The 288,358-nt window shown below is 46.3% G+C and overlaps 1 protein-coding gene and 1 pseudogene across 1 annotated transcript; one reads left to right on the forward strand and one right to left on the reverse strand.

The window, feature by feature from the left end:
• Positions 1 to 3,476: 3,476 nt before the first annotated feature.
• LOC144154010 (U1 spliceosomal RNA) lies at positions 3,477 to 3,607 on the forward strand (annotated as a pseudogene).
• A 32,512-nt stretch (positions 3,608 to 36,119) lies between these two features.
• On the reverse strand, positions 36,120 to 175,794 carry LOC144151637 (cadherin-like and PC-esterase domain-containing protein 1). Its single transcript, XM_077682751.1, has 25 exons — positions 175,277 to 175,794; positions 145,410 to 145,542; positions 123,585 to 123,750; positions 109,407 to 109,546; positions 89,989 to 90,241; positions 85,625 to 85,734; positions 83,188 to 83,272; positions 79,855 to 80,044; positions 79,115 to 79,301; positions 69,625 to 69,800; positions 63,273 to 63,516; positions 61,951 to 62,055; positions 53,659 to 53,765; positions 53,176 to 53,301; positions 49,029 to 49,120; positions 47,690 to 47,719; positions 46,941 to 47,130; positions 46,215 to 46,395; positions 43,610 to 43,733; positions 43,148 to 43,284; positions 42,778 to 42,998; positions 41,762 to 41,863; positions 41,474 to 41,561; positions 40,688 to 40,834; positions 36,120 to 38,825 (listed from the first exon to the last, which is right to left on the reverse strand). The coding sequence occupies exons 2-25, from the start codon at positions 145,431 to 145,433 to the stop codon at positions 38,682 to 38,684; spliced, it is 3,369 nt and encodes a 1,122-aa protein (XP_077538877.1). The 5' UTR covers positions 145,434 to 145,542; positions 175,277 to 175,794; the 3' UTR covers positions 36,120 to 38,681.
• Positions 175,795 to 288,358: the final 112,564 nt, after the last annotated feature.

Below are 288,358 nucleotides of genomic sequence, written 5' to 3' on the forward strand. Positions count from 1 at the left end.
CAGAAGACAGTGAGAGATCAATGGGCTCAACGTTTGTTAAAGACAATCTGCTTCCCTTGTATCTGCATGTATTACCTCAATTAATATCGCTTTTCCCATTCGGCCAAGCCTATGTGACGTTCATCTTACAGTCTTGTTCTCTGTGTACAGACCAAAATTTGCGTTTTCCATACGAAGCAAGTTCGAAAGTTCATGAGGGGCTGTTTGGTCTTCACGAGTGGGACCGGAATTCTTTGAGAGTTTAGAATGAATGACTAGAAGCAAGTGTTCTGATAATTGGGATTAACAGGTAATGAATGACTTGGATAGGGAGTTGAAGAAATGGTAATATAGCTCTCATTCCAGCCTCCCACACAACTTGATATAAGTAGGAAGTCGGATATTAACTCAAAATCAGGCTTTAATTGTATTGTCTTGCGAGATTATAGACACACAAAGAAACTTTTCTGGCCTTCCTTCGACGTACACGTTTAACGAACAAATTATATCGAGTTCAAGTCTCGGAATTTTTTGCCATTCCTAGTACGCCGTGGAACAATGGTGAAAGAATAATTGGCACGTAAGCCCAACAGCACCGAACTACCATGTTTTTTTAACCCGCCGTGGTCGTTGAGTGGCTAGGACATTATTGGTTCTGGCGATGCGATAGCCGGACTGGTTTGAGAAGTGGGTAGAAGCGTTCGCAAACGCGTCGTTTTCCAACATGTGTTTCGCCGTTTACGCTACTTAGCACTAAGTTACGGGTTAATTTGTTTTCTGGTGTGGTCCTTTTTATACACGAAACAGACTCGACTGAGCATGTTAGTTCGGCGAATGTTCTAAAGATTCCTTAGTGGCAACTATCTGTAATTCACCCCAATACCACGCGATAGTCGAACGCCAACCATAATTTTAACTGCTCAATGATTTAGTCTGTCTCGATGGGAGTATCTTTTTAGATAAGTATCAGAATCACAAAAAAAGTTTATTGGTTCATTGATTATGTGTACATGAGTGACAATATAGAAAGAGGTCTCAGGCCGGAGGGCTGGAAGGGTACCACCTGTAAGTAAGCGCACAGACAACGGCGCGTAAAGTATTGCCAGTGCATCAAATAAATCAACAAAAGTAACACATAGTCAATGGTAACAGAAGACAGGCAGCTGCATATTGACACTAAAAAATGCGAATGTGGTTTATGACTGCAGAAAAAAAATCATGAAGACCTGTTTTTAATACATGCAACGACGAAGAGAGTTGAGCATTAGCTGTCAGGGAATTCCAAAACACGAGAGCAGCAAAGTGGGCAGTTAGCTTTCCATAATTAAAGTGTGCGATGGGTAAAAGCAAATTATAATTACAGGCGAACCTAGTGGAATTAAAGTTAATCAGAATAGACCGAATGAAAAATAAAATGGTACCAGGTTATTTAATGACCTAGACAACATGATTGCCAGGCTATATTTGAATAATTCGTTGATAGATAATATACTTAACTGCCGAAACAGTGCAGAGGCATGGGTGCGGAATGGCATAAAAGTTCACAAGCGAATGGCATGATTTTGGTTATGTTGTAATGGCAACAGTTGAGTGGGGTATGTTTTACCCCATAAAGGTAAGCAGTGCGTAGAATGGCTGTGAATGAATTGCAGAGTGAAGGGAAAGTATGGCGCATACATGGAAAAAATAGCCTGCTTTGAGTAATATCCTGATGCCATTAGCAGCTTTTGTCCTTAAATATAAAATGTGCAGAGATATTTCAAATGACTATCAAGAACAAGTCCAAGAAAGATGCATTGGTTGATTGCTCCAATGGGATGATTTTTAATACCTATTACTGGTTCATGTGTAAGGTGTCGTTGACTGGAATGGAAAATCATGAACGGTCTGTTAGATGCGTTGATATGTAAACAGTTTTGGGGACACCAAAGCAAAATGATGTTAATATAGGACGTACGTGTTTCAGTCAAGGAACTAAGGCAAATCTCAGTAGCTAACATTGTAGTGTCGTCGGCGTACAAGATATGTTGAGCTTCACAGATTCGGCGCCACCATGCAAGGAAAGAGCACAAATGGCTACAGCGGTGCCCAATTTAGAAATATTCACTTCAAAAATTGATAAACTAGATTAGGCCATCAGAAGCCTGAGTAGCCAATCATATATTTTTAAAGCCAGGAGCACTCACACCCTAGATATAAGAAACAGATAAGTGGCCTCGTACCCGAGTTCTTCAGTCAGTAACAAAAGCACCACAGGGGGATGAAAAACTTGAATTTGGACTTTCTTTTGCTTCTAGTCTACCAAACCCATCTAGAGAATTCATGCGACCGAATAAAGATTACTAATTTCTAATAGAAAGCGAATAGAATGAGGAGCGAATGGCTTCTATTTATTGTCTTTCCCTGCGCTTTCGAGCGGTACAGAGGTGAAAAATGGAGGCTGCCAAAATACGCGTGGCCTCCTTAGCGTAAAACCAAACGGGACGCTGTAGCACGAATGAAGTGAAGCCACAAAGGGAGCGCAAGTTTTATCGCTAACAGCCCCTCAAATAGCAGAGGCCATCATTCTTCTCAACTGAGCAGTGCTCTTTTGCTTTGGGTTTCCAATTGTCCGCATGAAGAAATGCGCTCGCACTGCTTCTACCGCTGCAATTACAACCCTAAAATCCGGGTATTACGAAAGTACTTTAAGGATTCCGTGAGCCCGTAGTCATCCCAGCGTGCTGGCTGGGAATATTGGCAGAAATGAACGCCCGCCGAAATAACACGAGAGTGGGGAACAATTCGCTCTGATCGAACGCAGACGAGAAGGGGAATCTTAAAGCGAGGCAAAAGCAAAAAGATTAATGAGAATCCTTTAAATTGCGGTGAAACTGTTTTCTCTACCAAATGGAATAATGAATACAGGATGGGGTTGCCCTTCTGAGGGAGCAGAATGGAAGACGAAGAATGTAGCATGGGCAATGAATGAGCCCATTCAACAAAAAATGAAAAAATCTTTCAAGCGCATCTGTCTCGTCGTTCTTCGTTTTTTCGGTCCTCGTTTGAACCGCTCGATTTTTCTTAAAGGTAGCAATGCTGTACTCAACCTTCACGACCATCACTACTGTTGAAGTCCACGATTGCAGCCGATTTGCTTATTATAGGTTGCCGCAACGATCTTTACACTCATTTTTGTTATAAGTGTGAGGTTAGGGGCTCAGACTGTCGGCGTTTTCTGTCGTCGTCGTCTTATGTAGTAACGGTACTAAAACATCGGGACCCTCGTTTTTTAACGCCTCACGCTGGAGCGCAACGCGTACTGAAAGAAAAGTGTATAATACATTTCAAAATAAACTAACATAATTTAAAGATTTGTAGAACGCTCCGTTTGCTTTTAGCAATCGTCGAGTGCAAGCAGAAGCGGTTTGTAAACGGGTTGTAATTTTACTCAAATACCCACCGGCTCTCGACGCTAGGTTGATCGGGTCAAGTGGTCGGTCGAAGCAAGAAAAGGTATACTTACCTGGTGCCGGGGACTCATTGATCACCGAGGACGAGCCCCCAGGGCGAGGCGCGGGCATTGCAAAGCGCTCGCGTTGACCCCTGCCACTACCCCAAACTGGGGCAGATGGGGCATGCAAATGGCTTAAATCCGGTTCAACACAAGAGAGGGCGCCACCGCCTCAGCAAACGCGTGGTTTCCCTTCCTGCTGGCGTTTCTCCGGCGCCCAATCAGGGCGTGCCGTGTGGGAAGAGGGAGACTTACAATCTTTGAATACACTTATACGCTGCATGCTTCGCCCCTCCCCAGGTTTCACATTGGTGGAGATGGCCCGGGACTTTTTGGAATTGATCATCATTAGCCATAATCTTTGAGGGGCGTACGCTATGGCGTGTGTTTCTCGTTCCGAGCAAGTGTTGCCACAATTACGGCGAATGATGGAGTTTTTTTGGGTGGTCGCCGATAGGCACGCACACGCGAGCGCACGGTATTTTCTTGGTTTTTCCAAGTGACGGGCCGCTGCCGCGAGGCACGCCATGAATCGCGCTCGGTATTTTCTTGGTGTTTTGAACTGCGGACACACAAAATAACAATTTGCGAAACAGCTTCGCTACTAAAACAGACAATTCTGCGCACTGAACCATTAGGAGACTTCTGCGTGCGTGAAAGGTTAGGAGAAAAAATCAAGTAATAAACAAATGCGCATTATATATCTGCATTAAGAAACCGCACATTTTTCAAGCCTTTTCGTTTGACGTCTTCACACAAAGGAGCTCGAAAAAAAAATTTCCTAATACGAGTTGAGAAATGGATAACCACTGAGAAATACTGCTGGTGCGTATGCCAAATAAATAACTGCAAATAAGTGCGCAAAGTAACTTGGCATATCACTCTCAAGTGGTACAGAGAAAGACCGTGCCACACCAGCCAGCAAAATATTATATTCAGTAATAAGGTCAGGTTTCTTTTGCCCCCCTTTTCGTTGTGCAGACAAACAGAAGGCATTTTTCGTTATTCTGTAATTCTGACTTTCGGCATAACATTGTGCTGTGCAACATTTAGCACTTGGTCTGATCTCGTATGCTTGTTGCGGGCCATTTCATACCGATGTTATTTCGTACAGCTTCTTTTAGTTTTATACTTTTCCTGATGGCAACAGCCGTAAATAGTACGAGTTATATTTTTCATGAACATTTTTGCATGAGTATGGCCGCTTAGGACCGTGCAAGTTCCGTGCTGTGCACGGAAAAGAGTGCTCAATTCACTGCGTCCGGGGATTACCGTATGTCTATGCTCGAGTATTTCTAACGTACCAAAAAGGTTCGAATGGCTTGCCAAGGGTGGGATGACAGCTCTACCTTTGCTAAAAGTATATCCGCACTGCTCGTGGTCAGTTTTCGCTGCTCAAGAAAAAAATTTCAGTAGTCCTCTCGCCACGCGGAAGCACTTGACTGAGCAGTTCTGATGAAAAGCGGTAATTGAGAAGTGAACCTCACTGTGACGCTAGCAAAGCCGAAAGTAGCGTTTGCTGCAGCGGGGTAGCTGGACGATAAAAAGGCTTAAACGAGTACGTAGAGATAGAACTGTTAGTTTCAATAGGTAAAAAAATAATGAAGTACAATAAACCTACATAGAACGCAGCTCGAGTACAAGCACCAAGATAGAAAGAGGGACGCATCGATCGAAAGACAGGTGGGCTGTACGATGCCGGTCAACCCCTTAAGGCAAAACCCTTGATAAGGGATGCATTTCTTGAGGCCTTACATCTTCCCGGTGCCCGGTAACAATAAGAAAGTAAGCCATGGGCTGCATTTGCATAGCCTGCCATCACGGCAGTAATTAAGAGCCCCTTACACGTGACTGCGGGGATGTGCATGCACTCACCCTTGAGTGGTCTCTGTGCGTGGTAACGGTAAAGGGAACGAAGAATCGTATCACTGAGCTTGACTTCCATTCTTGGATGTTTGGTTGAGAATGTCTTTCTCAGCCTTCTGCGCAGGGTCCAGAATGCAATTAGAAGAGTAAGACAAGGTTAATTAGGACTTTTCTGCTGGATGAAGGTATGAGGGGGACCGGTAGTAAAGGTGGCTCAGTGATGTCCTTCCTTTCAGCGCTGAGCAAATCATGAACGCAGAACAAGAACAGTGTGTGTCATGAGGTCATTTGGTTTAGGTTATATTGGCCTATATACTTGGAGACTGATAGTCAACATTTCGGAGTAGTTCCTCGAGAACTTTTATTGCGTCTGAAAATAAAACGCCAACCCCCACGGTTTGACCGAGCGAGTTCAATCATGTCAGCTGAGCAGTTTATGGAATCAAAGAAGCCATCTGATGCACCTCTCCTCCAGCCGCAAATACTGCGCACCATTTTCTCAGATTTAAAAGCAGCTCCCGAGAACCTGTGACCCGCTAGCTATTTCAGCATTCACTTCCGCGCCCACGAATTTGAGAACCGATTTACTTACGAAAGGTAATGGCGACGAAAAAATCCGAAAGACGGATGACCGAACTTGCAAGTCTATAGTCACGCATTCCTCTAAACTAACAAAAGCGCCTCCTGCAGCACCAAAACGGGGCTGTCGAAAAGTTCCGAAGAACACGACGAATAACCCGTTTGCCTGGCCTGCAAGTAACGCCCCCTTGCCGACTATCGCATTTGTTGCGAAAGTATTCTGCGGCTCACGGCCATTTCGCCTGAAATAATGGTTCGACCAAGGAATGCAAGTGGGACACCCGCCGAAGGATTGGGAGCCCTGTTGAAAGCAGGAAAAGCTCCCTCCGAAACGGAAAATGGCCCGCTCCCCCGAACCCTTCATGTCCGAGTACCTGGGGCCCAAAGTCCCCTTCCCAGTGGCTGTCACCAGGCAGCCCCACTTCTGTCAAAATGATCACCTTCCACGAGTTAGCCGCAAAAGCGCAAGTCCGCTTGCGCCCAGTTCAACGTTTCGATTTCTTCAGTTTAGATTCTGTGTATCAATTTTGTTAGCAACAGTTACGTTTCATGTTTCCACATTGTTCTTTTTCATTGTAAAGGTGTTATTGCCACCTCGTTCGGAATCTCCGGTAACCGTGTCGCTATCATCGTTGAAATAGAGAGACTAGTAAAACGAAAGTGCACTCTCCTTGACTTCACTAAGAAAAAGGGTTTGAATTCTTCTCTTCGGAAGAGGAAAACGAAAGGCTTTAGGGAGTAGTGGGATGACCGCCACCGCCTTATGTTGTTCGGCCATAGAACTGGTCGACTGCACGATGAAATCGTGGTTATCTTGGTTGTACCATCAACTGACCAGAAATCAGTGCGCACCCCTTTCTTAACTGCTGCCTGCAGTTACAGTGGAACCTGCGTTCATTTTCGGGTTCATGCTTCTCACCCTATCGTCACAGTCGTTTAAAAGGACAGAGTGTAGTTCTACCTTCTTTGGTAGCGTACAACGAGCATATCATGAAGTTGTGCTGAGGGAGTGATCAGTGACTATAACCAAAGCGCCAGGCTGTTTTCTTGCGTCCTACCCTTATCATACCGGCAATTTATTGGTAATTCAAGTGGTTGCCATTTCAATTTTGTTTATATACACCCTTGAAATTATCAATGCCGATAGACCGGTCCTACAGGTCCTACCTGAAACCTTTTCATTCCCCCTCGTCAAATTTGCAAATGAGTACCAAGCAGCAGTGTCAGTCCCAGACAGAATAACTTACATTTCGCTGTCAGGCATCATTCACACAGCCCTTTTTCACCCCGGCACGTCACCGTGACGTCACCGTCTTCAATCATGGGCGATGGTTTCTCGGCCGAAGACGGTGCGACGGTGACTGGAAGCCCAGCTCTACTGTTCCGTTCCGTCAACGCGACGGGACTCCGCGCCGCGGTAAACCAGCCGATTAGAAAAGTGAACATTTTACGGCTAAATTCAGCGAAAAGTGAGCACACGTGAAAATCTTGACCACTTTTTATTTTTGCATTACAGCAATTATACTCACCTTCTATCGTATATTTCGCGACATTATGTTTACTTTTCAGATTCTAGGCTAAACTGATAACTCGGAAACCGACCCTGTACTCTGACGGAGAGCTCCAGTACGAACACCTCTCCGTTAGGTCTCCGTCGCGGTTTTTTTACGTGACGGGGCCGTGACGGAGAAGGTGACGGCTGTATGAATGAGGCCTCACAAGTTATTATATTTGCAGGTGAACGCCATCGCTGTGGTACGGAATGGGGATGCCTGCGCTAACTCTCGATGCACGAGATAACACACGGCGAAAAAGCAAATTTGCGGAGATTAGATAATTTAGCAAAAATGGAGAATACGACTTTTCCAAATTACGGCACGCGCATTCTTTTGGCATCTCAAAACATCTGGTTGAAGCAAATTCCGATTAACTCCATACCACAGTTCGAAGTTCACGCTGTGCGGTTTTGTGCTTACCGGTTGGTTGCGTAAATCTGTTCTAAGCGTAAAAATAAATGATTTCCAAAATTATCTCTGTTTAATGCGCTGCTAAATATGGTGGATGTAGTAAAACTACCCAATTATGCTTCTCGAAAAACTGAAGCGTCACAAACACCGTCCTTTGACCTAACCTATGAGAATGTTCAAAAACCTCTCGAGCAAATATTTAGATTTCAAAGCCGAGACGACGAGCTTAAGATCAGACAAAATATGTGAGCGAAGACTGCCGCACGAGGATTTTGCAGAACATACTTCAGGTAGTTTCACACTGGGGTAAATGAAATAGACATATTCAGAATGCCATCTTGTAGAGTAGTACACCTGAAATGTTTGCTCGTTTGGTTGACCCTCGATTCTTTTACTCCTAGAACCATTTTCGCCCGACAACATAACGTTGCTTGCACATGTTCTGTGAGCAAGGGGGTCCGTACGATAAATTGCGGCAGTACAGGAGCGAACTTACCAAGCGCGCTAACCCGAAGCCCCGTCGCATACATAATTTTGGAGGCGGAAGGTTGGGGGCGTAGTCTTGGATGAATAATTACGTAAGCGCTCGATTGCATGCTTAAAACGGCTGCAACAGAGGTTAGCACTAGAAGGGAAAGCTCGTTCCTATGAAATACCAAATTTCGGAAAAGGTTACGCTACGTCCAAGAGTAATTGCGTATCAGACCACCAAACTCTTCCCAACAATTTGCCCTATAATGTTCTGTAAGTCGTATTGTTTTCCGTCATTTAGAATTTGATGTTCATGTTTGGTGGGAGCTAAATTTTATAGCTCAACTGTAGATTCAATACAGCCCGTACGACCTTTTTGTGAAGGTACCTATGGATACATTCATCTCAGCTACTCCTTGGCCTAATCCTATAAGTTTAGGTTGAAGCGAGGGTACCAATAACGGCCAGCTGACTGAAGGGGTCGGAAAATCTGACGTCAGCTTAGCTGATGACGTTGAGGTTGGTTGAAGTTAAGATCGATGCTGTTGTTCGAGTGACGTCCACAATTAGTGCAACCTTGTACGAATTATCGTTGTGATTGACAAAATCAAATATACCTAAAAAAAAAATTCCCCGCATTTACCCGAGGGGAAGAATGTGAAAGTGCGAATGCAGGAGTTAAATTTGCGCGGTTCGGTAATGTTCGCGAAAGAGAGATCACACACACACACACAACTACAAAGAAAGAAAGATGCATTTATTCACAGACACCTATTTGTGTTGTCGTTGTACTTGATTGCTAGAGCGTATCTCAGCTTTGAAATTTCGTGTCAGTACTCCTTTAAGCGGGTGCATTAGCCCTTCTCACGCCCGATTCCTGGCCAATCCCCCACGTGGGTATGTGCCATGCACAGACACCTATTTGTGTTGTCGTTGTACTTCATTGCTAGAGCGGATCTCGGCTTTGAAATTTCGTGTCAGTACTCCTTTAGGCGGGTGCATTATCCCTTCTCACGCCCGATTCCTGGCCAATCCCCCACGTGGGTATGTGCCATGCACAGACACCTATTTGTGTTGTCGTTGTACTTCATTGCTAGAGCGGATCTCGGCTTTGAAATTTCGTGTCAGTACTCCTTTAAGCGGGTGCATTAGCCCTTCTCACGCCCGATTCCTGGCCAATCCGCCACGTGGGTATGTGCCATGTCAGCGGCCAGGCAGCGCGCGCCCATCTCCCCCCGTTGCCAAGGAAGACGAGGAGCGCGCGCACCCGCAGCTGTTGCTATGCGGACGGCGGCGGAATGCGGACGGCGGCGGACGCTTTTCAGGCTTGCTTAAGAAGTGCATTCGCACTTAATAACTTAGGCCGCCGGTAACGCCATATTGTATAGGGATTTTATTTGTACTGTTTGCTTATTGTTTTCTTTCAGGTTCTCTAGAAAAACTCGCACGCTAAAACAATGGTGGGGAACTGAACGCCGCGTTAAGCATGTCGCATCAATATGGAGAAATCATTTATGCGGTCAAATATAAATGTCTGGCCTAAATTTTGGTATCTCTGCTATGTGTGGAATATTGCCCGCTTGTTGTTGTTGAAAACGTTTATTAGAAAAGCGGGGAAGGGACTTGGACCAAAAGTAGTGGAATGGGTGGTTATTTTATTCCGGTAAACCGCAGACCATAGTTGCAGTCTTCGCGCGGAGGATCAGGGCTTCATGTTTTCGAGCTGGCTACAGCGCAGCTTGCAATTGCAATGCTCAGGAGGAGGAGAGAGAGTGGTAATGAGGGGGATTGCACAGCCATGTCCAAACCAGGTGACTGGTGGTGTTCGGAGAATGGCAAGATGTGCCACTGAATGGGTATTCGTTAAGAAATTACACCTCTTAAGAAAGCTTCAAGTAAACTAGAGAAGACGCAAGAACTGAGACGGATGGGGTATTCGATGACGTTACTCTGACTTAAGTGAAAAGAAGAGTAAGGTGAGGTTTCATTGAAGTAATAATAATTAGTGGACATTTGGGTGAGCTTGCCCACACAGACCTGAACCTCATTAAATAGGTTGAGGTTAAGCGGAGGCTTTGAAGGCTTGTTTAAGTTGGAGGTGAGGATAAAGCTAGCGAGCTTATTTGCCCATCTCTGCATGCAACTAGACAAATGGTTCAGATAGTTTAGGCAGCTTTGTATGCTGTTTTAACATTTGATGGCATAAGTATGAATGTCCTCTAGTGTTCCTCGAAATCATCCTTTCTATTGAGCCTAAAAAAGAAACTTCAAACTATATCATAAACTAAACTGGAAACACCTCTCTGCAAGGCCTTTTCAAACTCATTTTGATGAGCCATGCCGATTTCCTAAGGATAAGCAATTGAATAAATATACTTCTAATACGTTTTAGTGGATTGTACCCGCTCCCTAAGGAGAACCTCACAATGTTACCAGTTTATACGTCATCCCCGCCTCCCTGTTGACGCTCTGAAACCGAACGGAACCGCACCCTTGCGGCCCTAACAACAGCGAGCTAACCAGATTCCCGGAACCTTTCGGTAGGTTTACCAATATATTAAGAAAATTAAGAAAATAATAGTTATTTAGCCCAGTGCCCGGACAATGAGCCAGACATAGAAAATTGGGATCAAGTAAAAAGAGATTTCAGTTCTCTTGAGATCTTCTAAAGGCTCGAGTATTCATGCAACTTAGGTTGCACCAGCAAGGCAAGAACCTGCGTACGTCAGGCCACCTTTCGCCGTCTTTTAGAGTTGAGGACGAAAGCGACCGATTTAGACACATGGTATTTTTTATTTGGTAAATGGCTCCCAAGGTGTTGAACTTGGCAGTGGCGTCAAATCTATAAGGCAAGCTATGAAATTGGGAAAACATACGGATGCGATTGTTTCACTGCACCAACATCCTGAGTGCGTCGATCGAAGTAAACGTAATAACCAGAAGATATCCCATCTACCACAGGGGCAAATAAAACAATTATAGTTTATCAAATTATTGATACCGATAAACTACAGCGCTTAGAATTCGGGGGCAAACAGCAAATCAGTTCTCAAATGCAAAGCATGAAAACTAAGGTGTACCTGCGGTATGTGTGTCAGATTCCCGGTAGGAGCCTGCTAGCCTAGAACAGCACCTACAACAAGTGTAACGAGGACCCAGATCGAATTCCCAGATAATTATCACCCCTACCCCAACGTACGGGATACCAGGCAATCGATTATTCAATCTTTCATTGTATACTCCGATCACTTACATTTGGGCGGCTAAAGCGAGCGTGGTGGCTTCCGGATGACGGCCTAGTTCTAAAACTGCCAAAACTTTCTTCTTATCTTATCAGGGTGTGTTAATAAATGAACCATTCAGCAGTTCGGGCTTTTCAGAAATCCCAAGCACCTCGAGATCGCCTGCGCAAACCTGGTTGCACCTTTATGCCGGGATCAAACCCTGATGATAAAGCATTTATGCACTTCCTCTTTTATGCTTCCTTACGCTGCGCTTAGTATAATGGGCTCCCGTTTTACTGATAGCGCCAACATTAATATAAGTTCCACCGTGTTATCGAATTATTCTATCTACGATGTGACTTGACTGATTGAGGGTAATCAATATTCTGTGTTGAATTACCCTAAGTCCGAAGCCGGCTAAACAATGAACCACAAGCAACAAATAAAGAAATGTTGACATGGAAGGAAAGCAAGTATACCTACGCGCTCACAAGGCCAAAAGAAACGACAGCTCAATTTCACTTCTGGAGAAGAGTGAGTACCCATACCCTGTCAATATAGGGATAAGCCCTTGAACAAGGGGGAAACCGTGAAATGTACCGTGGTAACATCCTGGTAACGCCTAAGGGCGAAGCGAATACAGCCATCCGACAATACCCAAACCAAGATTTTAATAATTATAGGCCAATTTCATTGACTAGCACGTGCTGTAAAATGCTTGAACATATTATTTTCAAAGCAATTATGACCCATTTAGAATCTAATTCTCTGCTTTACGAGCGTCAACATGGTTTTAGAGTTGGCCTGTCAACGGTTACCCAACTTGCTGAATTTACTAACGATATTGCCGACACACTAAATGAAAGAGGACAATTAGATGCGATCTTTTTAGATTTTTCTAAAGCATATGATGTCGTTCCCCATCAGGACCTTATAACAAAACTAAATGCCATAGGAGTAGAAACGAAAGTTGTCTCATGGATTCAGTGCTATTTAAAAAACCGAAAACAATATGTTGCTTTAAATGAACACAACTAGAAGACTCTGGATGTATTTTCTGGTGTGCCACAAGGCTCAGTCCTTGCCCCAATTTTATTTTTAATTTATATCAACGATATCCAATTCTCTATTGACCCATCTATTACAACTAGACTGTTCGCAGATGACTGTGTGATGTATACAGCAGTTAACAACACAGAAGATCAGCTAAAACTTAACAAATCGTTAACTTCTATCCAGGCGTGGTGCAAAGACTGGGGCATGAAACTAAACAAAACCAAAACGTTCAGCATCACTTTCACCAATAAGGAAGCTCCTTTAAATTTCCAGTATAAAATTCAGGATACTGAAGTAGTCAAGGTTGACCAGGTAAAGTATTTAGGTGTCACCTTTTCTAGCAACTTATCCTGGGAAAGCCATATTGACAACATATGTAGTAAAGCACTAGGTAAGCTGAACTTCTTAAGACGGCGCCTACGCCAGGCACCCTTAAAGGTTAAACTTAATGCCTATAAATCTCTGATTAAGCCAACTCTAGAGTACGCCGACATTATATGGAGCCCCCACCAAAAATATTTAGTATACAAACTTGAACGCGTACAGAACTTGGCTTTGCGTTTTATCTTTTCCGACTACTCCCGCTTTACTAGCGTTTCCGACCTACGAAAACGGGCAGACCTCCGAACTCTCTCAGACTGCAGAATGATATCTAGATTAAAGTTCCTTTATCTTTTGTTCCACTATCATTATAAAATACCCCGAACTAACTACCTCCAAGCTCCCTTCAGGCACTCTTCGCGCACAAATCATGATAGGACTATCAGGCAACCTCATAGCAACATAAACACACATAAGCACTCGTTATTTCCATCAGCCATCGGACTGTGGAACAGATTACCGGCGGACGCCGTCAACAGCACATCTGTAGAGTGTTTTCTAAGAGCCATAAATGATCTAGAATTTTAACGCTTGATAAAAGAAAAATTGCATATAAACTTCCTTTTGTGAACTAAACGTTTACACTGTATAGTATGCTTCTGTCCATGTGTATTCTATATTGTTCGTGTTTCTTGCCTTTTGAATGCCTATGTTATCCTTACGATGAAAACTTGAATTCATTGTAACCACTCCTGCATGGGCCCTGAAGGGCCTGCAGTATGTTGAAATAAAAAAAATACAATTGCATTAGGACAAGGCTGTTAAAATGCCATAGGAAATGCAATAAAACAATGGAATCGTTTACCGCGCCACGTTATTAATAGTGCAGTTGTGCAGACTTTCGACATTAACCTTGACTCATATATAGTCATGGTTAAACTACTGCCAACTCTGCTCTCCTGTATCCATTTATTTGTGATCACACTACGTTCTGTTTTTTGTTTGTACTAACACTTGTAATTCCTCCCTGTCATTACCCTAAAGCGAAGTTTGACATTATAGAAAAAAATAAATAAAATTCTTCACAATAGCACCTCCCCCCCCCCCCCTTTCTGCTGTAAGGCCCTCTCCCTCTCCTACTGCGCCACGCCTGTCAAAGGAAGTACAGCATCCGTGCGCCACACGTGGCCTGTTCTTCCCTGAAAATACCCTCGTTTCCTGAGAACTTCACTCCAGCGCCGGGGAAGAAGATGAATTAGAGGACGACAGTGTCATTTGACTTTGGTCCCTTGTTATAGCAAAAAAAAAAAAAAAAACTTCTGCGAGCCATTTAAGGCATGACGGCACTCCTTGCAATTTTTTCCTCGCCTCTTTGTCTTCATTATTCCGCGCAGTATTCCTTACGAGATTGGAGACTCATTTCATTTTGCAAAGAGGCTACCTTGAGCGAATGAACTTTATCTAACAGAATCGACTTCACTGCTTATCATCACATTTCTTCGCCGTTGCTACTGAGAAATTCGATCTATCTGCGTAAATTGTTTTGTGGCTTTTCCTTTTGCGTAGTGACTGACTGCATTGCTTTCACTTGGTTGAACTCAGATGCAAACGAAATGTACTCATCTTCGCGGAGGGCGAAGCTCGAGATTTCCTGCTTGCGGCCACGCAACGAACTTCTGGTCAAACGCGATTGCATATCGCTGTTTTTTGTACGTGTTCAATAAAAGACTCCACCAACGTTTGTTACTTGAACAAGGTGCAAGTAAGTATTTTCGTTAGGGCTCATGCAGCTATCATGAATGGAAGAGACACGGATAAAACATCAAAGTGAAGTCTCCTCTTTTTACGGGAAGGAGCGGTCGTCAGTAGTTTTAGGAGAACTGTTAAACCAAGATAACACACGAAAGACGAAATACAAGTAGGTACACGGCAAGAACGTCGAGCAAGTGCTCTGACAAAGTCCCGACCTACACTTATCTTTAATGAATAGAAGTCTATATCGTCATATAAAGTTTCGTTCAGTTCACGCTGTAATTTTGTTTTGGGTACGGGATCGACCTTCGTGCCGAAGGCTCTTATGCACCATTAGCCTAGAAAGCGTGTCTTGCGGCACCGCACAGTCTCCATCTTGTAGTCTATCGAAGTAAAGGGGTCATAATACTAAAACGATGAGCGCGACTGGGATGCCTTAGTTCGTCAGGCTGCTGACTCTTTATACTTTTTCTCGCACCATCGGTAGTCAGGGAATAGTGAAATACATTCCTTGTCAGTGAGATGAAAGACGTGCAGGGTATAACTAAGTTTAACTGAATGAAAGCATAAGAGGCAGTCGGAAATGGAAGTGTTCACAGTTAAACGTAAGCATCCTGATGAGATGCTTACAGCGGCAAGTGCAAATATTTCATCATGTGGTGCATTTTCTCATGGCTTGGCATGGGAGGGATGCGTGGGTCCCAGCGGAAGAATCCTTGGTGGCTCAGCGGATATTCGTTGCCGCTACCAAACGCATGCGCCGTCCATGGAAGCTTTCAAAACAACTTCATGTTAGACGCTTGTTAGTTCTGGGAATTTCGCCCAGGACTATCTCCTTTCAAATTGGCAACCATACCCACTCTGCCATAAGTCCTTCTTTCACCCTTGTGACATAAGTAACATGCTCTGACCAGACCACTAGCCCTAACCAGTATGCTTAGTAGAAACGTACAATTGCTGGAATGTATAATGGCCTTCATGGCCTTCTTTAACATCCAGGATGCGGACGAAACATTTTAACATGACGTTATATTTCGCCACAACCGGACACAGCAATGTAAAAAAAAGAATGATGGATCGGATTCAGACATCTGCCCGCGGAGAAAAGACAGATATATAAACCAGACATAGGCAGCCACTGTACGAGAAGCATTTGAATGGCCACTTAACCACACAACGGTACATATTCACACATCACCCGTGCACAGATTCGGGTTTCTCGAAGGGGCAACGCTAGGACAAACAGTACAGAATATCGACCTTTGAGCATTATCATTATCTCGAAGGTGTACCTTAAAATCCTTTGTTGTATACCGTACCACCTTTGAAGTGTCATGTCTGAACTTTTAAGGATTGTTGTCGGGCGTTTATTTGCACGAATCGATGGTTGTTACAATTATGACGTTCGAAATATTTGGTCGGCTGTTCCAGCTTAGAGACAAAATAAGATCACAGCATAGATATTTTTGGAGTAATCTGTAATACTAAGATCCCTCCCAAAGGCCGTTTTTTGATACCAGAAAAAAAAAACCTTAAAATTTAGCAACCTAATTCTGCTAATTTATTCTTTCGTAATTTATTCTGATTTGTTCTAAAACATTATCATAATTAAGTAATTTTGCTTATCCTGGCTGCCATATGTTTTCTATCTAGATATCTGTACAATAGCCGCACTAATTCAGGTCTGAATCACGGAACCTAAAACGAAAGTTAGTAAAATCCAGAGCGTGCTACAAGGAACCGAAGAGTCGGCAGAGGGTAAGGAGTCCCGCGCAGTGCAGCGCCAGGACACGATAACCTGCGGAGCGTGATCCTTGCGTGCGGGAACGTAGCGTGACGTGGAGAGTGCACTGAAGCCGCCTGCACGCAGATGCCGTGACTCAGTTCTTGCAATGAGAGCTGGCTGCGCACTAAAAAAAAAAAAGAAGACAGGCCTGTTCGAGCGTCAAGTATGGTTCGCTGTGACTTCCCTCCACATTATTGGCGCTGTGCTTTATATTCTTTGCTTTTTTTCTCTTTATTGCTCACATTGAGGGCGCATGCGCCTAGCGCCAGTCGCTTCTCGAACAACTCACGGCCACCGTTTTCCCTTTGGAGGCTGCTAGGATCGTGGATCAGTGACAGGGTTTAGTTTACAGAAGCCCGCTTGACTCCCTTCTGCCTTTGTTTGAGGTCCAACATAGAGTTAGCCGTAATCATCACCACAACACACAGCCTGAACGTAGGCATGGAAGTGCATGAATCATGGGGCCTTGCACGGCAGGATGCCAGATTGCAGATGGTGGGCCATGCGGCCCGCGGTAACATGGTAATGGATGCGATAGTGTTTTCCACTATTCTGCGCCACCTACCATCATGTCTAACAGTTCTCAGCACTATTTTTTCGCACGCTGACGTAAAAGCCAGCTCTGATAATGCGGAGGATTCCCGCGACAAGATAGTATGTCTGGAACTGCTGGCCAATGTTATAGCCTCGGGGGCGTACCAGATGAACCATTTGTAAGCGGTAGCGTTCAAGGACGTTGATGGAGCAAATTGTTGGTGGCCGCGGCAAAAGTGCAACTAAAGGGGTGTGGGTGCGCCTTCATCAACCCTTAAATAAAACGTGCGCTTGAAGCTCCTTTGGGATTTCCACTTCGTCCCCCAAGGCGAAGTACGAGCAACCCTGAAGCATTATGAGAAATACGTGGACGTGACCAAACCCTGCTGGCGTGTGGAAGGCCGCACGGCGTAGTCTTCCACTACACGCTTGGTCACTTTCCGGTATAAAGCGGGCGTCACCGTCGACGACATCCCGCATCAAGTTCGCGTGGCGGGAGAGGAAACCCTCACCACGATCCCTGGGAAATTTCCCGTCTGTCTATATTGCCACGGAAGTGACCACATTCGGCGTGGGTGACAAGTGCCGCCGTGCCCTTTCAGTAAATGCTTCAGCCATGGCGAGAGTGCGTGTGGGCGAACCTACGTCAGTGTTGCGGGACCTGTGGGAGGCGACCGGAAGTCGGGCTATATTATGGGTATAGAAGACGCAAAGGAAGCTGCAAGTAGGAGATCTCCAGCAGCCACTGCGGCCGAGCCCTACTAACCTGCCTCTGTAGCCAGATCCCCGAGACGTACGACGGCCCGGCGAACGACAAACTCGACGAGCCGTTCACGCTGGCGGAACTCTGGAATGCCATCGATGATAGCAACAGACGCAGTGCTCCTGGCGGAGACACGATCACCTACACGTTGCTCGGCAATATGAGCGACGGGGCGGCCAAGAGGCTCCTGGGCCACATCAACAGGACCTGGGAGACCTCCCTGCTGCCCATGGAATGGAAAGAGGCGCAAGTGCGGTTCATCCCCAAGCCGGGAAAAGCCCTCACAATCGAGAACATGCGACCCATCTCCCTCACGTCGTGCGTAGGGAAGGTAATGGAGCGCATGGTGCTCCGTAGACTCCAAAACTACCTAAAAGAGACCAACCAAATGCCCGAAACGATGTACGGCTTCCGGCAGCACCTCGGCACGCATGACGTCCTGGTGCAACTGCAGGAGCTCGTGATGAAGAAAGCCACTCGGAGCTCGCCGCGCGGGATACTGGCCCTCGACTTAAAGGGGGCATTTGACAATGTGTCCCACGCGAGCGTTCTCGGTAACCTCAAGAAGACGGGATGTGGCCAACGCACGTTCGGCTACGTTAAGGATTTCCTGAGCAAGCGCATGGCGGTCATACAGATTGCAGGAGAGAAGTCGGACCCGATAGAACTGGGAGACTGCGGCACCCCACAAGGTTCCGTCCTGTCGCCCCTGCTATTCAACCTGGCCCTCCTCCCGCTGCCAAGTCTACTCAAACAGATCGACGGCGTGGACCACGCGTTCTACGCCGACGACATTACGGTGTGGACGAGTCGCGCGGGATCCGAAGCCTGGACGGAGGAGGTCCTGTAGAGGGCGGCAACGACGGTCCACGAATACGCCAAGACCTGCGGGTTGTGCTGCGCACCCCAGAAGTCGGAGCTCCTCATCGTGCAGCCCAGAAGACGCAAGAACGATGCCGAGCCGAATGTGGTCGTTACCATCGACGGCGTAGACGTCAAGCCCGCGCAGCAGCTGCGCATCCTCGGTCTCTTGCTACAACGAGACGGCAAGGCGACAGCGGCCATTGCTAAGATCAAGATGGCCTCCGAACAGGTCACCGCAATGATCCGACGCGTTGCGAACCGGAACAGAGGACTTAAAGAAGACGACGCCTTCCGCCTGGTCAGAGCGTTCATCGTGTCTCGCATCACCTACTCGGCCCCGTACCTCCAACTAACGAAGGCGAACAGGAACACGCTAGACACGATCATAAGGAAAGCCACCAAGACGGCTATGGGCCTGCCCCAGTACTCGTCTACGCAGAAGCTGCTGGACATGGGGGCACATAATACGGTAGGCGAGCTCATAGAGGCTCATCGTTCCAACCAGAGAGTGCGACTGAGCCAGACTGAGCACGGCCGAGCAGTCCTTCGGAAGATTGGTTGGCCCATCGAACCACAGATACCCAAGCACCCTCTACCTCCGCCGTGGAGGGAAGCGCTCAAGACCAAGCCCCTGCCGCGCAATATGCAGGCCGGCAGGAACGACGAGAGGCGTGCCGCGCGGGCACAGGCACTCGCCCGACAGCTGGAAGCAGACCCCCGGGTCCTCTACGTGGACGCCTCACTTCCCCAGCACAGCAGCAAAGCAGTGGCCCCCGTCACGACCATCGACAAGCTGGTGACCAGCGCGTCGCTACGGACGACAGATGCCAGCCAAGCAGAAGAAATGGCCATCGCTCTCGCCCTCACGCACGGAGACGTGCATACGATCGTCACTGATTCCAAGACGGCTTACGGCAACTACCGCAAGGGGATCGTCTCCCACGCGGCCATGGCAATTCTCGCAAAGCGCATCCCACCGGGACGAGACGTAGAGCTCGTGTGGGTTCCGGCACACTCGACAGTGGAAGGCAACGCCCTCGCCGACCACTACGCCCGCGAACTAGCAGACCGGGCCGAGGACCAGTCGGAGCTACCGCACCCAGTCACGAGCTACCGCGAGATAACCACGCTGTACAGGAGCGCCAGGTGCAGGCTTCCCGTGCCGCACCAGCAACTCGACCGCAAGCAACAAACAATAGTGCGCCGCGCACAAGCGGGGTCACTGGCGCACCCAGCTTTATTGAACAAGATGTTCCCGGCAGAACACGACCCCATCTGCCCGTTCTGCAAAAAGACGGAAGGCACCCTGCCGCACATACTGGCGGAGTGTACTGAGCTCAAGAATCCTCTACCTTCCCTCCCCCTTCCCCTTCCCCCCTACCCGAGCGATGGGAGATCTTGATGTCCAGCACCGACCTGTCGACGCAGCAAGAGCTCGCGTCCAGGGGCCAGGAGCTATGGGACTCATATGGGACTCGTGACTAGGGTTCCACCCCGTCTGACGCCTGCGAGCATCACCTGAAATGGGCTCAGCGAAAGTTGTTTCTCTCTCTCTCTGCCTCTGTAGGGCAGCTTCCCGAGACGAACCCCGAGGGCACCCCGCAAGGGCGATATCGACGAAGAGGTTGCGCGGCCGGTGTCCCTGTGCCCGAGGTGCTCAGCGCAGCTCACAGGTTACATGAAGCTGAGCGTGTGACTACAGTGGCGGGCATCGTAACCTCTGAGAAGTGAGAGTTAATCGGTGGTGTGGCTGCAAACAAGCCCACAGCCGTAAAGCCGCAAAAGCAGCAGCAGGATGACGCCAGTTTTCACTCTAACCAAAGCCCAACATATGGTCTTACCGAAAGCCGCCAGCGCTGCGACCCCCTAAGCATGACAGACTTGGTCAGAAAATGTTGCGTGGACCTATTAAGTGTTTTAGGCTGTCCTTGAGAATGCGTAGAGATGTATGCCATGCTCTCCACCATCTTTCTTCGCCACCGCATGTTCATGAAATCAGCCACTCTATCATAACGGCCACATAATTTTCTATGGCTGGGCAACCTGAAACCGCTTGACAAGTAGCAGCTCTAAATTTAGTGACTTGGCGGTGAAAACACGCAAATATCGTCTTAGCGGAAGTTTTCTTGGAATATGGTGTCCATATAATCGCAGTAGGAAAGCCAAGATAGAAGGATCGAACACAAAGAGTGGACGACTTTACCTTTCCAGGTATGTTATAACGTTTGTGCATGGCATGCCATTAGTACGTCCGGCCGCTGCCCTCTCCTCTCCCGTAATAGCTTGGGCGGGTGCGAGGAAAACATAAGCGAAGACGCTACGAAGACTGCGATTTGTTATTAGATAGTACCAATGGCGGATATTTTGTACTTGTTCACCCAACAAAGAAAATGAGAGCAAAACGTCTTTTTTTTGTCTGAGACATGGGTGTTTATTTGAAGTGGGATCGACAGATAATTTCTTTGGGGAATAAACGGCATTGGTTCTGCTGAGGAGAAAGTGAAAAAAATCCCGCCCAAAAATCAAGCGCTTTTCTATCACATACTCTTATCGAAGAACATAGTTTCGGTGACGTAGGGAGCGAGCTATCTTTCGGCAAGTTTTGGCAACTATTCGAAATAATCTTTTTTGTATTGTAAAATACGGAGGAGCTGGCGTCGTACATTTGTTTCTGGGACTAGCCACGTCAAGAAATATGTTTTTGCGAGACCAAAAGAGGAGCAATAAACGTTTATCGTTCCCATAGAATAAGAAAAAAGGAGCGGGAGATGGTGGTCGGTCATCCAAGGTGGGTGGCGTCCCTAGTCCGTGTTGCCATGGCCAGTTGCAGCTTGAAGGGCCCTGGTTACCACGCCACGCTGGTCTTCCAGGACATTCCTGGTTAGCAGGACCTCCCACTGCTCCGGTGTCGGTGCGAGGACTTCTGGTAGTTCCGTGACGCCTTTACACTCCCACAGCATATGGTACAGTGTGTAGGGTGTGCCAGAGCAGAAGTTGCAGTCGAGGCGGAAAAGCATGGGGTGTATCATGTGGAGATGTGTCACGTGTCGAAAGGTGTCTGTTTTTTGTTTGTTTGTTCGTTTATTTTTTGCGAACTATAGTCCAATGATCCCAACAAGAAGGGTGGCTGATTTTGTTATGTCGTCAAGTGATGTCACAAGCAATCCAGTAAGAGGCTACTTCCGTGAGGAGATAAATAGGCTTTCAGATTACTGAAAGTATGCCTCTGGTATAAGGGTTGTAGAAACCCACAGTGCCAATGTGCGCTTGGACAAGTGCGTGGGCTTACTTGCGATCGTCGAAGCAGCGCGACTGGTGTATCTTGTGGATCTCGCGCGCTAGGAAGGCGTCGCGCGATTACCCCTGCGCAGAGCTATGCGTGATGGCCGCGACAGTATTTATACCTGGCGTGTGCACCGACCTGCCGGCTTCTGTTAGCTTGCAGAGACAGCGGCTGACGTCTACGCCGAACCCCCCCTCTTGGGGTGAGCGAGGCCACGGACGGGACCCTGCCACGCTTGGGCTTTCTGCAAGGACACCAGGGTCTTAGGAGGCCATCTGTGGCACCGTTCTACCGCCACACGGGCCGAGCTGTGGGAGCCGCTGTGAACGGCGCCTGCCTTCACGCATGGATCCTGACTAGAGCACAAGCGACTGCAGCTGAGGGCAGCCAGCGTTGTGCTGAACGCGCCGCCACCGATACTTCGGGAAGGACCACCCAGTTTTCGAAGAGCGTCCCAGGCGCCTAACTGCAACCGCCAAGTATAAAGCGTTGTGAGCGGCAAATAAACCGCGTTGTTGTTGAACCATGCACTGCTTCAGCGTATGCTCCTTGCCGATAGCAGCAAGGCCGAACTGTTACAGGGTGTACGCTTGTATAAGGATGTACGTTATGTTTGTTTGTGATGCTGCTTGTACAAAAAGAGGGTGTTCGATATGTTTTGGTTTCTTTAACTGCCAGTATGCCGTTGATGAACAGCTGAGGCTGGGAAGTTCATCGTGAAACCATGGGTTCCAAAAGAAGGCTTATTTTTCGCATGGTCCACCAACTGTCGTATTTGTCAGAAGCCTCAAGGGATCTACAGCATATTTCTAGACTCTGTTGACTCAGTTTTTTACTGGGGCGTAACGAAACACACTCTTAAAAGCACTTTACAATAACGTCCTGTGGATTTCGTTACTTGTTCATTCAAAGTATCAGGGCGTGACGTATGGCATATTTGTGTCCCTGAGTCTCCACAGCATTTGGAAGACCCGAATGGCTTGCAGGCACGTTCATGTAAATGCTCAGCCCGCAAGGGTGTAATTCTAATGCATTAGGCTGCATGTGACAGAAATTTACCGCATTCAAAAAGAGCTATACTAATTGCTTACATCTCTTGGACAGCTTGGTCTCACTGAAGCAGTTTTAGCTCATCCCGAAAACCGGGTAGGGTCAGTGCTTTTGTGAGCGCGAATTTTTTTGTTTGTATGTACGAGTGTTGCATACCACATGCATGTTCCAAGCAAACAACAAGAACGGGAATGGGCAAGGCGTCTGACGACGGATCAGAAGATTGCAGGTTCGAGTCCTTTCGCGGACGCGACTTTTTGTTTATTTTAAGACGAAATACTTAACAGCCCATTGCGCAAACAACACCGTCATTTTCAGAAAAATCGCTAAATGATGTTTAGAAGCAAGATTAACAGTTTCGCTTGATTGACTGCAAAAGATTGCTCATTCATGGGCGAAGAGCACATAAAACAAGACGCATGAGACCACAAAATCGCTGTGCGTATACCAATGCGGGTGGCTCCGCACAGATCGGAGGGCAAGATGTGTTCTTTCTGCGATCTTTTTAACCTGTTCCCCTATTAGATGCTCATTAATGCATTAGGTGTCACCGGAGGCTGACGCTCTGTACGGGCAGAGATGGGCGTGATCCCATTGAAACGCTAGGAATACGGACCACACCAACTATACAAAATTCAATACCTTCCCAGACCTGCCTTCCCCATCGGGGTGCAGGGAGTAATGGAAGAAGCTTCCGGAACGACATGGTCTGCCACTCAGATATTCAACGACGTGGCAGTGTTTGTCGGACTGATTTGTTCCGCCTTCGTTGAGTGGCATAAGCGACCTCTCCCACGCCATGTACACGAGTAGATAGTGGCTACTTTTTGCCCGCGGGGAATCGCTGAAATTATGAATTTGAGTGGCCCTAATACAATTTTTCACGCACATTTTGTATATCTCCGGCGGTAGTTGTTTTAAAAGGTGGTGGCGTATAATCAGTGTGCTGGCTTGTAATCAAATGTGTGACTTGTCATAACATACTCGTATTAGTCACATCATACAGCTAAAGGTCTATCGATCGAAACCAACGAACATTCATGGCATCTTTACGCCATTGAATAAACATATACTTCGCACCCCCTGATTAACCATTCCTTGCTCTGCAATCTCATCTTTCAATGATGCACAAAAGTGCGGTACTTTATTTCTACCGTGTGACACCATGCCTTCAAGTAAGTGCAGAATGCTGCACTGGTTGTAGACATTTGAAACATACTGCATATCTTCACTAACTACGGGTTGCTCTTCTATAGCAGTTTTATTTAGAAAACAAATTAAGCGTTTGCAACGTTTGTCCCCCAGAAGAAAAAATTGCGGTATTTTCTTACAAAAGCTTGTCCACCTTGTGTATGTGGCCACGTTATTTTAAAAGATATTCGTATACAAAGACTACATTTGGTATTTAAGAGTTTTTGATTGTTCAAGCATCCGGGTTTGAGGCGAAGGTCTGCAGGTGCTAATGTTAACTTTCTTCCGTGCTGTTTGTTCAAATGAGTTCTTCAACCATTTCGCGACAAGTACGGCTAATACTGGGGAACTCCGAATGCCCAATACATTTATCTATTCTTGCAGAGCGAGGATGAAAGTTTCCGGAGTTTAAATTGAACTCAATGAAAAAGAGAAAACTAATTTCCAATTGCAGCCAAATGTGTACACTTAGGCATGGTACCACAACTTTTAGTCGGTGGTTCTTCCAATTTGTGAAGGAGTTTGCAGATCGGAAGCTTTCGGCGTCGTGCCGTCGTTCAGGTGCCTCCTGGGGATACGCCGCCTGGCGTCGACGCACGCAGAAACATTTTCTGTCAACCCACTCAGAGCCGCCAGAAACCACCGAACTCTCAAAGCCCATGATCCCCCTCCACGCCGTAGGTGAGCTGCGAGCCGTAAACACAGAAAAAGTTCCTTTGAAGATGATCAGCAAGCGTACCGAAAGGAAGCCAAATTATCCACGATACTTCCGGTGTGATATAGCGACGCCTTCATTTCCTCAAACGCGCGTTCTCTCCTCCCTCTTTTCGCTTTCAGTCCTAACCATAGTCATTTGCGACTGCCATCTGTTGGCGAACAAAGAGGAGTTTGTGTCCGTCCCGCGTTTCAGGAGTTAGGGTCGAATAATCGTTGCCAGAACAGTTGACATCTCCGTCTGCGCGTCGCATAACAGCTACGTTGCGGTACGCCTGAATGGGTGCTGTACAATCTCTCTACCTCGTGGGAAGTACGGACGTTTTTGTAGACGTGATGGTTGCAGGAATACCCGCTTGTAGCAGGTCCGACACGGATCGGTTACGCTTTTCATATTTCCGTCGCCCTATTTCTCGTCGCGCTTTCTCCCTGCGCTTTCTCGACACAACCTACACGTTCCCGGACTTCCTTCGACTGCGCGATGCGACATTATCTGCGCGTGACGGCATGGCTCTTTCTCGCTTCGGAGCTTTTCAAGCGTCGCTCTGAATGTAGGGGATGAATGCATCTCGCCTTTTGTAGGAGGCGGAGATGCATGCTCGTAAAGCCCGTGTCACATACGGCTGGGTAGATGCAGTCGCAAAAGCTTCGTACATCGAGACGGAGGGCCCCGTATGTCTTTGAGTGCCTCGAACAGCGCTTTGAACTCGCGGTTCTCCCTTGCGTGTGAGTGAAGACGCTTTAGAGGCAAAATAAGTTGTCCCGTGATGACAAAGATATCCGTGGGTGAAGGCTGCGCACACCTTTTTTCATTTAGAGGTAACATGTGTTTGCACTTGGCGTGACTTGCTTTCTCTGTCCACGGCGCCGAACATAACGGCATTTGTCATGGTTTCCAGAGCCACCAAGTATTCTGGAGTATTTTACTTTTCACCATTAGCGCCATGCACTGCTTCAGATCACTCAACCGCTTGTAAGTTGTTAGCTAATAATTATTTGAATCACTACGACAGACGCGGGTTCGATTCACGGCCGCGGCGGCCGCTGTTCTGATGGAGGCTAAAAGCGAAAATACCTGTGGTGTTGTCGAGATGTCGCCGCACGTTACAGATCCCCAGGTGGTCAAAATTAATTCAGAGCCATCCACTACGGCGCCTCATCGCTTGTGTAGCGTCGGCGCGTTAAACTCTCACAATCAATCAATCAATCAATCAATCAATCAATCAATCAATCAATCAATCAATCAATCAATCAATCAATCAGGCCCGAATATTTAGGAGCAGAACGTTAAGAACTACTTGCTAGTTTTTCCATAAATAAATTTACATTTTTTTGTGGTTGTGGCGGTGTTGGAGGAAGGAATTGTTTTCCCAATGAGCAAAAATAATGTTCGGTCGCCTCTTTCCTGCAAGTAAATGAAAACTGCACGTGTAATGCGATATAAAATGGGGGAACAAGGGGGGGGGGGGGGGGGGGGGGCTGGTGGTGGCGTGTGCTCCAACAGCCGATACGGTGGGGAGACAGTGCTTTGGTGGCCAGGGGATTCTAGAAGAAGAAAGCGGGTCGTAGAAGAACAGTGGAACGTATGAGTGTACAGTTTATTCTATGGAATTGCAACCCGGTTACGCGGAACAATGGCGGGCACACAAACTGTTGTTCATTAAACAGAAATATTTGATAGAATGAAACCGTATTGGACGAAGTATTAAGGACACGTGACGCGTGGGAATCAGGTGCCTGAAAAGGATAAAGAGCTAGCAACGGTCAATAACACCTGAGAACATCAAGCAATCCCGACTAACCATTTGTTTTATAAGGTCGGTACCTTTCAGTATAAGGTCGTAATTCGAAACCCGTAGGCATTAAGGCATTAACGAAATCACAAACGCAATTTATTGAACCATTCTCGGTGCAATGACTGCCATAAAGACTGACCCCGTTAAAGCCCGCCTTGAAAACGTGCAAAAACCCACTCCAGCGTTGGTTGTGACAAGTTGCCTTCTTTATATTTGGGTGTCCTTCCAGTAGATATCCGTGTTCTGCAAATAGTCTAACGTTGCTCCCACGTGAGCACGCCGCAAAACAACAACAACAACAACAACAACAACAAAATAATGCATAAGCTTGACAAATAAAACAGCTCTATGGCCAACACGTGCAACACACGTGCTGATACGCGGTGGAAACCGAGATGGCGGCGAGAAGACTGTCATGCAAAGGCCTTGCCGCATGCTCCTCTCGAAACGCTTTTCGGTGGTTAAAATCGATACCTGCTACACAAAATGGAGAAACGTTGAGTAAGTTTTCTCTCTACACCTTAGCTGAAAACGCCTGGCTGTGAAACCCTCCCCACGCATTAACGATGAAAAATTGTTTCGCTCGAAATGTCTATTGGTTGGCATCAGTCAACCACGCAAGTTGGATATACGGCGTCACAAGTGAATATGGGAAAGCAGTAGATGGCGCTGGGTGTGCACAGGAAACGCTGGGCTTGTACCCAAAAGGGAACGGAATCTCGTTACGAAGTACTCTTCATGTCCTTACGAGGGTACATTGATCGCGAATTATATTTCCTTAGTAACGACGGTCTCATGCGTGGGTCGTCGCTTTTATGAACACTGTTCGGGATACTGGGAACTGCGGACACATTATTGAATAATGTGCACGTAGAGGCAGCTAGGTGGCCTCGGCAAGATCAGTGTGGTTTCGCAAGCCTAATGTCCCTATTACGAAACTCGTAAACCCCCCCAATTTCGGTCTCAATCCCCCATATTATAATCACCGACTATAACCCGAGGCCCGGAGCAAGAATCTATATAGAAGGCGAAAAGCCCACTGCGGCCTGCGCGGTAGAGCGCCCAGATGATGTCACAATGAAAACCAACTGGACTACAAAGCTTCGTAGCGGCGACGGAGTGGGGGCCACAATGCATTCCGTGGCTGTGCAGGGAAATGCTGATGGCGGCGGCTGTGCAGTTTCTTCGCCGGCGGCAGATGTCGCAAGCTTGACCTACACCAAGCGCTTGTGGCGCTATCTGGCTGCCCTGGGAAACGCAGTTTTAGGGCGCAGCCCTTTGGCTGCCGTCTCAGGGCTGAGCCGCGTTGTCAGCGTAACCTTTGAACGATATTAAGACCGAATAGTGAAAGAAAGCAAAGAACGAGAGTGGCGCAAAATTGTGAGGGGAGGGCAGTTCGCCGTGGCGGTGCGAGCTCTCTCCAAGGGTGTGTAGTGGGGGATGGGGGGGGGGGGATGGGGGCGGGCGAAGTAGGCTGTGCCCTCACGAGACGCTCGTCTTCGCGACACTCGAGAAAACGCGAGTGAGGGGGAGGGGGCGTGCGCGGGACGATGGTGTGCGTTCCCTTCATAAGACGCGGGTCCCGGTTTCTTCCTGAGGCGAACTTTGCACCGTCGACGCGGAGGCTCATCATTGCTGCCGTCGAGAGAACCCACGAGTGAGCGCTGCCTCAGCGCACTGCTGCGGCACCCAAATATCGCATTAGGGAGCATCGTAATTTAGGGAGCATCGTGCCAGCCATTTTTTTCTCCTGTGTTGTTCTTACTCCATGAGCAGAGGAGATAGTGTAATGGAAACCAACCCATGGTCCGATGTCGGTACAAGGACGCCTAAGCACTTTGTAAAGCTTTGAATGCGAAATCAGTGATGTCCAACTAAACTCCTTAGAAACTTGCTCCTCCTTGGCTTTCTCGAAGAACTTCGTGCTGTTGTCACTTGACACTATTTGCTTCGCGATCCCATTACACCTTGTGCTCTTGCCTCTTACGTTCCATTTCACTACTGCCCAGATAAAGCCGGTGCTGTGCGGTACATCACGCTATGCAACGCTTCAAGATCCGAAAACACGTAGAGCCTCAGGTGTTTCGATGTCAGAACATTAACAATGGAAAAATGCCTAATACAGCTTTGGTGTAAAAACTTTAAGGAGGGTTGTGTATGAGAACATATGGTTAACTTACCTCCAGTTACATTTCGCGAGGTTTGTGGTTGCCTTTTAGAACCCAGTCGCAGAACAACGCCCCGCGCCAGCACGCCATAGGATGCACAGTAATATCAGATTTTAGTATGCATTGTTAATGTATTTACTGTTTACTGTATAGTTTGACGCGTGGTGCAGAAAAAACACAAGGAAAACCAGTATTGCTGAAAATTTGTGCTCTTATCGAAATGCCTGTCTCAAGGTTGTCTTTGTGCTTTGGCAGCCCCGATAATTTGTTAACTTCACCCGTCTAGTTGTATTAAGTTTACTACACTTCGCTTCTGCCTTTCCCCGAGGAGCCATATATCATCTTTTCAATTTTCCACATTAATGAATCGACTTTTGCCGGACGCTCACACGTCGTCGAAACAGCGGGTGCGATACATGGAGTAGACAACAAGACAGGAGGGGCTTCTTTGCGTGATTGGAGTGCCCTGAGACAATGCTGTATCTACGGGTGCCGAAAAGAACTTTTCTTACGTCAGGACGCTTCTGGAGACAAATGATGGTACTCTGACATCGTCGCTCAGACGTTTCGCGTCTTAGGGAGCGCATAAATGCGTGTCTAACGTCCGCAATCGTAATGAGGGTGAAAAAAGAATGAGGGGGAAGTTTCGACATGACTGACCATCCTTTTGGGTAAGCCCTCCTAAAGAGGCAAGCTTCTACGGTAAAGCTTCTACCGCAGAGAAGCTTATACACTTTTATAAATATGCGGTATGCATAGCTCATACCCTCGAAAACCATCCACGGCATTTAATATTTCCGCTCGCACTCAGTTTAATCCCAAAGTTCACGCTTCCGCGCTATTAAAGTACAGGTAAACTGCGTTGAATTCTTGTGCGAGAAAGGGTCACACGGGTGTTTCCTCACGAGTTGTCGAAATTCTGATTTTTTTCGACTTTCACGGTATTCGAGGAAAATGCCTCGGGGGTGACACACACGTCTTTATTGGTGCTTACCGGAATCACAGAACGCTACTCATAAGTCCCCGCCACTTCTAAACTCCTGCGACAGCCCGCACGCTCGAGCGTACATGTGCGCTTCTCCACACAGAAGCGCCACGGAAAAAAACAAGGCAGCCACCAGGCCCGCGCGCAAGATAAAAACAACAAACGGTGTCCACCGAAGGTTCCTGCTGCTGTATTCTTTTTTGTTTTATTTTCGCAGAAACAACTGCGGTTTCCCGCTCCGCTCTTTCAAAGCGTTGCGGCAGGCCGAACGGCAAACATCGTCTCTCACGACGGATGAGGGGGCACGGGTAGTTCTTATTTCTCGTCCAACCACATTTATTTATCCTTTCTAGCTTGCTCGGCGATGAAGCGGATCCCCCCCCTCTTTTTTTCTTTTTATTTACTGTGACTCATATTTTTTCCGACCGGTGGTAAAAGTGTGATGCTGTCTTTGTCTCTTCATCTCCGCGTATATTCTTTCCAGATCGACGACGCTGTTTTGCTCTTGGTTTTTCTTTTCCCCCTTTAGCTTCACCTGGTGCAATGACACCTCCTTTTTGAAGAAGTGAACTAAGACGGGCTTGCTTGTGCATGATTCTACTTTGAAAAACAGAGCTAAAAACGATACGAAAAGAAAGAAAGACAAACACCGCGCTGACACTTGCTTTCTTTCCCAAGCACTTGTTTTCTTTCTACTTGCCTGGGGATTCTTCCGCGATTTTATACCCTTGCCTTTCGAGGGTCTCCTCCCGCATAGCTGTCACGCTACCAATGACTTGTGTATTTTGTGGGAATATTTTGCTGAAGCATTTCATTTTCATATTACCCACTGTGGTAGCTCAGGGGCTGAGGCGTTGTGCTGCCGAGCGCGAGGGAAGGGTCCCATTGCCATCGGGGAGGGATGGGGGTTGTTGGGGATCGAAACGAAGACATTCGTTTAGAGAAAAGGTCCTCAGGGGCGATCGCGTGCGCCAATTACGTGCGTCAAGATGTTTCCTTGATGCATAAAAGCCTAATTTGTAGTGGTCTATTAGGGGCTAGAGCTGTTCGCGTCTCGTGTCGTCGTCGTCGTCGTAACTGTCGTCTCATGTAGTCACGGTACTAAAACACAGCGAAATTCGTTTACGGCTCGCGCTAGAACGTAACGCGTTCTAAAAAAACACCGAGTCACTGGTTTACGCCTCCCGCTGGAGCGCTTCGTGCTTCAAAGACAAGAGACTTTTACAGCAAAGCTGTGTACCTCAACCCCCCCCCCCCCCCCCCCCCCGACGGTTTCACGTCGTTGGCAAAAACGCCAAGGCACCAAGAATACACTTATACACAACATGTTTCGCTACTCCAAAGGTTTCACGTTAGTGGAGGTGGCGCGGGATTGTTTTCTTTCGAATTTTGGCCGTGCTCGCGTATTTCAAGTGCTTTCATCGCTATTCAGCAATTATAGGTGCTAGCCTTTCCACTCGTTTCGAATCGCTTCTCCAGCCAATTAATGTTTTTTTTTACTTTCTTCCTCTCTTTGTTTATTTTGTTTCTCTCCTTGCTTTTCTTTATTTTTCGCTTCCTCACGCGTTTTCTTGCTCGCTCTTGTCTCCTCTGCCCCACCCAGATAGTCTGGCCCAAGCCCCTCCAACTTCCCGCCTCCCCCGTCCTAGGACTCCTCATTTTACGCAATATGCACTGGGTGGAAGAGGCTTGCGTATGCCGCATGCCTGTGTGATATAGCATATTGTTAGACAGGGCTTGCTCTTAACTGCAGCTCTTGCTTCCGGTTTCGTTCCATGTACGCGTTTCTCGTGAGAGGTTCGACTTTCTCCTGTGGGATGCTGTTCCCGTCTCTTCCCTTGTCTTAGGTTTCTGCTCCTTCCATTATCATTACCCTATCTGCGCACTTTCTTTTTTCGCGAAGCCAGCCACACTTACAAGCGCTCATACTCACTTCTTTCGTTTACATGTGTTATTTGAACTAAATGATAGCGCGGATGCGATTAGACGAGATATTTAAACTGTGCTCTGTTTTTTAACGCGTTCTGATACCCTGTGGTGTTGTGCGCAAAAATAGTCGCCCCTAATAAAGAAATGTTTACCGCCGCTGATAAGAATAGTTCAATCACGAGAATTCGGGCAGTTCCCGCCTGCGGAGAAAAGTACTCCTGCAACTTTGTGGCCTTCCTGGACTTTCTCTGTCTGCCTTCCTACAACAATCCGGATACTCAGCGACAAGTTGTGGATCACTCAGTAAGAAGAGAGTACCCTTATATCCACAAGGAGCCACTAGTGCGGACTTCCCAGAGTAGTCGACAGGGCAATCTTTACGCGTTCAGCGAGTCCTCGTTGCCCTCGCGCTTTAGAGTCGGCTGGCCATCTTTCCCATAAAACGGGAGGTGGGAAGGTTGGGGTTCTTGTGCGCGCCCGGAGAGTTTGATAAAAGTTGGAATAGTTCTCGCATTTCGTACACTTAGAGGTCTCCATTAATCGCCGTAATCGGTGCGGGAGGTGTAGAGTGGGTAACGTGTTCGCCTCAATCGCCTCAATAGGTGTTAGTACAGCGGATCCCCTGCACGTCAGTGTGCTTCTGTCTGTTTTGGGTAGCTGTGTGTAGCAGATCCCTGGCAGCGTCCCACGTTCCCTTGAATGCGGCAGTTCATACTCAGTCGCCCGATGGCTTAATTTTTGGGCGAGAGTGTGTGCGCTCTCATTTCCTGTAATGAGTGGTTCATGCTTCCCCGTAAGTTAACGACTCTTATTTCGCCCCGTAGAAACGCCTAAGGTTGTCACGTCTAAACAAGCTGCGGATCAGGTCTACTACCTGTTTCACCGAATATGCGCGGTCTTGTTTTCACAAGGCAATTTCCGGCCCAATCAAAACTTCATTTTTCGCATTTGGATTTATACTTTCACGACCCACACGTTTGTTGGAAATATTCGCCGCTTTTGCGGAAGAGCCTGCTAAATATTTTAGACACCTGACCCCAAGTAGATGAAGCACTGATTCGCTCTGGATGCAATGCCCTCTGTAGAGAAGTTGCCATGGCCTCGTGCGAGACAGCTTCGAGAAAAGGCACTCATGGCAGCTGGTTTGCCAAAGGCTGACCAGGAGCGAATAGGAGGTTTTCTTAAGAAAATGCGCAAGGGTAATATTTGGGAGAACGACGAAACAAAAAGAGGCCAAACAGCCATTCTGCACTTGCACGGTGTTTTCCACAAACTTAAAAGAGAGACACAAAGTTCAATCGTCCAAGTGGCTCGGGTCGTTTTACGGAGGAAGCCTTAGTGAACTTCGTTGATGATTTACGAAGTATCAACTGAATAATAGGACATGACATGCGAGTAACTTTCATTGATCGTTAACGTCTCGCTCAAAAGCGTCCTCCTCGTGCACGAAAGTTCTTGATTTCCGGTTACAAACTTGGCGACATCGTCTTACAGAGTACACGGAACGGATATTGCATGCAGCCCTTATTTTACCTTTCAAGAGACGTCGGTTGTTGATATTCTCGCTACATTGTCTCTCATCAAAGGAAAACGTGGCTGCACGACGAATGATGCACTCTTATAAATGCCTCATGTTTGCGTAGCACCAGTGAAGAAGGCCCGAAGGGCCTGGCTAAAAAACCCTGCTGCTCCTTGAGTCAAGTGGGGCGTAAAAGCAGCGTGCGTGCCCTTATTTTCAACAGCTAACATTGCCATCCTTGGGTTCCGTTCACCCGCACGGCATCTCTGCTGCATCGTGAAGTGCGCAGACAAATAACAGAAATAGAAGGGAAGCCTTAGCCGGCCATTTTATAGCGTCGTCAAGATGATGTCTTTTTTTACAAAGACTCAAGATCCGGAACTAGCAACGCTCTTATTTGCTTTCGAGGGAGCCAGGCGGGTGCACTCGTGCAGTAACTGCAACAAACCACACGAAGTCCAAGTTTTGCATGTTTTATATCATTACCTTCTGTCTATACGAAGGGCTGTGCCGTGCTTTTCGGCAGGTCACGCCTGCTGCTAAAGGATGCAGAATACTGGCTGAGGGCGCGTGTGGTAAGTTACACTTAAACTTGTACTGTGCCCGTGGTCGTCCAAAGGAACACCCCGTCATTTGAAGACTCACTCACTGCTTGGGCTCATGCACAAAAGAAGTTTTCGATGCCTTCCACGCGGATAATAAAAGTGGCGTATGTTTGCTGCCAAAGTGTATTCAAGTTGAATGATTCCGTATTCGTGCCTTTCGTATGCGTGTGTTTGTGCACCCTGACGACGTCCTGCTCTATATAGCGGACAATGCTCCCGCTTTTGTTACAATAGGCGGTGCAGCGCTCGGACACTCCGTGGGCGCTTTTTAGGGGAGAACACAAGCACCAGTCCTCTCCGCAAGGTTCTTTACTGGAACGCGTGAAGCTTGCGAGGGCGATCTAACGTCTCTACACACTGGCCGCCGTTAACTAACGCGTACCGGAGCACTGTCCGGGATTGGCATTTCCATTCAGTGTGATTGTCACGTGCAGTGGCAATTGTCCATGTGACCGTTATATAGTACTTTCCCACACTATCAGTCCCGCTTTTTATTCGCACATGTGCAGGTAAAATTCAAAAAGCTATAGCTCGCAGACATCCTGTTCTTTATCTTTTGTTTCTTCTTCTGTATGGAACCGCACAAGCGGGAGTTCTGCTCGTTTTGTGCTTGCTTTCATATCGCACGTGCTGGAGCCTTTCTGCGACATTTTGAACTCGTCGTTTTTTTATTCCGCGGCCCCTTTGTTTTCGCGTACTATCCTAAAACCCATTTCAACGAGCATTCCTAACTGAATGAACGCGGGGACTGCCGGTAAACGGCGTATATTAAGTGCAGAACGCTTTAGGGGCTCGCCTTGTCGTCGTAGCTCGATCGCTAACACAATGTCTATCGACTGCCGGAATCAGGTGGCGCAGCGAGATAACGGACCCAAGTAGAGCCCTACGACGTTACGGCGCAACGTACCCATACCGAGGTTTGGAAAAGAAAGCGGTTTATGTAGTCATAACCGTTCGAAACTCTTGAAGCGCTCGCGCTTGTCATTCATCGCCCCGTTGTTTAGCACAAAGCCAACTGATGGTACATCTGAGGCAAAATATGTGCATATAACCGGCATAACCCGCGTCTATTTATTTAGGAACGCCCGTTCGGTCGGTTTTTACCATAGTAAGCGAAAAAAGTGGCCGCCAAGAACGACGCTTTCCAAACTGTGCACTAAGGCGCCGGCATGTGCGAGATGAAAGCAAAGCAAGCACAAAAAGAACAGCACTGCCGCTCGCGCTGTTCCAAGAAAATGGCGCACGAGCACTGCAAGGGGGAAAATTTGAATTGCATCGGACAAAACTTCGTTCAATTCATCAGAAGAGTAGTGAGGCAAGGAGGCGAAAAGCGTGATGTGTGATAGCAGTGAGCGGATAACGACGCCACGGCCCATTGTGGCTTATCAATGCTCTGCACTTCCGGCAGCTTTCACGTTGAGTGGAACGGCTTTAATTCTTTGCCTCAGGTGTACCTGCAGTTTCCTTTGCGCTAAATAATGGCGACATGCATGACCAGTGAAAGCGGTTCCAGGAGTTTCGAATGGTTCTGCCTATATGAACCTAGTGTTCAAGTATCTCTTAATACTCGACCGGAAGGCTCAATCGAGGGGCAAGCGGGTATGTTTTCGAAGCCTTTGTTTGTATGCGTGACGTCGCGTGACACAGTAACCACGGACGAGCTACAACGACAAGCCCAGCACCGAAAGTGCTCCGCACCTACAAAACTGCGGTTAAAAGGAGGCGAATACTTTGAAGTCACTCTTCTTTGAGGATGTATGTGGATGCCAACGCTGTGCTCCAGTGTGTCCGGGCCTTTGTTTGTGGCGAGATTTGTGAGTCTTCTGCACGCTAGATATATAGAGATAGTGCCATATAAGAAATTTGAGCTTATCTTGTTTTCACACATGTCTCAAAGGGTTGATTTTATTTTGCAAGAGATGAACTCTTAGGTCTGTAGCTGGTGATTGATGTCCACTGTTCTTATGCGGGCATGATGGCGTACCCCTACAGACTGCAAGCTGTCTAGTTATGTTTGTCGTAGATATGTGGCAATAGAAATAGCTTCAGTGGTTCGTTAAACATTCAAAACCAGAACATGTGGTCTAGAAAAGATATGGGTACAAGTAAACAGCTTTACACTGCTCCCCAATGGAGGGGAACAAAACATTTTCAAACTGATCCTGGCAGCAGTGTACAGCAAGAGAGAAGAGCAGGTTGAAAAGAACGAAAACGCTTACTCCTTTCAATAAAGTCTTTATTAACGGCAATGTCTTGTTCTTTAGAGAAAAATAGACGTCATTCCGTCATATCTCTGGCTCCGGCATTATTCATGTCATCCTCCATTTAGTAGTATATACTGCGTATATTTCAATCAACATGTGAACTTGAACAATGCGTTGACGAGCCGTCACGATTTCCCCCGAGAAAAGAAAGCTTTCACATATTTGTCGCACAACGGTCGACGAAAAGGTCCCCTTGCTATAGGCAGGTATTGCACTCTAGTGTGAAGCAATAAGGACGGTGTTTGGTTACAATTTAGCTTCACATCACTGCCTAGGTTATTGTTTGCTATTCATTATCTGGCTGAAAATTTGGTAGAAGAAAACAATGTTTTCTTATAAAAGACCAGCAAAGAAAGATGACACAATGAATTCCAAAGATAGCGTTATCTGCTTGTCTTCTCAAATTAAATGGCTAAAATTTTGAATCAGCAATCATAATTATTATGGGTTTAGTAACGAGTTCTGGCTAGTATGACATATCGTAACCCACCAGTTCGCAAATTTTACTGCGCTCTGTCGTACATGTCATCCTGTTTTCTTGCTGCATACAAGGTGACCAAAAAGCGTAACCTATTTCATCAGGTCAAACAAAAAATAACTAAAAAAAACAGAGGCGTGAAAGCGCACCCTTGGCGTAGAGACGCATTCAAAATTGGCACCCTAGGTGCCGTTATCTTCCAAGTGTTACGCTTTGTACTTATATTCTTATTTGCTTTTTCCCGCAACCGACCACACCAGGACAAACCAGCCAAACGCGCCACAAACTCAACGAAATCCACAGGGAGGGCGGGTAAAGTTGGCATATGTCTGAACAAACCTCCACGCGTCATCACTTCAAGGGGATATTACAGGGAAAAGGGCGGGTGGAAGAAAAAAAATGCAGATGCAGCTCTCAGCGGGTGTACGGTATAACTCTATACTTCTAGGGAAATGACATTTCATTACCGGTATTGCGATTCTAGAACTATAAGCACTCAAAACACATTCTTTTATGATTATCAGCAATATTGACGAGTAGGGAAAAGGTATTTATGGTGATTATCAATTGCGAGATTGTTCACAGAGTCCTTAATGCCGGCAAGCATATTATCGCACTGCATCTTCAACAGTCATAAACAACTCACTGGCCTCATTGATCACTGCATACAAAGGTTATATACAATAAACTATTCTTCTTCAATGGGAACACATTATCTGAAACGGCTTCAGAGCAGAGTAAGAACATGCGACTCAATGGTGGCACTCTTGGCATCTTGAGTTCTTGCCCGCATAACACCGTCTACAAGCGTTCCACCATCCAATGTCAAGTGTTCCCTAGCATAATATATTCAACGGTGACGAACCGGCAACACGCCTTACTATTGCACGTGTTACTCCAGAAGACGCAATGCGCATGCGTAAACGGGGCAACGACTCATTCACGTACGAACCAAATAAACAGTTTCTATATATAGTTTTTTTGCCGAACCAAGTGCGGGGGAAAACACTGCTAGAGTCCTGCGCGGCTCTTTGAACACTTCGGAGCGGAAAATTGCTAAGAAAGCGACAGCTAGCGCGTAAAGCTCCTTACACTATGCGTTGCGAACTTACTCAGTCGAGACTGTGTGCGCGGACTAATGCGTGCTCACTACTGTCTTCTACACTAAGAGTCTTCAGGTGGCTCGTGCAGCGCTAGAAACGTTATTGGGAGCACACTTTGTCTTTGTATTGGTTCTTGTAGCGGTGGTGTGAGTGAAAAAAGGCGAGTGGTTTTAGAAAAGCTGATACTTTGGCTTACGTATTGGACCGGGCTTTATAAAGACAGCCCAAGAGGCGCCGCACCACCGTAACAAACCAAAGGATTCCATTAGGGAGCTTCCATGAAAGGAGTGGGGGGGAGGGGGGGGGGTTCTGCAATGACCACCTTGAAAACTTGCCAAATGTACTTAATAGCGTCGCGATCCTCAAACGCCTACTACTGTAATAACAGAAAAGTGATGCGAATTTGCTTGTTAGGACACATATTCAACGGTTTCTGGGTTATGAGCTACCTAAGTGGTCCGAGTTCATCCGAAACCTCTACAGCGGCGCCCTTTATAGCCTAGGTGGAGCATCGGTGCAGAAACCGTAACTACATTTTTTTATTTGGCGTGCAGTCAACAAGAAAATGCTCTTTGCCGTGAGTTTTGCAATTTTCCCTTACTGAAACGCTACTATAAACTTTAAAAAGAAAAGAAAAAGACGCGAGAGCAGAAGCTGACATCAGTGGAATCCCTGTCTTTGGGCAAATTATCCACTCCCCCCGGTGAACCAAGGTTTCATGTGGCTGGCCCAACATCCGTCTACTTTTTCCGCCATGTTTTGTTTCGGTGGTATGGCGCGAACGCGAAAAACTTTGGCAAAGGACGAGACGAAAACTGGGACATAAAGGGATAACCGGTGCCAATGGGTTCGCACCAACGGTCGCGGTGCCGAACGTGGCGCCCCCCGAAACGTGGCGCCCCCCGGTGGCACCACATTTGCAGTAAGAACATAGCCTATCATCAGCTCTCTTCAGCGTGCTTGGCGCAAATGCGGTTGAGCAGGATCTCGCTGTAGATGGCGTTGATGTCGCCTTCGACGTGGTACGAAGGCTGCGGTGGTGGTCTTCCTGGAGGCCGGCTTTTGGGCGTCTGAATGGGAACCACCTGCATGAAGGAGATGGCTTAGACCAGTCTTAGATGCTGCAGGCTTAGAATACTGTACTGCTAAGATTATTCGGCGAGCGCTTCACGTATATTGTTTCACAGACTATCAGCAGATGGGTAGACCTATTCGTGAATGCTCAGCTCCAGATTGGAGATTCTGTTGGAAGTTCATTGACCGTGTAGTGTGACATCTACATCACTCACACAGACACAGAGGAGAGTGCAAATAGTCAGGACAGCTATTGCGTGAATCCAGATTAGCGATTTGAAGCCGGCGCACATGGATTGCGAGTAGTGCACGCATTCCGCACACCACGTCCGATCGTTGCCGCTAGCTGCCTGAAGGCGAATTTTAAACGCGTTGGGGCCTTCTATTTAGGAATGAGTGTTAGACGCATGTTTTGGTGCCTACATCAGTAATTTAGGGATGTTGACTACGAAAGTAGCAAAGCATGTTTCACTAAAAGCGTATTAAAAAGTGATATACGCCAAGAAAGAAATTCCCGAACAGCTTATCTCTAGCTCGCTCGCTCGCTCACTCTCACTCACTCACTCACTCACTCACTCACTCACTCACTCACTCACTCACTCACTCACTCACTCACTCACTCACTCACTCACTCACTCACTCACTCACTCACTCACTCACTCACTCACTCACTCACTCACTCACTCACTCACTCACTCACTCACTCACTCACTCACTCACTCACTCACTCACTCACTCACTCACTCACTCACTCACTCACTCACTCACTCACTCACTCACTCACTCACTCACTCACTCACTCACTCACTCACTCACTCACTCACTCACTCACTCACTCACTCACTCACTCACTCACTCACTCACTCACTCACTCACTCACTCACTCACTCACTCACTCACTCACTCACTCACTCACTCACTCACTCACTCACTCACTCACTCACTCACTCACTCACTCACTCACTCACTCACTCACTCACTCACTCACTCACTCACTCACTCACTCACTCACTCACTCACTCACTCACTCACTCACTCACTCACTCACTCACTCACTCACTCACTCACTCACTCACTCACTCACTCACTCACTCACTCACTCACTCACTCACTCACTCACTCACTCACTCACTCACTCACTCACTCACTCACTCACTCACTCACTCACTCACTCACTCACTCACTCACTCACTCACTCACTCACTCACTCACTCACTCACTCACTCACTCACTCACTCACTCACTCACTCACTCACTCACTCACTCACTCACTCACTCACTCACTCACTCACTCACTCACTCACTCACTCACTCACTCACTCACTCACTCACTCACTCACTCACTCACTCACTCACTCACTCACTCACTCACTCACTCACTCACTCACTCACTCACTCACTCACTCACTCACTCACTCACTCACTCACTCACTCACTCACTCACTCACTCACTCACTCACTCACTCACTCACTCACTCACTCACTCACTCACTCACTCACTCACTCACTCACTCACTCACTCACTCACTCACTCACTCACTCACTCACTCACTCACTCACTCACTCACTCACTCACTCACTCACTCACTCACTCACTCACTCACTCACTCACTCACTCACTCACTCACTCACTCACTCACTCACTCACTCACTCACTCACTCACTCACTCACTCACTCACTCACTCACTCACTCACTCACTCACTCACTCACTCACTCACTCACTCACTCACTCACTCACTCACTCACTCACTCACTCACTCACTCACTCACTCACTCACTCACTCACTCACTCACTCACTCACTCACTCACTCACTCACTCACTCACTCACTAGCACTAAGTTCGTAGCCTGCACGGTGTGAGCGGTCGTACCTTGTGGAAATGGCAGGCGCACTTGCCCTGCAAAAAGTCTTTGTAGCGCGCTACGGTAATATTGAAGGTATCGATGACGTCAATGTTGTAGTGCCTTGCGAATTCAGCCAGCCACAGGTTCTGCATCATCAGCTTCTTTTGTTCCTTCTGTAAGAGAATGAAAAAGAAATTCATTGTACAGTTGATTGCGGCAACAAAAACACAATCTTTTAGTCGTTTGCACCATTAGAACCGAGCACCGCGTTTTCGAGGACAAAACAAGCTAATGTCTAATAATTACCCACAATGTTTACAATGCTGACCATATAAGAGGGTCACCTGCCGAAGTCACATTCTCGTTATGCGGGACCTACACGCCTGAATAAATACGTAATTTTTGAAGGATTCGTGAGGCAAATTACCGCTCCTCCAGGTGACTTCTTAACGTGCCCCGACGTCTGAATGCTCACCCCATTCAGACTTTCATGTTCACTAAAATTTGCGTACCGAAATTGTGGCCATTGCCACTAGGCGAAGTTCATTATAATGTGTCACATTATGCCTCGCTTTTACAAAGCAAGACTATACTTAGTTGTATGAGCATCGTGTTTTTAAACCCTCAGCGACTTCTGCTTTTAAGTCAACAATTTCTTAACTTCAGCATAGTGTGCGACACACTATTTTGGCTACAATTTTCTATACCGGATTTCTAGCCCTCTCATAGTGCAGAATATAGGTATGACCACAAAAACTGCAAGCTTTGAGTCCTTGAAATGATGTGCTAAAAGATAACAGAGAGGTTCTCACCATACTAAGGCAGTGGATTCCTTCAACAGGCTGATGAAATCCCGCTCCGAGAGTTTTTATTATGAGCTTGATTCCCTGAAGGTGGTCCCTGTAACAACATAATCACAGATGACTCTTAGCAGATGCCATCAAGGCGAGCACAGCAGTGGGTGTATACCGGGAGGTTAAGCATGCGGATTCACAGCAGGGCGCTCTGCAACAAGCGCGCTGTTGTTAAAAGATGGCGCTATCATCCAACATTAACAGAACCAAGAGAGAATCGTCTGTGCATTGCGTGCCATGGCTTACCCCCGCAGTGCCTTGACCAGCATGTAAAGGTGCTGTGTGGCAAGCCAGTGAACACCGCCGACGACCAAGACTGTATTCGAGTTGTTCTGAAGTGGCCGCGACCTAGAAAGGGAAGCGAAATACGAACACAAAATTCTACCACGGTTGCTCTATAACTTTGAGGAGTTGTTGGAAGCTGGTGTAGAAGAAAAAGTGGAACTGCGCTGGCGGCATGTGGAAAATAAATTGAAGCGGTGGTATTGACGTCACCACAATACAACATTTAGTGTGAAGCGGGGCCTGCTTTCTTCGATGGATACATTTTCATGCCGGCCAAGAGTTCTTTGTTGAGGGGCGATTCTTGGGTGATTACGGAAACTCGTCCTAATGCGGCGGATGTGGTTCTTGAGCGCATTGCTTGGGTCAGCCAAGCAATGAGCTTCGTGAACACCGTGCCAGGCCAAGCTGACCCGGTGTCCATTCCTTTCTGAATAAATTTGGCAGGCACACTTGCTCTTTATAAATAATTAACACTTTCAAGTCTCCGAGCTACCAACTCGACCCCTCGCCATTTTGAGAAACTGCCATCGGGGAATGGTGTAGCCGGCGAGTCAGAGGGAAAGTAACAGCAACTTTAGGAAGACGGCTTTAGGCGATTTGGTTAGTGGTAACTTATAACAAGACTGCTCCGCCCATCATAATTATCAATATTATCATCACCACCTCCATTATAAACATCATTTTGCTTAGTCTACTGCAAGACAAATCACCTCACTTGCCAAAAGTTTTGAGCCACGTAATTTTCTTCCGTTCTAAACAACGCCCGTTAGGGGACTTCGTTAGTGGTAACTTATAGCAAGACTGCTCCACCCACCATAACCATGATTATCACCATCACCACCACCATCGTAAACATCATTTTGTTTAGTCTACTGCAATACACATCCCCTCACTTGCCAGGAGTTTTGAGCCACTTAAGTTTGTTCTGTTCTAAACAAAGTACGCCTATAAAATAGCGCAATTCCGACAGAGCTCACCTCTCAATGAGCTGGTAGAGAGCCTTGTCGAAGACGGGCCGCTGGCTGGTGGGAAGCCAGAACTGGGGGTAGTAGGCGAACGCCACCGAGGTCTCTCCGCGGTTCAGGTTGGCGTACAGTCGCAGATCGTGCGTCTTGTCCCAATGCTGCAGCGAGCCGTTCAGCCGCTCCATCACATAGTGCATCATTCCCCGGTTCGTCGAGTCGCCGATGAACAGCAGCTGCAGGCATTAGAACGAGAAGATGAAAAACTAAGGAACTTAATCCTTCGCAAAACAAATTACCAATTATGGCATAGGATGAGGACTGTATAATTACGGAAGTTGTTTGTTCCCCGCATCCTTAAGAGACCGGTGGTTTTGAGGCCTACCTTCTTGCCGGCCATGCAGCGTGCCAGCGTCCGCTGGGGCAGCTGCACATAGCGGCAGTGGTAGGGCTGCCAGCGAGCCTCCTTCCAGAAGCAGGACTCCTTGCTCTCGCACTTCTCGCACGGCACCATCCAACGGCCTGCAGCAGCGTGGTGCGCAGAATGTCTTTAAGGTCAGGTCTGTTGCTTAAATGCATTGCTGGGGGATGACGTGCATAAATAAGCTTTCATCCGCTTAGCTAGAGGGCTGCCAGGAACGTTTGGCGTGTTTCCGAAGTTGTAGAGGTGCGGCTGGCTTTTCAGGCAATTGGTGCTTGCTTATGACGCAGCCAACTTGTGGCAGCGAATGAGATTGAATATTGACGCATTCACAATACGGTTTCTAAATGCTGCATTAAACACTGTCTGGAAGCAAGTTCATGCACCTGAACCTCCCGTAAAAACGTTCGTGTACTTGGCAATTACCTGGCGAGCTACCGTCCTTGCACACGGGTAGTGCTGCGGTCTTCTCCAGGTGGGTGGGCCAATCCGTGGTGACCTCGCTGTAGAGGCCGCACGGATCTCCCGGGGAAACCTGCATATCGCACTCCTGCAAGGAGGTAGGTCCCATATGGAACAAAGATGGCAGAAGCAGCAGCGCATATCACCCAGTAAGTGGAACTCCGCTCACTGAAATTTCGCAAGCCCTCACATTACGTTGTTGTTCTCAACTTAGATTGGCGCGGTGTACCACGGAAGCACTAATTAGGCAATGGCGGAGCTTTGACTAGTAGATGTAGTTTCGGAAATATGAGCAGTAGAGGTAGGTGTAGCCACTCCCAGTGCTTCGACCCGTGATCCGGTGTTCCTATGGAGCTTAATCATGTGACAATATTGGATTTGTTTTAAGAGCAACATGTCTTAAGTTTATACATGGGAGAACACATTCGTTTGTGTTTTTACAGGTAAGCGGTCTAAGCATGAGCTTGGTCGGTTGGCATTCACAGACAATACAAAAAAACACATCCGGCGAGCGCCGCCCGCTCCTACCATCACCCAGCCACTTAGGTGGAGCTAAGCCTCGCCTAGCTATGACGTCATCGCGCACGCCGGAATCACCCGACCTTCCAGAAAACTCGGCCCAGCGTTCATGGTGTGATCTCTGGCGTGCTATTCTCCTCGCTGTTCGCGCCTGAAAGGAGGAGCACAGACGCCGAGTTCGCGCTACAGACGCCGAGTTTGCAAAGCCGGTTGCCGTGGGTTCCAGCTCGTGCTTACGCAGTTCACTTAGGGAGAGATGTTAGAGCCTGCGGACAGAACGATCCGGGCCTGCTAGTCATGGAGAACCTTCAGTGGCAGGTTCGGAAATCCATGTGTGGTGCGACAGCCGAGTCACCGACGAAGGGAGAGCGGCCGCCAACTTTGCTGCTTCTCCAGCCTTGCGCCCCTAGTGCAAGCTGTGCCAATTTTTAAAGCCTTTATTAGTGGCACGGATGGCGTTCGGTCAAAAATATAATGCATTTCCGCATAGACCGGCTGGTCAACCGATATGCTGTGATAAGATCTCTGGACACGTGGCACACGCGTGAAACTGGCCTTCCATTGTGCCAACACGGTTACTTGAAAACCGCAAAAAAAGGAACGGTTTTACATAAGACAATACACGCACATATCATGAAGGAGTACAACAATATGCCTTTTTTTCCAACGCATGTTAACACAGCTTTGACAAAACTGTTAATGTGTCCAAGCTTAAAATTAAATGTAGCCAACCGATTTTTGTGGGGTATATTCTATCGATCAAAATGAAAGGACGTCACTTAAAACACCTTGATCGGAAACGGTTTTCCTAATAGGACCCTAGGACGTTTGAAATTGAAATTTGTACCCCTACGAGCCTTAAGTATGCTGTCAAAACGAATGCTGAACGCCATGGCAGTGCGCCGCGTGGAAACTGTACGCGAGAGGAACCGAGGTATTTAGAAGCATTACCCAACCTAAAATAATTATGAACGGCAGTCTCTCCTGTTCTGTTATGTGGTTTTTTATGCGCGCATTGAAACCGGGATGGAGTTGTTTTCATACCAGCGGTAGTGTCACATTTAGATACTACATGGCGCCACCTTGCAGGTTCCAGAAAGTGGAGTGTCATACTAAAATTATTTGCGGCAATTAATTTAATAATCGCTTGTGGTTACCCCTCTATATAAAACGCTGGATTTCATATGATCTGGAGGACATGCACTCCAGGAAAAGCGGCAGGCTGTAAATTTAAGTGAGCTAAAGCCGACATTACTGAATTGAGTGAAAATTTTGGTCATCTTTTTACTTAATTTTTAAAATTCCTAGGGCTAGCTGTGTCAAAAAATTTCTTGGTAGATAATTATGGTTTTTGTAGTGCCACCACATTCAGCCTAAATGTACTTAGAACTATTTCGCATGCATTGTTATTTGTTTCTAACTGATAAAAATTTAGTAACCAGTCAACTGAAGCCTTAAACATTAACGAAGAGCAATACCAAAACGTTACTCAGCGTGCCTATTTAAGTGTATGTCAACTCTTATAGCGGCACTCCAAATCGGCTCATCTGAAAAAATCTTTCGAGCGTTTGTTGCAAGGCGTGCGCTACCTTCCAAAACCTCACATTGCGACAAAGCATACTTTAGAGCACCAGTTTTTAGAAACTTAGTCGGCGCATTTCAGTGTCAACCAAAAACGAGCCACGTGACCTGTGACGTCATTATGACCGTCAATTCACTTCGCGCTCACAGCTCATTTTTAGTTCCAAGTTTTATCTGCCACCCTAACGCGCAAACTGATATTAACAAGACCTGAGAAAAGTGTGGGCTTGCTTCGTTCCGATCACTAGTGTGAATAATAAAGGGTGAGCCACACCAGCGGAAAGGACTCGTCTACGCACGCGTCTCCACCTCCGAAAACCGATGTGCCAGGATCGGGCGCTCTCTGCTCACCCAACCTGCGAGATTTTTCCGCGCAACGTAGGAAACCCCATATCGCACAAACGCACACGTGTCTGCCGCTTAAAGCAGCCTGTGGTCGGAATCTCATCGCGCGTATACAGAACAGTACCTGCTTGAGACTGCACACTTGGTGCTGGGCGGCCGGGCTGAAGCGGAGGCCGTCGTCCGCCAGGGGCATCCGACGAATGAGCAGCGTGTACGCGTTGACCACCCAGGGGTCCGGCTGGCCGCCGTCCATCACGTACAGCACCACCTTGTTCTCGCCCACGCCCAGCGTGTAGTTGGCAGGCCTAAGACGACGTACGGCACACTAAGTGAACGCGCACTGTAGCGACAGGCTGCGGCCATCAGCGTGCGTCTTCGCATATATCGTCCGTCACTTCTTGAACCCCCAGCAGAACAATCTCAAGGCGTTACAGTTTGACTGTGCATCCTAGTACACGCGTTAGATTGGGTGCATTCGAGTACACTGTATGCAGGCTTTAACACGGTCCGCAATACACTAAAACTCCCGTTATAACGAAATTGCTTTTGTTATAAATTTCGCTTTATTGAGAGTTTTTATGGTGCCCTTTCGACTGCATGGTTAGCAAATGATTTGAAAGATTATTGCACATAACAAAGTCAGTTTCGCTGCATTTGAATTTCGGCCAGTATTAATACTGACAACGGCCGTTTTATGTTTAAGTTCGCCCAACGCATAAACTGGTGCTAAGTTTTCTTGTTTATATCTTCGGTAGGTAGTGGCGAAGGTTTCGTACGTACGCAGAGTACCGCCACAAAGGCTAAGCTTGGTCGCAGGCGTAAGGGGGGATACAAGACAAGAGCAGCGCACCTGGCAGGGCCGTACTTGTCGTCGACGCGCACCTGGCTTCCGCAGTGTTGAGCCAGCCCCCAGACCTTGAGAAGAACCAGGTCGTACGATACGTTGGCGAAGTACTCGGTGCGCTGAGGCCGAAACGCGGGTTGGAGGCGCACCGAGGGCTCCGTCAGTATTTGCGCCAGGTAAGGCATAGACGATGGGTCTGCGAACATGCGCCAACTATATTCACAACCACACACACGACGTGCCGTCGAAATTTTACTTGTACGAACTGTTCTTGGAGGGAGTGAACTTTTGCCTGAGAGAATAGTTGCATTAAACACATGATGAACCATATAAAGCTGTTAGTGGAGCTGGTATTCAAATCCTCGTGCATGCATTCGCGTACACGAAAAAGTGGACATACATCCACACAACCACAAAAGGCCTGGAGCAAGGTAATTTTGAATGAAAATGTTCGCACCCTGAACATCTTGGGCGGTTCGAATGAACAAAAATGTGTCTGTGCACCCTGTTTTGCAGAGTCACTTTCGAAGTGAACGCATTTTTCGCCACTCATTTCTTTTTTTTTTCCACTGAGGCGGAATATGCACCGCAATCTGTCACTGTCCTTTCCGGACGCATGCTGCTTTTCCGGGAGTTCGCACAAACGAAACGTGAGACCTGCCGCAGAAGTTGCAGCTTCTGCGCGTATGTCTTAACAAAAAAGAACGTAACAGCCGGAGCTTCGGCAACGACAAAAATCACAATGGTCCGCTTACCTTTGCTGCAAGTGACGTTTGTCAAGGTAGCTGAAGAGAGAGAAAATTTGAGGAAGGGAGTGAAGAACAGTGGCAGAGTCAGGCAAAACTCCGTCGTTTGGGTCAACTTCAAGCGCCGAAGGTTGCGCCTTCTTAAGCCTTAACCACCATTGATATATGAGACATGGCAGTCAAAAAGTTTTTCAGTCGCAAATTTTAGTGCGCGGCAAACAAGCGCCACATGCCATGAATCATCTCCAGCTATTTTTTAAATATGCTATATAAGTTTAGTCCCGTTCATGGTGGGATGGATGTGGTACATCGTGAGCGGAAAAATAAAATTAAAAGAACAAAATGCATGCAAAGAAGAGTGCGTTTTTCGGATTGAGAGCAAAAAGGCGCTATCGCCGTGTTCTAATAGTTAGGTGACAACTAAACAGCAGACATTCAGCATGGGAAACGCATTCGGCTGAACTCTGGCTCAATTTTTGTAGCTATTATTGGGCGTCTTTTTATCTGTGGAAGTTTTGTGGAGTTTGTGACGTCGCTTCTTTAAAGCTGATTTTAACTCAGGGGAATGCCACACACACAAAAACGCACTTGGGCTCGGAAAGTTCAGGAACATATTCTTGCTTTCATACAATATTGGCACACGTTATTTGAAACTAGATAAATTAATGACCTGTGAAGGGGAATTAACGAAGGTTCAATAGAAGCTCTACATAATATTGCTACAGACCCCTTGAGCAAACTCGTAGGAACACACTCTTTCTTTAAATACATCGAAGTATTACCTCTAATTTATATTCGTCTCTACATTTATTTGCCAAGACTTCAGTTTTCAGTGATTTTATATTTTAAGCTAATTGAGGCCATGCATGTTTATCCTCAATAAAAATGAAGACAAATATTCAGTAGATTTGTGTGGACACTATAGAGTCAATAAGTGACCTGTAACTATACGTTCTACGGATTTTGTTTAGGGTACCCTGGTTCAAGTGTTTAAATAGTGCAGGAAAGTGCATGGCTGTTATTACGTTCTCAGTGATAAGCTCACGGGAATATGTGTGAGCAAGGAATATATCAGGGTACACATTGTTACGTTTGTAGTAACTGCCAGCTTTTGAAAAATTGGATTTAGGCTGGTAGTACCAGCTTCAATCAAAGCGCCTCCAAATCTTAACAGGGACGCTAATGGTGTCAGTTTACTTTGGCGTGAGACTGTAAGAAAACTAAAAACTGTAAGAATGCGCGCTTACCGTTTTTTTCAACGTTCTTATTATCATGATTTCGGTGTAATGTGTTTATATCGTTACACCGGTGACCCAGCTCTTCTTGTGCGGAAACGAGCAATACTCACGCTGACTCCAGGCGTAAATGTCTTGGCTTTCTCCTAGTAAATCATCTTCTTGCTTGTCACTTCGCTGCGCTGAGGAAATGTTGGTCCCTTTCCTGCGGGGAATCGAATGCTCAGTCAACGGTGTGAAACGCTTTTCCGTACCTGCCTCATACTGAATTTCTTTGTTCATTACGAGCGCGTTTTTAGGGTGCAAAGCCTCGTTCTGACAATGGCTTTTAGAAGGCATGATCGGAATTTTGAGCTCGAGTAGTTTTTTGCGACTCCCATTCCACAAATAACTGTAAACGCTGCATCGATCACGACATTCACGTGAACCCCTTTTCGCCAGCTTTCCATCGAGCCGTTTCGCAACACTCCTGGGGCACGCGTGAGGAAAAGATCGTCGGCACCCATCGAGTTGTCTGTCTTCCACGAGGGTGGTGGCTTTGCCGATTTTACTCTTGGCCTCGCCCGATCACCGGTTTCCGCACTGCAACCACAGCGTCAAGCCTCGCAGAAAGTTTGCGGAGTGAGGACGGCCTCTTGACTTGGGGGACACGTGGTGAACAGACGCTTCCTCCAGCGCCTGTCAGTTCCGAGGCCTCGGAGCCGCAATAACTGCCGCAGGTGGTGGCGCATTGCTACTTCGCTACTCCATCGGTAAGTCGAACCAGATTGAGCTCTAGAATGTTGTTTAATGCCTCACTCCAATGATATTGTTTTTGCGTGCGATATAGTCTGTATGCAGTATAATGTTTGCCGTCTGCAATAAATTATGTCCGCAATGTTTAGCCCTTTTCTCCCTTCCTCTTTTGTCTGTTTACGTGAAGAACAAGCCCGTCGCGGACAGCGCTCGCACAGAATGCTTGCTGAGCGCGGTTGGCTGCGGGGTGGGAAATAATTTAATCTCACAACGCGTACAACATAGCTTTACGGGATTCGAACCCTGTAGCACTGCAAATTTCCGACAGAATACACGTGTATCTTACCGAAATAGTGATAATCGCAACAGCCCTGATTCCGCGTAGAAATTTTAACGTAAGGGGATTTACAAAGCAGCTACTGCGCCTTCCTCAGTTTGATTGCGTCGTCTTTAATCATACAAAATCCCACTCAAGGAGACAGCGACAAAGGGAAAAGAGGCTAGAGAGATAGAAAGACAGGTGGGCAAGAGTGCATCGACGTGCACATGTATTTGGTCTGCACATTGCCTCTCTCTGCCGCGTACGTTAACAGTACTTGTTACCGTCTGGTAATAATTTTTAGCAGGCTCAGCGGAACTGTCGACTGACTCCTCGCCAACCACAGATTATCCTCGATTATAACCAACGGAAATGACAAAATATTGCGTTGCGGGGCTGAACATCCGACGTTATTTGAATTAACGATATGGAACAATATTGTATAGGAAAGTATTTACTTTGCTTTTAGATTGATTGGCCCCTTTTTGAGCTATGAGGCTTAAAGTTGCGTTTTCGTTTTCAGGATAGCTATAGGCAAGATTTCAGGTGATGTGCAGGCAAGGACGACTGTAACGAGGGGCTTGACTTTTTTTTCTTAATTTCTGGGCTTGGAGGAACTCTAACGCTATTGTACTGGAAGGAATCAATTCAAGAAGATGTTGGTCTGGCGCACTTTGAAACGCATCCTAACAGTGGATACTATTCCCAGCTACGAAATGGCTCTCCCATGAAACAAAAGAAAAGAATTACCTCGTTATTTTCTTCATGTTTACTTACTCAAAGTTTTACTCGCAGACAAGCCATGCAACTTGTCATTTTTGTTCGTAGATAGGGAAATCATCAAACGCGAAAAAGTAAAAATGAATGTGGAAATTTTGTTAATGCGAAAATAAAAGGGTGAATGGCGCACGAAAATGAATAAAGGAATAAAGGCTCCAGAAAGGTAGGCAATCGAGACGGCACGCGAGTATGCCATGGTATGCTTCGAAAATGTACGTCAGATCGGCTGAGGGTATCCACGGAAGAACGAACGAAGACTGCATGAATTATGCATCGAAGCGAACCGAACCCGAGCCCGGAAGCGACTGCAGCGAACCTGGCAGAATTATGGCTATCAGCAACACCTCCGAAATTAGACAGCCACGTGTCGTCACGTGTGTACTGGCAATACCAGTGATTTTAGTAGTCAAAGTAACTGTAAAACGTTAGCTTGCAATGGCGATTACGGCACGTCAAGTTAATCCCTCCGTGAAGATAGGCTGGCAGGGACCACTTGCACGGCGCTCTTGAAACTCGGAGTCACTGTCAGTCAAGGGATGTGCGGGAGAAGAGGGGGAGAAGGAGTGATCCGGCTTCTTCCCTCCGTAATGATTTCTTCTGGCATTTTACGCATCTCGTATAAATAGTTGATGACTCCAGATGGAAGATCGATTTGGGTTGGAAGGCGAGCGCTTCTGATGTCAGGGGCGTGCGTAGCATTAGACTGGAGGTTTCTGCTTGTAGCTTTTATGCCTCCGTTTCTCCGCCGGCACTGCCTCCCGGTGGCACCACTTTGCTTATCTCATCAGGCTGCACTAAGAACGAGCGCGTATTTCTTAAAGTGCATGTGCAAGGTAGACATAATTGAATCATTTTTTAAATATTTCCCTGGTCAGCCAACCAGGCAGCCAGCTAGCTGGCTAGAGTTGTTAAAGCGGGATTGGTAGGCAACGAAGGAATAGCATCACATTAAAAATTAAGCAACCAAAGGTAAAGACACTACACATAATTTAGAAGATGGCAGGAAGATTAGAGAGATTGATTTTATGATTACACAGACCTGAGTACAAAGTCCCCAGAGTTATGACGATGAGCTTAGGTATGAACGAATGAAAAATCGGGAACGTGGAACTTGATACCTTTTGGGGGTCTAAATCGCATGCAAAAATGTAAAAAAAAGGACAAAATAGGCGAACCATTCCATCACGCGTCCCACAATAGCGACAAAAGCGTCTTGTCGAAACAGGAAACTCTCCTCGCTGCGCGGTGTTCCCCGAGACAGGCGACCGGCGCCACGGCCATCACCCCTGTTCTGAGCGAGCCGCCTTAAGTGGTTGTAACTGTAGAACCCGAACCCGCTGTGCGAACCTTCTTCGTGTTGAACCCCCTCGGTGCCTCGCTGCTCGCTTTACTGCTCTGCGCGCCTTTCCGTCGCCCTTCCGCTCTCACTTCTCTCCTTTTACTAGCTCACCTTCTATAGCCCCTCTCCCTTTTACCCGGTTGTCTCTCTTCCGGGCTGCATCCGCGGTAAAAAGTGTGGCTCTCTGCTTTCCTCGTGGTCGCCATCGGCAGTTTCGAGCTTGGGTTGCTTCGATAAATATCGGTCGTACTCCCGTCACCCTCTCACTCCTCTCGTACCTCGGAAACTGGGCACTCAACTTGTTCTTGCGCTTTAAATGGCGTAATGCTGGCCATGGCCGACACCTGCCTGCTTTGTTTACGCTTTTAGTAGACGGGCGAAGTGTAAGCATCAAGAGACATTTTACCGGCCTCCTTCATTTTCGTTTGCCGCCCGTACGGGGCTTCAAACCCAGCCTTAACATACCAGGGATGAGGTCTCACATTGATGGGAATGGTCGCAACCGCCGACATTTGAACACGCCGATTTCCTACTACTACTCCGTTCTATAACAACACTAATAATGTACTACTGATTTTCTAATACTAACGCTCTTTCACCCTCTCTCAAAACAACAAAAGGGTTTAAGTACGCAGTATAAAATAACTCCTAATAATGCTTCCCAAGAAAAGCTATTACCGCAGGAATCTCTTATTTTAATGCAACAATCAATCTAATTCTATTTTAATGAATGTTATCAATAATACCAACTAATATTTATGCAACTATCCATCATAATCGTCCTGCAGAGTACTCGTTACTTTCAAAATCAATATTCACATACTAATCCAAGGTTGCGCATTTTAGAAGCTCATGAATTTCTCTATTGATGTTCTCACAACTTGTCGAATAGGAGAGGATGTGCGGCACTGGTTCCAGCGTGTTGAGGCTAACTAAATAAATTTCGACATATAACAGTCCATCAAGGCTTACTACCTCACGAATATCGAGGTAACCTTGAAACTGGCGCCAGGTTCAGTATGGTTGAAGAATTCAGGTTTTTAATAAAAGAAATGGCATTACGGGTGGCCACAGTTGCCAGACTCACCAGACGTCGCTGGGCTCCGGCTCCAGGTCCGAGTAGTTGTCGTCGGCGGCGAGGTGTCGGTTAAAATAGCGCTGCAGCGCCACAGCCACCGGGTGCATGTCGGCCGTGCCGTGCTGGCTCGCACTCCTACCAGAGACACGAGCGCAGGACATCTTTCAAAAGCGACAACTTGTCTGTCCTGGTGCTCTGATTATCAATAGCGTTTTTCCCAAACAGGATTGTGACAACCTGGCTTGTTAACTGAAGAGCTCTGAGCTGTGAACTAGCCTTATCATCCCAGCTTGTTGTACTTCGAAAGCCTGAACTTTATGTAGTAGAACACAGTCTGACTTTTAATTTAGTTCTTACTGCTGATACGGCTAAAAGATAGGCAGAAATTGGGCAAGCGGTGCTTAATTACTCGCAAGACGTTATCTGATGAACATCTGCAGGACAATAATATTCGGTCTATGAGTCATCACATTTAGGCAAAGCCGTGAGTACCTTTCAATGTCCTCGGTGGCTCCCCTGTTTTCCAGGTTTCCCATTTGCAGCTGTTCTAACTCATCGATAAATGTTTTGTACTGTCCGCTCTTGTACGTCGGGTACAACTGTGGGGAAGAGGCGGAAGAAGTGGAGGAGAAAGATGGGAGAGTGGGAGAGAGCAAGAGAAATACACAAGAAATTAGGGACGCTCGTATAAAGAAGCTGGTTCAAGCACTCCACTGTGCAGGCCATTTCATTTGGTTAAGCCTGACACTTACACATTTGAAACTCCTGGAGAAATGCTTGCATAAAAGACGCTTCTGAAACGCAAGTGTCAGTGTGGCGCAGAAATAAAAGCTTCTTTAGGCTTCCTAAAGGCCTCTAGGCTACTAGCCAGTTCGGGATGCTCTTCATGTCTGCTTTCTTTTTGTCTATGTGTTTGTGCACTTATTTAATTTTGTATTCGCACCTAACACTCAATATATTTTCATCACCCATCAGAAGGAGCAAGACCAGCATGACGAAGGGCGCTTTTATACTCCATCAAGGATTCCTGTCTCAGAGCATCTGAAGAAAATTAAACATCGGGGCCCCCCACAAAAAAAAAAAGAAAGCCTTGGTTTTTTTGCTGTATCTGTAACTTACTTCAAATATTTAAAGGAAGGAAGAAATTTGGATATATTATCATCATAAGGCTTCCTTCTATTACTCACAATGCCCGTGTTTCACTTGTTTGCGATTAAGGAGTTCTTCGTTTGAATACTATACATAGTTTGTCATAATGGTGGTGTTGACAATGCAGGCGCCGTGATATTTCCACACACGTGTGTGGGAACACGCCACGTGAATACGACAGGTGAACACAGCGCGAAAGCACGGAGCTACTTTATAACCTCCTGTCTTAATTATATCCGGCTTAACAGCCGTTTGCTGCAACAGTCCATGCGCTGTCTCAAATATTGTGCCTAGTAGGTTACGTATCCACGTGGTCGTAATTGAAAACATACTCATGTCATCAATCCGCAGCCGTTTCGATACGCATAAACCCAATTCCTTACATACTGATCCGATACCCTTTCGAACGTACCGCCACTCCGGAGGGAAAAAAATTAAAGCCGTTCCACTCAATGTGAAATCTGCCGGCAGTGCACAGGAGTGATTCGCCATAATGGGCTCTAGCGCCGTTATCCGCTCATTGCTACCACCCAACGCATTTCAAATTTCCCACTTTGCACTGCTCGCGCGCCCCCTGCCTGAAACTGCGCGAGCTGGAGTTCTGTTTTTTTGTGCTTGCTTTTCCTCCCAAACGTGCCGGCGTTGCACTGCCACTTCTTTAAGTGCAGAACACTTTATGGGCTCGCCTTGTCGTCTTAGCTCGCTAACGGTCGATGCGACTGCCGGAATCAGGCGGCACAGCCAGATAACGGAACCAAGTACAGCCTTTTGTACCGCGGTTTAATAGTCATAACCGTTCAAACCTCGTGAACCACTGGCGCTTGTCATACATCTCCCCGTTATTTAGCGCAATAAAAATCTGCAGGTATATTTCAGGCAAAATCTGTGTATATAACCGGCAGCCCCGCATTCATTTAGTTAGGAACGCTCGTTAAGTTGGTTTTCACGATAGTAAGCGGAAAAATCGGCTGTGCAAGAAAGAAGTGGCGCGTTCGAAATGACGTGGAAAGGCTGCAGGCGCGCAGGAAAATATTGGCGCGTTCGAAAGACGAAACAAGGCTCCAGCCACGCAAGAAAAAAATTACGTGTTTGAAATACTGCGAAACAGCTCCAGCATACAAAATTAAAGCCAGCGCAAAAAGAACTCCCGCTGGCACAGTTTCAGGCAGGGGGTGCGCGAGCACTGCGAAGGCGGGAAGTTTGAAATGCATTGGGTGGCAGCACTGAGCGGATAACTGCTAAAGCCCATTATGGCGAATCACTGCTACGCACTTCCGACAAATTGAGTGTAACGGCTTTAATTTTTCGCTTACTATCGTAAAAACCGACCCAACGAGCGTTCCTAACTAAATGAACGCGGGCTCTGCCGGTTAATTACGTATATTCGGCCTCAAACGTACCCGCAGTTTTCTTTGCGCTAAACAACGGGGAGATGTAGGGCAAGCGCCAGCGGTTCACGAGTTTCGAACGTTTATGACTATATAAACCGCTTGGCTTTCGAAGCCTGTGGGTTACGCATCGACGACAGCGACTACGGCGGAACGCCGGCTCTACTTGGGTCCAGCGACCGAGCTACGACAAGGCGTGGCCCTAACGCGCTCTGCACTTAAAAATATTTGTTACAATCCAAGAATATTGCACTTTATACAAATCGCCAAATGAAATTACCGCTTCGCGGTCCATCCCGACAAAGGCGACAACGATATGTCCTCTCCGTACTCAAAACGGAAACAAAGATTTCTGGACTAACTAAATTTCATCCGTATCATTTACGAATAATGAGGGGAGGGGAGCCGGTCAGCCACCGCAAGTTTTCACTGAGCGACGTTTCATTGTATCCGTCCCTTTCTTCTGCGGCTGTCTTCGCCGTCGTAATTTCTTGCGTTGCAGGGTGAGTAGCACCGCGATGCGGTGTATCACGCTTTCATGAGTCCATTATTATGCGCGGTGTATTGTGTCGCCATTAAGGTAGCGGCGGCCAGTGTGAGACACGGTTTCCCTTTAATTTCTGGAAAAGCGTCCCTCTTGCTTAGGAGTCGGTTTTTTTTTGTTTTTTTTTTGTGCGGACCGCAATCAACGCGCGTTGTAAATCCATCATAGCGTTACACGCATGAAAGAGTGTGTTGCTGAACTGCAGGAGGCATTCACCGTTAACACAGTCAGTCCTCTGGCGTAGAAGGCCTGAGCATACAACTATGAGTCGAAGAAAAAAGGCGCAATAAAAGCTAATTCTTAATCCAGAAATATCACGTTCTAGTTTTCTTTTCTTTTCTTTTTTGAAAGCCGCATGGTCAGTGAAAGTCTTCAGTATTCCCTTAGGAACCTAAAAGAGGCTTATGTAGCATGTTCAAGGCATGTTTAGGCGTGTCCCTTCTCCGCGTTTTCTTTAACCTGCCGTGCTATAGGGTCGCAGAAACGAAGTGTACTTGTTAAATGCGCTTCGAGTATGTTAACGGAGTGATCTTCAAGACTTCAGTGCAGCAGGTGCGGAGAGTCCTTATCCATATTTCTCATACTCATTCAATGCAAGGCACTCACACCACACGACACAAACATTTTCCTGAACTGCACAGACAACACATCAAGCTAAACCCATCACACCTCTTGGCCGACAACCCAATGTTTTCTAGTAAGCGTGTTTTTCAGTTTTTATCAGACGTCAAGTTTTTACAGCTTCTTTCATATTACGCATCATCATCCTGGCCCTATACACCAGCCATGTTCAAGGATTTTAAGCCGCTTCACTGATGTTTTTACTCAGATAATATAGTATTTAATTGTGTAACTGTGTCGTCCTCAAATAACTTTGTCTTTGGCGCTCTTTGCCCTTGTTCGCCTTGTGCCATTATACCAAAACCACCATCATCATCCTGAGAGTATGCAACTGCAACAGAGAAATTTATACATTCGAGAAATATACAGTTTTCGCTGCTTTAGAGAAGACGCACTCAACACAAAGATTCGATTCATGGTCGCGTCCAACAAAACTTACTTTAACCCCTTTTCTCAAATTTACTTATTATTCAATGCATTTGAAAGCATCGCGAATGCAATTTTTAATAGCGCGCAATGCCGTACTTGCTGGGAACAATAATTATCTACTGTGAAAACCAAATATTTATTTCGTTCTTCTCTTCTACAATTTTTTAAGTGGTATCGCTTATTTTTATAGTTCTTCTAGTGCACTTTTAGCATTATTTATTTCCTTTACATTTTAATTTATTTAAATGACACCTTTTTAATCTACTCTACTAATACACTATACGTTAGAAAATGTCGCAAAAGCAGTTTCTAAACTACACAATGATGTGCTTCATGAAATTAATATTGTATAGCGAAGGAAAAATGTATCTTTTGGTCCATCCTCACACAATTACTTTTTATTCGCACGCCGTTTTAGAGGTCCTTTGTTGTTTTATGCTGTTTTTCTGCTCTTAACATCATCTGTGCGTCGTCTAGACCTAAAAATTAAAACGGGCAGAAAACGATCGCGTTATATTCGTTAGAGCTCGAGAACGCTCTTTGGGCGCCCGTCCAAATGAGGCATTAGCCAGATTGCTTGGGCATCGGAGCGTAACGAGACCACGCTTGGACACGCAAACTCTCCGGTGAGCAGTGTGACCCTTGACGGCGTCCGTAGTGGGGGCACGGAAAGAGGTACTCATTCTTCGCATCAGAGGAAAAGAAGTACTCGTCGGAAAGGGGTACTCTTATGCTTTGCATCACAGGGAAATAGGTACTCTTATGCATAGAATCACAGGGAAAGAGGTACTCTTGAGAAAAAGGTACTCTTATGCTTCGCATCGCAGGGAAAGAGGTACTTTTATGCTTCGCATCACAACGGAAGAGGTACTCATGCTTCACATCACAGTGAAAGTACTCTTATGCTTCGCATAGTAGGGAAAGAGGTACTCTTGGGAAAAAGGTTATGCTTCGCATCACAGTGAAAGGGGTACTCTTGGGAAAGAAGTTCTCTTCTGCTTTGCATCACAGGAAAAGAGGTACTCTTGAGAAAAAGGTACTCTTATGCTTCGCATCACAGGGAAAAGGTACTACTCTCGGGAAATAAGTGCTCTTATGCTTCGCATCACAGGGAAAAAGTACTACTCTCGGGAAATAAGTGCTCTTATGCTTCGCATAACAGGGAAAGATGTACTCTTGGGAAAAGGTACTTTTATGCTTTGCATCCCAGGGAAAGAGGTACTCTTGGGAAAGAGGTACTCTTGGGAAAGAGGTACCCGTATGCTTTCCATCAAAGCGTGGATAAAAGGCGTTAGGTGTCGGGGACCGCTGAGGTGGGCGGCCAGCGCGGACGTATTCAAACGCACAGGAAACACACATACCACTTTGAACTGCCATAATTTTTAAATAAATATCGTAACCACTGCGAAAGTGTAACAAAGAACAACTCTGCAGACACGGCAGCTAAAGGCTATCTGCATTACTCATGCACGTGCAGTTATAGACAAATTAAATGCGATGACGAAAATACGAACCAGAACTTAGAAATAGCGTGATTTCTTTCCTTGGAAGCCAGAATAATGTGTGGCTTAGTTACAGTGACAAAGTTGGGAAATGTGGCTTTCCGCGTATACCAATAGCGCGCCATTATTTGAAATCCATGAGCAGCATTTTTCAATTTTGTCTGTTCTAATTTAAGTTTTCATGTTCGCATTTTATTTGTTCATGACTGTACATTAGAAAAAAGCAGGGGATAAAAAATATTCAGTTAGGCGTCACCTTTTGCTCAAAGCTGCGAGGTCGTACAAATCGGCTACAATAATTCCAAGAAAAATTCAGAGATCCTGGGCGTACCTTTTACCGAAATGTCCAATCGGTTTTTGCTTACAAATGTTACCCACCCAAATGCACAAAAGCGTATTTCGGGATTTTGCCATAAGAAGCGTGCAAAAGGATGAGCGGGATTTTTTTTTAAACTACTCCCCTCCCAAGGGGAAAATGGCGAAGATGTGATATCAGCACCCAGCCAAAAATGCTTGACCTGCGGACTTGAAATTTCGGGAGCCCATACATATTATGGCAAAAGAACTCAACCAAACTGTGTTGATTTTTGTAACCGCCCTAACAGAGGTAATACAGTTGACCCCGTGTCTGCTTTTTTTTTCGCCGAAAATATCGTCCAAAGATGAGGCTTCAGCCGTCTCTGCCCCGTAACTGCGAGAAATTGTTGGACTTCATTCCCGATACTGGACTCTATATCTTTCTATAGTACAGGGAGCCACCTGCATCCTGTTGTCTTTTCTTTTTCCTTTTTTTTTTCTTTCTGTCGTGTCCCTAATCCTATCTTGTACACACTCTCTTCACGTTTCTTATGCCCTGTGGCAAAATGGCCTAATAAATAAAAAAGAAAGCACAGCTCCTATCTTCCCCTCCCATCCCTAAGCCAATATGTTCTGTTCATTCCCTCTTCCAACTACCATTACGTGTGCAATGAAGTTTTCTTCAAATAAAAAAAAATTTTCCCGCGTTCCCAGTGCTCGCACGCTTATCTGTTGGTACAGCGGCGACTCTTTGACATTGCGTTTTAACACGTTGTCTGTGTTTTTTTTTAACTTGTGCTGTACCCATCGGCATATTGGTCCACCGGGGCATCACCATGTAGTACCGCTAGTCAGACGCCTTCGAGCATGTGCTGACAGTTTCCGTGGTACTAGAGGACCATTTCAAGCCCTGGGGACACCGTCTCTCAGGCATGCGGGCAGTCTGTTCAGCAAGTACGCTGTTGATTAATTGGGGTGTTTAACGCGCCTAAGCTATACCTGGGCTATGAGGAGGCCTCCGTATTAATTTTAACACCCTGGGGATCTTAACGTGCGTCGAAATCCCGACTCACTGGCGCTTTCGCTGTTCGCATCCATCAGTAAAGCGGCGTCCTTGGGCTCGGCAGCGTCTTAGCCACTGAGCCACCGCGGCAGGGTGCAAGTACTCCGTTAAGCACTGACGCAGTTAATGAGACACAGTGGAGAGCAGACATATTCTGGTGTGGGCTGTCTCGTCAAAAGTTCAGCCCTGTCGTAATGACGGCTGCAATCATACAAAAATAGCACCAACCGATAAAACGCCTTGTGTTGTTACGACCAGTGCTTCGTTTGTACTGTTTATATCGCTCGGTCCACCTACGGCCGCCCTAAATATCGACCAATATCTGCAGCTTGATAAATACTGCTGGCGGAGCAATGGAGAAGTTTTTGTGACTCAAACGGAGAGCTATACAAATGCGCTTGTTTCTGTGATATCACGCTATCTAAGCCTTTACATTGCAGGCAAGTAATAGGAACTAAACAGTTAAAAAAACGGCAAAAAGTGCTATAAGTCTAGGTTAAGCAGCTTATAAGTCGATTACCAGACGTTTTTCCTGCGCCCAATTGAACAAAATTGACGTTGGTCATGTGATCAACGTTTTTCAGAAGTAGAAGTTCGAAATTACTTGCTTGTAATTGCTGTATGAGCCCGGCTTTTTCTCGACATGGCACTAGGCAGTTGCTTCCACGCTTCACATAGTTTTCCTGCGTGCGTAGGGGACCTTTACCTACAATTGTGCTTGTAGAAGACCTACGAACAGCCTTATCCCTCTCCCGCCATTCCTTTCATGCCCTTTTATCGATCCACAAGCGTAAATTTAGCGATAATCGTTCTTGTTCGTCGATATTCCGATAGCTACTTAGCCACGATGGTCATTAGAGGCCGTCGCTCGATGCAAGTCAAAAGCGGTCAATTTAAGACAAGTGGTAGTGAAAACCGGGCTACGTTTATCGAGAATCTGTCATCAAATATTGGATTTTCTTTCATAAAACGAACTGCCTACCACTTCACGAACGCTCTAGGCAAGCGGCTTGTTTTTTGTCATATGCGATTGTTGAATGCAGTGTCTAGATTCCTAGTCCCGCTGTGCGTATTTTTCGACCGCGGCATGTTAGACATCGGTTTCCAAGGGTGATTTTCATGCAACTATTGTATACAACCAGCCGGTGGTCCCGGTCTTTTGTACTGACCTTCACTTTTCTACATTAGTGTATATTTTTTAACACAACTCTCACGAATAATGAACCGGTATTGTTCTTTAAATCATCGGCAAACATGGACACAACGTCGTGGGTTCACGCACTGAACCAACGATTGGGTTATAAGGCAGACTCTTTGGGCGCTACACATTAATTCATGCCAGCTGGGGTACTCTAACGTGCGCAAAAATCCCACGCACACGCAGGTGCTCTTATTCGGCTGGATATACGGCTTTATTATAAGTCAGGTTAATATAGGTAAGGCTTCTTCTCCGTGTATATAACTGCGCCGATAACAATGTGTGTGTGAAGTGGTTAGTAGTTTATTTTCTGCGGTATTTCCAGCAACACCTTTGTTGACCTTTGCTTAAAGCAGTGAATAAAAATAATAAAAATATTAGCCTGTACTTGTCCTGCGTTTAGCTCTAAAAAAACGGTTTTTAGAAAAATGCTTGTAAAAACGGTTCGGTAGATCGTCAAGTTGGGAACCAATCCTTCTAATAAGGCCTCAAAAGATACGCATCAAATGTTTATACCCTTTGAAATTGCTGTCTATGCATGAACTGTACCGAATCCGATTAATGATCAGGTCACGTGTGAAACGTTTTCTCACCTGTTGAAATCCTCCCGTCTGCATGGACTCTCGCCGCGTGTCCATAAGGAAGACGAGGTCCTCGCGGCTAAGGCACAAATCGTGGGATATCTGGCAGCTGAGGCCCTGATAAAGAAAAGAGGAACAAAAGGTTTTACATTTGGTTGGAAGAGTTAACACCCCATGATGAAATACCTGCTGTCCCATTTTATTTTCAGAACAGCAGGTTGCGCGCTTCATATGTTAATAGAAAACACTGAATACACTCGACAATTGGCCAGTAGGATGTCACACAAGAAGCCCGGACAAACTTGTTTATGCTAGACTTACTCTCCCTTGGACCCAATGGCTTGTCTCCTCTCTGGCGCAATGGGCTTCTGTGTGTAATACTTTTTTTCTCGCTTCGTGTTTTTTTTCTCTACCGTACTGCGGAAGCCAAAACAAATTGTCAGGCAGCAAACTCTTGGTGACATTACTGCAGGAACCAACTCTTTCCTAAAAATAATGTACTTTCTTGTTTGACTCCACACTAAATTCTACCTGGCCGAAAAAAAACGCTGTTTTATGTTTTTACGGCTGCATATATATATTGTAATTTTAAATTAAACGCCAACAATGAAAAAAACGGCTTACAATGAAAAAAAAATGCAATACTTTTCTTTTACAATTCTAAGCTATAACGAACAAAGAAAAGGCAGTATGTTTGGACAAAAGTACAAAAAACGCACAGTATTGGGTGGCTCTCTTGTTTTATGTTTATATTTCAACACGGTGTTCACTTATTCTGCGTTCCGTGTCTGCCGGCAGGCCTTATGCACAGTTTTTACACAACACACTGATTTTCTATTGGCTAACAAAATCCCTAATAGCGGGGCCATCTCTACTGAAATACGTCCCTGGTAAATTCATCCAGATAGGCACAGGTGAAACTATTTTCTATTTTTCAACTTGCTGCTGTTACAATCTTGAGCACCTAAATGCAGTAAATTGGCTTTCTAGGCAGCCCAAACGTTCCATTCGAAAAATTAGAAGCAGTTACGATAACTGTTTTGCGCAGCGTCGAACCCAAAATGTAGAGATGTTGCGGTTTTATCTTGCGACAACTGTAGTTTCACATGGCCTTTTTTATTGATTCGTGCTCCTTCTTCCTTCTTATTTACTATTTGTTCCTCTGAATTGATACCAAAACTCATGTGAGTGGTACCTCCAACGAGTTCGATTATTTTTTCCCGAGGGGCATTACCCCTACTTCTTCAATCCTCTCCTTTCTGCTTTATGTCGATATGACATCCCCGTGGGAAGGCCGAAGTAACCCTAAGGTGATTCTGTGGCAGCCGTCGTACCATAATGCCGAGGTTCTCGAAGACCTCGTCGATGCCTTCCGCCACTTCTTCTGCCACTGAGCGGGTGCTGAACACCAAGCCAAGCGCGTCTGCCAGCACTCTCCGCTTGAGCCCATTGGTGGGCTCATCTTCCGTCCTCGGGCTCCGGTAGAAGCTCGGCTGACCGTTAACGTCCGTTACCACCGGCTGGAACGAGGTGTTTAGGCTCAGGTCTACGCCCAGCAGCTGGAAGCACCTGGGGAACCTGCGACGAAAGAAGCCCGAGATGACGTTGTTCTGAATCTCGTAGGGATTAAAAACGGCAAGGGAAAGTGATTGAGGGAGCACCTGCTCCGCGCTTTGTCCGCCGAGAAGGCGCTGAAGGATGCACGATGTTGAAGATGTCATTAAGAAGGAAAGACACTAAAAAATGCCAGAAGTTTTGAGTGTCTACGTCAGCTGTATTGGGGGACAAGAAGAGCAACAATACGGTATAATGAACACAAGGGCCGCGGTGCGTTATTTTGCTTGGGTGAGTCCACGGCCAACTCGCAGAGACGAAATCCTGGCTAGCATTTTCATTGATACTCCCTGTATTCTCTAAAACATCAGCCCCGTACAAAATTCGACAATGACTACAGGGTGATTTCAGAGAAGATTGAACAAATGGTGGCTGGTCGACCTCTTAAATTTGATTGATTTCGTTTTACAATCCCTGGTTATCGTAATGTCCGCATTCACCAAAATTTACCACTCCTTCCAAAAGAATATTCAGAGAAGCGCGAAATCTACAAGTGCCTCCAACCTTCGCTGAAAGTGCGTCGAATCGATCGTCAAAGCTTCAAAGACCAAAATCGCAAACGTAGCACGAAAATATGCGACGATATTTCGCGTACTAAGCAAACGCATCTACGACAGATCTAAATTTATACGGATACATAGTGTATGAGGTACAGGTATACTGCTGTACTCCTTCTTCATGATCGATGCGAGTATTGTTTTATCAAAAACTGTTCCTGTTTCCCAATTTTCAAGTAACCGTTTTGGCCCAATGGGAGGATGGTTTCACGCACGCGTCAATGTCCAGAGATCTTATCAGAGCTGTTCGGTTGACCAACCGTTCTATGAAGAAATGCACTAGTTTGTTGGCAGAACACCAGCGGTCCCATTCGGACAGCGTTCGCATTAATATTTTCCACGACAAAGTGAAGGAAGCTCCCACTAACGCCAAAGACTTGAAGGTAACGATGCTGTTCGCAACCTTCACGACCATCACGACGGTTTAAGTTCACGATTGCTGCCGATTTGCTTCTTCTTCGCTGCCGCAACAATCTTTACTCCATATCTGTTGCTATAACGGCGAAGAAGAAGCATATCGAGAAAGTAGAACGAACTAACGAAACGAGAACACTTAAACTAGGCGCCCACCGGTGCAACATGTACCCTATCACGTCTTCTGCGCCAAGCAGGTGGCGTGATTCCTCTCCCCACAGTCACAGCCGGGTGAGTAAGCCGTTTAACTGACGCGAGAGGTGCAGACATGGAAACTCTAAACCCATGAAAAAAACTCGAGCGCTCAACGGGCCAGCGTATCCTTGTCTTATACGATCAATCCCTTTTTTCAGTTCTATATGCAAGAGAGATTAGCGCCGGCATACAGGTCTCACAGAATTCTTTTAGCCTTTGTTACGGTATAGCCTGGGATGCCGTTGTCATTGGATTTATGTTCATTGTCAACTCACTAGCCAAACATGTAACTGACACCTCCGCTGTCAAAGATGCTTCTGAATCACGTGTAACCCTCTGTATAACGTGTATATTTAGGCGTAAATAAAGTTATCGTTACTAACTAATATCATGGTCGTCGCAGAGTGCGTAAGACTACTGACTCTAACTCCGTTTATCTACCAGGCACAGGTTTGAATCCTGCCGGTAGTTTCTTTTCCTTGCACCGTTATACTGAGTTTGTGAAACACCGGAATCAACGAATTGCTAAACAGCTTCGCTGTTAAAAAATATTTGAACACGACAAGGTGGCCCAACACTACCTGTCCGTGCGCTCGGGCCAATTTCAGCGGCGTCTATCTACAAAAATACTTGTAAGGGGCAATCCGCAAATTTTATGCTCGTTTGAGCCTGGTGTAAATTTTCCTAAAAATTTGTTGCCGCAAGGAAAAAATGTTTCGTAATTAAATGACAAATTCGGCTCACAGCCCACATTTTTCATGATTTAAGCCTAAATCTCACAAAAAAGTACTCAGGTTACGACCATCAGATTTTACTTCAGTGTTCTTCTTACATTTCTAAACAAACACAGAAAAGATAATGACGTTATAAAATATGATGAAGATGCAACGGGCACGCAAGTTTGAAAAAAACACTGAAAACCCCAAGTTCAGATACTAATATAAAAAAAGGCATGTTCGATTTTTTTTTAAATTATCACGTTGCTCGTCTTTCGCGCTGTGCGTGCTTCAGGAATAAAATGGGGCAACATGTTTTCGATGATTATGCAAGTACATGTAAATGCCGGCAAGCGGGGAGAATTCGAGAAAATCTAAACTTCGGCGGCCGTTCCATCCTAAGTGTAATTTATAGAATTATAATATTCCGTGTATTTGTTTACAAATCTAAGAAGCACATTTGAGTAAAATCTGGTGATTGCAACTTGTCATTTTTTGTAAAATTTAGGCTCACAGTGAAAAAAGTAATTTGGCTTTCAGCCGAGTCTAGAATTTTATTACGAAACAATTATATTTTTGTCGGCAACAAATTGTTTCCAGAAATGTAGGCCAAGTGTACATTGGGCATCCAATTTACTAATTACCCTTCATAAATATTTTCGTAGATAGACATCGCTAAAATTGGCCAAGGGGCTGAGGCAAGTAGCTGTGGGGGTCCACCTCTTTGCGTTACAATTCTTTATAGTTAGACAATATTTTCCCAAGGAAGTTTCGGTAAAACCGAACATTACATAATCAGGGAATGAAGTTTCAAGCAAAAAGAAGAGGTCGACCAGCCACCCTTCGTTCAATCGTACCTGGAACCACCCTTCGGATTAGGCTACACTCTATGAGTCACATTCGACAAAACAGGCCTTCAATCATAATGCTAATTCCAGACAACAGCAAAAAATAAGGACTATCAGAGAACGAGCGGACACGCAGAGCGATGGTGTGTCTTCGCTTTCCGCGCAAAACGCCCGACGTTAGTGCAACATCATGTCTTTCCAACAAGAATCAGTGAATGTGATTGACTCATTCCCTATCGCTTGATTATAGTAATGACTTTTGCGACAATTATGAAGAGTTCTTCGATAGCCTACAGACCAAATTCTGAGCCGTCTTGCGCAAGACGTAAAAAGGACAGTTGCGATAACTTTCTATTGCCTCAAGCATGAGCCCGTCAGTATAGTTGCTCTTTGTTGCGGGATCAAGCCAAGGCAGAATACAATGTTGCGTTCATGTTGAGTTTCATAGTACGTTCCTCGGAGATGGCCGGATCGCATTGTACTAGCGTGATAAATTGAAATACGAACAGCGGAGCGCGTGGCTTTCAGTACATGCTGCGCATCCTGACGACGGGCCGCGTACACGCAGTGCAAACAAATTACGAGTCTTCGTGACCAACCTTGATTTGGAAGCACCATCGCATTTCTATCGTCTGTTGGGCGCTCAGCACGAAATAAAAAAATAAAGGAATATAGCTGCGTGCGGCGTTTACACTCAGAACCGCAACAAAGTTAAATAACGCTCGCGTTCGCGGGCGCCAAACCGGCGGTAAGGCAAACCATAACGCTCGCGCACCGAACCATAGTGTTTCTGGGCACGAACTCTCGTAACTTGTTCGCACTGCGAATACGCGCCCGTCGCCAGGATGGGAAGCATGTACTGAAAGCCACGCGCTCCGTTGTTGGTATTTGAATTTCTAATGATAGTGCATAACAGACTGAAGTAACAACAATAGAGATGTATATTTGATTGAGTGTTTCTGTAGGAAGCACTGGACAGTACCGATTGTGCTGTACGTGCTATGGTAGCCACGGAATCAACAGCCCGTCGTTAACTTCTCTGAAAGTTGACACCGGCGCTTCAACCAGACAATTAAAACTGAGCTTAACAGGACCTTTTACTCCGGATAAATATATGTGAGACGGTTTAAGCACTCGGGAATGTATTATGTCAGCGAAGTCTAGTGACGAATGTAGTCATAGTGCTATGTTATTCATCCAATGCGGTTTAGATGTCCACATCAAACAGCGTAAAGAAAATTGACAGAAAAATAAAACTAAGGGTTGAAATTGTAATACACGCGGTGTAAAAGATTCGTCACGAATAATGTTAAGGAGCCATTTCAAACATATTATGTGGGTACACGCAACTGCCGAGATTAAAGAACGATGTCTTAAAAGACCGTCAAGTAGAAATTCGGTAGTAGAAATTCGGCATGGGTGACTGAAGTCTCAGAGACTGCTCGCGTCATTTTTGTAAATAATGTAATGTAAAGCGCGTCCAAGTGTCTTCAGAAGTTTTAGAAACTAGAATGCCTCCAGAATAAGCTTAAGGACGGAGTAATCTTAAGTCACTCCAAGTAAAAAAATCACTGAATCCCAACACAGATTTTGTCATTTTACTCAGGGCACGTTTAACGACGCAATCCCTGTCTGCGAAAACGGGACTCATTCTAAAACTAACCGTGGCGGGAACTCAGTGCCGGAGATAGCTAAAACATGCGCAGAAATAAATGGAGTTAGAGAAACTGATCGGGATAGGTCGTGTGGCTGCAGTTCTTGAAGGGAAGACAAAAAAAATGCGTTTTACACAAATTCTACCACTGGAAGGGCGAGAAACGAATAGGAGGTGTTAATTAAGCACGCACAACTTATCGTTCGAAAAGTTTGAGTAAATGGCCTTGAAGCACTGGCTCGAGTTCGAGCCAGCTTCTAATAAGCCATATGCAAAACTTGATTGCAAGCACTAGATAGAATTATGTACGGAGAAACTGCGCGTAATAAAATAGATTATCTAACCACGACTACAGTTAGCTTAATTTCTCAACGGTTCCTGGTTAATGTGGTCGACTGAAGTAGATATCAGTCGCCACTGGATAAATGTGAGCAACAGAACCTTCAACCTTCATTATTATTTTTTCATAAAAGTCATTTTTACTTTTCCCTTCGCTTCTATCGATTTTAAGCGACACGCTACGATGCTCGTGTGTTTTAAAGTATTAAGATCAATGGCAACCCAGAGTGAGCCTTGGACATAAAATATCTAGCGATGTATTGTAAAAGAGTCGCTGCCGTGAGAAAGGCGCCAGCTCGTGTATTGTTAGGAGTGAAATATCTCTGAGAAACAGTTTGCCATTAAAAATTAAGATTTTTGCTTGCTGGCACCAAAGCACATTCTAGGGGTAATGATTGTTGTACCTCAATAGCAGGCTTCCAGAAAGCACACAAGTTATATTTTGCCGCTGCAAATCTAGCTTACTGATTTACGGTTGTAATTACATAACACAACGGCACACAAAAAAGTAGTCCAATAAACGTATGGTTGATGCCACAGTATCCGTACACAGGGCATTTTTTATGAGTAAGACGGATTCATAAAAAGGTCAGGAGTTGTGGTTTGGGCGAGTATGTGCAAACTTGCTACGCTTTACAAGTGCGACGCAATGACGACGGTCCTAAACAGAAAACACACACACACACACGATGCGCTACTTGAAAAGAACCCTCTCTTTTGCGTTCCTAAATAGATTGGGATGTTCCACATCAAGCAAAAAGTAGGCAAGTCTACGCCCTGCGAAGGAGGATTCAAATGCATTAAAGGCCACCCCGAGTAATTTTTCTTAGAGCACAAGACTGCACAAAAAGATATCCAAAAGTTGGAATCGATTCTGATGGCCATACATTAGTGGAACCAATCAATATCGATTTGGGGTTATCTAATGACGTAAAGAAATAAAATTAAGCGTGCATGCGCCCTTAGAAAAAAATCTGCAAAAAATCATCCTATCGATGTCTGTTTGTTTAAGTCATACGTCAGACGACCTTAGTTACACCAGAACCAGACGTCTGCTTCCCAAAATAAACAACTGCAAAGGAAACGGAATCCCCGAAATGTGTAGCTTTGTTCGCACTGTATTCATAAACTTACAGATGCGTGTGTACCCAGCGTGGTACCATTAGCAAACGAAGTAAAATTCGCGGACATTGTGTATAACTCATTGGAACGCTTGCGGCACCTTGCTTTTTAAATCACGCAATGGCATTTCACTTCCGCTGCTCCTGTATTTACCCTATTAACTGCTTAGATATTACTGGCAGAAAACGAAAGCAACATATTGGCGCCAATTAGGCCATTTTTCTCACCTGGATTTCCTAAGTCCCTGTGCCGCAGGCGATGCTTGTAGGACTGCTTCTGCCACTAGCAGCGTCCTGACCAGGACTTCAGACAGGCTCTCCAAAGCTGTCTGGAGAGACTGGCGGCCGTAGTTGCGCTCCACAAACCGCCAGAAGCGAGACAGGGGCTGAACACGCATGCTGGGCTGCGTTGTGCCAAAAAAAGGGTTCGTTGGAAGGGGCATCGTGGAAGGGAAAACGAGATTAGATGTCACTTGCGTTAATCGGCATGTGTTACTCAGATAGCCTGGTCGGGAAAAACAGGCTGCAGAGGTACAGAAAGATTAAGTCGTAGAAAGATCAACATTTACGCACGTAACCTGTAAAGGGTGCACCACCTTGTAAAGACAAATACTGCAACAAAGCAAACTTTACAGCAGCAGTTCCTGGTTCTGCTCAGCTAAGTCCAGTTTAAACTTAAAACTCACGTGATTTGTGACAAAATTAGAGCCGCCAACGCACCTTGTGCTCACCGCTCATTCACTGTCGCAGGTTTGATCTCCTTAATATAGGCTCCGCGCCAAATGTGTTCATTTACGGGTGTTCCGTTTTGCCCTACAACTTGCATTTGGCAGGAGCCTTTAGTGAAATATTTCGCTCATTTTAATAACAAAATGGCGAGGAGGAACGACCGCATCGCTTCTACAGCAATCCCGCCTCCAAGATTTTGTCATGCTGATCAGGCATGTAAGGAATATAAGAACACATTTATGGTACCCCGGCTCGGGCAATAACAGTTTGGCGTGGAGTGTAGTTGCAATCTTTGTAGCATGTTGAGAAATAGCGCTCCTAATTACGACTACACGCACACACCCAGTCTTCTTTAAATATTTAATAGGGCATGTGTGAATAAAATCCGAATGCATTTTGAAATATAAACAGATTCCAGGATACCAAAGAGTATTTGCACGTACGGAGTAACGGCCGTTTGGAACAAATCTAACACAGCCAAGAACATAACAGGTATCAAAGAAAACCCGAAGACTTTTAGAGGATATCTTCTCACTTTAGAGTCGTTCTTTCGGACACATACTTCTTTAGACGGTTGATGTGGAGAGGGAAATTAAAATATGGGATGTGGTTTTGTGCAACTTGTCATATGGAGGCTTCAATTTCCTTGAACACCGCACTTACCATCATGGCAGGTGCTCAATGGATACAGCATTCAAGAGCACAAAAAACTTGTTGAAATGCTGGCGAAATTTGCGCAAACGGGGAAAAAGAGGGACTTATACCGCTAACGTGCATGGTGCCAGGGATTTCGATTATCTTTGGATTAAGCCTTGTAAGATGAGGGTGCCGTGCAAATTGTTTGACAGAGGATGTAACCAGTAAATTCGTTTTATTCGAGACGCTGTGAATTTTATACCCTCGGCACACTTTTCGGTAGCCCTTTTTTTCTAGGAACAAACGCCTCCTAGCCGGTGGGCAACCTTCTTCCGGACTTGACACGTGCAACAATATTTCGCCTTTCGTTGAAACCGCCACTCACACGCGTCATGGCTTACTGAGGCGTTATCGGCGTGCACACGTTTAAAAGAGAATGTTTGTGCATCGACGCACAAAAACAAGAGAATAACAACGGTCAGCTCTCTTTGCAGCTCATGCTAAAAAGGAAAAGGGCAGAAACAGACCATAGGAAAAAAAGAACAACAAAAGATAGGACACGAGAAACAAACAACAGGAGAAGGGGAAATTGGAAAAGGCTGCAACGCTTTCATTGTCAGCGGGGAAAATAGGATTGCGTCGTGTCAGATTTTGAGCAGTCAAGAAAAGACAAGGAGTAGAACGCTCGTGCCATTCCAGAGTAAGGAACAAGCAAAGGGATACGCGGGCCAGGCCTTGGGGAGCGAAAAAAAGGATGAGGAACAGGAGGACTCAGGCAAATTCAGGAGGCACGGGGATGGCGCCTCTCTGGTGGTGACGAAACAAATAGTGAAATAAGCGACCCTGGGTTTAGGGGGTAAAATATTCGTGCGAGAACAATAGCAGGAGAACGAAACTAGGGGAGACGCTGCGTGATCACAGTAGGCCCTGGCGTGACAGGCGACGGACGTGGTGGCCTCTTAAACGCCTAGAAGGGTTAGAAGAATAAGAGTCAAGCAAAAACAATTGCCCGAACTTATGTGCGTTGTCAAGTCAGGTAATTGCATTGAGGCGTTTGCTGGTCGTTTACAGCGTTTCGCAAAACCTGCTGTCTTTATAGAAGCTGGGGTTGCCGAGAGCTCTACGCGCTTCGTATGGCCGCCGCTTTCTCCGACAGCGCTTAAGTTCTTGTCTACTATCATTGCCGGTCTTTTACAGGTCGAATCCTAGTGGTGCGACATGTTTTCGTGCCATCGTACTTAATCCTTTCATTCCTTAAAATATCAAGTTTAGAAGCTTTACACACCGAAGCTGCACATGGTCTACGAGGCGCACCTTAGTGAAAGACTAGAACTAATTTAAACAACTTACGATTGTTTAGCGTCCGCCGAAATTTCAACCCAACGACGCTTTAATTTTTGGCTTAGATGAAAAGAAAAAAAGAAAAGTCACCGATTCCGGGATAAAACTCGAACCCTCGGGTTCCTCAGCGCAACGGTTTATCCAGTGAGCCACCATGGTACGTCTCTCTTTCTTTTTTTTTCGCGTTTTTTTTTCTGTCAGGGGTCCATAGTCATGTTACCTTTCCCTGACTGATTTGATTGATTGTAGGGTTAAACGTGCCGACGCTAGATAGGCAATGAGGCGCGCCGTAGTGGAGGGCTGCGGAATAATTTTGGCGACCTAGGGATCTTTAACGTGCGCCGAAATCTCGAACACATCGGTGTTTTTGCTTTTCGCCGCCATCAGAAAAGTGGCCGCCGCGGCTGGGAATCGATCCCACGTCGTTGTGCTCAGCAGCAAAACGTCATACCCACTGAGCCACCACGGCGGGTGTTTTCGTTCCCTTGATGTACACCGTGTTATTTTACCGTCCGTGTGTTTTTTATAGGTAACGCGCCTCTGGCTCTCCTGGTTTACATTTACATTGGCAGGTGTTTTTGAAACTTTCGCGCCAAGCGTTGAGCGGTCGTTCCGCCCTTGAAGTGATGCGGGTGGGTGGGAGGGGGGAGGGACTAGAAAGAAACGTCGACAGAAACTTTAACAGCGGCACCGCAAGCCGAAAAACTGTGCCTAAACTCGTCACAGTTCCCTATACTACGTTGTCGCTTTCCCGTGTCAGACACGGAAAGAAACAAATTAGCAAACGCAAAAGTACGTGAAGCTAGCAAACAAGAACATGAACAAAACGAGCATCAAGAGCAACATAGAAACCAACACAAACTAAACTATTGCATTGTTTGGGCATTAGGGTTAGGCATTGGCAGCCCGGAGAAAGCGTGACATACATGACTATCGCATTTGGCGCGCGGTGAAAGTGTGTTTCGCTTTGCCCAGCTCAGTCCAACTTTTCTCTAAAGACGTCAAGCGTACATCCGATTTCCAGGAAAACGGCCTTTCAGCTCCCTCTAAGAAACGTCCCTCACTAGAAACAATCCAATACCACACATTGTCAGCGACAAATGGTGTGCCGGATTTAGTTTCAGTCTTTCGGTGCACAGGAATAGCTTTTGGTGCGTATTTTGGTAGCTCCGCAAACCGCTCTTTATTTTTGCTTCGATATTTTGGTGGCGGGAAGCACCCGACAAGGATGAAAGTGGCATTTCAAATCCTCTTGGTTTAAGGAAACATTTGCGGTTTTGTTTTGGAGAGCCTTGTGCCTTTTTCACGCGCGAGAAAAGCAGGGGGGGGGGGGGGTGGAGGGGGGGGGGGGGGGCTGCCTGCTTTCAACCACATTCCTTCTTCCTACAGGCGGAAAACCAGTTTTTCGTACTTGGCAATCTCTGGCCTGTTTTCGTCATTCAACTTAGCGGATTTTGTTTCCATATTGAAATCTGAGGCCTCTCTCTCCTATCCGACACCCCCCACCCTCCCCTGCTACTTGATGATTTGATGATAAAGCGCCTGAAGAGTGGCATTGAAGTGCATCCAAAAGCAAGCAACCCATTATTTTTATCAGTAAAGATTAAAAAAAAAACGTAACGAAAGCGGCACCGCAATGGTGTCGCTAGCCTACACGATTGCTACACGATAGCCTACACGATAGCCTACACCTACACGATTTTTTTTTTTACTTTTTCCCGTGGCTGCTGATCCCCATACTGTTGTACTTTGCCTCACCCTCCTGTGGTCTGTTGAGTCATGGGGGTTGACATTGCAACCTACAGGGTTCGTATCGGAGCCTTCAGAAACTGCTGCAGAAATAGGATAGGGGTTGCTGAACGCCCTCATTCAGAGGCCCGCCTACTCTGTGTCTTGTGCTCCAAGCCCTCTCTTGCACTATCATTCTGTCTAGCGCTGCTTTTGCTCTGTGCTGGGGACATTGAGGTCAATCCAGGCCCCAAAGTAGATGATGTGTATGCCTTGCTGAAAGAATGCATTGAAGCCAACAAAATACACTTTGACGCCACTGCAAATACCTTGAAAGAAATACAACGAGATATTGCTGATATTAGGTCCCGAGTTTGCGCAGTTGAAAAAAATCTACCTATAGTACCCGAAATAGGCACTGGCGTCAAAGCAGTCAATGACACACTTGAGGAAGTTAAAATGACTTTGTCGCGGACTAATGGTGGCCTAGAAGATGTTGTCGATGACCTAAATAATCGTTCACGAAGAAATAACTTGTTAATAAAAGGTTTAGCGGAAGTCGACAAAGAGGACTATGAGGCTAGCGAGAAATTAGTCAAGGATTTCTGTTCTACACATCTAAAAATAAACTTGCAACCCGGTGACATTGAAAGGGCGCATCGAATCGGGCAACCTCGTCCCGACTTTACGCGCCCGTTGATAATAAAGTTCCTAAATTCCAAGACAAAGGATTCTCTCCTTCGAAATGGGCATAAACTGAAAGACATGAACCTAAAATCTGGCTTGAGGAAGACTTCTCCCCTAAAATACAGTTCGCAAGAAAAATGCTTCGTGATTTCGCTAAAACGAACAAAGAGAAGGATGAGCGCTACAGCGTACGGTATAACAAACTGAAGCTTAAAGGGCACATATACTACTATGATGCGGTTTCTGCAAGAGTAGTTCAGGCAGACCCACCGCAAATGCGCAGCACGGATTGACAAACAGTCCGAATCAAGCCTATAAAAGCAAAAGTACAAAATTTATCCGTTCTTCTCGCTAATTTCCGTAGCATTATAAATAAAGTTGACTCGTTGCTTTCCGTAGGTCACGCATGCTCAGCTGATATCATTCTAGGCACTGAAACGTGGCTCCGCGAAGACATATGCAATAGTGAATTATTGCTTCCACATTATTTCACTGTCTTCCGTAAAGATAGAACTTCATCTCGTGGCGGTGGCGTGCTGATAGCAATAAGGAGCTCTTATCAACCTTCCATTGTTGCCATTGATACCCCTCTCGAGCTGCTCTGTGTAAAAACCGAATTTGAAGGTTGCACGTGTATAATCGGGGTCTGTTATCGACCGCCCGACAGCAAACCAGATTTTGTTGATCACCTTACCCATGTACTCGAATTAATTTATAACAAATTTCCTCAGTGTGTTTTGGTGCTTGACGGTGATTTCAATTACCCCTCCATTAACTGGGTCACACCATCATCGCCATCATTATCAGTCGGTCTTGAGATATCCCGCTTCCTTCGTACGTTAAAACTGTTTCACCTAACTCAGTTGGTAACTGCACCTACGAGGGGCGAACGCATTCTCGACTTAATTTTTACAAACAATCCGACAAACGTTGTAGTCCATGTCCTTGATGAAATTAGTGACCACAGAGTAATACACTGTTCCCACCCTCTCCCACTTCCTAACAAGGAAACAAAGCCTAAACGCATACGTAATTACAAAAAAGCTGATTGTGAAAAAATTAACTGTATGCTAACTGAGTTTTCGAGCTCCTTTTCGAGCGAATTTAATAATCGTACAACTAATGAAAACTGGATAGTGTTTCGTGACTTCCTTAAGAAAATTGAAAATACGTGGATTCCAGTGGTTTCCTTCACATCACAAAGAAGTGCTCCTTGGTTTACGAAAAAGGTTAAACAGTGCCTAAATAAAAAGAAAAGAGCCTACAAAAAGGCTTCGCAAAGCAACAGTGTCAGTACTTGGAACAAGTATAAAGAATTAGCTCGGGAGTCGGAAAAAGCCATTAAAGAAGCTAAGAATTATTATTTTAATGATACGCTGCCGCATTTGTTAAAATCTGATCCAAAAAAGTTTTGGCGCGTAATTAACCCCAAAGATACGGACAGTGTAATAACAGTAAAGGACGCAAATGGTTGCATTGTACCCACCTCAGAATGTGCCCACGTATTAAACAATGTTTTTAGTGAAGTTTTTACCGACGAACCCCCCCTTGACGAGTCCTGTACCGCCGCTCCTACCACAATAACTTACCCAAGCGAGCCTATCATCGTTACTGAAGTTGGTGTATCCCGTGCAATTGCTAGACTTCCGCTTCGCTCCAGCCCTGGACCTGAGGGCATCAGCTCAAAGCTGCTAAAGTTAACTAGTCACGTATCCTCGTTTTTATTGTGCCTTATTTTTCAACAATCGCTTGATTCTGGGTGCGTCCCTGACGATTGGAAATCTGGTCATGTCAAACCCATTTATAAATCTGGTGAACCCTCATGTCCAAAAAACTACCGCCCGATTTCCCTCACATCGGTTTGTTGTAAACTCCTTGAACACATAATTTACTCCCACATTATGCGACATCTCAATACTAATAAATTGTTATTCGATAATCAGCATGGGTTCAGGTACAAGCGGTCTTGCCAAACACAGTTGTTTGAATTAACCACGGACTTACACGACTCTTTGCACAAATTGGTTTATACAGATGCAGTATTTATCGATTTCTCCAAAGCCTTCGACCGCGTTCCCCACAAACGGCTTATCCAAAAAATAAATTGCCTAGAGTTAGACGTAAAAACTACCCGCTGGATTAATGAATTTCTATCTGGTCGCTCTCAAAAAGTAAATAGAAATAATAATCTCTCCAGTTCTTGTTGTGTTAGGTCAGGAGTACCTCAAGGATACGTTTTAGGGCCTTTATTATTCCTGATATATATTAATGACATTGCGAACAATATAACATCAACAATACGGCTATTTGCCGATGATTGTATAATTTATAGGCAGATCACTACCACCGATGACGTAGCTATTTTACAAAGTGATTTAAATACCCTCGCAGAATGGTGCCACGTGTGGAAAATGGAAATTAATACCGAGAAAACTAAGGTCATGACATTTTCTTCGAAGCTAAATACTCCATTTCATCAATACACGTTATGCAGTTCAACAATTGAACGAACCCATTCTTTCAAGTATCTAGGTGTGATATTTACTCCTGATTTAAACTGGACCATGCATATTGAGCACATAACAAACAAGGCACTAAAAAAACTTGGCTTTCTAAAGCGCCGTTTATATCTTGCGAACCATGTCACCAGACTTCGAGCATAAATTTCCCTCATCCGTACAACCCTTGACTATGCTTCTATTATTTGGAACCCTCACACAGCTATTCTGTCCGACTGTATCGAGTCCATTCAAAATCAGGCTGCCCGGTTCATTCTGCGCTCGTACTCGCCATACCAAAGTGTATCGGCATTAAAACAGATTCTTAATCTTCCAGACCTTAGCACTCGTCGTAAATTCTTACGTTTGACCTTTTTTCACTCTCTTTATCATGGTGTTACATCTTTTTCGTGTGCTCATATTTTTCCAGCCCATTATGTGTCCAATCGCACTGACCACGATCGTAAAGTCTCGCTCATATTCGCAAGAACCAGAAAGTACCAAAATTCCCCTTTTGTGCTATCCGTAAGCGAGTGGAACGAGCTACCCCGTGAGATTGTAGCGGTGGATGACCCGTCTAACTTCCAATCTGCTCTGCGCAAATTTCTGAATGTGGAAAGTTCCGACTGATACTTCTTGTGTGCCCTGTTGTATCTTGTGTGCCAGTGCAGCGTTGATGTTCGGCTGCCATGTGTACTTCTTGGCATTGGAATGAACTGCGGGTATGAAATGCGCTGTGTGGTAACTCCGTGTCGCTTCTTCTTCTTTTTTTTCCCCTTCCTTTTTTTAACGAATGTATGTATCTTTCGCCCAGTTGTCTGTTCGCTCAGTGCGGTCTTTTTTACGCGTGTTGACGTATGCATTGTATGGATAGTATCCCCCCCCCTATGTAATGCCTCTCGGGGCCTTTAGGGTATTCAAATAAATAAATAAATAAATAAATAAATAAATAAATAAATAAATAAATAAATAAATAAATAAATAAATAAATAAATAAATAAATAAATAAATAAATAAATAAATAAATAAATAAATAAATAAATAAATAAATAAATAAATAAATAAATAAATAACTTAACTGAGGATATGGCGTGAAGGGGCGTTATTTCTTCTCAATGCGTGCAATTCGGTCACCGGTTGCACGCTGCGTCGCGACGTTTTCAATAGGCTCATATAAAATTGAAACACATCCCTTAACGCACTTCTCCTCCCCCTTGGTATGCCGGTACGGCTTTCGCCACATACTGTTTTATTAGCGATTTTTGTCGCCCCGAGAGGGCAGTGGTCTCTTCCCTTGCGTGGTTGTTTCCTTTTGAGTGCTTAGCGCTGCCATCTCTTGAGGCTGTCCAGAAAAGGTTTGACTTCTGGCAGTGCTCCAATAGGTATACCGTCAGACCATGAATAACTTTTGCCGAACAAGCAGGCAACAGGAATATGGGGCAAGTGTTGTGTACAGCGCCACCGTCGTACACATTTCTTGTCTCTGCGACGTTCAAATGAAACGGGCCTCTCAGCACGTGGAGGCAGCAGGAGTGGGACAGAGAGAAAACGGCTGGGACCTACGTGAAAAACCGCGAAAAATGGTTTGAATGCTGATGAAAAGTCAAGTTGCGTTAATCAAGCTGGGCTTGCTTCATTGCAGTAATGTTTTTATCCTGGACTTGAGTTCGCACGCAAATACATGCGCGAATATTCTTATTCGAACATTTCGCGCCATTTTCAACCTCGCTTAAGCTAATGGTCACTCCATCACCCGCCGGGGGGGTTGCGTATTTTGTTTTTTTCAGGGCCTTTCGGGGCACTCTTCAAGATATTTTGTTCTTATAAGATTGTCTGAATTAATTACAAGCCATCTCTTGAAGAATTACACCCCACATCTCCCTTTGCTGCCAGCGAGCAGTCATAAGCTGCTTTTATACGTACAAGGATGGTTGATCACGTCATACTGCTCATGTAATACCTTCTGTACTCAGACGTAAACGGTTTATTGATCGCAACGTGACACCCGTTCTAGTCCATCCGCTGCCCTGAGCAAGTAGGCACATAAAACACCGGATCTCGAAAGAGTACCTGCGTTCTTCATGCAAGGGAGCGCCTACCTTGGCTGCGGTGGCGGCAGGTGCGTGACGGTATCCCTTGAGGCGCACCATTCCCTCCGTGTGCACGTACGCCCTGAGCGGAGACAGCGAGGTGACGAGCAAGAAGACCCTCAGGCTCACCGGTTGGCCCTGCACCAGCAGGGGCGCCGAAAGCGCCTGCTGCACCACCGCCCGTCTCGTCGAGGCCCTGCGCTCGGGATCGAGGGAATAGGAAAGAACAGCAACGGGGAGAAGTGAGCACCTTGCGTAAACCCCGCCCGCCGTGATCACAATTTACCGAACACAAAATGGTCGCCATCCAGCCCTGCGAGAGTGGACGTCCAGCGAAGCTGTTGTAAACCACTATGAATGCTGATCGGGGAGGATACGAAATTTTTCTCGTCGTCTCGGCTGGCTTGTCGATTGCGCTCGGATTCTCTGGCGGCAAATGCTGGGTCCTGCCTAGCCTCACGCATGCCTCGGGGTCTTTGGCAACAACTGCTCCATTTAGTGACACACAAGTCCTACCTATCCTTCAAACATTATCTGCAAACAATGTTTACCGGGAACACATGATGGGGGGAGTGGGCCCATTGTTCACAGGCGCCTTATCATCCATGATGCGATTTCGATGCTTGTTTTGTTATTGTTTTAAATGAATACTGAGCTGTATGCTGTATGCTTGGTCTGGAATTCTTATAACCGCAACATTTCGCGTGTTCGAATGGAATCGCACGGGCGCTACGAGGGGTCGGACTCACTGCTGGATGCGTGCCCTCCCCAGCGGGCTGAAGATGTCCAGCGCCTCCGGGGCGCTCTCCTTGGCCCCTGGCGCGAGTGGAGTGAGCAGCCAGTGCGCCGAGTAGCCCAGGGCGTCGGCCACGTTCACGAACTGCTGGTACTGGCTGGGCAGCACGAAGCAGAGGGGCACCAGCGACGCCTTCATCACGCCTGGCCCACCCGACCGCCGAAGAGAAGGCCTTTTAGCAGGACGGAAAAGATACCCTCCGATACCTACTTTAATTTTGTCAACATCGTGAGATGACTGTAGTCAATCCATCCGGTAACGCCTGCAGTTTAGAGGCTGCCATTTTTCACGGACCGGTTGTTACGAACACCATCACACTAAAGGCAAAATTTTTGACGCTGAAACCATCTTAATAGCAGGCGCAACCAAAACCACCTCAACCACATCTCTGGCACGACCAGCTCTCAGCTGTGTCAGCACAAACGCATAAAGCGAAACTCGGATCGCTGAAAAAGAACCTTCGATACCAACCAATAACTTTGTCGCGATGCTGCATCCTCAAAGTTCTGATAGAAAACGTCCCTGATAAAGTTCAGCCAATAGCAGATGCTGTGATGGAGGTGTCTTTACGATTGGTGTTCTCGCGACTTGATTGCGCAGAAATTATCATTAAAATATTTTTTCTACCCCTGATCTTAACATGTTCATAGCAATCTCAGCACTCCCCACGTGACACGATGACTTCTTAAGCTTTAAAGTAATCCTCTCCTTACAACGGAACGTCATGCAGTCGCTTGGACTTGCGGGAACGAACGCGATAATAAAAAATTCAAAAAAGAAATAAAAAATGTCTTGCCTCTTCCAAGCGCGATTTCTAAGTGTCATGGTTCACTTTTGGACACACTACTAGAAGTAGATTAAACGAAATCAATGCAGATATTTAAATATATGTGCTGAAATAATTCTACAACGCCAGCATCAACCCTTTTGTGAGTCATTGTACTTTAAACACCTGAAAAAAATATAAAAAAACGTGTGTTCAAAAGGCGGTTTTACTAAGCTTGGAAAAATTAACCAAAGAACATACGTACTTGGCACGGGGCGAATAAAATTGCAATCGAATTTTTGAAGGTACTCTCGACTTCGTTTCTTTATTTTTTTTTTAGGGTGCGTGACAGGACATGCAGATTTCAGAAGCGGCAGCAAACCGACGATAGGCATGTTTTTACTGACGTACAAGCCCATCAGGATGATTGTTTTTTTTCCTCGCCCTCACCGAGCACAGAACGTTTTGCCGAACACAAGAACGGGAGAACAAGAATAACAGTCCGTGAAAAAAAAACACTGACAATTTTAAAACGTTTTTTTTCTGGGATGGTATTTCGAAATGGCGAACAATTGTCACGACAAGAGAATGGCACGTTCACAGCAGCGAATCTCTGGAACCATCTGCAGCGCCGAAGGTTGTGTCGATCCAAAGCGCATCGGGGCCTGAAAGGAAACGTGCCACGAGCGCGCACTGCATTAGCTTATTGAAGACGCGCCTACAAAAAACATCCCCCTGTACTGCGGACAATATTGGCGAATCGATTCCTCCCCGTCGATAGTGAGGATCCTCCCACCGCGAACAAAATAAAATGTGCTGCCGCTAGGACAGCGTTTTACCGAAGACAAATTCTGTTTATTTTCGCTTTCTGGTAACCTCGAAGGACGGGATAATGCTTGAATGCGAAGATGTTCCCCAGTAATTGTTCCCCGGTTTGTCCTCGCTCTTGTTTAATGAGCTTCCTGCGTGATAGTAGTAGCTTTATAGTACACATTTTCTAAAAAGAAGCCCACGATGAGAGTCGCGACACGCTTCGGGAAATATTATTTTCGGAACCATTATACCGGTGCATATAAAATCAAAGCAAATATACGAAGCATCAGTGAGTCACGCATGAAGGATGCAACAGCCCGGAACTTGTTTTGAACTAGTCAGACATAAATACATTAAGGGCAGCAGTCCTCATTCAGAATGAATAAAATTTTCTCACTGTACCATTTCTTTTTTAAAGCGAAAGTTAACTCAACAATGACGTTGAGATTGCGTTTTTGGGTGAAGAAGCTCGGGATACCAAATTCCCTCGTCTGACATCTCGGAATTTTGCTCTTTCCACGACCATTTTCTCTATTGTGATTTGTAACAACTAATGTATGTATGGTTTTAGTGCCGTAAAAGTACAACCAACTATAACTATTTGATGTTATCCGCTTATGAAGCCGCCTATGTTTCAACGCTGCTTGTTACAGCGGGTTCTCTGAGAGGGTACGTGAATGTAATTTGATGGCGGAATAAAATACGAGACGTCATTTTATCCCTAAAAAGGGTGGGAAACAGTATGTGTCCCTGCATTTCTGAAGGACAGTTTTCATCTTCCTAGGTCGAAAAGCGGGTTCAAATGTAAGTTTACGATCAAGGATCACGTAAAAGCCTATTTGTTTGCCTTCAGGATAGTCAACGCAGCAACATTTTAAAATAACTGATGCGATGTAAACGAGATAACTTATTTTCTGAGTGGACAGAGCCTTCTGTGAGTCGTTATAGCTATGTTGGTCGCAAGAGCGAAGTGTCATTAGAAACCCACGTTTCATTTTATCAAAAAACCGTCACTCCTCGGGTATTCCGAGGTATAGACGTATTATTTTGATCTAATGGGACTCCCAACCAAGTCATGGAACCTAGTAAAGCATAAAATCGAGGAGGACTATCTGAACCTTCACGAAGTGTACGACAAGTAGCAGTGCTGTGAGAAGCATTCGCTGCAAGGTCGGGCACTTAAAAAAAAACATATTGCCACCCGGTAAAAGGTGATATAAGAAACAAAAAACATGAATGTTTATGGTCCACCAAAAAAAAAAAAAACACAGTTCTTGTTCAGTTCTTTTGTGAAGTGAGGAACCGCCAGAAAAATCGCTCAAAAGGCAGGCTCTTCAGGAACCCGCAGAAAACTGGTATCACGCACAAGTGATATTACGCGCTGATCAAGTAGTATACTCGAATGCGAGCACTGTAAAAATGATTTGCATAGCTCTGAATAGTTGTTGCGTTATTCGCAGTCAAATGTTACTGCCCACAGAGTTGCCACTCAGAGCTTTCAAGACTCTGGAACCAGGTAGAACAAACCTTTAAACTGGACACCGCGCAGGAAGCGAGCTGTCCCCCCAAATATTAGCCCTGCAGTATACTTTGCCTATCACACTTGACAGCACCAGAGTAATAAGTCCTGGAAGAACTACAGAGCCCCAAAGCTCCACCCAACGCTTGATAGCGTTTACCAAAAGCGAGGCAAACAAGGCTTCATACCTGGTATTTTTCTGGCGTCATTCATGGTGTTGCAAAAGACATCTTTCTTCAGCATCACGTTCTTCAGACCAGGTATTTTATTTACCTGCAGAACATAAAAAGAAAATGGATTTTACGTAGCGATAAAGTGAGCTGAAATATCCGCTTCAGAATTAAAACTATGAAGATCTCCTCAAAATAGCGTGTCAACTATTTTGTTTACCCGTATAATGACATAAAAGAAGTTGACCAACTGTAGCCCCGCGCTTAACAACATTGCAGGCAGTGGTATTAAAGCTTCGAGCAGCATGCAGCTTATGGGGGTTTGTGGGTGTAGGGGGGTACTTCTTTAAGGACGGCCATTGACACCACAGGTGATTACTTCTGGAACCCGCAAGTCGGAACGTCGTTTGGGGGCTCGTCGTTGAAAAGCCTTTGGTCAACTCCTCTGGCGACTTAGGAGGTCGTCTTTGCCGCAAGCCTAACCTAGAATTGGTTCTGCTGTCACAAACTTGGGGAAAGAAGCTCTTGTGGTAAAACTCTCCTCAGCTTTCACCTCTAAATTGTTAGCCAGAGACCCAGATTTAAAGCTCTCACAGATCATTGTTTCCCCCCCCCCCCAAACTAGCGTTCGAAAAAATATTTCGTTTTTTAATTGTTGAAAACAGCCGCCAAGGCTAGTATTTCCTGTTAAGAACTGGCCGAGTCAGGTGTTCAAATAAAAATAAAACTGTGACTAATAGTCCGAATAGATATCCCAAGAAAAAAAGCGCCAGTTCTTGATGAAGTACCCAAAAATTGATACAAGAAATCTCCCACTCAGTATTTTCTACAAATAGACTTCTCTTGCAGTTAAGTGCAGCTAAGCAGACCATTTTGTAGAAAGGCGTTCAGGGAGAGAAGGGGAAAGAGGGGGGAAGAGGGGGGTTACACAAAATAAAAGCGGAAATCAAAGTGTACACTGAACGCAAAAGAGCAAAAAAAAAAAAAAAAGAGGAGAGGAAGAGAGAATCGCATGACACGAGTAGGATCATTTATTGCGGCAAACGCATTGCTTCCTCTACGTCACGTAAAACACCTGAGAAAAACAACACTGCCGCCGTTGCCGCAGGGAAAGCCTCGAGAAAACACTTGGAGACGAATGGTGCGCTTAGCTCAGAAGGCAGGAGCTCATTCCTTTCTTTCCCGCACAAAGGGAGCTGGCGGGACAGATTTGTATCTCTGCGGCGCAACAAAGGCGTACGGGGAAAGTTGTGCCAGGCATTTGAATCATGAGCCACAGAAACAGCACAAGTCGCAGAGACGGTGTCTCGAAAAAGGCGTTTCTGGCCCTTAGCAGTTCTCGGTACGCCGACGCGCTAAGGAGGAACACGTTACAAAGAACGAGTAAACTACGGGGATTCGTCCCACTAACGAGATTTTTGTAGAAGCTTGGAGCATGTGTTTGCAGCACGGCAGTAAGACGCCTACACTGGTACGCCCATTGTGGTGTGTGTCCAAGCGTTATGTGCCGCGCCTTCTGTTTAACTTTGAGAATAAACGCGCCATGCCAAAATGCATGAATAGTTACACTCTTGCCGATTACATTTCCTCTTATTAAACCACTCAAGAATGGTTAGATGCTGGGCGCAGTCAAACAATCTCCTTGGTTTACACTGAAAGATTTGATGTGCACCCAACTAGGTGTTATTTCAAAACGAGAGTAGGCCGGGTGTTATCTCCGTCTCATTGTGTGATTTTGCGACTTCCGCGGTAATAGAAAGTTGCTCGTGGTTTGGAATCACGGTGGTCGTAAGTATACGTTTACTCACGTGAAAGCTGGTTCGCGAAAAACAAAAACTGGCCTGTGAAGGGCAAATATATTTCAACATTCCCTATATGTCTCGCGCATGTCATTATTGCTTTGTCTTAGGAATGATATACCACGCACAAAAAAAAACATATAACCTAACTTGACTTGTGACATTTATATACAGTATTTTGCCTACAGCATGTGTGCATATTTTGACGCCGGAGGCTGACATTGCTGAAGACAAAACCCCTTATTCTGTTTTGAATAATGCACTTAGAGAAGTATTTCGGTGACCTTGAGGCAGCGGCGCTCTGCCTCGCCGACGTTATAGCCTCTCGCTACGAAAGTTAGTTAGATATAAATAATTTAAATGTTGAGCAACGCCCACAACGACAGCGAACATCGCTCTTTTAAAAGTTGTACCTATCGCATGGTCTACAGAGCATTAAATGCCTCTGTTGTTGGTATCAACGGTCCTTAGCTCATTTCTCTCACGAGCCTTTCAGGAGACGAACCAGAAGTGGGATGTTGGGTGCGTGACACCTATGGGCTCCTTCTGCTACACGGAAGAAATTGTGCGGTGCCTTATGAAGGCAATCTTGGTCCGTTGATGCTCTTTGACCGCGAAATCTAAATCATGAAAAATGATAAATTATAAGAACGCACCGCCTGGTATTGAGGCAAGTCAGCCGTTTCCACACAGGCTCCGTTGTCGCCGTCGCTGAAGCTCAGGCACAGGAGCCACACCCACTCAGATGATGGTTGGATCATGTTTCCTGCAAGCAAGGGAGACAAATGGTAGACAATGAGGAAGTTTTTTCCGCCGAAATTCATCGTTCACTGCGGAAAAGACAGTGGCAGGGCTTCTCCGTAGTTCGTATGTCTTTACCAAATCCACTTTTACAGGAGCGCACCAAGCGCTGGCCCCCCCTAATACAAATTGCGTGTTTTCGGCAATAGTCGGGAGGACGTAGACGGCCGCGAGATCTACCAGGGTCTCGCGCTGAGAATTTTCCTTAGAGCGCTCTTATCTGACTTCGAACAATGTTTTCCTTGTCCTCCCCTTCTCCTAAGTATAGAGATATTTCATTACACTGAGAAAATCTTTGCCCCAGAAACCCATCGACGAATGCGAAAGAAACAGTCTTCCTGCAGTATCCGTAATTCATATGCTCACTTACGGGAAAAGTGAAGGTGGAAATTGCGAATTTTGCGAGCCAATGCAACATCGGGAGCTATGAAGCGCGTCTTAGTGGAAGACTACGAACTAATTTATTCCACTAAGTGTTCTTTAGAATGAACTGACGTATCGTACGTGTGATTACAATCATTTCCCCTGCATCAGTGGTAACAGTCAGTAAACGTCGGAAAATACTTGGCTTATATCTAAGGGTGAACGTGCCTGTGTGCACACAAAACTTGATGATTTTGATTGTAGGGTTTAACGCGCCAACGCAACGGAGGCGATGAGGCGCGCCGTAGTGGAGGGCTCCGGATTAATTTTGACCACCTGGGGATCTTTATCGTGCGCCGAAATCTCGAACACACGGGCGTTTTTGCTTTTCGCCTCCATCAGAAAAGCGGCCGCAGCGGCCGGGAATCGAACCCGCGACCTCGTGCTCAGCAGCGCAACGCCTTAGCCACTGAGCCACCGCGGCGGGTCTGCACACAAAACTTATTAAGTGGTGACAGCTCTTTCATAAACTGACCCAAATAGGAAAACGGTTATCGCCACACCGACTGCTCTCCGGCAGTATGTATGAAGACGAAAATGATCGAAGTGCAGTTCAAAATAATATTCCAAAAAACGTAACGCGAAGTGCAGTAGCGTACACATATGAAAATGGGCAAACAATTATTCCCAAAGCAATTGAGTAGGTTGTTCTTTATATCACCATTAAGGAGGGAAGAAAAAAAGTAAAAGAAAAACAGGAATGTCAATCCGGCTGTGGCCTAGTTTGCTATTCTACACTGTGAAGGAGGACCAAATGGAAAAAATAGGAAAACATAAAAAGTAGGAAAAAACTAAGGACAGGGCGTAACGAGTGTGCCGAGCGTTAAGATACTACTATAGACAAAAGAGTTCAGTGAGTTCATAGAGAGTAGTCTTTTTGCTTCAACCTTCTGTGCAAGTTGGTCATCTTTAGGAAGCACAGGAACTCTTTTGTTGCTCTGTATGCAGATGACGGATAAGGCCAGTGGTGCAGGATTTTCTCCTCAGAGAACGACCATCGAGAGTCTAGCCACCATAGAGTAGAGCAGAGCAGCCTTCTTTTCGGTGAAAAACATGACTTGGACTCTCGAAAAGAACAAGGCGTATGGTCTCCGGTGTGTCACAGACTTCACACGTCTCACTAACTGCCATTCCGATCAAATAGGAATACCGCGGCGGCCGCTTTTCTGATGGAGGCGAAAAGCAAAAACGCCCCTGTGTACGAGATTTCGGCGCACGTTAAAGATCCCCAGGTGGTCAAAATTAACCCGGAGCCCTCCACTACGGCGCGCCTCATCGCCTGCGTTGCGTCGGCGCGTTAAACCCCACAATCAATCAATCAATCAATCAATCAATCAATCAATCAATCAATCAATCAATCAATCAATCAATCAATCAATCAATCAATCAATCAATCAATCAATCAATCAATCAATCAATCAATCAATCAATCAATCAATCAATCAATCAATCAATCAATCAATCAATCAATCAATCAATCAATCAATCAATCAATCAAATAAGAATAAGCATTTGTGAATGCGACTCCCAGCCAGAGGCGACACGACACAGAGCGGTTGCATGAGACCGTGGGAGGTCGAATACAAGAACACACTAATGCAACAGTACCTCGCATACACTTGTTCATGTCTTGCTTTAAGGCTTAAAATATGTTAACGCAAAATAAAAAAAAAACATCGAAGAGTTCTTGGAAATATTCAAATATAATCAAACCCACGAAAAAAATAATAGTTTTTTTTGTTAGACCAAAATAATTAATTGCCTTTAAGCATCGCTAAAGGCCTGTATGAACCTTCTAAATTTTTGGTTTATTCATCGATGTTTGCTGCGTTACAAATAGTGTCTCCGTCACCGATCTAACGTCTTCGCAACTTAAAAACATGATTTGGTGTATTTATTTTTCTTCCAAAATTGAATGGAAGTCACGTTTGTGATGCTAAACCGAGACAAAATAACGAAATCGGCAGTTAGCGTTCTCTATTAACATAAAATTGCCGGGGACGCAGAAGTGCTCCCGAACTTCCTTCATTCTGTCAGGCCCAAGCGGATGGGTATCACACCATCCAGCTGACAAATACGCGTATAAGGAAATCGGCACTGAGCACGTTCGCCCGGGCGATGAGAGGCTGCTCCCAGTACGGCCATCCGCCAACTGCTAACTGCAGTTCCGTGCCACGTACGTAGACTCAATTGGCGTGTTCAGAGTGGAGCAGGGTAGTCACGGGTACTGCGAATAACCCAATGTTTCCAGCTTATCTCTGCCGGAAACCAGTCGAACTAAGCTCACTAAGTAGTCAGCAAGAGGTATTCTTGGAAGGGAAGTAAGTATTTTAGCCTCAAACGGGGCTATAATGGCTCTTAGTGCTGCCACTCTGATTCTAACGGAAAAAAAGGGCTGTCTTTTTGTTTCGTTTCGCTTTGCTGGCCGGAATGTCTTACTATGTCTTGATTTTTATGTGAAATGGTTCATAGCCGATTTTGCTGCTGCAATAAACGACACTCCAATTCTTCCCCACTGGTTTTAGATCTTTTTATTGTTGGGCAAAAAAAAGTCGTATTTTGGTGAATGATAGCATTTCCGTTTTAAATAAACAACACATTCAAGAGGAATACGGAATTTTGGGACGACTCATAGATGCCCATGTTGTTTAGCGTAAGGAAAACCCTAGCATTTTATATCAATGTTTTTTTAGTTTAAAGAATTGGTCGCCATCCCGCCCTGCGAAAGCGGACATCCAGCAAAGCTCTCGTAAACCGCTACCAATGGTAATGGAGGGGGTACGAAACGTTTCTCGTCGTCTCGGCGGGCTTGTCGCTTGCGCTCGGCTAGTGCTGCTAGATGAGGGTAGAAAGTATCGGCACTTTTTTCTCCTATTGTTCCTTGCCGCTGGCATGATCATTGGCCAGTTCGCATTACGTGACATTTGTTTAGATTACGACGGCTCGTAAGCGCCGCCATTTTGTTTATGCGTTTTAGTCAATCAACTCTGATAGGCTTAGCTTCTCTACCAGGCCCTGCGGCTACGCACGGCTGACGTCGTTCGGAGGGCGAATCAAAGATGACGCCTGTAACTCCATTTCAGCAGCAGAACTGCGCCTAAAGATGCGGAAAATGCTGGGTCCTGCCTAGCCGGGCGCAAGCGCTCGGCGTCTTGGGCAAGAACTGCTCAATTGAGTGACACTAGTTCTGCCTAGCGTTCAAGGATTATCCCCAAACATAGTCTTTACCAGGAACACATGGTTACGGGGTCCGATTGTTCACAGGCGCCTTATCATCCATAATGCGGTTTCAATGCTTGTTTCGTGGTTTCGTTAGACGAATTCCAAGCTCTATGCTGTATGCTAGACTAGCCCGACGCGTGCGCTCGGCGTCTTAGGCATTGGCGCCTTGGCGTTCTTGCCCGCGGAGATCGTTTTTTCCCATGGCCATGAAACCGTCGGGGGGAATACGGTATACAGATTTGCTGTAAAACAGGCGTTGGATTTATTTTCTACGGAAACAAATAAAACCATTCGGGAAAACCACGTATAAGTGGTGTCAAAACTAGGGGAAATAAAAGCCCAGCAAGAACAAAAAAGATAAAACAAAAAGACGGTGACTTCCGCTGTCACCCCGAGCAGCGCTAGGTTTGCGTTGGGTGGCGTAAACTGCACAGACGTGGTAGACTTCGCACAGCTGGCATCGAATTGAGCAAAAAAAATAATGGAGCGGGAAGAGGCAGCGTTCACCGATAGGGACTAGGGACAAATAATATTTTTGCTTCCGTAGTGCGATAGGAATAAGCTTGCTGCTCACCTCTGTCGCTGTTTTCGGGCGTAGAGTTGGTCCGGGTGAGCGGCGAAGAGGCGGCAGAGTAGAGGGGGGATGCGTAAGAGGACGATGAGGGAGAAGGGGGGCGCCGGAACCACGGGGGCGCTCTCAGCAACCAGCCGTGCTCGGCTAATACAGAGCTGATCAGTGGCAGGTCTCGGCTGATGGCCGCCTTGTGACCGCGCACTTGCACCACACGCGTCGACTCCCGGAGTGGACGAAGCTGCTCCTCTTCCAACTGCGTTTGTAGCGAGAGGAAAAGACCAACAGGGTTTAATGGAGGCTTTTGGCTTGCGACAACCTCTCAGACTAGCAGCAATAGGAAATGTACCAATAACACTCTTCAGTGCCCAGATATTAGTGAATTTTTTAGAACACATGGTATTTCTGCCGAAAATGTTCCTTTAAACGGTTATCTCTGAAGTACAGCTAAGGGATGTCAGGATTAGCGTTATCGGCCCATGCGTACCGTCCAATAATCTTTGATGTAATGAAGAGAACTCTCACGCTTTTTTTCTGGCACAGCATGAAAATGAGGCGCTAGAAAAATGCCTCCATGAGCAAATCTACGAACTTTGGTGCCATTACTAAAGTAATACTGAGAAAAGAAAGCGCAGCGATACGGGATACGCGAGTTGAGTCTGAAGCGGCGCCGAGGCTCCCTCACATAAACACCGGAGCAGATTTTGTACATTTGGTCTACTTTAAAAAATGCAGAAAGTCACAATAACGCTTAAGATTGGAAGGTAGCGAAGTTGCACGCAACCTTCACGACCATCACGAACGTTTAATTCCACGATTGCAGCCGATTTGCTTCTTATTCGCTACCGCATGACCACCGCTGCCGCAATTGTAGCTATAAGTGTGAGATTCCTTCATTTTTCTGGGCGTGATAATCCGTCGACATCACTTTGGAGTGGCGTGCACTACGACGCGCCTTCCTCGTTTCGAGCAAGTGTTGCCACGACTACGGCGAACACTGGAGTCTTTCTCGTTCCGATCAAGTGTTGCCACGATTACGGCGAACGTTGGTTCTTTTTTGGGGGGGCAATCTTAGCCAATCTCCTTAAGTGGGTATGCTCGTCTTCACAAACGTGCGCCCGGGAAGCAGGCGGTTGTCTCGAGGCGCACACACCAACGCTCGGAATCTTCTTGTTTTTTTTTTGTTTTTTTTTTAACTGTTGGGTAGTCACCGCAATCTTGGACAATGTCCATAAGTGGGTATGCTTGGTTTTACAAACGTGAGCCGGGGACGCTGAGCGGTCGTCGCGAGGCACGCGGTCACGTGGGCGCGCTCACGTGCACTTGGAATTTTCTTGCTGTTTTTAACAGCGGGCACAAAACTCTAACGATCCGCTAAACAACTTCGCTGTTAAAACATTGTTCAATTGTTTCAAAAAGGCTATTTTGCGTACAGCAAGCTTCGTGCCTGAATACTAGCGTGGCAAAATATGTGGAAAGCTCCACAATTTTCCTGTGATTAGTCATCGAAAGTTGCGGCCTGCAGATTTCCTCCTCACGACAAAGATCTCTGCGGAACCGGAGAGAAGGTCCTCCTAAACGTTACATAAATATAAAATGCGGTTTTTCTGTTGATACCAACTGGGTGAGAGACTTTGCAGAACATTGAACAACCTGAATACCTTTATCATAAATGGGATATCCCATATTCGGAACACTGGACACGTATTTGTTTAGGCATATGTTTCCCCAAACCCGTCGGGTCTGAGACTGTAAAGTGCAATCGCTCGGTACAACAAACAACGACTTGGCGAAACATTCATGAGTGAGTTCTAATCTGAAATAAAAACAAAAAACATTTGATTTTGGGAACGCTGGTGACGTTCAACCGCGTTGAGTGTTTTATACATGCTTTCGTTGGCGCTTTAGCTGCACCAATTGCGAAAGAATCATTTGTTTCTGCTTGTAAAGCGTCATCCAGTACCTTGTCGCGGACATGTCCAACTCTGTAGGTACGCGTGAATTTGACAGCTTAGCAGCGGCAACTGACCACTATGTGACGAAGAACCAGAGCTTAGGCCAATTTTTTCACTTTGAAACCTTACAACGTACGCCGGTACCCGAGGCTTTAAAGGAGCCATGAAGAGAAAACACAAGTTTGGTTCATTCGAAAGATTGCCTCGTTAGAACCATAACGACACCACTTATAACGCAAACTTCGCTCAAATAAGCTACATAATTCGGAAAAACGGGAATGGTCATGCGACCCTCCAGCTCATTTCCCGCAACAGAACCTATGCCGTCACATGGGCTAAGCTCTGCGATTGGCGGAGGCCGGCAAAAGCAAACGCATGTTAGGCAGGGCTTACAGCTTGCATAGCGAGCTAAATGCCCGTGAAACATACTGCACATTCTTTTTATGACAAAGAACGGTGGAGTAAACGGTTGAAGGTCCGAACGAACTCGCAAGCGTGTGCGCCAATGCGTACGAAACTAGCGCGCCGGCCGAGCTCGACATCTCGCCGTCGCGCAGACGAATTTTCGGGTTCGAGGCTCTTCGGGGCCAACGAACCGTTCCAGCACGCACAGCCGCGACCTTGCTTCGTATCGTAATCCCTTCACAGGAGGTTGGCCGTCATATCGCCAACCAGCAAAGGTAAAAATAGAAACGAGGGGAGTAAGGAACAGCAAGAAGCGACGAGATAGTGCCAGTCGTCGCGTAAGTTACGAATGGTGTTGGTTTGCTGCTGTCGTTACGAGCTCGTTTCCAGTTTACAACCACTGAAAACTTCAGTTTGTTCAGTTACGGCAGGGACCCTTACGTTAGCTCACTCCTGGAACATGCTGGCGCTCGTTGCCGACTTCGTCAAATCGCTCTGACCTTGGGGAAAAAAATGCCGCAAACACCGCGCATTGACGCTCGTATCTTTCTGGTCGAAGCAGAGAGCTCGCGCGAACGGCTTTCCATACACGACACCGGCCAACTGGCATAAGTGACACTGCTACTGAAATTGAACTATTATTAACCGTAATCAAAATACGGCACATACGTACCAGTCTATATTCGTCCGTCGCGACGGGGCTGACGAGGCAGCGGTGCCGACGGCTGGGCGTTCGTCTGTTGTGGCTATCGCGGAATGGTCGCTTTCCCGTCCACCGCGTATCCCACAACTCTTGCCGCTCGTGCACTTAGAAGCATTGAGCGTTTTTGTGGTGTGAGGTTGTTAAATGCAAGCCCGAGCTCCTCGGCGAGAGTTTTGTTCTCCGGATCAGGCGATTCCATGACTAGGGCTGCGGGTGCACTAGGTTTTACTAGTATTTTTAAAATGGCCGCCGTCTCGATCGACTCCCGCGTGTGGGTGCTATATGGAGTCGACATGCTAAGTATCTGTTTCATGGACCGGCTCTATGACGCCATTGTACACGTCACGGAATGTTCAATTTTAGCGGGAGATTTAAAATTTTGGCTTAAATTGCCTTATTTATCAGTGAATAAAGCATCATTTGCTTCCGGGAAAGCGCTTGGGGTACTATGAAACACCTAATCTTTCGAATAAAACAAACTTTTGTTTTCTCTTCATGGCTCCTTTAAGTACGTTGAAAACAATACGATTCGCTTACATAGCGGGCGATGCGCGCAATGGGATTGAATTATTTCTAAATACCTTGTTAGTAGGTTATGCGGCGCCGACCACAAAATAGGATGAGGCAGTAATACACATTCACTTAATACAACAGATATATTAAAGGGGCTATGTAAACAAAGCCAAAGTTCGGTTCATACGAAAGAGGGCCTCATTGGGATCATACTGACATCATTTTTACCGTAAACGTCGCGCACATAAGCTATATGATTAGGAAAAAAGGGAAAGGGCATACGACTCACTAGCCACTTTCCAGAACTAGAACGACGTAATATGCAAAGCTGTGCCATTGTCTGAAGCCGGCAAGAGAAGATTCAAGTTACGCAGGTCTTATAAGCTTGCAGAAAGAGCTACTTTCGCTTAAACGTAACGCGTATTCATTCCATAGCAGTAAGAATGGTGGGCTAAAGAATAGAAGTTACTAAAGTACACGTACACACTAGTACCGATGAGCAGTGCTGTTAGTAGTGCGCGCACTATGCTTGCTTTAGCTATACGGCAGTGCGGCGCTTCGGGGTTGTCTCAGACGACACTGGCCCATTGACGTAAGCCACGGTGTCTTACGTGACCATATTGTCGAGCGAACACCATGTTTCACGAAACTATTATTTTCTACCTTAACAAAACCAAGGCAGGTGAAAATACGGTCAAAAACAAAGGAAGAAAATGGCCCGGCGCAGTATAGTCGCGGCATCTAGGAGGATTAACCGTCAACAAATCTCCGCAGTCGGCTGTCGAGCCTAATGGCACACTAGGTTTCGCTTGAAGAGCTGTTCTTGTGACGTCATTGCATACGTCATGAAAACACACGATTTGGCGGGAGGATCAAAATTTCAACTTACATTGATTAATTTCTCAGTAAATGAAGCGCAGTTTGTTTCCGGACTAGCGCTGGGGCACTATAAAACACGAAACCTTTCGAATAAAACAAAATTGTATTTTGTCTGCATGGTCCATTTAAAGACGCTGTTAAAGATGAAGGAACTACGATGTGTTGCAGTGTAACTAAAATCAGTCGCGGCGGATGTGTAATTTCTCTTTGATGTCAATGACGATAGCACGTGAAAACAGTACCTAAGGGGAAGCCACCAATTTAAAATAGAGACAGCGGACAGGAGGTCAATCGGAAGCGCGGGACTCCGCACGGCGTGCTTCTTGTTAGGCTAATTAGGGATTCGATGGTACGGTTCATCTGTACACATGCAAAGCGCCATGCCCACCGGAAAGCGCTGTGTAATGAGCCTTTTCACCGGATCGGGTGGGCTCTATTCTGTTTGAAATGGGCTTAAGCGTTGTTTCAAGAGCTCACTCGGTTAAGCCGGCTTCAACTGACAGGTCGCTCCTGTAGCGAGGTATATAGGTCACGCTTGGGAAGCCAGGCCGTATCTGTAACGCAGGTTCTTCTTTTCGAAAAAAAAAGTGCGCGTTTCTGCCTTGGCAGAGGAGTGACAACGTGGTCGACCAGTAGCAATAATGAGACACCTGCACGAACGTATCTCGAAAAAAAAAGTAGAAACGCACGAGTCTGAAAAACCTTTTTCTCAGTCAACAATATGAAGAATGGCTTCACAGTACGTATCTCGAAAAAAAAAAAAAAGATAGAAACGCACGAGTCTGGAAAACCTTTTTCTCAGTCAACAATATGAGGAATGGCTTCACGGTAGTAAGCTTAGCATGAGCATAATGCATTTCAGCAGTATGTCGTCACCACTGTGACGCGTGCGACTGGTGAAGAGCACTAAAAGTTTGTATATTTCTTGGTAGACGTTTCTGAGCTTTGTTATACGTTCCGTGTGTTGTAAGTGTAAAGTGCACCAAAAAGGCACTGAGGAATCGAGTTTGTGGAAATGGTCAGCATTTTTCCCAAATGTACGAATAATTTCAGCCATAAGCTGGTGACGTATATCATGGGAGCAACTTCGATGTTTAAGAAAGCAAGAGGGTACAAAAGTAAGAAAAGGTTTTCATTATTGAACGCTTGCAAACAAAAACTCTAATACGGCTACTACCAAAAGTAGCACCTCGACTTGCGTTTTATTTGAAACTATGCTCAGACCGGGATATCATGCGTTTGTTCAGTTTCAAATAGGCGTTTTTTTCATTTTAGTTTACTTCTACTGGCTGTAATGCCTTGGGGAAGCAAAAAACAAGAGCGTACAATAAAAAAATACCGTGATCTGGATTTGCTTGCTTTTTATAGAACACCTCCTTCCGCCAAAATGAAAGAAAGCTTTTTCAGTGCGCATTCTTCAGCTGTATGGAGAGGAAGCGTCATCAACATTGTGCAGGTCATCATCATGACTCAGTCCATTTGGGTATAATTTGTTTTCCTAGAAAACGGTATTTATTTATTTATTTATTTTTTTATTTATTGTTTGTTTGTTTGTTTGTTTGTTTGTTTGTTTGTTTGTTTGTTTGTTTGTTTGTTTGTTTGTTTGTTTGTTTGTTTGTTTGTTTGTTTGTTTGTTTGTTTGTTTGTTTAACGCGCCAAAGCTGCACATGGGCTATGAGCCGCGCCGTAGTGGATGGTTCCGGATTAATTTTGACCGCCTGGATATCTTTCACGTGCCCCGAAATCTCGACACATGGACGTTTTCGTTTTTCGTCTCATCAGAAAAGTAGCCACCGTGGCTCGGATCGAGCCCGCGTCCTTTGGCTCAGCCGAGCGCCTTAGCCAATGAGCTACCACGACGGGTTTTTCAAGAAAACACCTATACTGCTATTCTGAGCAAGCGCTGTACGTAACAGTAGCCGGTAATCTTCATCCCCATTTCTCATCGTTGTCCTTTCCATCATCGTGAAAATAACCAAGCCCCGGCAAAATTACCAGGGGAGACACGTGGAACGGACTCCATGCCTATCGCGCTGCGTTTTGCATATAGCTCCCGTTCCAGCCTTAATAACATCAGGCCCCTTATCACGCAAGTCCCACCACCATTGGTCCGGCCTGCCCATTGCTCCTGCGACCAATTGTGAGTGCTGAGCGAGGAGCCAAAGTGAAGGCCAAAATAAGAACGCAGCATTCCGTCACCACGCCCCTTTAACCGAGCACTGCATTCATGCCGCACAGCGACCTGTCCTCAGGGGACTGGGTGGTCGCGTTGCCCGAGTATTTAATACAGGCAGCAGACACCAGAACTACAGCCTGCCACATCCTTTGGCTTTTGGCTCCCGTCACCCTGACAGAAATAGCTTTCACCAACCAATGAAATACAAAATATATGCGTCTTTGTCTCTCTCATTCTCTTTTTTCTACCAATTCTTAGTAAGCTTTGGGGACGCTGGGCCCGAATTCTCTCTTTCTCTCTCTCTCTCTCTCTCTCTCTCTCTCTCTATATATATATATATATATATATATATATCTCTCTCTCTCTCTCCCTCTCTCTCTCTCTGGCGCCTTTCGACAACGCGACCGCAGGCTGGCGAGTCCCAATCAGATTGCAGACTCATTTCAATCCGCCCGGGGCTGTCCTGAGGGACTACGCCTCATCTAATGGAATACCCGCGTCGCGCACGCCTGCAGGTTTCTGCCCTGCTCGATCTCCGCTTCTGCTATACTACTTCCGTCGAGCTGCCAAAACGCACTTTTCACTGATCCACAATTTCGTGCTCCATTCGTTATCTTTTTTCGTTCTTCTTCGCCTTCACGAAATTTACCTGTGCTGCCACAGCTTTTGCGTTCACTTCACCTGTTTGTCCTCGGGGCCAACTGATATGCGCGCGAATAGGCTCAAAGTCAAACTCCAACACCTCTTTGTAAAGAAAGCGTTTGCAATGCAAGTCACACACGAGAGCCAATATTGAAGCAGCAAAAGTACATAGCTACCTTTTGTTTGTTGCTCGACACAAAAAAGAGCTATTTGTGATTCCACATCACCCGCCCCTAGAAAACCTAACAAAACAGGTGGGAAGAAAAGCAAGTTGGTAAAGGGCAACAGCCACGGCAAAAAAAATTTCAGGCCGGCGGATATGCGCGTACAGTCACGTTTGTTAAAACTACGCCGAAATTCTCGTTGCACATTTCGGGTAAACTGCTAGCATCAATTTAAATCCACGCGTGCAGTATAAGGCTTACGGAGCAGCTCACGGAGGATTTCAATGTACCACGCCAGCTGCAAACGGTTAGCCAAAAAAATAAAAATAAAGTTCGAGCACTCTCTCACTACGGCTGTCAGTGAGTAAACAACAGCAAAGTTTAGTTATTCATTTGAATGAGTCGGCAGCGACGCGTAGTGTTATCAAAGCTGGCAACTGGCTCTGCTTCGCAGTTGTTCAGCTGTTCGAACAGCGCTGTTGCTTTGGATATTGGTCGACTGATGCCACTGATTGTTGACAATTTTCAATCACAATAAATAACAGAACGGACTACAAATAGCGAATGAGCTCTTCCCGTTTTTGATACGTCAAAAAGAAACACACAAAAAATGAACTTAAAGGTCGCTCTCCCCAACATTTACAGTGTCCTAAAGATGTTTGGAGAAGTTTATGCGACAAAGCGTAACCTAAAAAACTCCGAAGGCATCTACTAACGCCCTTGTTTGATGTAAATTTATATATACGTGAGAGGTGTGATTTTGTTTAGAGAAAATCCACTTTTATGCGTCCAGAATAAAGGTGAACTGCCTATCATTCCACAAACTATATCGACAGAGAATGATAATTTCAAAGGATTATTCAAGAATGTCTAAAATACGTCAATGTTCGCGAAAAACATTTACTTTTTTTCTCTTCAGAAAGGCAGCGCGTGTTATGCCTCTTGGTAATGAATAATTACACAAACGAGATATTAGCGTAAGCGAAGAACATCAGAGATAAATTTTTGGATCACAGCAGTTCAAAGACCTATTATTTATATTACGCCGTTTTCCCACTACGCAAACGCTGGACGAACCTTGTTTCTACCTCAATTTTTTAAGCTGTATATATTTTTTTTTAAGTTGACCGTTATATTTGTCTGCAGTGATTTCAGATAAGCAGCACGTTTTATTTGAAAACGGTCCAGAAATAAACAGGGACCGAATAGCAGAGCAAAATAACACTTTTCTATCAAGTACGTCTTTGTCACGTGTTTTTATTATTATGCTTCTCAATTGCGGCTTTCATTCTCGGCTTTAACAATTTTTGGACAAATGTCGTACCGTTGCTACAAATGCTATTTTTCAGCCAGTGCCGTGTCCTTGTTCCTCTGCTTTCGTCGCCGTTTTATTCTACTCATACACCTAGGACAGAATGCCGACTGGACCATCCTAGCGAAAATCTCGAAATTTAAATTCGAATGATGCCAATGGGGTTCACTCTCTTCATCTCATCTTAATTGCAGCACTTTTCACCACTTTTGCTCATCATAAGGCGGAATTCGAAGCGCTACTTGTAATAATGAATGTCTATCATGTACATTCTTCAAAGGGTCGTCTAATAATTTTGCCATCCAGGAGTTCACTTCATTACAATTAAGGTCGCCAAGTTCACTTCATTTTTTCGACAGATCATATAGTTTATAAAACACAGCGCCACTAAACTGACAAAGAAAGCACGCTTGGAAGCTTTTTGGTGCATTCGTTGCCTCCTCTCTCCGGTTATTGACCGCCGTGTCATGTAAGGCAGATCCCTTCCCCGTCTCCAGCACCAAACAGGCGGCGCAAAGATTGTCCTCCGCGCCGTGCACGAAAGGAAATGAGGCGAATCCGTCACGTGGGATCCCGGTGCTTATTCTGATGCCCTCTTCTCTTTCAAGTTGCCAGGGATAGACTGAGCTGTCCCGGGCGGATCTACGCACCGAGGATGCAGGCGTGATCCGTGATCCCCCCAGAAAGCCATGTCACCTCCCGTCGCTAGGCCTTTGTGGGGTGGAGAAGCGCTGCTTGTATGTCATACAAAGACAAAGGAAAGCTTGACGCGAGGTCACCGTGGGAACCTGAACTAATCCTATTGAAGGGAAAGCGACATCGGTTGCATCCCGCGATTGAACTGCCTTTTTGGTGACTTTTGTCTTACTCGAGGGGGCACCACTATCTCAGCTGTTAAGAGACATCGATCGGGTGAGATGGCCTTGATCACTGTTCCTGTCTTTTAGTGTTTACTCTGCCCTTCTAACGCGTCCTTTCTGGCCCTCTTTCTGCTCACTTCTGCGCCCCCCCCCCCCCCCTTTTTTTGTCGTATATGTATTATGTGTGGTAAAATTTAAAGTTCAGCCCCCGTCTGTTCCCATCCGCCCGTCTGCTACCTGATAAAAAATTCGGTGTCAAGATGGGGGAAGTACTGTGGAGGTGAGAAATAAAGACATGTACATAGAATTAAAGTCATTCGCCCGGATCGCTCTTCAAATCTGTAGCGATTACGTTTTCGTTCTGTTATGCGATACATACAAGATACGGGTCTGGGAAGAGGCTACTACGAGGTGAAGAAATAGGTGGGTTGGCCAGCTCAGGACACCGGTCGAGGTATGCGCTTACTGATTGATTTAATCAGATTCTATTGGAGGAACGGTGGCGATATTAGGGCACTCGCCTGGTAGAAGTCTGCCTGTTCAACGCTCTCTGATTGTGTTTGCTTTGTTGACATGTCCCATCAAATTCGGAACTGGTGCATCACCAGTGAGCTTTTAACGACACCTGCAATCGTCATTGGCCATCCTCGTGAGTGGATTGTGGCGATTGTGCGTGCGAATGTTGGCTCCAAGCCGAGCGGGACTTGGTTAAATGGGCGAGGGTATGTTGCTATGCCTATGTGCAGCCTATATGCAACCTTAACGTTCGACCTAACGACGTGCTAAGAAAAGTTAAGCTCGTTGTTACGTGGAGCTGCGTGTGCCGGCTGTCGACGTTTGCTGTCGTCTGAGTCCACAACAAATACCCTAGGTCCAGCTTTCTTCAGCTAGAGCGAAGGTGCCGCATTGGTATTAGATACGCGTGCTTTAGTCGCATTTCGAAGTCCTTGCGTTCAATTCCCCCTAGTGCCAAATTTCGCAGATTTCTTGTCAAATTTTCTATTTTTGCTTCTTGCGTGTCCCATCGTTTTAGGAACCGTTTTGCTGCTGTGAACGCCCCATGGCGGCTTTTATGCTTAATGGGCCACTTAATACCTTCGCAATAGGGAGAGTGCGGTACCTAAAGCGGGCGCGCTGCTCCTGCGTTTCAGTGCCACCCTCTGCCGCCCCGCCGTCCCGTGGAAGAATATGCGCGCCGCAGCTGCCTGCTAGACAGGCGTTTTTTTAAGGCGAACAATGTAATCCAGCGAACTAAATTTCGCCATATTGACACCTCTATATTTTCTGTTGGCACCAATGAGGAAAATAGAATAAAATTTCTCAACAGAAAGTAATTTTTCGACGCGTATGAGTCATGTTGCGCCCAACAGAACGGTACTGGCAAAGGTCACTGCACCGATCAAACGAACGTAAGCCCAGTAAACAAGGAATCTTACGTCATTGCAATTAAAGTTTTGGACCAGTTGTAATTAAACTTTAAAGCTGTGTGCATGTAAATGGAAGTGCAACTGTTTCGATCAAGACCCTTTTGGCGTTTAAAACTGGGCAAAATGGAATACGCAGGCTTGTTCATTCTTGTTACCACTGCACTCATTGATCAGCACATGCTTACCTCGGGAAAAAAGGGTGATGATGATTTGAAAAAGGGTTTTAACAAATTGACCGGTTGAATTCAACGACATGCTCAGGGAAAAAGGTGTTTACAATGCGCGGAAGTAACCTTAAAAGAGGTGGCTCCTGTATTCCTCATGCTACGTTCACCCTGAGCTGTGGGAGGACCTGATTACCAGCGACCACCTGGACGCCCAGCAATTTCTGGCATCTAGAGCATCGGTCGCCCCGTCATCACTTATATTCCCGGGCTCGAGAATCACTCTGACTTTATGGCTGCTTGAAGTTTCCTAATACTACTACTACTCCGCCGCAGGCACTTCGCGCAAAAAATGAAATCAATGCTTTTTTACCCCCGTTACTGTATGTGTCTTGGTGCATGCACAAAAGCTGTGCTTGCTGTTCTTCCTAGCGTATTGCCCTCGGACAAAACGAAATGCGATAAACAGATACCAGGACAAATTACAAGCGCTGTGATCGAACGCTATTTTCTCATTTTACATAAATCACTTTCAGCGGTGTGTTTGTTCAACTAACTGTCAATCTAACTGCTGATAAACAAATCGTTTTCGTTGTATAAATTTCGGTAGCCGAAGCGAGCGATAAAAAAGCGACAGATCCAAAAAATATCCCCGGTACAGATCCGGTGCCGTTATTTTATAGCAAGTAAAGAAAAGAAAAAAACAGGTGAGGCAGCAGTTCGTAATACTCAACAAAATACGCTCATATCAACACGTAGGTGTCGATCATAAAATCATACCTGCAGAAAGTTACAGAAAACCGCGATGGCAGAGAAACGAAACCCGCAGTGCACAAGCAAAGAATGCGGCATTGATGTTCGCAGTCGTCAATAACATGGTCACTCACTGCACCTGGTAGGAATGGCTTACGATATTTAAAGCCCGAAGAGGATTATCCGGTAAATAGAAAACACATAGCACCAACTTGCAGTTTATAACCGCATCCCGCGCCTTCAACCATCCCAAGAGTTTTGCTCTGGGTCGGTGGGGAAAACGTAGGCACGTACGAGAGAAATCTTGGCTCCGTTGGTTGTCTACAGCCAAGGAAGTGTGCACTTCGCATTCTTATCCTCTTCGCTGGCCGCCATTTGTTTCAATCTGCTGCACATTAAAAAATAATTTCCGCCCGCCTTCCGCGCACGGACATACAAAGAAATGTAAAACATCACTTCCTTCACGCGACGCTCACTGTGTATCTGTCGTGTGCGCTGGTCATTTTATTTATTTCATTTATGACACTCTTCAAGTCCCGAAGGCATTACATAAGGCCAGCGGAGGGGCCCCCCGTCTGGAAACAATCTTTACAGAAATAAGATTGAGCCTAGATAATGTTAAAAACACAAAAACACAAACACACGAAGGCACCACAGTTCGAAATGTTGACTAAAGTAGGAACATCGCAAAATAAGTGTTACATAATTTTTACAGGGGTAACAGTAAGACAAAGCCGCACACAGTAAACAAGTTGAACCAATACATCTTATATAAAATATCTTATATACATCTTATATAAAAAAAAAAACATTTTTTTCGTTTATCTCTAAAACGTTTGTTCTCAGTGCATGTGGCGATGTGGTCGGGCAACGCGTTCCATACGATTACAGCGTTAGGAAAGTAAGATGAGCTGAGTGCTGACGTACTACCAGTAATGGGGGCTATTGGACGACTGTGGTATGAACGGGACGAAATTGTGTGAGGTGAACTCAGTAAAGCGAGCCTAGATCGTGACCAGTGGTAGAATTTGTGGATAAGGCATAGGTGACGCGGCGTGGATTAAGAGTCGGGAGTGAGAGGGATAACTAGAGGGCGGTGACACTGATATGGTGGGAATACTGCGAGGTGATAAAACTAGCGGCGCAGTTTTGAATGGGGATGAACATGCTAAAAATCGAAAGATCTTTGTTACAAGAGAATTCTTAGAGTAGTTATTTGCACTGTTCACACCATAACATTCCTTGCGAACACCGTGAATTCACCGTCACAGCATAACTGCGCCAGCGTTGCCCGCTTTGCTGCCCGCAGCGTAGTTTGGGAAGCACGCACGAGGCGGCGCAGCAGTTTTGTTGCATGGTCCCTATACAAACAATTGGCATTCTGAGGGAGTGTTTAGTAGTGTGTTTTCACATGTTGCAAGAACACCAATGAGGAATAAGCAAAATCGAATCGTGTACCCTCCTCATTTGCATGTACACCGACACAAGCGCGATATCAAAACTTGACAACAATTTTACAAAGCTTCATTTAAATAGATTCTGAACGTGCGCTAAATAAGCAAGTGTATTTGGAGCTGATAATTTACAAGGAGGTAGATCAAGACAATTTAGGGACTTTACAAACTATAAGGCACAGTTCTCCCCCCCCCCCCTAAATAACACAGAAAACAACAAGAAAATACCCACGTCTTTTATGTTTCTTTTAACATAATTTATTTGCCTTAGTGAAAGAGGGGCCGCCGCGTCATATAATTGCGACCTTAAGTTCGGTGAGTACGCTTTCTTTTCCCTGTTTCCTGTTCTGCTCTTTTCTCACAGCCACGAGATCAGCGCACGTACAAAGAAGTGCCGGTGCGACCAAAGTTTTTTTTAAAGCTTTGGGAAGCGCAACTCCTCGAGTTCCGGGGACCATTGATACAATATGCGGGTGAATTAAATCTCAGAAACTAAATTAAAGACGCTGAAATTCAGTTTCTTGAAACCTGAGGATTATTGGGTTTTGGGTTGAATTTTTTCGTAGGTGCGTGTGTTGGGGGATTAAGACTCCACTCAGCCGGATCATAAATAGAAGGTGACCATACCGCCTTCCAAAATCTTGTTTTCGGTGCGGCCTTCATCAAAGACGTAGCTCCACCTTTAAGACAGCTTATTTAAAGATGGCGAAGCTGGCCCGACGGACGGCGACAAGTGAGTTATCCAGATCAAACGCGAAGGTTATTCCAACGCCAAGGCACCTTTGTACCTGTAGAGAACGCTGAGTAAAGGGAACATAAAAGAATCGTGTTATACTACCGCCAGAAGAAGTGAACTGCAACTTAAAAGAATGCTTTATAGTAGTATTTACGCAGTTCGCTGCTTCTCTTTGTGTGTATTTATATATTTTAGAATTTGGTTCACTCATGGACAATTTATTACAGGACGTACTACCTCGCCGAGCTTGAGCCACGCTCCGACGAGAAAATAAAGACTCTAGGAAACGTAATTTTAGGCTTACAGAGGGAATTATATAGGTCTACGAGAATATAGGACTATGCACTCGAGAAGATAGTGAACAAAATGCAACGCAGTATAGGTCTACAAAATGCAGGACTCTGTACACGAGAAGATAGTGAACAAAATAAAATGCAGTGAGCATTGAAGGGGTTGAAATGCGAACGCATTTAGCAAAACTTTGTATTTAAATCGGATAATAACTTCCCATAATTTTTGTGCATACATAGAACATACCCGCACAGAAAACGCTGTCGGTGGAGGCACATGACGTTTAAAACTAACATTGGAACCTCATTGCGGTACAATTCAAAATCATCACAAAACACTTACACTACGTTGTTCTAAATGCATCAAAATACGAATACATTGTATACTTCTTTACCAGAGATTATCATTTCATCTAAATTATTTCGATGACTGAAATTCTTAGGACGCTTACAAGAGACCTTTTGTAACAACGCCACTACGTGCTACACGTGAAGGCCCCTTTGCCACAAGTCTTATTTTTGAAACTGGCCTCCAGACCACACAAGCCGTCTAGCACGCTTGAATAATAGTTGTTAGACATCTTAACTTTACCTATTATATACCACAAGGTACCGGGTTACGGGGCCTCATCTCCTCCTGTTTGCGCAGCGTATCACCTATCATCACTTTTATTAACAGCGGAGCTGTTGTTACTGTCCGTAAGTTCGCCGCTGCAGGAAAAAATGCTAAGACAATTCGGAGCGGTCGTCAGCGCGTGCGTCACGGCGACCGCCGAGCGTCCTCGGCAGGCGCAGGGGTTTTACCAAAAACAAAATGACAAAAACTCCGTGGGGCGAGAAAATGGCGAGCACTCGTGAGCGCGTGCCTCGCGGCGACCCTCCCGGCTCGCGCGGTGGCTTTAGCTAAAAAAAAAAAAAAAGAAAACTGCAGCGCTAATGATAAAGATGAAAAGTCATCCTGCTTAGGAGAGGTCACCGCGGCCTCCGCATTTTCTAGAAGCCATTATGGATAATTCAAGACATGGCTACGAGTGTGCTTCTCCTTCCCAAGACGGCTTGCAGATCCCGCCGCCGCTGCCTCGAGTCGATGACAAAGAGCTAGTAGAAGTCTACAATGCTGAGAATGAATTTGCATTCACCATCCGCCGCAAAGAAGGCGACGACCTCTTCGATGCATATGACGACGATACTAGCACCGCAACTACGCAAATAAACAATGATAGTGAAACTTAACTGTGTGTCCGGAAACGCGCACCTACAACAGCTTGGCCCTTCAGGGGTTTCGTGTGAGTGCAAGCTTCCCTGAATTTTGTTTTATCTCGCAGTATCTTTACAGAATGAATGAACAAAGTTCTTCAACGGACATCAATACTCAGGGTCACCCTCGTCGAGTAGCAGACTGCATAAACGGCACCAGAGAGTACAGAAATATTACAGGAATAGCAATTAAAGAAAACTAAAACACGGTAACCAAGACTTAGCTGGAAGTTTCTAAGATCCGACGTTCAATACCTGAATGGCCGTGATGTAGGCTAGCTAGCACAGTACGAGCAGTTTCATTAGTGTGACAGCACTACTCAGCTCCTTATGTAAAAAACCCACCGTCAGCAAATATTCTGAGCTAAAAAACTGCCCTCTCAGTGCGAAGAAGTAAAATAAAAAAATTGCCGTTGATCCCTCTTTCATAGGAATCGGTGAAACACGAAAGTGAAAGGTGCCTTCACAGGAGCAGTTGAATGTTACAGAAACTTCCTTCATATGCGAAGGGTTCGCGAGCCTGACCCTTCCAGAGGAAGTGACGCCGACATGCAAGGAACAAAAAAAAGCCGGTTTATTCCGGGACAACAAAACCAAAAATGACATGCACAGGAACAGCAGCTTGAAACACAATGGTCATGGGAACAACGCCACAGCCGAGTGTGCCTCAATTCACGCGCGTCCGCCGTACGCGAAGGCACTGCCATGGAGACGCCAACTGTCGGCGCTCATTAGCGTCATGATGCGCTACTTCGCTTCGTCTCTATTAGACGGCAGCACCATCTGAATGACTCATAGCGAAGGACATAAGGCTCGTTCGTAGAGCTGCTGAAGTCTCCGCTCATAGCGCAGTCGGTACAGTGCCACGTACCTCTTGTTGCGGCGAGAGGGCTCGAGAGCTGGTGACGTCACTTCCGTGACGAATATGACGTGAGTGAGATCTTCGTGTACTCAGGAATAAAACATTTTTGTGTTAAAAAAACGAGAGTACGGAGTGCCTCCTATTGGTAGCCACGCATTCCATATCGCAAGCCGTAGAAATAAAACTTAGAACATGAGAGCTGGCTGCTAGGCAGCACCTGGGCAAGCGCAAAAAGCAGAGAGGTCGGTAGCAGGAGCGTCAGGGGCTACGCAGCCTCAGCTCGCTGTCGATAAATTACGAGAACAGCGCACAGCAGAAAAACCTGCGAAGCAGGCTACTGCAGCTAAACAACGTTCAATGACCACGCGCAACGCTAAACCCAGCGACGCGCTCAGCGACAAGTAATGCATTCGCATTTGCCAATAATATGACTCCCTGACTCTCCACCGGGCTCTATATCTTAAGGAAAGATATGCGAATGACAAGTTGTGACAAGAAAACCTTGAACACGGATTCCTTACTCTGTCGTCCCAAACTAAAGGAAGGAAATGTAAAGAACAGAACTCCCTGCAACGTTGGCCAAAATATTTGGCACTATTTATTTCCAACAAAACGCTGTCCGGAATGCAGGTGTGACAGAAAGCTACAAAACAAAAATTGCTCCACCCCTTTGTTTTGTGAAATACTGTGAAGTGAAATACTTCGAGAGAGTGAAAGGTTTCTCGAGTGCCACATGCTGAAATGTCAGAATGGAAAGTTTGAAACGAACTTGTCGTAAAGCTTTATCACTTTCATTCCGAACCAGGCTGAAAAGACAGAAGTCAGACGTAGTACAGACTTGCGCAATACGCAATACCGTTCCGTCGAAGATTGCGTCAGCCTTTCAGGGCATTCAAGGTGACTGCCTGAAAATATCAAATTTCCTCTGCCGCGCGCATGCGGTTGGGGCTTCCCGCGACCTGAGTAGGCACTTTGAGGACTGCGTGCAAGCCCATTTTGTTTCATTTCTCCACCCACACGCATCTCCCGACAAATGTCTTTGGTAGCGGCGCGCGGGTGCTGCTTGCGCAAGCGGCGAATTCGTGCGTGCTGAGAATCACCGAGTGGGTCTTCAGAACTATTGTTGTTACACTCTCCAGCCCTTTTTCTTTGTTATTTTGCAGAAAGCGCAAACATACTCAGAAAACGTATGAGACAAACTAAGCAACAAAAAAACGCTTCGGGAGAGAATAACCCGAACACCTTATGGTGTAGTTGTGGCCTACTTCCAGCTTCGATGGATGCAGTCGGATACCGCCTCCTTTCTCGTCATTCCTTTCTTTCCTTTTCCGCATGTCTGGGCTGAATATGGTGTAACAAAAACTTAGTAAAAGGGGAGCCTCGTGGTCGTTAGCGGGGTCCAACAAGCGGTACGCGAGTACTGAACATTACTTCAGATCCTTACCCATAAATGGTAATGGTTCATTACTTAAATGTTCACATTGCTTTATAGGTGTAAAACAACATAGGTGTAAAACAACTACGCCCATCTTTCAAAACTTTGCAAAGATGAGACAGGAGGTTAGAGAGAGAGAGAGAGAGAGAGAGAGAGAGAGAGAGAGAGAGAGAGAGAGAGAGAGAGAGAGAGAGAGAGAGAAGAGAGAGAGAGAGAGAGAGAGAGAGAGAGAGAGAGAGCTTTAATGGACACTGAAGAGGTTAGGCCTACAAACGGCGGGGCTTGCTACTTCAGATGGGGGTGAACGTAGTGAGGAAAAAAAAGAAAACAGAAAGGGGGGGGGGTAGAAGTACGCACCAACAAATAATAATAGGGAGAAGAAAATAAGAGCAGTTCAGAACGTAGAAAAATTTACAGCACTAGGAGAAAAAAAAATTCTCTTCATCTTCCCGCGAGGGGAACCCTGGGGTGATGCAAGGCATCTCACGGGGTTCAATTCGTGTTTCCGATATGTCGGTTACCCAAATGTGGTTGAAGCGTAGCGAACCTTAAATGATGCTCAATCACAAGTAGATTTCCAATTACGTAAAGAACGTCATGTTAGTGTCCATTTCAACTCATCGGAGCAGTCGGAGCAGTAGCAGCGAGAGCGACTGAGGAGCGCGCGCCGCAGTTACCGCGGTTATATAGCCGCTCCGCGAGAGAGAGTGACGAGAGAGAGACGCGCATACGCGCTAACGCACATCTGGCATGGCGAGGAGAACGTGAGAGAGTGTAGCATACGCGCGCTAACGGCGCGCTGACGCACAGCTGGCATGGCGAGGAGAACGCGCTGACGCAGCTGGCAGGCGAGGGAAAGGAGGAGGCTTGCGGACGCATGCACGCTGGATGGAAGGACAGGCCGAGTGTAAGAGATGCCTTACATCTAAAATCTGAGGATTACAAGGTTAAGGAACCTCGATTAATCCCGAGTCATAGAAGAAAGTTAACAGAGCCTTTGTCCCTCGCACCGCGTCAGCGTGATTTTGCAACGGACCAAGAACGGAACAATACAGAGGAAAGGCCGATAGATTGACCAGAAACCACCAGGTTTGCCAATCTCTCCTTGATAGGAAGCCGGTTGCTCTAAAATATAAAGGAAAGCGAAAAAGTATGGAGTGCGACCTAGAATACTCAAACAGAGCCTTTGCTACGATGCTTCCATGGGCGTTAGAATAAACAAGACGATTTCTGGACCTCAAGGAATTGTTATTTATTACACCGGACAGTGGGTTCCTGTAGAAAAGCAGGCGTAGGTATTGGCCCATGTATTTTAAAATATTCTTCCAGCCATGTGATGAATTTGTAGGAGGCAGGACGTAATGTAATTTTAAATTGAGATGCAAAACGTTCAGCAGAAGAAGGTAAAATCAGAAAAAAATCCAATATGTTCACCTGAATAAGCATTTTCAGCAGCCTGCTATTGATGGTGGCCGATCTCGGTAACTGGGCATCTCTCTGGTAACGCTGCTGATTTCCAGTGCGGTCCGATGGACTCCGCTGTAGCCCTCCGCTGCTGGGGTAGCTTAGCCCACCTGGAAATGAAACAAAAAAAGTACGATCGCCTTGTTGGGCTCGTTACACGATCGATAAGATGCACAAGGAGCTCCTAATTTCTAGTCGAATGACTACGATTTCACTTGCCCTGTTGTTCCCTCCTGATACGTTTTGTTGTTGCTATTATGTAAAAGAACCATTCTATTTAAATTGAGTATCCTCTGATTTACTGATAATAATTATCTTAAAAATACACCTGAAGGCAAAAAATTCGCCTTATAAAGAAATATTAAGAACTACAACGTTGTAACGGCATCCTAACATCCAAAGCGGGGTCGGCAACCAAAGGCCTGCGGGCCGCGTGAAGCCCACCGGGCACTATTATGCGGCCCCCAGCACGTCGTCAGAACCCCCACCCCTCCCCCTGTCCCCTCCTACCTGTAGACGACACGCCACGTTTGACCTCAAAAGGGGTTTGACGGGGGACAAGAACTGAAAATTGATCGCTTCCAGTTGGCATTATCCCCAATCTTCACACTTAGCCAGATTTTTGTCAATAATCATTAAATATTATTGTCAATTCGCTGAAATTTTTCTTTGTCTGCAAAGCCGCCTCCATCTTCCCACCCTATGTGCCATCAGGCCCTCCGCGGTGTCGGCTTCACGTAACTCGGCCCTCCGACTCAATAGCTTACCGACCACTGATCTGAAACGTAAAGCGGGGAAAGCGAAGTTTCCAAAATAGATTCAACTTAATCAAAACTCAGCGCTCGAAGTCAGTCCCTCGAGCGGGTACAACTCAACATCGACGTTAGCAATCGCCGGCGTTATACGCGCCGAGTCCCACTTGAACAGGTATCGCAGGACCGTAACCATGATACCTGAAATGTACAACCAACCGCCACGCCAGATGCTGCACATCTTAATGATAACCCTGAGAAAAATTGCACCACTGCGAATAAACGGCTCTGTTAACTGTACATAACTCAAGGTCCGAGTCGTGGGGCAGTTATTACTGCCCGAGCAGGTCATAAGGAACCTCTGGCGTTCATACCGCTGGGAAGCTGATATCGGTGACATCTCAAGCGGCCATGTGTGGTGCGCACTCGTACCGTCGCAACGACTCTCTTTAGCCGGGTCTGGGATTCTTATTCCTATCGTTTTTTTTTTATCAGGCCCTTTTTGTCCGCCATGTGTTTTTCACGCCAGCCGACCATCGTCCTCAGTGAGTGTGCTGTGCTCGCTGGCTGTCCGTAAGTCGTAAATCTCAAGGTATTATTACGGTTGCCTTAGCCGCTGCGCCGTTTGTTTTTGTGCCTTCGCGTTGGTACGCACTTACTGTGTCTTTTACATCATTCCTCAACTTTGCTCACTCCCCGGCAATATCGCGTTTATAACCGGCATCGCAAAAGCCCTTTTTTTCATTCTAAACACACATTTCCCTCAACGCGCTCTCCGTTAAATACCGTAACTCGGCTACTGTGCACCTCTCTTACTTTTAACATAAAATTTACGCTTACTCAAATAATATCAAGCATGTCTGCACTCGACAGGCTCGAATCCTTCCGGTGCCTATGTGATTTTTTGCGATTGTAAATGCTATGCGCACGGACGCGGACGGACATTGTGGGGTCCTAAGGCCACAACATAATACTGTAACCACTGTTTGTTAAAGCTTTTACTTGTTGGTGGTTGTTTTATAGGAGGTCCCCCTGCAGTCTTTGACTTCGGGACCTCCTCCTGTATATACCCATTGTATGTTGTTTCTTTGTGTTAAATAAACCACCATCGAATGGAATCGAATCGAATCGAAGAGAAAAAAAACTCGCCTCGTTTTACACGGTGAATTCGAGATTGGGGCGACAACGGATTAGATGATTCTTGGTTATTCTTGGCCTAGCAGCATTGCAGTTTTGTTAAAGGTGGTTATTTGTTTGTAAGAATTCCAGATGCAGCAAACAATTTCAACGCCGTTCAACTGGTAAATGCGGCGAATGGGAGAGCTGTAGATCTACCTGCGTTCACTGCCGCCTTAGCATGGTGAAGGTGGCTCAGCATGGTTGATGAAAGTTTTCCCAGAGCTAAGCAAGGTTGGGGGTAGGTTTTGCAAGGCCAAGCCAGGCAGTGGTGGGCTTATCCGCTTCCGCTTTTCTATAACGGTGGTCAGTTCAGCAAAATCATAAATTGTACACAAACGTACGTGCTTCCCATATTCTGGTTTTTGCACTTTAGTTTAGACTGTCTACGCGCATGAACGACTTATTCATAATAATCAAGGTTGATCAATGCAGCTTGGGAATACACAGACATTGAAACCACGCGCGCATTTTGCCTCCACGAAAAAAAAAAATTATTTCTGATTCAAGCCCGGTTGCTCGTGTTTGCGCTTGCTTTTCTTTTTTGCTTTTCGTACGAACCTAAGCAGTGCAGAGGTCTCTGACACCCAGGCTGCAATACAGCCACAAGATTACCTATTTTCGGGCCTGTAGATGCACGGGCCCACACAACGGCGCTTTGGGGCAGACAAAAGCGCGGGGAGAAAGCATTGCCACTCTCCTTGCGCGCTCTATGTACCATCCATGCTACGCCTCTCGAGCGTTGCACCAGGTTTGAAGTGCTGCCTGGTCCGGTATATAACTCCGTCGGATACCACGGGTGGCTGTACCAGATAGGTTTATCCATGATAGGTGAGGCTCCCTAGGACACAAACATTTCCTCAGCAGACAAGGATTTAGCAACCCTAGTTGAGTACATGTCCTAAAAACCTTCCCAATGGTTATGCAATCACACTATCGGCCTTCAGGCGATCGATAGGCGTGGCTGCAGATTTTTGGGAGAGGCCTTCGTCCTGCAGTGGACATAACCAGGCTTCAGATAAAGATAAAGATAAAAAAATGGCAGCATCTCCACTCCGTGGATGATGGCGAGGGTGCGGAGTACGGGTACAAGAAATGACATCCAAGTTGCGCCCAGACCGTCATTCGATTTTAGCCGTGAGTTGTACCTTGAATATTCCGTACATGAACCTGCAACTCACGGCTCAAATCAAATTTCGCTCGATGTTCGCTTGATGGTGGTGTGCGCATGGATGGACGCGGACGAACATTGGGAGGTCCTAAGGTACTCTGCACCGTTGCAGGTGAGGGAGTAAGCCGTTTCACTCTCATCAGCCGTTTCACTCATGGTCATAGCCCAATGGATAAGACGACTGACACTAATTCTGTCTGTTCTACCAGACACAGGCTCGAATCCTTCCGGTGCCTGTGTGATTTTTTGCGATTGTAAATGCTATGCGCGTTGACACGGACGGACATTGTGGTGTGCTAAGGTGCTCCGCACCTAAAAAAGACGCATGGATGGAGGCTTACACACGCTCGTATACACGCCGGCACCCCAGTCAATAAAGCCGCCTGCGCAAGTAGGCTCTGAAGCATGTCTTGGTTGCGGGCTCCGGATAATCGCGGTATTGTGGTGTAGCGCCATTGGGCCCACGGAAGGGATGACGGCTTTTGGGGAACTTACATCTGAGCAGACCATGCTGACGTAGCACGCGGTGGGGAGGAGGGGGGGCACGCAGAAAACTTGATGTTAGCCCAAAGTAGGGGAAGTTTTTGCTCAAGCTGAGCCTTTTAATTAAGTTTGTAAGGATGCGCGGAATGGCATTGGGGACAGCCGCCTTCCACAGTGTACTAGGTGCACTGCAGGGCGGAGGCCTCTCCGAAGTTCAGGTGTTTGAATTTGCGCGAGTGAAAGAGAACGTGAGAAGCGGCGGGCGAAGGAACTCGCAGGGTTTGCGGTAGCATTTCGGCCGGCGTACCCGCATATTTTCCCGTCATTTTTTTGCGGGCCTACCATGGTTGCCAGACCACAAATTCCCTCCCCGCTAAAAGCGGCGGAATTACCTCATTTGCGGCCACACATTTTGATTCTTAATGCTCTCGCTACAGCTACTTTGCGTTGATTGAAGTTTAGTAGATAAATTGAGAGACTTGGGGCAGCTTGCAACGTCGCCAGACATGCCGCGTGCTGACAACGCTGCACATGCGTTTTATTTTAATAAGATATCCTTTCATAGCATGAAGGTGGAAATTTATAATTCTTGAGAGCGCGGATCTAAGACGCAGTTATTTTGATTGTTTCTTATAAATACCAGCCTACAATAAAAAGACAAAAAACCTTAGCCACCTCAACTGACTTCTATTCCGCCGCATTGCGATGCCTCTGAATAAGAAAAAATATTTTTTATGAAAGTCTGCGGAACCATCACAGCAATTCATAGAAGTGTACCTGAACCATCCGAACCGTATTACGAAGCCCAGCTGAACCAAAAGTGTAAAACATAGGTATATTAGTCCTTTTTGGTCAGATGACATGTCATCACCCCGATACAATGGGGAAACCAATAGAAATCATCATCATCATCATCATCATCATCAGCTGCCAGTACAATCTTAGGTTTGTCTGCTAGGATAGTACTGCAGTCCTGCCAAGGTTTATTAAGCTGGTTATTTAGGAAGAATGCTGAATCACGACTTCAAAATTATCGTGTGTTGTTTGTTGCACGCATTTGGCGTTCGCTCCAGTCAATACGCTCGTAAATATGGTATTGTCAAGGTGCAATTCAATGCGAATTTGTCGTTCATCATGTAATAGCATCTCTATTGGTATTTTAGCGGTTTCGCTGTCCACCCATGTAACCAGGCCTCAATGTAAATCCTTTTTGGTTTATAACCAGGTATTTTTACTGCCGTTTACGAGATCCAACATTTATTACTTGCCCTGAACCTTGGTCGTTGTGTAGAACAAACAACAAATTATGAACGGTGGGGGTCAGTGTGAAATGGTTCGCGTTTAAAAAGCCTATCGGTTTTGTACAGTACTTATGACGCTCAAGCCCGCTAATGCGATAATGGTTGCTTAGCCGAAATGAATGCCAGCAGGATAGGAAATTACCGCCGCCACCGTGAAACGTGTTTCTCGTATGGCCTACCGGCGGTGAGTCGTTCGGATAAACTGGAAGCCTTTCCATTAAGTTGCAAGTGATGCGTCAGCATCGCGGATGTTTCAGAGGCCGTTAAGTGTGAGGCGATTACACGGCATCTAAGTGCATCACTGGTAAGCTCCTTCTCGTGCGAGTTTAACAGAAAACACAAAATGACAAAATTGTGTAAAAGTTCGGCTAACCTTAATTAAAGTGCATATACCATATGCGCCGTATTAGGAGACCGACAAAATGCTTCACTGCAATTCGATTTGGTGATTAATCCGGTTATTACATTCTAACGTTGCATATGCTTAAACATTGTTTAACTTTACAAAGAAAACGCGGATGCCGTCATCCCATTTCCTTCAGCTATAAAAGCAGTTGCGTAAAAAATAAAAAAGACGAACGTACTCTTGACTATGACGTGCGTATAAAGGCTCACGTTAAGTTGCAGGGCCCGTATTTCTTGCCTGTTTTTGGAGGCGAGAATATTTGAGTAGTGCTGGTGTGACTTCTGTATCCCTATGATGGCTCAAGGTACCCTTCGAGAGACTTCCTCTGCCATATAAATATTGCCTCTAGTTGCTGGATTCTCCTCCCTCATGTGTTTATTTGATTTTGATTGATTATGCGGTTTAGCGCGCCGACGCTACACAGTCGATGAGGCGCGCCGTAGTGCAGGGCCCCGGATCAATTTTGACCATCTCCGGATCTTTAACGTGCGCCGAAATCTCGATGTCGCAGTCATACCAACCACGTAACTCACAACGTCACTTAGTAGAACTGGAGCCGAAAACTCAGGGGCGATGCTACATGCTTAGTTGTTATACCAATTGAAAGCATACTCGTAAGCATTTGTCGTTTTTCTCCCACTTCTAATTGCCGCTACTTATCCACGAATTTGGGCCCACAATTGCATTCGCGAGTATACATTCTACAATACCACTAATATGCCCCACGTTTAATGCGTCAGCTTACGAGTAGATAGGATTAAGGATAAGATTTTTACTATACATCAAAAAGAAAGTTATTGTTCGTCTGTACATATAAGAAGTAATACATCAGGCGCAACACTGAATTACAGCAGGCAAAAAAACGAGTTTTGTGCGATGAACTGATAAAATAGAGACTACGTTAACAGTTTGCCAAAATGGTCCATGTGTCTTGCACCCCCACTCCACGGGAAGGCGTGACGACGTGCATTTTAGCAATATCCCGACCCACTATTTTTCCCTTGCTATTTCCCACCCATACCCGTCGTGAACCTTAACTTATCGCTATACCTAAGGGTGTCTGATGCACTAGCAAGAGACCCTCGGCTGTTTTTTCTACATTTCTATAAACGTTGAAAAAAAAAAACAATGCGGAAGACTTTCAACGTTCTTTTCCGCATGTCCATCTCGCAGAAGCGACTCAAGGGGCGGCATTTCAGTGTTATCCTTGGTAACGTCTGTAGATGCTAAATGCATTTAGCGATGTTTGTCCCTGACATTAGGCCTTCACTCAGTTAAATATGTTTCTCGACGTTTCCCTATGAGGGAAAATACAATTTAAATATTGTGCCAGATTTTTTTGGGACCGACGTGAGGTGACATACAGTAGACTCTCGTTAAGACAAACAACACTTTTGCTTTCTTGTAACGTGCACAGTGCAGAAAAAAAAATGGTTGCGGCTTAGCTCAGCAAGCCTTAGCTATGCAAAGCAAAAGCTTGGCTTACTCTGGTTGAGTCTTGATTTCGCTTGGTTAACCTTTGATGTACCTGTATTGCCGACCATTGCTCAAAGCCGTTCGGCGGCCCGTACAACGCTCAAAGAAGGAGGCCCGGCTTTGCTTTCATTTTCGGCGAACGCGGCGCAAGTTGAGTCACACAGCCCGAGACGACCCAGAGGCGCATGCGTGGGAGGCTGCGGGTTTGGTCGGCTGCCAATCAGCTGAGAAGCCACGCCCGTCGCTGCTGCCGCCGCTAGGTGAGCAGAACGACTAAAAACGGGGTTTTGGTGCGCAGCGCCGACAGCGGCCCCGGCGAATCACGCGATGCGCTTCGAGGGGTGTGTCGCCGTGGGTGTGTCTCCGGTGAAATAGTTAACTTGCCCATCCTCCGCGAAACCGCTGGATGAAAGTAGTAAAGCTTTACTTTTAAAAAAGAAACTTTCGTTTAAAACGAATTTATGATTATACCAACAAATTTCCACGGTCCCTTTGAGTTCGTCTTAACGAGCTTACTTTATTTCTTGAAAGTGTCACAGAGGGAATTTCAGGTTGGTTCGTTGTTGCGTAAGATTGTATACGGCACGGGAGGCGGAAAGAAGCTTATTTATTTTCCGCCTGGCTTGAGCCTCACTGGCGAAAGCGCGACGCAGTGCAAAATATAAGCCGTGGTTAAATATGACAAGTTTGAAGGCTGAGAAACCAAAAAAAAAAAGAATATGAAACAAACTCAAGCACTTAACAGGGCAGGGTTAGGGGTGAACACAGCTGTTTCTTAGTATTTATTGTGCTTATTTTTCTTGCCGAACAGACTTTAGTGGCTACAATGTATTTCCTTGATACCGTTGACGATTTTCTCTTTGTAAAGGAAAGTGAATCCAAGACGGGCGAAGTTTTGTTCTGAAAACGATGGCTGTGGCAGTAACTGTCACCGAAGAGACCGTAAATTGTAAAACGTGTCATAACACGATAGATATCTTATTGAGGAAGCAGCGTCGTTCCAAAAACAAGAAACAAGTAGATTTGTTTTCTGCTTGCCGGCATCCAATTGTTTAGTGTTCTGTCACGACTTTCATTGAACAAAATTGTCGGTGGAAACGTCGAAAGGAAATAAATTTTCGCCTCTCATTTCGAAGCTTTTCTTTATTAGTGGGAAATTCAGGATAAAGTTTCTGGGAAACCTTGTCAGAAAGGAAACAATAAGACTCCGAGTACATCCGAGCACGTCGCATGAGTTGTGAACGCGAAAACATTATTGTCCAGTTAAACTCCACAGAGCGCTCCTCGGAGTGGGTGTGCTGACGTTCGCAGCCAAAGGGAATTGTTGAATCAGCCGTCAGCTTTTGACGGCAGCTGTCACTGTCACTGGCCGATCTCATTATTTGTGTATGTGTAGATTGTGGGTACACCTGTTAAAGTTACCGCCAAATAACAATTCGTGAAACGGCCTTAAGTTTCTGACGGTATCGGCCATCGTCACCGGCCAATCCACCTCAGTAGGCATACTTTATCACTCGTGTATTTAGACTTAAAGGAGCACTGACATGAGAATTTTCTGTTACACTTTTATTGCTTTTATCGATGCTTAATGGTCTGGTGAACCTGAAGTTCAAATACTTCAGCGTGCTATAGTTAATTACACTGAACGGCCTAAAAATCGTTTATTTCAAATTCCCGCGCTTTCATCCCGAACGGCGCATATGACAGAATCCCGGCCTGACCTCACCGCTTTGTGCGGACGTCACCGGCGCCCGCTTGAGAGGGTGTTGCGCCCGCTCGCCGCTCGTGGGGCCGCGCGCGTGAAGTGACGTCACGAGTTTTTGACGAGCGCTGTCGCGTGACTTCTTTTGGCTTCACGGGGTGATGTCACGCTGATGTCCATTTGCTGAGTGCCGCTCCGCGCGCTGCTCCGTCGGCGCGATAAATGAGATCCAATTGAACTATGTTCTTCGCGTCGCAGGCCGCTCATATTTCAGCCAGGGTATTCTGTTGAGTGTAGGAAGCGAACTGTGCAATAATATTAACGCCGAAAATTGGTGTCAGTGCTCCTTTAACCTGTAATTATATTAATGTTGAGCCTACCGACGGGCCTAACAACGTCGAACGCATTGTTCGTTGAGCACGGTGTACCGGTTGTCGGCGTTCGCTCAGTCAGAGGCCACAACGCATTTATTCAGTGCCCTTTAAGTCAGTTTGTGCTGTGAAGCTCTATTCAGAATAGCTGATGAATAAACCTTTAATTACGAAATCTTACAATAATAATGCTAAAAAATTTAATTTAGTAACGAATATTATTAAATTATTTCATTAGGTTGTTGTTGATTCATTTCTGTAAATTCATTCCGCACGAATCTATACTTCCGGATCCGTTGCTGACACCGCCAGCAGCAGCGGGAAGGTGCTTGTTTAACTCTTGGTAGCACAACAACATCTTTCAGCGTAACTCTGCAGTGCGGCGCCGATCAATTAATCTTCAACTCGAACCACTGCCACAACTAAGGAAAATGCAGTTAATGACCGGCTCTTATGCGTTATTCATGCCTCATGCTCATTGAGATGCGTTTTTGATAAGCGGGAACAGCAGTAGACGCTGTCGTCACACGGTGAAAAAAATGAAACCTTGATTTCGCTCACATTATGCCTGCCCTTGCAAATCCCAACAAACGCCTTTGGGTACATAAGTGTTGCAAGCAAGAATAAAAAGAATAATAGAAAGGTGAAAGCCACTTCGTCGCCCTTCCAAATCTTAGTTTGACGTAAATGAAGAGATTGACAAGAGTCAACCTAACTTCGAGGGGGGATACCTAACCCGTATCATTTGATATGCCCCTGTGCACACTTCATGGCTGGTCGCGAGCCGCTATTGGAACTCGGTTCCCCACCCGCAGATGAAGAAGCGCATTTGCAACGCGTTCGAGCAGACCCCTCTGCGGTAGAGAAAATTATTGAATACTCACTAACTAGTCGTCTCTACAAGTTAGTGTGATAACCTGGACCGACTCCTGTGCTGAATCTTTGGCCTAGAAGCCCCTGCGCCATTAAACAAAATCATCATCATCATCCTGTGCTAAACGTAGCACCTACCTCTTCACAAAATCTACAAACTATACCTTTACATAACCATAGACTTTAAAATGCTATCCACCATTTGAAGTGACTGAATTTTGATAGGTGATATCTTTTCGATTATTCCCTCCCCCCTCCGTGTCCCTCTCCTTCCCCACCAGGGCTTTCATGCCCCCTCTGAAAATAAAGCTATTCCTCCTCATTCGGTACATCGAGGCGTATTATTCCGTATTTAACACATTCGTTCAAAATTATGATAAACGCCTTTACAGCAATTATTAGCCTGGAATGTTGGTTTAACTACTAAAGCTAGAGCACTCGAGCCAAGATCAATGTGCTGCAGAAAGTACCACCACGGCACCGGTAAGTTTCCACACCTGAGGTTTACCCGTCTAAGTCGGGAGGCTCGGTTTCTAGAGGGACCTTCTTGATTTTCCTTTTTTTCTTTTCCCTCGTCACGCAGTCTCGCTTCGAAACTAAGACAGGAAATCTTGAAAGCGTTCCTTTGTAACGCAATTACGGGACAGTCTGGGCCTCGCAATTCCCTCGGGCCCATTCATTAGGGAAAGAGGAATGAACACCTCCGTCCTAGAGTGCGCAAGGCACCGTGTTTCTCTTCTGCTTCCTGTTTTTTTGGAAGCGTATTTCCCCTTAGTACTAAGGCAGGCTTCACGGAGTGAAGCTCTTCTAGGCGATAAAAGGGTGCGCGTAGATGGAGAGGAAGTGCGGCGATATATACAGGAACCCGAATTTTTCTGGTTAATGAGTTAGGAAAAAGAAGTGCGCGATGGCAAGGAATGTCCTTTAGAAACGTGTTCCGTCCTTGCAACTGTTAAAAATTCGCCGTCTTTTTCGTATAAGAAGAGGGATGACCAGCGATGCTGGGTGGGTGGGTCTAGACAGTGGACAAAAACAAAATCTCGTTTGTTTGTAATTTACGATTTAGCATACTTCCATTGAGCCTAATTCACTGTTAATACGACGGCCTCTCCTATGTCAACGCCCCGTGGTCCCTATATCACCGCCTCTTAAACGTGCACGGGCGAAGACCAGTCCATAAAATTAATGGTTGTAACTTGGTTTAAAGTCCGCCGTCGCTCCCGTATCTGAAGCATCTAGTTCCTCAGCAAAAAATGCCAGTCAAGTATAGTGCGAACATCCTAACGTTCGAGCTATTCGAGGTTTTCTATGCAGATGAAAGAAGGTTTAACGCGGGTTTCACGGCTGGGTTCGTTCCTGCAGCCCATACGACGTGCACGTAAGAACCCATATGCCCCCTGCTGGGACACTCGGGCGCTCGAATGAGGATGGTGAGCTCACGCCACGACAAAGGTGACGCCGGCTCTTCGCCAGCCACTGCTTTAAGTTAAGCCCTATGAAGCAGCAGCCGCCTACCACGCCATCCATCACTGTCCAATGACCGCCAAGTTCAACTAGTGTCTCCCTCACCGCTGCTGCTTTCCGCATCAGCATATCTTCTCTGATCGTAAAACCGACCTCTCAACGTCTCCCTGCCCGGTACACAGAGTCCCCTGGGGAATAAAAGATGCCCTAGACGAGACATTCGGGTGAGGAGGCCTATAGAACGTAAAAAAGAAAATCTCCAGAGGGCTCTATAAACGCTTTCAATATAATTAATGCATTTAGATGCAGTGCGCAGTTCCTCCCGTAACGATAGAAGGGTCTTTCTTTATTTAAATGTCGTATTGATGGAAGCTATGGAAAAGTAGAAAAACACGGTGCATCTCCAGTTCCGATCTTAGGCTGTTGGGGTCCGTAGCCTTCTGTACGTTAGTAGAGCTCTGTTTCCGCCGGGGGACTTATAAGATGACTTGCAGTATTGTGAGTATGCGGTAATACTTAACGACATTAAATACAAAGCTCCGTGTCTGACTTTGTGATCCATAATTCTAGTGTAGCGCATATTTTATTCAATGCAGTTGCTCTTGTGTAGAATCAGACTATGTTAAGGTTGGTGTTGTAAACAGCGTTTAATACGCTTCTGAAACTGACAGTTCCTGAGTATCAGAATTATAATAGAGGACATTTGAATAGCGGTAGCAGTGCAATAATTATTGCGTGTGTGAAGTACATGCGCCACAGAAATTAGCGCTTGTTTATGTTGGGTCTTGGGTAATCTTGTAAAATTTTTGCAGCATGTCTGAACTGCATGCGAAGTCGTGTGGCGTACGTGTTATCACGTATTTCTGCGGCATAACTGGTGCTTGTTAATTACACACGCCCGTCCCGAAACCTACTGAACGTTCCCACAGTTTTAAAATTTCATAACAATGAGTTTTGTAACAATGCAACGCATGCCTTTCTTCCTGGTTTTTAGTTGGTAAGCAACAATTCACCCAGAAAAAACTGCCGGGTGCAGTTTAAGCGAGCACTCCAAAATTTAACGTAAATTTCTTCAACGTTGTTGATACAGGCCATTTGAATAAAGTCCGAGATAAACTTAACGTGGTCAAGTTCTCTCAGCTAATTTTACAGCACCTCGTCAACTAACTGTGGTCGAGTTACAATTATGTAAGCGAAGTTCTGATCGCATCCAAAAAGCCCTGTGGCTCCACATTCAAAATCGATTCGGATTTTCTATAACTAGATGATTTATGAGGTGCTTGGAAAACTTTCTCCGCACAAACGTGACGAACAAGTGCTTATAAACCTGCCCCAAGATGACGTGTTGGAGCGTATTCTACGAAGCGTCGCGCCTTACGCTAAGCGCGTTATGGCCAGCGAGCGATACCGCAGGGCGCGAGATGGTTTCTGGGCGCTGGCTGAGCCACGTAATGAACTGTCCCCTAGATGCCCGGGTCGTGCGTCCTCGCTGCCTTCTACGCCGTAGGGCATCAGTCGCTGTCACGGCTCATTTCAGGCACGCGTGAAGTCCCCGCCGATGAGGCTCGCCTGAGTGACAAATTTAATAACTCTCCCGTGGGGTTGCCCCGCATATATAGCACCTGCCTGAGACCATATCGCGTGGACGCACAACCGCCGAGGCCTGGCAATTAAAGGGCGGTCTTCCGATACGGGATTGGCCCGAATTTAATTAACGCCCTTGCTTCGGCTGCAAGCGAAGAAACGCCCTGCTAAGATAGGCCTCGTCGAAGGCGGTTCGCCACGGCGGTTCGCCACGGTGGTTCGCCACGGTGGTTATTTTGGTGGGGGATGGTCTGTGTCTTATTTCTTGTTGGAGATACACGTCAACAACTGGTGTGCATGCATCAGAAGATGATCTTGGTGGTTGCTCAGTTGTGATAAGTTTGAACTCCCTGGAATCTCCTCCCGGCTGCCGAAGTAATAAGTTCCGCGCTTGCCACCGCGCTGAGCCGATTGGGCAATCGACCATTTACGGTGGAAACTATTCTAAGTCATCGGTCTTTACCATCGACCTCGCAGAAGGCGACGAAAGCCCTTTTACGTTTCCTGAGTGAAACGAACTTGCGTGAAAGACTATAGTGCCCGAAATGGGACTAGAGTGCGCGCTTTCCCACTCCTATCTCTTCCTCTTCTTCCCCATCCTTTTTAATCCCTGAGCCCCATTCCCCCAGTGCAGGGTAGCAAACCGGGCTCTACACCTGGTTGACCTCCCGGCCTTTCCTCTCTTTTTTCTTCTTCTTCTTCTTCTCCTGATATCGCCTGTGGTCATCCTGAAAACCCTATTTATTGCTGCGCATTTATACAAAATGCGCACCCCTCCCTCGGTTTCCGTATTTGGGCATGCAGGGCACAAGTTTGATGAATGTGGTCACGGTTATAGTCGTGATCGTTTTTATTTGTTTGTTAATTTATGATTTATTTATTTTTTATAAGCCCGTGCCGTGACTTTCACAACTACCCTTGGGCGTTATTACAGATGTCTACATTCAGTTCATGCCCCTAAATAGAGCCACGCAGAGCAATAGAACTCTGATTTTGTTGGTGTGTATACGCATGTTTTGACCAGGACTGGCCAGCGGGATTTTTCACAAAAAGGGGGAGCGAAATGTCGACCTCAAGAACCAATGTATTCTATTACGGCGACAACGAACACAGACGGTGGCCAGTGAGAAAAGTCCTGTGTGCTTTCACAAAGCCGGCGTCGTTGACGTGATTCAGCGAGCTAATGACAATTATGACTCACTTTTGTTTTAATTTCTGAGCGAATAAAGCACCGTTTGGTGCCGGAGAAGCGATAGGGGCGCTATAAAACACAAAATGTTCCGTATAAGATCAACTTGTATTTTGTCTTCGTGTGCTCATGGTTATACTATAATTATACGTGGAAGGCATGTGTAAACTTGAGCGTAGCGGGAAATGCAACTCGTTTACCGTTGTTGGAGTCCTGCTGCGGCTGCAGGTGCAGGCTGGTGAGGCGGTAGCTCATGTAGACGGACAGCATGGCGAACGAGCAGAGAAGCAACAGCAGGTCCCGCACTGAGAGGCAGCGCCAGAACCAGCGGGGCTGCGCAGCGCCGCACGGCTGTTGCTGCATGCCCTGCGAAGCACAGATCCAGGGGTCATCATGGGGGTAGGTGCTATATACATCCAGGGGTCATCATGGAAGAAGCTGCTATCTTTCTGATCGGTTCACATCCAACACGTCGCGAGACACAGATGACGTTGGCCATCCAACCTAACGATGGCGCTTGTTCATTTAGTGCGCTCAAAATGCCTTTCAGGGCCCCTTTAAATAACGCCGGGCGTAGTAGTCCTTGCACATGAGAGTACTCTCTAAGTCTTTCCGGTTCCGGATAACAGAAAACGGACAAAGTAGGATAGTCTAGCGTTATGGGGTGGGTTTCCAAATGTGAGATTTTTTAGATACAAAAAATTGCATTTTTTTAAACTCGTTAGCCACTGCATCGTGCTCAGCCTCTCCTTGGTATGATCTTACGGATAACAAAGCTTATCCTTAAGAGATGTACGCTCAATGGTCGTACTCGCGGTATTATGTCGTAAGCAATCGCTTATGGGCACAGCACTTTTACTGTCTACAGGTCAACAGCACAAAAAATAATGCAGACATACACGGACGACCTGCTTAAAACTGTTAAATATTCCATGCTGTAGTTGGCAGCATAGCAACCGGACCGATTTGCGTGTATTGTGGTTGGTCGAACTATTTCAGAATTAAACAATCACTTAGGCAATGGATCAACAAATTTATCAATGTCAACTTTTTATGTTTGTTTCAAAATGAAAATATCGTTTTCGTGTTAGATTTTTGGTATTGTATTGTTTTTTTTTTCGAAGTCCTGAAATAGACAACTACCGGATGACACACTTGTTATCGTTATTTATGTACTTCTGTGCCGCCAAAGTCTTAAACAAAACAGACTAAAGGATATATGATCTACGTCTACACATAGGGATACAAGTAAGGCGTGCTACAAAGTATCAGTGAGGGCACAACTTCGGCCTCTTGCCAGCTTTCCAAATCCAAGCACGTAGCGGTCATAGCACCGGCCATTAACTTCCTTTTCTCTCCTTCCATTTCCTTTTGTGTACTTCTTTATTCCTTTTTAGTCTCTTATTAATCCCAGCCGTGTCTGTCCGGTGCTTGAACACTCCCAAAAGGACACTTGGGTGAAGACAGAAAGAAAGAACCACGCGATTGAGATATAAAGCGAGATCTTTCCATACAAGGCGAAGTCGTAATCCTCTCCTTTTCGCCCCAACTCGCTCCCCCTCCCTTTTGTAATCACCACACCCAGGCACTAAAAAGGCCGCGTGTGCTCTAACCGCACAAGCGTGGTCCAAGGCAAAAGGGTCACCAAGGGCAACCGCCGCGAACCACCGCCACTAGCGCTGTCAACAGTGCCACTCTAATGACAAGGCAAACGAACTTTGTTCTAATAAACTTTAGATTCCGGTTTGTTGAAATGATTGGATGAGTTATCCAGCAGTTAACTGTGGCATTTCTCCATGGCGAGCAACTTTGCTTCCGCAAACTCTTCACCGCAACCCTATACGGTAAAACGGCTCCGAAGGACTTGTCTACAAAGGGTGTTGGCCCCATCTGTGTGGGTCGCGACAAAAGTGGCAGCGGTGACCCGAAATGGGGACGCACCCAGGGAACACGCAAGACGGGAGGTGAAGGAGAAGGATGTTGATTTACGCATACGGGAACCAAGTGCCCACACGCCTGATGGCCAAAAGCACGTACGAAGTCAATAGCAGGAGGGACGAGTAGGCGGGCGGCCCGAGGATAATGTTACCCCTTCCTCCTGCTCGCAACGCTGTTACCGTACAGTAATAAAAAAAATTGGCGGTAGCGTGCCTTTGAATGGCGATTTAAAACAATGTCGGAAACATTTATCACGCGCAGATAAGGATAGCGCTCTGATTACTAGCACTCAAAAAGAGTAGCCAGAGCGAGCAACGGCCACGCCGGCACGTGCAGAATTTATTACTGCGCCACAGGAGACTCTAAGCGGTTCATTATTGAAATTGCCCAAGAAAACTGCGTGTAACCTGCATCGGGCGCCACAAATTGTGTAAATTTATCACGTAGTATAGACTATGTGTACGGCAGACCTTAAACAGAAGACTACGTGCGAAGAAGAAACTAACGCTCAAAAGAAGGGACCTTAATCTTTACACGAGCCCGTGCAGACTCGTTGTTATGACAGTTCAAAGCTTTTGTCGTTAAATCTCGTGCTGTGAGTAGAACTTTCCGATGAACGTTTCGGTCATCGCTTGCGAGATTACTTTTAATCTTGATCGAAACGACGAAAGAGGCGATATTTCTGGCCAGTTTTTCCGAGGTTCAGCTGTTTGGCGTAGCGCAATGGAATGGGGCGTAAATGTTTTTGAAAAAAATTCGGCTGCCGATTAGGATACTCCCTAAGGCAATATTTGGGCGCAGCAGCAGTGCGCTGAGGCAGCGCCCACTCGTGGGTTCTCCCGACGGCAGCGATGATGAGCCTCTAAGTGCGTCTCAGGAAGGGACCGCGACCCGCATCTTAGGCAGGGAAAGCGCACCACCGTCGCGCGCACGTCCTCCTCACGTTTTCGCCAAGCGTCGCGCCGTCGAGAGCTTCGTACGAGCACAGTATACTGCCCTCTCCCGTCCCCCATCGCACACTTTCGGAGAGCGCTGGCTCGCGCCGCCACGGCGAACCGCCCTCTCCCCCCAATTTCGCGACACTCTCCTCCTTTATTGGCTTTCATCGTTCGCTTTTTCTTTCACTCATCGGTCTAGCCATCGTTCGCTCGGTTACGCCGATTGCGACGCGGCTCAGCCCACGAACGGGCGACAAAGGGCTCCGTTCTAAAACGCAAACCTCCGTAGTTGTGTTTTTTTACTTCCCGGTTCCCGATCATTACAACGCACTAACGTGTTTCTTCAATATTTGCAGAAAATGAAGCACTTTTGGGGACTTTCGAGCATAGTGTAAGAATGCTTTAAAATAAAAGAACGTAATGGAAACTTAAAAATACAAGGCACACAAAACCTCGGGTCAAACGCGTAAATTAAGGACTAATACGTAGGTAAAGTAACTAGAAACCAAAACAGCGGGAAATGGAGGCAGTTTTTGCAACGTATGTGTTATAAACGTACTCAAGATCCCTGGTGAAATGTTCCGTAGATACGGAATTATGTAAATACGGAATTTATAAGGGGTATGCGCCCCAGGGTGTAACTAATGCACGAAGCCTTTTCAAAAATAGAAGAATCAAATGATTTGTCAGAGCAAACGTTTGACAATTTTTCCGTGCTTCAGTTTTAATTACAGCGCGACATACGGCACCACTTCTTTTCCTTAAGTTTTTCGTATACTCCGTATATACGGAATTTCTACAAACCGTGATTTCACGTTTCTGGCAGTTTTACATAGATAAACCTGGTGTGCAAAATAATTTTACGCAATGATGTACTCTATTACATCTATTTTGTGCACATATCACCATTTTTATTTCGGTGTTGTGTCAGCAAAGGTAAATATCTTGTATTACCATAATTCCGTATACACAGAATGTTTCAGAGGGGTACACGCCGTATTGCAGGGCTGCATATTAAATTAGGGTACGCGGGAATCTTTACGTGCACAGACATTCTACACACGGTCATTTCCACTTTCCGGCTTGATTAGCAAAAAAAAAAAAAAAAAGACCACAAGCTACCCGGGCTAAGTCCCAATGCAGGTTTTCTCCTTATTTTCGCGTGTATGTCCCTGCAAGCTAAGAGCGTTTGTATACGTCCGGTCGTGGTTGACAATTATCCCTTATTACAATGCCGCGTTACACCGTCGTGGTTGACCACCCCCGTTCCAGAACACTAAGCAATAAGTTAGCGCAGCCTGACACTGCTAAAAAAAGGTCTCACTCAGATGGAACAAATTCAATCAGCCAAAAAGGCCTCCTAACTTGAAATAAGCAGAGAAAGACACAACGGGAGTTGAAACACAAAAGACCCCGGGGTCACGTGCAGTCCATACAAAGGCAACAGCGGTGCAAACTGAACCGAGGCGTCTCCAAAGCGGGTGCAGGTAAGAGAAATAACGGCGCCGGCACTGTGAAGCATCGACTACGTGGCCCGCCGGACGGCGCACCGAGGTGGCTTTCCGGTCGAGTGCGGCACGGACTTTACGTTCTTCGGGTGAACGTGCTTGGCTGCCTCGCGCGTTGCTTTTCTCTCAAAATACGAGGTGAAAAAGGGAGGGTTGGCTTGGAATCGATCTTTACGAGTGGCTGGGTGCCCGCAGTGTAGCGGAGAGGTGAGTGTGTTACCGAGTCGCCCGTGTAACGGCCCCCGCTCGGCTGGCACCACTGCGCTCTGTCTGCCACCGCACTATACTTAGGGTTGTTCGTTCTCGTGTGATATATATATATATATATATATATATATATATATATATATATATATATATATATATAGTCGTGAAGTGGAGTCCTTAGTTGCTGCAGGAATACGCACAAAGTAGAAGTACGCTCTTCGGAGACTCTATTTCCAACGTTTCGACCTGAGACAGGTCTTCCTCAGGAATCTTCCTCAGGACAGGTCTTCCTGAGGAAGACCTGTCTCAGGTCGAAACGTTGGAAATAAAGTCTCCGAAGAGCGTACTTCTACTTTGTGTGTATATATAAGACAGAAATAAAGGTTGGCAGTCAAGAAAACCTCGGAAAGCAAAGGGGAGGATATGGTAGGTCATCGAAACAAAGAATTTCGAAAGAAAGTGGAGAAAAAATGCCCGCCAGGTGGGATCCGAACCCACGACCTCCAGAATACCGGTCTGGTGCGATAATCACTACGCTACCGGCGAGGCTATTTTTCCCCTCCACTTTCTGGGGTATTTATGTCAATGTATTTTTTTCCTGTGCTTGGAGGTGGTAGCCAGCGCCACTTCGACTTCTCGGGGTGAAGGAGACCCTCTTTTTAACCCCCGGGCCGTGACTCGAGTGTCTACGACATGTCGAGAGTGGTCGACATGCGTTGAACCCTCTTAAGCTACCCTTGGCACCAAGACTGCCAGAACAGAGGCCCTCGCTATGCATGTAGCGAATCAGAATAGGAAATGAGGGGCTCGTTGAAAGTAAGACAGAACTAAGAGTTGGCAGTCAAGAAAACCTCGGAAAGCAAAGGGCAGGATGTGGTAGGTCATTGAAACAGATAAAGAATTTGAAAAGAAAGAAAGAAAGTGGAGAAATATATATATATATATATATATATATATATATATAGGAAGGAGGTAAAAAGCGGGTGCTATTGTTTGAGAGATCGGTTTGTTTTTTGTAAGAGCATTCAGAATGCAGTTTTTTTCGAGTTAAAGTTACAGATGTGCTATGTAATACACTCAGTTTATTTCATCTGAAAGTCTCACGAGCTTCTCTAATGCGTTGAAATTGGGGCTTGTTTCAGGCTGCTAATCGGAGGGACATCAGCGTTCTCTAGCAGATGCTCTCTGAAATTGGAAAAAAAAATCTGTAATAATGATAGTAAAGAGCATTGATAACTTCTAAGAAATGAAACATTTTATTCGTGGAAAGCTGGCCATCGATTTTCTACACACCCTTGTTCACATACATTATCATCTCCAGTCGCGACATGACGGTGTGCCTTCGAGACCTGCCTGATCGTGGAACGTACCTTAGCCGGGAGAAAGTTCTGTCGACATCACAGCTTCTGGTAGCTAGGAATAACAATGTCCGTGCAGCATTTGCCAGCCTAGGGAAGCGAGCGGTAGAGTCTTGCCAATAGTCAATGAGTTCGAAAGCTGTGTTTCTAGAACTTGCTTCCAACAAGTACTGGTTGAGAACCGTAAGCGTCAGGTTGAAATCCGTTACGGAGTGTCACACCCACAATTGTGCAGATCGATACTTTGAAAGGGTCCATTCGGGGAGAAATCAGGTGTGAGCCCGATTCTCCTGAAACCTATTAGGGGCGGAAAAATATGGTAAAATCGGGTTTTCCCAGAAAACGGACAACTCGGGGACAACTTCCTGTGGAAATGGAGAGAAAGCTATCGGGGGAGAAGGAAGGGGGCGCTAACTTCTTTGTGGTACTGCGCCAAAGTAATTCCCGATAAATTGGTCTTAGTTTCAGTTTTCCCGTGACACATACTCGTTTGCTGCACTTAATTTCGTCGAGAAAGCTCCGTGGTTGAGTGTACTGAACCACGATTACCGGGAATGTAGGCATATTGGCGTCTCCTCCCCTACGCTTCCTTTGTTTCTCGACAGAAGCCAACGCTTTGACTGGAGAACTCGGACCGTCTAAATAAATGATAACGTGGACGCTTCCGTTCAACTCCGTATCGTCCAGAAAGAGGTGAATTCTGTAAGCGCTGCAGTTTTGAGGTCATGCACTGGTATGTGAAATCATCCGGAGCTGCGCACTAGGCAGCACCACCGACATGTGTAGCGTTCTTAAATAGCGTCGGTATATGGAAAGAGAAGCACGCACACACTGCGGCGTCAAGTCAAATCCCATCTGGATCGCGTTGAACGCTTGAAGGATGAAACTATCGTACCACTGCCCGCTTGTCATTCCGTAACTTTAGGTGGTCTTCCAGTCGCCAGACGATACCTTTTTACTTTTTGGGGACTTATAGCCCTTGGAACCGCCGTCCATAGCCACGCGACAGTATGATCGCTTACGCCGTAAAGCTGGCTAACCGAACAAAGTGTGCGTCAGTCTCACCTGGGCGTACACATTGCCGACCACTTGCTTCGCTTGTTTTGAAAGCTTTCGGTTCTCAAGCTTTTTGAAAATCCTATGCGGTGAAGGAAATGGCGAACTACGGGAGCGGAAGAAAACTGCCATCGACAAGGACGCCATCTTCTTTTTTTTTTAGAGAACTTTGACGATGCCAATGGTGCCAGGGAAGATATTGCCTAGTTAAAATTAGCTGAATGGAATTTGGAAGGACACGATATTTGTTCTAGCGAAAAAAAATAGACCTGCTCGTTTCACTCTCACTTCGTAGGTGTCTTACTGTCTTTATAACATGCCAACTCGCATCGCTCGACCACAGATGACAGCGGCCAGGTAGCACCGGGCCGGGAGACTTCTACGTTGAAATCTCCCAACAGCCCAACGGACATGTCATCATAAAGCCCAGCCCCTTCTATGGGCCCTGATACTGTCAACGGTCCTAACCTCGCACTGATTGCACAACTTTCCACAGATAGCGGTATTGCGCGAGCAATTCTAGAGCTGCAAGTCTGCTCCCGCTCGTCCAGCCGTCGTGCCAACTAACCTCATAGGGGCACACACGCAGAAATTTTCTCTTCACGCCACCACAGAGTCTTCCCTCTTATAAAAGCACTGGTCCTCCTCTTCTAAACTTTGGTCGATACAAGCTATCTGGCAGAGCTAACATTGACAAGACACATAATACGGTTTCATCGGGCTTCATGCTGGAAGCGTGAAATACGCTACCAACGACAAAGCGGAAAAACTTATTCTTCCCTTTCGCCTTCACCAGCAACCCGCCTCGAGCTACTGTTCTCTCAAGCAGCATAACCAAATGAGTGACAACCAAGATGAATGAGGCCTCCTTTCCGCGATAGGGATGAGCGCAATGTGCTCGCTAACCCAGTTACACGACCCACCATCCTACGCGAAAGCGTGGAGACGACTACACCGCCCCCGAGCCTTTCCCCCACCACGTCAGCTCCCCAGTGAGCCGGAGAAGGAAACGAGGCGAGACGTGTTTGCCCGCAAGCAATGATCCCTGGCTCGAGTTAAGACGCCTCGGAACACGCGATATGCACGCGCCACGCGTGCAACGCAGGTAGAGAACCGCCGAGTGCGCGTTATGCCCGGGAAGTCACGCCGCAACGAAAGCGGTAATAAGGCGCCGCATTAGCGCTGCGAAAACGCACGCTTTAACGACTCAGTACCGGATTGCTGCCTTGAGACACCCCATAGCTTTGCAGCATCGCTAGTCTTCTTTTGTCCGTATTTTATTTCCTGCAACCACTCTTTTTTTCTTCTTCTCATAAAGCCACACGGGCGGGAAGCACAGGAGAGTCGAGGGAAAGGAGCCCGCAAGGCGCAATCTGGGCGATTGAATATTCATACCCGAGCCGCGGACGAAAGGAAAATATTGTAAGGAAACTCGCCCCGGCGCTGATGCCGCTAGCGCTGCCGCTGCCTGTTTCAGTAGGAGCCCGTAACTAACGCCATCTCGGCAAGAACGGCTTCGCATAGCGTGAGCGATTACAAGCGTTATCGTCTTCTAACTGTCGTGAAGAGCAATGGGGACGTCGCCAAACTTTGACTGATCTCTTCAGTGGCATGCAACAAAGGCAAGGGAAGGAGAAAATGATTTGGTTATCGTCTAAGGAAGCTTCTGACTGCCTTTTCACCTAGCGGGTGTCGGCCTAACTTGCGTGCTTGTGCGCGGGGCATCTTTTTGGGCGACGCGAGCATAAACGAGATCGGTGACGTGAATATTTTAGCGCATCGACCTCCCCATCTACCTCCCTTTCTTTTAGCTTTCCCTGTGCGTTGCGAAACGTCGTAGTAAAGAATATGTTCTTTATTGGTTCATTCGTTTTGCTCTTTTTGACGGCTTTCTCTGCAGCTGTAGGCGTAAGATGATATTCGTATAAAGACTGCGGTATGCGGCATGTTTTCGCTGAATGCGACGCACAACAGAATCGGGAGCTTGTAGCAACGCGCTGTTGATTGGCACCGAGGCAGCCTGTACATTGACGAGCGTGTAAGTTAACGTTGTTTCGGTTAGTAGCGTTCCAGGGAACTTTACTTTGCTGCAATGTTCTAACAAAACAAAATGCGCAGCTTACACTATCGGTGAAAGGCTGGAGTAACGACAGAGCCTGCGGCCCCTCTCCGTTCGTAGGGGACCCGGCTGTTGTACCTTACATGGATTTCCGTACTTGCCGCTGAAGGTTCTCCATGAAGGGCAGGCCCGGATAGTTTTGATCACCTCCTTTCACATCTCTCCCAAATTGGACCGCGTTAGCTCGCCCTAGAACCCGCAGCAACTGGCTTTGCGAATTCGGCGTCTGTAAGGCGCACTCGGCGTTTGTGTTCTCCACTTTAGGCACAAGCGCACGTGAACTGGGGAGGAGAATAGCATGCGAGACATCACGCCACGAACATTGGGCTGAGTTTTTTTTTAAGGTAGAGCTGGCCGACACCAGGCGCTCCTCACGGCGTATATACGTTTCCTAGTCAGTACAGCCACCCGTCACCTGAGCTTGCTTAGGGGGGTTATATCACAGCATCAACGTACCTAAAGCATACAAAACCACCCGAACTGAAATAAATAGCAGCCAAACCGGACCTGCAAATATTCAACAGAAGTAGCCGAAACCGGCCTAAAAGGGGAAAACCCGCAAAAACGTACAAGAGCTGAAACTGACCAAAAGGCGACGAAAATACCCGAAATCCCATTTATAATGCATAAAGATGTCAGAAATAGATTCTAAACGAGATACCACATGTTGATATTCATGTATGACAAACCCTTGAAAATAAAAAAAAAGCGGTAACGGGATTTGAACCATGGTTAGAATGGTTGCTTTGCAGGAGCGGAACTACTACACTACGAGACTTTTTTTTTCTTTATGGCCTGCTTGGCGACAACACAACACGCACTGTTCAGTACACAAATTACTAGCACCAGCCACCAATCGGCTGAAGGGAGTGGCTTAAAACATCTTAAATTGCGCTAGAGCATCCAGAATGGGTAACCACTCACGCTCTTCCGGCATCACTCGATAAACTTCTCTTATATAAGCAACGCTTTCAATGAAGTACTCTCGCACTGTGCGAGCATCCTCTTCGGCATTTTGAACCGCCATGCGAGTTTTCCACATAGAATGCAGACTAAGTGCCGTGAACATATCATAGGGCACGCCTCCATCATTGTTTACTACACTACGAGACCAAGCAGTTCTGAGCGATTAAATTGAGGGCCACATGCACGTGGACATAGCTTCAAACATGACCCCAGATGGCTCCACGCGTCGCTTGGCTGTTCTGACTAGGAAACGCCTATAGTCCTCACGAGGCGCAGGCTCACGTGCACTCGTTATTTTAAAGCCAAGCTTTCCTACTCTTGTCCAGTGATTTCGCTGTCGCTGTAACTTTCCCCTTCTTTTGACCGCAGCTGCTCCGTATCCTTGGAAAAAAATCACGTGACTCCGCCGACGCCCGCGCTTGCCACTGTCGCCGCTGCTCCCGGCTCGGGACATTGCTGTCCGCAGCTGGTTCACGCATGACCACGTGACTCGCCGCGTGCACGAGAGCTTGGCCATGGATGACAGCAGGCGGGCCGTCTTCTCTTAGCGTAGCGCGGGAGCTGAAGACTTTGAGCGGCCGTCGGCAAGCGCGTCTGACCATCACGCGGATATCGCCCAGCAAGCCGTACGGCTCGGAAAACTTCGGAAGGGGGACAAACAGCCGCAAACAAATGCGGGCTTTGGACGAACAGTGTAATAATTACAGCTAAACCAAAAAGTAGCCAAATAAAACCACGACTTAAGCAGGCTAAGCCAAGCTTTCACTTTGCATATGCAGCGTTAGCTCTGCTAAGCTTCAGCCATTTTTTTTTTTAACTTTTGGCAAGGTCCTCACTTGGCTCAAGCCCACGCGCAAGCCTGGCCGACGATTGGCGCTCCTAACGAGGCGCACGTTCACGTGTGCTCGGTCTATTTTCTTGCCGTGTTTTCTGGTAACGCTTATTTTCTCTCCCCCTCCGTTCTCCCATGTTTTTCCCCTCGCGCATCACTTGTGTCACAATGAGCTCTGTGGAAGGTTTTAGAAAGCCAATTCAATTTTACCGCGTTCCGCTGCTCTCGCGCAATCTACTGGAACCATTCATCCTTGTGGAACGTCTGGAATGCCACACGAGGCACGTGCCACGGGGGCAAGCACATTTTGTAGGCGGAGTAAAAAAATTGTTTTTAACTCGCAATCATTATTTGTTTCGGAAATATCAAGCAAAAATGGCAGCATCTCCACTCCGTGGATGATGGCGAGGGTGCGGAGTACGGGGACTCGAAATGACATCGAAGTTGCGCCCAGATTGACATCCCATTTGCGCCCCGACTGTTATTCGATTTGAGCCGTGAGTTACATTTTGATTATTCCCTAAAGAAAAATGCAACTTACGGCACAAATAGAATTTCGCTTGATTTTCGCTTGATGGTGGTGTGCGCACGGATGGACGCGGACGGACATTGGGAGACACTAAGGTACTCCGCCCGTTACAGGCGAGGGAGTAAGCCGTTTCACTCTAGGGTACTAACTCACGGTCGTAGCCCAAAGGGTAAGACGACTGACACTAACTATGTCTGGTCTACCAGACACAAGCTCGAATCCTGCTGGTGCCTGTGTGACTTTTTGCTATTGTAAATGCTATGAGCACGGACGCGGACAGACATTGTGCGGTCCCGAGGTACAGGGGGGATTAAAAGAAATACGAACAACGGAGCACACAGCCTTCGACGCATGCTGCACCGTCTGGCTGCACTGTCAGTAAACTGCGCGCATGCGTAGTTCTTTCAGAGCGTTTGAGAGTGTGGCCTACTGTAAGGGGAAATGCTTGATAAAGAAGCGACGCCGGCCATTTATTTTAAGGCGTCTTTTGATGCTCTTTCGCCACTGAGCGTTATTTTATTGAGTACATTCGGGGGCCAAGCGCGCAGAAGGCTGATTGCAGCTAGCATGATGCCCCTCAACGATCATCCGGCTCAGTGGCGACGCAGCGTGAAGAGGCGCCTCAAAATAAACAACTGGCGTCATTTCTTGATCAAGCATTTCCCATAAATGCAGGCCACACTCTCAAATGCTCTCAAAGAAGTGCGCATGCACGCAGTTTACTGACTTTGCGGCCAGACGGTGTGGCATGCGTCGGAGGCTGTGTGCTCCCTTGTTCGCATTTCTATTTTTGTTTAAAATAACACTCCGTGGTTAAGTTGCGGACTGATGTTTCACCTCGACTATGCCTAAAATATGAATTATGTTGAGAAATATAAACTATGTTTCCAGATTTGGTGATTTAGAAAGGTTTTGCGTATAAACGCTCTCGTTCAAGTTTTCCTTTATTTTTTCGCCAGAAGGCTGAGTAGAGGGACATACAGGAAGACAGACACACAGACATACAAACCAATACTTACAGGTTTAAGGATCGCAAGGAAGACTACCATCTTTAAAAGCTATTCCGCGTAAACAGGTGAGGCTTCCTCCGCGCTTATGAGACATGCCAATTTTGTGCGTGCCGAAAGCAAATCGATTTCAGCCCAATAGATTTATTTGCCTGGCTCCTAAAGAGAGGATAAAAATGGGAATCGACCGACAGGTAAAGTTAAATCGCTCAATACAAAACAATTACATTTCGCATACGCGATGTTTCCTGCCGTCAAACTTTGTCTGCATTTCGCAGAGAAGGTTTTTGTATTCAAGATCTTGGATATGGCGGTGTACATATACGCACATCGTCCCAAGTTGTTAATTGTTACTCCTTGCTGTGTATGTGTCTATACTACCATATTTAGAACTGATTAAGCCAGAAATGTTGTCAGCTAAATGCAGCCAATGTTTGATGCTACGAAAATGAGCCTACTTCTAGCACTAACACAAAATAGTTTGTTTTATTTACCCATGTGGTTATTACCTTTGATTGAATTATCTGTTTTTCAATCTCTTTATGTGTTCGTTAACATCCCTATTGCGAGTATGCACAACCCGTTCTTCATCATTAAATGCATCGCTCCTCCTCCTCCGTTCTCATGGTGGGAAACGTACAACCACGAGTAGGCCAGTGGTCAGAAACCTAAAATGTCCCTGCGTTCAAGCCGTCAGAGCAGTTTCCTCCCGGTCATCTCTCTAGCCAAAGTGGTGACATAAAACCGTAACCTTCTAAGAAAAACGTCTTGTAAAACCACAAGAACAATCCCCCATCTTAGGACGACGCCGTAGTTGCCTTATGCCAAGGGGAAGAACAGCTTATTTCTTTTTGTGGTCCATTGGAAAATATGCGTCTGAGCCACAAAAAGAAAACCTGGACCTTAATAACAAATTATGAGGTTTGACTACCCAGTGAAGCAGCACGTCACGTGAACTGTTTTATATGCGCATTTTTTTATTTTCGCCCTTTTTACCATCCCATGATGTAGTCCTGATGATTGTGTCTAATGCTGTTTGTGGCGCGATATCTATGATCCTTCTCTGCTAATTTCAATCTCTCCCGCCGCACGATTCAAGAATTCTGCACCCACTGCTCCGTGCGGCTTTACCCTGAGCACATAGGAGATGACGTCACCGGAAGGGCATATGATGTTGTAACCATAAGTACGGTAACTTCTGGCTACGATATCTCTGATATTGACACTTCCTAATGTGCCATCAAATCAGGTTACCACGCTTTGCTGTTTGTATTCCAGCAGGCATTTTTTTTCCGGTCTTCCGCAATAACGAAGGCTTGCCGGATCAGACCCCTTAAGTCTTAGGGATGGCCTTGAGGAGGCCTTATCTAAGCAACTTCGCGAGGTCACTAATCCGCTCAATTAGCTAAAATGACTGATTATTCCTTTAATTGATTTTTAATATTGAGTGGAGCTTAGCAGGGAGTACGCTATAATTATGGCACTATCGGACAGCATATGTGTAGGCGCACACATTCGGACAAAAGGCTACAATGCGTCATTAGGGCATCGATGTCAAATGCATTTTTATGCTGAATAAAGAGGTCATAAACGGGGCACGAGGGAGGGACTTCCATCTGGCTCGGGACTTTCCAACGTCGGCGGTAGCGTCGCACAGCAGCGGTAAAAGAAGTCCCATAAAGTGACACAGAGCCCGCTCGTAGATTAATTATTGATAATGCGAATCACGCCCTTTTCCACCGGTCGTCCGAAGGGAGGCCGTATTAGCGATTCCCGCCAGGTCTCCTCACGGACCGCTGCCCCGCATGTTCGGCATTCGAAATATTAATGGCACATTCTGAGCCCTTCTCCCCTTAACTTAACCTCCTTCCCTATTCTCTTGATGATCCGACGTTCAGAGAGAAATACGCGCAACGCAGTATATGCGTCCACGCCTACAGGACCGGTGCGTACCGCCCAAAACCGTAGCTTTGAGGGTGTTCTCTGGCGCGTATGTCTGATAGATCGATCCATCCTTGCACTAAAGAAATATATGCAGCCCCCTGTCCGTCAACGAAGTCAAGAGACGATTGAGACTATCCATTTATTTCAACCTTTGGCTGCAAATTATGAGAGGAATCGACAAGTTTTTGTGTGTATGCCACCAGAGGACATTTCACTAAAGATTTATTCTGCATAAATAGTTGACGTGTAACATTCCTTAACCAATTCAGTAAAGCTTTACATAGTTTCGTCCGTCAAACTTAGGTTAATTGATGGAGCGTGCACTGTGGGGTAAGTCGCATTACGCACCCGAAATGTAGTGTATATGCATATTAGGTATCGAATGAAAGGACTGGGGCATCAAAATGTAACGAGAAAAATGACCATGTGATCGTAACGACCAGTTAAAAGTTCAAGATGATGTCGCATATCCGGATGGGGCATCAACTATTGGAGGGATGCAAAGGGAAGATGAATGTAACTAGTAAAAATGACAATGCTCGCTATAAACAAAGATTGCTGTTGCAAGGTACACTAGAGCATAAATATTTTGGGCACAAGATTAAGCATGCAAGTGCGGGCGTGCGGCACTTCGCGACCGCGTGTCTGAAGCTATTGCACGTGTTACAATTTCTAGCCGTACAAGCACTTGTGCGTTGTGCACTCATTGATCTGAGGATTATTTACCAGTTTCAATTTATACAAAATGCTAAGTAGCGGAGCAGTCTGCTCTTTTTTAAACTCAATCATCTGTTTGTATACAAAGATGCCTGCTGCTCCTTAGTGCACGCTACACACTCAAATATTTCCCGTCGTGCCATGAGTGAGTGATCTCTCTACGGAAGAAATGAACGTAAAACAAATTCAGCTTTGTCGCTTACATTCAACTTGAGCTTTGAACTCCCCAGCTTGGCTTCTTAAAGTTGGTATACCGGGATTACTGGGTATACTAGGATTACTGGGTATACTGGGATTACTGGTATACTTAGTTGGCATTAGCACTGGGCGCCTGGCGAATTACTTTTGCTTCTGTTTCATTGTCATCGCGTTGTTTACACGACATCTGTGTTCAGGTCATGAAAACTTCAATTTATCATTTTTTTCTCGCTATTAAAGCAACGATGATTCCGTTCTTCTCGTACACTTTGTGATGATCTACATGAACCAAATTTGTTTTGTTTTCTTTTATCCTTACGATGGCCTCAGTGTGCGGCGTGCCACAAAATATTCTGATATACTTCTTTTATATCTTTTAGCGCAACATATCAACATGAACGCGTTGCACTCCAAAAAAAATGCTTCGTGTCACCGCGATTCTCCAAGAGAAAACTAGAAAAGAAAAACAATACGGAAGTCAACAGAGACCTAGCCTTCAGAACCCTAACCAGATTCCATTATTCGATTTATTTTATTCAAGGATCCATTTGTTTCTTTTTTTTACCAGTCAACGCGCGCCGTGTTCCCGATGTTTCTTCTTTCTGATTTCCAGCGCCAGCCTTGTTGTATACATTCGCGGTGCGTACAGCGCTCACGGCCCGGCTCGCTCCACTGTCCGTGAAGACGGCTTCGTTGCTTTCACAGCTATGGCCGCGGCCGGCATCGGGTTTTCCGGATGTGAATAATTCATGCGGCCCGCCTCGGGACTCCGCCACATGCAGCGGAAGAGGTAGTCACCGCAGACACGCGCACGGGGACGAACGCGACGAGACACGCACAAGAAAAGCGGGCGACATATACCCGACTCCTAACCTACACCCGTAATAGTTCCTTGCCGAATTCAGCACTGCAGTTCGCTCCCTTATTTATGTTTGTTCTTTCGACTAGCACGTGGTGTAGATCTCCGCACATCACCGTTCCTTTTAGTAACGAAGAAATCGCACGTGCGCGCGAAATGTGCAGCAACGCAAACGTCGAAGCGAAAAGCGGGGATGCGTGCGTAGGCGCTAAGGGTGGGGGGTAAAGCCAATCCGGGAACCGCTGCGCAGGTGAGATTCTCTGAGACTAACTGCAAGCCTATGCATTTCGTTTGCAGGCTTAGAGGGGCCGCGATCTTCTGAGCAAGAGACAGAGGGAGCTGGAGAGAGAGAAGGGGAGATGGAGATAGAGAGGGAGATGGGAAAGAGCGATAAAGAAGAGGGGCAGTAGAGAGAGAGCGCAGGTAGCACTCCCGTACACGCTCTTCGGTGGGTGGCCTGCGCAGTAGGATATCTCGTTAGAGATTCGGCGTTATCCCAGTGGTCCAATACCTGTTCTCCTACCCTCGCCGTTTACCTTGTTTCCTACGCAGAGAGGAAACAGCCGAGGAGGGAAGGAGGGACGGGATCTGTTGGTGCGAGCTAATGCTCTCGGAAAAATTGCGCGGGTTCCTGGGCCCGTTCCTTAGCGCGTGTGGGAATCCCTTTCCCCTTATCTCGCCAGCAGAGGTCGGCTTACAGACGTTCCCAGCTCCACTGGGTTTTACATGAGCCCGCAATACTCACCTGTGCACATCTCACGTCGCCGTAAACAGGAAGGAATGACTCTGTAATGCCCCCGCATTACGTAGTCATTTTCGCCGAGCTTCCAACCTACGTTTGGGTGTGGGTTTTTTTCATTTCGTTCTCGCGCTCTCATCAAGGCCCTTAGGGCACCAACCACAGACGTTCTGGCTTGAAGACATTACGGGAGCATTACTGCATAACGTAGCTAAATTCCTGTAATCGTAGTAGCCTGAATTCAGTTGTTCATTACAGAACAAGTATGGGATATCAAACTCATCACCTTCATGTCATACGCTTATACTCCTGTCACACGGGCACTTTCAATCCGGATTGAAGCGAAGCGCAATTGGCTCATCGAGCACGCTCGACGCGCCACCGCTACTACACGGCACGTTTCAATCCCGATCGAGAATGTCAACCGGTTGAACTTACGTGTGCCAAATAGTGCCAAAAATGTATTTCGCGGCCGGCGTCTGGTAACTTTGCGCGGTCGTAGGTAAACGTAACTATATAAACGTTATCGCACGCTTATTTCGGTCACGTTATTTGACGACATTTGTGCCTTTAGTCGAAGTTGTCAACTTCTGTTCCATTACTCAGCGCGGGCGAGAGTATCACCGCTTTCGTCCGATATCGCTTGGAAACCTCAATCGCGTTGGGGAACCAGGATTCAGTTCTAGCGGGATCGGGCTAGATCGCGATGGAACTTAACTGGCCGTGTAGCAGCGCCAAATCCGGATTGAGCTCGATCTGGATTTACTTAATCGTGACTGAAAGTGCCCGTGTGACGGGGGTATAAAATAAACAAGTTTGGAGTATTTATTTGGCGTATTTTTTAGGTCCATATACTTTTTAACAGCGGCGCTGCTTAGAATATCGTAATTTTTCCCGTGCGAAATTTAAAATACCAAGAAAATACCCAGCGCCCATGTGTGCGCGCCTTGCAGCGACCGCCCAGCATCCCCGGTGCACGTTTTTCAAGCCAGGCATACCTACTTAAGCAGATATGGCAAGACGTGCAAAAACAAAACAGTATTTTGTAGGTTAAGTGAGGTAAGAAATTAATGCCATTCCACTCAATGTGAAAGCTGTCGGAAGTGCAGAGCAGTGATTCGCCATAATGGGCTGTACCGCCGTTATCCGCTCGCTGCTACCACCCCATGCAATTCAAATTTCCCGTCCCCGCAGGGCTCGCCCGCCCCCTGCCTGAAACTGCACCAGCGGGAGTTATGTTCTTTTAGTACTTTCTTTAATTTCGTACGCTGGTGTTTTGCGTCATTTCAAACGCGTAATTTTTTTTCTTGCTTGGCTGGGGCCTTTCAACGGCATTTAGAACGCGCCATTTTCTTCTTGCGCATGGAGCCTTTCTGCGCGATTTCGAACCTGCCATTTTATCTTGCGCGGCCGCTTTTTTCGCTTACTGTCGTAAGAACCAACCCAACCAGCGTTCCTAACTAAGTGAACGCGGGCGCTTCTCGCCGGCGCATGAGGCGGGCAAGAAAGAAAGTTTATCCATTGGAAATGCCTGCGGCAGAATTCCGACAGAATTTCGTTTCCTGAAGAGAACTGTGCGGTGGCTGTGCGACGAGCTGCGAGACGAATTTGGACTGTGGCAGCACGGACTCGAAGTTGAAGATGAAGTGACAAGCGCCCTTCGTTTTTTTGCTGCCGATGGTTTTCAGGCAGAGCTCGACAGAGAAGAAATTATATAGCTGTCGCATCTCTCCGTGAACCGGTGAATTCACGCCGTCGCCGACGCCATCACCTTGTTAAATGAACAATCGCCTGCGAGCTTGATAGATTTGTAGGGTTATCTACGTTGCTCCATATCTCTGCCTCACAAAAGGAGACTTGGACGCCCTGGACAAGTTCATACGCAAGGCATTCAAACAGGCATTGGGCCTGCCTATGAACACCTCTACTCAGCGGCTTCTACAACTGGGTCTTCATAATACGGTTTCAGAATTAATTGAAGGCCACCTTGCCAGCCAACGTGTCCGGCTCACTCAAACACCTGCGGGCCTTTGGCTACTCAAACGCCTACGACTCGTGAACCCAGCATCTCCTCCTACTCTTTTTGTTCTCCCCGAGGCTTGGAGATCTGCTGTACGGGTTCGTTCGTTACCGTAGAACATGCAATCTGATCTCCACTCGGGCAGAAGACAAGCACGGAGTCAAGCCCACGAGAACATCTATGGGAACCGTCTGGACGTCGCGTATACGTACGCTAGCTCTTATCCAGACGGGCAGCACAAAGTTGCAACCGTCACCACCAAATCGGCCCTTATAACCTGCGCTTCAATTACCACGACATCCACGCATATTGCTGAGGAACTGGCGATTGCACTCGCACTTGTGCACACCAAGAGCGCGGTCATCTTAACCGACTCCCAAGCTGCCTGTCGGAGCTTCTTGGCTGGGAGGGTGGCCCCATCAACTTTCCGCCTCCTCTCGCAACATCAGCCACAACGAAACGTCGCCCTCGTCTGGTCACTCGCCCACTGTACATTGACAGGCAATAATTTTGCCCATCATCAAGCCTGCGCACTCTCCTCCCAGGCCCCAGAAGAACAAGCGGAGTCCACACCACTGGTTACGTTTCAGGACATTACATAGTACTATCGACTCGACAGGCAACAATTCCCTCAGCCTCACTCCAAACTGTCCAAATCACAAGAAACGACTCTTCGTCGCATCCAAACAAATACATTCGTCCATCCAATTCGCTTACATCACATGTTGTCCACTCAATTTCTCGCCGAATGCACTTTTTGCTCTAAGCCTGGCACACTCGCCCACATTTTATTAGAGTGTACGCATAACCCTGACCTCCCACCCTTTCCTCCCCCCCTCCCCCTCCATGAGCTGTGGAAGAACCTGATCACCAGCGACCACCTGGACGTCCAGCAACTACTGGCATCTAGGGCGTCGGTCGCCCGGTCGTCACTTGGATTCCCGGACTATGGAACCACTCCTACTTTATAAGGCTCATTAAAGTTTCATACTACTACTACTAGATTTCGATCCGATGACCGATATTGCACTAACACTTGGCCTGAAATTTCTGAAATTTTATCGGTACTTGACAGCTTAACGTTAGTAGACTTGACGCGAAGCAGACACGTAGTTATTAAACGAAAACCTCACACATTTTTTTTTGCACTCGGAGAGAAGCACGGAAATCTCAACGCCATAACGCCCCATTCGATGTTCTTGGAAAAGCTCGATTCAGCACACCTCAGGTGCGTTGATACTGAATTACCTAACAGGAGATTTATCTTGATAGACGGTCGTTGTCACGGACATAAAAGTCGGGTTTTATGGGCGAAAAACGGAGCCGTTGTAGCGTTTTTAACGCTTTCCTGCCACAGGAAATAGCTGACTGCAACTGCCATCTTTCGCAATTCTTCCCTTTGTGGTGAACACTTCCATCTTCTTCATAGAAAAATCTTATCGTGTTTAGGTTATCGCAGCACGTTTCAATAAACAAAAATACCGTTTAAAAAAAAGCTTAGTTGTTGAAAATGTGTCTGCAAGCACATCAAAACCCAACTACAACCGGAAGTGCGTCACGATAAAACGGATGCGGGACGGACGTTTTCCAAACAGACACGCTCAGAATAGCGCCATTGGAAAGCAATTTCAGGGCCCAAATTCTAAATATGGTGTTTATAGCGAGAGAAGAATCGGGACGAAACGACGAAAAGGACGTAATGAAAGATGGCGCCACTAAACCTTTGGTGTTTAAAACTCTAGCGGTTCTCCTTAGGAATCTGGCTTCCCTGGCCACATCGGGCAACGCCATTCGCTGTTTACAGTGCACTTCCACGTAGGCGTAGAAAAGTGCTCCATGAATTTGCAAGCACGTTTAGTAACGTTCATTAGGGTGGTGAGAAAGTAACGACAAAATATGTTTCCTCAGCATCTGATTTGCATAGCGAGTGAGCTCATATAATGGACGCCCAAGACGGAGGGTATTCAAAGGACTAGCACCGTATAACGGCCAAAGAGAGTCTTTCGCTGTGTGCGTGACTCTGGCGTTTCGTGCATCGTCTGCCCCTGGCGTTAATCATACCCGCGCAATATGTGTCATTTCTAGGCGAAAGAAAATTGGCTACCATCTTCCTATGGCTAAGTTGACCTCGCCCTCTAGCCGAGGCCATCCTCTCAACTTTAACTTCCCTTTGAGGGGTGGGCTTTCCAGCAGTGCGAATCTTTGCGGTAAAGCCACCTTTAAAACCCAGAGAGTCTAGTTCGAGAAAACGGAGGTTGTCGTTACGCATCAACGCTTAAACAGTATAAAAAAAGCTCCGCGGTGAGTTTGGTGTACTGACAACGAATTATAAAAGCTTCTTCAATACAAGCGTTGGTTCGATCAGTTGGCTCTCGAGATGACGGGGTCTGACTGCAGCTACGTACAAGCTATACTTATTTCCTAGAGTTTGTTTCCTCTTTGCACATGAGCACAGTAAACGTTAACATAGTGGAAATAAAATAATGTTATTAAAAAAAAACGTGTGAAATTGCTCACGCACCGTTGTATAGTTAAGGCACCATTTACAAGTCCATAACTGTGTGCGGATTGGTTTACCAGCGGTATTTAAAGTAACCAGTTTGGCATGCACCGTCGGACCGGGGCTGGGATAAAAATGTCCCGTGCCTGAAGTCGCTGTGGAGGCTGGTGCTCCGATACCAAAAAAAAAAGCACTCTCACTCTTATCTAGCAAACTTAATCTGTTTCCATTGCTTTTAGTTGAAATAAAAAAGCCCTTCTCAAGTAAAAATGTGTCAACCATTCTATAACAGCTATGACATTGTTTTGAGAGCACTAATTATTCTCATTTATTATGTCGTGGAGGGCCCAAAATAATTGTACATATTCAATCTGCTTGAAGGCTTAGCAGCAATAAGTGATCAAGAGCAACATATTAGCTCGGCGGAAAGGGCAAATGTTTTTCCTGTCCTTTGTACGTTCTTGCTGACTTTTCCCTACAAACGATGAAAACCACGTCTTGAAATGCACTCATGTACATTTGTTTCGAATTTTCCAGTGGGACGAAAATCGCCGTACTCATTTACAGCACGAAAACCACGAAGTGCTTACCATTCTGAAGCAGCCTCGCCTCATGTTGCCCTGGGGATCAGCCGTCGACACGTAATGAGATGCTTAGGAGAAACTCCCGGGGACGACAACGCTGGCGCTTCCGCATGCTGGCTTTCCGGCTATCAAGTTCAGACTGAAAAAAAGAAAACGAAAAGCAAAACACATTTTTCAAACGTTTTTTCAAATGTTTTTCAAACATTTTCTCACATGCAACCAAAAGCTAATTACAGGCACTGACATGCCTCGTTTTTGTAAACAAAAAAAAAAAAGAAACTTATGCTATACCGTATGACCAGCATTTAGACCGCATGTCTCTCCTTATTTCAGAGTTGCAAGACCCCTTATACCCACTGGGCTGAGTTTGAGTTCCCAGGAAGCGGACCACAAAAATAAAGGAATGTTGTATTAAAATGCGAGTGAAATTGGGAAAAATCGCTTAAAAATTAATGTGCCAAATGGAAATTCCCTCACAAATTGTCGCAGGTGAGATGTGAGATAGGTGAATCAAGAGTCAGGATTGCGCATCACCTACAACCTTTGTCAAAATTTTCTAGGCCAAACCTAAGCCTTCTCGATTACAAAGATCTCAAAGGAAAAGCTTCACCTTTAAATCTGATAAAAATATTTTGCGACAGTAAGAAAGAAAAGTGTTTTCTCTAGCTCTCCGGCGTAAAACGTTTCAGCCTCCCGCGGGCCGTAAGCTTGTACATCGACTTTCTCGGGCCTCCGCACTTTCTGCTTGGCCTAGAAAATTTTGACAAAGACTACGTACACCCTACATGGGTGCGGCTTTCCAAAAATAAAATAAACTTCACGCTTTTTACAATAAAACTAGCTATTCACAGTGCCTTACGATAGTTAATCCGCAACGTGAAATTTTAATGTTGTAGTACAATCCTCCATAATCATCTACACTTTATAAAACACTTTAGAAATGACATATCAAAGCCGTTTTTTTTAAAACTCATCTAATATGTTGTAATCCCTTATTTTTATAGGCACCCGAACACAAATACGGATCCTTTGTGTAAAATATTGTAAATGGGAGCATGCTTCTGGGCTTGTTAGTACATTACTTTTAAAAAACGCGCCAAAATTGACATCGACAAAGGCGAAGGAAGGCGGAACACAAGATGCACACATAGGAAAGCGCTTTCGTATGTGCGCACCTTGTATTCCGCTGTCCTTCGTCTTCGTCAATGTCAGTTTAGCGCAGTGTTTTATAGGTTGTAAAATATTAACGGAAATCATAGTTAACGTATGATTCTGTCGAGAAGACTAGCCCACCATCCCCCCCATTCAATTATTAGTATAGAGACTAGGAGCAAAGGCGGGGCATAATTTGGCTGCTCGTAGATTCCGCACATACAAACATCAGTGGTAGGATTTCTGCGCAGGAAGTTCCATAACTCCGAGCACGCTCGTCCATGGGAAGTGACATTTCATCTGCACGAGTATGCAGTAGTACATTATATCCATGGACTACCCGAAGAAGCCGTAAACATGCACAAGATATAATCCCCGACACAGCAAATTTGATGTGTGGTGCTCTTAAAAGCGCAAGAATTTCTGCGGTGATCATAAGAGGAACGTAGAAATCTCATCTATCGTGTGGAAAGCATCGCGTGGGACAAACTGGCCGGAGTAGTCATGATAGGCCACTGGGAACACGCATGCAATCTAAAAAGGGAACGAGATAATGTACTTCCCTTACATTTCTAACACGCGGGTATAAACCAAAATTTCAAAATTGCATCATTAATATGAAGCACGAGAATAAGCTAAAGGGAAAACTAATCTGGCGGCAAAATATGTAGACTGGGTCCTGCCGTCGTCAGCACATTTTTCATCGGCGTTTCCGAGAAAGAGTTTATGTTTTGGGGGCTTTGTATGCGTCCATGAGTGGCAAGTACGCTGTTGTTTTGTAGTTTCCACTCCCCAATTTGTTAAATTTTTTTCTCCGCTGACAGAGCATAGACGGGGTGTCCCAGCTATCATGCACAAAGATAAAAAAAGGAGCAACTGCATTACTTTATAATGTGAACTAACTTTATAATGAACTACTTAATATTGTGTATCTAACTACAGCGTCTACAACCATTCAACACGTCATCATAGCCAGACGTTCTCCACGGTCTGCACTCCAAGTGGCAGCGCAAGCGTCAAAACTTGTCTTTTCTCAAAAGATACTGAACAGATCCTGGTGTCTGCCACAGGCTTCCCTCAAGTAAAAGTTTGACTAAAGCAAACACTTTAAGGAATGCTGGAGTACACCGGGAGTCATCTAGCCGTAGCAAACTTCAGGCAAGAAAGAATCTCAGAGCAGTCGACGTTAAGCCATGGGAAGATTGGAGCGAGACAAAGGAACAGCGTACTTGTTAGCGCGCACACGTCATTACGAAGCTGGGACACCCTGAAGTGGATTGAGCCAGCGACTTGTGAGAAGTGCGGCTCTGCACTTCGAGAAGGCGATGACAACAACCTCGGTCGTCTGAGGGCAAGCACGACCGCGGGAGAGCAGTGGTCGTTTGTTTCTTGCTCGAGGCCACGTCGAGGCCGTGCCTCTTCTCGGGAACAAAAGCTCCTGAAATAACGGTATGGGGAGGAAGGGGAACACTCAAGCCTCGCGCCTAGATGAGCGGCGGGTGCTGGCTCTCCCCATGTTCTCGTTTTTTTTCTTTATCTCTCGTTTATATTTTTCCACCCTTTGTACTTCTGGCTTGCGGTTCTTTGTCGATGCTCTGACATAAAATGAACTGAATGTCGTCTCGAGCAGGAAGGGAGTGAAGAGGGGCACTTGTTCCTTTGGCTACATGATTATTAAGTGGGCTAGTGGATCGATGAAAATACACGCCTCCAGGCTTCTTCTCCGATACGCTCGTACAAAACTGTACGTGGCTTTAGAGTTATATGTGACAGAAAATCCTCAAGCAGGCCCTCTATGCTACATTGCTGCCGCTTTGTATTAAGGTTGTGCAGTATGCTCCACGGAAGCACGTCAACACTTGCCAAGGCAGGTAAGAAGGCAAGGGGGTTGAATTGTGCAGCACTTGTTGTCTCAGAATAGAAGCTCCGGTAGAGGAAACCCTGTTTGAACTTTCTGTGGATATGCCTACCCCCCTATCCCCTTCCCGCACACATACCACCTGTTTTCTAAGGCTTTGATTGCACGGATGCTTGTGAAGTGATCAGGTCTTCTCTGTATTTGCGACAGCACTGTTATTTCTAGTCCCTGCGCCCTGGTATATAATTCAATCAATTCTTTTCTCAAATCTGCTGGGACTGCACCAGTGCTTACCTGTCCATCAGGCGCAACACGAACGCATCCCAAAATCGCCTGTCCACAAATGCTTTAGAGCTTTCCCGCACTGGCTTGCGAATCTTTTGGCAGCCTGCAGTGGTCCGGTCGGTTTTATGTCAATTTTAGGCGTGCCAATGGGAGTTCACCAAATGGCAAGGATTCTTGCAAATGCGACGCCATACTGCAGGGACTTTTGACTTTGCCGACTCGAGCTTAGGATAACTACTTTAGTACGTTATCGCTAAAACGTATTTCTAACATTGCCTCCGCAAGACCCATAAGAATACTCTATACGATCGCATGATGGGATACGCCAACACTGCATCAGGTGGGTACTGGTGAAAACAAAACCATGATGCACCTTGAACTGTTTGGCTGGTCCGTCATTAGTCTAGTTATTACGCTCGAACAAAAATAACGTGGTCTAACGGTTCTCTCTTATTAAGAGAAGGCGCAACGAAAGGAGCACTTTGCTGCTGCAAACACAGAACTAATTAATTCAGTGGTACCGCTTCTTGTCCGTTCTCTTTCAACAGCTAGCATATCACCATTGCCGCGCGGACGGGTCTACCTGTTCCAGTATCTGCGATGGCGCATTAGTGACTGTTGTCATAGGAACAGATTACGTCGCTCGAGTTTACAGCGCGCACGCCGCAAAAACCGCCGACCATCACTGACTCCTGTCACGAGTCGACGTTGTGAGAGTACAGAACGTTAAGCAAGCTTTTTAGTTCTATCCAATCTTTGTACCGGGGTTGTTACTCGTACAAACAATCAGTTTGTAGCTCATATTTATCATTTCTCAACAAAGTTGTTTCAGGTCGATTCATTTGTTTTCCCCATACACGTCTTACAGGCCTTACCACCTTCCTCAAAAACCTGAACCGAGCGCTATAGCTTCCACCTGACTTGTGCTCGGCTCGCAGACCGCTCCATTTCTTCCCGTCTGGCTTCCCAAGCTTCGTTTTATGTGGGAACGACACCATAAAGCAAGAATAAAGCTCAAAGATGCGACTAGGTACAAGGCTACTACACTAAAACGCGGCTACTACACAAGCTACTAAAAACACTACGATCTAATACACTAATACACAGCACTACTACACTAGCTACTACACTAATACACTGCTGCTACACCAGCGAGATGGAACGCAGTAGGACCTGAAAAAGAGGCGTGTGAGGATTATTGTACGATCAATAGCTGCTCCTTACGAAGCGATCGTCCACTGTACAAGGAAACCTATTTTCTCCGTCCTGTTCCCTCCGTCCCGTCATCGGAGCGGGGACACTGTACGAGAGTCTCACAAACGGGCGCAGAAGAAGACGAAAAGCGGTACTGAAAGGAGCGCCACTGAAATGACCGCAGTCGATGCGCACACTTTCCCATGCCAAGACCTTGGATCATCTCCAAGGTCTTGCCATCGAATAAGCAATCCAATTGACCCTTGCATCATCTTTCGTATCTTAAAAATGAAACCATCAAATACTTTTCATATGCAAAGCAAATCATTGCGAGCGTCGAAAGGCTTCTAGAGAATGCTATTTTCTGAAGCCACTCAGTGCTCACGGAGATTGCACCATCGCACATAGCGCCCCTGTCATAACAGCCCAATATGAGTGACGCCATTATTCAAATCATATTCCGCAAGGTGTATGGTTTGCTGCTCACGGCGGGAGACAATGGTACAGTGATGTGACCGAGCCTCCCAGAACTTACGGTTGGGGTGTGAGGGGGGGGGGGGGGAGGTGAGGTAGGTGAGGGTGTGCTGTGCTTCTGTACCGTAAGTGTTACTCGTCTGTACTGATTTACTTTTATCTGCCAGATAAAAAATAAAAAAATCAATTCAATGGATCATAAAAGCAACATCTAAACTTATCAAACTATGAGGTCACTTAAAATTGGCAAAGTAAAAGAGAGGTACTCCATGTAATATTATTTTACAAGTTACAGAAATGTTGCTGATTTCGTACTTTACCCTTCTCAAATTTACCCTTGTAACAGTGCATGATACTGCATTAAAAAAATTCAGCGGGGTTTAAAGGGAAATGCGCATCCTGTCGCGCAGTATTCCAAGAGGTATGCGCAATAATGCGAAAGTGCTGACAAACCATAATAAAAGTAAAGGATGAAGTAGAAGACGAGAGTACTTCGGCTACCTTTAACACTCCCACGAAGGTCCTTAGGCCTCCTTGGAGACGTGTTTTTATAGTTTTAAACCATCGTTTTCGACAAACAAAAAATAAATACTTCATTGGCGTCTTTATGATTTATGGTGTTCTTTTTTAATTGTTGTTCGCCCAATTAAAGCTGTCACTAAGACTATCCATTACAACAGCAAACTTTACGTAGACATAAGAAGTTATTGGTTTTAAAGCACACGTTAAAGATCCCCAGGTGGTCAAATCTAACCCGGAGCCCTTCACTACGGCGTGCCTCATCGCCTGTGTAGCGTCGGCGCGTGAAACCTCCTAATTAATCAATATTGGTCTTAAGGACGTGAATTTTCCACTGCAACAACAATACATAATGTTTATGTGTTGATGTATAACACTTTAAAGGAATAATACTTTCTCTCCGCCTCATTTTTTGACAGTCCGTACAGCTTGTTCCAAAATTCCGTGAACGCCAAATTTGAAGCCGGCATTTCTTCGTGTTTATCAGAAGACGAGTAGCTGGGGGTGTCTTTAAAAGTATTTATCGATTGTGTCCTCGAGACAACGAAGAGACCTTTAAGACTAGGTAATAGTTACAGCCCTATTCTTTGTAATTAGATTAAGACCTGTACGCCCGAAGCGATTCACTTGGAGGAGCGACTTGTGCAAAAGCATAGCTCCAGCGTTCGTCCGTTTCCGAATCCCACCAGAGAATCTTCGCCTTGCGAGGCGGGAGTAAGTTCACTACTTTATTTTCCCTCGTATACCCGGCCAATCGATGGCCTCGTTCTGTAAATAGCAACCAGCGCGACGCTCGCGTGAGGAGGCACCTCACATGGTCCAAACACGAAGCAGCTCGATAACCAAGTCATGAAACAAACCGAGGCGGTGCTGGTACAAGTAGGGGGTCCACCTGCAAACAGCAAACGCCAACGCGACAGGAAGGCCCCATAATCGATTCCAATCACTTCATACCCACTAATGCGCTCCGTACACATACGATAGTCCATCCAATGCTAGCTAATGGTTAATATTGTTTAAATTAGGTCCCTAAAATCATGAACATTAGCGCGAAATAATGATTCGGCAGCATTTCCTATATGGTAGGTTTTCAAGGAGGTCTTCGTGTGCGTTTCCCGAAAAGCTTTTTCCACTGCGAAAATCGATACCCGCCGCTATCCGGCAGCGCGGCGTATGCTGCACGTGGCGTCATAAGACGCCCGACATCGAAAGGGCTCGGAAATATGGCCTATCAACTGAAAAAAAAAAAACACAAGTATAATTGGTTCGTAGCATTTTTGAGTACAAGGAAGAGTAGACGTGTTTTCTGGGCTTAATATAATGTGAAGCAGCGGGGGCTGTACATGATGCAAATGCAGGTATATGCTATTCTAATGTCCACTCATAAATTCCTCGCTACCCGGTAGACAAAAGTCGACGCGATGTAGCGCTTAAGTTTTTGTTTCATTAAATGTTGGTACATTTCACTCAAGAAACACTGCCAGATCGAATTAGCTTTTAAGGTGGTGTAGAACACCAACTGAGAAAACGGGATATACCAGTACAAATGTGGCACGAGAAGAAACAAAAACAAAAACTTTGAGGTTTTGGTGCTATAACAGACTAATGTTGACGAATGGCATAAAGCTACGCCAGTTGGCTTCCATCTCTATCGAACCTGGTAGAAGCACTTCTCACACATGAAGCATCAAGAAAGGCTATATTTTAAGTAGACCCAAAGCATGAAATGCTTGGCTCTAGAATTGAGACACCGAAGTAAAGAGTAAACATTAGGCGAGCAGCTCACAAGATGCAAGTCCACAGCGTCTAGGTAAGTTTGTGAGTACTTCCAGCCAGTTCAGACCCATTTTGAACCAAAAATATGCGTCTGTAAGTCACTCTTTTCTCACATGATCGTCACCGCCGTTCTGGTGAGGTAAATATGGTGATACATTGGCAAGCCCCCAGAGTAAAAGTTTTGTGGGTTTTAGTACGTTTGACCCGTACAACTTGGGCGTGAACAAATAGAAAGTCGAGATAAACCATGAAACTGACAAAAACCAGAATTTGTGGAGGCAAGACAGCATGAAAACACATTGCGCACCTTTGTGACGTCATTAACGTAGTTTGCGGGTTGGCCACAAATGGTGCATGTGTTTTGGCCTGTGCGAACGATTGCAGGAAAAGACGTCTGCGTACATGCGCTAAATAATCTAAATCATTTGGGAAATAAATGATTTAAACTGCATAATGCCGACATAGCAAAACGTTTACAAAGCGCCTGAAATGTCATTCCAAAGAATGCTTTTCAACTCAGCGTTCGGGCTCCTTGTTTTCGTGCTTGAGCGAGCTGGCACATCTCCGCTGTTTCTTTTTTTGTTTTCGGTCACTCCGCATTATTCATGTTTCGTGCACCGGGCCCAGGTTTCCCAGGTTGCCACCGGGCAAACTGGTGCGCTTCTTTTTTTCGCTGCATCGCAGTTTGTCATTTCAAATCAAATCATATCAGATCAGATCAAATCAAATCAAATCAGCTGGTCAAATCAAAACAAATTAGTGCTGCCATCTCTCAAACCGTTACAGAAGGTTGGTTTCTCTCTTCGTGACGGAGGAGCTCTACGACCAAGGAAATGTTTCGCTTCATGCTAGACAAGACGCGGTAGTGCTGACTTTGAGGACAATAGCAGAAGGGTACAACGTACGAAGCGTGTGCAGGCGCTATTGCCATATCTTTCTCCTGCAAGCTTTGTATCGTCCATTTGAGCGCTGCTCCAGCTATCACATAATTATCGCGCGTTTGTTGTAATATACTGTTACTAGACTTATTTACGTAACTATAAAATACGGTTTATCGAACGCGTTAAACAGTCAAAGAATTTTTTTTGTAATGAACTGAAACCATCACAAGGGTGAATGGTTTATATCTCACTATGGTCCGTCCACCAATACATCTGCATATATTGCCCTTAAATCTGTGCCAGCTGGCGGGTGTAAGCCTTGCCACAAAGTGTTCGAGGTAAAAGGCTGATCAGTTCAAGATTATCCTCACTGCTTCTCCAGTCCCCAACAGTGTCGGCAGTCCTTACAACTGCTCGTTCAACAAACTCCCGGCCACTTATGGGGCATCCCGACACAACGTTCTGCTTGCGCCGTCCATCTGATAAGAACAGTTTCATTCATCCTTTTTAGCAAGCCGACTCCGGAACCCTTCCCGTGCGGTAAGAGAAAATCTTCGTACGCCAAAAGAAAATACGAAGAAAAGAAGGGGCTCCAAGTTTCCACTTGTCTGTGTGCATCGGCGTTTTAAACTTGGGAAAGCTTCCCGGACGACCCGGAAGCCGTGAAGGAGTCATTCATTCTGATTCCACAAGAATAATACTGAAACGGATGGCCTTTGAGCGAGGTTATTTCATTGAATATTCACTCCTTTTTACAATACCATTCCTGAAAGACGTCGCTTCTTCACAGCATCATTCCCGCCTCAGCATCTTTTTTTCTGAGAAGATAGTCTTAATGTGGTCACATTCGGGGTAACGTCTTTCTTTAGGCTGGGTTCTCTTCCTACGCTTTTCCTATACACGTTTTAAGGCTCGAGGTCATTTGCATCGTACGCAAATTGAGATTGATGGGGCGGTGGTCGGAGAGAGCTTTCATGTGAAATACCGGCATCGGAAAGCTTGCATCAGTCTTTTCTGGCTTCGTTGTGGCGTGGAGGTGGCTGCCCCTTTAAGCTTCTTGAGCATAGTTTCATAGAAGCTGGCGCCTTTGAAAAGCATGTCAGGAGGGGAACTCCATAAAGTTAGCTTTTATGTGCCGCAAAAAGTAAAAATAAACAGTATGGCTGAGCTAGATGAATTGAAGAGTGAATATAATATTAAGGGAGGCAAGTGCCACGACGACGGATACTTTGCTCAGTGGTAGCGCGTTGCATTTCGGCGTAGAACAATAAAAGGTATTGTCTTGATACGGCGGACAGGGAAACAAACGGAATGAATTTCATTTCCAAGGATGTTTTAAGGATTACAAAACAGAACAAAACAAAACTAAAATAATGCCCTGATAGAAGGGCTAGGCATGTTTTTTTTTTGTTTCAACTACAAGAACCAAAGTAATACCAGAGTCCTTCAATGCTTTACTGGTAATACTCAAGTGTACGATAAATGTATACTCAGAGAATTTCCAAATCTCTGCGCATGTTCTAAAGAGTATCTGATATGTTCAGAAAAATGCTCCGCGTTGATGTTTCTAAAACTGCTTTCGACGGGATCCCCACATCGTGAATACTCCGCATTGCCGGCTGCATTCTCAACTGTTCGCATACCACGACAACTGTGCACGCCTGACATCTTATGACTCCAATATCGGTGAAAGTATCTTTGCTCAAGAGCTTTCCTCGGTCCAGCATATGTCGCTACTAGCGCGGGTGAGATATGCGACGATACACTGAAGTCAGCGTAAACTTTTCATCTGCAGGTTTGTTTTTTGTTCTTTTCCGTAAGCATGCACACAGCCATCTTAAGACCACGGTATTCGCTTAAAATATACGTCTTTTGTAAATCCTTTTATCTTAATAATATGACAATACCTTCTCTTGGTAAGGCGCTACTACCTCGTTTCGCTTTCATAAAACACGCTCGTATGACGGCGCTTGCATCTAAATGCGTACCAGTACCTCGCGTGCTCGTTCTTGCCTGCAAAAATAATGCTAGTAAATACACAAGAGAAACTTCATCGTATACCCTAGTGCATTGAACGAGCCCTGGAGGAATTAAAAAAAAAAGTATCAAGAAAAGGACAGGGGAGGAATGTGCTGTTGAATCGTATGCGCTTTGTCGCCCTCGATGCTCGACATCGGCGCTTATGAGCTCGATCTGCCAGCCAGTGTCGCCTTATAAAAAAAAAAAAAAAAAAAAAAAAAAAAACTTTACCGCTCTCGTCCGCTTTTACCGCCTTATAAGCTCCAAATGCGCTGTCTGAAATCCTCGCAGTCCCGAACACCTCATAACGCATCGCCCCGAGGCAATGACGACAAGCCTTTCTCGGAGGGAGAGCACTAGCGACGAGCGGCAAACGACAGAAGGCATTCCGCACAATGGTCTCGGTCGCGTCGTCATCCTCGAGCCCGCAACCCCGGCCGCGCTCTCGTGGGCGGACCCCTGGGGGCGACATAAAAGCGAGCCTCTAGTCCGGACGGAGATGATGCGGTTTTCCCAGTGTCACATCCGCGGGAAACCCCGGCATTTGCTTTGCACTCGATTTCCTGCCGGCTGGCGTTAAAAGGTGCAAAGAGGGGGGGGGGAAGGAAGCCCGGGAAAGAGATGAAATGAGGGAAGTGATGGAGGAAAGGAAGAGAGAGGAACGATGCTTCCCTCGTCATACCCTAATGCATTTCCACTTTGGCTTGTTGTGTACCTTTACTCTAAGCATTTGCAGTGGACATCCGCAGTAGTAAACCGCAGGAAAAAAGAAAACAGAAAACGGTGCGAGGCTGAATGTAAACCTAACACAACTGTGAGAAGTAGGAAAACAAAGGGAAAGAAAAAACTAGAAAAGGGAAGTTTTCATTTGAGGTTCCGCACAAATCCGGTGAAAAGAAAACGAAAGCGTGAAAGAAAATACGCGAGAATATGGAGAAAAAAGTGAGCGGGGGCAGCAGAAAAAGCAGAAAATATAAAGCGCGTGGAGGCTGTAAGGTTTGTCATCCCAGGCGTTGCCGAGACAGGGGTTCGGACAATGAAACACCAGCCTTAAGCAAACGTTTGCACGGTAATCGAACCCGGGGCGCTGAGAATCAAACCACGGGGAGCGGGGTAGAGCCTCGCGGGTCTCCAGGGCGGAAGGAAGTCGAGGGAGCGCTTTTCGGCGTTCCTTGTTCGCGAACGACAAAAGGGTGCGAACCTTTTTTTATTGACACACTCCTGGGGAGAATAAATGAAAACACAAAAAGAACAGCTAAATACAAGAATCTGAAAAGTAACTTAAACATGAATAAAAAGACTGCACTCATGCTGTCTTGTAGGCCGACACTTGATTTCTTTTTTATGTAGTTTTACTGCCTTTCCTCGGTTTCAATGTTTATTGAAAGCAAATAGACTTAGTTTGAAAGCAAATAAAACAAATAAACTTAGGGGATAAATTTTGGTAGTATCTCAAAATCTTACGGCAATTTCTTAGAGTACGTTTTGGGCGAGGCAATTGCTTTTCAACCCGGAATTTTGTGGCGCCAACGTCGAAGATAGAATTAAATAATGCTTACAGCATTCAAAAACAATAAGCATGTTGTGCGTTCGTTTTTCTACAGGTCCATGTTGGGCTTTGCGGAAATAACCATTTCTGTGTTCGGGGTGGCGTAGAAAACGCCTGGCGCAAGAGAATGGCGATAATCGCTAAGATGGCCACCTTGCAGCGTGAGCGCTGTAAGGGTAATACCAGGTAGTTCATTCAGACATTTTGCAAAGTCGCTGAGGTGGCCATATGAATCACGCTCGTCTACAAAATCAAAAAGAATTTCTGGTCTGCGTTGCCACAATACTCGCGACTGGTCATTCGTTGCGCTCAAGGCGCGATATTCAAAGAAGAAATAAGCCAGACATGAGATTAGGCTATAACTACATAATGTAACAGCACAGATACAATTTCTCGAGCAGTATCTTATGTTGGACGACCTGAATTGATCTAGTTTACAGTCTGCATATCGGTGATTGGGCATTCAGGTCTGTTTTTGTGAAGCGTACGTACTATGCCTAAATCAGAATTTTTAATGCACTTGTATGTCAAAGCTAACAGATTTTTTTATTGTAGATCTTTATTGTATGGTATGCAAAAAGTTCCCGAATATTAAGTAGAAATTTGAGAATTCGAGATGTCCTGCTTTGATATCAGACAAAATTTTCGGGAAGTTACCGAACGCTCCTGTGCAAACTACTTGCCTATCCTCGACCAAGTGGGCCATGAGATCATTGTATATCTCCAATATCTCAACTAATTTGAGCAAGGTGATTCCCTGCAACGTGATGCCTGCTTTTCTGTTGTTCCCTGATGCGACAGTTTACAACTGAAACCACTAATTCAATCAACCGAAGAATTCCTTCGTTTTTAAAATCGAGGGATATCGAAACACCTGCTGTTAACCACCTAACCTTTTTTTCAATGAATGAGTTTAGCTCAAGTTGCATCAAGCTATGCGCAGTCTCGGCTTCGATTTCGCCTCACTTGAACTTTGTTCTAACGCAAAAAGATCGAGATGCTGCTATAGAAACCTATGAATTTCATTGTTTTTTCTTTGTGATAGCCGCCTTTATTCCTGGCTGCTGCAAGAAAAGTGTTAAGTGCAGCAAAAGGTAAAAGTTTTGGAGAAGGTTTAAAAAGCGTACCGGGTTGAAAAAACAAAGGAGCAGCGTAAAAACGAAAGTGACACCGGGAATCAGATGTAGGCTTCGGGATCAAACGGGCCAAACCATTCTCAAATCAACCACTGCTAATTCCCTCACTGCCACGCAGTCTGGTTTCTCTTCGAGCATTCACCTTTGCCTGCGCCATGTTTTCCGCCACGTAGGTGCACCTACAAAATCGCGTCCTAGGCAATTCAACCCCTGCCGGAGTACGCCGAACGGGGGAAAAGAGAGAGATACAAGGGGCGTGTTGGAACGGCCGGGCCAGAAGGATGCCAACGCGGTCATAAAATCGACGCCCCCTGTTTTTCTAGGCTATGCGTGTGCGTCCTATTTGGTTTTCATTTCGCCTGTAGTTGCTGTTCACTCGCCTCCGCTTTACTCCTCGGCATTCATGCCGGCAGCGAAACAGGGTTCCCTGTCTACTTGAGCTCATGGCGTCGCAAGGGCAGGTCATTTTAAATACGATGGCTTTTCATGGCTAGGCTTGCGAAAGCGAGCAACCAGCTGGCGACCGCGAATGCCCAATTCGTAAAGTATGTGACATCTCGCGCCGGAACCGACCGCTTGCACATTCATCTGTCGCAGCAACACTCGGCGTACGCTCAATTCCTATTGGGTGCGACGTCCTCTATAATGCCTGCGTCAAAATAAAACTCAAGTGCGTGCACCACAAATAAAAACTGGCACAAAAAAGCACGCCCATCGGTTTGGACGTACGCGTGCGTCAGAAATAAAATACAGCACGTGGTTATAGTGAACTGGTCCCCAACGTTGCATCGGCAAATGGAGCGCGCTCTCGCCTGCAGTCTGATTGCCCTTAGCTCCTGTATACAGGGAACTGCCGCAGCAAGGGTAGAGGACCTCACCCATTCTTGAAAAAGTTAGAGAGGTCGAGGGTTTTTTCTTCCAGGTATCGCGCCAGCATGACTTTAGCATGGTCCAAGAAAGTATCCCAGTTTGAAAGGTTTATCCCCGGTTATTGTTTTTGTGGCTACATCCAAAATACCGAAGTACATGGTGCCAGTAAATTATTGCAGACACCGTCACCTTAAGAAGTCACTGAAAAAGTGTTCTACACCATGACCTCTGTAAATTCAGACCACAGTGGAGCCTATGCCGAGTATGCTTGTATAGTCAAGTCATTGCGCGTTTTTTTTTTTCCGTAAATTGCAACTCGAAGTACTCTAGAAGCTGGTGGAGCGGTAGTAAACTACGGGTATGACGCAGGTATTGACAGGACACCGTTTCCGAGGACTGTTGAAGCAAACGCCTCGTTACGCAGTGGCACAATCAAGTGCACCACCTTTCGAAAATCTCTCCTCTACTCATCAGCCTCATGTCCTGCAGTTCTACACTATTTAAAAAACAACGGCTATGCAAACTATGAGTGAATGAGTGAAAGTTTTAGGTTTTCAGATAACAAAGCCTTGCAGGAGGAAAAAAATACAGAGGCTTGATAGTAACGAAAAAAGCACAAAACCCGAATAAAAGGAAAGTACATGAAGCAATCTGTCAAGGAAGGGAAAACACTGGAAGCAGTGGGGAGGGGGGCTCCACGTCCTGGCAATAACGAAAGATATGCGTACTGCTTTCGATCGGTGAATCCGTGCACGTTTGGCGCTGTCATGCCCGGACAACTTCGACCGGTATCAGAGATCGATGACAGCCGGAAAGCTGCCCTTGCTTCTCCATATAGGTGTTCCGTACCTCTGCACCTACCTTGCTGCTGGATACGCAGCCTGGACAGATGTTTATCTTGCATTCCAAGCATTTGCAAAAATGTGCTCAAATGGAGGTAGTCACACGTGAAATCCTTGAGGTAGCGAAAAAAAAAAGTGGTTATGAATAGGAACATTGGAGCGTGTAACTACGTGTAACTCAATTTCACTATGTTCCCAACAAACAAAAACAGAAGTGGGCGTTATCAGACTTTCTCTACGCGTAATGCGTACAAAACGCCTTTGTTGAATAAAAATTGTTACAAGTTATTCCGATAATGTAGTCAAAGTAATTAAAACGAATAGGCCATAAGTAATTAAAACGAATAGCCCAGGCTTGCGCCGCGAAAAAGAAAAAGGTAAGCAGTTCTCGTGCGTCCGCGCCTCAAGAGGGGGAGCACAACACAGCTTACGCTACAGACGCCCAGTTCGCGAAGCCAGTTGCCACCAGTTCTAGCGCGTGCTGACGCGTTCCACTGTGGGGGAAATGTGAAATCCTGCGGACAAAATTATCCGGGCCCGCCAGCCCTGTATGAGGAATACGACGAAATAGATGGACATTACGATGACTGCTACCACCACAGTGAAAAGCGACGAAGGAACAAGCAAATAAACAAGTTCAAACCTAATCCGATGCGTGTGATAGGTCCTTCAATGCTTAGACAGAAAGAAATCTTCCAGGTTCACTATGGTTCAAGCCTTGTGCGACATCGCGCAAGCTTCGACAATTTTTTTTTATTCGACAAATCTAGAAGAGATGGGCTGAGTACTGATTGACTCAAGAAAAAAGTGATACTCCTAGTCCAAAAGGGTTGCAAACGTTTTAGCGAGCTCCCCGTTACTCTGCCCACTATTCTTTTATACTTATCTTAAAGCAAGGCCTCTTTAAAGCAAAAGCTTTCTTAGTGGGACCATTGGCTTCCGGACAAAAAGCTAAAGCATTTCCCCATAGACCGGTTGGTCGACCGAAAAGCTCTCACAAGATCTCTGGGCACACGACGCGTACGTGAAACTGGCCTTCCATTGTGTAAAAACGGGTACTTTAAAATTGTGAAAAATGAATGGTTCTAGATAAGACAATACACGCATAGATCCTGAAGAAGGGGGACAATAGTATACCTTTATCTCATAAATCACGTATCGGTATACATTTAAATCGTACGTAGATGCGTTTACATCATGCGCGAAAAATTGTTCCAAGGGTTAGGCCTTCGTTTGTGATTTTGGTCTTTGAAGGTGGGATTATCGTCGATTGGAGGCAATTCTAGCGAAGGTTTTGACGCACTCTTGATGCACTTTTGGTGTGAGTAAGCTTTCACGCTTCTCGTCCACTTTCTTCAGTGAGGGGTGGTAAAGATCTTTTAGCACTATGTTGTGTCTTTTTTCTTAGCTGTGGCAATTTAGTTTGGATATTTTGGTCGTTAAATTGAACTTCGGTAGCAAATCATTGGCTATGTCTTCTTGCGGGGAAACTGTGTTAACAGCTGAGCTCCAGCGCTTCGGCCTTAGTTCTGCTTTCTACTCCCTAAAGTGGGCCTTGTCACACGGCAACTGATACTGAGACAGAGCACGCTTTACAGAGAGCGAGCGAAGGAATGTGCAGCACGTCGAAGACAACGCAGAGAGGAATGGAGAGGGCGAGCTGACAAGAATTAAGAGAGAGAGAGAGAGAGCGCGCGGAATGGAAAAAAAGGGGCTGGCAGAACGACGGTACACGAAGGGTGGGAGAGATGTAAATTCTTTTGAGACTTAAGTCTGCTTAAATACTTCGAAGGTGAAAGCCTAGCGATTATCAAACACCTTTTTTTACTGCAATTAAATCATATTTGCGTCTATTTTTTTGCTTCCACTTCTTCGCCTCTCGACGCAAATTACTCCTACGGGCAGACTGTCCACTATTCACGTAGCTACCAATTCACCTTGTAGCTTCTCCACAGTGAGACCACTTCTCCGCCGGCACCTGTTCTACTACTCACGTGCTGCCACGCCCATGTGTCACGCGGCACGCACCTGCCTAATTTTTGTTACTTTCCCGGCTGGCTGAGTACCCGATTAACGTAGGGGTAATGCGCTTGGCTCCAGCTTTAACGACTCGGGCTCAAGACCCACGCGAACTTAAATGTGTTTTCATTTATTTTCTCATTAGAGTGGTGGCCCTTTTAGTACCATTAGTGTCAACGCACACGATAACGACGGGTTCTTCTCACGTTTCATAAGGCACCTCACGCTTTCACCTTGCACATTGGCCGCGTGTCTGCGTGCTTTGCTGCAGATGTAGTCGAGGACGACAGTCTTCTCAGGCCCCTGCCTCGCGACGCACTTTACTTTCTGTTCGGCCTAGCACCGCTGGAACCCACTTGAACCGAAACTTACCTTTAACATTTATGATCATTTAGTGGCATACGAAGGAAAAAAATACAATCAGGACATTTTTTACGGGACAACTCATTTTCATATGAGGAGAAACGCGTAGGGAATACACCGTGCCTTGTTCTGCTTACCTTTCCTGCGGGATGGCTATCCAGGGGGCGGGCCGAACTCGTTTTAGCGCGCAATGCGGAAATACAGTGCCCAGATATTTGGTTCGAACAGATTTCGGCGCAGTAGGCGCGTACAAATGCATTCGCGGTACGCTTGAGTACGCCTCAAAGCGAGCTTTCGCTCGGCTGCGTCGATGACTAGAACGTCGGTATTACGCCCGGATGTCGTTGTGCAGCTGAAAGTACAAAAGCAACGTCAAGCAGGGATATACCCGCGTTCCCAGTATTCCCGCATGCCACCTGTTTGTAAACGCAGTGCATTCACAGGATTCAGTGGATGCTCCGTGATAGCGCTGCTAACGTAAAAGCTGGCACATACCAGCCTTCGCATACCAGCCTTCCTGCTCGCCTAACTTCCACTTCCGTAATCAGCCCTTTTAAGTTACTAATGTATGCCCTAGTGTCTGCTTCTAACAAATGTTTTTAAGGAGAAGGCGAGAACTCATAAACCAGGTCAACCAGTAGGTAGCTAGAACCATTTAACCAAAGTGAAGGTGGCAATGCGCGCTGGGCTCCCAATTTTGAGGCCGTGGGTTTGATTTCCACCAAGTCCCAAATTTATATTCGTTTCCAAATTCATTACTTAAGTTTTATTCTCTACGGGCTCTTAAACACCTCTCCTCCAGTCACTTCTGGCGGTCTAAAACGAATCGCCTCACTGTTTTTAAATAGTCTTTTTCATCGATAATTATCCCAGGAAATAGATTCGCCGAAATCGCAATGAGTCAATGGCGTTTCTATATTCTGAACGCTTCCGCGTTATTCAACATTCCATACTCATTTATAATTGCTTCCTTCCTCTTTATGCGTCACGCTCCCCGGCAGTTGTGATGCGCGATAAATAAAATGCGATCAAACAGGGGCTGCCAGAACGGAAGGATAAGCAGGTAATTTCAACACCATGTTCCCATTGCAATGGAGAAAAAACTCTCACGAAGAATATCTTGATGCCCTTCACGCATGTCCGTGAAATTAGTAAAGAAATATGTCTTTTTAATTGCGCAGCCCAAATTGCAAGAGAGAAAACCTATTTTTGGACACTACGTTACATCAAAATCAAGGCGCCGATTTAACAGAAGTGTATTGAAATTTTATATATTTCTTTTAAAGTATAATTCTATGTTGGAAATTACTTGCGTTGATAAACTTTACTAATTTGTCCGATTTCTCTATTTCCGTCAGAAATACGGAAGGTTAACAATCAAGCATAATCCTTAGCGCTCACTTCTCATGGAGGTTAATCCTCCAGATAGATGGAAAGAGAATCGAACCGACGTTTGGAACTTTGGAATTGCAGAGTCAAAAGGAAACCGTTTTCAAATATTTCTCGAACGGGCGGGAAAAAGGAGCGGAAAAAGCTTCCATTAGTTGCTCGCCCGGAAGGATCGATTAGTTCCTGACGGGGCATAGTTTATCTTCCAATTTTTTATCTGTCTACGGAAATAGAACTCCGCAGCTCACCTGTCTCACGGCGCGAACAACGCTGGCACTCGAAGTATATGTTCAATCGCGCGAGTAAATGCATGTCTCCGTAAAAGTGAATCAGGAACAAGATATACGCCCTTCTTTCAGACGCTTAATTTCTTGGTCGACTTCAGCCTCGTGTACACTTTATCTCTGCCAATCGTTTTATTTTTGGCTTATTTTTCGGAGGATTCAAGCATTGACACGTGATCGCGCCGCAGCTCGATCCGTTCCTTCAAAAAACGTTTCGTGGCCACGCAATGTGAAAAACTTACGCTGTTTCTTGGATGCACTTCGTGTAGAGTTTCACCTTCTATCTACGTTCAGGTGTTGGCCAGTGATTTTTTTTCATTTCCGTATAGCGCATTCTCTCCGGTTGAGTTCGCTGCAGGGGACTAAGAGTGCCCTGCAAAAAGATCGAGCGATGTCTCTTCGACCGAAGTAGTTTTATTTCCTTAGTGCTGAAAAATAGTTGTGGTAGTTTTTTTTGTTTCCGCGAATCTAAAAATGCATATTCGGTAACTGTCTCTGGTGCGACAGCCCCGATCCCAATTTGATTGCCAACAGGAACTACAGCTGCGTCGCCGCTCAAGATAATTGCTCTCCAGTTTGCTCTCACGCATTTCGCTGCTTTTTTTGCGTAGTTTTGTTGAAGTTCTTTTATTTTTGTGTTGCTTCTCTCCCCTCGCATTTCTGGCAGTAAAAATAAAAAACACTCAGGGCAATCTCTATGAACAGGAGCTGTATACAACAAAATAGGGCCAATCCTGTATTAACTGCTTGGTCATTAGACTGCTACAAAATCGATTTCGTGTCTGCGCCTGATACTTTAGTTGTAGACAGAAACTGATCGGATATTCCGGTTTCTAAGCACTCTTTCTCTGTTCCCTACTCTTTCCTGTGAGACTTCAGCTGTAACCCGCCGCGGTGGCTCAGTGGCTAAAGCGTTGTGCTGCTGAGCACAAGGACGTGGGTTCGATTCCCGGCTGCAGTGGCCGCTTTTTGGATGGAGGCGAAAAGCAAAAACGCCCGGGTGTTTTAGATTTCGGCACACGTAAAGATCCCCAGGTGGTCAAAATTAATCCGGAACCCTCCGCTACGGCGCGCCTCATCGCCTGCGTTGCGTCGGCGCGTTAAACCTTAATCAAAGACTTCAGCTAGGTGCTGCATTTAGGATGAAGCGCAGAAGGTGTGTTTAGTTTCATCACGTTGCGTTTCTGCATTGCAGTTTGAGAAGCCTCCCTTGTGCATCTAAACTTCACCAATGAGGCCCTTACAAAAATGTATTTTTTACACCAACCCCTCATTTTAACGGCCACCTGTTTGGTGTAGACGTAAATATCTTTTACCATGGAGAGCTTTGGAGTCTCATAAAACGGAAAAATCGTCTCTACTGCTATAAGGTATTCAAAATACTCCCTTTAAGACTAAAAAAATCTGGAGTAAACGAGAACTGTATGTGCTCGATAAATAGACATCAAAAAGCGTTTTCGTCTTACATGCGCTTCTTAGGCTGGCCATTGAACGTGTCTTGATTAAAGCGTGTCCGCCGGAGTCTGTTTTGACAGTTTGTCAAGGTAGCAGATTCTTTAGCCTCGTGCTGCTATTGCCGTAAAAAAAACTGCGAACGTCCTAGATGTAAAAATTGATAACTGCGATTGCCGTACTTACCATGCATATCTATCTATCTATACGTATAAAGAGAAGTGCCCGACTGACTTACTCACGGACTGGCTCATCAGCGCCCAGGGGAAACATACCTTAGAGGCAAGAAATTTCGAGAGTACATTTGTGTTATGGCGTAGGGGCTCATTAAGGCTGCATTTTTCAAAATTCTACTTCTAACCGAAGAACAGGGGGAAATTGCGTTTTCGTAAATTTGTGATTATCTCGCTCACCCATCAACGTATCGAAGTCCTTTTTGTTGATATGTGTAGCACCTAATTATATCTAACAAGTACTCTTTGGGGTTCACCCTTGCCAAAACTCTTGGGGAGATTATGAATTTCGGAACAAAATGGGTGTTCTTAAAGATTGTCCAATAAAAATTTCCCTTTATGATTTATCCACTGGGTCCTTGGTAATACATCTTACACACACAAATACAATTTTAAGGATTTTACCCTGCGATGCCGCTAAAAAGGCGGAACAGATTTTTGTTTTTAATTTGCACTCATGGCAGGCCGTAAAGACTTAGCATTTTATACGAACGCCAAGCCAAACTTCTGATTGTAGAGAATTCAAATTTGAGAAGCAGATTCCTGTTATGGTGTAGGGTCTCCATATTGCTCAATTCTCCAAAAAGTACACCCCTGAGAGAGTGAGAAGCGTTAAAAGAATGTTACACAATTTTTTCTTTTTATCGCAGGCCCGTTGAGGTATAGAACAAGCTTTTGTTGATATAAGTAACGGGTCCAAAGTGTAAAAAACTGTTTACAAGATTCCATAACGACCATGTAGTACGCGGAATCAGAATTTTCGGTGAAACCTGTTTACACTGGTTTTTCAATAACTATTCAGCTCATTGATAGTGCCAATTCGTTTTTGCTTATACATGCTGCCCATAAAGTTGACCAAAAGCAATTTGAGGATTTTGTCACATGTAACATATAAAAAGCCAAGCGGGACTTTAAAAATTAAACTCTACTCGAAGTGAAATTCAGTTCAATTTTTTCGCGTGTCATAGCTGTCGCCATCTGTTGAGAATTTCCGCAACCACACGCCTCCCGTAGGATTACACGTTATTTAGTATATGACTATGAATGATTGGTATTCTTCACCACATAATATTTGCTATGAGTAAGTTGCCCTTTCAGCACATCATCTTGGTGTAATTTGTATCAGGATAGTTCTAATGAAGCGCGAGTTCCAGCCGTTTCCTATGACCACACGCCTCCAGGAGGAGCTGATGTATTGAAAGCAGGCAGGAGTTCATAACTGCGTACAACTCTAAGATGAACTACCTAATTATGGCAAGTAAGAAATAACAGGTTTTAAACCCATTTACGTAATTAGTGTAGGCAGCTATCCGGGCATCAGCGGGTACTACCGGTAACAAAGTCAATTTTCGAATTTCTTTGGGGTGACAGCGCACCAGGTTTTAAAATCACACCTCTCTAGGGAATGCCCATACGACTGAGCCGGAGATCCAAGAAACAATTGGGAAACTGTTCAATAAATACCAAAGTTTCGTTATAGCATTTAGTTGTTTTCGGTTTTAACCGAATACTAGCGTCCCATTGCAACATATTGAACTTTTTGAGAAAGCAAACTTCAAAAGTCACCCTTCCCGGTTAGGCTAGCACTGGCGACAGCGACACTGTGGTCGAAGTGTTTAAAATCTCATCAAACACAACTGTTGGGCAGCGCATGTCCGGTCGTTCTTCATTTGTGTCGTTGTCCAAGTCGCGCTGTATTTTTCAAACATAATGCCTAAACGGCATTCATTTTTGCATGACGCAGCATTTATGAAGACTGTCAATCAAGTGGCACTAATAAAGACGTGGCACTATTTTGCTGTTTTAACGTAATTGTTATATTTCTGTGGTTTTAATTTAACCAGCTGCTATCGATCCCCCACTGCAGGTATTCAGATTCAGTATTCGTACCTTTTCGCGCTTGATACCATTTCGGGCTTCGTAAATTTAAGGCGAGGTTTTTCGTTCTAAAAATATATTTGCCATAATACCCGCACAACGCCCATCTGGTTAAGTTATGGTGCTGCGTCTAATTTCAGGGTTTTCTTTAGCGTACCTTAACATTGCGGTATACTATCCTGTTGTTCGGGTAGCTCTCATCCTCAGCAAGTATTAACAGATGCGCGCGGCTGCGCAAGAGAAAGTAGTAACACGGCTACGCAGGGAAATGAAGCGGCTGCTGGGAAGGCTTGCAGTGGTCGGCCTATCCATCTAAGTGGGTACGCAACTCCCGTTCATGAAGACGCCATCATTTGTCTTCCAGGCCCGAGTACGTTCCACTCACCCCGCATACGAACTCAGGTCGACCGGGACACGCCGCGGGGCCTCGGCAGGCTCCCACAGCTCGAGCCTGCTACGATCGACTGTACAAAACGACGAGTAGCACAATCCATCACCTGGCATTCGGGAATTCCGCAGTGAAATGTATACGCCGCCCGTAACAAATGTAACAGACCCTCCTAGAGTTATTTGGCTATGGTAATATTGTTTCTGTTTAGCTACCTCTCTTCTTTCCTGGCTGCTTGCATTGTACCATTTGGCTTCGATACGCTGGCATCTGTGCACTCCGTAATAGAACGCCTGCTCTATTTTTTTTCTCGGCCGACCACGGGTGTACGAAAGTTCCCCGAGATGATCCATCACCATACCAGCACCAAATGGAGCAGTTCAAGTTGCTGGATGAGTTAATGTTGATCAGACATTTACGGTGGGCTACACAGATTCCATTTTCATCTGCGTAAGCTATTTGGTTAATGAAAACTGCTTCTAAATTAGGGGCGGCGCTATTCACATTGGAACGTTTGAGTTATAAGAGGTATACTTTTGTTCGCGGGAGTACTCAGAGAAGCAAAAGAACTTGATTTTAAAATGATTTTAATCCTGCAAACCTTCAGCTTTAAATAGTGTATCGAAATCTGGGGAATAGCATTGCACAATGAAGAAGCTGTTTTTTACCGTTTTTGTGCTAGTGATACCTTCATGACCAACTCCTCCACGCAAATTCAAACTTTCGTGGTTGAACACGCCGAAGTTATACTTTGGTTATGAAGCGTGCCCTAGTGGAGGGCACTGAATCAAATTTTGACCGCTGGGGATCTTTAACAGGACCGAAAAGCTCGACACACGGTTTTTTTTTTCCTTTCGCCTCCAGCTGAAAAATGTCCACCGTGGCCGCGATCGAACCCCTGTCCTTGGAATAAGCACCACACCGCCTTCATTTCTGGCCAAGCGGCGAGTAACCTCGCCACATCCGTGTTGGAGTTGAATATGTTAGTGTCCACAGCTTCAGCAAACCGAGGCAGCATATCTGCTGTGACCGGCCCTTTACCCCATCAAGAAACGTAACAAATGGAAGCTTACATGTGCTTCAAAGCAAATATCATGACTTTGTTTTTGTCTCTTTCAGGTGATTGAAAACCTCCGCAACGTATAGACCCACCTTTGGTGACTTCGATCGCCACCTAGGCGTGCTACCTAGATTAGGGTATTCCCCCGTTATTAGAATAAATTAACGTCCCACCCGCCATACTGTCGGGTCCTGACCTAACCAAGCTTACCCCAGCCTAACATAGCATAACATACCTTTATATAACCAAATTTTTTTTTTTCGTCAGCATTTGTAACCTATTACTCGGTGCAATTGGAAAAAAAGCGACGTCCGAAGATGCTTGTGACCAGAACACGTCTCGAAATTTTCACTGACTGTCGATAGCCGAAAACCTGTCATAAATATTTCTATTGGCTGCCTAGGCATAATCATCTCATCAAAATTCACACGTTGGCTGAAAGCAGAGCATGCGCCTGCCTGACGCCACCATCGGCTGCGAATGATTGCGTACAAGTTACAATACTCCCGTACCCATTCAAGTGGACTAGTCAGTGACGATCACACCGGCCGTCAGTCCCATTGCCGAGCCACAAATTTCCATTGTAAGCGACGTCAACATATCCACCCGCACATGTTACAACTGAACTAGTACGGACGTTCCCGTATTCTTACATCATTTCCCACCTCGACTTTCTCTTCAAATTCCTTTCCGCAGCATCAGTTACTTGAAACAAGGCTGCTACAATGTAACCTAATAAAGCTAAATCAAACCAAACCAAATCAAACAAAATCTGACGTAATGTAACGTAAAGTAAACTTGCCTAACCTAGCATTATCTAAACCTAACTAACCGCATCTCTCTTTTTAAACATAGTTGTTTAGTCACTGGGTACGCGATGCTGTAGAGGGCGTGCGAGAAGAACTTCTGGGATTATGTGGGGATGGCTACGGCGCATTTTAATGAAATGATATGTAAAACTTCGGGCAAGACTCATAACCACCCGTTAGCGTCATTTCTTGAGTACAAATAATTGTTAAGCCTTCTTTTTAAAACTAAAACAAAGTGGCTTAGTTATGTACTTACATGTAATCGGGGGCACAGCTTAGCATGAGGAATAGAGCACAGTGTAATGTTACCAGGACTTTAACAAAAATATCTTAAAAGAATGATGTGCGCAATGACCTAGTGCTGGGAAAGTTAGGAGGTGGCGTCACTCAAGTAAGGGGTATAGAGGTTACGTGAGCTTTTCACGCATTTTTTAACTCACAATACCGCTTGGATCACGTAAAGCCACTCTGCTCATTTTCTTTTCCCTTAAATATTCGACGATGTAATGGAAAAGTAAAATCCCAATATCATACAAGTTTTAAATAAATAGTTGAAATGCCTTAATACGTACGGCTAGTTGCGCTACCGGCCTAGTACATGAACGCACAAACCCAAATTTCTGGTTACAGTTGGTGTGGACCTGTTCCTAACACGGGTAATTCATATCACAGCGGCAGTCCTGTTGCGTAACCCGCCCGCTATTTTACGAAGTAAATTGATTTTAAAGTGGCAATTTCTCTGCACCCTTTCATCGAATTTACATAAACTGTTTCCACAAAGAGTGCGGGTGGAAAGAATTCTGAGGCTTGTAAATTTCCCTCTATTGTGTTGAGTCAAAACGGAAGGGGAACTCGAGCTCCTGAAGTTACGAAACTTCATTGAGGCGGCGCTGTTTTTTGCGGCTACAGTATTTTGCCGGGCGCTGTTTTCATGTGGTCTTGTTCGAAGTTCATGTTGCGTTGAGCGTGTGGTGTTGTCGGGGCGTTTCTGCCACGGTGTCATCGGAATCGAACAGCTGCTTGCCTGGTGCGGACAAAAAACCTAAAACAGTACACTTGCGCAGCTAGAAGAGAATGTTGTTTTCCTTTATGCGTAGATATAAAAACGTATTACCTTTTGGTCTCCAAAGATGTTTTAAGTACTTTCCTTGATGATAGTTATTGCAACTTTTACTAGTTTCATTCGAGTGCGCGTGGCTTTGTTACAGCTTCACGACTTCAGTTCGTAAACTTTGAAACATCTGCATGCTAAACACAATCTCACGCGTATAATGTGTCGCAGTTTAGAAAAAATGCACAGAAATGATTTCGTTCTTATATCATTAAATAAACTTAAATACTATCTCGCATCACGCTTAAGTATTGCTCTGAAGTAGGGCCTTGTCGGTCCGAAACCTTCCACCGAAGCGCCTAGATTGTTAGCAAAATAGAAATAGGTAGCAATAGGCAATAGGCAAAATAGGTAGCAAAATAGAAAAATAACTACAAAGCCGTCGAAGAAGTGTGACGGCGTTGAACTTCGTCGGTGCTTTGCTACGATAGTTTAACTCAAAAACGTTTTGAACATTTTAGACCATGGATGATGGACCGAAAAAAAAAATGAACAGCATGAACGGGGAAAATATTTGTTTGAGGAACACTTTTTAAAGCTCACTGGACCTACACGCGAAGCTACATACTGAATTTTGGAGCCTGATTCTTGAGCCGGACCGTGTAGCTGCTGGGTGCTACTCTGTTTAGCTGGACGCAGGCAAACCATCTCTTGGCAACGCAATACCAGGGAAAGCGGTCCTGAACTATCGAACAAAGCTCAAGGTCCTGTCAATCTCGTCTTATGCGGCAGACATGTGCCCTACTGAGCGATCCAGGGTCAGACGCGGCGCGGCAAAATATCTAGCAGATTGAATGCGCGCACAAGCGACCGTGGATACTTCGGTAGCCAAACCGGTTTTCGGAGCCGAAGACGCGTGCGCAGACGCGTCCTCTTCCGTTTACGTGTGTCGACCTTTATTCGACAGCACATTGTTTGTCGACACTGTCGTCTGGCATTTATGTTCCCAAGAAAACCTTCCCCTTGACGATTCTCGGCCAAATTCCTACCCGCGATAGCCCAAACTGTTCCTTTAACCGGCAGGTGCTTGTATATGCGAGAGTTCTGAGTGCACTGCCCTGAGTATCCGGCCGGGTGTTTTGATAATGTCGCGGGGTCGCAGGCCTTATGACGCACGCGTGGAGCAGAAGACCCTGGGCTGGTTCTTCGGCATAGGCACAGCGACCGCCAATATTGACCCCACTATAGCGCTGGTCTTAGGACGGCCGGCTTCCTGGCGGGACGACCAGAGACAATCAATACAGAACGCGGTCAGGGTCCTCGCTTTCACCAAGATAGAACGAACAAGAAAACAAGAAACTGCGCCAAATAATAAGTTGGGAGTGGCGGAATACAAGATGTACAAAATACGAATAGATTAATAGCTTAGGAAGAAAGGAGACCTCAAAGAGAGTACCCCTTATTGAGCTGACGATAAGCTTTCTTGGCCCCCGGAATCACCGCCAATTGCACCTGGTCGCACCGGGCTTTGTCATCGGCGCATAGCAATTCCTAGCCATTCTTCATGGCCGACTACCCGCGGCCCGCGATATAGTGGTCGGGATTAGTTTTCCTGGAATTTTATACGGCTGTTGATTTGCAGTCGCTGGGCCTGCTAGTTTTAAGCATGTTTATTGTCTTTTAAGCGGAGTTGCTATTCCCCACAGGAACTTATGAACCATCTTTGCGACACGTCACCGCTTGTTATTAAAGCAGTGATGTTCGCCCACGGACTGAGGTCATCGGCGTCTGAATGTCTTCTTTAGTTTCTTACCCTGTTAACATTTATGTTCCAAGCGAATACACAAGTTTATTCCCTGTTACCGGTCAAGCTCAGAACTACATCTTCACAGCTTCCGTATAACCGCCATCGTTATAGCAATCGTTGGAGGTATGCCACATAATGGCGGCCATTCGATGCGGTTCACTCTCGCCCGTATTCAGGGTAGGATGAACTCATTACCTCTTTCCAAATTTCCTTACTTTTTTTCTCTGCCGCCATCTCTATCAATATAAAGCCACCCATTGACATGAGTCCCTCCATACGTTTTCCGTAATTGAATATCCTATGTTCTCAGGAACTGCACCTAAATTTCCTAGTTTGGGCAGACATTTCCGCCTACGCATTGAGCTGTATAATCTGTGACGCGTCGTTATACATCTCAGGATGGCTCCTAGCATCTTTGTTCAGCATGGTCCTTGATGTTTAATTTAGGTTTCGTTTGAAGGTGTTTTCTGGGGACCCAAGCGTCTGCACTGTGATTCAACGCTAAAACTCCCCATTGGCTATACGACATTAGTGACCAAGGTTGCCTGCTCTTGGTTACTTGTAAGTGTTTTTCAAATTCAGCGTAACCAAACTTCACATTCCCGACATTCTCGTTCAAAATGCCGACTGCTCAGGAACCTAGGAAACGCATTCCAAGAAAGTGATACCTCGCGCAGATCGCGGCGCTGATCTGGATATGAACAGTGTAAAAGTAGTTTGCAGGACTATGAACAGTGATTGTGTCATTCATTGTCGAATGTTTCTAGCCATACATTTCAGTGGGATAGTTCTCGTGATTCAGGACCCTCATAGAGCAACGTCCCAAGCCTGAAACTGCCCACAAAGAAGCATTGCGCTAATTGTGCGCAAATCCTTTTCAATACACAAATTAACCCCGGAGAAGGGGTTTAGTCGGGGGGAGGGGGTGTTTTGGTGTCAGAACACCTCCCAAAATTTTACTGTGTGCCGAATAACTCCCTACCCTTTCCTTTCGCCCTTCTTTTCACGCACGCTACTTACACACCGAAATGATACTCCATAATGTGAAAACCAAAGTAGGAGGAGTGCCGGGTTATTAGGGCCGCAAATCACTGAAGTTCTCTTGGGCGCAGGAACTTTTTTACCGATGGCGTACAACACCCCCTGAGAAACATTTCTGGCTACGCCACTGCTCCGGAGTAGTCACTTCTGGAAGAACTTCGATGAGCGGGATAGCTGCAGCTGCCTGGCTAGCTTCTAACGAGATTTTATGGTTTGTTTTCCCTAAATAAATGGTAAATCCCTGCAGTATTTTGGTACCTACAAGCTGCCCCTAGGAGAATTATTGTTTTAACGGCCTATAGACTACAGAAGCGCTCAATCTCAGTAAGATATACCCTTCTGAAGTCCCACAGCGCAAAAGTCCGAGGCGAACGTGGGGACCAGACACTGGAAAGTAAGAACAAGATGCAGGAATGAAAGAGGAAGACACAGGAATGCAAGGACGAGACAGGCTCTCGTCCTTACGTTCCCTGGCTTTCTGCTCTGTTGGATTCAAGAGGGGTATATCGTACCGAGATTCACCACTTGGGCAGTCTTTAGGCCGTTAGGGTAATTAGTCTCATAGGATTCGTCTGTGTCTTTTGTGCTGTAAACTTAGGAATATGAAACCCCAACTTGTCCAAGCATCAATGCTGGATACCTCCGAGGGTTAGTGAGGCGGTGGTGAAGAGAACGACATGTACAAGGGCCATTTGTGGGACCCTTGTGGCCCACTATGACCTTGGATCCATCGTTGCACGCGTTACGAACAGATCGAGGGACGGACGGACAGATTTTGGTGGAAAGTAGCGAAAGAATGCTTACAAGTTTGAACCGATATGGGATTCGTCCGTTCTAATTTTCTCGCCGGATGGCAGATCAGAAGTGAGGTGGACGGGAAGATGGCAAGCTTACTAGAGCCAAGTAACTCATGAACGCTAGTTTTTTCTTGAATTCTCAGAAGACACATTCATAAACCGCGCACGCTTCGTGTGTCCTTCAGTATAGTTTCTGTTGAAAGCTGAGGAGCGTACAGTTTTGTCGTGCTTCTCGAGAGTTCGCTCTACTTGCACCGGCTATCACCAGGAAGATAATCATGATGAGGCTCAGAACTGTGTTTTCAAAGAATTAACACCGGCGTGTCCTCTTTGGAAAACGCATCAGGAAGGGTTGCATATGTGGCTACGGACGATCATCAGTTGTGGGGAATTTAGTCAAAAAACTTACGCACTCGACCTCTCAGTTTTTTCGTAGATTTCTTTGGTCCCTCAACTTTGGTGGGAGCTCTCGTTTACTTGCCTGTATTCCTCGTTATTGATTGCGTAACGCCGTTATAAGTGCGCCGTTTTAGTTATGATTACTGTGCCTTGTAATCTCGCATTGTCTTTGTACCTCTATATGCATGATTTAGTTTTTTTTAATGCTTTGTTCCCTATGAGCGAGCGTAAATGTCGATAGTTGAACCGGCACCTCAATATACAAGCACCAGTTTAAGTTTGCCTTGGCTCTAGCAGACCTTTGGGTATTACAAAACTTGAGCAGGAGAGCAGGTTAACAGCACTCACAGGCTAGGCAATTGTGGCGGAGGAAGTGTTGATACAGGCTGGTTGACGCAACGCAGCTTGTTGGACAGGAGCACTCACTCAGCTGATATCAGAGACAAAATTCCGGAAGCTTCTTTGACACCAGTGACGAAGGGGCCAGTGCTTCCACGTTCAGTCTTCACAGCGCTGTTGCTCACGCGTCACAAGTAAGACTAGACTCACAAAACGCACTTCGGGGGCAGTCGTCCGAGCCAAAGGTAGCTCTTCACTTACTAAACGTGCCTCCCAAACCACAAAGCACACTTCTACAGCGCCTGTCCAGTACACGACGCCAACGCCGCGTATCACAAACACTTATCCTCGGCGACTTCAGACGTGACCTCCCGACGAAGAGAGAACGCCTTATTTTCAGCCACACGGCCGAACTTCACAGTGTTGTCGCACGGCAAACTCAAGGGCACAACTCCAGACACAAGGGGGCAGGCACAGACGGGCGCGTTTCCGAAGACGCGACGCCCGTCGACGCGGCGCGAACTGCGTTTCGCGGCGGCAGTGACGCGCGGCGGGGGCCCGTTCGGGAAGGAGCCCGCGTCCGGACCGCCTCCCCACTTCCCAAACTTCCCTTCCCTCCTCCCACCGCCGCCCGGCTCCTCCTCTCCAGCCAGCGCGAAAATAGGGGACGCGCGGGGACGGGGGGGAGCGAGGAGAAAGCGGGGAGGGAGGAGCCACGGTACCGTACCCGAACCGGCGACCGAGCCGGCCAACCGACCAGCGCCGGCAGCGACCGGGAATCAGAAGCGAGACAAGCAAAACAACAACAGAAGCGCCCGGGAAGAAGCGAGCGAGTACTTTTTGCGTATCCCCTCACGTATCCACCAGCGCTGGTGGGTACGGACGGGCGCCGCCGAGTCGCGATCGATGTGTTTCCCGCCGTGAAGTGCGGAGGTATGCGGCGCCATCTCGGGCCGGAGGCCGCAGTCGTGAGTGTGCGGCAGGCACCAGAGACGTTGGTTCGCTTGGTTTCCGATCAATCGCACGCCTCGGGGGCTCTGTTTTCTGAACGACGCTACGCATGCCTGATTGACTCGTGAACACATTGCTTGTGTGTAGCGAGGACGGTGGCGTGGCCCACTTAGTGTGCCTGCGATATCATTATGATGACACGTGAAGTGACTTTGTGGAAATTGCTGCTAACAGTAAAAATTAGCGCAAGCAATCGTTTGCATATTAATGGGATTCACATAAAAATTAGATATTAATGAAAGAGCCATGAAGACAAAACACAAATTCGGATCATTCGAAAGGTTGCCTCGTTAGAATCACACTGAGACCACTTTTAACGTACCCTTCACCCAACTAAGCTATATAATTAGGGAAAAAGGGAATTACCATGCGACCCACTAGCGCATTTCCCCCAAAACAATTCTATGATGTCATATGAGCCCAGCCGTGCGATTGGCTGAAGCCGGCAAAAGCAAACGCAATTTAGGCAGAGCTTATAAGCTTGCCGAACGAGCTATTTGGGCCCAAGTGCAATGCATATGCATTTTACAGCAGTAAGAATGATGCGGTAAACAACAAAAGTTACGAAAATACACGTAAACATAGAAGTACCGATGCGCACTGCTGTTGGTACTGGGTGCACTGGGCGTTTTTTAGCTGCACAGCAGTCCGACGCTTTGGAGTTGTCTTATACGACACTGACCGATTGGCGTAAGCGACGTTGCCTTACGTGACCCTGTTTGTCAAGCATACCCCATGTTTCACGAAGCGATTACTTTATACCGTAACAAAAACATGCCAGATGTAAATACGGTCAAAAACAAAGCAACAGCGGTGTGCTGAGTATTCCAGCGCCATCTCAGAGGTTTGACGGCAAGCAAGGCTGCAGAGCCGAACGGCGCAGTGGAAGTTCGTATACACGCCGTTATGACTTTATTGTAGACATCACCAAAACACACGATTTGGCGGGAGAATGAAAATTTTAACCTAAATTGAAATATTTCTCAGTGAATACAGCATCATTTGCTGGCACGCAAGCGCTGGGGATGCTATAAAACACAAAATCTTTCGAATAAAACAAACTTGTATTTTGTATTCATGGCTCCTTTAAAGCGAAGCGGACTCTGGCTCTTCGCCCTCGTTTACGGGGACTGCCGCTGCTGCTGTTACTGCTTTCTGACCTGGTGCGCCCCTCAGTTGCAGTGAAGGAATAAGAAATCGGAGATGCGACTGAGCTCGTGCCGTCATGTCGACTCCAGAACCATCCCCATGGCGCCAACACTGTGTCAGTTTATGCTAATATTGCGATCAACAAGAAAAAATCATTCAAGAATACTGTGCTCCACAGAGATGCAAAACCAGAACTATAATCAAAGACGGAACAACATAGTAGTACTGCCTAATGACGCATCCACAAACTGCGTCCCCAAACCGGTTCTTTAAAGATGAAAAACTTGAATTCCTCTTCAGAAGGACGTCAAAGGTTGAAATGTACCTAGTGTGGCCGCAGAAGGCGAACAGACACTTCTTTATTAGAGTGTAAAGCCAGAAAAGCAGCGGCAGTATCAGAGCCCACTGCACGGAGACGCGTCCCGAGCGCGTGATTTCGGTCACCCATAACTGCGGTGCAAACAAAATGGCGCAACATATTTTTCAGCAGCATTGTTGACCCTCTTTAGGAGTCTCTTTTCCCCAACTTAGAAGAAAATCGAGACCGAGTTTCTTTGTATTTTGGTCTTTAAGTCGAGCATTTTTAGAAAAAAGCATAGCAGTCACTCTTTTTTTGCGTACATTTATATTATGTCTAGACAAGTCATATTGTACAAGATATCTGAGCGACATTACCTACCGCTTTCAAGTTGGTCACAATTACAAATGCAGAGATATGGGACGTCAATGTTAGCAACAGTCTAGCGTCTGGCGGGATTTCGCATTTTTAAATAATTTATTAATAGTTCACCGCAGAACTCAAACTTTGTTTTGACCTATTTGTGATTTTGGCGCAGTTCTTGTTTTCAAACAAATTTTAGTCAGAACAATCAAACCTTGCCGCGCGCAAAGCCCCAAAGATGTAAAAAAAACTGCAGTCGGCGGAATTCGCGCGTCACTCCTGCCTCCTTTGCCCATTTTTTTTCTCGCGAAGTACACATGCTAGAAGAAAATGAATTGCAATTTTAAGCAATTCTCTGGCTTGCGCATCAATCATAAAATATGGAAATCACACAAAGAAATACGCGTATCTATAATGTTTGTTCTCTCGTGGAATCATCCAGTAAGAATGACTGAACGTGAGGCAAAATCGTTGGGCTATTATGCAAAAGCAGCCGTGCCTTTCTGTTACCTTTTTCCTGGTCCTACGTCTTTCTTGATCAGCTAATTCCACAACCATATCAATATAGTCGAAATAAAACGAAAAATAAGACAAAACTAGGTTCAGCCTACTTATTTCCGCGTACAACAAGCTTTGGCGTAAAGATGGTAATGGGATGTAGCTTGTTGGGGACCACTGTTTCCCTCCTGCAATGTAGCACACATTAGCGTAAATCGCAAAACTTCCCCAAACTAGCAAAAATACGGACATGTCCAGTGTGTGTGACCTGTGAGAGGAGAATGGTGCGAACCAAGCAATTAAGCACAGGAAGTACGGAGGGAGGGGCAAGGAGTCACGAGCGGAAATGGAACCCAGATGTAGGAGGCTTCTAATGGCAGACCCATCCAGGGAAATAAAGCGTGCGGAAGGGAACAAGTAGGAAGCAAACGCGATGTGTTCATGCTTGTGTACCGGGTAGCTGACATACATACACAAACAGCTGCTCCTCTTGGGTTGAGCGAACGGAAAACAGGAAGAGAAAAGCAAGAGTGTAAACATCAACGGGTATAGGGTAGTAAGCTAAAGAGTACAGGAACGTAACGGGCATAGGAAATGGTCTGCTCCAGAAGCTCCCTATCCTCTAACCCTAAACGAAACACAAAGCTGGCGGATGAAGAGGTTAACAAAAAGACAGAAAAATGTGAAAGGATCCAGAGGCAAAGGAAGAAGTTTGAAGGGACACACGGGAAGCGAGGGACCGGTAACGGGACACCTGCGGAAGCAAGGAAAACAAATAAAGCGGGGGAGAGAGAAAACGTTCTAAACTGGGAAAGAGGTCCAAAAAAGTGCTGCGGATAGCCAAGATCCTCTTTAATGTGGCGTGCGCGGTGGTGAAAACAGTTGTAATAACAGAGACAAAAATATGTGTGCTTTGTTCTGTGCAATGAAAGACTAAGAGTAGCACAGGTAGAAAACAGGAAACAGAGAACAAGGAAATTTCGAAGGAACGGATCAAAGGTAGCGAAGCAAAAACAGGCAGCAACCAGAATAGCACGCTTTCAAAAAAGGATAGAGCGGGAAATACGCAAAGAAGATAGACGTAACAAACAAAAGAGGTAATGGTCCTGGGGAGGATAAAAAAGCGCGTGCCAACTGGATGTGCGCCGAGGGAGAGAAAGGCAAGAGGGAGTTGGGGTTGTGGAGAAGTGGGAAGGAGGAGAACCACGCTCTCATCCCGCCGCGCGGCTGTTTGCCGGCCGGACGGCCTGGCGCGGCGTTCCGACCAAGCGGAGCATGAAACCCCAATTGTTTCCACACACGAGACGGCAGGGAGAGTCGTCGTTCTGGTCCCTGTTTGTTGCTATTGATTTGTACGCGCCAGTGTTTGCGGCGCTGCGGTGTGTACGGGACGCTTCCCTTTCTCCGCTGGCTGCTCACATGTCCATCCGTGCGTGCGCGCCCTGCGGCCAAAGTTTGGGAGCGGTGGGCGGCCGATGAGTGCCGGATCACAACTTCCGCTCCCGCCCTTTCCGGGCACACCTTGCCTCCCGCGCAGCCTTCACTTGACGACCCACTGAGAAGAAATGGTCCCTCCGCACGCCAACGTGAACGGTCCGCGAACAGATTCACGTGGGAATCAATGAAGGGCTCAGTGATTACGTCGGTTTTTGGTTGGCCGATTTCTGGCGTCCACTATCAGGCTAATCCCCGGAATCGTCCTGACGTAATGGAAGAATTCCAGAAACCGGTCGTACGGGGACTGGTCATGCACTTTCGTATTCGTATTGTGCAGCACTTTTTTTCCTTCTGATTAGCTTTCGAGTATCAGGCAGATAGCAAAATTTTGGCGCGTTCGCTTAAACTCCGAAGACACCTAAACGCTTCCGATGTGTTCTGAATGAGACAACGTGAATTACCAATTGAACACTTAAGGGGGATCTTTCGAATAGTTATGTTCACGTCGCCGTCATTAGGAAATTCCTGAATCGGCCGTGATCCTCTGACAACAAATCTCATTGCCAGTAGCCAATCCCACTGAGACGACATGGGAGAAGTTTGGTTGGTCATGATTATGTTGACGTCCCAGCCTAATGGAAACCCGATGACGACCACTTATTCACCTATTGTGTCACCTACTCGCTCAATAGCGTTACCCTATGACGATGACAGCTGTCGACGGAAGCTCTCGGTCGACTTGATAATTTTTATTTGTCTGCGACGTCAACGTAGGCAACCAAAATTATCAAGTACCCACTCAGTGGTATAATGCCAGTAATGATGACACCTGCAGTCAGAGGCTCACTCCCTATCCGCCAATTTTCATTGGCTGCGGCGTAAATTATGCTCACTAGAAGCCGCCCTTTGCGGCGTTCAATTCAGCAATAATGTTATCGCATTCATGACGAATCAGACATGATTATATATCTATGGAAATCTTTCGCTCTTTCTTTGTAGTGAACTCGGAAAGAGAGGTCACATTTTTGGTTGTCTGTGAGATAGCACCAATCTTGGACAACGGAGGAGCAACGCATGTTTACGGGGGTCGCGCCCCCTACGTATTGCAATAGTTGCTTTACATTACAACATAAAATAAAAGCAGCAGGACGAATAAGCCGAACAATAAGCACGCATCTGCATATGCGTTGTTTTTAGCGCACCAGAATTTATTGAGCTTAGAAGAAATTAATTGGGTTTTTCCACTTATTGTGTTGGTATTTATGATAATTTGTGGTAAAACAGCCCAATGGGATTTAAAATACATAATTATTATTGAAGATGCTACCGATGAGCGAAACATTTATTTAAATTGTGAGCTGGCGAAAGTATTTACCTTGACTTTTTATACTCCCAACAAGGTTCCGGTTAATTTCAATTACATAAATGACAGCTATTCTGTGCTTGGTAGCCGTAAATTTACTGCAAACAGATTAACTGTCTCGTGTTTATGTGACAAGCGCAAATGAAGAAGAAAATATACGGGTAGACAAAGCGAATATATAAAAAATTCGCCACACATTCACAATTAAGATGCGAAGACTAAGGAAATAGCGAAGCTGGTGGTCTTCACTATAGCTTTAGCTTGGCTTTTCTTAGGTCCTCCCATCTTATCGGTAGATCGGACACCGATGCCGACGAGCGCACGCCGTCACTCTCAAAAATCATGGTATTCATTTAGTTCATAAAACCATTATGTCAGCATAGGCGTTAATCTTGAAAGTGACCTTGTGCTGGGTTCCAGGTCACTCGGGGATCGACGAAAACGAGACAGCGGATCAAATGGCCGCTGCTGGTGCGCTTACAAATACAGTGAACATAACAACAATAACTTACACTGACCTTAAGTCCGACATCACAAAACACCCTCGCAAAAGATGGTAAGCACACTGTAATAAACAGACAGACAACAAACGACATGTAATAACGTTACTCTTGGGAGGATACACCACTGCCCCGCACAACAGACACACTGAAGTTATCATAGTAGGTTAAGGATAGGCCACAACCGTGTAACTCACTCCTACCTGCTCACGGGATCTCGAAGACCCCTGTGTAGCAGGTGTGGAGACGGCCTATCCGTGACCCACCTACTTCAATGCAAAGCACTCGACACAATACGACACAAACACTTCACCCAACTCTACACACAACACTTCCCACCTCACCCAGCGTTTTTCCAGTCCGAAGATACCATGTTTTCTATCAAGCAAGTTTTAAATATTTAGCAGAAGTTCAATTTTTAGACCTAATTTTATACCACGCTTAAGCACAACCTGGCCTCTTACACAAGCCATCCTCATTGTCTTTCCCTGATTTTACTTTTGTTCGCCTAACCGATTTTAGTGCTTAGCTCTTCCTCTCTCATATATAACAATTCTTTTGGCGTTCTTTGCCCTCAGCCGGCCTTGCGCCCATAAAAATCCAAACATCATTATTATTAGTAGTGGGGTCACTACCAATACCAGCGCTGTCACATTTTTGTGACGTTGTTCTTGGAAGTAGGCTTAACCCAAGGAAAGCAGACCTGGCAGCTCAGGGAAAGAAACATTGGGCCGCTGATAATTTATCTATTCCCGCTGCAAGAAATCGAAACCATGTAAGCATTCTTACGCTTTTCCGGCATTTTTAAGACGGTTTATGGGGTGCTATTACCAGGAATCCCACGTGAGTAAATTAAGGAGAATAATAACAACAGTAAGAATATTGGTACGTTTTCTGTCGCAATAATGAACAAAAAACAGACGAGTTTTGAAACATTATATTTCAGAATTTTAGTACTTTATAGAGTGGGGCTCGTCCTTCTTTCTGCCGTATTAAGAAGGGAGCCACTTCCGAATTTGAAATAGAAATCGGTGGCTGCATGGGTTTTCCATTAACAAATGGCTGTCTACATTTTCCTATATGACGCTTTATACAGTGTTTATACCTATTTTTCCTCGTTTCATAAACAACCGCAATAAAGACATCGTCATAAAACAATTGTTGAATATGTTCCCTTCTGCCTATTAAAATTTTAACAGCGGGCAACAGAGGGGCACTGGCTGTTGCGACTATTTCTGTAATTTTCCCTCGACTTTGAAACAAATAACTGTTTGGCTTTGTAAACCGCACATTGAGAACGATTATCTTACAGAAGGCTTCGCTCTACAAGGACATTCTTCAGAATTTGTCATCTGCACCGTACAACAATACCGTCTGGCCGCCTCGGCTGTAAAAAATGAGCTTCTGCCTTTTGCTACCAAAGTTAAAGTTCTTTCACAAATATTCATTATGAGACCTCGCTTCCAGGCTGTTCACCTCAAGCTTCGCAAGTTCACAAATCGTTTTGCTTCACGTACCTACTAATTTAAGCAGTAGCATCATCAGTGCCACGGGATGGTACAATGCAACAAACCGCTGTCTCGCTGATCGATTGCGCTGCCATAATCGACGCGTGATGAGGAAGTCGCGTGACGATTTCGAAGCACGCGACTCCGAGGCAGTGACCATTTCTTATATACCCCCTAATTTCAGTCGCATTTCTTGTGTTGTGCCTATAGCGACCGGTGGGGCTTCGTTTAGGGCGAGAAGACATTCACGAAACATCGTCTTACAAGATGAAGAGCTTATGTTCGCTCACCTTTTCGAGGCTTTTTTAACACGAAAGTGTTTTTTTCCGGGATACGCAAACATTTGAATGACATCATATCCGTCACGGAAATGACGCGAGTACACGAATCAAGCGGCCTGTAAAAGGTGCACCTCTGCACACCGGGTCTTCTTGCGGGGAAGCAACCTTTAGGATCAAAGGGTATGTTATACTTGTGGTTGTTCGTTTTCGGGTTTTATATTTTAACACAAAAGTGTTTTATGCCGGGATACACCAAGATTTCATTCACGTCATATCCGTCACGGAAATGACGCCAGTACACCTTTGCCGAAGCGACCCGCCAGCATGACGTCGCTCACCAAGCACACCCACAAGACAGCCGCCGACCCGCAAATCATGCTCAGCTGCAAATTTCGCTGCACATTTCACTTTTGTGTTTTACCGATTCCTAGGACAGAGGAATCAACCACAATTTTTTTTTCTATTATTGGAAACCATAGAGGAGCGACCCCGGAGAACGAGGCCTTTTGCTTTCGCACTCGTTCACAGCATACGCAGATGGGGCGCTACCCGTGTGGGATTTGCAAACTACGCACGTTTCCTTAACGCATTCTTCTCTTCCTACTCCCTTCCCTAAGTCAAGTTATGCCGCTGTGACAGAACGCACAAACAGATGGCTGAATTACATGGTTTGGTGAACGTTCCGGCGCTTCTGTTAGCACATAGTAGGAGTCACATGCTTTCGGTGAGTCCCTATGTAATATTCACTGAAGATGTCATCTTGTAGCAGATATAAACTGGTTGAGGACGATGATGATGAGGGTGACAAATATAGAGACAATGTAATCATGAATGCGCACCGAAGGGTACACGCCTTCTCAGGCGTAACGACTGAGCAGAGTGTATGTGTACGGGTGCAACAAAAAGTAAACGGAGCACGGTTTCGTGAAATTAGTGTAATTTCTATTTTATGTGGCTGCGGGGTATGTGCGGCCGGATTTTATTTTAGAATGACTTTCTAGAAAAGTCCCTTCGACGATTCTGGCTGGGCACATGACGGAGAGATCCTCTCAAAATCTCCAACCCGTGCTCCGTTTACTATTTATTGCACCTGTACATACCATTATGGTCATGAGCATTGCATTTTTCTCAGGCATTCTGTATGACTAGCTGAAACGTAGTCGCCGGTCTCTACTCGTTCGCCATCGGATTCAAATTTTAGTACCGACATTTCTTCACTAAGCATCATACTTCTTCATAATGAACCTGCATCGCTATGGGTGTTCCAGGACAAGAAAATAAATTGGTCTAGCGGTACAACATTAGACCGACCTATGGCTATGAACAAAATAAAACATCTCTAACTGTAGTAGTAGTAAAGCGGGAGCTCATAGTAATCTACGCTTCGTAGTAAGGTTCGAAGTGGCTTCTTGTCAGTTGTTTTTAGGTACAAGACTGCGATCTTTGTATTGCATTCCAAAAGGCAGAAACAGGTGTAATTTCTCGGCTGAACTCGTTAGCGGCTGCACCAGAGCAGGACGACAACAGCCGGCAGACTGCTCGAGCATGGGCTGTGGCTGTTTTCAATCACGGAATCGCTCTCAATGCAGCTGGGGCCAACGGAAGCTGTGCTAAGGTTTTCGAAGAAGAATGCGATGCACTTGCGCTGCGCAGGGCCATTAGGTAAGGCGGCCGGGGAGGGCGCTGGGCTAATCGAACGATTTAGTTGAACTGCGAAAGAAGCCACTTATTCACCCCTCTTCTGGTGCAAGTTAGACCCACTGCATTATCTGCATGACTGGCTGAAAAGCCCTTGTAAAACGGTTTTCAAACGCTCCACTTCTTTCTTTTTGCACCAATGGCTTCAGTTATAGCTTATTATATGCGGTAATTTTTAATCCGAAAGCCTTAAATTTCTGTTTGATCGGACACGTGAAAAACTATAAAATTGTTGCTAAGCGCACAGAATGAAGCACACAGATAACTAAATCCTCTAACGGAAGAGCGTAGCGACTTAAAACAACCAATTTATAAGTGCTCCCAAGCAGTTTGTTAAGGTTTGCGCAGATCTAATAAATGGAGTCAGGGGTAATTCCGCCTAAACTAAGAATACAATGGCAAGTAATAATGTATTATACGCCCGCAGACACCCTCAGCCTCGTGCCCTACTCAGTCATCGCGAACGTGAGGAGCGAACGACACACATTGCAATGATTTCTCCCTTCCCAAGGGAGCATTACTCATCTTCTAGTTAGGGACAGTTTGAGCCACACAGCCTAGTCATAAGTAATAAGAATACCGCTCTAACAAAGAGCAATGGTCGTCACTCTCCTCTATCTTCTACTTATCCACTGATGTCTTGTGTTGCCGAGTACTCAATCGCTCACCCGCTTCTTTACTGCACGTACCCCCAAAGCCACTCATTAACATCTGCACTTACTACAAGGTGACCACATCTTAACTTTCGCCCGCATCGAACGCTATACAATACCAAGTATACAGTGCCCGAGCCATACCCAACACCAAAACATTTCCAATTAGAGGGAGCTGTGAGCAACAAGGCCTACACGCACGCGGACATAATGAGCGCCAAGTCATTTAATCTTCAGTATTCGCGCAGGCGCATGAAAGGAAGAAAGGCAAAGACAAAAGGGCCGAGCTCTTAGAGGAGGCCGCTGGGCCATATAGTTGGGGCAGAAATGAGAGGACCCAGCAATGTTCGGGTCATTAGTCATCTCTTCGGCAGGCGTAACGACGAGGCCTGGGAAGAAACTGCGGTTCCAGCGCGAGCATCAATGTAGCCCGGCTTGGGCCGCGTAGGGTAGGGGCGTGCGGTAATTAAAGGACACGCCGTTAATTGCGAAGGCGCACGCCTGTGGTATAGCGTGACGGTGAGCTTTGTGAGCGGCAGCCGCGGCCTTCTGTCACCGTGGCAACAGAGGCTGCTTTTCGAGTGGCTCCCCATCATCATCGCAAAAAGGAACACACGCGACATAATGGGGAAGAGCAGTTGCACGTGCTTAATCACTCCTATGCATCCATCAGATTCTTGCGAGCTTTTTGGGCGGTTTGGTTCAGACCTGGCTCTTTTTCAGCTGCGTATGCTGGTAGCAAGGGAAATGTTAAATTTGCTTCTTTTCTTCTTTTATCTCCTGTTTTCTTTCCTTCTCTCTTTCCATCGTCTCTTTTTCTTTTCTCTCTCTGTCTCTGTGTTTTTTTTTTCATTTTCCTTTCCTTTCCTTCTTTCCATTCCTCTTTGATGTGTAGGTACCGCGCGCGAGAAGTCCGCAATCAGACCGCTCTTAATGTCCTCCCAATCTTGCGTGCTTTGCAATCGCAGTTTTCGTTCACTGTTGTCAATCTTTTCCCCCGCAATCTTTGATTACAACCAAACAGTTTGTAATCACGAAGTCATATTTGAAACGGCATGTACCGAGAGACGCAGATTGCTCGGAAACGAGGAATGGCAGTCGCGATATCGTAATTAGGCGCAAATGAACTGGCGGGAGAAAGTACGAAATGTCGAACGAGTCCGAGCAGGAATTCAAGCCACGCGTAATGGTGATGAAAGCAGAAACGCGGCCAAATGTTTCTCCTGATACAACGGCACTTGATGTCACAATATAACTGGGCAGGAACCTAAAAAGCGATGTGGCAGTATTATTACCACCAATTGTTTTGCGTGGCACTGGGTGTCTATAACTGTCGCAGTTGCCCGTCATATATAGAGCTGTTACAGACAGTACGAGAATTATGAGGAGTGTGAACGCGCCCTGAGAAACTCTTCGGAAGAAATTTTTGCCCCGACTTCCCAAATCAGACCACCACTTTCTGTTCCAGTTGCTTTCTCGGTTGAAGTCCGCGTTAAACGACGCTGCCAACATTTCTGCTTCTTTTTGCCTATCGACGTGTATTGGTGGTGTTCTTTTCTCATTTTTGTGTGTCTTGTATTGTGTTAGACCCTTTGTATCATTCTTATTTTCTCGGTAATGCTCACACGTGACCTGCACCTCCTGTCGCATTGTATAGTTTTGACAGCCATAAAAAGATGCCGTCATATGTAAATGTCCTCCTTAGTTACGGACAAAATCTGGGGAAAACCCCACAAAGGATAAGAGCACAGAACCAGTACACCTAGCCTCGTCCAGAATGAGGGCTTGAAGCGGCGCAACAGTCAACAATAAAGGCGAAGAAAAAAGGAGCGAGGGGAATGGAGGCCAACGGAAACTCCAGCCCACTGGGCCACTATAATCGAGGAAAATGGGTATATAGATGCACGCAAGAAAAAGAAAAACTACAAGACGCTCAATAATTGTGAAAAAATGCGAACAATAAGTTTTTTTCTGCAATGCTTCCGGGAGCGCCACCAACAAAATGATTTTATCGTTTTCCAACTTGGCTTCTTCCGTGTTGTTGGAAGTCTTAAGGTTATGTAAGCCTGGTGACCCGCTTTTGGGGGAATACACGGACCTCAATTCACTTAGTGGGAGGTAAGGACATACCTTGCACAGGGGGTGCTACGTCGCCTCAAAAGTAAAAGGGACACGTTAGCAAACTCTATTGTCTTGCGAGAAGGCCAGTATTGGAGAAAACATACACAGGATAACAAGAGAGGTTGTACAGGAGAAGAACCTCTTTTTTTCCGAAAGCGGGTATACGCCATAATTTGAACCTAGAGACTATGACCTGCGCAAATGGCGGGCAGGAGTACGAAATAGTGTATTCTTGCGGTAGAATATTTTTAAGCAATGTATATAAAGGAAGCGGTCCAATAGTCAAATGTTTAATCAGTACTTTTCGAATCGGCGCGGTAAGTAGATCGTAGGAAGCATAAAACGCCTGCAAGAATATGCTCTTGTCACCTATCAAGCCATCGTCGAATATGTCCAAAGCATAAAACAGGTGATACTCCTACAAGGCGTATAGGGACAGGAATAGGGAAAGATGTCTTTTGATTTGCCAGCACCATTAAATTAAAAAAAAAAACACTCTGTTTACAAAGGAACACTAACATGGTAAAGCTGCATTCAGCCGGTGACTACACAAATGGGTTGCTCTAATTTCAGTCGACCAAGCGGGAGAGCGCATTAGGCAGAAAAATCAGTGGTGCGATCACGGGGTTTCAAACAGTGCTGTTGATTTCAGGGGTTGATATTGAGCTCGTGATAGGGTGCATGGTTGACTTGTGGCACGTTTGGCCTTAAAAGAGGTCCGCGGAAGGATTGTGCTGCCACGCGGCCGATGCGCACTTGTGACCTCTATGATTATTTTCTGATAAGAAACGTTTAGTGAGGAGAGAAGAAAGTTCTATCATCGGTAGCCTGGAATCTATGCTGGAAAGGTAACTGGCTTCCACCGCAGGTCGCGCGAAAGGCTGAAGACGGTTTTTAGGACAGTCATAAATCAAACTAATCACCTATGTGGGGCCTAGAGAACAACTCATTCTTTCTTAATGTTAGAGCATGCATTTCCATTTTTTTGTTTGACTTCGAGTATTGTGTTGTCGCCGAACTGCAACCTTCGAATTTGCGGATGATGTTCATCTGCAAGAGCACGCTCAAATTTAATCGGCGCATTTCAAAATGTTCCCATCACGATTTCAAAACTCAGTGAGTTATGCGAGTCACGGACTCAGGCGGTGAACGGTACGTGTAACGACGGAAAAACATGGCGCTCCAATTATGAAAGCACCACAGAACGGTATATTTGAGACCTGCGATGGGCTGTACAAGGCGACGGCCAGCTCACTTAGCTTCGCGCAGGGACACTACACTTCGCCTCACTGTGTTTACCCGGCAAAGTAGACCTGGAAACTAATATGTATCGGGAAAACTGGCGCTAGTGTATCGAGACTTCAGCGAGCGTCCCTTCATGTGTAAACGTACCACTTGTGCTTGGCATGGCTTATGAACAGGCTGAAAAGTTGCTCATGGCTGCAGAAAAAAAAACAGTAGTATTGTAAAGAGTGTTTAAATTTGTTTCAACAATAGAAAAGTGGAGCTCCAAAAGAGAGTTTTGTTAGGAATAGTTTAGAAGCTTCATGCAAAATGGACAAGAAAGTAATATTATCCTTTTGGTGATTTCGACTTCAAAAGCGAGAAGAAGCCATGTGGCTAGCCAAGCCAAGCCAAGAGAAAAACATCGCTAGGGGCTGTGGCGGTTCCCCCGACGGCACACAATTGCAGCGACACATTTTTCCCTTGTACATAGCAGCCGACCGTTTTTCCGGACACCGAAAATTCGGACTTCCTGCATATTTTTGACTTAGCCGCGGAGCCGCCAGTTGTCCCATAGGAGTAATGGCACACGAATTTTTAGGACTGCTCTTTTATTCGGACTAGTTTTCGTTCCCCTCCAGGTCCGAAAAACCGGTCGGCTAGTGTACTAGTATGAAACCATATGCCCCGACACCAAACAGAGCCCAACAACCGAGGTGGCCCGTCTCGACTGCACGTATTCAGGCCATCTCGGGTCAGTGCGTTGTTTTCACCATGAGGTTGGCTTTGCAGATCAATAATCTGATTTGAACGCAGGGCACTCTCCGTACCGGTGTGGCATAAGGTTTGCGGGCACTGTGTTGTAGTAGACGGTAGCAGGGAGACGTCAATTCCTCGCTCATCCTCAAATTGATCACGTGTAAATCACAATGCGGGCCGTGCATCCAAATAAACTTCTTCGGTTTTGAAGACTACCTCCTGCTATCGTATGCGACTAACCACTCATGCTTATACTGTTTTGAACTGCGGCGATTTCGCACGCACAAAATTATGAACATTGGCTAGGATCAGCTCAAGGTTATTCGTGACCAACACAACCCCCCCCCCCCCCCCCGCCTCCAAAAAAGTGAACAATTTAGTGTCTAAAACTTCAAAAAAAAAAGATAGAGGGGAAGGGGTGTGGCGATGGTTACGTGACGAAGCTGCGCTCCTGGGCTATGACGCTCGTCGTAGCAGGAGGATAGAAAATTTAAACCACCGCATTCTTAACTTGCGTCGAATTCTCGACACACGAATGTTTTCGCCTCCATCAGAAGAACAGCCTCCGGGGTCAAGATAAAACCTTATCCTCGTGCTCAGTAGGGCAGCGTCTTGCCATCAGTTACTTTTAGGCAAGGAGCAAGAGCAAGATGAGAGAGGAAACGAGGCTTCGTAGGGCGGCCAGATGCCGTCAGAAGCACTTGGCCAAGGTCGCGCTAGCGGAATTTATTGCGGGAGAAGAATACGTGAGGAATTTTCTATTTGACAGAATGGCAAAGCTCAGAATCGGCACCAATGAATTGAACTACTCGAACTGGGAGCGAGGGCACGCCGCTCACCCTTCTTGTTTAATATCTACGCGGCCACCACGTCGGCATTTCACTGCGCAGACCGGCAATGATTGTGGCCGCTATCATTTCGTCATCAGGTGCCCTCACGCCCTCACCCTCTCCTACGAAGCCAGCGTTGATTTTCATTGTGACATTATCTGGTCGCTCTCCCGCGCCCACTGCAGTCGGCCGTTTCCCCTTCTATATATTCTTGCTCCCTGCTTTTGCGTACCTTCAACCTAGCACTGCGCTCTCGTGAACTTTCGTGTGGCAAGGGTGCGCACTGTCTTGGATTTTTTATTCATGTTGATTATGGCAACTACAACGACATGGTCCTTTACTGTAGCTTTGCTGTAAAACCGTGTCGGGATTTCAAATGCAGAGCATTTCTTTACCTCACGATGTCACCCGGTGCTGTCGGCGTTGGCGTGCCTCGGCGTCCGCAACAGCCGTTCCAGTGCGCCCTCTCCCCCACTCCTCCTCTCCCGCATCACGCTACCCTCCTCGCTCTCAACAACAGGTCCGCACCCCTCCCCCTACACTATATAAAAAAATAATACTTATCGGCGCCTGGTTTCGATCCCACGACCCTGCGGGCGGAACGCAAGGTACATGGTGCCCTACCCACTGCGCCACAAAACCAACACAGAATGAAAGGCTACGAACGCGCCTTATATCCTTGACTCATTCAAACTACGTCAAGAAGCTGCTGATACAACGCATTCACTACCACCAACTCCCCAAACACTAAACGTTAACGCAATACACCCACCCCCTATGCGACGCATTTACTCGAGTCCCCCTCGCGGGGAGATGGGCTTTTTTTTATTCAACAGTCACATTTCGCGTAACATTAGAACGATTAGAAACCTGATTTCGCGAGATATTTACGGTGTTTTAATACAACACTGTAGACATATGCATGCATAATACACACATACGCGTACACACACACTTATGCATGAACAAACGAACAATTCTTTGTTACGGTGGGGTCTTTAAAAACCTTGCTTAATTCTTATTCTACGTCAGACTTCCTTCCACTCGTAGATATGATTAGAAGCGAGTAGTAGCGGTTAAAAGAAACAAAAATTAGTAGGCTTTTTTTTTCGCCACTGGAAACCTGCACATACCCCTTAAATTATCTTTTCGAAGTTTAGTTCCTGCACTCTTAAATAAAAGAACGAAACGTCATCCTGTCTGTGACTGAGATTCTCAAGCCATTTAGATCACTTTTGCAAAACACTATTAATTGATGGAGATCTCTGCCTCGGTGTGAGAGCCCGTCATTCCCGCTCCATTATTAATAGCTGCATGCTCAGAACGAAGAAGATTGCACGCCTAACAGTCAGGTCGGTAGAATTAATTATTGGGTTCGAAGCCACATGGGATGGCAACTTCCACAAAAAGAAGTCGTGACAGCACTAAGGACTGGCTAATCGCGATTATGAGTTATCGATAAAGTCTCCGCCCTTCATGGAAATAACCGCGTTGGTATCTTTCTCTTATTTGGCTATAAAACAACGCATGGTCGCCTGAAGCTCCAAAGACACCTTTTGAATGAAAAAAAGAACCCAATTAGGAGTCCCGAATTCTCCTCTTAAGCACGCATTCTCCTCGCGTAGGAACTTGCGAGAAATTCAAATCATTTGTCTCCATAGGCGTCCCGAGAAATGATTGAGTTCGTTCGCAGAGCTCGCCTCGCCCCAGGGCTCGACTGCGGTGAATGGAAAACGCCCCCATCGCTCCTCGTGCGGTGCCTCTATTACGGCGCTGGATTGGAATTATGTCGGTGCGAGACGAAGGTCGATCCTTCATCAAGTTCTAAAATTAGAGAGATGATTTACCCGGCTCTTCATAGGAGAGAAGAACAGGCCCGCGGTAACATAAACCTGCCACGAAGAAGGACGTAAAGTTCAAATCGAAACCACACATGCTGAAGCTATGCAATAAAAAAAGGGTATATATATTTTGGAGAATGATGCTAAAGCTTTACGGAGCAGGAAATATGTCTAAATCACGTTATTAGCTTTCCTTTATACTTTGTTTTGTACACTTGGCAAGCAACAGAATGCAGCTTATGGAGACATTTATCAACAAAAGCTGCTAATAGTATTTGATGCCGCTTAACACTTCGTGCTGTTCTGATGCGCCTATAACACCGTGGTGACGCACTGGGTACTAATATCACTTGAAAGAGAACGAAGCAAACGTTAATAAAGATGTGTTTTTTTATGTTAATACTGCCATATTGCTATAATGTTGACACCTTGCCACCTTTCTTCTTCACTGCTTCTTTTATTTTTGGCGTACCGTTCCTTCTAATATGCAAAAATGGAATTAAAGAAGGAGCTTTATGTGGGGTGGGAGAACAGAAAATTAGTGGGAAGTATGAAGAGCAAGAGTAGAATGAACGGTTGTCCATGAGACTTTGAGTGTTCACTTGCCAACTCGACCCGACCCGACCGCTAAGGAAACTCTCATACACTGGGAGAAAATGACAAACTTTGGTTCTACAACCGATAAGTAAAAAAACATTTGAAGATTTATTGCTGTATCAGTAAAGATTTATTGTTGTGTATTTACAAATTCCCTCTTTCGCTAACGCGAAGAGCAGTGACGCATAGAGGGGGAGCATGCTTTAATCTATATTTCTGTCGACAACGATGACAAACAAGATCCCGGTGAAAGCGACATCGAGATTTACTGCAATAAAGCGGTGCACACACAGCAAGAAAAGAACGTAAACGTGCAGTAGACATGTAGGCATCCTCTACATTACCATCTCTGCATCTTCAGGGAGTGCGCTCGTTGGTAGGGTAAAAAAAAACTTTCAGAAAAATTTCAGTTTACTTTCGTGGACTTCCATGTTTACTTTCTTCCTTTTTCTTAGGCTAATACGTGAGAAACAGTTGCACTGATTTGAATCAAAAGCCATACCATGCTTCGGCGAGGATAAAGAAAAAAATATCCCAATGCTTTCAGACCAGGTGGCCGTGGAGACGTGGTGTGCAAGCCGAGAAGGTGGACACTAAAGCGCAGTGTAGGCTCACCGTCGTCGTCTGAGATGTACCGGAGAAACCAATATTTGTCCAACGTGGCTCGCAGGGTAACGGAGCTGCTTCGTTACGGAGTAAATGTAACATTCAATAGAAGCCAATAACGCAGTGCAAGAATTGTTTTGGGTGTATATTTCGTATGCCCCTTCTTGTTTACTGCATACACACTCCGTGGGTTTAGACTTCTTGTCGGTATAGACAAGACCATCGCACCCTTGCCGTGCGTGTACCTCTGCCACAAACAGACACCCACATTTCTGTTTGTTCATTCAGTGAACGTAGCAAAAAAAAAAAAGAAAGCGCGGTGTCCGTAGGGCCAAACGAGGACACGTCGTCTGAGAAGCGGCAGCTACCCAGCGCGGTCCTTAGGGTTATAGACCCCGAGGCTGCTCCCGCACTTGCTACGCAAACCAGAAATAGGAAGTGCAGTCCGGTGATTTCAATCAGAGGAGAACCGCGGAAAAACCAATAGGCGAACGCTACACGGTCCGGAAGTGGATGTTGGGCCTTGAATGTGGCTTGCTTGCGCTGGGCACGTGATTTTCCTTTTCCTCGGACATTTCTCTTCGTGCTGTCATTTATTTATCTGCGCTAAAGTCGACCTCAATTTTTTTATGTTCTCGAGAACACAGGAGAATAGTTTACCGAGGAGGAAAAAACCTGCCTAAAGCTATAAGCAAAATGGACAGCGTTGTGGGCTAATATGCCGTCCGCTATTCGAGATGTGGACTTGAACGCTTTCGCGCGGGAGTTTGCACTGCTTTGAAAGCGCTCGGGCTGTTGCGCCGCAACATTACGCGCCGCTTCACTCCATAGACCCGCAAGGGACCTTTAGGATGCCTGACGGTCTTTCCAAGCATGACGAAGCGGTTCTTCACCGCGTGCGGCTAAATGTCGCTCACACGAATTATTTTCGATTCAGGATGAAACAGGCCGCTTCCCCCTTCTGCACTCTTTGTGACGTGCGCGAGGACTTGAACCACGTATTATGTGAGTGTACGCGGTATAGAGCAGCTAGAACGTCCCTTCTAGTGTCCTTGGGTCGACCGCTTTCTAGAGGACTAACTCTAAGTGACGTGCTAGGCCCTTGGTCGAACGCCAAACGAGCATCTCGGGCGACGAAAGATCAAGTCCTGCGAAGCACAGGACTTGATCAGACTCTTTAAACAGGACTCTCTTAATGAGCGCGTCATCTTCATCACAGTCATTATAATAATCTGTCCATTGATTTCATTTTTTCATACATCTGGTGTAGCAAGTTAGGCGCCTTGGCCAGGCTAACCTCACCAGTATCATTAAAGACTATTCTCTCTCTCTCTCTCTCTCTCTCTCTCTCAAATAACGTGGGCTGAGAAAAGAAAACATGTCGAATTGGGGGCATCGGTGTTATGTAGAATGAAATATAGGTGCAAAGCAGCTGGTTTTTTTAGCATGAAAGTGTTTTATTCCCGGATACACAAAGGTTTCACTGATGTGATATCCATCACGGAAATGACGCCAGTACAACGGAGCAAGCGGGCTGTAAAGGTTGCACCCCTGCACACAAGGTCTTTTTGTGGGGAAGCAACCTTTAGTACTAAAGAGCATGTTATGCTTAGGGTTGTTCGTTTTCGGGTTTTATATTTTAACACGAAAGTGTTTTATGCCGGTATTTGCCGCGAGATCGACATGTAGGTGGCGACATCGTCGCGCTGCTAGTGTGGATGCTGCGCTGAGCGGCCCAGGAGAATACACACTGTGGGCGCGCTTCGGGCCTTTCTCACGCCGTATGCGCGCACGAAAGGCGCAGACAAGAGTGGTGTGCTTTAGTTCGGTTCCTTAACGTTCAATGAATAGCATGGAAGCAGCAATAAGCTTTCATTAGTACGCCAAAAAAGCGGCGACCCATCGGGAATCTCAGAACGGCCGCAATAATGACAATGAACTTGTACGCCGTGGGTCGTAGCGAGCTCGATTTTTTCCAGACTACGGCTTCGAACCTTCAATAAAATTATAAGTAGAAACAAACCAGGAAGCCTCTATCTCGTGAATTCAGTTTAGAACAGCAGTTCCAATCAATTTCACTGATAAAATGACACATTGTTGCATTTGTACTATGCCCTAACACCACTTAACTGCCCCGACATTTTTGTTGTAAGAGCTTACAATATTTTTTGTGTGTTCGAAAGGCAACATAAAATAATTGAATTTGAACCAGCGCAGAGATATAAATGCAAACATTTTAACAAGTCCTCTGCGCGCAGCTTTAGTTAAATGAAATTTTAGTGTCTCCGAAAGCAGGTTTGATGAATTACGGTGTCGGATCACTTATTTAAGGCTTTCGTCGCAAGTGAACTTACGAATTAAATTCCTAACGCGCGGAGTAGAATGAACATCTCGTGTTGTTTAGCTAGACTTGCGAAGTGACAAGCTGGTTTAAAACCAAGACTCTGGGTAAACCAATGCAGTGTAAACCAAGACAGTGGGCACAGATTTTCTCTTACGGCTGCAAAGTTGACCATTGGCGTTCCCTTTAAGATCTACCAGGTGCCTAGAACAGCGAGATGTGTTTGCATCCTTGCGTAATGTCACTTGCGAGCCATAAAGATGGCAAATGAAGTTGCTCTGTGGCAGATGTAGTAAAACGTTCCTTTTTATTTCTCGTTACAAAACAGCGCAACGGGTTCCCGGTGACTGCTTTGTGTTGAAAACTGAACCTCGCTTTTGTCTTGGTATTTAATTCTTGTGGGTTGGCTAAAAAAGGACACGAGTAAAAGCTTTCTGTGTATTTCGTTCTTTTTTCTTTTTGAGGGGGGGGGGGTGGAGAAGAGAACGCATGTAACGCGAAAAGCCAAACGTTGGTTATCAGTATTACATGCAATTAAAAGAACGCTAGGCGTCCTGCTCTGTAGCGGTGAAAAAGCAGAACTTCAACAAGTAGACACCAGTATTTTCAAAACTCATTAACCTCCCTTTTGGCCCGAGATTGCCCAGGAATTCTGGCTCGCCTTTTTCAAAATTTGATTGAAAGCGAGCATTGGGTGAAGAGTAAACAAATCCAGAGAGTGCTAGCACACAGCCTCCAACACATGCGGGCAACAACGTGCACTAAATTAGGCGATTTTTCCTCCTTTAAACTTAGTTGTACCTTAATTAAGAGGTTAAGGCGTGACCATATTAGCAACTGAGTGAAACACACTTCTGGACAAGGTGATTCATGTCGGGATTTCAAAACGGGATATATAAACATGACACACGAAATGCCACAGGACAGGCGCAAACTCACAACTGCTTAATTTTGCCGAGAGGTCCCCCGAAATACTCTTGCGCATCCATAGAAACGTATTTTAAATAATAAGTAAAATTAGGAACACAGTATAAGCAACCAATGTCCAAAAATGGCATTTATTTTCGAAAAGGTATAGGAAGAATTCGATCACACGCGTGCTTGCGGGTGTAAAATACGTCCCTGGTAATGTATGGGTGATAGCGCACGAGTAGTGTGCAGCGTAATTGTTTTTGTTTCTTTCTTCTTTCTATAAGAACACAGCGCAGTTTTACAAGGGTGTGGCAAATGCACGGCTATGCACAGGTCCCGTCGCTTGTTAAGCGTTTCGTGTATTAATCTTTTATCCTTTAAATAACCACTAACCCACCTTTAAAAATCACCCTTTCACGTTCCCGAAACGGCAGACGACTGCACTTATCAATAAGAAAAAGTTCAATGTGTCGAAATAATGTTTATAACACGTTTCACACTCAAGCGGCTTCTACAGCGAATATGTTTCGTGGAATTTAACCAGATCATTATCCCGCAACGGCCGTAGGTTATTGCGTCTCTAGAGGGAATGCGCAAGCAGAGGCAACTATATCATCGCTTACTGCCAAACAAGTACACATATTAGTCGTTTTATCGTGTGCAGCACGCGTCTTGCGCCGTGCGCAATTTGAATGAGCAGATGACGGGAGAGCGCCATCCACACTAGGAGCGGTTCGTCCCGTTGCCGCCAGGGGCCGACTGTGTTCAATCTCGGGGCGAATGCACCAACATTTCACTCACATCTTATCCGCCACGGAAATGACGCCAGTACACCTTGCAGAAGCGACCCGCCAGCAGGACGTCGCTCGCTGAGCTCACCCACAAGACAGCAGCCGACCCGCAAATCATGCTCAGCTGCAGATTTTGGTGCACATTTCACTTTCATGTTTTACCGATTCCTAATGACAGAGGAATCAACCGCAGGTTTTTTGTCTTCCTTTTAAAGCGGCAACCAACCGCTCTTTTCGGTTCGCATGTCATCTAGCTCCTATGAAAGCCAGCGTTTGATGCAGTGGGGTGACCGCAAAGAATTCGTAAATAAATTAATGGAAATAATGTTATTTGGCACCAATGTTTTTGCTGGGCACAAGGAATCCGAAATCTGCAAGACAGCGCCTTGTAGTGTCTAAACATGACACTATCCTTCGTATGCAAATAGCTCTGTCGATTTTGATGCGATATTCAAAAACCGCACGAAAGAATAAGAATGACCGCACTATAATATTGTTTCGGTAGGGTCAAGTTTTTAAATACCTCTTTCCATCTCACGTAAAGAGATTAAAGTATGTTGCTGTGTAGTTCACTGTCATGGTGGCCAGAATTCGTTCTGGCAGCACACGTAAGGCTGGGAAATCTAAATATTCTGCTTTGAAATGTTCTAGGGCCCTGTCTGGGAAAACTTTTCATTTCAAGGTGTTTTAAATGACTCCTTTTCCATTGGTATAGAGAGCATATACTACAAAAAATCGGCTCGCTGTCCCTTTAAATAAATTTTGTACAGGGATAAACAAAAATTTTAAAAGAAGCTGAGTTGAGTATAAGCAAAAGCCTGAGCTGGTAACACAATTCTGTTTTTGTTTTCTGGTTGTAGCTAGAGACGAAATACAGAATGAAGCTGACTGCATTGTGCGAGAGATGATTGGAGCGGCTGAGAAAGTGAGGTTTTCATGCGTATTTGTCATATGCCATCTAGCGTCCCTAATCCGATATTCTGGTCAGAAGTGCCATTGTAAATTGGCGGAGGAACCGATGGGGAAATATTGAATCGCACCACCACTACAACAACCAAGCCTGCCACACCTCATTCGCTCTTGGCCATGCTACAAGTTTGTCTTCCCTAATACTCCCCTCGTACCCTAGAATCAGTTAGCCTAGGTCCACCTCTTGGCGAATCAAAGAAGCAAGTGGTATCCCTTTGGTGGTTGCTCTGTGACGTATGGTATTTTACCGCAAACTCCTTCCGTTGTAACATTTCAAATACGCTTGAGTTACGAACTTAAACGAAAAATATCAATCGGTCACACTTGTTTGGAGATGAATGAGCCTCCATGTATTCTCGTGCCCTAACTGGCTTACGCGTGCTGGTAAGCTCTCTACAAAGTTAGGAATAAAACGACACGGTATCTAAAGCTGTTAATCTGCTTGACTTTTCAACAGCTTAGCTAGTATAACCTTGTTCTAGAGGGTCAGTCTGTCGCTTCGTACGTCAGTTTGGAAAATCCTAATTATTAGGGCTGTGGCTCTCATAATACACGCTCTGATTATCGAATGAAAGAAAAGAAACAATCAACCTTTTTTTTTTACATGGCCATCACAGGTTATATTTGTTGAACAAAACAGGACGCAATACCCAGGGAGCTCTGTGCTAGTTACTCCTTACACTGCGTGATCAAGCTTTAGCAATTCCGGAATACGCGGTGAACGCTGGAAGAAACAACGTCGGATTAATTCAGGCAAGAAAAAATCCTCTCTAGTGGCTGCTCCCAAACCAGTGGCCTCGCAGGAATATGAGCCATACAAGCGAGGAGAAAAAGTGTCATGAAGCCAAGCGTCAATGCACATGAAAAAATTCCGGTATACTAGCGAGACCTGTTCCGTCCAGGGTTTAAGAGCGGTCATTTCGGATGACGCAGCAATGTGGTCTCTGCTCAGAGATGCAGAAGAGGACTCTTCTAGGTCTGGGGTCTCCTTTTGTCCTGCACCCCCTCTTAATCTTGTAGCTTCCTTGTCGTGGCTTCCGACATTTTTGCTGTTCTTTATTTCCGTCCATTTGTCTCTGTTTACTTTGTGCTCGCCGCATTAGGGCGAAAACCCTGACCGCCGTCTCTATTGATCATCTCTGGTCGCCTCATCAGGAAGCCTGCGGTGTGGAGCGGCCTCCGGCATGGTAGTGTCAATATTGGCCTCTGCCGGTTCCTGCCCATACATTCAGTGCGACCAATTTTGCCTTGGCACTCGCGTCGTAATGCACGGGCGGTCCCTTGCGACCTTATGACGACGCAAGAACCCTGTGTCACGACATACCACCGCGCGCACCGGGTTAACGCTTCCTCCGCCCCCGCTGTTGCCTGCGGTGGACGGTCACGGAAAAGCGTTGCTGCATCTTACTTTTCAGGCGGGGCAAGATGTCAGAGATACGTTACCAAAAGCTTTTTTCCGAAAAATTTTCTTTCAATGAATTTGTCTGATAGCAATAAGACAAAGACATTTATTTACGACGCCCTGATCAAAAAAATTGGCCCAGTTTGCTCTGAGTAGTGTAAGACTCGAACCATAGGGACCGGGCAGCCGTTGTAAGGCACCACCGTCGCTTCGGCGAACAGCGCCGCCCGTGGCGAACCGCTCGTCAGTGGAATGCCGGCACAGTCAGCGCCGCGTTGTTGTTCATGGCTTTTTGTCGTTCTGCTGCGGTGCGACTTGCAAAGCGTAGATAACCACAAGGACTTTTTCAGATCGGTAAATCTTGAGCGTGGAGGTGACCTTTACGAGGCATGCCATGTGTGCGATTTACGCTCATACTCAGTAATTACAAATAGCATACGACGCTCAATGCGCCAAGCTGGAAGTCAAGCTGGAAGTGCAAGTCCGTTCCTTCGTGCAGATTGTTCATGCCTGCATGCATTTTGGCGTATCCAGAATATAGCGCAGCTAAATGATATATACAAAGCTGCTGTGTGCAGCCGATCCAGGAATGCGACGGCGCCGGCCTTTGGCAGTTGATGACGAAACGGCGTCGTGCACAAGCGAAAGACAAAGGTGGGGGTGCCTTCTAAGATTTACCTCAAAACAAAAATCGGGATGGACGACGCTTCCGTAACTTCATTAACTACGGTAGAAAGGTGTTTAATTTCACAGAAATACGCTTACTACAGTCATCGACAATCATTTACAGAATAAATACCGCATGATAAGAATGTTATTGCTTGTCGTGGAAAATCATTCCTTTACTAGAATTGCAATGGTTGCTGGCTAGTTGGTTAATGTAATGGTTTTTTAAAAACTATTCCTGCGTGGCTGAAGGATGAGAGACAGGAGGCTGCCGAAAAGCTGTACTCAGTTTCACAACTGGATGCTGCGGTCGAGGTTTACAAGCTACCACATACGCTCGAAAAATCATGCACTCCTCGGCCTAACGTCGATGATGGTTTATCGTAAAGCTTTCATTTGTGGGCTTCCTTGGTTGCCTTCTGGATTTCAACTTCGACTAGTTGAGCTTTGAATTTGAACCGAAAGCAGTTTGGTCTTTTGATCGCAGCGTCTTCGACTTTAACACTTTCCAATTCTATTTCGCAAGAAGAAAGGTTCGCGTTCAACCATCGTCTTTGTTAGACGGGAGGCTGGATGATTTTGCTGTTTAATTTTGCACTTCCATGCACCCCTCTCCAAATCGTAACTGCTTCCAGCATTTCGGAAATGCGTCTGTGCTGGAGGACTCGGGCTGATGCACCTCTATTTGAAGCAACTAGTCGCGTGTTTTTGGTTTCTTCACAAAGCATTGCGCGCTTTTTTAGGGACTCGGTAAAGAATAATTAAGCATTAAAAAAACCCAGGCTGACGTTAACGCTGCCACATTTTTAAACTGCCGGCGCCAGCCTTTGTTGTACGCAGGTGGTAAAATGGGAAGGGGAGGGGGGATGGTTTGTTTACCTTGGGCTGTTGGGGGGTTGAATAACTTTGGATCTTGATAAAATGACCACTACAAACGTCGGAGTTCCGCTTCGGCTCCTCAGGCTCCCATGCTGTCACAGTGTCGCTCACCAAAACCGAAGGCACAAAGCTCACGGTTACAGAAAGAAAGTGTAAACTGCCACGACGTTTCCACGGCCACACGGTAATCGATCTCGTACGTAAGTGCCTTTCTCTTCAAAGCAAACGTATCGAGGTATCCCAGCGTTAAGGCTGGCGTGGAAACCGTAGTCATTGAAACTATTGAAGATAATTTAAAGGGGTAGATATTAATACCAATATTAATAGTTTTATTCCTACTCATACAGCGCAAAGCCAGGCGCAGAGCGCTGCTAAAAACGCTCATGTCAATGTAACCCATTCACAAACTTAGAAGCTTCAAATAATTATGCGTAGCCGTTAATGAATTTAAGCAGAAATGAACAGTTCTATACTCACTCAGAACATGTGGAGCGAAGCGTAGATCACTGCAAAAAGCGCTCATGTCTTTGTAGCCCATACCCAACTTTAGAAGCGTTTGACAAGTTTATGCAGCTGTTATTGCGTCTAAGAACCCAACACATCTGTCTAGACTTCGTTCCACCGCACATATACGCACACCACACCACCAAAACATTCAAAGCACCGAAGCAAGCTTGGCAAAAATAACGGGAGGCTGCGTAGCCCAATGCACCGGCTCATTCCACTAACGATGGGAGCGCCGAGTGGTGGCTCCACCTGTGCAGCTACCCGGCCCCTTAAGATGGAGAATTTCTATATAAGCACTGAAGGGCACACCACCACGCATTGCATTAGCTTAAAATTGTTTATTTAAATATTCCATCGTCGCTTTTCACTGTGGTAGTGGCGGTCCTTGTCATATCAATCTCTTCCTCATGCATGACTGGCGGGCCCGGATCGTATTGCCCGCAGGCTTTCACATTCCTTCTAAAGTGGAACGCGTCAGCACGCGCCAGAACCGGCGACAACCGGCTTCAACTGGGCGTCTGTAGCCCGACCTGTCTGGCGCTCCCACCTTGAGGCACGGACCCACACGACCTGTTTTCTGGGTATTTCTTTTGCTAGTGCCACGCACAACGCTGGCAGACGTCGGGCGCTCCTCACAAAACCGTTAAGCAAGTGCGCGGTAAACGGCGAGAGTAACTATTACACGCCTTTTCTTGATGACGCGGCACACATTACGGCCAGCAACAACAGCTCCGCTGTTGAAATTATTGTTCACGTTCGGTCTTTACAATGACCGAGGGGCGTTTTCTGACATTCGGAGCTTATGTTGGCCATCCCCGGAAGACGTTTTCCGTCAGTTTAGAGTCGCCATTTTGTCGTCGTCTTTTCGACGTCACCTCTTTTGAACTCGATTTCAGCGCCTGTTGCCAAAGTGTTTCTGCCGTAATGAACAGCGTGAACACGAAGCATGTTTAGCCAAAACTACTACTATAGCGCTGGTGGCACGGCTCGTACATGTCCAAGTATCAAGCGTTTTCCTTTTATTTTCGTAAAACGTAAGTCGACGTGTATGTTTAATTTAGAACACGGTGTAATTTTTGTTTTGTTTTTCTGTAAATCTGCCAAGGGCTACCGGTGCAATAACAATATTGACAGTTCTGTACCGTGCAACCAGTGATCATAGTTTGCAGAGTCATTGCGAGCTACAAAATTTTTATACATACTTCGTCTTCAGTCTTGGTATTTTGGAGGGCACATAGAGGGCGCTAACGGTTTCTGGCTTCCCGAAAAAAGCCCTAGAAAATTTTGACTGAGATCCTTAAAAATCAAGATGCGTACTAACTAAAAATTGCTTCTGCCCGTTAGCAATGGCAACAGGGATATCCGTAAGCGGATTACGGTTGTTTAACTTAAAACAAAGAAAATCTTCACAGGCACTAAAACCATGTTCCTTAGGTTTTGTTGATGGGCATATATTCCCAATATTACGGCGCTAGTCCCGCCGGTAGGCGAGAGAAATCATGCAACCAAGCTTTCCAAGCGGTAGTTATTGCTATTCGCTTGCTTCGACGAGCGGTCATTTAACAGTCAGTGGGACAGTAGGTTGGAAGAGAATGGCTGCCTTTCAATAACGGAGTAATAAAGCATCGCAAGATGAAACCGCATTTTTGGATTGACCTCGAAAAAAAAAAGGTAAATTTGAAGGTGTCTGCATGTTTCAATGTGGACCCCCCCCCCCCCTTCCCTAGAACTATAAAGGTGCGGTTTTCGCATAAAGGGGCTTATGTAAATGCAAAGCTATGGCACGGAGTGAGTTTCGTTGTGAAACGACCTCCCATTGTCGCGAATAAAAGAATGATGGGTGTTGCGAAACACAAGATTTTTGTGGTATACTGATTTTTTTTTTTTTTTTGTTTGACGACACACGCCGCAGTAGCTCACAGCGACAACTTCTACTGCATAGGATCTACCCACGCCGGGACGGATTCCATAAATCCAGCCATGCTCGGTTTCCCACCTCGTGAAAGGCTTGGAAATTTGCATGAAATTGCAGTTCTCGACATCGCCGCTTCGCTCCACGTCGTCAATATTGAGGTGCACGGCAGTGGCTGGAGCCCATGCAGCGGCATAGTGTCAGTTGATGAATGTTTTTTTGTGGCAAAGCGTTTCTCACGGTATATATCCATAAATCCCTGACCTTTCTCCAAACGCAAAAACATCCAATCTCCGTTCAGGTCGCGTGAGAATTATTCCATGACAATACTGGTGACCACTTGGAGCCGTGTAGTTATACGGTATTATTAGTTTATTGGCAATCTATGGATATACCGGCATTACAAACTTCACCAACAGGCTGTGTTGTAGTTTAGGAAGCAACGACGTTATAAGAAAACGTCTTCAAACGTAATTATTTTGATGCCAGAATTAATTATGCTTAGACATACAATCCTTAGAGATAAAAGGGAAGATAAAAAAAATGGGTATAAGCCTTGTGAAATTTTGATCTGTCGTTTTGGAACCGACATTCTCACGAACAACGTCTGTTACTCCTATTCAAGTAAAAAAATCTCCAAAATATTATTCCCGCACCGTCATAAGCGCAAGATACGCAGCGTTTTAACCAAATTATTGCCCAGATACCCGAAAGCCTCAAAACAAGTTGCACGTCGTTACAGCCGTCTCGGTTTCTACATCCTAAGCTGAGAGCAAAATGTGTGTTCCTTGTCGCCGCTAAGACTTTTTGTGACTTCTTAAAAGACACATACTTTAGATTTACATATTTTATAGAGACTACGCGCGGATACGTTACACAAACCAATCATTCTTTGCGCCATTTTTTTTCTTTGTCTTGAACGCACAGGCACTATTTGTAGTTTTGTGGCGTTGTCAAAATGGGCCTCAAATCTGCACACTAATCGACAGGATTGCCCACGGACCGTTTTGGTTAAGAACTTAACAACGACGTGTGAAGGCAATAACGATGCATGCAGCCGATTTTCTTTGGAGGCGCTGCGTTTTCTTCACAATCCAGACTATTTTGTTGAACCTGATCCTTCATACACGCCCCCGTAAAGAGGGATCCACCTCCGTCCAGTGAGCAGATCGCTTTGAATGCCAACAGAATAAACCTTATTTTGTCTCTCCCTTCCTTCCCCCTCTCTATGTAAAGTTTTCTTCTTCACGGAAGCCTGGTAGCACAAACAAATAGCGAGAACCCAGCCACATGCCCCTCGGATGTAAATATATTTGTGCCTGTACTATGCGCTTGCCATTCTATCATAGTCGGTGCTCGACCAGGCCGCTTTAAAAGATGGAGCTTGTGGGGTTAGCTTTTGTTTTTGGTGTTAGTATTTCTCGTCTACGATACTCAAATCCCCGGAGCAGACATCGAAGAATCAAAGCATTACCGAAGGTCAAAGGAAGCGCTCATACGCGCTCATAAAGAATGTAGCGGCTGCGCTGAAAAACACGTGAAGGTTACAAATGAAGGAAGGAAAGTGCCAATGTCGTGTAACCTAAAATACGCTATCGGCGTCTGAGAAGAAGTGAAGTGTGATGCGTTGATACATGAAGGCTCGATAAAATTTTTCACACGGCGCAGCTCAGGCGAGAGAAGTGCATAGCGCAACTGAACTATACGCATCCATTGCAGTAACCATTCGCTTTAGGTAAAAAAAAAAAAAAACTGTGGTCGATTTCTCTGTCATAGGAGTCGGTAAAAGACGAAAGTGAAATGTGCAGCGAAATCTGCAGCTCAGCATGGATTGCTGATCGGCGGCTTCCTGTGGGTGTGCTTGGCAAGCGACGTCCTGCTTTCGGGTCGCTTCTGCAAAGGTGTACTGGTGTCATTCCCGGGACGGATATGACGTCAGTGAAATTATTGCGTATCCGGGAACAAAACACTTTCGTGTTAAAAAGAAGACGACAGCGGGGAAGTAAAATAAAGCGTTGCCAGCAAGAATGAAAAAAAAAAACGGACTAAGGAAAAGAGGCAAAGATCAGCATAAGTTCGAGAGGGATGCGGAGCGCAACAAGCTGAAACAGCGAAGATTCTACAGCTCCTGCCCGTAATAAAATTGTGACTGATCCTGTCGGGAGGGGGACCTCCGAGGAACACGCATTTTTGCAAACACGAACACAAAAAATTCGTTTTTCGACCTGCCTTTTTTTTCAGCTAGGAGAAACATTATTTCGGTAGGAAATGCATCGTTCGATCCACTTTTGGAGCTTCTCAGCTTTCTTTCGTGACGGGCCAACGAACGAACGGAATAAATAATGCAAGGTATGATGTGGACCCATGGGCTGGAAGCCTAAAGGAATGAGAGTGAGATAGAAAAGAATATGCAGAGTTGAGTTGCCAAAAAATCGTTTTCTCGGTGAAATGGAGCGAGTGCGAGATGACACGTGAATGATTGAGTAGGAAGCACGCAGGGGCAAGAACGCACAAATTCAAGAGACGAAAACGAACAAAGAACAGGAAAGCTGAGTCGAATGAAAAGAATGGAAATATGTAATGTCTTTTTTTTTTAATCTAGACAGGAAAACGAAGTTGGAGCAGGCATTGAGCGACAAGAGATAGAAGCCCCTTGCTTCGGAGTTGCTTTTCCAGCGGTCTTTGCATTTTGGGAGGCGATTTTTTCCAGTTAAACTGTGTGGAAGTTCACCCCTCAGTCAGGCAGCTTCCTATTTACGTACGGAAGCCTTGAATTCGTGGTTAACTTCCGTATGATTTTGAACTAATAAACGGTTTTGGAATATAAAATAATTTAGGTGGTCGCTTCATGTGTTTAGAAATTGCGAAGGCGCTTAAAACTTGATTTTGTTTGTTTCAATTGTTGAACACACGAGTAATTAAAATTAAAACATGCATATGCCTCATATACGTCGTCAATGTCTCCTTGCAGTACACTTAGACATATCGCGATAAACGCGACCTTCATGAGTCATGCTTCACTGCACGACATCTCGCCCTTCACTAGCGCAGTGGGGTGGCCCCGCCTGCGGTGGGGACGCCTTTAGTTGCGTGCAGCTTGCAGACAGAATAACAGCTATGTTCTGCGTATCCGCCGGACTCACAGCCTACATACATCACAACGCCGAGATGGCAGCTTCATTAAAGCTATCATCGCGTGCGCAACCTCAAGCATTGACCACTCTTTTACATTTACTTTCAAATTTTTTGTAGTTCGGGCGTTTTTATGTATGTGCCAAAGGTACACTTGGGTGATAAGGTGCGCTGCGATTGAAAGCTTCGGCATAATTTAAACTACCTGGACATCCTCGACGTGCCTGAAAATTTCGACACATTGGATTTTCGTTTTTGTCTCCATCAGCAAAAGGGAAGATCCCAGGTACAAAATTTATCACAGGGACCAAAACTGAAATTATTATAATGCTAAAACAAAGTCCGTAAAAAGGGTTAATCCAAAACAGGCCAGCTGTTTCCCAGCCTTCACAAATTTTGTGGGGTGTTCAGCATTAGACTGAAGTTTTTGATTAAAAGCGACAATAACGTGTTCTTTTTTTTCATTCAGGTGTTTTTCAAATACAAAGAAAAGGTCCTCTCCAGGCAGGATTTACCTACTGAAATCGGTTGGCGTTGTCAGACATACACCTGAAATAGCTACAAACGACATAACCACAACTGACAATAGTCTCATTTGTAGGACGGAGTCCTCAGCATGCAATTTACTCTAAACCGGTTTGGTAGCTTTCTTGCCTGCCGTAATTCTTCACTGCATGCTTTTTTGCTCTTTCGAAAAGTCTATATTGCCTTTCACACACTTCCTGACTCTCATAACGGAAGGACGACAGCCATTTTTACAATATTTTGCCACCTCTGTGTTGATCATTACCGCTCCTAAAACCCGTAATTGCAGCTAAACTATTTTTTCAGTTTTGCAGTCTTGTCTACGATGAACGCTCCTAGATATTTTTTTCAGGCGGTCAGAAAACGAACCGAAGGAAGGCGCTATCCTTGCTCCTCTTAACAATGTCCGCCCAGGTGCGGCATTCTATGCGCGGTTCCTACAAGCTACCCGGCGTTCATCGATATCCGATGTCGATCGAAGTAGTCGGAGCACGACAGCGCCAAGCGCGCCCGAATTCTTCGATCGAAGTCTGCCTTCGTTAGTTCAAGTGGGCAGACCGTCCCCTCGGCTGTCTTCAACCTTTTCCTATCGCCATCGATTCTACCTGAGAACACTGTTTTTTGGCGTGTCGCCTCTGTCAAATTTTATTCTTTTTTGTTCTAGCGTACGGCCTAACGAATGTTCCCTTTTATCTTCTGAAGACATCGCAAGGCGATGTTAACGAGGGAGAGGGGGGGGGGGGCGGTTGTCTGCAGCAAGAACCAGATTAACCTGGAAACTAACAACGCCCCCTCTTGTTAACTAACGTTTTAAGTCCGCTATCTGCCAGGCGCGGCTATAAAGGCCGCACACTTGGGCCGAGGCAGAAGAGGATGCCAATCATGAAAATAAGCTCAAACTAAGCATCAGTCGTAATAATGGAGGAGCAGGAGAGGTCGAATATTGATTCTCGCAGAATGCCTCATTTAAATTATTTTATGAGGGAGGGTCGTATTCGCAACTAGTTTGTCATTCCGCAGCTCATCTGAATGACCGGTTTGAGGGGCGCAAACAGGTGAGGAGCTTGAAATGTCATTCCATACGCTTCTTGTTCGACAACTACAACAAGCCCCACGTGGTAAATAGAAGATCGCGCTGAAGTAGCTGCGCATGGAACGCTGAGGTGGAAAAAATGGTTCTTAGGTACACAGAGTCGTACAGAAATTCAGAGCGCAAGCCATGATGCGTTAGCTGGGGATCACGCGTCAAAAAACAGTAATACTAGAGGGGGTTCGGACAAGGGCTCAGATAGGTGGGCCGAGCGCGCGTCGGGTGAGAGAGTAGAAATAAACACTTTATTAAACAAGACCTGTAAGAGAGGGAGGTGGCCGGAGGTCAGAGCTGTGCGGCGACCTTCGTAGTCCGGGCTATGATGCTATTCTGTCTCTCCGGGTCAGAGCAGCCCAACCCTGCCTACAAGAGCTCCGAGGAATTGATTTGAGGGAGGGGATCATATGGACAGGCCCACATGTGATGTTGCACCGTGGCCTTGTCTCCGCATAGTGGGCAAAAGGGGAAGGAAATACTGAGGTATGTATGTGATGGAGGGGGACCGTACTGAGAAGAGATTCCGTCTGTGTGAGCCTCCATGGTCGTTTTCTGGGTAAGTCAGTGCGGGTTGGGGCGGGTGGGTATTTGAGGCGAGAGAGGCGGCAAAAGTAAGGATTTCATTGTAGCTCAATAGGCTATCTCAGGCTGATCTGGCTCCGTGAGAGGCTACAGAGGTGCGGCACGCCCGGGAGGTGAGCGCACGGGCGGTCGTGTGTGCCACCTCGTTACCCCAAGCCCAGTATGGGCACAAGTCCCTATCAGCTCAACTTCGGCAGTAGATGGGTTTTGCAGGAGACGTTTTAGGGCCTGGGGTGACGTGGTACCCGCAGCCCAATTTCTAACGGACGTTTTCGAATCAGAAGATATGATCGAAGGTGGTGGGCGACGTGCAAGGGCTACTGCGATTGCCGCCTCTTCCGCCGTGACCGGTTCGGCCGTGCGGATGGTGAGCGAAGTGAATGGGGGGATTATATGAGGCATTGATGGGTGCTATCACGAATGCATTGTGGTGTCAGAAGTGAGCAGCAGCGACATACACTGTGTCTGGACGTATCGGGTACTATTCTGCAAGCGGTTCGGCTCTCTGTACACTCCAGCCCCGGTGTGCATTAGGGTGCAGTTTGGCCACTGCCGCACATGCAGAACGAGCCGCCTGGGGAGGTCAAGGTATCGAAGGGGGGAGCAGGCGGTTCCTGGCGATGGCGTGCGAGCAGAATGAGCTTAGGAGGGTGCTGTCAAGAGGGCTGGGCCTGTGGTGATGGGAGCGGGCGTGAAGCTCACCGGAGCAGATCAACACGAGGTCCAACTAGGCTTTTGCCCTCACATTTCGTCCTAAGCATCCCACGTAAATTTTAATGGTTCAAACGTTATTTAAACGTCGCATTCTTAAGTACAACGGCTGTTCTTTCGACGGAGTTACAAAATTTGTTTGTTTCTTTAGAGGAACACAAATCAATAAGTTCGACCGACATTCTACAATTGCAGTAAAATACTTTTCGATCACAACTACAAATGTTATTCCATACATGCCGTAGCACTCAAATATTTTAAACGCTCCTTAACGGCCTAGTTCGAGCCCCAAAAAATATTTCTTTCTACCCACTACTACCAGTGCAATCCGAATTCAATAAATAGCGCGGGAATGCTGGAATGTCAATGACAGTTACTGAAAACTTAAGTACCCGCAATTCCAGCTGCCGCACATTTCAGCGAATAATATTGTGACTTTTTTAATGCGGGCGTTTTACGACGTTCAGTCCGATTTTCTTTCGGCCTCTTCTGTGCGGCACTAAAGCCCGCTGTTTGCCCTCCGCCAACTCCTGGGACGCCTGTACGGGAAACTAGAATATAAAGCACTACGCATTGATTGTCCTTCGTAACTCTCATGCTTTTATTTCCCGAATCTTCTCATTTCCCTATTTACCTTTTCTTGACAGGGTTCCTACGGGTCTTTTATCCACCTAGCCTATTTAGCTAGTCCAAAAAAAAGAAAAAAGAAAAACGAGAGTCGCCGTATTCTAGCCCCCAATTAAAGTCACACAGATCATTTATTGTTTAAAATGGATCTTGTAGTACACATTTCCCGTTTTCTCTCCATATATATATTTTATCCACTCTCCATGTCTTCTAAGGGACGTAGTTATGATTAACAAAGAAAAGATTATGAAAGAATGTACGTTGATTTGAAATCCGCTCATTTCACATTGTTTCAACACGAAATATCTGACTGATAAATTCAGTTTAATTTTCGAATAAGTATAATCTGTCTGACCCAGAAAAATAAATTTCAGTTACATAAAAAAAGAAACCACAGCAGTCCCACTTGACAAATCTTGGGCACTCGGCCTGTCTATCTTGCCTATCTGGGAACAACGTATGCTTAAAGAACAGATATAAATAATAAGCAGAGATTCGCTCAGCCCTGTGTTGTTTAGTGTACGTTAAATTCAAGAAAAACGGGGGTCCGTAGAGGTTAATGTGGTCCTATAACTCCATGGACGTGAAATCGTTAGCCGGAAGTCAGCGAGATGATTCAGCACCGCCTGATTTTGATTGATTGATTGTAGGGTTTAACGCGCCGACGCAACGCAGGCGATGAGGCGCGCCGTAGTGGAGGGCTCCAGATTAATTTTGACCACCTGGGGATCTTTAACGTGCGCCGAAATCTCGAACACACGGGCGTTTTTGCTTTTCGCCTCCATCAGAAAAGCGGCCGCCGCAGCTGGGAATCGAACCCGCGACCTCGTGCTCAGCGCCTGATTTTCATGGCCTCAGTTGGGGCTAAAATGTGTTCTGCAATATTTAGTTACTTTATGCGTAGCACTCTTTGCCGAGTACCGCCAAAGCCAGGACCGTGTAACGCCCTATGTTTCCATAACAATGCAGATTTCGTGAAAGTTCCTCCTGTAATCGTTATAATAGAGTACAGGAAGATAACTGGTCGGACAGAATTTACAAAAAAAAAAATTGGCTCTGAAGAAGTCGCACTCTAGATAAGCGGCTTAATGATGCTACGCATTAGTAAACAAGTCTGAATTTCTGCAGATTTTTAATGTAAATTTCAACGACAGGTTTTTTTACGCCCCTGAAATTTGAAGGGTTACAGAGTTACCTGTTATACTAATTTTAAATGCAGTCTTATCTAATGCCACATCAGGTAATGCAGCCGTAGCTACATTAACTTTCCAGCTTTCGGTTTCGTCGTTTCATTGCTGATTTCCTTGCTATAAGAGGAACTGCCGTTGTTTTGAAGTTTTCTTTTTTACGTTTTATATCAGACAACGCGGTTCTCTTTTTTCAACGAGAAGGGACGTAAACGATGGCCTCGAATAAACTATTATTTATTAATATTGCAGAGGTCTGTGGGCCTAAACGAGCATGCATGTTGCACTCGACCGCAAAACGATTAGTTTTATTTTCGGAAAAATTGATTATCTCAAAAAAACAAGCAACATGTTCGCAAAACTTTGGGCGCTCCCGTGGATACTATTACACCGTTTTTGGAGCAGGTTCCTGCACCGAGCGTTTTTGTTGAAAAATAAAAAAAAAAAAAGAAAGCGCGGAGTACATCTCGCGGCCCACTCAAATAAAGGAAATTTGGTTTTTGAAAGGCCCGTGGGCATATAGCTGCGGCGTTAGTAGAGGTAGTAACGCGGCCGACTGAGAATTAGAAGACGTACGGGTATCACCAAACGACGGCAGCGTAAATGAGGCAGAAAAACAAAATGGCTTGCCGAGGAATTAGAGCTGGGACTTCTGTGGATCATCAGAGAAAGAACCCTCCGAGGCATGCCTTAAGACATCCACCTTCCATTGTGATAAGACGGTTTGGCCCAATCTACACCCCGGTGTGGGAAGAAAAAGGAAACTTTGTTTCAGCGCGGGGAACAGCACGGTATAAAGCGAAGATAGGTAAACCGAAAATACAGGAAACCAAAGAGGAGCAAATACTGGTGTGGCGGGGCCCAGATGAAGGTGGTCGTTTCTATGGCTACCGTTTAAATCTTCTTGTCTACTTGCGCTGTCTCCTCTATGCCACACAGACCTTCTTATCATTGTAGCCCCGCGGTATTCGAAGAGTTCCTGTAACCGTTTGGTCTCCTCACCTGTACGCAGAACAAAATTGCTCACTAGGAAGGTGATGGCCAGGAGATAAATTGGAATGGCCTTAACTGAGCTTAAGGGTGGTCACTCTGGGGAAACATCTCTGCCTCCTTTCAATCCTTCGCTGCGTGTCATCTTTACGTAACTGCCTTGCTTTATTCGTTATTTCGCTTGTGCACTTTTCGCTTAGGTCTTTCTGATTCTGTCTGTTTGCTCAACAATTGTTCCCACCCAATTCTTCGTGTGGACATCGGCCCGTTTTCATGCTAGGGGTAAACAAATATGGTGGCCCCCAGTAGATTTTCATCGTGCGTCCTCGTTGATGGGTTCGTGAGGAACAGAGGACCATCCTGAAGCAGAACCACCTTGCCGAAGGTGGCAGCACGACCCAATTTCACGAGCGGCCCAATTAATGGACTCTCAGACGCAAGCTGAAGCTGACTTTACCCAGTATCCCGCAGTATCACATGCACTTTTCTTGACGCACTCTCACTCACTGCGGCGAAGGCTTGAATACATCCGCCCTCACAAAGCGTCATGCAGGGTCAGGCTCAACCAGCCATACGCCGTCCCAAGTTGGCTCAGGTTCACGCACCCTAACTCAGACTCGAAGCCACCCTTGAGATTAACCCATATGAAACTAAATTTGTGGACTCTTAAATAGTCTGCCCACCTCTGGATTCACTTTAAGGAATTTCGTAGTACGAACAAGAATTGTGCATGGAGGTTTTTGTGCTCTTCCTCTGGTTTTTTCTCCTCCTTTTTTTCCCCGTGTGTCCCTTTTCCCAGAACAAGGGGGCCAATTCGACGTGATCGTCTGGCTAACCTCCTTGCCTCCCCTTCTACCTCTTCTCTCTTTCTTTTCAGGCGGGATAAACGGGAGGACGGCGTCATCAAGGGTGCGTATGTTTAGACGAACAGTCAGAATTTACGCAAGAACGGGCATAGAAAAGTTTTTTAGTTATAGAGAACAGTACAAGATGGTAAGACAAAAACCGAGGAGTTGTTTTACGGGTGCTGCTAGCGTTTAAGCACAAGCATAAATTGAGACCTGGTGGTCTCGAGCTATGTAAATTGTGCCCACTGTCGATGCACACCACCTACGCGGGTCATGATCACGAAACCGTCGCTTAAACGCCCCTATTTTCCGGAAGGTAGGTGTAGCGTGCACAGCTGCGTTGAATAGAAGAATGCAATGAATTCCCTGACGAGCTCTTGTTGTGCTTGACCCTTTGATGCCCAAAACCTTAAATTGGGTTAAAATTGCGAAAATATTTTTATGAACTAAAATGACTCCAGACATCACAACTATGACGTCACAAAAAATTAGGTTTATTAGGACGGACACATTCAGGTGAGCAACACCGTGTACTTTCTGCTACATATGCCAGTTGAACAAGGTGTCTGCCTTGACCCGTATCTACACGCTGATTTTATGGTTCAAGACTAGACCATAAACATTATAGCAAAATATATGCGCAATGTTGCTCGCCTGTCACGAGCCAATCGAGACGCCGGACTCGATGCGAGTCGACACACATAAGCAAGTCTGGTTTCTGGTTTTTAAGCTAAGAAAAGTACGTACAGCCCCATCGTTTTTTTTTTTTACTTTTTAAGGTCAGATTGCCTTCGTCTGTCGACAGATGGCGTCAAACGTTGAAAGAGCCGCAAAGCGCGGGAAGAACTATTGATGGGGTTGTTTGTTGCTCTTGAGAAACGCTGGGCATCAAATGGCCAAAATATTGCGAAGTCACACTGCAAAGTTGTATGCGGAGACGTAAACGTTTCTTATTCTCTTTTCTTATATCGATAACCACATGGGCTAAGGCAAGATATCGCACGATTTTGCTTCCTCCCGCCCGGCTTCGGCAGGTACACGAAGAAGCGCATTATCAGCGTCTTCGCGCCATGCCATTTTCAGTTTTCTGTTTCTTGGCTGTTTTCCTTCGTCGCCAAAGTTTCGGATACTGGGCAAACGTTTACCCAATGGTTCGTGTTTGATGTTTCGAAACGTTGTTTGTGCGCTGGTGGCTGCTGCGCAAACAAACCTTGCATCCTCCTTGCACTTACCTCGCTGGTATTTTTATTTTGTTTCCTTTTTTGGTATTTTTCTCTACCTGAAGGTGTACTTACCCTTTCGTATACAATCTTGTTTGCTCTCGTTCCTCGTCTTAAAGGGTACACAGCATAAGCACCGATGTCCGATCGTTTAAATGAAGGCAGCTATTCCCAGTTATTGCTAGTGTGTACAGAGGATACCTTTAACGAAAAAATATTAGGACAGTAATCGCTTCCTTGTGCGCTTAGCCGGCATAAATAGGTCGGGCCAGGCAACTATTTGCAATTGTTTGGAATTTGAGGCAACCACTCACATCATTAAACGAAACAAAATAACAGGTTCGCGTACACGTGGAATACATCTGCTTGTGGCTGTTTATGATCATGCACTCGAACTTACTGATATAGCAGAGGCAAACGTTTTTTTTAGAGTCATCTCAAGCCAGGTAGCAGTGCGTTCATCGCCTTCTAAAAGACAGCATGAAAACTGATAAATAAAACCATATATATTTGCTGCTTCCGTAGCCTTTTTCCGTAATCGGCCTAATCCAAATGCGAAAGTTACTGTAGAAACTCTTGTGCTCCGTCTCGAAACAGATCTTGACCTGGAGATTTTATACACGCTCTGACAGAAAACTATCACTCGAAAATCATAGCAGCTTTCCCGCGTCTGTGCCACGCCCACACCTCCCGATTCCCAGGAGCAGCAAATCGACGAAGAAGCATTGATCCAGTTACATATGTAAGTTATGGAGATATGCAGAAGTATGGCGTAGCAAAATACCGGTGTATGAATGAACGGCCTAGAATGCGTAATAAAATGCTTTGTTGGGCGTGTTGGTTCATGGCTTCAAAAAATTAAAATGAGCGCTAAGGGCGAGGACACAGAAACACAGTAGACGGGACGAGCGCTCGTCCCGTCTACTGTGTTTCTGTGTCCTCGTCCTTTGCGCTCGTTTTAATTTTTTGAAGCCTAGAATGCTGTAGAAGAAGTTCCCCTACTAGCCCTGCAACTTCCGGCGTTCAAGAAGGTTCAATTCTTGGACCCTTACTATTTCTCATTTACGTTAACGACTAACCTAATATCATTACACACCTAATGCCATTACATCGTCCATTAAACTACTTGCCGGGGATTGTGCAATTTACCATGAAATCTAGACTAACGCAGATCCCTTGCCCTTCAGAGTGACCTGGATCACACTTCATCATGCTGCGACACCTGGTGAAGGAAGTAAAACTTTAATAAATGTAAGGCAATACGGATCTCACGTGGTACATCTCGTGTACTATGGGACTACGCGCTTAACCAAAGCTACCCCAGTCAAGTTTCATCCTACAAATACCTTGGCGTGTATATTTCGAACAATCGTTCTTTGAACTCGCATGTCCAATACATTACAAACGCAAGTCGCACTCTAGGCTCCTTACGCAGAAACTTTTCTTTAGTTTCTACTAGCCTTACGCTTTTGCTTGATCAGATACTAGGAAGACTTAAATTTGAGTATGCGCCATCAATCTGAGATCTTCGTAATAATTGCCTCATTGACAGCATCGAAGCGATACAATATCGTCTGGAAAGAATATCTTCTGGAACGTTTGAGATCTTCGTAATAATTGCCTCATTGACAGCATCGAAGCGATACAATATCGTCTGGAAAGAACATCTTCTGGAACGTTTTTTGTAGGGCCAGCGTTACCGCTATGGAAGCAAATCCTCACTTACCCGCTCGTCCACTGCGACGTAAAATCTCTCGCCTTTGCCTTTCCATAAGATCTTTCATTCTATCCTCTCCCCCATCAACGTTCTTTTGCAGCGCCCATCGTACATATCTCGCAAAGACCACCAGTGCAAAGTAGGCGTTCCCAGCACCCGCACCAATTTGTATTTCGAGCCATTAATGCCGAGAACCGCAAACAAGTTGGCTGCAATCACTGACGTCACACTGTTTAAAAACTCTCTTGAGAACCATTTGATGTCGCTTGGTCAATTCAAGTGCCCTTTTTTGTGTGTTTTGTTATATTATTTTGTGCGTGACATTCATGGACGCAACCAAGCTGAGTATTGTTGATATTTGTTCATTTGCATAAACTTTGCGCACCCGCTTCTCTCTCTAATGTTACGGCCCTGAAAACAAACAAACAAACAAACAAACAGACAAACAAATAAATAAATAAACAAATAAATAAATAAATAAATAAATAAATAAGTAAATAAATAAATAAATAAATAAATAAATAAATAAATAAATAAATAAATTCGAGAAGCCCTTGCTTCTCTAGAGGCACTTGCAAACACTGGGGTCTCAAACTAGGAAATAAAAACAGCGGTGTTTTTTATGCCTGTTTTTCCTTGAGAAGTCTTGAGTGGTTGCCGCCGTCGCCCTTGTCTCGAACTCTAGAGCGCCACTTCTTACAATTCGCCCACTTGACCCGCTTCAGGCTTGCGCAGCCTCGGTAATGAGGTTCGCGTGACAGCGCGAACGTCGCTTCCTCTCTCACCTCGCTTACCGCACGATTCCTTCCTCACCCATATTTCTTCGCTCTTTCCTCCCCGTATCTCCTTCTCTTATGAACGTTTCAACTCTGCGGCATGTTGCGCTGTTCTTTTATTCTCTCCGATTCGTGGCCAGTCCACACCGCTTCGGGCGATGCTTAAGTTGAGTATAGGCCGCAACAAGACATGAGGGACTCCGAAGTAAAAGACGGCTTGAAAAAAAGCTACTTGTTTTTCTGTCGACGTAATGACGAACGCGAGGCTGCAAGTTGAGGTTGCGGTTCTCGTTACTAAAGTTGCGTCAAGTTTTGTAACAAGCTTACCTTTTTTCACTACACTGTATGCCATTTGTCTTGTTGTATCAGGAACAATGATTATTGCATACGTAAATTGCAAGCGATTACGTCTAAAGTTTTCTAGTTTGACCCGTATTACCCAAATGGACCTTAACAGCCCTGCAAATGAGACTAAAAGTAATAAACATAAAATAAGCGCATACGCGAAATCGATATGATGAGTGGGAATATCGTAATCGTGTTTTATTTATTTTAAGGCTATAAAATTACCTTCGAGTCGGAAAATTGTTAAAAAACAGCCACGTGCATTTCTACTGGCATCTTCTTGAGCTTCTTTTAGTGTAAAAATAACGGAAACGGATGGGTTTTATAAAACCGCATTTTCTTTAGTGGCTCTCGCTAGAGTGTTTGCACCCGGCCTATTCCTCCTGTAGTGTGTTATATAAAAATATATAAATTCCATGCTATATACCTTTACATTCCGGGGAGCTTGAGTCGGCTCAATTTGCGTGTTACGGCCACGAAGCACGCTATCCAACGGACAGCTCGGATATCCCGGCCAGCTCCGCCCAGACGGGTGAGGTCGATCGAGTCACGAAATATGGCGGCCACTTTGCCTTTGGCGGGAAAATACAGGTAATGTACAGGTAAGAATAACAGCAAGTGGAGACGGGGAACAAATACATGGATCAGTGCACGCACTAAAGATCCACTTTGGCCGCAAAGTAGGCCACTTGTCCGTTTTGAAGCACGTAAGCCCAGCGTCTCTCCTTTTGTTTTTGTTTTGCGGCAGCAATAGGAACCTTGGAATCATTTTTTCAACTTTTTTTTTCTTTTCCCAGAGATACGAAAACGTGTAGTGCAAACTGCGAGACATCACTTCTTATTTAATTTCTCTTGTTTTAATATTTATCGTAGGTTAGTGTTACAAAATAATGGTAAACATTTGGAATTCCTGTGTGAGAACAATTAAAAACTGACACCGACCATGAATATTTATAAAAACCGAGAAGTTGCAACAAGGCTCCCATGCGGGTGCATAAACGTCTTTTTGGTTTTTATAAACATTCATGTTCGGCGTTAACTTTTAATTTTGTTATGCGTTTTGCCGGCTAGACGGGCTTCCGTTCAATGCTTAATTTCAATTGCTGTATGAGCACAGTGGTATTAGGACGTGTAGACGCAGCAGAGTGGTGGAAACTACGCTTTCGCCATGCTGCCTGCTGTAGTCTCTACTCCTGCTTTACACCGTTATTTATGCTCTACACGACTACCCTCAGTCGACGGGCTTTTGTATAGCTAGTCATAGAAAATAAGCATTCATCAATTATACTATGAACATACTGTCAGTTAGAAACTATGGCGAGTATGTTTTCGAGCGCCAACATCGGGGACTCGTATCTCAAACCGCAAGCAAGATTCGGAATTTCTTGAAGTGGGTTAGGTTTAGTTATTCCTAGCCTCCAATTTCCCAACAATAAAGCATGCCCTGAAATCTAGCTGCTAAACAGCCCAGTTCTGAATTGTTACTAACTAATCGTGTTGAAGCTTCATACTCTACCGCATAAGGTGCTCGCATGGGCCTTGAACATACCACCAAAACATCAATTTTGTACTCTCATGCCCGTAGCTTTGTTTTAAAACAAAGCTTTATGAATCTCGTCCAGCTGTTCCTCCGTCGTGCGCGAGCTCACTTTCATTTGACCGCAGCTGCGACACACACCGCGCAACGTATCACGGTATACGCCGGGTCCGCTTTCAGTGCTGCGCAAAAGACGCCGTTTCAGTCAATTCTGCTCGACTGAGCGGCGAAGCCTGTGGTTGGATCTGGCGCTCATATGATAGGCAGCCAACTGGCCCCGCTGCCTCGCCGCAGAACGCATGCACCGCTGGGTTGTCGCGGGCTACGTGACTCGTCTTGCGTCCGGCGAAGAAGAACGCCGCGTTCGCCATGGATGAAAGCGAAGCCGGGCCTCCTGTGAGCGTTGCACGGGACCGAACGACTCTTAGCCGTGCCCAGAAAGCGTCATCTGACCACCCGGCGTGTGCCTAACGACGCGTATCAACCGAACACTAATACCAGTCATGTCTAGCCCATGACCTAGGCACAGCCGTCATGCCTGGCTTAACGATGAGTGCCTACCTAGGTATAACACGTACACGTAAATGAAAGGTTCACCAAGTGAAACCAACACTTAACCAGGCTAAACCAAGCTTTCGCTTTGCATATCTAGGGTTAGCTGTGCTAAGCCGCAGCCATTTTTATGACTTAGTGACGGAATTTAAAAAACAATCACCCTACATTTAATTCCTATCTTGACAGGCATGGGTTTAAATATACGGATTATGGAAAGATTCATACTTCTGTATGCTATATTAATTACAATGTTCTTAGCGGGTTCTGGTGCAATTGCCTCACAACAGGTCACAAACTACGTCACAGCATCCATTCCGCTGTATCCAAGGAGCGTGGCCAGGCACCTTATCTAAAAACGTAAAGCCGAAACGTCACTGTCTCATTGGAGTGTTTGGGGACGATCTCGACAATTAAGGATGACTCTGTCGTCAACTCATCCATCATCGCCTTTTACGAGGAGTGGATCTTCGCAACACGCCTTATTCTGCCCCTCACTCAAATCGTTATTTTTCGATTATTTAAGTACGGGTCCTTATTATCACTCTGAGAGTGCGCGGAGACTCTCGTACGTACGTGCTTACGTACAGGAAATTTTATTGTGTAGCATACTTGGCCGAGTACCCCTACAGCCAGGACCATGTAACGCCGTGCATTTTCCCAAAAAACGCAGATTTGGAGAAGGTAACACTTTTAGTCGTTATAATCGCGTAAATGGAAATAATTGGTCGAACAGAATTTTCAAAAACAAAAAAAAAATAAGAAAAATGAAACAAATAACATTTATACAAAATATATTCTGACAAAATCAAAATTATGCATTTTATGCGCGTCCTACAAAAAAAAAAAAAACGAAGTGTAAACTGAAAATTGCGAAAAACAACGATGAAAATACGAAAAACAAATAGCGAAAACGGACCAACCATACACTATACTCGGGTACAAGTTTAGAACGAAATAGGTCATGTAGTGTATCACTCCGTCAAAATAACGGACCCGGACGTATACACGCCCGGGCGTTTTGAAATGGAATTGCGCTTAATGCGTAACATCCTCTTCTTCTTCTCAACTACTCTTCTTTTATCACCGCTGCAGGAATTTATAAGCAGAAGTGCGAGAAATCTATGAAACAACTTGTGTCACGTTCAAAATAATTGATTGATTGTAGGGTTTAACGCACCGACGCAACGCAGGCGATGAGGCGCGCCGTAGTGGAGGGCTTCGGATTAATTTTGACCACCTGGGGATCTTTATCGTGCGCCGAAATCTCGTACACACGGGCGTTTTTACTTTTCCCCTCCATCAGAAAAGCGGCCATCGCGGGCGGGAATCGAACCCGCGACCTCGTGCTCAGCGGCGCAACGCCTTAGCCACTGAGCCACCGCGGCGGGTCGTTCAAATTAATCGCAGTAATGCTCTTTTTGCGCCACGCGGAGTAACAGCCAGCTGCTGTGATGATGCCGAGGGGCAACTTGCGTTGTCGTTCTTACGTTGTCCCTGTCTTTTTACCCGCCGCGGTGGCTCAGTGGCTAAGGCGTTGCGCTGCTGAGCACGAGGTCGCGGGTTCGATTCCCGGCCGCGGCGGCTGCTTTTCTGATGGAGGCGAAAAGCAAAAACGTCCGTGTGTACGAGATTTCGGCGCACGATGAAGATCCCCAGGTGGTCAAAATTAATCCGGAGTCCTCCACTACGGCGCGCCTCATCGCCTGCGTTGCGTCGGCGCGTTAAACCCTGCAATCAATCAAATCAACGTTGTCCCTGAGGATAAGTCCTGAATCTTCGAAAAAGAAAAATGTAATTAGTGTAGTAAAGGCATTTCATCGATATAAAGGTATACATTTACACCGTCAACGAAAAAAAAAAACAGAAAATAATTCAAAAGCAATAAAATAATCGAACGTGTTTCCCTACTCATAGTGATATCTAGCTGTAAAAACCTCCCAATTCAGACAAGCAGCATAACAAATTCTCTGAATATCTGCTGAGTCTCCTTTAAACCCAGACATGTAGAACGCAGACCCAGCATGAAATCAACCGTTTCAAACAACAAGCATACGGTAAAAAAGGGATACCTATGACAGCGCGACACCTAAACGGTCTGTGATTTTTTTTTTTTTCTCCCGCACGTACCCTTAGAGGGTATAAATAGGGGGATAAAGTCGTAATGGTGGGACTTGGTGTTGCACCTGCACACGTAGATACGTTTTGCTTGAGACATGACCACGTCACTTTATAGGATAACAACTTAACCGATTTCCGCCTAGTCGGTTCGCGCTTCTCCTTGATACAAATGGCTGGGTAAACTTTATGTTACCAATCCAACAAGTGCTTTTTTAGTCTCATTTATCGATTTTGCTTGCTCTGAACTAACGCACTTCAGCGTCATTGCGTTTTGATGCGACTTTGCAAGACGTCGGCGGTGCTTGACGTCGGTGCAAGGCGGCAAGACGTCAGCGGTTCAGCTCATCCGCACAACCTCGAAGATGAAGGGGACAGTTAGTCTATTGTTGTACGAGCTCAGAGCACTTGAAGACGTCATAGCCAGAGTTCTCCGCAAATAAACCGGAAATGAAGCAGTGTGGAAAACGAAGATGAAAGATGCAAGCTTGTCTACAGAAGGGGCTCCAAAGGATACGCCACACTTTGTCGCCAGCCCAACCTTCTGCAATGCGAATGTGTCCTAGGTTGTCAACTCGCAACGCTTCACATAAGTCCGGCGCACCCGCTTGCTTTCTACGACTTTACTGTTTTCGGCAAGACGGACCGATTGTATCTGGATGTGTGCCGAGTGAAGGGAGCCTTCGTTAGAAAACTTTGCAATGGCCGTTGGACTGATGGAAAGGTAGCGGATATCTACACCTTGGATGCCTTTACAGTTTTTTTTTTATTTGCCTGGTGCCTTTCTAAGAAGGATATCAATTCCAACAACAAAAAACAAAAACGTTTTCGGCCAGATCTTCCCCGGCACGAAACTACTTGAAGTGATGACCTATAATGTCGGGAAGAAACCCATGAAAGTTCAATGTTTCATGTATAAACGCATTAAATACGGTAGCAGGTTGGTGTACCTTGCGACTTCAAAGCTACTATCCTCTTACGGAAGTAGAACGGCACTTTTGGTGTAAATTAACACTCCTCTACCTTCTTACCAATCCCCCGGAAGACATTTTATTTCTCGTGTAAACGAGCGATTTCTATCTCGTGGGCAACGATTTCGGCTGATGAAGGACGTCCTGTGTTGATAAAAAAGTATGATACATATCTCTCTATCACCGAGTGGCAAGCAATGTCATGACAGGCTTCTGAATGGGCCGGTATGTACGGAAAGGTTACAAAACTTTGGTTTGGGGATACTATATAATTATAGGACTTATCTACATGCAACATACAAATAAACGCCCGTTAAGGCAGCGCCGGCGACTCCCGTAGGCGAAATGCGCAGTATTTTTGTGTGTATTCAGTTTAAGTGCTAGCAAAACCTACACCGGAAACGAAAATGTCTTCTAAATATAGCGCGCTCCCGTTCCCGACACGTCTTCTCAGATCGCGAGAAATTTCGAAATGCTTTTTAAGTTGTGATTTCCGGCGATGACTTTATCCACATTAATACCGTTCGCGCAACAATACAATACAAGGGTGTATGATTAGGTTTCCTCGCAGAAACTTTGAACAAAGGAAATAACGACACTTCGAGCTTATTGTTCCCAGCACATACCCTCAAATTTAAAGGGGTCGCTTTCGATAAAATATTCACGTTCGATTGTTGCTTGGTCTCTGAGTTCTGCGAGGATGCCATGAAAGAGAGCGCGAAAATGAGCCGGACGTAATCTGGTCGATAAAAAAGCCCACCACACAGAATTAAGAAGACATACTCGTTTTCGGCTACAGCTTTTTATCGTATGCTGATTCGGGACAGCCTCTTCTTCATGAAACGAGCAGTCTATACCTATTAGGACAGGCGCTCGACTGACTGACTGATTGACTCACTTTTTCATCAACGCCCAGCCAATCCTACTACACCTAGAGACTTGCAATTGCAGAAGTACATTCGTGTGATGACGTAGGGGCTCACTAAGGCGGGATTTTTTGAAATTGTACTCCTAAGTATAGAAAAAGGGCAAATTGTGTTTCCGTAAATTCGTCATTATCTCGATCACCCGTTCCCATATCCAAGTGCTATTTGCGGATATGTGTAGCCCTTACAAATATCTAAAGAGTGGTTTTACGGTTTTCCCCTAACCAACACTATTAGGCCGACTCCGGATTTGGAAATGAAATTGGGGTTGTAAAAGGTCCTCCAATAAATGTTTCATTCATCGATTTTTTCAATTCTCTTTTGCTAATAAATGTGACTTATACAAATGCACGAAACAAATTTTAGGGATGCCTGTAAAAGGGCGAATTTTTTTAAAGCCCACCACTGACAAACTGAGAAAGAACAGGCGATATCAACGCCTAATCAAACTGCTTATTCGAACAACTTCAAATCTCATGAGTACATTCTGATTATAGTGCAGGAGCTGAATACTGCTGAAAATTTCCAAAATTACACCCAAGAGAGAAGGAAGAGCGCTGAAATATTTTTTATATATTTATTTCTTTATCGCCGGCCAGTTCAGAGATTGAACTGGTTCTTGTTGATATAGGTAACATAAAGTAATCTAAACACTGCTTTTGAAGATTTTTTGTAACCCTTACTAGCAGAAACAATCCGGTGTTCGAGAAAATTACGTGTTTTAAGAAATTAGTCAATAACTAAACAGCCAGTTCATATATCCAATTCATTTTTCCTTGCGAGTACGGCCCATAGAGCTCTCAACAAACCAATTTCACGATTTTGTCCGAACAAACGTATAAAGACGCGAGCGGGATGTTTCAACTTACACCTGTATGAGCGTGAAATTGAGTCCAATTTTCCAGTGTTCGCATAGCTCCGGCCATCTGCTGAGAGTTTCGGCCACCACGCGCCTCCCCGTGCCAGACCATGTTATTTATCATAAAACTGTGACTGATGAGTAACCTTCATACGCACTATGATAATACTTTCCAAGGGTATTTAGTCGTTTCAGCGCACCATCTCGGTACAATTCGTTTACAAAGAGTTCCAATAAAACATGAGTTCCAGCCTTTACCCATTACCACACGCCTCCGTTAGGAGCCATGTATTAACAGCACGCGGGAGTTCTTAATGGTGTTCTACTTTAAGGTGAACTATCTAATTACGACAACAAATAACTGGACTGGTGTTATCCCCATTAGTGTCATTATATATGGCACACCCGGGCATTGCTGGGTACTACCGCTAGTAAGAACAAAACCTCGTCGCTCTGTTCTTTCAGCCCCACGCCAAAGCTGTTTTTTTGTGTGTCTGAAGAGTGTTAGACAGGAGCGTTACGAGAAGAGGCGGTGACGGAAGTTGTACCTGCTGAGCGAGGTCACCTCCCTTTCCTGTCGTTGCAGAGCACCGCAGGCTACATGTATGAATATGCAATCGCGAGGATTACGCTACACGCGTGGGTGAGATGAGAGAGGAACTGAAACAAGTGAGGAAAGGGAATGAGCTACCTTCGCTAAGCCCTTAAGATAGCAATCAAGGGGGCTGAGCGGTTAATGCAGGCGAACATGGACACACGGTGGTAATGCGCTACCGTTTTCTTCTCCTATCCTTGGCTCTCCCGCTGTGACGCAAACTCAGTGCTTCTTTCTCCAACCAACTTTTTGCCATGCACCCAGATGGTTCCGAGCCATCGTCGCTCGGGCTAGGGTTTGTACGTTTCTTCCGAGTCGCGGCCAAATGAGCCCTCCATTTCTGATGTTTTAACTTGCAACCGGGCTTACGCGTTTGGGGCAGGCTTGAGGTGGCACATGCAGCCCCGCATTCTTAGGCTGGAGTTATGCCATGGGTTACAAAGTTGGGATGCTGGCTTTCTTTTTCGTTCCTGTGTGGAACCCACTTGGCTATTTCTGTCGTTTCTTATTTTACCAGCAAGAAAAGGTGGAAATAAACGCATGGCGTACTTAGTCGCCACGGTGATATGAAAGCTGATACATCGAGCCCCAACATCGATACCCCGGTTGGTTCTCTCACCGGCGTTGACGGGGATGTTATCCGCGTGGTGCCAGCATTAAAGAGCGGATTCAACCGGGCTTAATAAGTGATCCCACTGCTGCTTTCTCATGGCATCTTTGGAGGACTTGTTCCAGTGACTGTCACACCGAGAACGTCAATGACGCCTAGTGTTTACGAACGTCGGTTTAAAACACATTCTTTCGTCCTCAGGGCACACAAAACGTAATCGGTCGCCTTTGTACATGCATCGATATATCACAATACGTGGCACGTGTTTTCGCTGTACGGCATAAATATGACAGATTATTTACGTCCTGAGAGTGGGCGTAGAAGAACTGTGCCGCACGGGCGTGCAGCACGAGCTTCACGTAAAAATTCCTCGCGTACCTATATCTGCTTGCGTTGATTGCAGGCGAGGGACTAGCAGTTATCAAAGGCTTTGTTAATGCTACATCGTGTTTACGGCTCTTTCTTCTTTGTCTTAGTCTTTTCATTCGAATCACTCCGACAAGCAACCTGGCCGCAGTTCACCCTGCAGCTTCCCGCAGTCGAAGCTCTCCTCCTTGTGCACCCGTTCTGCACACGTGCCGCCACGTGCCCCCGTCGCGGTGCAGGCATCAGACTCATTTTTGTTCCATTCTGGAACAGTGCCGGGTTAACGCTGTGGTTAGCGCACTTGGCTGCTTCTCTGGCGGCCTGGGTTCAAATCGCTCACGAACCCAACTTGATAGAGGTGAAGGCCCTTACGCGCACGGGCTGTCGGTGTTTCATGTCGTCGTCGTCGTCTCATGTCGCCGTAGCATCATGTAGTCACGACACTAAAACACCGGGACACTCGCTTTCAGGCGAATAGCACTAAAACGCTTCATCTCCGTGGGCAAAAACGCCTAATAAAAGAGCACACAGGAACACTCGTGTTCCAACGCCAGCGCTAGAACGCTTCGTGCTTCAAAGAAGTGCGACTCACAACAAAGCAGTATACCTCCACCGCCCAACGGTTTCATCTAGGCGAGCAAAAACGCCAAGGCGCCAAGAGTACGCTTATACACTGCATGCTTCGCCCCTCCGCACGTTTCACGTTAGTGGAGATCTTCCGGGATTTTTTTCTCTTTACTTCGGCGGCGATTCCGGCACCATTTCTGTTGAGGCAGATGACGAGACGACGACTACGACTACGGTCTATTTTTGTGGTTGATGAGACACCTAGGGCTCTCGCCTTAAAGGGACACTGCAATACTTTCGATAAACGCTTTAACCCTTTCCTTCGTGCCTGGAAGCACTGCGAAAGCTACAGCTATCGCCAGCACGGAGCAGCACTGCGTAATTTGCTCGTCGCAGAAGATGCGCCTCCCGTTTCTGCTTTGCTTTTGTGGCTTTATTTTTAAAGTTGCTATAGAAAAGCGTTCTTGCTGCAACTGAAAGAAAACCGGCCAACAACCGCTACATGGCCTCAGTGACGTAATTCGGGACGTCGAAGAACATCAAGACCGGGAAAGACAGAAAAATCTTTTGAGCGAGTTTCGAGGTGATCTGATGAGCAGAGAGCAGTCATTTTTGGCTTATGTACCTTGCGACACCCTAATCTAAGTGTTGGGTGTGTTGGGTGAATATATTCTGCAAGGATTTAAGATTTCAAAAAATAGTCGTAAAAAATGTAGCAGGGTCCCTTTAAAATCGTGGCCTCGCGATTTTACATCATGAAAGAAATAGTTTAGGTATCAGGTGTAACTCAAATGAACTAACTATCCTTTGGCGCTCTTTGCCCTCAGTCGGCCTTGCGCCATAAAAACCCAAACATCATCATCAAGTATCCGGTGCACAAACCCAAATAACTTTGCACTTTCCGCTGAGTGCCCGCTAAATAAAATGGATGCAGCCATCATTATCTTGAATAAAAAAATCTTGTTTCTATGTGTTTTAGTTTCCTATATGTCCATAAAAAACTGGTCGTGAATCGGAGAGGCTGACAGGACCTTTCATGCAACTTAAATAACAGCTCTGTGCACCGCTTTGACAAAGGGGGGACTACGCTGCCGCCATTTCTACACCGTTTATCCGGCGATGCCTCTTGTGGACGGGTCAAGCGATATAGAGGAATGCCGGACCCGCGTCAGTCGCGAGGTTTCCCCTAGGCAAGTTCCCACAGCCCCTGACCCCTGAACGTGGCCCCACGTGAGTAAAACAAAAACTGGACTAACCAATTTCCGCCTGAAGACAAAAAAAGACAATAGCAAACAAAGAGAAGATAATTCGATGTAGCCGAAAAGCAGTTGTTAATAAGTACCACCAGTCTTCCTCCTTATAAGCACCGAAGTGACTTAGGTGCACCCGGGAATATTTTTGTGCCTGGTCGTTGTGGCCGCGGCTCCAAGGTGAAGAGGCCTCATTTTGTTCTTTTAGTTTTATTTGTACCCAGCATGTTGTTTTGTCTCGTGGTACGCACCCAGGATTCGGGGGCAGTACACAATAAAAAAAATATCGGCACAAACAGACAGAGACAAGGCGACAGCAGGCACAGCGGAAAAGGATGAACGGTATTAGAACTTGACTATCGGTGGTGCTATTTATGCACGTGTGAACACGTGGTGGTCAGGTTTTACCAAAATCCGCTTAATTTAGCATGTCATAGTAGTTGATGCTTTATTTAAGGATCAAACGGCCCGATTTTGCGGGCCCTATACATACTGTGTCTTGAAATCTGGCTTTAGGCTGCGTTCGTACGGTCGCCTGTGACATTTCAGACAAAAAAAATTCTAGTTCGATTCAGGGGAAGACAGGACAACCGAATATATATATATATATATATATATATATATAGGGTTTGGAAATGAGGGGCTCGTTAGGAAATACAGAAAGAAATGCCGGCAGTCTACAACGCCAAAGAAGGCATAGGGGAAGGTTATGCTATTTTTTTTTTACCGTTAGTGATGTTACATTATTATTAATTTTTATTAATTACGTGAGAAAGAAAGAAAGAAAAACACGCGCCCAGAGTGGGGACCGAACCCACGCCTTTCGATTAGATCTCGAATGCCTTACCAATTCGGCTATCTGGGCGACTGTGTTCTGCTTCTCTTTCTGGGCTATTTATATTTACTACAACTGTATCTGACGCTTGAGGGTGGTAGCCAGCGCCACTCAGACTACACGGGGAGAAGGGGACCTTCTTTTTCAACCCCCGGGGCGTGACGCGAACGTCTACAGCCTGTCATGACCGGTCAACTGGCGGGAAACCCTCTTATGCTACCTTAGCATCAAGGCTGCCAGAACCGAGGCCCTCGCTAAGCTTTCGCGCGATAATAGGGTTTGGAAATGAGGGGCTCGTTAGGAAATACAGAAAGAAATGCCGGCAGTCTACAACGCCAAAGAAGGCATAGGGGAAGGTTATGCTATTTTTTTTTACCATTAGTGATGTTACATTATTATTAATTTTTATTAATTACGTGAAAAAGAAAGAAAGAAAAACACGCGCCCAGAGTGGGGACCGAACCCACGCCTTTCGATTAGATCTCGAATGCCTTACCAATTCGGCTATCTGGGCGACTGTGTTCTGCTTCTCTTTCTGGGCTATTTATATTTACTACAACTGTATCTGACGCTTGAGGGTGGTAGCCAGCGCCACTCAGACTACACGGGGAGAAGGGGACCTTCTTTTTCAACCCCCGGGGCGTGACGCGAACGTCTACAGCCTGTCATGAGCGGTCAACTGGCGGGAAACCCTCTTATGCTACCTTAGCATCAAGGCTGCCAGAACCGAGGCCCTCGCTAAGCTTTCGCGCGATAATAGGGTTTGGAAATGAGGGGCTCGTTAGGAAATACAGAAAGAAATGCCGGCAGTCTACAACGCCAAAGAAGGCATAGGGGAAGATTATGCTATTTTTTTTACCGTTAGTGATGTTACATTATTATTAATTTTTATTAATTACGTGAGAAAGAAAGAAAGAAAAACACGCGCCCAGAGTGGGGACCGAACCCACGCCTTTCGATTAGATCTCGAATGCCTTACCAATTCGGCTATCTGGGCGACTGTGTTCTGCTTCTCTTTCTGGGCTATTTATATTTACTACAACTGTATCTGACGCTTGAGGGTGGTAGCTTGAGGGTGGCGCTGGCTACCACCCTCAAGCGTCAGATACAGTTGTAGTAAATATAAATAGCCCAGAAAGAGAAGCAGAACACAGTCGCCCAGATAGCCGAATTGGTAAGGCATTCGAGATCTAATCGAAAGGCGTGGGTTCGGTCCCCACTCTGGGCGCGTGTTTTTCTTTCTTTCTTTCTCACGTAATTAATAAAAATTAATAATAATGTAACATCACTAACGGTAAAAAAAAATAGCATAACCTTCCCCTATGCCTTCTTTGGCGTTGTAGACTGCCGGCATTTCTTTCTGTATTTCCTAACGAGCCCCTCATTTCCAAACCCTATTATCGCGCGAAAGCTTAGCGAGGGCCTCGGTTCTGGCAGCCTTGATGCTAAGGTAGCATAAGAGAGTTTCCCGCCAGTTGACCGCTCATGACAGGCTGTAGACGTTCGCGTCACGCCCCGGGGGTTGAAAAAGAAGGTCCCCTTCTCCCCGTGTAGTCTGAGTGGCGCTGGCTACCACCCTCAAGCGTCAGATACAGTTGTAGTAAATATAAATAGCCCAGAAAGAGAAGCAGAACACAGTCGCCCAGATAGCCGAATTGGTAAGGCATTCGAGATCTAATCGAAAGGCGTGGGTTCGGTCCCCACTCTGGGCGCGTGTTTTTCTTTCTTTCTTTCTCACGTAATTAATAAAAATTAATAATAATGTAACATCACTAACGGTAAAAAAATAGCATAACCTTCCCCTATGCCTTCTTTGGCGTTGTAGACTGCCGGCATTTCTTTCTGTATTTCCTAACGAGCCCCTCATTTCCAAACCCTATTATCGCGCGAAAGCTTAGCGAGGGCCTCGGTTCTGGCAGCCTTGATGCTAAGGTAGCATAAGAGGGTTTCCCGCCAGTTGACCGCTCATGACAGGCTGTAGACGTTCGCGTCACGCCCCGGGGGTTGAAAAAGAAGGTCCCCTTCTCCCCGTGTAGTCTGAGTGGCGCTGGCTACCACCCTCAAGCGTCAGATACAGTTGTAGTAAATATAAATAGCCCAGAAAGAGAAGCAGAACACAGTCGCCCAGATAGCCGAATTGGTAAGGCATTCGAGATCTAATCGAAAGGCGTGGGTTCGGTCCCCACTCTGGGCGCGTGTTTTTCTTTCTTTCTTTCTCACGTAATTAATAAAAATTAATAATAATGTAACATCACTAACGGTAAAAAAAAAATAGCATAACCTTCCCCTATGCCTTCTTTGGCGTTGTAGACTGCCGGCATTTCTTTCTGTATTTCCTAACGAGCCCCTCATTTCCAAACCCTATTATCGCGCGAAAGCTTAGCGAGGGCCTCGGTTCTGGCAGCCTTGATGCTAAGGTAGCATAAGAGAGTTTCCCGCCAGTTGACCGCTCATGACAGGCTGTAGACGTTCGCGTCACGCCCCGGGGGTTGAAAAAGAAGGTCCCCTTCTCCCCGTGTAGTCTTAGTGGCGCTGGCTACCACCCTCAAGCGTCAGATACAGTTGTAGTAAATATAAATAGCCCAGAAAGAGAAGCAGAACACAGTCGCCCAGATAGCCGAATTGGTAAGGCATTCGAGATCTAATCGAAAGGCGTGGGTTCGGTCCCCACTCTGGGCGCGTGTTTTTCTTTCTTTCTTTCTCACGTAATTAATAAAAATTAATAATAATGTAACATCACTAACGGTAAAAAAAAATAGCATAACCTTCCCCTATGCCTTCTTTGGCGTTGTAGACTGCCGGCATTTCTTTCTGTATATATATATATATGTATATATATATATAGGTGCTTGTTAGGAAATACAGAAAGAAATGCCGGCAGTAGTTAATCACAAAAATAATAATGTAACGTCACGAACAGTAAAAAATAGTCTACCATTCCCCTATGCCTTGTGTGGCGTTGTAGAGTGCCGGCATTTCTTTTTCTGTATATATATATATATATATATATATATATATATATATATATATATATATATATATATAATAGTACGAAGCACGATACAACGGTTCCTATTATTTCAGTTTATGTAACTTTTTTTTTGTTTGACTTCACGGGTCGCCTTTACATGACAAAAGTAATTTGCTTCATAGTTTTCCTCACATTTTTGAAGAAAATGCTACGCCAACTTTTCTTAGCCTTCAATGAACACCATGCGGTTGTTTCATCTGTATTTCATCTTCGTGCTGGTGTTTACCTAAAGGGGGTTCTATAAAGCTAAACAAAAAAAATTATGGTTGCTCCTGACGACGCCCGACTAAACAACTATCATATCAAAAATACGGATAACCATTCCTATTTTCAGGTTCCTTGAAATGTCTGTTCTTTTTTATTCCCAAGAAATGATGAAATAAAACATCTTTTCTACTGGACACCTGTTTAAACGTTGTAATAATGTCAAGAACAACCAGCTAGCCACCTCAAGCACCTCGTAGCTTTTTTTTATGCCTCGTAGTTCCTGACGGCTTGCGCCTAATTTGAGCTTACCTTCGGCGGGAGCGTTGGCCGACATTTATCGTTGCATGTTTTTGCCTCCTGAAGCGCCGTGCATCTGTTCAGTACGTGCAACGGCGTAATGCTTTATTCATCAATATTTTAGGGCGCTCGAAATAGGAACCGCTAGTTTGTCGTATTGTCCCACTTTTAGCTGTATCAACAGTGCACGCATTTCAATTTGAAAAACGCCGCCTATTATAATAAATAGCAAGGCGCGCTCCATCTAAATATCCTCGGTGCATAAAATTTATTGCAACGCTCTCAGGGAGCTTTCCAGTTTTCGTTATATTGACTCTCTCAGAGCCCCCTTCCTTTGGAAAGCTCTATCACTACTCTATCACTATCACAAGTGGGTGGAAGTCTCCCGTTATTCAACCAAAAAATGAAAGGAAATCGCTCCATGTGAAAAACAGCGTCCAAAGCGACAGTAGTTGAGCTTTGCAAACATCGGGCCGGGATGAATGGCGCGGCCCGGAATTGCAGCGCCGCGGGTGGAGCTTAAAAAGCGAGTGGAGGGAAGTGGGGAGGGATCTCTTCATCTCGCGGTGCGGGTGTCCCTGTTTGGGGAACGAGTGTGATCCCATACGAAGAAATCACTACAGCCCTGCGAGAGGATGTGGGAAGTTAACTCCGTAGAACGAAGGAAAAATTTTAAAGTGGTAAATAGGCTTTAGTAACTTAATTTTCCTGTCCTGCGCTAAGGTATTGGTGTTGGTAATGGACAGTAACGATTCTTCATTCGACCATCAAGTGCATGTCTCCCCTTTATTTAAGAGGCGGAGCACGGATTCCCCGCGGTGGCTCAGTGGCTAAGGCATTGTGCTGCTGAGCCCAAGGATGCGGGTTCCATCCCGGCTGCCGTGCCTGCTTCTCTTATGGAGGCGGAAAGCAAAAAAGAAAAAAAAGAAAATAAGGGCAGTGCATAGAAATTTTGGCGCGCGTTGAAGATGCCCAGGTGTTCTAAATTAATCCGGAGCCATCCACTACGGCGTGTCTCATAGCCAGGGTGTAGCTTCGACGCGCTAAACCCAATAATCAATCAAGTGATGCAGCATGGCAGCATGGGCTGTGGAATAGTTTTATTTTTAGAGTAAGAATCAGGACTTACGACATAGAAATCGACCATAAAATTCGATGCGTTGGCGAGGCTTCGCGCTCGTACTATAACAAGCCCTTTCACTGCGAATTTTGAAAATGTCTCGTTTCTCATTTCAAACATGTCTTCTTCCTCGCGTCCACAGCTAAGCTAAGCTGGCTCTACGGCTTCTCGGTCTCTTACCTTTGAACACACCCTCTGATACTAACACGGGCAATACAAAAAAAAAAACATGTCCCACAGAATGGATATTTTCTGTGGTGAGCACTGAAAAATTAAATAGAGAAAAATTGTAGGGAAGAAAGTAGACGGAAGGGACAAGCAAATGAAGACAAGGAAGTACTTGCGGAAGTAGAAAAAAAGCGGTAAATAGCGAAGGAACAAACGAAAGCCGAAAGTCGCAAAGGCGCCATAGTCGTGTAGAAACCAACTTGTAATAATTCCCCTTTTTTTTTGAAATTTTGATAGGGCCAAAAAGACAAAATAAAATTTGCAGCGCCCCCTTTACTTCTTCTTGGTTGACGTTCAGTTCGGGCCACAATTGCCGGGCCTGCTCTGAGCACCGGTTAATAGCCGGTAATTGTGTTCCAGAGATAGCCGCCACAAAACAGAAAAGAAGAGATACGTAAGAAGGATAAAGTCACTTGTGCCGAGTTCTTTGAACATTACTGCCTTCCCAATCAGGGATCAATCGTACTTTGACAGGATCCGCGATTTACGACCTGGCCGGTGACAGTTACTGGGTCGCCTATTTTTTTAGTAAAGGCGGTAAACCACAACAAATACAAAAAACGTCACAATTTCTTTCCGCCTGGCGAAGAAAAGAAAACAAGGCGACAAATCTGGAGAATAGCTCGGAACTCTGGGATCTTCTTGAGTGCTGTCTTCTTTGTACAAGGTTTTTAATGTTCTTTAGCTTCAACGTATCCCGTCGTCTTGTATCTCCTCTAATATTTGTTTTCGCATCGTTGCATCCTGTGATTCCCCAACCACAGCGAAAAATAACTTACCGTCTTCCCGTGTCTGGTGCCATATACAATGACCGACAACGGTGAAGCAACCCGGAATTTTCTGCAAGGCGTTTCAAGAAATAAGGCGCCCCACGCAGGCGTCCTTCTTATTTTTTGGGGTCAACAAAAATGCTTTTGGGGTCTTTGATAACGAATTCCAGAAAAATAAAAAACGCTGAGGTGCACAGTTGCCGCGGAGAAACGGCTTACAAGGGGGAGGAGCGAAATTCCGTGAAAATTGTTCTTAGACACGGCCGGCGAGTACGAATGAGATGAGAGACTCCGGGGAACGCCCTTCTCGAGATTGTCTCTTTGGATTTCTGAGTTGTTTTTTTGACAGCCCTGTCAAGTATTATAAAAATGAACACTGAGAAGTAGTGTTTATTTATTTATTGACTTATTTATGTATTTATTTACTTCTAAAAATGAAAGAAGAAAGAAGTGCAGAAAGAAAAGAAAAAGATAGCAATGCCTCGCAATATCTCTAACAATCACGGTAGTGTAGTACAGCGGTTTTTACGGAGATCGCAAAAAAAAAAAAGATTTCCTCGCCCATTTTTACGCGCGTAAACCGCGCATTTAGCTCACACTTCGTGCCTCCCTTCCCCCCATTCTCTCCATCTTTCCCGTCTGCTAAGGGCTGGCTACCTGAGCTAGTGAAGTGGAGCAAATTAGCAAAGATTATCTCATTCTTAATAATCAGCCAGAGCCAACTCGCTTCCAACTCTCTCTTTCCCGCGTACCCACCGCAGGAACCAGTGGTCGAGCGTAAACGAGGACGAGCGTAAATGGACGAGCGTAAACGAGGACGAGCGCTAGCATTAGCGTGACGAGGTCTGCCCCGTCCAGGACGCGTTCCGTGCTCTTTTATAAACTTAATTAGCCAGCGTACTCCTAGTGGTCACTTTGCGGTGCGTAACTAATTACCCAGCGTATTTCACGTTTAGTTTGAGTTGCGCTAAAGTCTGGTCTCGTGTCGGTGTCTTCCTACCAACTATGCTGACGTAAATGAAAGATGTAGCATCTGCTGAAGCCTTCGCCACTTACCCGTAGCTCGTTGATGCCTCGCTAAAAGGCCGTTTGAGCAGCTTGCTGCCCTGATCAAGACGGGCTCTAACGGGTCGACTAGCACGTAGACATCAGCTTGTGTGCGGAGCTTGAAATTTCCGATATCCACATTTACTGGATTCGAGTCAATAAGCGTGTAAGGATAGCTAGGTGTGTAAGTTAACGTGTAAGGATATCTGAGTGCAAGGACTGGTTTGCACGTATATGCTTAAAGTTTTAAGAAGTGAGGCTGCGGAGATGCATTACTCTTTCCCACCATCATGGAGGCTTGTGGAAAAAGTGCAGAAACCATACCGAAGCCCATGGGTGTGGAACTTGAGACACCACTCCGACATAATTGAATATCCGACCCATAGGTCGGCAGGCTCACACGAGTACCCTCACATCCTCCCCCACTCACCACTAACGAGTGAGGGATGAGTGAACCTCACCATCGTTTTGGACTGGCGAGTGCGAGTGAGTGCGAGTCGCACTCGCAGTGAGCCCCGCTCCCCACTCACGAGTGCTCTCGCGCTGTTGGGTGGGTTACCGCGGTGAGCGCCATTACATCTCTAGTTGCGTGTCGATTTAGGAATGTGATTTTGATGTACTTCTGACCCCGTAATGCACTGATACTGTTCCGTTTCATGACTCATGGAGGGTCTGCTGCACTCACTCGCGAGCGAGGGGTGACGACGAGTGGTGAGCGCGAGCGCGAGTGAATGCGAGCGGCGACGGCGAGGGGTGAGCGTGAGTGAGTGTGAGTGGTTAGCAAGAGTGGTGAATGTGAGCGCGGTGAGTGTGAATGGGGATGGCGTGTGGTGAGCGTGAGCGCGAGTGAGTTCGAGTGGTCATGGCGAGTGGTGAGCGCAAGCGCAAGTGGGTGCGAGGGGTGAGGGCAAGGAGCGAGCGTGAGGACGAGTGAGGGGATCGGTGAGGGCGAGTGGTGAGTGCGAGTGTGAGTGCGTGAAGAAAAATATATTTTTTTGAGCGAGCGAGAGTAAGTAGCATGCCGTTAGGCCGAGGTATGATCCGAAGTGAGCGCCCCAAGTGCATCCACGAGGTACTTGCGAAACCACCTGTCTATCGCCAATAATTTAGATGCGGCATAGTCCGTTTTTTATAAGCTATGCATAAAAGAAAAGTTTGCGTGAATACTTCATTAAAGGTCTCTGTGGGGAGTGGGGGGGGGGGGGAGGTTCTGTCACAAAAGCTTACCCAAACAATACTATGTGATGTTACATATTTTCTTGCCGGGTTTCACGCACAGGCGGGAACTGTGTTTAACGGACTTCTGTGCATGTTTATTATTTCCGCTGAGTTGAAAGAGCTCATGTTTATCTAAGCAGCACAAATACAAATAAAAACCGCTAATCCAGTTTGGAATTGCTTTGTGATAATTTACCTCGATTTTTTTCGAACAAAGTGCTAAACGTGCTTATTACATGTTTTCAAAATAACAAAACTTGCTTTAGAAAAACGAATAGAGAGCGATCGTGTTCACAAACAAGCTCTGAAGACCAATAAACGTTGCATAAGCCGTAGACTTTGGTTTCTGTGTGGCCACCGCCAGTGGCTAGGCACTTTTCTTTTGCCGACTTTTCTTCGCAAGCCCAAGGAGAATTCACGCAGGCCATATCGTGTGGAGGAAGTGCATTACAAGCGCAAAAAATGTTAACTTCGTGTTAGCGCTTTTAAATTATTCCGTATATTTGCGGGCAATACCAAGAGCGTGTTGTGGAAGGACCGAACGTCAAGATAAAAAGAAAGTTAAGCCTAAAACAGGCAAAAAGCAATGAGACAGAACAAATTATGAAAGGTACGGGAGATGTAAGCGCGTGCGAGCCTCTCTAGGGCGTCGTTATTATAAACACGAGCTGTACGGAGTCACAGGCAATGAAGTCACAGGCAATGAGTCACAGGCAATGAGAGGAGGAAGTAATCAAAAGGGAATGCACGTGAACAACGTACCGGTGGTACGACGGTGAACGGTTCCGGCCGTAGAGGTGTCATGAATGCGTCCTTCAGATTTATGGCTTCCGACGGGAAGCTTCTGCGGCGCAAAAAGAATGGCTCAGCGCTCTGTGTCCATTCCTCAAGCGTGAGCGGGCACGACAAAAATACGAAGCGAATGCGAGGTCTTGTCAGATGAAAACAGCGGCCACACGGACGCATATTGTTTGTGCAACTCTGCCGGCTCACAGTAAGCTTGAAGCGTCGCCAAAACCTGGCGCGCCGCGGCTGATACCTCGGGCAGATAATGGGCTCAATAGGTAAAGCTAACTATCACACGGCATGAAATTTGTCTTACGAACGGCTTTTCTATGCTATTACAACACTGGTCTTTTCTTCAATAAATCGGTTCTGATTTTAATGACCCCTCTTGATTTGCGCGTAATAAATGCCTACATCATTTGTGGTGTGTTTTAAATTGACACCGGGAGCACAGGGCTCTATTGAGCGTTGGACAAGTCTTGTTAAAGTTCTCTTTCTTGTTTTCTCTTTTTCAGCTTTACATCTTCTTTATTACATTGTGCTCGCAATTCGTACGCCTATTGGGTAAGAATGAATAGTCAAGAAAGTAAAGTTGAAAAATATGCCAATTCACGAGTGTAAACTGGCTCAATAGGTATGTTGCTGTCAGGTGACATCTGCCGCAATAAAAACACATTTTACTTTTGCCGTTTAGTTCGTGCGTTTGCGTCAAAGATATGCGTACTCCAAGGGCTCCCGGTGTCGGTATACACTGCATTTATAAACAACTCTCTCACCAGTCCTTAACATTTAAATCCTCAGGCAACCCGGCAGTAATCTAAGTTGTTTGGCTAGTTGGTTCATCATACTTACGCATAAAACTGCGGATATAGACGGGACAAGGAAAGCCTCATCCTGTCTCTTCTTTTCCTTATCCCGTCGTATGCACGGTTTTACGTACAACCCGGCAGTGTTTCTTGTAAACTGCAGAAGCGCCAGAACTAATGTTTTTTTTTATATATTTATATAAAGATATCGCCCTATGCCATCCCAAAGCCTTTGGCCCGAACATCCTTGCTTTGAGCATCTGGCTAATATTTCTATATCCCGAATGACAATATTCACATTGGTTAACGAGCGCAAATCAATTCTGGCGCGAGTGGCAGGCCAGATAAGGAAGCAGTGGGTGTGTCGACTAAACACTGACCGTCACCTGCTGACCGTTCTCTGCTCATTTCGCGGGGCTCCTGGGGCAAAGTAGCGAGATACGCCGGGTCGTGTTAAGCTAGGATTGGGCTGACGGATGCCTTCAGCAGAGAACCCGATCACGTATGCGGAAACGAAGAGGAAACGGATCTCAAGAAGGCGAGCGAGAAATGCATCAACTGTATTATCCTTCGGACACCGAGATAGGCCAGGGTTGGCCTGGCGGAAAGCTTCAGTATGCTCGACATAGAGGTCTTTGTGTCTCCTGCGAATTGTTTAACCACGTTTTCTGTGCGCTGTTTTTCGGAGAACCAAAGAAAAAAAAAAACGACGTAGTAGGAAAGAACGCCTCACTCTGGTATTATCTGGCGCTACGGGTGTACTCTTACGTAAGCAGCACGGTGTACTGCTGGCATGGAAGACCTGTTTTATGAGAAAAAATGCTGCTGGTGGAAAAAAACGAAATGGTTTTGGGTGGGGGCAATTCACTACACACGCAGTGTGTAGGTGACGGCGGGTTTATTGGCAACATAATTCGAATTCAGTGAGAAATTTGCGCAATACTCCGCTGAAGCACGTCTAATACTTTGCAATTACATAAACATAAAAATATTTAATTGGTTTGTTTTGAACAAAAGTGACAAAAAATCTTAGGCGGTGTTTCAACTCCCCGAGCTGCTTTTCAGGAATGCTCCTAAAAAGTAAATAAGGATCTTGTTAGAACAATTAAATGTTTTATTGGGATTTCATAACAGAGGGAATCGGTCATAACACTTCTGTTGCGCTCGGATTCAGAGACTGTGTTTCAGCAGTAAAAAGGTCAAATTTGTTTGCCAATCATGCACTGTGTTCTGTCCTCGGATTTTTTTTTTTTTTTCAATTTTTCGAAGCTATAAACTATACTTACCTCCACCACATGGAACTGCTCGCAGATAAGATTTCTGTTTATATACGAAAGACGATAGCAGTCATACGTTTTGCACGACGTTAGGGGTGTTTGCAATGTGAAGATAAAAATGATTCGAAGAAAAGCTGGGTGAATTGCGCATAAACTGTACCCTTAAGAAAATAAAATAGAAGTTTATTATTTGAACCGATATTGAGAAAATACAGGGCAGATGTGTCGGTGATGATACTACATTGCGAGATAGAGAGAGTGGGTGAGAGAGAAAGAGAGAAATTGTTGTTGGTGTGCAGGTGGATACGGACTTGCAATGCTTGGCAGCTGAACTTTTTCAACACTGCTGGCGAAATCAACAAGGGTCATGAAAGCTACTAGGATATTGTGATTGCGATGACGCTAATACATCATGGCAAATATGCAATGATAAGTCGCTGAATGATAAGTCGCTGATTCCAAACACAACTGGTAACTCCGTAACGACAGCGGTGTTTTTCGCGCCATCCCTGGGCTTGAAGAGTTTCGAGGAGCCATTGGAAGCAATATAGCGCAAATCGGCCACATATTGTGTTAATGGGGCTCCATGTTAAATGGGCCCCATGTTAATGGGGCCCCTGCCACTTTGACATGACCACACTCACAAAGTTCGCAGACGTGCCGGCGCACGGGCATGACACAGCTGTTGTTCTGCGCTACCCAATAATGCACCTGCTGTGTAAACGTGTCCATGCAAAAGAAGCTAGCCGCGTCCTGCGCACTAGCGTTTTATACTGTTATTACTTATTATCGAACCATTACCTATGCCTCATTATCGTAGGCTATCGCGAGAGCAATACCAAAACGGAAGCGTTGTTCCAGCTCGAATTAAAGTCGTCATTCTTGGCGGACACCCGTGTTGCCGCTATGCGTGATTCGATAAAGTGGTAGGCGTGTACGATACCACCTAGAGTATAACTAACAGCTGCATTTTGAAACAATCCCCTACGTGATTCCAATAAACCCACCGCTTCCTGGGGCAGTTTTTCAACTAAACGAGCTAACCGAGAGCGTCAGTAGTCTGGAAGTACAATAATCGGCACCTCGATGTGAGGCATCCATGTTTATAACAAATCCACGACGAACATCCTAAGTTGGGTATTTTGCTTCAGTTTTCAAATGGGAATTTTCTTTTATCCCTTCAGGGTTCATTCAGGTGGCCGTCAGAAAGAACAAGTGTCGTTGAGGATGCCAACGTAAGCCTTGTCTCCGCAATAAATTACTGAGTGAATGCGAGTGGGGTTAAGCAAAACACCAGAAAGTGAGAAGAAAACAGTCCGAAAACAAACGAGTGGAAGAAGTCCGTGGCGTTAAGAACCTGCCCGGAACCGAAGCCGCCAAGCAATGGCAAAAGCAAGCAGATCGATTTCTCTTAGCAGCTGAGATACGGTCCTGCCACCGAAGGAGAGAGAGGGGCAGATGACAAGAAGAGTCGATTTAGAATTCGATCTTAGTTAAGTGGACGCCACCGCAGCTACAAGGGCCGCTCTACTTCGCAACCCCGTAAGGAAAGTGCCTCTTCCTCGCATGCAGCGCAGTGGATGTGCCTCGCTCAAGGAGGTGTCAACAGGACCGGCGACGGCTCGTGTCGCGATCGCGGCTCACGTCTGTATCGTCGTTGGAGTGTCGATCTGTTCCGCAGAAGGCCGGTTTCTACGTAGCACAACAAGAATGCTCACGGGATCTTCAAGACCACTGTGCAGCAGGTGCGGAGAGGCCCTATCCGCAGTCCACGTACTCATTCAATGCAAGGCACTTGACACAACACTACACAACCCCGCAGGGGGCATCTGCGCAAGCAGATGTTTGGTGTATGTGCGACACCATGGACCCCGAGCACCCACGTCTAGCCGTGCGTGGCAGAGCCGTGTCCGGGGAAAAGGGGAACCTGGTGGTTGAGCCAATGCCGAGTGTTTGGACCTTTAAGGCCCCTCGGCAAAGGCAACACACCACTTTGGCCCACGCTTCACGTAGACGGCACCTCCAGCCTGACCCGACCGGAGGGAATCGGCAGTCGCCTCTTCCTGTCCTCCTCAACATCTTTTACTTTCCTATCTTCTTTCTAACAACTTTCCTGTCACCTTCTCTCTTCTTGGTTCTTCTCCTTTTCTTGGCGGCTAGGGTTAACCTGGTGTGGCTAACAACCCTGTGTTACGCCATATGTGGTTATAGCCGTGGTGTAAATCTGGCGCAGGCAGGCCTTGCTTGCAAGTACCTGTCGCGTCCCCTTGTTGGGCCCCGGGGTGGGCGGATGCACCACGGCCGAATAGAATTTATTAATTCATGGCTTCTTCAAAACCCCGCTCCAAACACGATCGGTCCCTGAAAAGGGGCCGCACCGAAGTTTCCTTCCCACTACTCCCTGCAATCGCTGCCCCTAAACCGGACAACTACCCCCGCTTCCTAATAATCGAATCAACAGAAAAAGAAAACCCCATCACTTCCAAGTCTGTATTTCTGATCTCGAAATTCCTTGAAAACATTGTAGGCAAATCTTATAAGGCTAAAAAACCAAGAACTGGTGAACTCCTAGTAGAACTCAATAATCAGCAACAGGCAACAAGTCTTCTCAACCAAACCCGCATGGCCGATCTAGATGTCAGGATCACACCCCACCGCAGCCTCAACAGCTCGCAGGGTGTGATCTCTGAGACGGATCTCCTAAACGAGACAGACATCGACCTCCTCGAGGGCCTCAAAGATCAAGGTGTGACGGCAGTGAGGCGGATCACCATCCGGAGAGACAACAAAGAAATAGCCACGAAGCACATCATCCTAACATTCGACCGATCCACACTTCCAGAACACATAAATGCAGGATTCATCCGTTGCCCAGTCCGTCCATACATTCCGAACCCGCGCCGCTGCTTCAAGTGCCAGCGGTTCGGTCACAGCACTAACGCTTGTCGCGGAAGACTAACCTGCGCCAAATGCGCCCAGAACGATCACCCCACTGATAATTGCAACACACAGGTCTTCACCTGTGCCAACTGCCAGGGACCCCACCCAGCATACTCCCGCACCTGTGAAAAATTAAAAGAAAATCATAAACATAAAAATAACCGAGAACATTTCCTTCCCAGAGGCGCGAAAGAGGTTCGCCTCTTTCCCCCTGGGGAGGTACGCAGACGCAGCTCGCCGGAAGGCGGAGCGGCGTTCTGCTTCGGCAGGGACACAGTACTGCGGCGCAGACTGTGCCCGGCCCGAGCCCCCCGCTGAGTTGCTGTGGGCAGCTCAATCCGTCACCGTGCCGCAGGGGGAACCTTCAGCGGTTGCGGTGGCAACCAACACGGTTGGGAGTGGTGCCGCTCCTTCCGGTTCCACTCCTCTGGCCCCCAGTTCACCTGATGGCACGGAGGAAATGGACGCGGAGGGACCGGCAGGTGCTTCCACCTCCGCCCCACCGCCTGTGCCACCCTTGGCACCCCTGGCGGTCGTGGCCCCAGAAAAGGGCCCCCGAAAGGGTCTACAGTCCAAGGAGCCCGACAAGTCGGCAACTCCGAGGACATCTGAAGAGAAAATGGACGTCAATCCGTTCGTCGCTGCTGCGCAGCGGAGGGGACGGGATCGGACGTCACAATCCCAAGAAAGAAAGAAGCCAGCCAGAGTAACCGCCCCGAACGACACATAACCACACATTCCAGTCGCTCCTAACATAAAATAATGGGAAAAGAAAATTTAATACAATGGAACTGTAGAGGCCTGTTTAAGAACCTGGATGATGTATGCGAGTTACTGCACTCCAATTAGCCAAGTGTCATGTGTCTCCAGGAAACACACTTGAATAAAAAACACACAAATTTCTTAAATAGTTACCTGGTGTTCCGAAAGGACAGAGACGGCTGCACATACTCTTCTGGTGGTGTGGCCATCGTTGCCCGCAAATCCTTGGCATGTCACACCATCCAGCTGAACACTGTCCCAGAGGCTGTTGCAATCCGAGTAATAAGTTTTAATAGGATAATCACAGTGCGCTCCCTCTACATCCCACCAGACTATCACTTGTTGAGCTCCGAGTTCGAGGCTCTTGTGGATCAGTTACCTGAACCCTTCATTTTAATGGGTGACCTCAATGCACACAATCCTCTGTGGGGCTCTTCTAGAACAGATTCCCGAGGTCGCCTCATCGAAAAGTTCTTAACATCATCGGGAGCATGCCTGTTTAACAAGCAACAGCCTACATACTATAATATAGCGCACAACACCTACTCACACCTTGACCTTGCTATTGGCTCTGCAGTACTCTTTCCATCTCTTGAATGGGGAGTGGACACAAACCCCTATGGTAGTGACCACTTCCCAACATCCTTAACATATATAGGTAAAGGGCCAAACAGTTCTCTTTCCCATAGTAGGTTCAACGAAGCTAGAGCGAACTGGAACACATTCACAGAAACATCTCAACTGCACTACACAGACATTAGACACCTACACGTAGAGGAGGCAACCGAGCTCGTCACGGCGCACATCCTCGACGCCGCCGAAAAGTCCATTCCCCAGTCCTCCGGAGCCGTGCGGCACCCTAGGAGGCCCTGGTGGAATGACGACTGTCGGCGGGCGCGAGAGGCCCAGAACAAAGCTTGGGGTATCCTTCGCCGGTACCCCACATCAGAAAACATGATTTCTTTTAAACGGGCAAAGGCTTTCGGGAAGCGTGCGCGCCGTGAGGCAAAACGAGAGAGTTGGCGCGCTTTTCTTACATCAATAAACTCCTACACAGACACACGTAAAGTATAGACAAGGATACGTAAACTGAAAGGACAAAATACACATAGCCTGCCCCTGGTCAGCACAACAGGGGACACACTAGAAGACCAGGCTAATGCACTTGCACAACACTTCGAACACGTCTCCAGTTCATCACACTGCACAGACACTTTCATGAAACACAAAACATCTGCCGAAAAGAACTCCCTACGTGACAAGAACAGATCAACTACGTCTTACAACTCTGAGTTCTCACTTTTTGAGCTGAGGGCCGCTCTCAACACTTGTAAGCCTTCAGCTCCAGGCGCAGACAACATCACGTACACTATGATACAACACTTACACCGAGACACTTTAGAAACACTTTTACACCTATACAATAGAATATGGATTTCGGGGCTGTTACCTAGGTCTTGGAGGGAGGCCATAGTAGTGGCCTTCCTCAAGGAGGGGAAGGATCCCACCTCCCCTGCAAGTTTTCGTCCCATAGCCCTGACAAGCTGCCTCTGCAAGCTTCTCGAGAAGATGATAACAAGAGACGTATATTTCCTGGAATACAACGGTCTTCTCGAGAGCTGCCAGGCAGGCTTCCGGGCAGGGCGATCTACAAATGATCAACTCGTTGGCTTAGAATCATATATAAAGGATGCATTCGTTCATAAGCAGTACTGCATTGCACTGTTCTTTGATCTTGAAAAAGCCTACGACACCGCTTGGCGCTACGGCATCCTCAGCGATCTGAAGTCGTTAGGTTTGTCGGGCAACATGCTAAACACACTTGGCAGTTACATGTCCAAGCGAACCTTTCGTGTGAGAGTTGGGTCTGCACTCTCTAGGGTTCATGTCCAAGAAAATGGCGTGCCTCAAAGTGGAGTTTTGAGCTGCACATTGTTTATAGTGAAGATGAACTCGCTTGGAAAGGCATTGCCACCAACAATATCCTGTTTTATGTATGTAGATGATGTTCAAATATATTTTAAATCATGTAACATGTCTATCTGTGAACGGCAAATTCAGCTTGGTGCCAATAAACCAGCTAGCTGGGCAGATCGAAATGGGTTTAAACTTAATCCAGCTAAAAGCACCTGTGTTGTGTTTTCTAAATTGCGCGCGATCCGGCCCGATCCTGAGATCAAGCTGAACGGCCTATCAATTCCTGTTAAAAAGGAACACAAGTTTTTAGGAGTAGTGTTTGACGAAAAACTAACATTTATATCTCACATTAAACAACTTAAACATAAATGCCTAAAAACAATGAACATTTTAAAGGTCCTCTCACACCAAGCATACGGTGCCGACAAACAACTCCTTCTGCGTGTATTTACCAGCTTAATAGGTTCAAGATTGGACTACGGGAGTGTGGTGTATGGGTCAGCAACAAAAACCACATTGAAAATGCTGGACCCATTGCTGCACTTGGGGCTTCGGCTCGCGTCAGGTGCGTTTCGCACTAGCCCGGTCCAGAGCCTGTACGCTGAGTGTGATAAATGGTGCCTAGAACATCAGCGAATCTACATAGACCTATTATATGCTTTTAAAATTTCATCAATTAGTAACCATCCTTTTAAACCAGTATTTAACGATACTTCCTCATTGCAACTGTTTTTAAATCGTCCATCTGTTTCTGTACCTTTCTCCCTTAGAGCGAGGAATGAAGGTTCTGACTTTGACTTCTCGCTTTCAGACTTATACAATTCATCGTTTACGGACCTTTTACCACCGTGGCATCTCCGCCCAGTTTCTTGTGATACATCTTTTACACAAATCCAGAAGAACCGGGTTCCACAAAGTGCGATTCTGCAGCACTTTTTGTCCCTACAGCAAAAGTATCAGTGTTTAGAATTTTATAGCGATGCCTCAAAGACTGCTTCCGCTGTGTCCTCTGCGGCACACGGACCAAACTTAAGCATCTCTAAGACTATGAATTTACTTAGTAGTATCTTCACGGCAGAGGCGTATGGCGTGCTCCTCATTCTGAATCACATCCTTCAACATAAAATACCCAAATCCATCGTTTACACAGATTCTTTGAGTGTTGTGCGCGCGCTATCATCTGGAAAGTCGTCTAAAAATTATGTGATCAATCTTCTTTTTAAGACCATTATGTCCGCGTACGCCTCAAATCTCGAAGTGATTGTGTGCTGGGTTCCGGGCCACTGTGGGATACGCGGAAATGAGCTGGCGGATGAAAGTGCCGCCGCTGCTGCACTGACGAACACAGTGGACATAACAACGCTACCTTACACAGACCTCAAGCCACACATCAGAGAACAACTTCGTAAAACATGGCAAACACAGTGGAGCGAACTGACAGACAACAAACTACACCTAATAAAACCACACTTGAACGATACACAACAGACACACACAACAGATTCAATGAAGCTACACTAGCCAGATTACGGATAGGCCCCACACATGCTACACACTCCCACCTGCTCACTGGATCCCCAAGACCTCTGTGTAGCAGGTGTGGAGAACACCTATCCGTAATCCACATCCTAATTCAATGTAACGCACTCACCACAACTCGACGCAAACACTTTCCACAACTATACAGACAACACATCCCACTCTACCCCTCACATTTTTTAGCCGACAATGCTACAATTCCTTTTAAGTATGTTTCGAAGTTTTTAAAAGAGATTAATTTTTTACAGCTCATTTCATACTGCACGTAATTACAACCTGGCCCTCTACACCAGCCATCTCATTTGTTTTTAAACAGCTTCTGCTTCACTTTAGTTTACAATTGTAATTTTAATTCTCATCGCTTTTATTAAATCACAATTGTTTCTGGCGCTCTTTGCCCTCGTTGGCCTTGCGCCATAAAAAGACAATCATCATCATCATCACAACACTACACAAACACTTTCCCCAACTCTCCAGACAACAAACACATTCCACTCCACCCATCGTTGTTTTTGGGTGACAATGACGTGGTCCCTGTTAAATGCGTTTTTAAGTATTTGTCAGATATTAAGTTTTTTAAACTCATGTCTTATCATGTGCAATCAAAACTGGCCCTATACACCAGCCACCACCATTGTCTTTAACTGTTTTTACTCTTGACCATATTAACCGATTTTAGTGTTTACATCTTCACCCCTCATACATAACCGCTGATTTGGCGCTCTTTGCCCCAGTTAGCGTTGCGCCATAAAAATCAAACCATCATCATCATCATCACGAATGGGGCGTTGGAGAGACTGCACTGCGACTTGCTCTAGTTCCAGAGAAATTAATCTCGACCGTCCGCTATTCACTCTACAGGGAAGAGAGGGAGAGAGAGAGACAACCTTTTATAGAAAAGGATGACCACTGGTCACGATGGGGGAAAGGAATGGGGAGGGAGGGTAAGAGAAAATAAACAAATAAATGCAGGTCGTTCTCAGTAGACTCAATAACTGGGCCAGTTCTTGGAACCTGCAATTCATGAGCCAGTTCATGGTGATCGCAATAGGGTTTGTGCACATACACCAGTCCGCTCGGGGGAGGACCCGCTCGAACAACCCGTGCCAGACCGCTTTTAATTGAATAAACCGCTATTTCATATAATAGTTGTGCATCAGTTTGTTGTGGATCGGGGTGGGGTTGGGGAGATTTAAATGTATGGTGCGTGGCGAAAGCTGGGCACCACCAAACTAGGTGTGTGAGGTCTGATGGAGTGGTGGTACGGCAGTAGGGACATCGAGGGGGCAGGTGAGGGGTATACCACTTGCGAAGTGTTTCAGGTGTGTACTCTGAATTTCTCCTTAAGCGTACAGTAACAAGGTAACGAAAAGCAGGTGGTAACAGTATTAATGTGATTAGGCGCTAAATATAATAGCATCAATGACGTTTGCTTATTACCTTTGGAGGTTTGAAAAAACGTGGTACCTAGGTCCCCCACGCCCTGGACAAAACAAAAATATGTCTTGGTAGAAAACTAGCTATATGAAATAAAGTACAATGCTAAATCTTCAACATAGGGTCTCAAATTTATAGCAACATTAATAGCGAAACTTTACGGCGATATCTATTAGAACCACGCGTGATTTGTGTAAAAGACGGAGGGAGAAACAAAAGGTTTAAATTTGCAAATGCCGACGTTTTTTGTCTATCACCCTTTTTCCCAACGAATTTTGTCGGTTCCTCATGATGCTATTCAATATAAATGTATTTATGCTATTTGGTATTTGGCTCCGAGTATGTTCGATAAGAACCTGTAAATTGGTTGCATTCTAAGTGAACAACTTACTGTGTACAGTCTTTAATTACGATACCAGTCCCTTCCTGGTAAAGCAAAGCACGACTGTGGGTTGCCCAAAAGCACCTAACGCGACAGATACTGATCCCAGAGCAACTTTCTTCTAGGCTGCCTTATTGCTAACTTCCACAAAGTGATCCTTCCCCTTGGCTTGTTTAGTTGGACCCCTGTTCGATATTAAGCCCAGCTTCATACAATCCGTCACGGTTGGTACGTTTTTGCACGCATCTGCCTAAGCCCTTTTCTATTTCCTGGCTTCTCTTGTATTGTTTTTGTTTTCGATGAAGGGCAGTTCCCGTTTCTAGAAGCCTTCTTAACTTGTATTCTTCAGTGAATCCTCTCGACTGAATTTAATTATACAACCGAAAACCAAATACCAGCGTCGTCTTAAACCAATTTGACATTTAGGACGCAGAGTTCATTGTCTGCCGTTCACATGACGCCCATTGTCGCCGACATCTTCCAAGGGACAAAAAAAAAAAACACATGCGGCTGTTCAGTTTTTCGCAGTTGTAGAGAAGTACGTGAAAATATGTTACTTTTTGAGCTGGTTAATTTTTGACATGCTAGTTTGAAGCGTAGTGCACGGGAACAAAATTACACGTTGATTTAAAACTCAAGAATACAAACAAGTCTTATTTTAACTGGTGCCTCAAAACCATATGAAATAAGTACAGCTTGCCCCGGAGTATTATGATGTACACTTGATAGGTGAATATTCAAAATTGTGCTTTCATTTTACTGTGACAAATTTTATGTAGCATTTAATGACGTTCTTTCATTGATAGTATCTCCTACGGCATTTTTGGGTATTATTTCTACCTTTACACCAGTAGGAGCTTGAAAAACAATTTTTTCTTCCCAGTTAGCGCGAAAATTGCTTTTTACTTTGATTTCCGATTAAACATTCAGGCAAGCTTGCACTCACGCTCAAGTCTTGAATGGAGAAGCGGTTATAGGTGAGCAGAGCCAGACACATAGTTAAGTTCCAGTATCGTTGTTTACTTGCATATTTGCGGCGCTAGTTGTCGTCCTTGTTGGCATCGAAGAGGTCGTCGTCTACTTCGCGACCAGTGCTGGATGCAAAGTCATCCTCAGCATCGTAGACCTCCACCAGCCCAACTCTCGTAGCTTGCACTAAGTCACGCAAGGCTTGAACACCAGTGAAGCTGCAAGACTTCGTTACACCTGAGCACTGGAGGACACATGAGCACGCATGTGCACAAGTTTGAAATTCATTTACATGTTCCGTTGTTGCTTTGCACTGTGCTAGTAGTAGTCATCGTTGTATGCATCGATATCGTCTTGTTCCTCATGCCAAGCATTACATGCGCGGTATAGAGCTTGACAACAGCACTGGAGTTGTTCAGTTTTTCTTTTTTTGCTAAAGCCACTGCTCGAGCCGGGGACGCGGCAGGCGCCGCGACGCGTGCCCTCATGAGCGCTCCGCATTTTCTTGATATTTTTTCCTGCACCACCGAACTTACGGCTTGTACTACAGCTCCGCTGTTAATATACGCTTTCATATTAACATTTGCATGCTTTGGGCGCGGACAATAGGCGGAGGTTACAGGCTGGAAGCCACACAACTGCTGGAAGCTGTGTGTAGCTGTCGTCTGTACAAATGATCGAAAAGCAGCCCACTGACCCAAAAATACACTTGAAACGCCGGGAGTGGTTTGTGAGGAAGAATATGGAATAAAGTGAAAAGGAACTAAGCGAGATAAAATTCCCTAGTAGCGGCGCAGAGGACAGTGTTTGGGCAGAGCTGAGAAAGCAGGAGCAGAGCGCGTGCTCGCAGCGAGAAAATGTGGAGGCGAGCGCGGCGGCAGATATTTCATTAGACGGAGCTCTGTCCCCCAGGAGAGCCGCGGGCAAATTGAAATGAGTCTGCAATCTGATTGGGACTCGCGGGCACAGCATGACAAGGGAAAGAGAAAGGCACGGAGAGAGAGAGAGAGAGAGAGAGAGAGAGAGAGAGAGAGAGAGAGAGAGAGAGAGAGAGAGAGAGAGAGAGAGGAGAGAGGAGAGAGAGAGAGAGAGAGAGGGGGGGGGGGGGGGGCTACTGGATGTGGGCCACGCGCTTCAAGGGCTTTCGAAGCAAACACTACAGAGGAAACATGAAGGGGGGAAACAGAACCGCGGTGATCCGTGGAACTTCACCGTGCCGCTGAAGCAATTTTTGTGCGTGACAACAAATAAAGGCCCGAAGCCAAAGAATGTCCCCCGGTGTCGCCCACTCGTCGGCTGCGTCTCCCGCGTTGTGGCGAAGCATTGAGGCCGAGAGAGCATCCTGTCCCCTGAGAACAACAGCTTGCTGCCGCCTGCAGCCATAGTTCTTCGTGCGATGGGTGTGGCTGGAGAGAACTCTTTGTTGGCCATGTTTACTATTTCTACCTTCTTTCGTAATTTGTTTCGCGCACGTTTCCTCCCGCCCATAAGCGTTGCTATTCCGTACAAAGCAGCGCAGTAATGGCGGCGCACTTTACGTGAGAAGAAGCCCAAATGCAATTAACGGGAGAACCGGAGCTGTATATCCCTCTGTTCATTCAATACGCAGCCGTTTCCGCAGGTGTTTCTTTTTGGGGGGAGGAGCGAACGGCGAAGTTTACCTCTTGTTCTCCCGGCCAACCTGGCGAGTACTGCGCCCTGTGCAATACTTTGTTGTTGTTGTTTCATTGGGAATTTCTATCAGCTAAAAGCCAACAATTTTTAATTAAATACAACAGATTTTGCTGTAAAGCCACTGCTCTTGACTCCGTGTACATACTTTGAAAACCAATACAGGTAGGTGTGTTGTCCTTTTTCAAAAGGACAACACCTTTCAAATAGGGTATTTTCCAAAAACAAAATAGAAAGCTCGAGTGCCGAAAATTTGCCCTCTCGGCTGTAGTGGCTCTCCTTATTTTGATGCTTCCTCTTCGGAATTGTGTTCCCGCCTGCGTGAGAGAAGTTCATTCTTACGGCAAACAATACGGCAGAAATTTCTAACCTTGGTTTCTTTTCTACTTTTTGCGAGTGAGCGAGATGTTCTACATGTGCAGACTAGTGCGCCATGCTCAACGAAAAAAAGGTTTTAAAAGTTATTACACATTTCTTCGATGCACATTTCTTGGATCTACGCCTTTTTTTATTACATGTCTAACGGGTGGAGTTGATCGGAGTTGCACTACCTGATCGGAGAGCGCCTTTTTCTGACACTTGTTGGTGTTGTTTTATTACGAAGAAATATATGTCTCACCCCCCCCCCCCCCCCCCCCCAGTTATCATTACAGTGTAGCCGATTTACTCGGCGCAGGTCCGGGGCTCCTCCTCGCGACCGCCGACCGCTATTTCACAACGCCTATCACAACGGTTATTCCCCTCGCCACCACCGATGCCTCTTTCACAAGTTGCGCAGTCACCGGACAGCGGCCGCAAGGCCGTTATCCGATGATTTCGGAGGATCAAGAGCAGCGCGAATGGTGTAAAAATGCCCCAAAGTCGCCGCCATCACCGATACTGTTGCCTCGGCCACTCCCGCCTCAAATACGATCTCACCCACTAGGTGCGGGTCCCTGCCGGTTGAAAGCAACTCGCCCCGTTAAAACGACGCCTTGAGCACATAATTCTTTAGTTTAAAAGACATTCCGAGCGACATTGTCGCGTCGGGGACCCTGGTCCAGCAGCTGCTCATACTTCTGCTGGCGAAATAATAATAATCTATCTTAGACTGGCCGCATATAAAGCCTTTTATGCCTAATTATGCGCCCATCCTCGGTTGCCGGTTTAGGCATGCAGGTGTTGGGGGTGGAGGGAGGGGGCATGCACGCACAGCTGGTCTTAATGTCGCTGCCGATGACACCCATTGTGGTGGTTAGAAATTTAAACACGCCCTGTTAGCTGTCCTCGGCAATCGGGCGGTTTGGGTCTGGTTTGGTGTGTTGCACAGACAATAAGATGCCTACGATCTTCCTGAACGCGCCCTTGGTCCATTAAAGCGAATCTTCGCCCCTTTATCTGCCTTTTGAGCAGCAATGTTCAAGAACGTGCGCCTTTTATAGGGCGACGGATTTGTTCGCTTTTTCTTTCTTTCGTACACCTCCCCCTACGGCAAAGCTACTTTACGCTGTATCACACAAATACAAAATAATTAATTTGGGCCAGCCCTTTCTAACGTTCACCGAAGTGTATTTATCTTTTGATTCTACTGATTTAGCGACGGTACAGTGTTACCATGCACACGAACACATTAAAAGCACGCGCAACTGGGTTGTTTGGTATTATAAAAGCTACACCAATTCCTCTAGACAAAATATAGCCGTAAAGACAATTATATCTGTATCTGTCGCTTCAGAAAAAAGATTGCGCAATATTGTTCCCCCCCCCGTCTTTTTGCATGATTGGTGGGAGAGGAGGACATCTCCAGTCATGTTTTCTCAACGGCCACCGCATTCTTTTCGCAACGCTTCAGGTCGATAAACAAGACGAACAATGCATGCGCCAATAAATAATAAAAAAAATCAACTACCCCTTTGTTTAACGCCAACGATGGGAATACGCGAAGTTTTAACTGCTGAGTTTGTCATTTGTTCGTTGAGTCTGATCGTTTCCTTGGCACGGATTTAGCGGTGGTTCGGCGTGATCGACGCGTGTAGACGCCCTAAAGCTTTGCGTTTTTCCGTCGTTGCCGTTAGACAGAGGGGTAGTTGATTTGTTTGATGTAATACGACAGAATGAAGGTATCTTGAATATATTTGGATCACTTAGAAACGAACGGCTTTACATTTACATAGTGCTACCTTGTGATCACTGTGGTAGACACTCAGAAGTTCTGCCATCGTGATTCGTCAGAGTGATTTTGGAAACGTGAGATCGATGAATGAATGGCTTTGGGTGGTGGATCTAAATCGGGTTTTTAGACGCAAAGAGCATTGGTCTGGCATTAAGCTCTTGATCCATTTACCCGACTAATTGGTCACGTCCACATTGACGTCTCCGCAGAGCAGGATCAAAGTCTCTTCTATCTGCATCGGTACTGCCTGCATTACCTCGACCAGTAAACTCTGAACGTCACTCTGGGACGTGTTCGGTCTATGTATATGGGGATGATCCTTAGCACATTCGGCGCGACCACCGCACACGCAATCCCCTTGACGTTGGGTGGTTCGGAGACGTACGTGATTACGAAGGAATCGGCCATGTCGCTCTTGGCGTAGACGGCCAATCCACCCGCGCGGCAAAAGAGGTCGGACGACGTGGTTATCTATCGGTGCCCCTTGAGTTCTACTGTGCAGGCCGACCATGTTTCCGACAAGCAGAGAATGTCTGCCATGCAGAGGACTTCGTCGTGTGTAACGTCTTTCGCGTGCTTCTCAAGGGACCTAACGTCGAGTGCACGGAAGATTATGTCCGCCTGCCCGTCCTCGTCGTGCTTCAATTTCTGTAGCACGGATTCGGTGACAGTGGCCAGGTGATACTTGTTCAAGCGGTAGAACTCGTTCATCAGGTCGCGGTGAACTTGCTCCGAGGTGTGGTAGAACTTGTCGAGTTGTCCGGTCGAGTTAGTCGAGTAGAGACGATTGAAGTCCCGATTGAAGATTGACGATTGGCTACTCGCGTGTCCGCTCGCGCCGACATTGCTTTAAGGCAGCCTGCTCCTCCTCTAAACATACCACCCGCGGTCGACCCATTATGGCAGCCCGACCTACACTGCGAGTATGTGTTACTCCGGAGATAAGCAACCCTTTGGGTGGGATTGGTCAACCAAAGAATCCATCACGAGAAAGCTTCGCGTTCAACCACCGTAGTGACTAAACTCACTGATCAAACGACGAACTCAACGTCTAAAGCTGTCGTAAAACAGACGATTAGTTGTTGATTTTTTTTCCTTCAGTTCACCCACGATGATTCGTCATCATCGTCGGAGAAAGGTGGCTTTCCTGAGGGGCGTATTGGAGTACAACGGCATCAGTGAGAGCAACCAGCCTTTGTTTTAAAAGTTGATATACACCTAATTACGCATTGCAACTGCATTAGTCGTTTGAATTTTCGTAGCTATTAGCAATTCCGGCTCAGAAAACGCCCTCATACCGTCGTACAAAGAAACTTCTGAGGTATCATCGATGTTTTGAATTTCTAAAAAAACAATGTCATACAGCAGTTTCGTACAACAGGGAACCTAGCGGCTTTCACCTTTACCACTTTCTCAGGCGTTATAATGAGGAGCAGTAATTTTTATTTTAACCTAAACTTGTATCCACTGCTGATACTTCTGATTAAAAATAGTCAAATTATGGACTAACGTGCGAGTTCTTTCAATCTATTGTTTTTTTGTTTTCGCTTTCACATGATACATTTACAAACACTGACTTTCTAGAGGTTAACTTTTTTATTTGGCGTCCGCAATACTTTCTTTGGAACTTAAGTTGAGGTATGGCAGGATTTGCTCGCAAAAATGCATTTATCACATCTGTTTAATGTGAATTTAAAGAGCGCAAACACACGGACGTGGGTTGAGGGAAAAGCAATGGATGCGTCTCGGAGAAGCACAAGGCACGTCTCGAATCCTAAGACCTAATTATCACAAATGTTACAATTATCTATTTAAGCCGAAGTAAGCTTTTTATTCAATAAAAGACTGAAATAAATTCCGTTCAAGTCCGAGAAAGAAAAGGGGCGAATGACCTGCACAGAAAGCGAGAGAGAATGAAAAGATGTCAAGCTGCGTTGAAGAATGAGAAATCCCTGGAAAACACGAGGCGTTCCCGGCAACCTGTCACTTTCAGGCGACACGGAAAGTGTGCGGATTCGCTTCAACGTGAATTCCTGCCTTCACTGTGCCAACAAGAACGCGTAGTTGTTTGTGCTTCCTGCGTATCCTCCGAGTGCTTGAAGGCTCGTAACGAGCTAACACCTCTCCAAGGGGTGTTGTTTTTGTTCTTAATGCACCGCCGTTGTCTCTATATTTCGTGTTTCTTGTGTTCGAGGGCTTTGTGTCGTGTCGTTTTTACTGCCGTTTGCCCATTGTATTTGTCACAAGCACAGCCTGCGTGGGCTGTGTGCTTCCCGAAGCAGACGATTCTCCCCAGCTGCCTACTGTCACCCCGCATTTGTTTTTCTTATCTCGCCTCAAGAGCGGAACCGGCTTCCTATTTTTTGCTTTATTCTTGCCGGCTAAAAATCTCATTGTTAGCAATCTTATTTACTCTACCGACAATGCAACTATAGTAATGTTTTTCTTGTGTACTTCCGTTGCTTTCGGTTGTTTTCGGTCTCTCGTATTTCGCTTGTTTGTAATTAGTTCCGAAAGCATTTCACAGCTTTTTCGCTTTGTTTTCTTTTGGCACGAACAGCGTGCGGAGGTTGATAACTGTAACCGTTTAATTTTTTACTAACTGACTAACACGAAATCACCGCTTTGTTTTTTCAAGCTGCATGCAATGAGAATTTGCAAAGATGGGAGACGTCTTAAGTTACACCGCACATGTGATGGATGATGAACAAAACAGAGAGCACTGCTGCACAGCCCTGACGTCAAGTCGGGAGGAAGCCGTTCATCGGGCCGGGAGATTTTGTTACTGGGTGGAGATGAAAAAGCGTGATAAGATTCGAAATCACCCGGCAAGACCCCACCCTCCGTGCTACGACCGTCGCATGCTTCCAAAAAGATTAGGATATATCCAAGTATAGCAATGTGTAACCGCGGTGACCAACGTAGAACTTCGCCTCCATTTTAAATGGTCGGCGCAAGGCAGTTGCGGTTTCGGGCTGGCAAAAACGCCCTAACGATAAAATGTAGAAAACTGATAACTTTAGATTTAAATGTTTCCTGAATTAGAAACCTACTTTTTCAGCGCTTGTTTGCGTGTTTCTGGTGTTTCTTTGTTTAATCAACTCTGGAAAGTATGGAGAAAATAATTCAGGGCTGCTTGTTATCCAATGCTCCGCCTCCCAGTCCTAGGTAACTTCCTCTTTATTATATTTCTTGCTACTAGACTGAGGTGGAGTTTCCCTCCCTAATCTCACCCACGTCAGAGTTCACGCTGCAGCCCCCCTCGATCGCTTCGGCATCGTACACATGAAATGACGTCCGCACATAAATATACAGAAAATAAATATATTGTAATGAGCAGGTTTGGTGCTAGATGGCCGGGACACCAACCCAGTGCGGGAGATATTCTTGCAGGGCAACTAAGCGGTTACCTATAGATAAGGTTTACCTGACGTTAGTCTTCAGTTTAGACGATTACACTTGGCAGCAATCGCTCAGAAAAATGAAGTTAGAAACTATATACACACAAGCAATTAAGAGACATGGCAAACCCATTTTGTGGGATTTCTTTAACATGTATAAAACAAGTAGAGCTTAACGTATACTTTAAACTTTTTACGATCACCTAAAATTACACCAAGTTGTACAATGATTTAACAGAGAAGGAAACACAAGGCTAACGTAAACAAAAGAAAATGCCTCAAAACTCCACACGTCGGCCCTAAAACTTACCAGCACCGGTGCCAAGCCCTGTTATTTTTCATGGTATTTCCTGTCTAAGGGAAGTTTCCGATTATCGACTATGGTTTCGCAGCAAATACGACTCATGTCTCCCATTTGCCCTATTTGTGTTTGTTTTGTTATTATTTTGGCTGTGAAGCCTTGTTTTCTTGAGGCGCTCTCTTAGTGAAAAGGGCTTTCGCGGTCTTGCGAAAGAAAATATTAAATCTATTAACGGTTCCCCGTTGAGTCGAAAAGACATCGCCATTTCAGTCCCAGCGGTATTTGTTGGGAGAACCGCAGAAATTGGTTCAGTTTCAAGGCAGCCTGTGAGTACTGCCCGATCGATCGAAACCCTGTGCGGCGCTTTCAGCATTTGAGAGACGGCGCTACTATTTATTTCTGCGCGGCGTTTCTTATTTCTCATTAAGGAGCATCGCCTGGAGGGACTTTAACTGTCCTCAGCAGCGTGAAGGGAAAATATAGAGGTTTGTTATTACTTTGTAGGCGAAGAACTCTAGCGATATCTTACAAATACGGAACATACACGTACAGCCGTGAGCTGAAGTAAACGGACCACGGGAGCGGTGGCCAAAACTAATCGCTGCGCCGTCTGGTTGCGCGGCGCGTGCTGTCGAGATCGCACACAGTGCAGGCGCGGCCTAGCAGTACAGCACACATGCCGCTATCGCTCGCTGCTTCGCGATTGTCTCACGCTCCGATAAATTGACGCCAGGGGAATCACGCCGCGCAGTTAGAGGAACACTTCCGGGCACCGCCCTATCATTGAAAACGATGCGACTCACCTGATAAGTGGCAATGGTGCTACGCTGCCACACATAGCGTGCTGTGGCTGCGTTGGGCTCGTAGTCTTTTTTTATTCAAAAAGCAGGAGGTTTCTTTTTTGTTAAGTGATGAAGTTTCTCAGTTGATATCTGCTGCCTTGTTTGTTCGAGTTCGTGTTTCCTGTTGTTCGTGTTTTTCGAGTTTCGAGTTTCTGCATGAGAGTGACAGAGTTGGGTCCCATAGCTATTTGTGTACACAACAACAATTGACTGTCTTTGTGGCCGCTCAGCGGCCTATAGTATTGGCTAATTGATAGGTCCTCCTCACTCTCGTTTGAGACGTCTCTTTGGGAGGCAGGACTTTTGTAATTAAATAAAGATTATGGCGTGGTGAAGGAAAGGGCTGCCCGCAGGACTTGGGATTTGCCCGCCCTCTGATTTTTTATGCCAGTGGTACTCGGCCGGTAGCATGCCAAAGACTCCTTCTGGGCTTGCAAAAGTGGTGAGGGACCCCACGATGAAATATGTTGATACGTGTCATATTTGCGCACAATTAACCCTTGCAGCCAAAGTCGCTCATACACATATCTCTATGCACGCCCTTTGAGTGTGGCTTTTCTGCATAACTTAAACGTTCTGCAAAAAGCCAGCTTTAAAATTTGTGCTGTGCGGAGGCGTTATTTTAACATGTCATGCGGCAAATCCACTTTGTTTAGTTCGTGGCAGGGTTTGGAAAAAAAAGGAAGTTGGGAGTATCGCGGAGGGACCCACGGAGTTCCTCTTCTCCCACGTTCCTCTTTTTGTCTGGGGACCCCCATCTATGAACGACAGCCCTGTGCAATGCTTTGTAAGATATTACGTGTAAATAAACTTGGCTGTTTTGAAGTATACCGTCGTTTGTTTGCCGCATGCCGTCGACCATAAGTCGACCATCTTTTTATCTTCAATCGTCGACTGAACGACCCTCTTTGGATCAAATCCTTCCATTTCAACTCATGGCACAGAAGTGCGCAAGAACTGTCAATAATGTTTTCAAGTGCAAATAAATCTAATCGAAAAATGTAGTTTGCATGCAGTTCGATAGTCGCTGGGAATTGAAGGCGTGGTTCAATGGTATCTCATATCGCAATATAGTTTTTGAACATAAAATGTATGTGTCGGTGCCTCGAACTTGAAAAATTGCGAAGCTAGATTTTCTCGAGCAATTGCGAAATGGCACATATGCCGCATGCGGCAAACGAAGTTTCATAAAGCAATGCAGTACATACCTAAACACAGCAGTATTTGTTAAAACCTTGGCATGTAAGGTTAGCATCAATAGTTTTCCCAGTTCGCTGATATTCTCGGGAGGCTGTGATTTCGCATCTATCCTCAAAACCGACAAATATGGTGTTGTGTTTTATTTTCTTCGTCTGTCCAATGATTTTTTTTCCGCTTCATTTTCTGCTTCAATATATGACGGGGGGGGGGGGGGAGATTGCTAAAAAAAAAAAAAGCAGATAATCACCAGCGCGCCAACTCTGCCAGTGGAGCCGCGTTGCCGCCGATTGCGCCAGCGCGCCATTTCCACTGAAGGTGTGTGACCCGCAGGCAGTAAAAGGGCAGCGCGGCTCCCCTGGCGTCAATTTATCGGAGCGTGAGACAATCGCGAAGCAGCGAGCGATAGCGGCATGTGTGCTGTACAGCTAGGCTGCGCCTGCGCTGTGCGCGGTCTCGACAACAGGCGTCGCGCAACCAGACGGCGCAGCGATTAGTTTTGGCCACCGCTCCCGTGCTCCGTTTACTTCAGCTCACGACTGTACGTTCTGGATGGTTAATGCGATGGCGTGCGAATGTTATCTTAGCGGTTAAGATGTCTACTTTTCGCGGAACTTTACTTTTATGTATATCTCAGATCGCAATCAGATGAGGAAATCTTAGACTGCACTTGTGTACTTTCTGACGAAGTGTGAAACGTCAAATCTAGTCGCTGAGACCGAAAACCTTTCCAGGAGCGTTAAAGTGCTGGCATTTGTCCTTCGGGTAAAATTGCTGCATATGATGTAGCCTCCAGACCTGCCGCGCAGTGACTGCAAACCAGGAAGCCCTCGCCGTGACGGGAAACGAAAGGCAACCCCGTTGTGCCTTGCTACGACCGTCGACACCATCGTCACGCACAGTGCGCAGTTGCGACTGCTGCGTCGCACAACGGTTTGCGTTGCGATTATGTTCCCGAGCAATCTCGCTAATGTCCTCGCTCGGATAGGCGTCCACCACGAGGGACTCTCGCCGACTTCGCTAACGAATAGAACGCTGTCATTTCGGCCATTCTGCACGCTTCCTTTCCCTTATAATTGACTCGCGTGAGGTGTGAGAAGTGGGCGGAGAAAAAACTCTAACAAAACCCACAGGCTACGCCCTTCAATAAAACCGAGTACTTGGGCCCGCAACGATGGAAAGGTATGTTTTATTCTTTCGTTTTATGTGACAATACTATTGGAGCTGGCTTGTAGGTGTGCATTTGCAAGTTTCCGCCACTCGTGCAAGCCCTGGTAGATTTTTTTTACAAAGGGTAGATGCCGGTACAAACAGATAATGCGGCAAACAGTGCCAGCTGATCGGATGACGCGGCGAGTTTCCTACGACGTTGATATGACACAGCTGCAACGTCAATCACTACGGCGTAGCGCTACCGCTTCCCGATACAGCCATTCTGGATCTTGCTTGCGACGTCCTGCCACTTAGTTTATTCGCGCATTCACAGTGCGGTCCTTTTTTGCGCGCTCCATCACGGGCGCCGCTAACGCTCAAGTAGCTAAACGTCAGTGTACTTCTTACATGGGGTAAAATTATGATTTGCCCCATGACGTGTAACCAGGAGCCATCGGAAGTGATTTTCTCGTGATCGCGGTGTGTGAGTCTACTGTAATTACATTTTTCGTACCCCTTTCGAACGCGCTTGGTTATTTATGCGGGCGCAATTCCCTGAAATTACGTGATCTTCCTTTTATCCCTGTAGTAACGGTCCTGCCGTCGCGGTGAAAATACTGGTGCGTGCTGTTCTCGTTGTCATGGCAACTGCACGTATGACGGGGCCATGTCAGTCACGCTCAAGAAAAAAAAATCGATCCTAATTTTGCCGCGAACCATGCATTGGGTTTGTTTTTTTATGATTTGTTTTTGCCGACCGGCTGCGCCGGGCTGTGTTATCTGTGTCATCCCTGTACTTAGCTAAGCCCGTGTTCCCTTCTTTATGACGCACGTGTTATCTCCTTTGATAGGGAGAGTGTTTCGAACTAAGGGCACCTGCCTATAATAATCTTCTTCGATCTACAGTGTTCTGGATGCAATTCGACAGCTCGAGAAACACTCGCGCCGAGAGATAAAGGCCAGAGAGCAGAGGCCGCGGTATTCGATTCGCCGACACTCGCCTGCGCACGTCGCTTTGTTGACTGCTGCTTCGCCGCCTGTGTATTAGTTGTTAAGGGAGCACAAGTTCGCTTCAATAAACTTGTTTTTGTCTCCAAGAGAACTGCGTCTTCTTTGGCTTCGTGACAATATCATATCTTGAATTGCGCCATGGAGAGATAGCGCTTCTTCTTTTTTTAAAACGAAGCTCTTTGGCAAATCGTAATGTAGGGGCAAATCTATGTTTCGGAGACGCTCCAATCTGGCAGCATGCCTTCTCAGCATCCTCATATATACAGTGCCATTCTAGAATTTATATGAATAAAAAAATACATGATCTTCCCACCTTGATTACCCCGCTGGCAATGCAGAACGACAGTTCATGCTTGGTAACGTATTACGAGAAAGAGACGCGGGAAATGAAAAAAAAAGGAACCAAAGACCCCAGGTGGCGACACTGAAGGCGGAGAAGCGAAAGTAAGGAGGTTGAGGGAGTCTTCAAGTAAGCGAACGTGGTAGAGCGGCGATTTCCGGGGGACACAGTGGCGGGGGGCCTAACAGCCGGAATGGCCAATTTATCTGCCCGGATGAAAGAAAATCTTGTTTATCGCCGCTGCTGTCACTTGGGTAAAGCCCATGTCTTTATCCCCTTAGCCGTCGCGTCGTTTACTCGAACGAGGGCGACGTGATGCGGTTCGCGCTGCTCGACGTCGACGGCGTGCTTGGCACGCAGGACCTGTCTCCATCCCACAAGGCGCTTACGAATTTTCCCTTGCTTTGCTGCCGGCGGCTGACTGTGGAGCAAATCCATGCTGTGTGCAGGATGGTTCTTATTCGAAAGCATAGAAGTTCGCTCATTGAACAAAAAAAAAAAGAAAAGAAACTGACTTCAACATAAAAAAACAGAACTTTCATTGGCTGCGATGTTTCATGTGGCTTGCAGCAGGGCGGTGCGTCAGAAGTAAAAATTAATATTTTTAGATCATCAGAGTTTTGCGAATTTGTTCAGTTCACAAGGTTATCCAAGCAGCTGTAACGAATGCGTATTTTTCAATTATTAGTGTCGGGATTCACTACCAGTAGCTAGAAGAGGTGAAGCCAGCGTGAATGACGGGGTCCCTGTCCCTTATACAGCACAGCCACATTCGGAATTCAAAGACCGCAAAAAAAAAAAAAAAAACCTTTCCGCATGTAGAAGCTTCGTGCAAGAACGTTTATTCTATCGCAAGTCTCACTTTGTTTCGCATAGTGCTTGTCACATGGATTTGCTTATTCCACTGCGAAACGTTGGCTCGACCGAACCGTACCGCACCTTTTTGATATTCGCCGCATTTTACCAGTAGTGAAGAACGAAGCGGCTATCACGTGGAACGTCGTGTTGTCGTCAAGCAGGCAACACTGAGCGTTAAAACTTGGAATGGCGCATTCCGGCATGCAAGAGCCATGGGAGGAAATGCTGCGAAAGGAGATACGTCCTGTGGAGGGAGGCGAAATAAAGCCACTCCACTATGTCCGCCCGTCGACGAACAGCGCCAGGAAAACCGACCCATCTGCGTGCCCACATCGGCTACGGGCGTGCACGCTGAGTTCGGGCCATCACCTCTCTTTCGCCGTTTGGTCGGAGTCGTAGATCGATTCGGACGGGTAGCGCTCTGTGTGGCACGGCGTATACCGCGCGAGACACGCGTGCTGGTGGGCAGTTATAGGTGCGGTGGAAAGGGCTGCCCAGACAGCAGGAAAGAACAAAAGTAAGCCAGAAACAGAAGAATGAACAAAAGAACGAAAGAACAAAAAAAAACGAACGAACGTATGGACGGACGGACGAACGAACGAACGAAGGAACGGATGGATGGATGGACGGACAAATGAACGAATGAGTGAACGAACAAACGATCGAACGAACACGCGAACGAGTGAACGAGCGAACGAAGCAACTAACAATCGAGCAAAAGAAAGAAAGGAAAAAGAGAGAGGAAGAAGTAACGAACGAACGAAAGATCGAACGCAATAACGGAAGAAACAAATAACACAAGAAAGGAAGAAGTAAAAAACGAACGATAAAATGAACGACAGACAGACAGACAGACAGACAGACAGACAGACAGACAGACCGAAAGAACGACAGAAAGAAAGAAAGAAAGAAAGGAAGAAAGGAAGAAAGGAAGAAAGGAAGAAAGAAAGAATGAAAGAAAAGAAAGAAATAAAGAAAGAAGTAAAGAAAGAAAGAAGGAAAGAAAGAAAGGAAGGAAGAGTGAAAGTGCAGCATGACAGACCAAGGTTAGTAGAAACAATGCACAGAACCAAATAAGGGTAAGAATACAGTCTTCTCCTTCGTTGACTCACTGTAACCGAAAATATTGATGGCAACATAGGCGCCCCTATTCTGAGAAGTAGTATATCGTTGAGAATGCTCTCTTCAGAATGATCTATAATCGGTAAAACAGACTATAGTTAATAAAAATATTACGTTTTATATTTGAACCGAAGTGTCCCTTTAGTGACTCTCCCACATTTACGTTCAATTGTATCTTGGGAAGAACTGTTTGATTATTCAGATGTAACAGGAGAGAGAGGAGGGGAGATCTTTAAAGGAGCCATGAAGAGAAAACACAAGTTTGGTTCATTCGAAAGATTGCCTCGTTAGAACCATAACGACACCACTTATAACGCAAACTTCGCTCAAATAAGCTACATAATTAGGAAAAACGGGAATGGTCATGCGACCCACCAGCTCATTTCCCGCAACAGAACCTATGCCGTCACATGGGCTAAGCTCTGCGATTGGCGGAGGCCGGCAAAAGCAAACGCATGTTAGGCAGGGCTTACAGTTTGCATAGCGAGCTAAATGCCCGTGAAACATACTGCACATTCTTTTTATGACAAAGAACGGTGGAGTAAACGGTTGAAGTTCCGAACGAACACGCAAGCGTGTGCGCCAATGCGTACGAAACAACCGCCTGGCCGAGCTCGACATCTCGCCGTCGCGAGGCGCTCTGACCTTGGAGGAAAAATGCCGTAAACACCGCGCATTGACGCTCGTATCTTTCTGGTCGAAGCAGAGAGCTCGCGCGAACGGCTTTCCATACACGACACCGGCCAACTGGCATAAGCGATACTGCTACTGAAGTTGAACTATTATTAACCGTAATAAAAATACGCCACATACGTACCAGTCTGTATTCGTCCGTGGCGACGGCGCTGACGAGGCAGCGGTGCCGACGGCAGGGCGTTCGTCTGTTGTGGCTATCGCGGAATGGTCGCTTTTCCGTCCACCGCGTATCCCACAACTCTTGCCGCTCGTGCACTTAGAAGCGTTGAGCGTTCAAGTGGTGTGAGGTTGTTAAATGCAAGCCCGAGCTCCTCGGCGAGAGTTTTGTTCTCCGGATCAGGCGATTCCATGACTAGGGCTGCGGGTGCACTAGGTTTTACTAGCATTTTTAAAATGGCCGCCGTCTCGGTCGACTCCCGCGTGTGGGTGCTATATGGAGTCGACATACTAAGTATCTGTTTCATGGACCGGCCCGTGTGACACCATTGCTCACGTCACCAAATGTGCAATTTTAGCGGGAGATTTAAAATTTTGGCTTAAATTGTCTTATTTCTCAGTGAATAAAGCATCATTTGCTTCCGGGAAAGCGCTTGGGGTACTATGAAACACCTAATCTTTCGAATAAAACAAACTTTTGTTTTCTCTTCATGGCTCCTTTAATGAGCAGGTGAGGTCAGCCAGTCTAGCATCTAATATTTCCTGTGCTATACTATATCAGATCTTTGTTCAGTAGCATACCAGAAGATACTTATGAAGTATGAACTCGTAGCAGGCTGAGGTTTGACGTTGAATTTTTGTGTCACGACCTAAAATCTTAAAAAATTTCTGATCTCTTAGCTTCCCAAATCATGGCGCACAAGTCAGCGTGGCGCTTCATTATGTTCAGTTATTCGCAGGATCGTGCAGTAAATACTTGGATAATTTATCTGGCATGGGCATGTTGGCGCTTTACCGTTATGCTGAGGTTTATTGATATATACTAAAATGGTTTTGTAAATAATTGATTGACAGTATTTACCTCACTCGCCCTTGAATCAAACCTTGGCAATTAATTCGATCAGAGGGAATGCACTCTGCTAGACAGATGGGCTGCTAAGGTACTCAGCCTCCATCTGTGCGAAAATCCTATTCTTTTTTTTTTTGAAATAAAGAACGCGTAGTTTTATTTAGGGAAATTTTTGTTCACTGATGATATTTCACAGATCCTATTAATCTTATTTTGAATTATCAAACGCTTGTAAATCCCTTGAGTTGTCGCCCTATCCAGACCCCGCGATACGAATGAGATCACTTAGCACCGAGAGGCAAAGCTGTAAAACACTTTCTATATTGGTTGAAACTTCCGTGTTTGCAAATTTTATCAAGCCAGCAAAGATCCAGCTTGACCTGGTGAACAGGACTTCCGCAGCCAGCGGATCCCTGGGGATCCCTGACTGAGGATCTCTGACTGAGAACTGAGGGGATCCCTGACTGAGGATCTCCTCCGCCGGGCTCGAGCTCTACGAGCAGCACATTATATTCATTCATTCATTCATTCGTTCATACATCAATCCTCGATAAATCCCCTCCGTGAATTTGTGCCACACTGTTCGTACACAATGAAATCTCAGGGAGGCCAGTTGAAATTGAGAAACGCTATTTTCATACTAAACACCTCGGTGTGAGGTAGGTCTAATGCAACCGAATTTTTCGAGAAGAGCCATCATAATTAGCTTACTTACTAGTTCCGTATAGACAGCATACAAAACGTTTTTTTCGTTCTGCTGAACCTACTATCACTGAAAATGGAGGATTCAGTGCTTCACAGCCAAGCTCCTACGAAGGTTACTGGATTAGTCGACAAGGCATGTGTATGTATACATAGGCTAAGAGCAAGCTCTTCCCCGACTTATTGCAGAATTTCCAAGCATCATCTGCAGAGCTAGGTGCCTTTAACGTTTGTCGTGACGTTGAATAAACATTCACATATCTCTAGGTTATTCAAACAACATGCATTTGTGATTGTTAGTTTCATAAAACGCTTTCCGGCTCAGCTTTGCCCTTTTGTTTCGCCAATGAAGACGCCCCTTTTTCCCGGACGAAGTCTTACAGGACGTCTCACAGGAGCGCCGTTGCGACTGCGCTCCTGTGTGACTGCCAAATATTCTCTTGGAACATGATTCCTTTGGCAACACGGCAGCACGCCACTCGGCGCTTGCACTTAAGCAAGGCCGCACAAGTATAGAACCAGGGAAAAAGTTCCTCATTGGCGAAAGTGTCAGATCGGATGCTTACCTTAGACACAAGACTAGCTTTTTTGCCTAAGCCATCCGAGTAGTACCTACCTATATGGCGCCCGAAGCCGCCGCTATATCAAATACGGGCGCTTGAACGGCAACGTCGGTTCTCACCCGGGACGGCCTTACAGACGGGCATTGCGAACGTTTCCTTTTTTCGTATATCTTCTGAAGTGTGATGCATTATTGCGCCAGAAATTGTTTGGTGAAGTGCAGTTGCCTACGGTGTGGTGCAACAACCGCCGCAAGCTTATAGGCAGTGAAGCCGGTGCCATTGAACACGCGCAGAACAGAATTATGAGTGATGGAAAATGACTCAAAACACAAGGATCGTTCTAGCAACGTAACCAATATTTGACAGGCCTTCCCTTGGGCGTAAAGTATAACAACGAAATTGAATCTTTTCTGGTGTAGCAAAGACCCCGCCTGCGTGTTTCGCTGCTGACTACCACTATGGAAAAGACACACGTAGCTGATTAGCCTAAATCATGCCGCGTAGCCAGTTACCCTGTTTTTTTTTTTTCACTAGAAATGATGGTGCCAAGGTCTGGAAACATCGGTAATGTTTTGAAAGCCTAAAAACCACTCCGTACATGAACAAGAACAAAAACAGCAAGAAGATCGTCTTCTGTTACTTGTAACATTCTTAGAGAAATTAAATGTTCTCCCACTTCTTCAACAGCACTTTGCTGATTCTGATTCTTCCTTCCAAATAACCATATTTGGCAGAGGGTAAACATATTGCGCTCTGCGTATTGTTTTCGCACAACAGATCAGTATGCGAAAACAAAGGTTCAATGTTTTCACGTGTGCCGTAGCAGTACGAAAATCGTCGCTTCATTGTTCTTTCTCTGCACCGAGTCTCAGCTGTATTGGCGCAATTTCAAGGCGGAGTTGCGTCAATATTTGCGGTCTCGTGGAAAGCGCTTGAGCAAAGATTGTGCCTCCGCCGAACCGACACCGCCGGACTTGCGCCGCGCTTTCGAGCTGAGAAAACAGTGTGGGGAACAGAGCCGACAATATCGCAGTTTGCTCGTGGTGAGAAATTTCGGAAGAAAACTGTGTAAGCCGATACCTAGTGTTTGCATTTGTTTTTCAAGAGATAATAGAAGCGAGTGAACGTGAGCGCCTTCTTAGGGAGCGCTCATTTCCACCCAAAAATGTGGTTGTTCCCTCTTCCATAGGAACCGGTAAAATACGAAAGTGAAATGTGCCTTCACAGGAGCAGTTGAATGTTTACTGTGCATCGATATGAACTTGCACATCGCTATTTATATTTCGTCGGTATGACACCACTATACGCATCAACGTTAGACACTGGGTTGGACGCGCCGGAGCATTGCGTAAGTCCGACTGAAACCACTGGCGCTCTCAAACCGTCCGTGCGAATGAAATCAAACGGGTTGTCAGCGAATCGTTTGGTGAATACACAGTCCGCTGCAGCGAAAAGAGCAGCAGACCGGGTCACGAGCGCGACATCCGCAAGTTGGCTTCTCCACAGCTTACGCTCCGCGTCCCCCGTACACGTAAGCGCTGGCGTCGAGGCGCCAACTGTCGGCGCTCATTAGCGTCACGATGCACTACTTCGTTTCGCCTCTCCTAGATGGCAGCAACATTTGAAAGAAATGATATAAGGCTCGTTTGTCGTCCTATTCACTCGTCTGTCGGGAGCGCGTTTCGTACCCCTCGCTGCGGGGATAGAGTTCCTGGGTCGAATCCCGGCGCAGCCGTGTCAATTGAAGTTTTTCTGGCGATGTCATTTCTTTGACGGATATGATGTCAGTTAGATCTTGGTGGACGCCGGCATAGAACACTTTCGTGTTAAAAACATTGGTTATACGCCAGAATATAACGGTCGGTAGCGGCGGGAATAATCGTTATTTGTTTAGATTAGTATATGTAATATTAGTACGCAAATGAATGTGGTTTAATAGCAACACCACCTGTCTGAGCCAAAAGGATATGCTTCACAGAAGCAAATTTCTTCGTTTTACTTGTGATAATTGTAACCACCGTTCTGCAAAGTTTATTTTTTTCTATTATATCGGCCATGTTTGTGGACAATCAAAATCATTTCATTTGATTATACAATAAGCCTTGTAAACGCTGTAGTTGATATTGCCTTGAAAAATACACCGCAAAACGAGAGCTTTGTGCAAGCTCAAACAAAATGGTAGTTTTTTGTTAACGTCATATAGAAAGGCTCATTTATAGTGTAACACCAAGTAACGACATCTATACATATTTTTGCTGTTTTGAGAGCAAGGACAATGGGTGACAAAAATGAGGAGCTTCAGCCTTTCGTCAAAACGGGTCTTGCTCTCTTGAAATCTAGTGAGTGGGGTAAGCTCTACCGAACTCTAGAAGGCCGGGTTTGTGAGTAGGGGGGCCTGTTGCTGAACAAACTTGTTGCACTCCATGGAGGCGTGGGCGGGCGTTCAAACGATTTGTACCTTTCAGTTGGGAGATCAACTTGAAAATATTCGATGTGCTACAGGGGCAACCCATCCCGACTGGTAACTTCGAAACGCTTTCTGAGAGTCCGTGATGATTGTACAGGCTGTGGTCATTGTTAGCGGCAGCGCGATGGCTATTTTTTTCCTCTTCTTTAGGAGAACTTGTTACGGTCGCGCTTGCGACGAGATAGATCTTGCTTGGTCGTCACTACTACTGTATTGGCTGTAAGTGTAGGGAGAACTGTTGCGTCAGTGTAGACCATGTTTTGGTCTGCTCCATACGCCTTGTTCAAAACATTATCTCTCGCCTCCCGCCGGCCTTTGTAGGGGACGGGATGCATATTCCTGGGTAGAGGACGAAGAGTGACTTGCGCTCTCCATTGGTCAGGAACTTCTAAGGCTTGGATTTCAGTGTCGGCAATACACTTGGTCTTCTCGGGGACTTTTCTTCCCGCCTGAGTCTCGGCTAGTCTTGACTTTTAGTTTGAGAGATGGCCTTTCACTAGCCCGTCTACCATATTGCGCAGGCCGATTCTCAGCAGCCCACGGTGTACACACTCATCGGAATGCTTAGGGCGCCCTTTGTTGCTTCCCGTACGAGAGTGTTAACTTCATAGGTGCCTTTATCGCTTAAAATCAAATGCGGTATGATGCAGGTGATTCTAGAGCGCACAAACACCTGAATGAGGCAAAGGATGTGTTTCCTTTAGTGCCGAGTCTATTGGCCACTCTGCGTATCATGTAAATGACCTGTTAAGTGGTTTTCGTCAATCGTTCTAGCGCGACGTTATTTTACCAGCACCTTGTATGTGGGGACCAAGTGCTCGAAGGTATCGGCAAGGCTTGATTGTCATCATCATGAACTGCAGTAGCAGCAGCCTGTCTACCCCCACTGCAGGGCAAAGGCATCTACCATAGATCTCAAATTATCCCGGTCCTGTGATAACTGCGACCAATTTATCCCCGCAAACTTCTTGATATTGCCGCGAACCATACATTGGGTTTGTTTATTTGTGTTTTGCTTTTACCGCCCGGCTGCGCCGGTCTACGTTATCTCTGCGCCAAGGGAAGTGCGTGTTCCATTTTTTCTTTCTGTGCCGCATGTGTTATCTGTTGTGATAGGGAGAGCATTCCGATCTAACGTGAACAGCCCAGAATAATCTTCTTGGATCTACTATGTTCTCGATGCGAATCGACGTTTCGAGAACTACGCGCGCCGAAAGATAAAAATCCCAAGCATTTCCCCGAGGGTGAACATGGTTAAGTGCGAATGCACGGGGTGGTGCTATGAGGGGGAGTAAAGTTAAAATCCGTTGGCATTCGCCCGTGAGCGCGCGCGAGCCGACCCACGGAGGTCTGGCAGTTTATCGCTGCATATATAGGGGGGTACGCCGCGCCGAGCCAGGTGGCTGAGAGAGGAGGCGAGCGCAAGGGGAGAGGGACAGCGGCGCACGGCAGCTGCAGCCGAGCGAGGGGGAGAGGAGAGAGTGTGACGTCATGGTGGAGAGAGAGGCGCGCGGCAGCTGCTGGGGAGAGGAGGCGCGCTGTGACGTCATACCATGACGTCACGGCGCGAGGAGCGGTGCGGGGAGCGGCGCGCACCCGCGCAGCCACGGCGAGGAGGCGGAGCGAGCGCGGTCACGTGGTGAAGTGACGTCACCGCGCCGTTGCTACCGACGCTCTTCTCCGCTCCACGCCGTTGCTAGGGAGCCGAGGACTGCGGACGCCGCCGCCGCCGCCGCCGCCGCCGCCGGCGGTGGAAGGTTTGGGGTCGCTTATAAAGTGCATTCGCACTTAAAAGCCTACAGTGCGGACGCCGGGGCATTCGATTCGACGACACTCGCCTGTGCAAGTCACTTTGTTGACCGCTGCTTCGCCGCCTCTGTATTCTTTTGAGTTGTTAGAGGAGCACAAGTTCGCTCCAATAAACGTATTTCTCATTAAAGACAACTACTTCGTCCTTGTCTTCGTGACATCTGGTAGAGGTGCTGGGTACGCACCCTTCATGCCCACTGCAACCTCTGGAAGCCGCCAAGCCAGTCCAACAAGAGCCAGCCTCCGCGTGCAAGATTTACCACCCGAGTTCGGTCTACTACCGAAGAAGACGAAGAAGAAAGACGTCGCAACCAGCACCATGCTCAACCAAGCCAATCCTCCTGTCGTTCTGCAGCAGCCACGGGTACCGCCATCATTCCGAGGAGCCCCCGCAGAAGACCCGGAAGAATGGTTGGAAAAACTGGAGCGCGTCCGAAAATTCAACAGGTGGGACGACGCAGAAACGTTCCGGCACGTTTTCTTTTACTTGGAAGATTCGGCTCGCACTTGGTTCGAGAACCACGAGAGCTCCTTGACAAACTGGGCTCAGTTCAAAAGCGAGTTCACTAAGACCTTCACTACCGTGGTCAGAAAAGAACGCAGCACCCCAACGAAGGGGTAGTGATCTTTGTTGAGGAGATGAAGAGGTTGTTTCGACGTGCGGATCCGGAGATGACAGCAGAAAAGAAACTAAGGTTTCTCATGCGAGGGGTAAAGCAGGAGCTTTTTGCTTGCCTTGTCCGCAATCCTCCCAAGACGGTGGCCGTATTCGCGTCTGAGGCGGCCGCGATGGAGAAGACGCTGGAAGTTCGAACGAGGCAGTACGATCGCCCGGTCAACGTGACGGTGTCCGAGACGATCGGTGCCGGGGCTACAAGCTCCGACACACTGCGTGAGCCCATCCGAGCAGTGGTCAGGGAGGAGCCTCGGAAGCTTTTTCCGACGACGCCGCAACCTCAAGTGGCTTCCCTGACTGACGTCATCCGCGAAGAGGTTCAGCACGCTTTATGCACTTCTATGCCATCCGAGGCACCCCGCGAGCCACAGGCGATGACCTACTCTGCGGCTGTTCGTCGACCCCGCCCTGCTCCAACCCGTCTACAAGAAGCTCCACCGTACCGCCGTCCACTCTCGCCGCCGTCCCCACTCTCGCCGCCGTCGACCGTACCGCCGTACACAGCCCAAACCCAAACGCCGAGGAAGACTGACGTTTGGCGAACGCCAGATCATCGTCCGCTGTGCTACCATTGCGGGGAGGCCGATCACATCTATCGTCGCTGCCCGTACAGGAGACTCGGACTGCGTGGTTTCTCCGTCGACGCCCCACGCCCCCGACCCGGCCAGCGCCCTACTGAGATCGACGAATATCTGTCCAACACCAACCGAGGACCAGCCCGCTCACACCGATCGTCATCGCCCCACCCATACCAGTCGCCTAACCGCCGTAGCAATGCTGATTTCGCACGTGGAAGGTCCCCCAGCCCACGCGGGGGAAACTAAAAGCAGCAACTTCTGGAGGTGAAGTTGCTCTACGGCGAAATACTGGAAACCCTCCAACGACGCAAGGACGCGCCGAAAACAGTGATTCACGACATGCCCTCATTCCGACGACCCGACCCAGCCCTGACGAGACTCCTGAACACGACGACAGCTACACGGCGCGACGCGTACTCGACCTGACCGGGACGTCCGTTGAGAAGACGACGACAACGACGATGCACAGTGCCCGACCGTCAACACGTACAAGCAGAGATACGACGCCCCGACGAACCCGGAACTCGAGGAAGACTGCATCTGACGTCAAGGTGTCCATCGACGGCTTTGACGTAGTCGCCCTCGTAGACACGGGAGCTGACTATTCGATAATGAGCGGACCATTTGCGTCTAAACTGAAGAAAGTTATGACCAGATGGGGCGGTCCGCATATACGCACAGCAGGAGGCCACCTCGTGACGCCAAGTGGAACGTGCACATCGCGCGTCACCATAGACGGCACGACGTACCCTGTTGCGTTCGTCATCTTGCCTAACTGCTCCCGCGACGTAATTCTCGGAATGGACTTTTTGACGGACAACGGCGCAATAATTGATCTGCAGACCAAGTCGATAACTTTTTCCCCCGATCACTCCATTACGCCGGAACCAAACCCCGAACACCGTGCAGCTGTAAGGATAGTCGATGATTATGTCACCCTGCCACCCCGCTCAAGTTTGATGATCACCGTCTACTGTGAAGGTGCTGCTCCTGACGTTGACGCTATCGTGGAGAGTGACCAAAGGTTGCTTCTCGACCGCGGTGTGTCTGTCGCAAGAGGCATTGCGCGCTTCAAGGAACACCAATCCCACATTTTGGTTACTAATTTCACCGAGGAGTACCAGCATTTAAACAAGGGCGCGGCAATTGCATTCCTCGAAGAAACGCAAGAAGCAAGTGACGTGATCGCGGTCGCCGACTTTGAACGCACCCCCGTAGAAACCTTCAAGCTCCCGCAGCCCTTCGACGTGAATCCGGCGCTACCGCAAGAACAACGGAACAAATTATTGGCTTTGCTGCGTCGCTATAGCGAATGTTTTTCGTCGAGCGCAAAACTACGTCAGACCCCTCTAGCGAAGCACCGAATAATAACCGAAGATGGAGCCCGACCTACCCGACAGTCACCGTACCGCGTCTCTTCACACGAACGGGAAGCCATCCGGACTCAAGTCGACGACATGCTCAGCGACGACATTATACAGCCATCGAAAAGCCCCTGGGCTGCGCCCGTCGTACTCGTAAAGAAAAAAGACGGCACACTAAGGTTTTGCGTTGACTACCGGCGACTGAACAAAATCAGGAAAAAGGACGTGTACCCCCTCCCCCGAATCGACGACGCCCTCGACCACCTCTGCCACGCGAAGTACTTCTCATCGATGGACCTGAAGACCGGCTACTGGCAAATTGAAGTGGACGAGAGAGACCGAGAGAAGACTGCATTTATAACCCCAGACGGCCTATACGAGTTCAAGGTGATGCCGTTTGGGCTGTGCACAGCACCAGCGACGTTTCAAAGAGTCATGGACACAGTGCTAGCTGGCCTTAAGTGGCACACCTACCTCGTATACCTCGACGACGTAGTGGTATTCGCCCGGACTTTCGACGAACACCTTGCAAGGTTGGAGTCTGTACTCGAGGCCATTCGTACGTCGGGGTTGACGCTGAAGCCTGAAAAGTGCCGTTTCGCATACGAGGAACTCAAGTTCTTGGGCCACGTCGTCAACGCCGCGGGAGTCCTACTTGACCCGGAAAAAACTTCAGCTATCGCGAACTTCCCTAGGCCGAAATACAAGAAGGGCGTGCAAAGATTTCTCGGGCTGTGCGCATACTACCGGCGCTTCGTCGCAAACGAATTCGCACGCATTGCAGAGCCACTCACGCGCTTGACGAAAGACAGCACCCCTTTCAGCTGGGAAAACGACCAAGAAAAAGCATTCTGCGAGCTGCAAAAACGCCTGCAAAGCCCGCCCGTGCCCGCTCATTTCGACGAAAATGCCGAAACGGAAATGCACACGGACGCCAGTGATATAGGCTTGGGTGCCGTCCTTGTCCAAAAGCAAAGCGGCTGCAAAAGGGTAATCGCCTATGCCAGCCGTGGTCTGTCGAAGGAGGAGAAAAACTATTCTGCCTCTGAGAAAGAGTGCCTGGCTATTATATGGGCGATTTCAAAATTTCGCCCATACGTGTATGGAAGGCCATTCAAGGTTGTAACAGACCACCATGCGCTGTGTTGGCTCGCCAATTTGAAGGACCCCTCTGGCCGTCTTGGGCGGTGAAGCTTGCGCCTGCAGGAGTTCGACGTTACAGTCGTTTATAAATCCGGCAGGAAACACTCCGACGCCGACTGCCTGTCCCGCGCCCCCGTCGACCCACCACCACAAGACTCTGATGAAGACAGCGCGTTCTTCGGGATCGTGACGGAGAGCGACCTAGCCGCCCAGCAGCGTGCCGACCCCGACTTACGCGTCATAATCGAGTACCTCGAGGGATGCAACGTTGCCGTTCCTAGGACCTTCAAACGCCGCTTACCAGCCTTCAGCCTGAGAAACTCCGTCCTCGTGAAAAAGAATTTCAGCCCCGGAACAAGAGCGAATTACCTTCTCGTCATCCCCGCGGACCTTCGTGACGAAATTTTGGAAGCGTGCCACGACGTCCCGTCTTCCGGACATCTGGGCACAGCCCGCACTATTGGAAAAATCAAGGCGAGGTACTACTGGCCCGGCCTTACCTCTGACGTCACCCACTACGTCCGGAGCTGCCGTGACTGCCAGCGACGAAAAACGCCGCCGACAAGACCCGCCGGACTTCTGCAACCGATCGCCGTCCCATCGAGACCATTTCAACAGATTGGAATGGACCTTTTAGGCTCGTTCCCTACGTCACGATCACAGAACAAGTGGATTGTCGTAGCGACAGACTACATGACGCGCTACGCAGAGACCGCCGCTCTTCCGAGGGGGACTGCACAAGAAGTGGCAAAGTTCTTTATAAGCCAAGTTGTGCTGCGACATGGAGCCCCGGAAGTCCTAATCACAGACCGCGGAACGGCATTTACTGCGGAGCTGATGCAAGGGGTATTACGCTACAGCAACACGGATCACCGAAGAACGACGGCGTACCACCCCCAAACGAACGGACTAACAGAACGTCTGAACAAGACAATCGCAGATATGCTGTCAATGTACGTTGACGTTGAACATAAGACTTGGGACGACGTGCTCCCGTATGTCACGTTTGCGTACAACACGGCTATCCAGGAGACGACGCAGCTGACGCCGTTCGAGCTTGTCTACGGTAGAAGGCCGACTACGATGCTCGACGCCATGCTTCCGCACGTAGAAGACGATGACCTCAACGCCGACGTCCACGGATATCTTCAACGTGCGGAGGAGGCCCGCCAGCTCGCTCGAGTTCGTATAACGGACCAGCAGCTGGTGGATGCGGGCTGCTACAACCTCCGACGCCGAGACGCCGAGTACCAACCAGGGGATCGTGTATGGGTTTGGACTCCCATCCGACGACGCGGACTCAGTGAGAAGCTCCTGTGACGCTATTTCGGACCCTACCAGATTCTACGACGTGTTGGCCAACTAACCTACGAAGTGATTCCTGATGGTGACTCCGGCACATCACGACAACGCAGGCGGCCTGAAGTCGTCCACGTGGTTCGCCTAAAACCTTTCTACGGACGATGACGAACTTTTATTTTCACTTGTTCGGACTGTCGGTTATGTTAGCATCGGGTCGATGCACTCTTAGAGGGGGGGTAATGCCGCGAACCATACATTGGGTTTGTTTATTTGTGTTTTGCTTTTACCGCCCGGCTGCGCCGGTCTGCGTTATCTCTGCGCCAAGGGAAGTGCGTGTTCCATTCTTTCTTTCTGTGCCGCATGTGTTATCTGTTGTGATAGGGAGAGCATTCCGATCTAACGTGAACAGCCCAGAATAATCTTCTTGGATCTACTATGTTCTCGATGCGAATCGACGTTTCGAGAACTACGCGCGCCGAAAGATAAAAAGCCTACAGTGCGGACGCCGGGGCATTCGATTCGACGACACTCGCCTGTGCAAGTCACTTTGTTGACCGCTGCTTCGCCGCCTCTGCATTCTTTTGAGTTGTTAGAGGAGCACAAGTTCGCTCCAATAAACGTATTTCTCATTCAAGACAACTGCTTCGTCCTTGTCTTCGTGACAATATCATATGGCCACCTAACTTTCTGCCACCCCCTGCCACGCTTGCCTTCTCTAGGGATCTACTCTGCTGCCCTTAATGACGAACCGTTATCTTGCCTTCGCATCATATGGCCTGGCCATGCCCATTTCTTATGCTTAAGTTCTTGTTCATCAAAACGAGGTAGATGTCCTATGACTTCTCGTTACTTCGAGGCTTCACAACCGATTGTTCAGGCTTTTCTGGTGAGCAGGTGAGGGCATACTTTTCCGCATATTGGCTGACGGCATCTGTTGCATGTCGTAGTGTGTTCAGTAGCCTTCCGAACAAGTCCGTGCACGTCCAGAGGGTTATATCATCGGCATATAGGGTATCGCTTATCTTAGGTATGCTGGCCAGTTGCTGAGGAAAACCAATTATAGCGATATGAAATAAGAGAGGGGAGAAGACAGATCCTTGGGGTGTACCCCAACTCGCTAGGGTGATAGGACAGGAGGTGACGTCATCTATTTGGAGTGTCGCAGTGCATTCTGAGAGGAACCGCCATACCCTGTATCGTTGAGGTTCTTGAGAAAGGTCTCGTGGGCAAAATTGCCGGATGAAGGTTTTAGGTGAAGAGCTAGTACCACTCTAGGGGAGTATTGCATGGCTTGGCTGAGAACTTCTTCATTAAGTTGCAGAAGAGAGAGAGAAACAACATTTATTCATGCCTGCGTAAACCCGGTGGGTTACCTACTGGCCCTACTCGCCGGACCCCGTGCAAGGGGTGGTGGAAAGTCGCACTTTCGGCCGCTGGCGTTCGATGGCCGCGAGCGCGAGCTCGGCAGCCATCTTTTGGAGTTCGTAGTTGACGCTGGTGACCGCGTCCCTCACGCTTGGTGGGAGCGGATCATCGTCCTCCTCCGTTGTTGTTGTCGGTGGTTGATTAAGTTGCAGAAGAATGTCTGGAGTGCTGGAAGTTTGCGGACAACAAACATTGTGTTGGGAATTTGCTTGGATTGGTCTAGATATTTTGCAGGCGCTTTTGTGCTATTCGTTCCATGATCTTCTTCATGCAGGAAGAGAGAGAGATTGTACGCAAGTGGCCTATATGAGGTGACTAGCCTGGTTTCGGGATATATCTTACTTCCACTGCCATCCACTGGAGGAGGAGCTTCCCTGTAACCCGAAATTCGTTGAAGTGCTGAAGTCGACTTTCGAGAGCTTGGTCACGCAGGTTAAGTAGCTTATAGCTGATGCCGCCCAATCCAGGGGCACTGTTTTTCTTTCTTTCCGTATTGCTGACCGTAGCTCATGACGTTCAATTGGTTGGTCTAAAGTTGTGTTAGTCCTACCAGTGTGGGGCGCAGGACGGAAGGTATGGTCCATTTTCAGATATCTGGTCTGTAGGTCTCTTAGAAGCAGATCGGTGCTTCCTGGGCAGTCGTCGAGAGTGAGGGCCATGTTGTGACTGGTCTCACTCTTCCTTGTCAAGGGGCCGATGAGATAATAAAGGAGCATCCAAGTCTTTCGGGTAGACAGAATTCCATGTAAGCCATCGCATAGTTGAATCCAGTTCTCCTTACACAATGACAGCATATTCCGGTGCTTGCTGGTTGATCTTAACTGTCTGTTTGAGTAGCTTTCGTTTAAGTCAACGTTTTTTTCAGCGTTTTGTGAGGCTACGCCTGGCTTCCCAAAGGTGTGGTAGGGGAAAGTCTACATAGGGAGTGGATTATGTGGTGGCGACTGTTTGAGTAAGCCTTTTGTGGTCTTCCATTGTTTCCGGGACGCAGGAGTCATAGGTGGTTTCTGGATTAGTTTATTTTGTGGCTTCAGCTTCCCTAAATTGGTCTCAGTTGAGAAGTCTAGCCAATATGAGCCTCATAGTTTTGCCCTTTTATAGTTAGTTTAAGGATGTTGTCGTCAGAGCCAAGAGTGGGGTTCGGGTTGACCAAAGTGACGTCGAGGGACCCAGCCAGTAGTGAGAGGTTTGGGGTTGTGTCTCTTGCCGTACTGGTGTCGAGTCTGATGGGGAGTTGGGGATCGTTGAATAACGTAATCCCGTTGTGATTCGTGATAAGTGCTATCTCTCGTCCTCGGTTTTAATTATACATGCAGCCCCGCATCTGTTGAGGGGCAATAAAGTCCCCAAGATTGAGAACTGGTTGCTCTGGGATTATATTGATGGTTTCTTGGATGGTGTCTTGAAGGCCGGTCTCTTTAGCAGAAGGTCGGCGATACACGTTCGAGATAAAGATATTGCATTACGTTTTTGTCACACAGGAATGAATTTCTACCAGAGTGTTCTCACAGCCTTTGTGAACCGTGAGTTGTTGCGTTGCTGCGATGTTATTCTTGATTAAGGTAGCTGTTGCCTTGCCTGAAAGGTCTGCGTAGGGTACATAGCCGAGAAGGCGAGTTTTGCCATTGATCTCCTGCTGGGCTATTATATCTGGTTGCGGGACTAAAGTTCTGATATATTGCTTAAGTTCTCCCACCTCCGCTTTGAACCCACGACAATTCCATTGTAGGAGTGTTGTTAGGTGCGTTTGTGTATTGGGGGGGAGGGGGCATCATGGGAATAAGTAGCGCTGGGTGCCCAGGCGTCTGAGTTTGTTTTGGCGTACGGGGTGGCGCGTCAGGTTGAGCGATGAGTTAGTAGAGCTTCATTTATATTAGCTTTCTACGTGCCAAACCTAGCGGCTTGCTTCTGTTTTTTTCTCCAGAATGGCTTTCAAAATTGCTTCCCCGCTCTCAGCGATGCGCACAACCGCTTCTTGAACTTGTTTATTATATTGATTGATGATTATGAGGTTTAACGCGCCGACGCTACACAAGCGATGCCGCGCGCCGTAGTGGAGGGCTCCAGATTAATATTGACCAACTCGGGAGCTTGAACCTGCGTCCTTCGGCAAGTTGTTTACTTATATCCTATTTCGGTTTGTTCTGTGCTGACGTGAGATCGGAGGGCACAGCTGTTTCCATGTCTTCTTGGTGTTGCGACTGATTGTCAGGAAGGGCTGAATGGTCATCCTGACCTTCTTTCTTTGCCTTATTGCGCTTGCCAGAAGTGTCGCGTGGTTGGTACTGCTCCAGTGCCTCCAGGTGAGCTTGTAAAGAGGCGACTAGTTCAGCCTGCTTTGTTATCTGCGCTGATTGCTGTTTTCTAAGCGACTGTAACTTATTGCATTCGTACATTGGTTTTGTGTATTCTGTCCTAAGGGGGGAAATTGGCTTTGGCACTCAACAAAAATGGTAGATGGCTTTGGTACCCAGCTTCCTTTCTGTCTCCCGGGGTTATGCCGACTGGGGCGTTCTCTTTGCTTGAGATCTCGAACTGCCGCGTGGCGGTTTGCCACTCCAGGCCGTGGTTGAGAACCGGGAGTCTTTTAAGTCACTCTCGAGTACAGCCTGCCCAGTGGTTGCACCGCCAGGCTCCTTGCTTTTGGATCTGTACCGGTGTCGAAAACTTGGAGTGGTAGAGCTCTCTCTTCTCCAGCAACGTGGAGGGGTCGCGTCTCGAGCTGTCTGCCGGATGGTCCCGTTTGCTTGCCGGAACAACCGTTGCCGGAGGACGTAAGGTTTAGCATAGCATTTCGTGCACCAAAGGGAGCCCGATAGGTAAGGTCCCCCACCCAGGCCGCAGGCAAGGGACCAGGGATGGCTTGGAGCAGGTCTCGGACGCCCCAGTTGTGACGCATTTGAATGTTTGGCTGAAGGCATGCCGTGAACCGTTGCCCTACATTGTGGCAGGTGGTGCAAACTGGGATTGTCTTTTTATGTAATGAGGACGACTATTCGGCCCCGAAGAGACCTACAAAGTACGGGACCTTCGGTCCTGCAAAGGTCGGGAACACGGTCGTGGTATGTCTAAAGCCATGGTCAGCGTAGATTTCGTTCTCAGTCTGGTCCAGGTTGTGAATAATGTCGTTTCTGTGAGGTGGAGGTGAACCTGGTGGATTACGCTTTTCGCGACATCATTGGGAGCCTTTAAAGGGAGACTGAATTAATGTCAGCGCTGAGGGTTATCTTCTTGACTTAAACCAAGGCCCAAGCAGCTTCCGCAGATTTAGTGCTGATGGTGGCATATTCTGTGTCGAGTCAATGCGAAGCTTTAGGTTGTCTTGACGCCACGTAGCGTTAGTCACGTTCAGTAAAGATAGTAATATTTCCGTGTATTCTACGTCTCCGAGCCGTACGCTACCTTGCGGACGTAGGACCAGCTTAAAGTCATCCCGGGAAAGCGGTACTGGGCGAAAAGGCGGCTTACTCATCTCCAGTGTGCTAGCTGCTTGCGTTTGGGCTTGTGGTAGGCCTACTGAAGTTGCTGGTGGCGTGATGGTGCCACGTTGGCGCCGCGTTGGCTTTGGCGTTGAGATCACGATACGACCTAAATGAAATCATTATTTTGGTTCATGGTGGCGGGCTGTTAAACCTTATCGTCAGTGATGTTTGAATCCATGGCTTGATGCAGGCTTTAATGAAGGGCTTCGCGTGAGAAGGGCCATCACCATCGCGCGAAGGGTTCTGCATGTTACTCTTGGGAGTTACGCCTAACTTCCAGGGGTAGGCCGAGCGAAGGCGTCGGTGATATCACATTAAAGGGAGATCTGTGCCTCGGGGGAGCCGGAAGCAAATTGAAATGACTCTGAAATCTGATTGGGACTCCCGGGCAACGCTTGCGGCCGTCGTATCGATGGGAGATGAAAAAAAAAAGAATAAGGTTAGTTTGGAGCTCGGATCAACTGTTGTAAGAAAGACGAAAAATGCAAGAAGAGGAATGGTTTGTGAGCTCATTGGCTGGCGGATCCAATTTTCATAGGTGTTTACGGGGGTCTTGAAAGGAAAGAAAAGCGTAAGCCTGTCGCTCGAGTTATCCGTCTGATGCAGGGAATATTCTGTTCCCAGAGAAAACAACCGTGCGGGGTAGCAGAATATCAGGGGTTGAATCGCGATGAATCAATAGGTAGAGCATCAGCAGAAACCATTGATATTCTAGGCCTTTTGGTTGTTACTTTCTTAAAAGAGCTATTTATGCTCTTTCTTCGAAAAAAAAAACTCGTCAGTTGATATTTAGTGTCGTGTGTGCCGCGCTCCTTCAGTAGTCCTCATCCTTGCGCTGTTTCCCTCTTAATTATTGCGTACCAACTACCCCAAGTTTACCCTTTAGTTTAATATACTTTGAGCGTTGCTTTAACTACAGCCCGGCAGCATGATTTTTGCGCAAGAAGCCCAGGTGGCATTAACAAAACTCTGACACGCCCAATAACAAATTTTATTTCAGGAAGCGTGCGGGAATTTTCAAACCATATTTGAGATTTCCAATACGACCTGTCGTGGTAGAAGTGACCTGTATACGCATTAGGTGAGCCATGTGGCATAGCCCTACAGAGTGGTTTAAAACGGCTTTGTAAGGCCCCTCAGATTTAAGAAGCACTTCATAAAATGCTTGACAGTGGCTCGAACAGAGTGGTGCTTTCCTGGTCCAACGGACGCACTTTGTTAGAGATAGCGCTTCGCCTGTGTACAAATGAGTTCCGTCATGGAGTCCCTAATTAGCCTAATAAAGCCCGATATTCAGAAACACATGGTCCGGGCTGTTGCTGTTTCTGAGGTCGCAAATTACAACTTCCGCTTTCATGTTCGTAACTTTTAAAGACTTCTTGCTCTTACGCGGAACAGAAGCCACCTATACGAAACTGTTGTCCAAGAACAATGTCGCAGTTGCGTTGGGACCGACTTAGCTTATTTAGATTTTTGCGCCGTCTCAAAATATATGAATCGAGTGGCTCTACAATTGCTACTAATTATCTCCATGAACGAAAAAAAGTAGGCGCAGTCGGCCCTCAATGGGGTGCGATGTTCAGCATTCGCTGTGCCGTTCTTGTGAATGATCGCCGGTGAATCTATTCTGCATTTAACTGTCATCCGGTTCCCGAGTGTAATAAGACCAACGATAGCCAAATGATGTTGGAGAGAAAACTCTTTGGACTAAAAGTCTCTTCACCATGCTCTTTATATCATTTAGAGACATCGTGAAACTTCGAAACTTGCTGCTGAGAGCTCTTAGGGAGGATAAAGCGATGCATCTTCAACAGCGCCGCGAACATCTCGGCAACCTCAGTTCAGTTCAGCCCATAAGGCAACTTGATTGAATGGTTCTGGGAATTATTAAAGCAAGTATTTGTACCGATAGCCGAAGTAGCACGCTACGTTCCTCCCAATCGAAAATAATGTCACGCAGGCACGCTACGTGTATCATACAGACGCAGGCATTGTCCCTCACCTGCTGTCCCTTTCACTATTAAATACACAAGTATCCAGGCCGTACGCACTGCAAGGTATGCGGTGGCTATCGGGATGGTGAGCACGCGCATTGGGGATGTGCACGGGCCTCCTCATCTCCCACATTTCTTTCCACCAATGCTTTCCCCCTGATATTCCGTACTGGTGGTCAAGCTGGGCGCTCCCCCCGAGTACCTGCGGGCCGCCATGTGGTACCTGTAGATTGCCCAGATTGTAACACTCCGCCAAGCCCGCCACTGTCGAAAGACCGTGAAGCACTCTCTTCCTCCGAGAACCCACAATAACGCAGCGGCACGGAATTTAGCCGCTGAATAAAGATTGTTCTCTCTCTTTCGTAAATATCGATGTGGGCCTTCACGCTCCATTGCTGCACCTCGGGTATGAGCTGGGTGGTGAGAGATGGCCACGTATTTATTCAGACGTTTTTGGAGCGGTGAAGGAAGAATTCCGAGATAAAGACGTGCAACCTTTTTTTGACGAGAGAAGCCAAATCTGTTTGGCGATGCCCTTGCTGGTGGATTCAGTTCAAACTAACATTCCGTGCCAGTCTGAACATTCCACGCAAATTAAAGTTTTCAGAATAGACAAAGCAGAGAACTAACGCTGATGAATTGCTTTCGAACCAACCCCATTAATGGCCCTTGACGTTATTTATTGCGTGGACTTTAAAGAAAAAATAACAGCGGTATTTCTTTTCCGGTAGTAATTATTTCGTCCAGAAAGCTTGTTAATTGTAGGAAGATGTAATACATAATACCTTATTTGAGTCATGCATGTTCTGAAGCGTCAGGGGAGTGCTCCAACCGGAGATGGAGCGATTGAACCATACTTGTCGCAGTGCGGCTGATATATAAACACGTTTAACAGGTAATCCATGATACCCATCAAATTGGCACCGCCAGGAGGCGAAGACGACACTCCATCGAAGCCTAGAATTTCTTAAATCCCCACGTCGGAAAACCAACACGATTAGAACCGTACTAAAAAGAGGCGACGACAAAAACACAGCAAATAAAACAATACTTTAATTATTCAGGGATTTTTTATGAGTTATGTCCTATTCGACAATGGTTACAATAATGTTTGTAATTATCATAATAATCTTTAACAACCACTAGCTCGGAGTGGTGACTACGGGTGGCATCCAACTCCCTTATCTTTTTCGTCTCGCTTTCTTCCGATGTAACATTTGGCGAGAATCTCCCCCCTGTCATCGAAGTTACTGCACACCTAATTTCGGGTGTGCACCGAAAAAGCCCTGTGCTGTCAGCCGTTCATGTAGAGTAGGGGGAAGAGAATAGAGTTTTCGCTATGTTATCCCATGCACGTTTTCTTCCTTTCTTTTGGGTGTGCTCCATTTTGCAGCTTGTTGTAACTTCCTGTGAATGCCCGTTCTTGCGAAAGGTATAAACTGAGCTCCTTTGTGCGAGAAGAACGAACGAAGTCCCTGCCTTCTGTACTAAAGGTGTCATTAGTCGACGTGTTTTCTTGGGGCATCGCAGTTAGCGGGAAGTGAGAGTTCTTTCCCCGGGGTTCTTCTCGAGGAAGAAAAAACAATACACTCGTGAGGATAAACTATCCGACTCGCAGCGGGCTTTTTGCGCTCGAGCATGTGTGATGTTACCTTTGAGTTGCCTTTCCCCGCCTCGTGACATAAGGAGTAAAGAAGAGCAATTATTGGGATTCATATCCGCGCACTTTCGACTCAACGATTGACGCGGAGGGAATAGTACTATAGAGCGCTTCTTCTTAGGACTGAGCAAAAAGAAGGAACCAGTGCGTTTTGTTCGGAAGAAATGTCTCAGGCTGCATAACAAACTTCCTTCCGGGGAAAGTGCCTCTAGATGGCGCAGGTTCGACTTGGCGACATTGCCCGTTAAAAACGATTAAAACCGAGGCGCTTTTGTAAACGCTTCATCAATAAGCCTAATGCAGCGTGCACTTGGGGGGCGGACTGCTTTGAGAGCGAAATGCATCGTTTCATGGTGAAGCTCTTTTGACAGATTAGGCTGTAAAGCAGCTTTTTCTACGACGTTCAAGAGGTTTACTAGATCTCTTTTGTGTGCGTGCTTGCGTGCGTGCGGGCCGGTGGACGGGCGGACGGACAGACGGATGGATCTGTGGCATCGCTGGGTATGTGTGTCAATTCTCTGAACTCATGGTACATATAGAATGCGCTGCTACTACGTCGTAAAGCCGGTACATGCGCCCTAAGCTTTCTAATAAAATATTCTAACCATGATATACTGTTCACGACAGTCAACGAGAGAGAATGATCTTTAATGTGTCTAGTGATGTTAGCTGAGCTTGGATTCAAGCGTTTCTGCTTCACCCCTCCACCTCAAAGTTTTCTAAGGATCTGCCTATCCTGCCGGGCTGCTTGCGTTCGCTTCGTTTAAGCTCAGACTATATTGTTTCCCTCCAGTTTATTAGTTTATTTTCAAATAGCACTAGTAACTTTATCAACAACATAAACGGACCAAGCCTGTTTCACTTTAGTTTACCATTCCTATATTCCTCTTACCCCCTTTAGATAGTCCTTCCCCTCTTACCACCACGTCATTTTTCCTCGAACCTAAACGGGGCCATTTTTCCCGCCATATTCCCGCCATGTTTAAAGCTGGCATGAAACAATCCTATTTTCGCCGCGGCCAGGGATAGCATAGCCACTTTTTTCTACTAGTTTACGTCGTCTTGTTTACTAGTATTCGTATATCGTCTTTGTTGCGTGGTATTTGTTGCTCTAAGGCTTGAGCTCTTTTTTCTTTGATTTGACAGATTGTAACACGGCTAGTTCAGCTCATTTTTCTTATTCAATTTTGGAGGGATAGAATTTCGCATGCAAGCTAACCTCTACTTGTCGATGCTCCTTCAGAGACTAACAGAAAACCGAATACCTCACAATATTTTGTATCAAGCTGAAGCGTTGCGCTGGAAACAAAAGGCTATGCAGCGCGCAACGCTAACGTCAAGTTGGATTGAAAGTTGCCCACCCAGTGCGGCGGGTTGTTGTCTCAGACAGAAGATGGAAAAGCATACCCAATTTTCATAGCAGCTCCAAAATCTGCCGTTCTCGTGTGATTCGCATCGAATTCCATTTTTTAATGGCCTGTCAAAATAGACAGGTAGCCTAGAAGCAGGCGGTAGCTGCTTTCAGAGAAATACGCGCATCCTATATTTTTGAATATGCGGTCCTTTTATGGTTATCTCTGTTTCCTGTCGGGAACGATTCCCCAGTGGGAGCAATGATTTCGGTTGTATTTTTTTATTTTTAGTGTCTGTGGGTTTCTAGTATTGCTTCGCTTCCCCCATTCTCCTATTTTGGCTAAAACAAATTGATTGAGTCATCGCACATCAGTTAAGGGAATCTTTTGCTCGGTTGCCATGTTAGGTATTTCGCTCAGTAAACGCCACAGGAAAGATTTGGAGAGATTTGCTACAACATTCTCATTGGTGTACACGACAGAAAGGAGCTTCATTGAACTGCTGATTCCTGCATTGAAACCGAGCAGTTAGTTTGGCCTGTACTCTCCGCCATTAATTCTACCCTCCGCCTTTGCGTCTTTTGTGCTAAAAGTATGACTGCAGCGCCGTAAGAATGTACAGTTCAGGATGTTTTTTTTTCTTTTATTTATTCAATTATGGGAAGTGCTAATTAAAAATAATATATTGCTCGAACAAGCGTATTTCATTCGCCTTATTACAAGCATTGGCCAACCCATTTCTGTGAATGGTTTTTTTTTACTGCCCTGGCTGTAAATGCACACGACTACACCGAGGTGCTGAAAATTTCGGCGTGAGGCTAAGTTGTAATAATTGATTTAGTTAAAGCGCCTCAAATTTACAGTTGAATTTTATGAGTCCTCCAGCACAGATATTTCTATGTTGGAATGTTCTTATCTATGCATACGATAGAGTAGCCATATGCGGCATATATCAATTTGATGCATGCCAACTTTATACTGTGCTTATGCATCAGCTCGGAACTTGAGAGTGTGCGCTGTGCAATATAACACCTGTCCCAATGCAAAAACCGTTTGTCACTGTAGGACTACGGGTTTTCTCCAACTTCTGCAGCTCAAACACGCCGCAAATTTTCCTTTCCATTACTGTAGATCGCAGAATTCGCAGGCTCTTGAGAAATCAAGCCCGTTTTAGGCAACAAAACTGCCACTCAGGCGGTGCGATTCGGCGCCCTGTTTTAAAACTTCTAATCACCTGGTGGAGCAAAAAAACATCAACTATCAAATTTGGTGCGAAGCGCAGGGATGGTGATGTTCCAGATTACTTAGTGATGTTCGCACGACATCGTTCACGCCGATTGGGCATGGTTGTGCGCGCGACCCAGTGAAAGCACTCTGCAACGAACGGCGGAACACCTTGTTTGCTGTCAGTCCTCCTACATGGCGCCACCACACGGCTCCGGACGGCTGTCCACCCTCAATTTGTTTTTGACCGGATTTGTGCCTCGGTAACGTTTGTTACGGTGGATAGCACTTCTTTCGTGAAACATTTGAGCATTCTCGACAGCCAGAGCCATAGAAGACAGGGTATGAGTATGTTCGCGTGTGTTTTTATGGGTGCACGTATATTCAGGTGTACGACAGTGATTGATTGATTGATTACCTTTATTGGAGGAAAGGGGAGGCCCGGAGGCCATGCCTGGGGGAATGGGAAGTGAAGGGATGGGGGGGTAGAAAAGGCCTTCGTCACACAATTGAATGTCCCTTCTTTGAGCACTCATTTTGCGTCCATGATGTTCATAAGGATCTTCTCAGGATGGGTAGTCACCCCCACGCTACACTAATCTCGCAAGGCCACTCTGTATAACACAACTGCCCAGTGCTTGCAGAAAATCGATGTGATTATGAAGGTGTAGAATGTCTGTGTCTGGAGGGTCGTGACGGAACAAGTCCTGTCTTTGGAGCACGAAATGACTGCACCCACACGTGAGGTGGTGAAGGTCAGACGGTACGTTTCTTTGGTAATAAGGGCAATACTGTCGTGGGTGCCGATTCGGATGGTAC

Source organism: Haemaphysalis longicornis, unplaced genomic scaffold, assembly GCF_048455015.1.
Source record: "Haemaphysalis longicornis isolate Haplotype H1 unplaced genomic scaffold, Haemaphysalis longicornis Haplotype H1 scaffold_9, whole genome shotgun sequence".
Classification (NCBI taxonomy): Eukaryota; Metazoa; Arthropoda; class Arachnida; order Ixodida; family Ixodidae; genus Haemaphysalis; species Haemaphysalis longicornis.

What these genes read in the sequence shown, in the direction of transcription:
- LOC144151637 (XM_077682751.1), bottom strand. Translation starts at nt 145,433, where the DNA reads ATGAGGCGAGGCTGCTTCAGAATG. An exon ending in CTGCCGCCACCGCAGCCAAG is followed by an intron (nt 69,801 to 79,114) that starts GTAGGCGCTCCC and finishes GGCACAACGCAG; the next exon opens with CCCAGCATGCGTGTTCAGCC. An exon ending in GCGCCTGCCATTTCCACAAG is followed by an intron (nt 38,826 to 40,687) that starts GTACGACCGCTC and finishes TCCTTCATGCAG; the next exon opens with GTGGTTCCCATTCAGACGCC.